Here is a 288358-nt window from a genome sequence, read left to right as displayed (position 1 = left end):
TACCAATGGAAGGTCATGTAAAAAGAAATACAATAATTATAAAATAATGTTAGAAACTGTAGCTTCCTGAATATACTCAGCCTGATGCAGTTGTTTAAAGAGAGGATGGCAACTTTTAATGGATGTTAAAAACAAATTAACAAATAAAGCTGTTGGACTGAATACTTAAAAATGTATACTTTTACACCTTGGAATACTTACTGCCATGTGGTCATACTCAAGGAACAATCATCTTTAATATCCTCAGTGGTTTGTATTCTATGTTTTGGGAAATGCTTCTCTAGTGGGCAGCTGCTACTACCCTACAGAACCCATATCACTTGATAAGGCACAGCTCTTCAAGAGCTTAGCAGTCATTAGCAACTGGGAGTGGATAAAGTTTAGATTCTTGATTTCTTCATGGCCCATCAACCCTTCCTGCTTCATCTTTTTCATTCCAAGGCTCATAAACGGTGAAGCCTTCCTTTGTTATCATATATCTCCATGTTTTAAATACTATACGTTGCTTCTGTGATCTAGAAAACTCTCCTCAAGACAGTCCTTCCTCCTGCAAACATGACTTTGTGGGATGAGACAACTTCCACTCACTCACTAAGACTCAAAGAACCTTTAGAGGATAAGTTGATGACAGATATTACAAGTGTATTACATGTGTAAGGGTATAAAGATATGAGTGGGTATTTTAGCACTGCTTGAAAAAAACAAAAATGGAAGTAATGGCAATATCCATAAATATAAGACTGCCTAGATAACCATGCTTCTTCCTAAAATATAATTTATGAAGTGGCTAAATATAATGGAGTTGTATGTATACTTACATGCGAAGATAGCCACCGTGTCTATATACTTTGCTGAGTGCCTCCCTCGCTCTTCACCTGGATTGATCAATTCATTCACTGACTTTTCACAAAATCACTAAGGAATTGCAGTATTACCCCACATTATAGATAAGGAACTTAGGATATAAGAAGGTGAAGTCATTTGCCCAAGGTCTTTCTGTTAGTAAAGAGGCATGATGAAACCCTAGGAATTTTAATGCCTTTCATAGTTCTTTTACATTTTAGACTGTACCGTAGATCTCAAAGAACACACATCAAATTGTTAACTGCATTTACCTCGGAAGGCAGTAGCAGATTCATAAGGCACGTCTCTGCACCCCCAACAGGGCACATGGTGTTTGTTCTCATCACCTAATTGCCTGATGCCATTAAGCCCTCATTAGAGGGTAGAGACATGAAAGGGGACATTTATATTGATGCTCTGAGTCCAATATCAGGCTCAGAGTGTTAGTCTGTGAGCCCTGATGTCTGGGACAGAGACCTTCTAAAAGGACTCACTCCAGCAGAACTGGATTTTCACGAATATATCCCTAAGGATCTCACCTGGGCTCACTAGCTCCCTGCCATGATTCCTCACCACTTCCTGCCTCCTCAACCTCTCAGCTTGGCAGTTCTTACACATAGCTGTTTTGCTTTTACCTCTTCTAAGATTTGGGGTTCTTCTTCAGGTTTCCTGAATATCAAAGATCAATTTGTCTTCACTTTTGCAGTGGGGAGATTTCTATTTCTAGAGTAATGCTGAGTCTGGACTATTGTCCTCAATTCAGGATGGGTATCACTGAAGGTGACTACAGCCTGTAGTTTAATCTTTGGATCCCATCTGTCTTTTCAAGGTGAAGCACAGAAATATATTCAAGGGAGCTGTTGATGAAATCACTGAGGTGGGGGCTGGCTTAGTTTTAAGTACATTATAGTAACTATTGGCAAATTTATTCTGACAATTTCTCTTTGAAAATGAAAGCTCTGGGCAGTATGACAAGCATTGTGAAGTACCACCTTCGTACTGACAATAACCTAATTATTATTATCATGGTTATTATTCCACAGAGGTTTATTTGCAAACTTTAAATGGCAAGTATTTTTATCCGATTTCCTGACAGATATCAGATGTCTCTTTCTCTGTCTTGGCTAATAATACCTATAAACATCAATTGGAAATAAGTTTGCCATACTGTGAACATTCCCTTGATACAGAGTGCCCAAAGATGACTGGAAGTCAAAGGATTGAACTAATGGCAACAATATCAGCGGGCTGGATATGGGGGCAGATGTTACTACATTCTTCACATTCAGAATCTTTCATATTCTCAAGAAAACATCAAGCTAAAACATAATGACCCCATTTCAGAGGCTGGGACATTAAAGATTTGGGAGGTCATGTGATCTGACCAGGGTCATCGGTACGTGGTAGAACCTGTATTCAGACACAAACCTTCCTGGCCCCAAACCCCAACATATTGTCTGATTCCAATTTCCACGGCCAAACCAAACTTGCTTTGGTAACCTCCCATCTTTGAAAGGAGTTCCTTTGACAAATTTGAATACTAAGGAAATTCCTCTTTAATTTCTGGATTATGGCCACCACGAAAGGGTGGGGACATATGGGTAGGAGTTTGCTTTTCTCTCTCCTGACCACAGCTATGCATTTTGGGAGAACCCCAACTTCGGCCCTGCGCTGCATCAGCCTGCAGCTGTGGGATGTCTTCCAGAAAAGATGTTTATTTTCACTGACCCTTCCTCTCCCACGCTTTAGTTTTATTTTATTTTTTATGGATTTAAGTGTGAACAATCACCATCCACATGAAAACTTCCAGCTGCTTCTGGAGCTCTTAGGAGACCAAAGTCTGAAAGCCATAGTCTGCCCTGCTCTGTTGCTCTTACCCTTCCCTCTCTGAGGAAGAACCCTAAGGACAGGAACAAGTCTGGGAGGGAACAAAGGACAGGAAAAATCCAAGCCAAAGATGCCTCTAGACCCTTGGCGTGTGAGAGGGGCTGGCTGTTGGGATGATGGTCAGACATGGAAAAATCTTTCCCACTCTGCTCCCATTTACTTCCCTACTGGTCCTCTTATGAGTCTCAAAACTTGCTTTTAAGCGATTCTCATTTGGTGCAAAGCATAAAGTCCCAAGATTTCTGTCAGGAACTGCAACTTTCTACCTGATGAGAAGGGAATGGGACCACTGGATACATTCCAAGTGTGTGGTATTGCATTATGCACTTTTATAAAACTTTTCTTTTTAACTAAGATAAAATTCACATAACATGCAATTCACCATTTTAAAGCATTCAATGCTGTGCTTTCCAGAACACTCACACTGTTGTGCACTCTGATTTTAGAATATTTCCATCACACCGGCTCACTGAACCCCATCAACAATACCATGAAGCAGGTTTTTTTGTTTGCACTTTACAGATGACAAAACAGAGTCTCAGAGAGAGTGACAAAGGTTATAAAGGTGTGAAGTGGTTTACCCGTGATTTACATACCAGAGTGCCTTACTTCAAAACTCAGCTGAGTCTGTTCACACTGGGGCTGCTCATAGTAAGGTTACTTTATATACAGAGACATTTAAGGCCATAAAAGCTATGATTTACTTCTCGTTAAACAACAATAACAACAACAACAACAACAACAACAACAACAACAACAAACCAGAATATCAGAAGGAGGAGGTGTCAAGCTTAAAAACTTCTCAGGGAAAAATCAGATACCAGAAGATTGCAATCTATAACTGAGGATGGGGGTTGGAGGGTTATGACTTTGATGTAAACAAAGCAGCGGGTATAAATGAAAAAACAAACAAACAAACAAACAAACAGTAAGAGTTCTCACCAGAAAGTCTACACTTAGGTTGAATCAGTTTCCCACTATCATTATTTCTGCTACGCCTGCAGAATTCTTCAGTATGCTACTCTTATCCAGATATCAGTAGTTGAGCCAACAAACTAAGCAGCTTGCGTAGGGCAAAGCCAGGTGAGTATAGATGGGGGCCACTAGTTAGGAACAATGGCTACTAATGTGACGTCATGCCAAATGTGTGATTACTCAGCATTAGGGGGCATGAACTCAGGCAGTAAGACAGGCAGCAGGTGAGACCCAAAGATGGAAGACTGATCTCTTGCCTCACAGAGGCTTCAGGCAAAATATTAGAAGAGAAGGACCCCTGAGCAGCCCCTGAGGCCACGCCCAAACTTCTATTACTCAGCAACAAGCTTCCCAGATATTTCCCTCTCTCTCTGTAACATTCTGTCTCTCAGAGGGGCTGCCCCTTCTTCACTGCAGAGCATGGTCCACATGGGTTCCCAAAATAATTCTCATCTCCTTTTCTCATTGGATTGGAGGTGAGAACTGGATGTGGTTCTCCAGAAGGAGTTTCATCTCTCTTTGGATCTAGAGTGCTGGCTTCAAAGTCAGAGGCATGGCTTTCTCCTTCTCGCTGCTGGTCGGGAAATTCCCTGGGGTTCTCTGTCTCCCATTTTACATTGCTTTGGGGTCTGAGGTTTGCAGGTGAGCCATTCTATCTGAGCCCTCATCCTCAAGTCTGTTTCCTCAATGATTCCACCTTCAACCACACACATTCATTTTTTTAAATCCCTTATGCTACATCCACAGATTTTCCAATTCAAAACAAAATATTTAGAAACACTCCTTTGAAGAACCAACAAAGACATCAATTCTTCCAAAATTTATCTATAGGTTTAATGCAGTTCCAAACAAAATCCCACAAAGATCTATTTTTTTTTGTAGATAGAGACATGGAAAAACTTACTCTAAAATTTATATGGAAATGCAAATGACTTAACACAGGTAAAACAATTTTCAAAAAGAAGAATAAAGTTATTACCCTAATTTTAAGGGTTATTATATGGCCACAGTAATTAAGACAGTGTGATATGGGCAAAGGAAAAGACAAAGCAATGGAACAGAAGAGAGAACCCAAATATAGACCCTCTATAAATATACCCAAATGATGTTTTGTTTTTATTTTAGAGAGAGGGAGAGCACACGAGTGGGGTAGAGGGACAGACAGAGAGAGAGAAAGAGAAAATCTTAAGTAGGCTCCACGCTCAGTTCAGAGCCTGATACAAGGCTCAATCCCACAAACCTCGGATCATGATCTGAGCCGAAATCAAGAGTCAAGAGTCAGACGTTCAACTGACTGAGCCACCCGGGCACCACTACCCAATGGATTTTTGACAAAGGCACAAAAGAATAGCCTTTTCAAAAAATGGTACTGGAGCAACTGTACATCCATAGGCAAACCAAAAACACACAAGCAAACAAAAACCCTTGACCCAAAACTTACAACTTGTATGCAACTTAACTCGAAACAAATCACACATGAAAAATGTAAAACTATAAACTTTTAGAAAAAAATAAATACAGAATAAAATCATCAGGATCTATAGCTAGATTTAAAAAAAATGTTAACACTTGACACTAAAAGCATAAGCCCTAAAAAGAAATACAATAAATTGGACTGCATCAAGATTTTTAAAATTTGCCCTTCAAAGACCCTGATAAAAGTATCAAGAGATAAGCTACTTGGGGGAAATATTTGCAAATGAAACCACATTTCTTGCAAAGGATTAATTTTTAGAATATAAAGAGAATTCTTGAAACTCAAGAGAAAAAAAAGTAACAAAAACAATTCAGTTAGAAAATGCACAAAAGACATGAAGATATTTCACCATAGAGGATATGCTGATGGTGAATAAGTACATGAAAAGATGTTTGACATTATTAGCTATTAGGGAAATGCAAATTAAAGTCACAATGAGATATCATTACACACCCATCATAATGACAAAAATAAAAAATAGAGAAAGTACCAATGCTGACAACAATGAAGGGCAAATGAATCACTCATATATTGTTAGTAGGAATATAACAGAGTACCACCACTCTGGAAAACAGTTTGGCAGTTACCTATAAAATTAAATATATAACTATTATATAACCCAGCAATTGCACTCTGGTATTTATCCTAGAGAAATGAAAACATGTTCATACAAAACTCTGGACATGAATGTTCATAGAAGCTTTATTCATAATAGGGAAAACCTATAAACAATCTAAATGTTCTTCAACAGGTGAATGGTTAGAGACACCGTGGTACATCTTTCCCCTAAATACGATTCAACAACAAAAAAGTAAGAGCTACTGACACACATCACAACTACAAGGCATCTCAGGGGAATTATGCTGAGTGAAAAAAAGCCAATGTCAAAATGGCGCACACTATATAATTCCATTTATACAACATTCTTGAAATAACAAAATTATAGAGATGGAGAAAAGATTAGTTGCCAGGCTTTAGGATAGGGGTGGGAGATGGATGGATGTAGCTACAAAGAGATAAAGCAAAGAAGCCATATGATGGTGGAAAAATTCTGTATCTTGATTTGATTGTGTTGGTGGTGGTTACACAAACCTACACACATGATAAAATTGTATATAACTATGTACATACACAACGGAGTGCATATATAATTAGGAAAATCCTGTGAATTGTACCAATGACAGATTCCTAGTGTTGATACTGTACATAATTACACAAGATTCCACCGTTGGGGGAAATTGGGAAAAGGATATATGGGAACTTCCCATATATTCTTCTTGTGAGTACATGATTATTTCATAAATAAAAAGTAAACCATAAAAGTTCCCTTGAGCATAGTATCCCTACAAATGATCTCCATTTTTTCCTCCCATAAAAAAAAAGCTTACATTTGTCTCTCATACTTCTCTCTCTCTTTAATTCTATCACTTACCATCTCATTTCCCTCCTCCAATTCATTCTAATTATTTTCCTTGAGATCTCTGGCAATGCATTGGTCTATTCTCTGTCTTCCAGAGGGATTTGAACATGTGGCACATATTCACCAAACTCTGTCCTGAAGACACTAATTTGATTAAAGATATTTGAGTAGGAAAATGGTAACTGAGTCTGTTATTCTAATATATTTCTAAAATGTTGAGTAAAACAACATGCTCTACTGCTAAATTTCTGAGAGCCTTTAATAAGGTGATTTACTTCATGAGTCTCTAAGAATGTCAGAGCTGGAAGCAATTGCCTAAGTATCTTTCCACGTAAGCTTTCTTTCATGGAGCTAATTCATGAGGCTGGTGTTCCATATGAGACCACTTTTAGAAATTTTGCTATGCAGTATATATCCCCAACACCCCTATATCACCCAGTACACTTATACATCATACTTTTTAAGCATTCTTTCCATGACCTCTGTGCTTCTTCATGATTCATGTTATCTGTTTCATTAAAGTCTCTCTAAAGGCTCATTATATTTCTTCCTTGCAACCTCCCATCCTGTTTCCCAAACTAAAATCTTTATTGTTTCATAAGATTCAGTATTCAGGAGGCACATCTTTTTATTCTGCTAGCTCCCTCTCTGTGTCAGTTTTCATGGTTTCATTTATCATCATGGGGGAATCTTCCAAATTTGTCTCGTTAGTGATAAGTTCCTTCTCTAATTTCCACTCATGTATCCAATCAACAATTAGGCATCTCCATTTTGGTGCTATCAAAAAACCTCCAAACCAACTTGTTCAAAGATGAATTGTAACTTCCCAATCCTGGTTCTTATAGATGGAATGTTTGTGTCTCCCCAAAATTCCCATGTTGAAACTCTAACCCCCAATGTGATGGTACTTAGAAGTGGGGCCTTTGGGAAGTATTTAGGTTTAGATGAGGTCATGAGGGTGGGGTCTCCATGATGAGATTAGCATCCTTATAAGAAGAGGAAGACAGACCAGAGCTCTCACTCTCTGCCATGTGAGGGCACAGCAAGAAAGCAGCCATCTTTGAGCCAGAAAAGGAACCTTGTCAAGAACAGAATCAACTGGCACCTTGATCATGGACTCCCCAGACTCCAGAACTGTGAGAAATGAATGTCTGTTGTTTAAGACTGTCATGGAATTTTGTTATAGTGGCCTGAGCTAAGATTCTAGTCTTCTCAGTTTTCTCATTTCAGGAAAAGGCCCTTCTATCAACCTATTCATCTAAGTGAGACATGTCGAGGTGGTTCTAGACCACTACTGCCTTTCTCTCCAAATCATAGTAGTAGAACTAGGATTTGCATAGTAGCAGTACTTCCCATATGAATTAGGTCATACACATCCATCCCTTAAAGAAAATGTGATTTAGATGTTAAATTCATATCAAACAAAAATAACGGACCTATGTCACAAACCTCTATCTGCTTTTCACAGCACCATTTCACCTCCTTTAAACTCAATCTTTCCACCACCTCTAATATCATTTCCTCTTTCTATTTCCTCTGCAGTTACCCATGGATTCTTTCCTAAACACCAGCAACAGTCTCCTTAGCTGGCTTTTCACCTCCAATCTTTCCCATCTCTAATATTTCACACCACCACCACCACCAGATTTTCATGATCTTCAGAAACATTTATTGGCTCCCTTTGGATACTGAATTAAGTTTATAATTTTTAACCTGAAATTTAAAAATTTTAAATGATTTACAATATGTCTCACCTTCTATGTCCATCTGCATAAGTAAAATTGCAGTATTTCTTTTTTCTTTTTTTAAATCAAATCCTCCCTTTTCCAACTACTTAGTTATACGTGTGGTTTGGTTTACACATTTATTTACTGGTGTCACAAGCTCTAGTTTGGAATCCCTAGATCCTACTCTTCATCTTTATCTTGTTTTATCTTTTAACAAATTGTACAAAATAGCCTAAAGAGCTGTTAATAACATAGGTGTAGAGAAAAAAAAGATGGGAAAGAGTGTGGTAGCAAGAAGAGATTCATGGGAATTCAAGTCACTGCCCATATTCATATCTAGGAGATGTAGAAGTGAGTGGAAGGATGGATGCATTGGGACAGGAATACATGGATAGGTAGCAGATCACAGTATATGTTATAGAATAAGCCTTAAATACGTGAAAAAAATTATATAACTTCCTATATCACCCAGCCTAAGATACCAAACAGGGAGAACTGCCTTTGCTAATCTCCTACTGCTGAAGCCATGAAGACCCTAGTGTTACTCAAGCCCTTATTCTCAGACTCCCCCTTGTTCCTGCGATCCTAGGAGTAAGAATTGCCTACTGACTCCACATGAAACAAAAAGATACTTTGAATAACCCATAAAACCAATGACAGGATATATTTTCTTGCCTTATCAGTGGATTTCCTACAGACTTTAGTTTCCTCATCAGTAAACTGAAGACACTGGATAAAGCAATGAGGAAGGCTCACCTTGACCTTGATATGCTGATTGTCTGGGCTTCTGGCTGTGGCCCAGCTGCTAGTGAAGCTTTTTGCTAGCGTGCCTTACACTGGATCGACCTCAGAGAAACATGAATCACTTCCTACATGGGCAGGATGGGACCATGGTTTCTCAACAGATAACGTGCATCTGTCTGAGCTTCCCTTGGATAACCCACCTATCTGTTTCATTTCTATTGCAGGTTTCATTCCGTAAGATGGAGACTGACGTTGCACGAATGTTATGGAGCACTCTTGGGATCATCAGTGGAAGGATAGGAGAGGAAGCAGAATTGGATAGATGGAGAAGTCAAGTGCACAACAGTCTCAACAGAGGATTTCAATGACTTCATGATGGGCTCTGAAACCTGAAAGCTGGAGTGGAGAGACAGACCTTTATAACACTGTGTCAACTGAACACTGGTTACAGGTTGCTCCAGTTGGGCAAGGCAGTTATCTTCAGCCGAGACACTTCCCAAAGAGGACCTACCGCTGAGAACTATCTGCCAGTGGAACATTCAGTAGCTAGGTAATAGGCTCTTTATTCATAAAAGAGGGTCTGAATGACCCACTATAATGATGGATTCTGTTCCCAGGTAAAACTTGGGTTCTGGAGATCAGTGATGCCTGATGAAGATGTAGGCAAGCTCTGCTCTGGCAGCGATGTCTTACAGAGTGTTTGGAAATCTTATTCTTCTCACTGTGAAGAGAATGATCTGGCACTAATTATTATACCTATTTACAAATCCTTCAATTTGCTCATTGTCCTTGCCATAGGTAGAATCATTTACTGGCTGGCCTATAACCTTTTTCCCAATCTTTCATTGTCTGGCTAATTTTATTTTCCAATTCTCAATTCACATTTTGGCGATAAAACATTGCTTTTTTCTGAATTAGGTATCATTGCCCTTTTTAATGGATTGATTAAAATAGATTAAATCATATAAGGATGACTTCATGAATAAACAATGTGATGGGGAAAATGGATGGATTTATGGATGAGTGGATAGATGAACAGGTACGCCCCACCTTTTGACAGTGTACTTTATGTCACATTAGTTTTATGAGAGGCCTACGTTAGTATCTGTTTTTGGTAACTGAAAGAAATTCAAAGAGGATTTTCACTTTCACCAAGAAAGAAAATTGAAAACGGTGTTCAGCATTTGTTTTGCAGTGAACCATTATGGAGGAAGCACACCCCAAGCTGCACTGCCAAGTTCCTTCCCCAGGAACCACACTCAGCATCTCAGCATCAAGCCACCAGAGCTTTGAACTGTGTCTGTGAGCATCTGTGCTTTATCTCAATTTATTTTGTGCATCCGTTATCAAGCTGTGTCTTAAGGTATCAGAAAAGCCTAAGACCAGTTATTTTTTGGGTCTGGTAATGCTAAAATTTTTCCATATAAATTAATGGTAATTACTCCCTTGCTTTATGCCATTTTGGCTTATGGAAGATTTTGCAGGAAATCTCTACTATCAGATAGTGTGGGATACCTGCATTTGATGAAAAACAGTGCTCTCTGGCCAGTTCTCTTGAATTCCTCCCTCTCTTCCTTCTTTTGCAGTATCAAGGAGAAAGAATGAGATTAAAACTGGAACTTTGGTTGAAAAGAGGAGAAGAAAGTAAAATAAGGTACATCAGGGGGTTCCTGGGTGGCTCAGTTTGGTTAAATGGTGGGTTTTGACTCAGGTCACAATCTCGTGGTTCGTGAGTTCGAGCCCCACGTAGGGCTCTGTGCTGACAGCATGGAGCCTGGAGCCTGCTTCGGATTCTGTGTCTCCCTCTTTCTCTGCCCCTCCCCTGCTTGCCCTCTCTCTCCCTCCCTCCCTCTCTCTCTCTCTCTCTCAAAAATAAATAAACATTAAAAATTTTTTTTAAAATGAGGTACACCAGTACCAAAGGGGATCAATCCTGCTGATCTCAAGCATATGATGCTCAGGTACATCTGTTTCTCTGCATATACAGTTCTCTCCACCTCTGATTTCCTAGCCTCTGCTCTGATTTAATGCAAATCCCATCCATCCTTCTTGAAACAAAGTAATTCCCCTATACTACTCTGTCTTCCAAAAATCTACCTTGTTCTCTGAACCAATTTAATACTCTGTGCCTTAAATAATGGAACTGAAGGTAAGGAAAACTCATTGATCACATATTCTGGGTGGGGAATGTGTATGACTTCAACATTAAAGAAAATTGGCCTAAACTCAGTTCTTCCCTTCAGAAATTTGTTTTCCTTTTTTTTTTTTTACATATTTAATAACAGTGCAACATGGTATTCATTACTATAGAAGGTGTAAGATGTGTTGACAGCAGGTATACAGTAAATGCTCACTAAATTTTTAAAATAAATGAAAGAATAAAAAGGTTTGCATTTTTTTAAAAAAATTTTTTCAACGTTTTTTTATTTATTTTTGGGACAGAGAGAGACAGAGCATGAATGGGGGAGGGGCAGAGAGAGAGGGAGACAAAGAATCGGAAACAGGCTCCAGGCTCCGAGCCATCAGCCCAGAGCCTGACGCAGGGCTCGAACTCACGGACCGCGAGATCATGACCTGGCTGAAGTCGGACGCTTAACCGACTGCGCCACCCAGGCGCCCCAAAAGGTTTGCATTCTAACAAACCATTCAGGATAGATGAAGTTATAATGCAGAAAGAACAGGTTGCCTGAAATGAGATCCTGAACTCACACAGAGAAGTCAGAGAGCTAACAGGATAGTGCCCTACTTAGGGCCACACACAGCAGCCCTATTAGGAATCTGTCATCAGGGCATGTTGGGTCAATGAATGAATGATGACAAGATTTGCACCCTATCACATCCATAGTAATAAATCCACAAATCCAAAGGGAGTTTATTTCCTTTTTCTAACTATTTTAAGTTTTGCTCTTGAATTTTCACATCTCCCCTTTTCCCTCAGTTTGTAGTAAATGCATTTATAGTTCAATTTAAGTAACAAAGCATTTTATGTAGTGATCTTTTCACACTTAGAATATTCTATCACTCAGTTGTTTTCCCTAAACACATTTATATTAAGACATTTTGGAAGCCATGTGTAGTCAGACAGATATCAGACACCTACGAAAGGTGAATTTTAGCAGTTTACCAATGAAATAAAACAGGTTGAAATATGAGTTGTCAAAGTGTCATTTTTAGTTCAGGAATGACCAGCTGAGGAAGCCCAGATCTTCTGCTCAGCTCAGTGCTGTAGCAGTAAGCACATCATTTATTGCCAATTTGTTTCATATGCATAGTTTTGAATTTTGGATTTTAAAACAAGTACGTTTCTTACCCTTTCTGTTGCGACACACACAAACTCTCACTGGGCTCAAGTTATAAAAACAACTCATTTTGCCCCAAACACTTGTTTTTTTTTTCATTCATTGTACTTTTGTTCATAGCCTTCTTCAGTGACAAATGCTTTCTGTAACATTTCTCTCCCCATTGCTTAACTCCCAGATTTCCACTGTGAGAATCAGTATTCTTCTCTGTCTAGCATATATCATATTAATACATGCTATTATTAATGTTTGGCACAAAGGATGTATTTGACAAACATCTATTGAATTAAATAAATGCAGAGACCACAAGAGAAAATAAAAGGCCAAGAAAGAAATGCATTTGTAAAATTTCAGTGAATGTACACTTCAGGTTTTTGCATTTCATTGTATATAAGTTTTTACATGAAAAAATAATTTAAATAAATATTAAACTCTAGTTAGTTATGTGCATACTGAAGTAGTTGGGGAGGTATACAGGTGTCTGCCATTTACTTGAAAATGTGTAAAAAAAGAGACTGATGATGGATAGATGGGTAGATACAGGATTTAAAAAACAAGTAAAATGTTCATGGCAGAAATTAGGTGGTAAGTATGTGGGTGCTGACTATAAAATGCTTTCAACTATGCTGTATACTTAAAAAAATTATAATAAGATGTTGGGGGAGGGAAGCAAGGTGAAAAGGAAAGATTAACCAAAGAATGCACAAATGCAAACTAAGTAATCAGTATGATCCCTCCTGATTCTGACAATCAGCATTAACTCATTTTTTTCATTAACTTATTTTTAAGCACTCACTATGGTTCACATAACAACAATGTGCCACAAGATAGGAAGAAAATAATCTTTGCAAAAATATTTTCATGGGAGAAATAAACCAAGAAAGGTCACCCAGGTGGTCTCTGTCTTCATGCACACTTACTAAAAAATTTATGCATCAATCTGAGATGATAACACAACTCATAAGTTGAGAGATTAATGATGGCTTATATGTATTTTTGAGGTATGGGCAGGGACACTTTATGGAAACAACCCACCCAAGATTTGTAGTAGGATCACAGGGAGCTCTGGCCTGAAGCCATTACCTCACTCATATACAATATTTTATTTATCTGGATTTCAAGGAGATAAATTAAGGATACATTTGAGGGGTGAGAATGAAGGTGTAGAAATCACATATATCTTTCCTCAGACTCCAGAGTTTAGAATAGACTAATAAATAAAGGGCTGTGGCTTGGTTAGTTCCAAGGGAAATGGGAAAACACTGCAATATTGGAGACCCAGGTTTAAAGCCAGAGTCAGCTAGTCCCTTGGGAACAGCATCTCCTTCACAAGCTAATTCATCGACCCCATGACTTTAAGTATGCTACCAACTCTTTAATTGCCTCAATTGCCTCCTCTATGAAATGGAACAACACCTGCCTGCTGAACACGGCAGGCTGAACACATCGGTTTGTCTCTGATCCTTAACACTTCACTAAAATCACAGTGAAGCTTAAATAAAGGCAAAAGCATAAAAGAACAAGGAGAACAAAGGAGGAAATAATAAAAGGAAAAAAAAGGAAACAGATTTGGAAGACAGAAAGCAGATGCAAGAGTGAGGACTCACTAGAATGCAGATAGCTGGGGGAGCGAAGGGAGGCAAGCCGCTCTGCATCTGAGAATGTATGAGCGGGCTCCAAAACTGGATGCAGTAGCTATTTCAGAAGACAGCACGAGTTGCAAGACAGACCATAGGAGAGCTTCTTAAATGTCTTTATGAAGTTGCTCAGATTCCCAGGTAACCTCTTCCACTCTATGGGACTAGGTAACCACCACTCCCCAACTTCAGTCGAACAAAGTAGGTTAATACTTAGAGAAAGTGAACTAGAAATGCCAGCCTCAGGCCACAAAGTGCAGATGAATATTTAAATGAAACAACATACCAAAAAGGAGAGAGATTAAGTGAAAGTCTATAGACTGAAAGGTGAGACTCCACCTCAAACCCCCTTTCCTTGTTTGGCTTCTATAATTCTAGTGAGTAATTTTAGGATTGTAGAGGATATGAGGGTTCTTTACTGGGAAGACTGACCAGATCAAAAGAAAGGGAAAATAGATACATTAATAGATGGACAGACAGATGGATGGATGAGTGGATGGATGGAGGGAGGGAAGAGAGCAGGGATGGGTGGGTGGAGTGGGGGAGGCAAAGGGAAATATATAAAGCTTGTTTAGGAATGTGCAGAGAGGGAGAGGGAAATGGAATATTTGACAATGGAAACTGGAAATAAAAGAATTGGGTCTTGTCTTCACACTAGGAAGTCAACAGGTGGTATTAAAGATGAAAAAGAGACAAGTTAAGCAAGAACATATTATTTAGAAATACAAAGGTGAGGGGCATCTGGGTGGCTCAGCCACTTAAATGTCTGACTCTTAATATCAGCTCAGGTCATGATCTCACAGTTCAGTTCGTGAGATGAGCCCCGTGTCGGGCTCTGTGCTGACAGCATGGAGCCTGCTTAGGATTCTCTCTTACCCTCTATCTCTGCCCCTCCTCTGTGCTCTCACCTCTCTCTCTCTCTCAAAAATAAGGAAACATTAAAAAAAAAAGAATGATGTTTACATGTAAAAGAGGTATAGCATAGTAATTAACAAAAGGATACTAAGGTCTTTATTGATGTTTGTTACATTTTTTAAAAAATAGGATAACCCTGGATATACAGCAACATGTAAACAATGATTTTCTCCTTGACATGAAGTTTTCTAAACTTTTAAAATTTTCTATAGTGAACATATCCCATGTTTTTTTCTTTCCAAGATTTTATTTAAATTCAAGTTAGTTAGCATATAGTGTAGTATTGGTTTCAGGAACAGAATTTAGTGTTTCATCATTTACATATAACACCCATTGCTGATTGCAACAAGTGCCCTCCTTAATGCCCATCATCCCTTTAGCGCATCATCCACCTACCTCCCACATATCTCACTTTTATAATCAGAAATACAACCTTGATTTTAAAATGCAAATGAGCTTTAGAAGATAAATCTGGCTGTCGCAGGGAGAAATGATGTGATTAAATGAGAAATGGTAACATCTGGCACATCCAGACAAGATATTGGCTTTTTCCAAAGGTAATGTTAAAAAAAGGTGACTTAACTGGTTTTGTCCAATCTGAGCTCCAGTTGTGGTCTGGGGTCCTGATAACACATATACCCATCCCCACCACGATCTGAAAAAATTCCTTTAGCATATGCATGCAACAACGATAAAATGTTTAGTCAAAGATTAAACTATTAGTCTTAAGCACTGCTATATACCAGTGTTTAACTGGTAGAAGACAATTTAAAAGTATTTATTGATTGGACAGATAAAGACTATTGAGATAAGAACTACATACAGCTTACTATATCATTATCTCAAGTGCAATTATGTGAAACACCCATAAGAGTTGCTGACTGTGTTCCTGATATAAACTTTTAATTCCCTATTCATTAGGGAACTATTCAACCCTGTTAACAACATTGTCATGGGGCAATTATATCAGTTGAAGTTTCTTCTGGCTTTCTTCTTTTTTTAAATAACTTTCAGGTGTACAGCTTTATAATTTGACATCTACATGCACTACAAACTGATCACTACCAACTCTAGTTAGCATCCACCACCTTACAGTTGACCCCCTTCAACCATTTTGTCCACCCTCCAACCCCCTTCCCTTATGGTAGCCATAGTCTGTTTGCTGTATCTATGAGTTTGATTTTATTGTTTGTTTGTTTGTTTTTAGATTCCACATATGAGTGAAATTGTAATATGTGTCCTTCTCCATCTGCCTTATTTCACTTAGCCTAATGCTCTCAAGGTCCATCCATGTTGTCACAAATGACAAGATTTCATTCTCTTTTATGGCTGAGTAATATTCCATTGCATAAATACACCACATCTTCTTTATCCATTCATATATTGATGGCTATCCAGGCTGCTTCCAATCTTGGCTACTATAAATAATCCTGCAATGAACATATAGGTGCATTTATCTTTTCAAATCGGTGCTTTTTTATGCCTAGGATAAATACCCAGAAATAGGAAAGCTAGGTCACATAAGTATTTCTACTTTTAATTTTTGGAGGAATCTCCATGCTATTTTCCATAGTGGCTACACCAATTTACAATCTCACCAGTAGTGTATGAGGGTCTCCTTTTCCCCACATCCTTGCCAATACATGCTATTTCTCATTTTTTTTGATAATAGCTTTTCTAACAGGTGTTAGGTTACATTTCATTGTGGATTTGATTTGTATTTACCTAATAATTAGTGATGCTGAGAATCGTTCCATCTGCCTCTTGGCAGATGTGTTTTCATCTGTCTGAAATGTCTATTCAGATCCTCTGCCCATTTTTTAACCATGTTGTTTGTTTGTCATTGAATTGTATGAGTTCCTTGTATATTTTGAATACTCACACCTTATTGAATATATGGTTTGCAAATATCTTCTTCCATTCACAAGGCTGCTATGATGATGGTTTCATTTTAATGATGGTTTCCTTTGCTGTATAGAAACTATAGTTTGATGTAGTCCTATGTATTTTTGCTTTTGTTTCCATTGCTTTTGGAGTCAGATCCATATAGACATCACTAAGACCAATGTGAAGGAATTTACCATCTAGGTTTTCTTCTATGAATTTTATGGTTTCAGGTCTTATGTTCAAGTCTTTAATTCATTTTGAGTTGATTTTTGTATATAGTATAAAAGGGTAGGCTAGTTTCATTGTTTTGCATGTGGCTGTCCAATTTTCCCAACATTTATTGAGGATATTGTCCTTTCTCTATTGTATGTTATTGACTCTTCTGTTATAGATTATTTTTACATCTATGTGTGAGTTTATTTCTAGGGTCTCAACTTTTCCATTGACCTATGTGTCTTTTTCTGTACCAATACCGTACTGTTTTGATTACTATACCTTTGTAGTATAGTTTGAAATCAGGCAGCATGATACTTCCAGCTTTGTTCTTTCTCAAGATTGCTTTGGCTATTTGGGATCCTTTGTAGCTGAATACAAATTTTAGAATTATTTGTTCTAATTCTGTGAAGTATGCCACTGAAAATTTGGCATCACATTCAATCTGTAGATCACTTTGGGTAGTTTGATATTTTAACAATACTAACTCTTCCAAACCATGAGCAAGGAATATTTTTCCAATATTTACCCATCTTATTCAATTTCTTTCATTAATGCATAAATTTTCAGCATACAGGTCTTTTACCTTCTTGGTTAAGTTTGTCCCTAGGTGTTTCATTCTTTTTCATGCAATTACAAATGGGATTGTTTTCTTAATTTCTCTTTCTGATGTTTCATTACTGGTGTATAGAAATTCCACAGACTTTTATATACTGATTTTGAATCTTGAAACTTTATAGAATTCATTTATTAGCTCTAATAATTATGATTCATTTATTAGCCCTAATAGATGTTGGCGAACCTTCTGGACTTACTTTCTTGGGATGATCAAGTTCTGCTGATCTGATTCTATTTACTCTTATGTTCCTTTTCACATTGATCTGCATTTAGCTGGTCACACTCTTGTTCAGAGCCCTGGTAACATTACGCATAGCATCCCTGGCTTTAGGTGATGGTTCTCATTAATGTTCACCGTGTGTAACTTAATATTGGAAAGGAAACTCACTTCCCTCCAAAATGTATGCCAAATGTTTTCACTGATTAATCCTTTCATCCATTTTGTCAACGAATGAGTACTGAGAACATACTAAGCTCTTGATGTTCTGTGATGAGTAAATCATAGTTCCTGACCTCAGGAAGCTTGAAAGCCATAGTGGCAACAGGTATTTTACTTTACAACCATAAAGGAGTGATACATGCCTCAACATAGAGAAATACAGGTTATTAATAGACATGTACAAGGGAACACCTGATCCAGGGTGAATCAGGGTGGACTTCATGGGGAACGACAACTGTATATTACCTGCTGTTCCCCGTCTCTAAATGGAATGCTTTTCATTCTTCCCAACTTGTGTTACAGTTTAGTTCTCTGTTCTTTCTGGGACAGGCATAGTTTTCTGATGTGAATATGTGTTATAAATGGATCTTCCATTGGTCTAAAAAATGAGCTTCCTAACATATCAGTATCATCAAATAAGCCCCACATTTATAACAATTAAGGGTTTTCTGTTTAACTTTTTCTCATTCAATTACTCTTAAGCAAAATTTTGATCTCCATAAGGGCTTAAAGGCAACACTGTTTCTCACATAGTAGATATTCCATGAATATTGGTTGAATAAATAAGTAAATGAATAGGTTGCAGAAGACAGTCAATGTTCATTCACCTTTCAAATGAAAGGGCTGGATGAGATGGTCGCCAAGTCCTGTATCAGCTTAGGAATGCTTTAGTTACAGGTCATGAGAATCTTTTAAGAAGATTGTTGGCCTCTATGGGCTTTCCTTCAACTTGCCATCAGCCACTTTAAAAAAAATACTTCAAACAATAAAGCAAGGGCTTTAGAATCAAATGCTATGAACCAAAGTTGTGGTAGAATGGGCATAGGCCCGTGAGTCAGACAGACTTGGGTTCTGATCCTGATGCTGCCAATTACTAATTGTGAAGACCAAGGTCAATACAGACCCATTCTCTGGGCTTCAGCTTGTATCACTTCCAAAAGAGAGATAGCAATGTGTGCATGATATATGTTTGTTGAATGAATGAACTCAGTAGAAAACTAAACGAAATAACCTATCTATACCACCTGATCTAAATGGTTAGGTGTTCACTTTCTCCTTCCAGGCATTTTACAATCAAATACAAGTAAACAGGATGATGGTGGGAATGATGAGTCTTCTGGCTTCAGGAAAAAAAAGTTTCCATCATGTCAAATTTTTAAAGGAATGTATCTGTAAGATTTTCCTATTTTCCCACAGAATTTAAATAGAAAAGAACAAGTGAAATGAGACAAGCAATTTATTAATCCATTTCACCATGAGCCCATATTACATTATCTTTAGGGTCCTTTAATAAACAAAAATTAATTTCTAGACCCACAGGTTGTTGGCACATTGATAGACTCCTTAATTACAGAGTCTTTGGTTTAGAAAATAATGATTGATTATTTTAGACTGTATTTCACTTAGTTATGGATGAGACCCTGAGTATTTGCACAGAGAAATTATTTCAAAGCTATTATGATTAATAAGTGTTATAGACAGGATGTCTGAGTTATTGCAAAATCTGAGACAATGAAAATAATTTTCTAGAGTATTTGAAAAGGTTGTTCTGAAGTAGATGACAGGAAATTGGGGAAATGAATTGTGCTTCTGTTTATTTATTCCACAAATATTTACTTGATACTTTCTAAATAGCAAGCCTGGTGTTGGACACCAGAGATACAAAGATGAGGTATGATTCATGCCCCAAGAAGATCACAATGGAATGGAAGAAACCAAATCCCAGACAAATAAGTGCAATGTGGTGATAAAAGTGCCCTGACAGAGTTCGGAGAGGGGTATCAAATGTGTAGTTTTATCTGGTGTGCTAAACAAACACCACTTCACAGACAAGATGACATGAACTGCTGCTGGAGAGAAAAAGAGGGCCTTCCTGGGTGGACAAGGGCAAGGAAGATGTGCCAGACTCATTAAATAACATGAGTAAAGATTGTTATGCTTAGAGACCCCTTCAGGGACTTGGCTATGGAGTGGACAGTACCAACTGGCAATGGCAAGAATGAGGCTAGGGAGGTAAACTGTTCACTGGAGGTTTGCACACAAGCAAGAAAAAAAATCACAGATTTTACAGAGACCATTCTGTGTCAACATGGAGGCCTGAAACTGGCTACAACTGGCTCCATGAGGATCTTTGAGAAGCAATATGGATAAAAGGTGGAAGGACAATGCTGAGGTCCAAAATGGCAGTGGGATACAGTAAAGGTAAGATGGCCCTTAGGTTTCTGACTAAGGGTACTGGGTGTGGGGTGGAGAGTGAGGTCATTTACAGAAGTATGGAACTCAGAGACAGAAATAAATTTGATAAGCTGGATAGAAATCCAAAAAAAAAAAAAATCACAGGAATGTGAACTACAGATGTTTTTTTGTTGATTTGAGTATATTCTTAACTAGATGTGATAAAGTATGTGACATAGAGTAGTCTTTGTTTTCAACATAAGGATCCAGGTTCTCTCTGGTTAATACAATGCCATGCAATGTAAAATGCTTGAGGCTTTAGCCTTGCCAATGGAGTACAAGGAGAAAGCGATTCACAGTAGTATTTGTAGTGTTCTTATTTTGAGATTCATCATATGTTGTAAAAAAGAGAGAAACTACTACCCGATTCACAAAGTAAGGGTATGGCCAAGGGTGAACAAAAATATAGAAACTCCTGGCTACTCTGAAGCTGGGTTCCAAGCCCATAACTCTCTTTAGTTACATAAGAATAAAAATTATAGACGAGTAAAATCTAACTCCAGGGTGACTTGATGTGACTTCCATCTTCTATGAGTAATCCTTAAGATGTAGTTCGGTTTGTATTTTGTCTGTCCATTTTGTGCTCATCTGCATCAAACCCTTTGGTAAGAGGAGCTCAAGAAAGCAGCAGGGATAAGAGAAATAATATTTCACTGGGCCAGCTAAGGGTGCACAAAGACAAATAAACTGAAAAAAAGTTTAACTTTTATGTTTACAGACAGTGTAAAACAGGAATTGTTCCAGGAATTGCAAAAAAAAGCAAAAATTCAGAGAAGGGAATACAATGCTCTGGGTAGACAGCCTTGTTCTTGTCAGTTTCAACCTTTTAGTGCAATATCCCTCAGATCAAATCCTCCTGGAGAGGCAGGCTTCTGTACTGGAAACCCCCAAAAGGGTTGGAATGCTGGCTCGGCCACTTGCTACCTACACCATCTTGGGACAAATCATTAAATCTCTCTGAATTTTACTCAGTAATACATTCATTCATTCATGGGGGCAGGACAACACACTTGTCATGTATTAGGCAGTGATTAAATGAAAGAGTTAATTCACATTTTACGAGTGAGAGAACTAAAGTACCAAGAGAGGTTACAGGGTGTTCACAGTAAAGACTTGACCCTGAGTCTACTGATAGTAACCACAAGTATTTTCCATAGGAAATTGTAAAGGAAGACATTATTCTGCTTCAGAGGAACTTGATTTGGGGTCTTTGGAATCATCTCAGCATTTTCTCTCTGTTCTCAGATCTATTTAGGGTTGTGGGGCTTCAAGAGTAACTTGGGCAAAAATATTTGAGTAATTTATCAACTCTCCACTTTGCTTAGGCTGTGCAGCTCTGGCCTCAGGGAGTCAAGCCAGGAGCCTCTTTCACCAATGAAGCCCATCAATCATTCAATCCATCCTTGTCCCCAGCCCACAGAGAAGAGCTGAAGTTGCTAAAGGGAAGTTTGCTGTCATTTAGGGAACAGCCAGCACATAAATATGGTCATTCAAGATGCATGCCTTTAAAAAAGAAATTGTTTTGCAATAAAGAAAAGTAATGATTATCAGGGCAAGAGCCATGAAATAGCAGATTGGAAATAAAATATGCTTTTATTAAGTCTCCATTTCTATGTGGCAGAAAAGGAAATAAAGAACAGAACACAGAGCTAGGGGCTGAGAAAATACTGCCAAGGGTGGGGCCTAATGACTTGACTATGAAACAAAGACCCAGCTTTGGAGAGAGTTAAATATGTTGGTGAAATCAGAATGAATTTGCAAGTTCTCCACTGACCTTACAGCCAGTGCTTCATTTCCTGATTTTGAAGCTCAAGATGGACCCTTTCCTTTTTCTTTTTTTCTTTTTTCTAATCTCTCTTGATTTCATTTTAAGAAGTACTTAGCCATTGTCAGGCTCAAATAAATCCTCTGATTCATTAGGATTCATTGAGATTTTATAATATGGTGTTTTAAATAATACTGCAATTAACATTCTTTGTGCTCTTTGTTTTTATTCTCTGATAATCTTTCTTTTGTCTTACCTCCATGTGCTGCCTTGAAGCTATCACAGTCAATTTCATATATATGAAATTACATACGCGCGCACACACACACACACACACAATTTTGCTTGTAGGTTGTCTACGCTAGATTCTGACTGCTTTTATTTTGTAGGTCACTGCAATGTCATATTCATATTGAAGTCTTTAGTAAACTGTGCTTTGTGCTAGGAGAAAAGTAGAAAAATGTTAATTTTCCTTCTCTCCTATCATTAATAAAACCCCTCATTTTTTGCATCATGATGAATTTATAAATCAGGCTTTAAGGTTTTATTAAGTTTCAGGTAACAGTAAATTAAAATCTCATTCACAGATGCTTCATTAATTTCATTTGTTACCAATAAATGCATCTACATTTCGTAATACATTTGAATGTGTCCTATAAATATATATTAACAATGAATTCCCAGCAAGAAATATAACACATTGTTGTGTAAAGCATATTATAATGACAAGTATTTTTAAAGTATGTGTTTAATACATAATTCAAATTATCAAAATGTGGGTGTATAAATCACAGCAGAGTTTAGAAATGAACTTTTCAAATTTGTATATGTAAATTTCTAGCAAGAATCTTCCTATTTTTCTTGTGAATGTGTGGGTTTGAATAATTACTTGATAGGCATCCACACATATTAATGGTTTCTAAGCATGTCATAATTAATCTGTCTTCCTAAATGTAGTGCAAAGAGTTCTTTTCTTTAAATTGCCTTAACGGCTGCAGTAAAACTGCTCCAGCTTATGTTTACCCGATAGAATATCCTAGCTCTGATTTTTCTTTTGGTTCAATGAGCAGTTCAAATACTGGATAGGGTGGGTCATTATATTCCCTTTTGTGTGATTCAGACTGAGAGCTCAAGAACTTGGAATTAAGACTGATGAACAAAAGAACCAGAAACATCCAAGCCATCTTCTCTCCCTGGATGCTGTAGCTTCAAATGTTCATCCTGAGGGTGTCAAAAATAAGTACTGTCTGCAGGGAAGGGGGCTGACTTTGGCTCTAAGTAGATGACATTAGCTCAGTCCAGTCACAGAGGATTAAATTTGAACCTTTGAGTGAGTGGAACTGGCTCAACTTGAGAAGAAATGTCTGACCAGCTCAAAGTATCCTAACATGAGGAAGACAGCCTTAGGGGTGATGAGCTTCCCACTACTGGAAGTATTGATGCAGAGGCAAGAAAACCAGTTGACAGGGAAGGCAGTTTCCTCTAGTTGGCCATGAAAGTTTCTTTCAATTTGGTCATTCTAAGATTCTCTCCATAGGCCAAAGGCTTCTGAGGGAGAACAGTATCTCTAATGGATTCTTAACCCAGCAGATCAAATATGTTTTTTTGGTCATCCTGGTTGGTTTTAACCTCTGGAGTCTGGTACCTCAAGATGTTAGAATCTTGAAGCAGAGAGTGCTTCCAGACATTCTCTGGCAAAGAGGTGTCAAGTTAAAGAAACTGGTGTTGAAGAATAGAGAGTAAAAATGACTTAATTAAAATCACACAGTGAATTAAGGTAGGACTTGTGAATGGGTTGAACTGTGTCCCCAGAAATACATATGTTGAAGTCATAACCCTCAGTACCTCAGAATATCACCTTATTTGCAAACAGTGTCACTGTCCTCTTGCGACTGTTATTCAACATAGTATTGGAAGTCATAGCCTCAGAAATCAGAAAATACAAAGAAATAAAAAGCATCCAAGTAAGACAGGAGGAAGTCAAACTTTCGCTCTTTGCAGATGACATGATACTCTATATGGAAAACCCCAAATGTTCCACCAAAAACTGCTAGAACTGATCCATGAATTCAGCGAAGTCACAGGATATAAAATCAACACACAGAAATCAGTTGCATTCCTATACACCAACAATGAAGCAACAGAAAGAGAAATCAAGGAATAGATCCCATTTACTTGCATCAAAAACCAAAAAACACCTAGGAATAAATCTAACCAGAGGTGAAAAATCTATACACTGAAAACTATAGAAAGCTTATGAAAGAAATTGAAGAAGACACAAAAAAATGGAAAAATATTCCATGCTCCTGGATTGGAAGAACAAATATTGTTAAAATGTCAATCCCACCCAAAGCAATCTACATATTCAATGTAATCCCTATCAAAATAACACCAGCATTCTTCACAGAGCTACAACAAATAATCCTAAAATTTGTATGGAACCAGAAAAGACCCCAAATAGCCAAAGCGATCTTGAAAAAGAAAACCAAAGCTGGAGGCATCACAAAGCTGTGATCATCAAGACAGTATGCTACTGGAAAAACAAACAAACAAACAAACAAACAAACAAAAAAACCCCAGACACTCAGATTAATGGAACAGAATAAAGAACCCAGAAATGGATGCACAAACATATGGCCAACTAATCTTTGACAAAGCAGGAAAGAATATCCAACGGAATACAGTCTCTTCAGCAAATGGTGCTAGAAAAACTGGACAGTGGCATGCAGAAAAATGAACCTGGACCATGTTCATACACCATACACAAAAATAAAATCAAAATGGATGAAAGACCTAAATGTAAGTCAGGAAGCCATCAAAATCCTAGAGGAGAAATCAGGCAAATACCTCTTTGACCTCAGCCACAGCAACTTCTTACTTTACATGTCTCCAGAGGCAAGGAAACGAAAGCAAAAATGAACTATTGGGACCTCATCAAGTTAAAAAAACAAAACTTCTGCACGGTGAAGGAAACAATCAGCAAAACCAAAAGGCAACCAATGGAATGGGAGAAGATATTTGCAAATGACATATGAGATAAAGGGTTAGTATCCAAAATCTATAAAGAACTTATCAAACTTAACACCCACAAAACAAATAATCCAGTGAAGAAATAGGCAAAAGATATGAACACTTTTCCAAAGAAGACATCCAGATGGCAAACAGACATATGAAAAAATGCTCAGTATCACACATCATCAGGGAAATAGAAATTAAAACCACAATGAGGTACCACCTCACTCCAATGAGAACAAGTAAAATTAACAACTCAGGCAACAACAGATGTTGGCGAGGATGTGGAGAAAGAGGATCTCTTCTGCACTGCTGGTGGGAATGCAAACTGGTGCAGCCACTCTGGAAAATAGCATGGAGTTTCCTTAAAAAACGAAAAATAGAACTACCCTACGACCCAGAAATTGCACTACTAGGTATTTATCCAAGGGATACAGGTGTGCTGTTTCGAAGGGGCACATGCACCCCCATGTTTATAGCTACACTGATGACAATAGCTGAAGTATGAAAAGAGCCTAAATGTCCATCGATGGATGAATGAATAAAGAAGATGTGGTATATATATACAATGGAGTATTACTCAGCAATCAAAAAGAATGAAATCTTGCCATTTGCAACTATGTGGATGGAACTAGAAGGTATTATGCTAAGCCCAATTAGTCAGTCAGAGGAAGACAAATATCATATGACTTCACTCATATGAGGAACTTAAGATACAAAACAAATGAACATAATGGAAGGGAAGCAAAAATAATACAAAAACAGGGAGAGGGACAAAACATAAGAGACTTACATATAGAGAACAAACAGAAGGTTGCTGTGGGAGGGGGGAATGGGCTAAACGGGTAAGGAACATTAAAGAATCTACTCCTGAAATCGTTGTTGCACTATATGCTAACTAACTTGGATGTAAATTTACAAATAAAGATAAATAAATTAAAGGAAACAGTGTCACTCTAGATATAATTAATAAAGATGAAGTTATTAGGGTGGGCCCTAATCCAATTTGACTGATGTCCTTATTTAAAATAAGGAAATTTTAGACACAGAGATTGAAATTTACACAAGGAGAATGCCATGTGAAGATAGGACACATGTTTCCGCAAGCCAGGGAACTACCAGAAACCAGGATAAAGGCCTGGAACAGATCCTTTCCTAGATCTCCAGATGGAGCATGGCCTTGAAGACACTTTGATTAAGATCTAATGGTTAGACCTCTCCTTTAGAATGTATCTACTCAAATCTGTAGACATGTCAAGAACAGACTTTCTTTTCACCTAAAATGCTGTCCATTTTGGATATCTAGACACAAGACACATCAAGAACAGACTTTCTTCTCATCTAAAATGATATCCATTTTTAATATTTGGACACATCAAGGCCCATCAAGAACAGATTTTCTTCTCACTGAAAATGATACCCTTTTTAAATATTTGGACATTTCTTTGAAAACTGTACCATTTATTAGTACTCTTCCAAGGTACAAAGGATGAAGTAGATCTTTATTTATTTTCTTGCTCCATGTTGTAGATACCACTGGGTTATAGAATGAAGGCTCTCCCTGTTTCAAATAATTCCTCATCTTTGGGGTGAATAAACAATGGTGCCATCTGATACCTGGATCCTTCCGGACTTTTATTTAAGTTTTGCCTGATTTGCAAAACACTTTGACACTTCAATGACCTAATCCCTTCCAATTATCAATTCCAGAAAGTAAGCAAGGGTGCTGATATTTCTATTTTAAATTAAAAATGGCCTTATTCAAATAAATATTATGTGAACTGCTTATGATCACATAGCAAACTAATGACAGAGTAGGGACCAGAGCATTGGCGTTTTGTGCCAAGTGATTTTCATCCAGTAGGTGTCTGCACGTTTTCATCCTCTTCTCTAATATTTCCGATTTGCCTCCTTTGATATGGGATTCTCAAATATCTGTTGTGTCTGTCTTGGAGAGGGTTTAATATCTTGGCTCACTGCCTTCTGGTTTGGCCATGTGACTCACATGGCGAATGAAATATGAGTGGAAATAACATGTACATATGCAAATAGAAGCTTTTAAGTCACCATGTGGCCACAACATACATGGTCCCTCTGGCACAGGAATGGCAATATTCCCAACAAAAATCTCTCTCAGCTGGAGTTTTGGCATAAAAATGGCAGAGTACAGGCCACATCCAACACATGATGGACATGTAGAGTGAATGAGAATAATCCTTGGTTGTGAACTACTGACATCTGAGGGCACTTCCTTAGCATAAGATAATGTGAGCTACCTACCTAATACAGACTTCAAAGAAGTTGACTTCTCTATCTGGCCTCTGGAGAGAAGAAAAGGTTTCACTATTATTCAAAAATCAATATAGTAAAAATATATATCAAATGTATTATGCAGGCTTTTAACTTATGATGTGCTCTAATATATTAATACAGATAGTTTAAATCCCTGTGTGTGATAAGACCTAAAACCTATTGCATATGTTCTACGTTTTTAAGCATTTATGCCTCATTTTCTCTAACGCTCTCCCTTCAACCCTGAGGTATAGTGTGGTATAGATAATAGAAAGGTTGATAATTTCTTCCCCTCCCTACACCGTGCCTTTGCAATGTAACACAGCAAGTCTGCCATACCATGGAAGAGCTAGGATTTTTTTTTTGTTGTTTTATTTGGAATCACGTTTCCTTCTTTTGAAAATGTGAAAATTAAGTCTCAAAGAAAGGAAGATACTTCTTTAACAGTCCTTACTGAAGGTGTGTGAGAGAGGTGACACTAGATCCCAGTATTCTCTATCTCAGTGCTAGCCTGACCAACTCCTCAGCAGAAAGAATTTACCAGAAAATGTTGGACTTTCGTTATTTCCCTCTCATGTGTAACATCATGGGTACAGAATGTTGCATTTCTTCCATTTTGCACAAAAATCTACTTTTGAACCACTTTCAGGATTGCTATCATCAGGGCCTACATGACAGACCCATTTTATGATATGCAGACAAGAAGGGGCCCAGCATCTTAAGTCAAAGGTGGAGTAGAAAAGTTTGGGACAGCATCCGAGTGAATTCTCAGTTGTAAAGGTTTCTGTGAAATAAGTATGTTTACATGGAACTAGTCAGTCAAAAACCAAATATACTAGACCAGAGACAAAGGCGGAAGGTAAAGTCTGGGGGAGTTCCCTGAGGGACCGGAGGGTTATCTTTTTCAAAAGATCCATACATGCAGATGTGGACACAGGTTCTGACCTGGCCCGGCCAGCCAGATGTGGGAGATGCGACGCCAGCAACTGAGGGGTAACGGAAGTGCAGGGGGCTGTGGATTTGTAGTGGCATCAATTAAAAGGTCACTATAGGAGATGTTCTCTTGCGACATGCCTCATGGAAAACTGCAAAATAACCCAAGAAGTGAGTGGAAGATGTACAGACTGTCGGCACCACAGGTTGGAGAGTGGAGACACTGAGGAGCACCTGTCCTCACATCTCACAGAGGGAAACAGAACTTGCAAAAACACGAGACAACTGTAAAAAGTGCCTGGGAGCGACTACATCAATGGTACGACATAAATCACTGTTAATATTTTGGAAGGGGGGCACCAGTGTAAAACTTAAACTATTTCAACAAGAATTAAAAGCAAACAACAGGGAAAACCTGTCATGACCAGGAGAGAAGAAGTCAGAAATTCAGGAAGGCGGGACGAATGTCTTAGGCTGAAGAACAGCATGGATGAGCAGGTGTGTGTGCTGACGTACAGGTGCACGACAATGTGTGTGAGGGCTCAGTGTGCCAGACGATGAGGAAGGACGTGCAAATGTTTAAGCACAGCTAGGCCTATGCCCCGGTGATTATCGCCACTTGCCTCTGCACCCCTTTTTGCTAAAATCACAGTTCTTTCTAGACCCGCCGCTCGGGAGTTCCTGTGTGATCTGATACAATGAAAAAAGAGGCATTTGCTGGATTCGTTTCTGCCTCCTGTGGTTTCACATTCTAATGAAGCTCACCCACATTCCCTAAGTAAAATCCTAATGACTGAAGCCTTTTGACTCTCTCTTTGAACATTTTAAAGCTTTGCTGAACTGTCTGAAAATTCATTATACTTTATTTGACTTCCTTTTATTGTACAGAAATAAGGAGTCCCTGATGGCATTCTGGAATCAACATGTCTCAGGAGTTGCACACAGCAAAGAAGAGGAGAATCTTTGTTAAAAATGATTCTGTTAAGCTTAAAAAGTTAAGCTTTTATACACACATGTATGTTCACACACATGTGCAAGCACACGCACCCACACACTCATGTGTGTGTCACTCATGACATGCTTACACATTTCCAGTGAAGCCAACTTACCACACCTTGAAAATAAAGTCTACCCATCTTTAAAATAAAGCATGCATGAGGCAAATTACACTGGAAAGGAAAAAAAAACACACACAAAAAAGTAAAATAGAAAGCAATTCAAAAGGGCGATAGAATAGAAAGTAGTAGTTAATTATGATTTATAAACTTATTAACTCGCTAAGCATTGTAACGAACGAAAGAACAAATTTAATTTTAAATAACATTAAAGAAGCAAAGTTGCTTAGATGAAAACACAAACCAGGGAAATGTATTTAAAGACTGAGAAATCACATTTTTTAAGGAAATAGCCCAAATGTCACCTTTTAATTCAGCTTTCATCCATTTAACATGAACACAACTAGAACTAATAAAGAATAATAACGACTCAACATTTCCTAGATAATTGTTATTAAGTGTAATAATGTGGTTTTTTTTCTTCCTTTGACACAAGTTGCATATTACTTGCCCCATATTACCATGGCAGTTTATAGTTTTGAATTCTAATGTTCTTTATGTACCCACTCTGTGCAAATCATGGTCTAACAGTCTATATGTTATAATGTACAATTAAGCAGAAGAAAGCATCATATCCTCTACTTTGGAAGCAAAAACCCATCAAAATAATACAGAAAATTTGATATTATAGAAATCACTTAAATAGGATGTGATGACAAAGGTAACTTAGTTACATTTGGTTACATAATATCATATTTAAGTTGTATTATAACTTTGAATTTCCCTGTTTTTGCCCACAAGCAGGTAAAACAAGAGGAAAATTGTAGTAGAAAATAAATCAAAATGTACTTCTTTAGTTTTAGGTTCACTTCCTCTTTTTTTTTTTTTTTTTTTTTCTGAACTCCCCAGGCAGAGCTAATCTGTGACCACATTGAATCTAGCTTTTTTTTTTTTTTTACATAATAAAATTGTACATGTGTATGTTGAGCACTTATTCTATGTTAGGCACTGTGTAAATGGTTTTACAGAGATAATCTAACTTCTCAAAGACAAAAACAAAAGCTGTTCACTAATGGAGGGACTAAGGATTAGAGACTTTAAGAAGTCTTCCTAAACTCATCAAGTTGCATTGGTAGAGCTGGAAATGGATTTCAGGCAGGCTAACTCTGTGTGGTGTTCTTAAGTCTCATGTTGTCAGTGCAGTGGGACTCATTTGGTGGATGGCTGGATGGTTGCTGGGGTGGTTGTTTGGTAGGTGGGTCCACTGGTTTACATGCTGTTGCCAATAGACTGGGAACTTGTGGAAAGCAGAGATTATAATTATTCTGGAAGTACTGATTACTACATACTAGACACTTTTGCATAATCAAGGTATTAGAAGGAATAAAATAGAAAAAACCACCACAGCCTATTGGATCGTACTTTCTGTGGGTGAAGAGAGACCAATACAACAAATACAACAAATACAACAAATTACAAATAGATACTGTGCGTGGTATTGTTAAATGCTACGGAGGGAACACGCAAGCAAACCAAAAACATGAAGTGGAATAGAGAGTGCTAAGGATTAGAAGGCAGGGACTTATTTTATAAATAGTTGTTAAGGAAAACGTCATAATAATGAGGTGGCACTAACTGCAGACAAAAGATCAGTTATTGCAAAGGCCACGAGGCACTATGAACTGTAAATATGAACTATGTAAAAGGAACCCCAATAAGATCAGGTGATAGCAGGTGAGGCCAGATGTTCAAGATGAAGGATAGGTCCATCAGAGAGAACCTGAAGGACATTTTAAAACCTTTGGCTTAGATATACAGTACCTGGTATAGTTCCCTTTCAATAGGTTTTACTCTTTATTTCTTTCAAAAACAAAACAAAACAAAACAAAACAACAACAAAAACAACAAAAAAAATCCTTGACCTTGAACAGGTCACTCCTTGTCTCATTGATGTAGAATAATCACCAGATAAACGACAGGTCTGGTAATGGATTCCTTGACCTCTGCAAATCTGATTTTAAGTAAATCTGATCATAAGTAAATTCATGTTAGTATAAAAATCTATTCTTTAGTGACTGAATAAAATCGTTGATTTTTAATCAAGATCAATAAAGTCCTGTGAGAGAGATGACCTTAGACCAATCCTAGACGAATTACACTTTGCTCAGGACTATGGTTTTTGAGAATCCAATTATTTATGGGATAATTTGAAGTGTTATGTGAGGAATTAAGCTTAACTGATTGGCATAGGCTATTAGTACATTCAGAGCAAAAGTATATGTGAGGGAGAAAAAGAGAAGTAAAAGGAGGGGAGGAGAAGGAGGAGAAGAAAAATGGTAAGAAATGATTTTCTCAAGGACATGAACTGGACTTTAGAATCAGTCAAATCTGGGTTTAAATACCAGTCCCTCCATTGGGACACAAAATGATTGGCTGCCCACTACACACCTTCCATCCTTGAAGAAACCTTGCTCACCCTGATCTTGCCTTTATTACCCTCTAAATGGCCATGTCCCCTGGGAGATTGAGCCCACCCTATCTTCATGATCTGAATCCTTCTTGGTGTAAGGTCATATCATGATGGTCTCATTTATCTTGCCAATTATCTTGCCAATTAGGTGTGTGTAGGCATAAAATCTAGACGAATCTATAGTCAGGATCTTGGAGAGTTTCTGGAAAAGTTTTCCTTGATCTTAAAGAGATGTAAGACAGGTATGTTCCCTCAGGTTAGCCTCCAGAGAGTCCCAGATGCATGTGCCAAGCTGCCTTATTTGGATGAGCTATTTCCAATTCAGAAGCAAACCCTGTCCGATTCTTCTCTGCAGTATTTTAAATCCGAACATTCCTCATTTTTCCGACTACTATCTCCAAGTTCCAGCTACTGATTTCTCATCTGATCTTGTTTGGGCTACCCTGCTCTCAAACTACTCCCCTCACTCAGCCAGAGTGGCCCTTTAAAGATAGGTGATGCCACACCTTAGCTCAGAATCCTCCAATCACTTTTTACTCTTTCAACAGAAGAGCCATAGTCCTGACAACTGTCCATAAGGCTCACAAGAATCCCCCTGCCATCAGTCATTCTCTTCTTCCTCACTTCATTCAGGTCACATTTGCTTCCTTTTTTTCCTGGAAGACTCCAAGTACTCCTAGGGTCTTTGCATCCAGTATTCTTCTCTCTGCCCAAAAAGTTGTCCCCATTTACCCCACTTACCCATCTGGGTAGCTAGCTTCCCCACTTTGCTCAAGCCCATATACAAATACCATCTTTTCCAAGAGACCTCCCATGACCAACATATGTGAAATAATCCCTCATCAGTGGTGCTGTATTCCCTTATCCTATGTAGTTTTCCCCAAAGGAGTTTCATAAACTTACATATGATATGTTTATTTGTTTCTCATATGCCCTCTTCTTCATTATAATGTAAGAAGCATAAGGTATAAGTTAGCTTGACCTTGTTCACTACTGTGCCTAGAACCGTACCTACAATGTTGTCTCATCACACATGTCCACGGGGAGAATAAAAGAATGAGGGCACTAATTATCTGTGGTCATACAGATTATATACACAAATACTGACATCATATACGAGCAGATTTAGAATTTGTATGCCTTCCCGGCTTATCTTTTCCTACGTATGCATGTACCTTTGTTTATTTTTCTATCCATTTGTCTTACAGGGTGGAGATGTTATAATATATTCTATCTTATATTCTAATTGTTTCACTTAACATAAAATCCAAGTCATCTTCACACATCATTTTGAACTTATTGTAAAAGAATCTTTTAACAGTAGGGTAGCCTTTCTTCAAACAGACGAGTCAGGTTTTACTAACCCATCTGCCCATTACTGGACATTTAGGCTCTTTCCATGCTTTCTTCATGCTTCAAATTAGTAATATGATAAGCATTTGTACTGAGTAATTTTTATTGTTTCAAACAATGTCCTTAGGATTGGGTAAACACAGAAAGGGGGTTGGGGTGAGTTCTCTGAGTGAGACTTTAAAGATTGGTTATACAGCCTCCCAGAAGGGTTAAACTTGTTGGTACTCCAACCCTGGGTTTCCTTGGCCAGACTTTAACTTTATGTTATGTGAATATATTGCCTTGGAAAACTCCTCTCTTATATTATTAGTGAATGTATTCTTATTGGTTTCTCCATTCCTAGCCATTTCTAGAAATACGTGTTACAGTCCTATTTCTGATGCTCTAGAAACAGTGATTTTAAAAATATATATATTGTTCTTAAAGAGTTGGATTCACCCATATTTTGATGGTCAGTGAGCCTCACATGCTTTTTCCTATGGAAAAGGCATAATGTGGAGTAACTTTGCTATTTTTAGTACCATTCTGCTTCTAAAAGAATTTAACCATTTATTTATATGAGTCCTTACAAACCCTGCTTTTCTCTCTGCTGAATCAGTTAACATGAATGTTCATATTTGGTTGCACTACTTGAAAAAGTTACTTGCACAATAGCCCTCACTTTGTCCGCACGTGAGTGTGGGGATCCCCATGCTGTTTTGGGAGCGCCACAGACTTCGCGTTAGTTGGGCAGAGATGCCAACACCAGCTCTAATACACACTAACTCTATGACTTTAGGGAGGTTACTGAGTCATCCCGAACTCAGCTTCTTTGCCTGTAACAAAAGTAGAAAGAATAATATGTACCTCATAGGTTGTAGTCAAGACAGAATGATAATTAAATGAGAAGAGAACATAAAGTTTTCAGTAAACTATTGAGATATTAGCTATCCTCTTTCTTCAACCACCTGCAGGGTATTCCTGTTTGCCAACTACTCCAGTTTCTTGTTTTCATTATGGGAGCCCTCTCTAAAAGAAGATGATACAAGCCTACAGTGTTAAACTTGAGTAGCCACGTGAACTGCTTTCACCAGTGAAATGTGGACAAAGTGATGTGTCGATTCGGAGCAAAAGCAGCTTGGTCCATCATGCCTTGCTGTACTCCAGGTCATAACAACCAAAAGAAGACCCCTCTATTAGCACAGGTCCCAGAGTGAAGAGGACAGGGGACAGAGCCATCCCTGAACTTCAATCAACATGCAATATATGAGAGAGCAATACACATCCATTTTTTGGGTCACCTGGGTTGGGATACCTTTACTATCACAGTTTAGTTTATTATCACAGCCTACCTTGACTAGTAACACCACCAAACCAAAAAAAAAAAAAAAAAAAAAAAAAAAAAGCAGAAGAAGCATGTAGTATGTTGAGGTGAAGACAAATATAAACCAAAAGAACAAAAAAGTCATGCTTACTTAGAACCTAAGTAAGGACAAAGCTCTTTGTGAGTTAGTAAAATTATTTATAGATGCTCTTTGTCCTCAAAGAGATCTCAGTCCATTATTCAGCATATGTTGTTATAAATTATCTCTTTTCCATTCACACGAGGGAAGATGTTCTCTGACCCGGAAACATGAAGGAGATGTCAAAAAATGTCCTTTTGCCAGAAGGGTGTGGAGTGTGAAGAGGGATTTTTTTTCTCATTGTATCCACATCTTATTCTACATATAACCCAAAGTGACTAGCTCACTGCAGTGTCTGTTATTGTAGAAAGACAAAAAGCAATTCCACGAGCTATTTTAGTTTTCCTAATGGAAAAACTAGATGCTGCAGATGAAAGAGTTATTAGAAAAATAAGTCTTAGCTTTTCTATAAAAGCATCCAAAATGTGCTGCACGTCTTGGCCAGTCCATCAGCACTGTGAAGGTGTACATTAACAAATAGGATCTTTAATCAAAATATATCTTATATTTAAATATCTTTTCTTATCCCTAGAAAGTAGTCAAAGAAGAAAAAGACAGAAAAGACACTTAATGTTGAATGAACATGCTTCAGCCCAATTTCCAATGCACCCTGCTCCCAATGACAGATAGAAGCCCCGTGTCGAGAAGTCACCCAGGCCATTCACTGCATTCCGTTTCCTCTCCTCCCTTGTCATTTCTTCTTCTTCTTTTGTTCACATTTTTAATGGGGATAAAATACATGTAACATAAACTTTACCGTCTTAACCAGTTTTAAATGTACAGGGCAGCGGTGTTAGGTATATTTACATTGTTGTACAACCAGTCTCCAGAACTTTTTCATCTTGCAAAACCGAAACTCTATACTAATTAAATACCAGTTCCCCATTTCCTCCTCTCCATTCCCTGGCAATTGCCACTCTTAGTTTCTGTCTCTATGAGTTTGGCTACTCTTGATAATAGTGTGTAAGTGAAATCACACAGTATTTGTCTCTTTGAGACTGACTTCGCTTAGTATGATGTCCTCAACTTCTCTCCATGTTACACCATGTGTCAGACTTTCCTTTTTAAGGCTGAATAATATTCCTCTGTGTGTGTGTGTGTGTGTGTGTGTGTGTGTGTGTGTGTGTGTCACACATTTGGCTTATCCATGCATCAGTTGATGGACATTTGGGTTTTGCTTCCACATTTTGGCATGTACCATCTCTTCTTAATTTTCACTTTGTGTAGAACTTCAGCACAAGATAAAGTGAGTTTTCTTTTCCACTCCCAGTTTTATCTGGGCAGAGCTAGAAGAAGAAATCACTGGGGCATGTGTCTTGGGCATAAAGTTTAAAGGGTTCCAAAAACACTCAACAATCAAGGCCCACAGTATTTCAGTGCCTTCTTTAAAAATATCAAAATTTAGGGGTGCCTGGGTGACTCAGTTGGTTAAGAGTCCAACTCTTGATTTTGGCTCAGGTCATGAGCTCATGGTTTGTGAGATCGAGCCCCAAGCAGAACCTGCTTGCGATTCTCACTCCCTCTCTTTCTGCCCCTTCCCCACCTGCTCTTGCTGGCACTCTCTCTCTCTCCCTCAAAATGAATAAACAAACATTACAAAATAAAATAAGATACCAAAATTAATGCAAAAAATTCATGATAGGCAAAGTATCAAAATTTTAAGAAAGAAACAAGAACAGTATATCCACAAACTGTACACAGCCATATTAGAGTCAGAAGCAAAAGAAAAAATTAGTAACACTGACCCTGCTTTTACTTAAAATTTGCCATTATGTTAATCATGGAAATTTGCATTACTATTTTTTAATTATGTTATTAATGTTTTTAATAATTAATCAATGTTTTAATTAATTATGTTATTAATGTTAAACATTATTTACCTTGATTACTGAGCTTATTGGTAGCTCCTTTAGGTAATGTGATATTGGTGACAAGTGTCTCACTTTCTCCACCCTAGTCCCAGCCCTGTCAAACAGATTAGACTTCTGTGCTTATGGTCCCCATTGGCTTTATAAAACCAGATCAGGCCAAGTAATAGCTCCTTTATTATTATCTATCTAAATCCGAGAAATGAGCCAAGTTCCAAAGTGTAAGTTATCATCAATCTGGCCTATGATCCTGTCAAATATATCATTTTTTGAAACACCCCTTCTGGTGAAAATAAATTTTTCATGGCCAAATTAGTTTTGTAAGTGATCAGTCGAACAGAGCTAAACAGATATTACTTGAGAATGTCTAGGAATACATATGCTGGATGTGCCCATGTATACTGATGTGACAATATATTTTATGAATCCCCGAGATAGGTGGCGCCTGCAGTATTTTCATATTTGAGCAAGAAAACACCATTATTCCAGGGCACTGCAATGCAGACATCCAGTGAAATTCCTAGACAATCGTGGGGACGGGATCTCCATAAGGTCTCTTTGAGAAGATGCACACAGCTTAGGTAAAGGGAAATTGATAACAGGCATGCTGACACCACCTAAAAATGGTGTTACAACAGAAAGTTGAAAATAGCTCACTTGCCACTCTGGGAAAATAAAGTTTATGTTGCATGATTTAACATCCTCCTGTTGTTAGATAGCATACAGCTTCATGTAGAATAGAATAGGAGAAATGTGATCATCCACAACCCTTTTAGAGCTGACATACTTTCATTGACAGAAAAATACTATTTTACTAACTTTATTTTAACCTTGATAAGATCATCATTAAGAGTTGAAAGACAGCGGGGCGCCTGGGTGGCTCAGTCGGTTAAGCGTCCGACTTCAGCCAGGTCACGATCTCACGGTCCGTGAGTTCGAGCCCCGCGTCAGGCTCTGGGCTGATGGCTCAGAGCCTGGAGCCTGTTTCCGATTCTGTGTCTCCCTCTCTCTCTGCCCCTCCCCCGTTCATGCTCTGTCTCTCTCTGTCCCAAAAATAAAATAAACGTTGAAGAGTTGAAAGACAGGGTCAAAGCTGGCTTTCCAAGAAGGTGGGAAAATGAACTGAAATTGATTGATTTGAAGGCATGCAAAAAGGCTTCGCTTTCAGCACTGCAATGGTGAAACCCATTTCTCTGGGTGAGGCAGTGCAGAGGAGTTTCCTTTTATTAGATATTGGCAGATCAGCAGTCTTCAAGACATCCATCATAAAGAGTAGACGAAGCTCATTGGTTGCTCCCCATATGCCAGACACCACACTAAGCACTTATGTGGATTATCACTTTTAATGCATATGGCAGTCTCATGAGGCAGAAACTATAATTACCCCCATTTTACTCAAGAGGGAGTTAGGTTCAGTGAGGTTAAGTCACTTACCAAACTCACACACCTAGTAAATGATAGAGCTTGGATCAGAAGCCAGGCTGTGTGGCTCAAGTCTGCTCAAAACCACTGGAGGCTAGAACCTTAAAACCTTTGCCTTCTAAGTATCAGCAGGCATTAAGCTGGCATCCAGCTGGCAGCAAGTTCAGGCGGGAATACAACCATTCTGGCTAGGGCCAATGTAAATAATGCTACCTCTAGGGAATGAAAGAGCAACTGAAGAAAGCAGTGGCAGGACTGTCAGCATCAATATAAAACCTTCAGACTTTTCATGAGCATAGTAGCCCAAGAGAAGACAAGGAAAAGCACTCCATGCCAAGGTGGAGTGACCATGGTCAGGGTATCACTTCCTAGGAAAACAGAAGGTGAAATCTACTTCAACTGCATCATAGCCACAAACTTCCAGAGAGAGAAAGAAACTTAGCGGTGAATGATTCTAAAAACCTGTCTGTGGCAAAGACATTGAGTCTTCTCCCAAAATCTATGTTCTCCTCCATGTTTCTCTATGTCCTTCCAAGAGGATCTTGGGACTAGTTAAGAGCAATGAATCTGGAAAAGATTTAAGAGCTAGTGCATGACCCTTCAGCTTTTCTTGCCTCGTGCAAGGACATAAACATTTCAATGACAGAGCCAAAGATAGAGTATCTGGATTGTTACTGCAAAAAGGACAGCTTCTGAATAATATTCCCTTGCATGTATATACCACATCTTCTTTATCCATCCATCCACTGATGGATATTTAGTTGTTTCCATATCTTGACTATTGTGACTAATGCTGCAACAAACAAGGTAGTGCAGATATCTCTTCAAGATCCTGTTTTCATTTCTTTTGGATATATCCAGAATTGAAGTTGCTGAATCATACAATACTTGTATTTTTAATTTTTTGAGGAAACTCCACACCGTTTTCCAAAGTGGTTATGCCAATTTACATTCCCACCACCAGGGCATTTGGGTTCCCTTTTCTCCAAATTCTCATGGAATCTAAAAAAGCCAAACTCATAAAAACAGAGAGCATAGTGGTGATTACCAGAAGATGGGAGGTGGGTGAAATGGGGGATGTGAGTCAAAGGTTACAAACTTTCAGTTATAAGATAAATAAGTTCTAATGTATAACATGGCGCTTGCAGTTAATAATACCATGTTATATTCTTCAAAGTCACTTTGCAGTCTACTAAATCAAACTTCTAAACATGGAGCTTGAATCCCTGTCCCTTACAAGACGAGGATATTCTAATTGTTAGTAGTTTTGAAAAATACTGTTAGAAACACTGTTGAATACAATCCCACTCAGCCTTCCAACCTGTTTTCTCTCCAAAGCATACCATTATAGATATAAAAAGAAACAAAAGGAAACTCACAGATACTGAAGCTAAGTCTTTGGTGTCCTAACATGATATGGCAAGGAGCATGGGTTTGATGACCAGCTTTGCTGTTTACCACGGTATGGCATTGGGCAAATTATTTAACTTCTAAATCTACTTTTTTTTCACCTAGAAATTAGAGCTAAAAATGTCATAGCTGTCTTCTTGATTGAAGTATTGGCTACAGAAATGTGTACATGTGCCAAAACTTGTGAAATTATACACCTAAGATACATACATCTCCTTGAATGTTAAGTTTTATAACAACAACAACAACAACAACAACAACAACAACACCTATTTGGCAGAAGCATTGTTCAAATTAAATCAGACAGCCATGGAGAACACTTAGCATGACACATGGCATCTCTTGGATATCTGGCTACTTAGAAAATATATTATATGTTATTACGTACCATCATCAGAACATCTTCCAAGGTTATACATACCTAAAGCCATGGAAGACTTGGTAAATTGACAGGAACTCAGATTATTTCAGATTGTGAATTGTGTTCTTAAGGTGTATTTCTTCAAGTTTTAAGTGCATAAATCCTCTTTACCAAAACTGTTTCATAAAACAAATTTTATACATACTATGTGAGTTTCTTACAGAATTTTTTGGATTCCGACCTCAGCTTATTCATGATTTATAATTTTGCAAATGGTGCATGCTCTAACACACAATATATATTTTGTTATGCCTTTGCTATAATTAATCAAGCAAAAAATGAGTATTATATTTCCTAATGACAACTTTGTGCCTGCAAAGAAAAACGTTGCCACAATGTTAATACATCTATATGGTCGCCTGCATCAAAATGCACAAGCCTTAATTCTAATTTCAAGCTTTAATTGCTATAGGCCATAATAATAAAGGATTTTTGTAAAAAATACGCTTCGCGTAGGTTTTCTCTTTAAGAAATGCAGCACAGTATAATGATAGATGACACACAGAAAACAGCACGATAAAGAATATCAAGCATTGCAAATGTGTTTGGAGAGAGAGAGATTAAGTTACTACAAATTTTAATTTAGTGGAACCCAAGAAAATACTCTTAACAATGATAGACTTTAAGGCAAAAGTTTTTGTTGTTAAAGATGTGTAAAATGTAATATAAACTCTTCCATTGAGAGGATCCCAGGAAATATGAGTGTTTATTGAGCTTCTATTCTGTGCCTTGTTTTGTGTTTGAAATTCTAGGGATGCAGACCATGGGGAAAGCAAGATGCCTTTCCAAAGAAATGTATATTTTGTGGAGGGAATGTTGCCTATAGTTGAGGTTTTGATAAATTGTCAGTCTCCTGTCTCTGGAACTCAGAACAATAGCAATGAGAACAACAAGCTGAGATTAAAAACCTTAAAATAAAATAAGTGATAAATACGACCATCATAAAGAGATAAATGACTCCTGGCCAACAGAAAGATTTGGCTGTAGCCAAGTTGCTTGTATTAACATATCTGAAGTAAAGTATGTCTTTTAAAAGCAAGAGGAGCCGGAGATGAGACAGGTTTACAATGTATCCTAGCAAGTGTAGGAGGTGGGAAAGAGAGGTCAGACATGCGTCTCTCCCCTTTGACAGGGCCAGTCCTCTTACGGGGAAAGCAAACAGGCTAGGAGTCTGAGGCCACTCACAAGTCGAATCATCCCTGTGCTTCTCTTTCATTTGTGAGGCTTCCCAAATCTGTAATTCTAACACGTCTTTTCAGGCAATTCCAAACACCCATGCACACACTTCCTAGACTTCTCATTATTACCAACTTCATTCACACATTTAGTTTCTTATTAGCAGTTGATATAAATTGGCATTCCCATAAGAAGATAGTAAATGCATGTTAAGTATCTACTATTTCCATATAGTTTAAATAGAGTTTTGTTTTTATTTAATCCTCTTAACAGCCCAAAAGGTAGGTATCATTATCCCATATTTTATATGGGATATAAAGGTACAGGGAAAGTACTCAGATTCATAACTCAGCCCCCTTTAATAATCCACCCCTCAAAATAATCCAATGTCATAAAAGCATTATCAAACATTATAAAACTTACTGAATGTGTTTGGCAGAAAAATAAAAGGACTTATATTGCATCTATATGGAAAAAAAATTCTCCATTAGACATTCCTCTTCTCTGTAGTCACTTACTAGCTTTGATAACAGTGGTGCCACCTGTATGTGTGATGCAGCAGCCAGGTACAATTTATATCTACCTTGACTCTGACTCCCAATTTTTCATCTCTCAACCATTCAAAATGTTTACACAGCGAAAAAAAAATCTGGAGCTATGGTGTCCTTGAGAAAGTAATTTGGGAACCATTTTTCTCCACCTGAATGTTTTCTTTCTGTTCACCATTCATTCCACATATTATTTATTTGTTTGAAATACATATGGGACTCCTCTTAGGAGAAATTCTGATGAATGAAGTTGCCTTCATTGCCTTACAAGTAGTTGGGGGTTGCGGGCTTCTGTTTTGTCCAAATCTCTTCCACTTAACATTGAGATAACTCAAGTGTTAGGAAAATGCAATAAATGTTCTGATCAATCACCATTTGGGGGACTCGGACAAGGCTGAATTCTTGAACTTGTAAAGCTAAAGGTCAAAGTCAAAGTTAGTTTACCCTGAGAAGTCACCTGAAGATCTACAGTTAGCATTTCCCCATGATACTACAACCTGACCTGCAATGGGCGTCTCCTCCCATTTACATGGGAAAGGAAAGTAGACAAAGCAACAACAACAACAACCAAAACAAGCAAAACAATCCAGTAGTACAAGACAGAACACACAACATAACTCTGAATTTAATTTTGTGTTACACGGATAGCCTCTCTAGGAGCTTGAGAGAAAACCCCAAGAATCATAGAAGTGAATACGGACTTCGTAGCAGTGGTGGTAGCTCTTGAAAGAGAACTGGCTCGGGGCGCCTGGGTGGCTCAGGCAGTTAAGCATCCGACTCTTGGTTTCGGCTCATGTCATGATCTCACGGTTTGTGAGTTCAAACCCTGCATCAGCCTCCACACTAACGGTGCGGAGCCTGCTTGGGATTCTCTCTCTCCCTCTCTGTGCCTCTTCTGCTCTCTCTCTCCATGTCTGTCTCTCTCTCTCAAAATAAATAAATAAACTTTAAAAAAGAAAGAAAGAAAGATAACTAGAAGAAGCATGACACGTGTAAGAAAATAGGCACAAGAACTTTTTATATGCTCTCCATACATTTATTCCAATGAGGCTAGAGTGTTTGTCTGAATCAGCTCATCCACTTGGGTTCTCTAAGTCCCTTGCAGGAAGAAACTGTCCAAATTGCCTAGAACCATTTGTCTTTGGATGCATGTTTAATTTTATTATTTTTGATGTACTGACAATATCTCAAAATCTTCTTATCTTTTATCTTTCAATACTATTCAAGTCTTTCTGCTTATCCTAGCTAAGTCCCTCTTGATTTACCTTTTTGAGAAAATGTATATAAGCCACACAGTCAAACTGATTTGTTCTCATGCAATTGTGGGACAGCTCTTGTTATGAAGGGTGCAGTGGCCACAGAACCCAATGGATTCATCAGAAAAAGAACTGCAATCTATACACAATGGCTGGAGTGCTACTATCTGGCTAATGCTGCACAGATTGCTTCTTCCCCTAGATCCTCAATGCCCTACAACTGCAAAATGAAATTGACAACATCACCTGTTCAGGACTGCTGTGTAGATTAAGTGACACAATATATGCAAAATGCAAAGGGTCTAGCAGAGGGAATATGCACCTGTTCCACAGTAGCCACTCTGCAAAGGGTACCTATTATCCAACTATTAATAGTAATTACAGTACTAGTAGTAATCTCAACATTAATAGAAATAAACTTTGGTCCAAGGCATATGGCACCCTAACTAGACCTCCTACAATTTCTATGAAAATCTGCACTGCAAAGAGATCACGGTCGTGCTGCAATATTCTCCCCTACCCACAGCACAAAGCCCCCGGTGAAATGTGAGAATATCTGTCATATGGACATAGAGTCTGAGTCCCTCTACCTGAAGTGAACCAAAGCTCTCTATTCTGAGGAGCACAACATCTAGTGGCAGAGACCTTTTCTAGCCAGAAACCTTTCTGGAGACTGAGAAGCATTTGCTCTCCCTCCCTGAAGCCTCCATCCGTTAGTCTGTTTTGTACCCCTTGGGGCCAAGCAGAATAAATCTAATCATTCTTCTTCATGACAGCCCTTTAGATATTTGAACAAAATGATCGTGTACCCCCAGAGCATTCTCTTCTCCAAACCACACATCTTCAAATCATTTCTTGATGTGGCTCACATTCCAGGGCCTTCAATGTCCCGATTGTCATTGTGACATTCAGGAGTTAACACTCTAACACTGTCTGTGGTAGACTACAGAGGGCAGGGAAGCACCTGTTATCTGTGCTGGGTGTTTATCAATGTGGTTAAATAAGTTCCCAATCTCTTTGTGTTGACACTTATCAAGTGTATGATGAATGAAAATATCCAGATCTATAACGTGTGACTATCTGCACAGGTAAATTGTATATGTGTTTTTGCACACATTTCTCTCTCTTTCTTTCTCTCTTTCTTCCTTCCTTCCCCACTTCCACTAGAAAAGTTTCAATATCATGATCATGTTATGAGAATTAGAAGAGTCTACATGAAAACTGCTTAGGACAGTGCCTGACCCATGTAAGCACTAAATCAACACTAAATATTATTCTTATTTTTTCCTCACATGTACCATGAAAGGTTCTATATATGATATGCATATATCTGTGGATATTCCCAAGTTATGATGAAAATATGGCCCCTACCCTTAATGAGTAAAAGCCTTGGGAGGATTTTTTTTAATGACTATGCAAGGACTGTATCAGAATTGGGCACATAGTACGTAGAACATGAAGGAAGAATATTAAATTAGTACTGTTGGTAGGAGAGAGGAAGGGGCAAGGAGGATCAGGAAATTTTTCTGGAGGACAGGATACCTGAGCATAAAATTTACAGCTATACTGGAATTAGCTAAAGCATGCATGGGGAAGCTTGTTCCCAGCAGGGGGAAGGAGGTATTCAAAGACAGTGATGCTATGGGCATTTGGAGACAGGCAGAGTTTGACAGGTGTTCGTGCATTTGACTCCAGGACATAGATGCATTATATGATGTTAAATGTCCAGTTTATAGGAAGTGTTCATCCTATCAGACTGAATCCTTGTCAGTTCATATCTGAGAAATACCCACATGTACTGGCATGAGAAAACTACATGTAGACACCCAAACTCCACAATGTCTAAGCTGCATCAACTTAGACATACAGCCTATTACCTAGCATTGTAGTTTCCCATAACAGGTGTAATGAGACTGAGCAATAATATGGGGAAGGCACCTCCCTCCTACTGACTGATTAGGATGTTGCTGCCTTTACCGCTATCGGTGTTTTCCATTTAGGATATGATATTTGAAACAGATATTGGCCAAATAAAACACATAAGTATCCTAGAAGCCACACTGTTAACAAAAGTAAAGTAAAAGATGTTTCTCATGGAAAAGCAATTACTGGGTGTTGGCATGAGAATGAGGGGTAGGACTAGGAGGAAGGGGATAGAGAGAGAACTGACTACTATTTTCAGCTGCTCTCCTGCATTGAAACCATACCTCCATTTAAGTGATGGTTTGGCTAAATCTCTGTATGTCTTTTACCAGAATCTTCCGTAAATACACAAACTTTTACCCAAAAAGATAGCTGTACTTCACTTTATACATCTGCCACATCCTAAACAGTTTTATCTGATGATTGATTATTTTGTAGCACATCTTCCAATGTTTGCTTCCGTGACTCATCTGACTTAAAGAAATTAGACTGTCTGGGTGCATTTTCCCCCTTCCGTTGATGTAAGCAAAGCTATAGGAGGAAAGCACTTTACACTGTAAATACACATGGTAAATTTTGCTTCTTTTGATAAACATTTCTTAGTCAATCAAGACTTGCTTGTACTAAAGACTAAATGATGAGTGTATGTCACAAAGCAGAGAACTATTAATGCAATTTGGGCCAGTTAATGGATTCTCTTTTACTGGTTTTCCTTCATATTCTATACCAAAATCTCTTTTGAGGAGCTGGCATGACATGTGGGATTTTTTTTTTCTTCTTCTCTGTCATCTCTCTTCCCATGCATCCTTCTTCAAACATCTTCATTGGCAGTAAAGGTTAGCACACATTTATTGAACCTACCATATGTTTGTGTGCTTCAGATTCAGTGATGAAGTATCAATAATTATTGGTCTCTAGATATCTCTCACAGAGAGACAGGAGCGAGACAGGCAAACACAGGGGATAATATAACGTGGCAAGATCAAATTATACACAAGATTGTCTGTGGCAGGGAAAGGTCAGGGGATCTTATCTGAAATGTTTGATACCTTAGCACAGTTCTGAAAAATGTCAGATAATAAGGAATAGGAGGCAAAGGATGGGGGGAGCAGAGGGAAAAACACATTCACTGAATATTTACTATTTTCTAGGCACAGTGAATTGTTACTTTTCTCACTTAACAATAATTCTCTGAGGTTACCATTTTACAGATGTGGAAACTGATGCTCACAGAGGTAAAAAGATTGCTCACAGCCAGTAAAGGCCATAAACAGGATTCAGACTTGGGAAGTTCAATTTCCAAGCCCATTTGCCATGCCATGGAATTCTGCATCTTCCCCTGAGAAGAGCAGAGGAGGAAACAGGGGTGAGCAATGGTGTGGACACTTAAGGTAGGAAAGACAGCAGCTGAAAATCCTTGGGTTCCATGAATAGCAGAGACTTGTTGACAAAAGGTTCTGAATGGCAACATGAAGGCATCTGACTGACCTCCACACTGAGCTCTGGGGTAACCTCAATGCCTTTGTTTATCTTCTGACCATTACCACTGCTCCATGTCGTATTTAACCTGTGTTTCAGAACAGGCCTCCAATGGACACAGGGTCAATATAAATGTATCTTTTGGACATAGTTTTGAAAAACTATGCCTAGAGTGACTGTAATCAGTAATCATGGGCTTTTAAAGGGAAACAGGAAGGTAGACATCTTTTGGGCAAGCCTCCTTATTCTACACAAAAAGAAGTGGCTCAGAGATAGGCAAGTATTTGTCCAAAGTCAGAGTTCAGAACACAGGTCTTCTGCTCCCAGCAGAGTGATATATGTTTTTAGCTAATTAAATATCAGCTGACACTGCCTTCCTGACCCAGGAAGTGATTTGTGGACACAGGAAAGGGGAGCAGCCTAGTGCCCAAAATGGGTTCGTGGAACTGCAGTCTGGGGACTCTTACTTCCCACACCCAATCTCATACTCACACACTTGGTCATCCTGCAGATTCTCTTAGGCAATAATAAGCATCTACATCTGTACAATTGGCTGAGTCAGTCATATGAGAATGATCCTTGACATCTTCCTCTCTCTCACCTGCCATAACCAATTCAACACAAAGTCCTGCTTCTGTTTCCAAAACACACCTACGGCATGCATCCCTCTTTGCTGCCATGGCATATCCCAAGCCCGCAGCCCTCTCTCCTGGTTAACTGCAATGGATCACCATTCAGCCATTCTTGCTTTCATTGGCTCACAGCCAAAATAGTCTTTGTCAACAAATACAATCCGAGCACTTCTGCTTAAAAAAAAAAAAAAAAAAAAAAAAAAAAAAAAAAAAAAGTCCACATTGCCCATTGCCCTTGGGGTACAATTTTCTTTTCCTACAAAGCCCCGGATTATTTTTCTCTGTGCACTTCCTCAAAATGCATTAAGCATCAGGCTTATGAATCTTCTTTAGGTCCTCAAATGCCCCAAATCCCACCTTGCCTCAATGCTCTTACACAATCTACTCCTTCCATGGAACGCTCTCTCCCTACACTTACCCTAACTCTTCTGCATACTTTAACTCTCAGCTGAAAAATAATACCTTTAACAAAAATTTCCGTCTCCTCCCCTTACTATCTCTCCCATATAAATTAGTTCCTCAGTGAGAATCCCTTGTAGACTGTGAGCAATTACATCACATTTAATTATTCATTTATTAGCAAACTGTTTGATTCTGACTAAGCTGTTCAATTCTCTGAGCTTTCTCGTTCTTGCCTATAAAATGGGCATACTTTGTAGAATAGTTGTAAGGACCAGAATTAAAGCACTTAATAGGCATTCAATGAATAGCTACAAAAAGTGTTATTCTTAAATTTTACCCATAGCCCAAAACAATACTCTGTACAATAAAAATCAATCACGGCTTAAGACCCAGAAGTAAGGTGACTATCAATCAGAATAGAGAGATTCTTCTGGAATACTGTTTCCAAGAAGACTCTTAAGCCATCTGTGTATATGCCACCTGTGCATTCCATTTTGACCTACCTGTGCTTTATGGAAACACCACTATTAGCTTTTTGCCATGAAACAAGGCCATTGAAAAGGGAAAAGAAACGTATACAACGGGGTAAAACACTGAAATACAGCTTATGATGCGGAAGTTCATCTGTCTTAAGCTGAGGACTCTAAAGAAAGATTTTTTTTAAAGGCTTTCTCCATTGGGTTACAATGATTTCTGCCTTCTCAACACAGATAGTCAATGTTTCAACGTTCATAAAAATTGGAACACAGAGCTATCTTGAATCCTGTTGTCCAAATTGTAGACTATTTGCAAAGCAATCCACTACCAATCTTGAATAGCATTTCCAATGGTTCTCCTGGAGCACAAACACATTTAAATGCGCCTATTCACAAGTTTAAAAAAGAATGTAAATGTATGCACATATGAACATTGAACTAGCCTTCTGTGAGGCAGTTTAATAAGCCAATCTCTTAGTCCATACAGCAAACAAACTAGAATTAGAAATCAGAAGCAGAACTGTCATTATGCATACCTGTAATTCATTTTAAGAAATTCATATGTTACAGAAAAGTTGTCTGCACCCCACCATTTTTTAAATTGGATTATATTTTTAACAACACTAAAGGAAGTAGCTGTTTTAACTAGCATTCGAATGATACCTTTGGTAAAGTGAAGAATCATTTCTGTAATATGAATAATTGGCATCATTAAATTCACTTTGTAAACAAGGGATACTTGTACCATGTTTAGATTCAAGCAGATGATCCATCTGCTCTTGGTTTGGGGATTCATTCATTCAGTTAGCATTTTGCATGCATTTGCTATTCATGTATTCATTCTACAAATATTTACTGAGTGCTTACCATATGCCTGGCACTGTATTAGATGCTGAAGATACAGAAATGAACAAGAGAGGTGATATCCTTCGTCCTCCTGAAGCTTGTACCCTAGTGGGGCAAGGTGACAATAAAAAAAGAGGTAAATAAAAACATACAGTACAATCTCAAGTGGATATACGTGTTAGAAGTAAGAACTGAGCAGTCTAAGGGGATAGAAAGGGATGGGCTGTAGGGGGCTAGAGTGTTGGGTGGGTGCTTCGGTCATTGGAAGAGCCAGGGAAATCCTGGTTAAACAGGCGAAATGAAGGAGCAAGCCAGGAGAAAGACTCAGGGCAGGGTGCTTCAGGCAGAAGGGACAGCAAGTGCCAAGGTCGTGAATTGGGAGTATGTTTGTGGTTGAACAATAGCAAAAAGCAAAGTGTGGCTTGAGTAATCCAGGGAGAGATGGGAAGATCAGCAAGATACTTAGGAGCCAGCCCATGATGCACTTTCTAGACTATGAGGTATGCATGAGGCAACTGTTCTCAGCACAAGTAGGGGCAAGGAATAGAAGACTCCTAGAATCCACAGATTTCTGCCCACCATGGAAAGGGACAGTTCTACAAACAGATTAACACGTGTATATCTTTTCTCTTACATCCTCTTTATTCCTTTCTTACCTTCACTGCTTCTATTGCCCTTCCCTCCCTCTCTCCCTTCTTTCCTTTCACCCTTTCATGAATATTTATTTTGTACCTATTGTGCCTAGGGATCTGATGGATGCTTACTTTCCTGGGTCTAGAGAAAAGTTCTCCCTTTCCCCCACATACTCCCCATTCACATCAGAATTAGAATCTGTTGCATGAGCTTCTCCACTGGGATAACTTGTGAGTCAAACACATAGGTTGGAATCCTAACTCCAAGACATACCTGTTGTATTATATTGGGCAGTGCATATAATTTTCTTTTTATGTCAATTCTCTAATCTGTAAAATAGGGATAATAATACATACTTTGATGGGAGGTTTTGAAAATTTCTAGTTTTATATATACGCTGGTGATTGTTATTATGACATTATTATAATACACACAATAATGTAATAATAATTAATTATTATAATAAATTATTATTATTACATTATTATTTCTTCCTTTATAACTTGAACCTTAAAGTTAAAAGAAGGACATGGTTACAGGGTTTGGTATGAGGCTGAAACTGTCTTCTGGTTCCATCTCTTCTAATGTCCTGGAATATTATATTCCTGATTATAGGATATAACCCACGGAATATGACAACCCAGGACAACCCAGCATGGAGGCAGGATGAAAGTTGTTTGTGCCTATGGGAGATTGTATTAATGTCCCCAACTCTTCACCCTTCTCTGTATTTTTGCCGAGCACTTTTTGCCAAGCACCTTGGAAGTTTCTCTCAATAAAAAAAAGCAAATTATGTTTCTCCACCCCTTGTCTTTCCATCTGACCATGTGGTATGCTTTGGCCAACAAAATGAGGTAGAAGGGACAGTTTCCAGTACTAAGACTAAACCACAAGAGGCCATGCATATTTCTGTGTGACATCTTGTGCAGTTGCTCGCGCCATGAGAATATGCCCAATCTGGTCCCAAGAAGAGGATGGGAAATACAGGAAGCTGAGCTATGACCATAGCCTAGCCCAGTCTGGACCAGGCAACCCCAGCTGGCCCACAGATGAGAAAAAATAACTGTGATTTTAAGCCACTGGCCTCCTTCATTATCTAGTATTATTATGGTGATATCTGACTGAAATGCTGCATTAATTTAATCAAAATATTTATTAATAAACATTATCAATTAATCCAGCATATTTACTGGACATCTATATTTAACACACGAAGTACTGTGTGATACCAGAAGGGTATCAACCTTGCCCTTAGGGAACTTATAGTCTAGGTGAGGGAGGAAAACAAACAAATGCTACTGGTCAGAGTAGAAAAAGGTATTTCAGGGAAGGAGGTTGCCTAGAGTCAGGGTTTAGCAGGAGATGATTGGCTGACCACTCCTAGTGGTGGAAAGGGGAACTGCATCTATGAGACGCTCCTATTCTAAAGAAGAGTAGAACTTAAACTCCAGAATGTGAGCTCTGGAAGAAACCTCTGCAGAACTTACCTTGGGTGAGCTCTCATTTACAGCTAGTCTCTGAGAAAGGGAATGACTCACTCAGGGTGACTCAGTGAATTTGTGGCAAATCTAGGACAAGAACCCAAGGGCACCTGCCCCCAAGTTTGGCACATCTAATTCTAAAATGACCTTAGATGGGTCTTACAGTGTCAGTAAACTTTGAATTTCCCTAATATTCTTGGCCAGAAGTTTTATTACACATACGATTTAAAATAAGATTAATCTCCACAATTATTATAATTCATAATTGTAACATGCTTCTTTCTTGCTCAGGCCATTTAAGGTATGATAGTAATCAGACCTTGTAATTAATAACAGTAATTAATACCTTTCATTTATTGAGCCTCTGCTCTAAGCACAATTTTTATGGCTTTAGGTAAGTGGGCACACTGAATCCCTGCAACGATCTAGGCCCAGATAATAAGCCCCATTTTACAGAATTGGAAACTGAATCTCAAGGAGATAAAGTCTTTGCCCAAAGTCATACAGCTAGGTAAGTGGCAAAACCAGGAATCAGACACAGATCAAAAGTCTGTGGTTTTTCCACTTTTCTCTGCAGACCCAGCTGTGGGAACCTTTATCTGAAATGTTGGTTCACAAACGGCATTCCTGTTCCATCTTTCTCAATGTTTTCCCTCTGCCTAGAGAAGGCATGATAGGAGCCCACCGCAATGTGATAAAACAATCTCCCTGCTTGGATCTTGCCTCATGTTTTACACCTTATACCAAAGGATGCCTCTGGAGCACAGGCTTTGAGGAGACCTAGGGGAGCTTGGAGCTTCTAAGTGGAAACAAGGAACTGACTCAGCAGGGCCTGGCTATCTTCAGAGTCCGAGGAGAGGCCCATCAAAGGGATGAGAGCCCGGTACCTTTGATGAAGGAACCAACAGGAAATTATTAGCCTCATGCTGACAAGGACAAAGACAAGAAAAAGGCCATTTGGGCCTCATCTCTGTCTGGCCTGGAAGAGGCAGGAAGCAGAAGGGGCTGTTTAATCCTGGCTCCAGAGCAACTTGAACCCTGGCTTCCTCCCTTGAAGAACAAGGTGAAGGAAAGGTGAGGTAAGTTAAGATAAACACCCAAACTTTTGGCTGCCTGGAGGAACTGAATCTTTTAATTTAAGCTGTCAGTAGGTTCTTTCTTCTTCTCTCTCTCTCTTTTCCTTTTTTAATCTAAACTGTAATCACACAATACTCCACCCAAATGCTTGATATGGATTTCTAAGACAGATCCTAACATAGTCATAAAAAATCCCCTCTGAAATGTGCACTTTGTACTGTGTCTATGTGTAGGTGTGTTTAAAATGTCACGAACTGGAATACCTAACTCTAGTTCCCAGGAATTAATCACTTAGAAGAGTGAAAGGGGGAAATTAACTTGCTTTAACACTTACAAGACTCTCCAAAGCAGGCGCCAAAATAGAACTTACTGAATAGACGTATGGTTATCTTTCCATAAGAACTAAAACTCTTAAAAAAACACACACACATTTTTCTATAAATTTGCCTTGCAAAATTTTCCCCCCTAAGGCTCAAATGCAAGTCACAGACTCTCACAGATTCCTCACAGGGAATAAAAGTGTAAAAAGAAGTTTTTTTGGGGGGGTGGGGGCTGGCGGGTTTGGCCTTTTTTTAAAGTTACAATTCAATGAATTTTAGTTAAATGTGTAGATTTGTGCAACCATAACCATCATCTGATTTTAGAACATTTTCAACGCCAAGCAAAGTTCCTTCATGCCCATCTGTAGTCAACTCCTATTCCTACCCTTAGCCAGGACAACCACTGATCTGCTTTCTGCCTGTATACATTTGCATGATATAAATAGAATGAAACAATATGAAGTTTTGTATCTGGTTTTTAGCATGTTTTCAAGGTTCATTCATAATGTAACATGCATCAGTATTTCTTTTCTTTTTAATGCTAAATACTATTCCATCTCATGGATATACCACATTTTATCCATCCAGCTATTAGGGATAATGCTGCTGTGAATTTTCAGACACACATCTTTGTGTGGATAGGTTTTCAGGTCTCTTGAGTAGAATCAGAGGCACAGAATTGCTGGGTTGTGCAAAGAGATACTGACTGCTGCTATACGCTAGGTTCTATGTGATTCAGGTATGCTTTGTCAGTGGAAACCTACCAAGCAATTCTTGACTTATTTTTAAAACCAGCTGATACTACCTATCATTAATGGGATGATCTAAAAACAAGTCCCCCAAAACAAACAACAACAAATCAAAAAAAAAAAAAAAAAACAACAGTAAAAGAAACAAACACAACAGCTCTCATTTGATGCATTTTGAACAGAAACCAGAGGGCAAATTCCAACTAATATCAGATCACAAGTGTCCAGGCTCCATCCTTGGACTTGCTTCCAAAATGGAATTCATTAAAATGGGCAGAAAACATGAATAAACACTTCTCTAAAGAAGACATCCAGATGGCCAACAAGCATGAAAAGATGCTCAATGTCACTCCCCATCAGGGAAATACAAATCAAAACCACACCCAGATATCACCTCACGCCAGTCAGAGTGGCTAAAATGAACAAAACAGGAGACTATAGATGCTGGAGAGGATGTGGAGAAACGGGAACCCACTTGCACTGTTGGTGGGAATGCAAACTGGTGTGGCCACTCTGGAAAACAGTGTGGAGGTTCCTCAAAAAATTAAAAATAGACCTACCCTATGACCCAGCAGTAGCACTGCTAGGAATTTACCCAAGGGATACAGGAGTACTGATGCATAGGGGCACTTGGACTCCAATTTTTATAGCAGCACTCTCAACAATAGCCAAATTATGGAAAGAGCCTAAATGTCCATCAACTGATGAATGGATAAAGAAATTGTGGTTTATATATGCAATGGAATACTACATGGCAATGAGAAATAATGAAATATGGCCTTTTGTAGCAACGTGGATGTAACTGGAGAGTGTTATGCTAAGTGAAATAAATCATACAGAGGACAGATTCCATATGTTTTCACTCCTATGTGGATCCTGAGAAACTTAACAGAAGACCATGGGGGAGGGGAAGGAAAAAAAAAATGGTTAGAGAGGCAGGGAGCCAAAACATAAGAGACTCCTAAAAACTGAGAACAAACTGAGGGTTTATGGGGTGTGGGTGGGTGATGGGTATTGAGGAGGGCACCTGTTGGGATGAGCACTGGGTGTTGTATGGAAACCAATTTGACAATAAATTTCATAAAAAAATAAATAACATAAAATAACATAAAAAATAAATAAGATGAAAAAAAAATGGAATTCATTGAACTTTTTCTCATGGATGGAAAGATGCCCTCACCATCACAGATCCTGAACAACTTTGTGTACGTGTAATTAGATTGGCATCGAGTTCACGGTCCCTTTATGCCCACGTGGGAAGGATGAGAAAACCCTGACAATAGTTAGAAGCTGAACAAGCGCGAAATCCAGCTATCTTCTCTCCTGGGTAATGTCAATCACGCGCGGAAGTGGCGCGGTGCGAGCACCCTGTTGCCGTCGCTGCGCCCCACCGTAGTGAGGAGACTTTCGGCGGAGGCCTAGGACGTGCTGAAGTTTTAGGGCTTACAGCACCCGGGAGTGGCAGATGAAAAGATAGGACCAAAGGGGCTGAGAGGAAGCAAGAGTGTGGAGGGGCTCAGGTCAGGGCCCAGCCTGAGGAGGAGGCAGCAGAGGCAGGTACAGCGTGCGACTCACCCGCGCGCTGCGGAGAAGCGCTGAGCCTCGGTGGCCTCGCCAGTCGCTCGCACCTGGCGGGAGTGAGGCGGGGGAGGGCCGTATCCAGTGCCGGGAGAACTGTCGCCTCGCGGCCTTTGGGACGTGGGGGGTAGGGAGCGGAGAAGCGAAGGAACCCGGCAGCGCAAACCTAGCGCCCCCTCCCCCAGCCGAGGAACGGGCAGATTGAAGGCCACGGCCACACAGAGGGCCCGGGGCGCGCGCTGGGAGCCGAGGCGTGGATGGGGGGGATCCCGGAGGCCGAGACGTCGGCGGGCGCGCCGAGGGGGAGGGGCGGCGTGCCCGGAGAGCCCGCCCCGCCCGCCGCCCCCGCGCACGCTGCAGGGCGCCGCGCAAAATCGTGGAGCCTCGCGCGCTCGCCGCCCGGGAGCTGGGTCGAGGAGGGGACCGTGGGGGACCAGGAGCCTGAGGGCCGGTTCCTTCTGCTTTCGCGCACCGTCCGAGGCTTTCTCTTCCTTTACTCGCCCTCGTTTTCCGTTGACTCCTCGGTCCTTACCCATCTCTTCCGCGGGCCCATCACCGCTCCCCTTCTTGCCCATCCTAATCCCCGTCCCTCCTGGAGATTCTTTTCCCCCGTTATCCCTTTGCTGCTTCGCCGTCTCTCTGCGTCTTCTTTTTCCGCCACTCCCCACCTTGGAAACTTGTTCCAGCCAGGGGTGTCCACCAGGTCACAGTTGTTTCCCTCGACCCCGGGGCCCTCGGAGTGTGGGGGTGTCAACCACGTTCGGGGTACCATGAGCGCCCCGCCCAGTCCCTGGCGTGATCCCTAGGCCCCGACCCTGGCTGCCTTCTCTTCCCGCGACTCCGCGACGGCAGGAAGCGGCTGGGGTCCCCCCGCCCCCAAGGAATAAAAGGGAGAACAGAGGGAGGGCCCGCGGGAGGACGCGGGCCCTGCACCTTAGGCCCTCTCCCGCGGAGCCGCACTCCCCGCAGAGCCTTCGTGGGTGTGCGGCGATGGGGCCTGAGGCAACAAGTGACGCTGACTGCGGGGGCCGCTGGTACCTGCCTGTGGCGGGGGCCCAGGCACCCTCTAGGGGGGCGGTGGCGGGCGCGAGGCCGACTCTAGCTCAGCGTTCCCCGCGCCCCCCTCTGCAAGCGAAGCGCGGCGGGGGCGGGGGTACTGGGAGAGAACCGAGAGACGTGGCTCTTCCCAAGTCCGAAGTCTCCCTCCCCAGGTCTCCCTACCCGCGCCCCAAGCAGAGTTTGAGAGATATGGGGGAGGCGCAGGGCAGAAGCCGCCGACGTGGAGCGATTTTAGGAGGGGGTGGTAGAGTGAGGAAAGACAATTCCCGATTGCCTCCCCCGCTTGGGCGATGCTTTCCTCCAACGCACCATCCAGGCCTCCCGGGCAAGGGCCCAGCCTGGCCAGCTGGAGCGGATTTGGGCGAAGGAGGAAAAGGGGGCTCCCAACCCCTCCCCGGCTTCCCTCCGCCGCCCTCCCTGATTGGCTGTGCGTCCCCGGAGCCCAACTTCAGTCGCTCCAGACTCTGTCTGAGCCCCAAGGGAGCCGGAGTGCAGCGACCCGGGGCGGCCACGAATCCAGGGGTCAGCATCTGTGGGGCCCCTGGGGGGAGGGGCGCGGACGGGGTCGGCCCCCGCAGCCTCCGCCAGGCCCAGCTTTCCGCGTCTCGCGGCCTCGGCTCCTCTCCGCCCCCCGCCCTTTCCTCCCCTCCCAGCAGCGGCCTCCCTCCTCCTTCGGCCCCCCCCCACCCCGCCCGCCACCTCCCCCCGGTTTCTCATTCCTGCCACTAGCGCGCTCGGCGGCTCATTCCGCGGCCGCCGCCAGCCGAGGGGAGCGTCGCGAGCAGATGCCGCGGGGGCCGCTCGCAGCCGCCGCCGACTTGTGAATGGGACCCGGACTGGGGCCGGGGTTGACACCGCTGCGCTCGCCTTGCGCCAGGGACCGACGGCCCCGAGCTCGCGCCCACCCTCCAGGGCCCCAGGTGAGGCTCGCCGCCAGTCCCTTCCTCTCGCCTGGATGGGGCTTCTTGGAGTGGGGGAGCGGGGGGGGGTGTCTCTGGATGAGCGTCTGGAGGTGTGCGGAAAGAGGTCTGACTCGGGAAGATTTCACTAATGCAACGCAGGAACGGGGGGAGGGCGGAGGTAAGAGAAGATTTGTTTAAAAATCAAAAAGGGAGAAGGGAACCAGCTGTGGGCGCGGGCGGCGCGGGGGGCAGAGGCGCCAGATGTGCGCTCCAACCTCTCTCCCCCGCTCCGGCCTCCTCTGGGGTCTTCGCCGAGGCCGCGGGAGAGGGGCTTTGCGCCGGGCTGGGGCAGACGCTGCAGAGCCGCGCTCCGGACGCGCCGCCTGCCCGCGGTCGGGTCTCTGGGGAAAGTCGCCCCCGGCGCGGTGCCGGCCCGCCCGCCCGCGCTGCACCTCTTGCCGAAAGCGGCGACGTGACCGCGCTCTGCAGGGTTCCTTTCCCTTCCTCCCTGTCCCCGCCGAGCGCTCCCGGGGCTCAGCCCTCCTTGCGCGACCGCCGGGGAAGCCCCGGACAACGGAACGAACCGGGCTCGCGTCGGCGGTGGCCCCGCACTTTAATTGCCGGGCTCTGGGTCCGCTGACTGCGGCTGAGGAGCGGCCGGTTGCGGTGCGCGCTCCAGCCCTCCAGCCCGAGTCTCTGCTCGCGAGCTCCGGGGGCCGCCCGTTAGCTCCCGCCAGCCCAAGGAGAGGTCGGCGAGCGCCTCAGACTCGGGCTCAGCTCTGCCCGAGGCTCGCGAAGCCTGCCAGGGTCAACGTTAACTTTGCGAACCAAGCCTTGCCCGAAGCCTGCGTCTCCTCCCCGAGCGCGCCAAGCCTCCCTAGCTCCCCGCACGCACGGCCCTCCTCCCTTAGCTTTGCCCCGGAACGCGAGCCGGCAGAATGGGAAGGGCGGTGAGGAGAGGACCCTCCTCCCCACCCCCACCTCAAGCCAGGCAGAGCTGTAAGGAGCGTCCGCCTCGCGCTGTGAAAAGAGTCCCCGGAGAAAGTGGGGTCCGGGAGGCCCCCCGGTCGCACTTCTTCATCCCTTTCTTGCCAAGGCCCTGCTTTCGCTGGGGCGGGAGGGTGGGGGGGGGAGGGGAGGGGGTGCCCCACACGCCTCCCTCTCCAGGGCGAAAGGTTTTCTAGATGCTAGAAAAAGCCCTGTTGCTTTTGCTGATAATGCAGCAGGAATTTCACGGGCCATCGCACTGCTATTAAGAAATTGCATCTTTTAATTATTTAATAATACCATCCCTGCATGACGACGGGTTGTCCCTAAGGGATGGGGGTGGAGGGTTGTTCCTGAAACCCTGCTGTAGGGGCATATAGCTCTGCCTGAAGTCTTCCCTCTTGTTTCCCCCTAAAGAAATCTTGTTCTAGTGGTTCTGAAATCTTTCCTTGTTTTAATCTTCCGATCATTCCTATCAGGTTAATATGAGGCAGGGAGTAAGTTTTCGGTTTAATCACAGGGAAGACACGATAATTAATCTGGCAAGAGGATGGATCAATTTCTTTATCACTTGGGCTTGCAGCAGACATCGATGGTTTTGCGGGGTGTCTGGCTTTCCTGGGGATGGGGATGTAGAAGTGTTCTCAGGAGCGGGGATCAGCCAGCATCGCATCAGCACCTTTGCCAGGCTGGGCTCTGAGCGCTAGATCCAAATACCCCGGGAGAGGAGAAGAGAAGGGGCTGACCTTCATTTCATTAATCCTGGAATTATTTTTCCTGCATATGTGAGATGCAGACACCAGAACACAGAAGTAGTCCCTGCCCAACCCTAGCTGCAGGGAGCCTGGTCTTCTTCCAGCAGAACAAAGGAATAAAAGTTGCAAAACAAAGGGACAGAGTTGTGGCCAATACCAGAGGGACCCTGAAGCTCCTCGTCACTAAAGTTCCTTAATCCTGAGCTCTGATTCCAAGTTTTAGAGTTGGCCAGTTGGAATTCGAACCTCCTTGCAAAACTGAATTCCTGCCTAGTACAAAGAAATGTGAGTAGTTTCCAAGTGTAGACCAGGGAAGGGCATCTGAGAGGCCAGGAAACTTTGCTTGAGTGAGAATTATCTTTACATCTTCCTTTTGAAACATGGCAAATTAATGAATTAAAAATGTGTTGCAGCCAGGCTTTATTGTTAATAACAATTATTCCTATCGTTTTTGTCGTTATTTCAGACTTTGCATAAGCTGCCCATTTTGTTACATTGTTTGAAAAAAAGATATCAGCCCTCCTCTCCTCCCACCTCTGGGATGGGGGTGGGGAGAGAGAATGAAGAGGTCTGAGATAGGATCATCTGTTGAGGCCAAAACAGGTAGATTTACTCAAACTCGGCTTACCGCTTACTAGAAAAAAATTGCCTTTTAAAATAGTTCTAATTGAAGCAGTGGACCATCTTGATAACACTTCAGAACTTCCATTATGTTCAGCATTCCTATCAGAACACCAGACAGTAAAACTACCAGAAACCTAAATTCTATTTTTCAATTAAGATGCAATCTTTTGTTAATTTGAGAATTAAAAAAAAAAAAAAATCATGGCTGTCTCTCTCTCTTTTTTTTTTTTTTTTTATGACCCAGGACTCTTTGCAGGGGTGGTGGTGAATGTGTGTGTTTGTTTGTTTATTTGTGAGAGGAGATGGGGGCAAGGTTGAAGAGCCATGCCATGATTTGGGGGAATACAGATCAATTTCATGCTCCTTTAATGCACTTGTCTTCATAATTCATGGTTTTTCTTCCACTTTGAATAGAATTACATGGCTGCCTTGTAAAGATTCTGGTTTGGGGACCCTCTTATGGGAAACGCCATGACTTTGACCTCAAAGCTTGATTTACAATGCCACAGCTACACTCCCATGAGCTCAGTGTGTCTCGAAACCTCGCCTGTGAATGTCTGTGACTTACGAAGTTGACAGTTCAGATAAACTTTGATCTGTGATATTCAGATCTATTTTCAGAACCATCTAAAGGAGATCTGCAGATTTGATTTTAGTTTTCCTTCATTTTCAATACATCTATGTAGGCAAATGTTCAAGAAGCATAACCATTTTGTTTATTTTCAATATTTTTTTTTCACTTTGATTAGGCATACCTAATCTTTAATAATAAGACACTGGTCTATGGGGGGTGAAACTAGGTAGCAAACATTTTATATTACACTGTAAAGTTTGCAGAATGACTATGAATTCCTGAGTATTTTTCCCAGAAAATCTGAACACCGTGTAAATTCATCAGCCTATGAATAGTGGTTGGGATTTTTTTCCCCCTTAGGAAATTGGTCATTGTTTCAGAAAAAGTTACCTAGTTCCTCAAGAGCCCACATTCTATATCTGCCAAGCATGTGAGTTCTCAACTTTTCTAATCCATTGTTATTGCCCCTAAAATACGTAAAGATCTTTGGTCTATATGGGCTAGGGGACAGACATCAACAGGTATGTTAAAAAAGAAAAAAAAAAAAAAAGCTGGAGAAAGTTAGGCAAATTCTGGCACACCAGTAGTACTAAGAATCCATCAGGATTCCATCAGGATTACTGTGATAGTCATCCACAGCCTCTTCTATGGGCAGAAAGAACTAAAGAAAACACTCGAGGAGGATAATTAGACATCTTTCTGCTATAATTTTACCCTGACATTGAGAGCCTTGTGCATCTCTGGAAATGGGCTCCTTCGCGGAAGATTGCACTTCTGGCCACTAGAGGGCAATGGCGCCCTTCTCCAACTTTCTGCATGGGGCCCATCTGCTTTTGAGGGCACCATGAAAAGCGGTTTTGTTACCACCACCCCTGTCTGGCCCTCTCAGGAGAGACCGAATTCAATCTAGCAGTGGTTCAGGCTACCGCCTGAGCAGTTTGTCAGGATTAACATCTTTCTAGTCGGTGGATCCTTTACCTTCAGCCTCTTCTTCCCATCTTGGAGTTTACTAGAAAGTTGGAAAAATCTTGTAACTTGAGATTATCTGAGCAGAAGGTGCTTGGGGGCTGGGGTGCCTGATACACAAGGTCAGCTCTCAGTAAGACAGGGATCTGGGAGGATTTTCTGGCTTTTTTTCCCCCCTGCTAGAAAGAGCATCATTTGAGACTCCGAGGGGAAGCGAATGAATAAAGAAGAGAAATATTAGTGAGATTACTGTGGTATCATTGCCTATTCTTTCAAGAGGTTTTTTAAAACATCTGCAAGACATTTCTAATTTGCAAAAATGAATAGCAGTATGATCTTTGGTAAACACTTTGGGGCATGGAGTTTTAATGTAACTGTAAATGTTTTACTGTTACCTTTAAACCATTCTTGATATTGCTGTAAAAAAACCTAAACTTAGCAGAGAGTAGAATTTAATTCAAGATTGGTCCTTGACTTTTTTTTCCTCCTCAGTGATAATGGAAATTACTGCTTATGATTAAATTGCATATTTTAGGTTGCCCAAATTTATATTTGTTACTGTTTGATAGCATCATTATGAAAGTTCAGAAGAATAATGTAAAAAAGATACTAACGCTATATTATAATTAAGAGGAAAGCTCTAATAAAAAAATAAGTACTGTCCTAAGTGGATTCTTAATTTTATTTTTTTAACTGAGTACAATTGCCTCCCTGGTGAGTCAGCAGTGCAGTTCTGTGTATCTCTGAGTGTGTTGGAATGTGCAGGCAGTTGATGAAGAAGGAATCAATGCAAATGGATTATGGGAAGGAGTATTAAGTAACTCAGCGGAAAGTAAGACAAAGTGTTTTGTAAACCAATGCTCACTCACCACCGGACAGTTTATTTAACCCGAAAAAAAGAAAGTACTTTTAAATTGTAAGTGCTTGTGAATAATGCATGTTTGTTACAACTGGAGGCAAAATTTCATTGTTATTTGGTTTAATTAGTCATCAGACTGTTGCAGGGTACCAGGATTCTTATTGAGATGAATCATTGCTCTCATAGTCTGTCCGGTTAAAGTTTCTGCTCCGGCACAGAATCTCGTACACCAGGATATTAAGTGAGATAGAAGGATGAAAGAGAAGAGAGGAAAGGAGGAAAAGGAAGAGAAAAAAAAAAAAAGCATGAGAGAGATGAATGGTGCTGTTTCTCCTGATGGGCCAAGTACTGGTGACACCCGTCCCCCCAACCCCCTGCCTTTGTCTCTCTCTACTCCTTTAACCCATGTGAGGTGCTGAATCCGGAAAGCTGGCCTAAACATCTTTACAGGCCATAGTAAACAGTGGCTAGGTTCTTATTCTATTGCTTTCTGGCCCTGAGAACAATCCTCAAAGGATATTGTGAATTCTTCTCGAATTTTTTGGGTTGTTGCAGGTGAAGAAAACCCTACATTCACTTCCTCCGTGAATTCTTGTCTTTGCCAGAAATCCACATGATGTGGTCCTCTGTACTCGCATGATTTCACAATTAAGAATTTGTAGAAATTTCTGGAAGAAAATGGCTCTGGACACGGTGTCTTCCACATTCTGAAGATTACCTAACATAGCATCCAGAGTGTGGAGGCTCCTCCTTGTGTTAGTTTAAGATGCGCAGAGATCTCTTTTCAGCCATCATTAGGCTCTGTCCCTGAGGGCAAACAATGAGAATTTCGAGTAGCATCCACACCACCAGTGGCGTTTATTCTCAGTAAGAACCAGCATGGAAGAAGGCAGGCTTAGGCGTATCAGATATGTACTGTGCGGCCACCCCCTCCATGGATCTCCGGAAAGTGTTACCCATGATCACATCCGCAAGGCTCAGACTACTTCCGTCATCCCCGAGGCTTAGACCGCCTATTGGGTCAGCAGGGGATTAGGGTGAGGAGGGTGGTGCCAGGTGTAAGTGCAGAGTAAGATCCTTGTCTTTGTTTGACATTTTGATATTTTTGCACATCATGGACTTTTCCCGTTCAGTACGATTTTTCAAATATTGCATTACAATAGTATTCATGTCGATTACTGCATTTTTTGGCAAGCCCTTATATTTTGTGCCCAAGGACCATGCCTCCCCTGACTCACCCTAGTTCCAGCCCTGCCCAGCACTTTGATTCTTTGCACCTGCACCTCCAGTGCTCCCAGGGTATGTGACTAAGAATAAGCAACAGAACTTCTAAGACACAGATGCCTCCTCTGTAACAACAGAAATCGTAATAATACTCATGTCCTAGCATTGTTGTAATGATAAAATGAAAACTGAGTGCAGTGTCTGATTCATGATAAGCCCACAGTAAACACTCAGCCCTTTCTGTCCTCTCAGACCTGGGATTGAGTTTTATAGACTAATGGTGGAGGTAGCAATTCTTCCTTATAATTATTAGGCCAAAATCCTGCACTGAACATTTGCTTTAGATTGAGGCCTCTCCCAATTAGGGATGAATTGTTTATTAGTGCCTTTTTTTGAATTATTTCATAAGTTTAAGTGATCCATCCCTCTTCCATTTAAAATATTCAAGAAGCAGTTGAGATTTTAGAGATAATTATGGCTTCTGAAAAGTGCCTGCCTCCTTCCTACCTTTGCATTTTCTCTCTGTTCGTTTTTACATATGGGTTGCTGTGGTAAGTTGCCCCGAAGTAATATCTTACTGGGAAAGTTTGCTAAGCATGCGATGTTGAGATATTCATCACAAGGTTTGCTTTCATTTAAAAGGGGCTCATTACTATTCCAGACTAGCTTAAATGATAATTAGCCCCTTGATAAATCGTCTCCATTTCAAGCGTATTCCTGTTTGTTTTTCAGGTAAATGTAGTTTGGGATTTTAAGGGGGTGGAGCAGTGACCATTTTAACTCATGAAGACACTGCACTGAAGAAGCTCTCGCCCTGCCTGTGGTCCTCTTTGGGTCCAGGCAGAAGCACAGTGATTTGGTACAGCATTGAAAATAACAGGAGCCCTCACCCCACCAGCCATTAATGGTTTTCCGACTATTTTCCGGCTCGGTGGCACAGTTGGGCTGGGCTTTCCAAGGCTCCTGAAGCTTCCAGGTTGTCCTGCTCTGTCCCATCTGTAGCCTTTTTGTGTCGTGTGTTTCTACCCCAGGCCTGAAGTCTCTCCTGAGTATTTCCTGAAAGGAAATACCTCCCCGTGTTTGCCTGGAAAAGGGAAGGAGGAAGAGCCAACTGTTTCATACCCTACCGTGTGCCAGGTGCCGTGCTTCATTTATTCTACGTCCTCATCCTGTGGAGCATCTCCGCTGTACAAAGGGGGAAACTGACTCGCAGGAGGACTCTGGACCCTTGTCTAAGCTCCTGTGGCTGGAGGAAGGAAAGCTGGGTTTCCCAGTCTGTCCTGAATCCACATGCCCAGAGGTTTTCTACTATACGTGATGCATGTTGCAAGCTGGGGCCTCCCTGGCTTTCTAGAGAAGAGCAGCTGGGCCGAGAGCTGAGCCGACTGCTCAGACCTGTGCCCCTACAAGACCCCAAACCTTATTCATTAAAAGAAACTTCTGAGATTTTCTGGTATAACTATCCTCCCAGCATGTTTTCTGTTTCACTGTTAATCCTGTATCTTCATACATGTCCTGATGACAGCCTGCTAACTACCTCTCAGGGAACACATCACACTAGCTGTGAGCCATTAACTCTGTTCATTAAAATCCCACATCAGAAGAGGACTGAAAATACACCTCTTTTGTAACTTTATCCCAGTAGTTAGTTAGTCTTTGCCTCTGCTCCCCGTCACTTTTTCCTCTTCCTTACAGCCCTGCAAATATTTGAAAATCAGTATCAGATAATAGTTAAAATCCAGCGTTTATGGAGGCTTTAGCTAGTTTCAGTCACTGGGCGAAGAACATTGTATATGAGACTTATCCACAGTGACTTTTTGAACTGGTAAGATTATTGCTAACATCGTACAGAAAAAAGAAACAAACAAAAAAGACATTCCTGGTGTTCCACAACCAGTAATTGAAAAACGCAGGCATCCCACGCCAAACTTATGCACTATCAGGATGGTCCACCCTTTTGTGCTTCAGCTAATCTGATGAGATAGTTTCCAGACTCCTCTCCATTCTCATTTCTCCCATTTGCTTCCACTCCATTATGTCATTGTTCCCTTTCACATGTGGCACCTTCTCTCAGATTCTACATCATACAGTCTAACTGCTATGTAGCGATAGGGCCTAGTACTTCATGAGTGAGGAGTGGACATTCCACTTCACCAAGTAGGAATCTGATGTGTGAAGTCATCAACAGAATTGTCAACCTTCAGTTAGAGATGAGGGTCCAGGGACCCAGGGAGGAAACATGACTTGCCTAAGATCACATGGTCATTTAGGGCAGGTGAAGCAAGAATCTGGCAATCTTGGTTCTTAACTCAGTCTCTTACCACTATCTACAAACAAGTTTGTTTGTTTGTTTTTTAGAGTAGATATATTGGTGGTCTGATTTTTATTTAAACATATCATTAGCTCTATTATCTATCTAGATATCTATCTGTCTACACACACAAAGATACAACCTGTTATGTCATTAGGTAGTTAAGTTGTGGTACATAAGTATGGGCCTTTCCATGAATCTTTATTTAGAAGTCATGGTCAGCCAATCCAATGTCTTATGGTAATATTTTGCAAACTGTACTATCTGACCTTGGCCTTCAGGTCTTTCCCACTTTATAGTCATTATCATTAATATCTTTATTCCATGTTTTCATAGTTAACAAAGTAGAGTGGCATCTCACCTTGCCACCCCTTGTAAGCATTCACAGGACTCACTGGCAGGGTTCAGTCTGAAATCACGTTCAAACCCATCTGTTTGTCACCTACTTTAATGAAAGGCTCTGGGCTGGGCACACAGAAATAGTCAATCATAAGGCCTTCCTTAAAAAAGCAGCAATTTCAGTGGTGCAGAACATACTATGTCTGTCTATAAAAACTCAAGATCACGAACAGTAAGTGTTGCAAAGGAAGAATAAACAAATGTGGGCACAGGACGGGCAAGTCACAACCAGTGTAGTAATCCAGGATGGTCCAGGGAAGGAAGGCAGTTGTGGCTACCATGTCCTGATGATGGCTGCTGTATCATTAGTGATACGGAATACATTACCCCGGTGCAAACCATAGAGGCATTGAGAACTTTCATTATTAGAAATCCTTCCTTCGATGGAGCCAAACTGTCTCCCCAGAGGTTATATTCTTTAATACAAGCTGTTGATGCCATGCAGAATGGATGTACTTCTTTCTCCACATTCCAGTTACTCAGTATTTATTGTTTTCCAGGAAGCCTTCTCCCCAGCTTTAACATCTCCGGAGTGAACACCTCATTCATTTTTTGCTCCAGCCCTCCTCGGAGGACTGAAGACGAAAATCTAGACGGCTAAACTCTGGACTATCCACTCCTTTCCACACACTTCTTTTATTGCAGCCCGAGGCTACATTACATTAGCTTTTATTGCCAGTCACATCACCCAGAGGACTTATGCTCCACAGTTTATTTGTTTATTTGTTTTTCCTTACGTGCTGCTGTTAAGTCACATTTCCCCACCTGTCCCTGTGCACAAAAGACCTGACAGGCACCTTCAGTTGTTAGCACAGGCTCTGGAATCAGGCTGTCTGACTGCAACTCAATTTACCATTTCTCAGTTTACCCATCCATGTGCTGTGTTAGTAATATCTCCCTTACAAGGTGGCTCTGATATTAAACAATATTAATATATAAATACGCTTAAAACAGTGTACAGAATGGGGTAGCTGTTACTATTAGCTTGGTTATATTTCATATTGTTAGGTTCAGTCCATGGATCCAGTCTCCCAAAACGTGTTTAAGTTTAAATCTTTAGTCTGTTATCCAGAATATCTGTCATCCTTCATAGCTTCATGCTATGAGTTGGCTTTACTGTCACCAAGCTTTCTTGGTAAAAACAAAAAAACAAAAAACAAACCAAACCAAAGTAAACAAAAAAATAACAGCAATAAAAATACCCAGAATAGGAGCAGGAGCAGAATCTTATTAAACAAGACAGTTCCTTTTCAGTGGTTCTTCAGCCTGGAATACAATATTCTACATGTTAGTCATTCCTTGTAGCACACATTTGTCATCTTGTTTGCTTGTTTGTTTGTTTGGCTGCAAAGTATTGGAACCCCCGTCCTGTGTTTGGAGAATAGCTCACAAGAAGATTCTCTATAGAAAGAACACTACTTGTATTCCAGAGGCCTGAAGGGCCAAAGAGTTGCTTCCTTAGCCCTCTTGGAAGCTAGAACACAGACTCAGCTCCAACCTCCCAGTGTGTTTTAAATTTAGATTCAGTAGCTTACATACATGCAGACACACACACACACACACACACACACACGTAAGACCAATGGCCATGAAGAACTCACTCTGGCTTTTGTGGCAGTGGTTGTACCATTATCTGATGTCTGGGGCCACTGGGATGGCAGAGTAAACTGTAACTACCCATGTCCAGCAAGGATAGCTGTGGTGCCCACACCCACCTGATCCATGACTGTGTCTGGTCTGCGGATCTGACTGCCCCAGGTCCCTGACAGCATGACCTCTGTGTTAGCCCAAGGATAGGATGATTAGATGATGTTGTGCCTGCTTACAGTTGGGTGAGATGGGGCAGCAAAGACACACAGGCAACTGCTGCCTCTGAAGCTGGCCTCATACCATCCCAGGACAACTTTCCTGACCCACCTTTGAAAGAAACCATCATCGCCCTTCCAGAGAGTGAAGCCTTCAGGGCAAGCTCAGAATTTCTGAGCTTCTAACATTCTGTAGCGTGTCTAATGGACCAGGTAGTTGAACATAGAATGGCTTTGATTTCATGGCTGGTGAAGCTCCTTGCCCACACCCGACTCAGTTATCACCAAGCTGCTCAAGACTCCTGGAGCCATGCATGCCAATTTCTATGTAATACTCCCTGACTGCTCACCATGCACACAAATCCAGACCACAAACCACAGATGACTAACCAACCAGGTGAAGCTGGGTGGGCAGCTATGTCAGTAGGTACCAACATCATATTATCTGTTTATTAAAACATGTATATTTAAAGGTTTTGTCTACTTAACAACATATTTAAAGGTTTTATAAAATCATTTATGGTAGCAGCAGAACTGTATTTAAAATCCAAACCCAAGCTGAAAAAACAGGTTGTTTATGCAAACCATTCCAATTCATAACACTTTGCCCTAAAATATCCCAAGAGTTGTGAGGAGGTTGCTCTTGAACTGGCTTGCTCCACTATCTGCTTCATGTATAGACACAGCTGTGGTAGAAGATATCGTTTTCATTTTTATATTATTCTTGAGAACCTAAGAAGCACTATATAAATGAAGTGTCACTATTAGTATTATTATCTTAGAGTAGAAATTGCAATGTAGCAGTTAGAGCTGGGCACGCTTGCCTTCGGAATAATGCCTTGGTGATTCTTGTGTTTTATTCATCACCGCTCCTACTGCAAACATCACAAAGAATCTTCAACTTCAGCAAATCTCGGCAGTGCATTTGGGAGCATTAGTCAGGAGACTAATGCAGCCTGAGAGGATGTGTCTTTGAAGTAAGGGATGGGTCCTAGGGAATTATTTCAGCGGCCCTCTCCCCATCAACCCCATTGCCATCGTGCCCTGCATTACCAGCCAGAGAGGCACCCGGTTTGCGCTTAGAGAGGCGTGCCTGTGTTCCTTTCTTATTGGCTGCTTAATATCCCATTTCTCTGAAGTGGAGAAAGATCACCTGTCAGCAAGTTTGCTGCCAATTGCTTACAATTTTTCCCTAATAGGCTGCCTGGTGATTCCCTCCCTGTAGGCAGACCAGCCTAGTGCCACCCTGACATTGCTGATAAATAGCTGTGTGGCTTTGGGCAAGCCAATTAACCTCAGTTTACTCATCTGTAAAGTGGCCTTTTGGGTCCTTTCCAGCTCCAAAATGATGTGGCCCTCAAATCTCCCACAAATCCTTTGGCTCGGTACTATCCAGCTGTCACATCTCAGCACTCTAGAGAAAGCCATGCAAACAGAAACACCAGGATGTGTAACACAGGCTGGATTTGCCCAGACAGAGTAGCCAGCAGGTGATAGTGGACAGAGTATGCCTGCAGGGTAAGAAGTTTGGGACTCTGTGGAGTACATTGAATGCCAAATTCAGAGCTTTGGGCTTCATTCCCTAGGCCCTAGGGAGTCTTTGAAGGGTTGGGAATAAGGGAGTGATGCGTTCAATGCTTTATTAAATGATTTCTGGAACAGCATTGAGAATTACTGCTAGAAAGAACAGAAACTCTAAACAGGGAAGCCAGCAGGTAGGGGATTACAGCAGAGATGATGAAGCAGGGCCTAGGGTGGCAGCATTATCACAATAGCTGATGTGTACTGAGCATTTACTATATGCACACACTGTGCTCAGCACTTCCCATAAATTATCTCCACCCATCCTCACTACAACCTCAGTGACGCAGAAGCTATAATGATCCCCATTTATAAAACACAGAAACTAAGACTCAGAGTAGTCAAACAACTTTCCCCAGGTTTCAACAGTTAATAAGTGGACAAACAGGGATTTGAACACGGATCCCATGTTCTCCACTGCTCTGTTGTAGGGACACAGAGGTAAGAGGCTTCCAGGGGTAGGTTCATGAGACTTGCTGCTGACCATCGATGAGAAATTGGGATGGATATTTGGCGAAGTGCATCTTGAGTGCCTTGGACTTGGCCTTCCAGGGGTTATGTCACTGCATCTTTCCAACCTCATAAACAGGAGCCACAAGATCACACAGATTGTGGCAAAGGATTTGAACTGAGAACCTGAAAGATCCAGAAAGCTTTTCCTAGGACACTTCTAATGCTTCTAAGATTGATGGGTTCTTGGCTTTCTCCCAACCCAGGATGCTTTGAAGATGACACAGAATATTATGCTTTCTGTAATGTGCTCATATGACTTAAATACTTAAAAAGATGTGTTACAGAGAAAAGAAATTGTGTTTCCAAGTTCCATGGTTTTTTTTGTTTTGTTTTGTTTTGTTTTGTTTTGTTTTTTGAAATTTTGGCTCCTCTCCAGCCCTGGCATAGATAAAGATGCCCCAATAGTGTCACTTTGGAACAATTATTTTGCAGCCAGAGTTTACAGTGGTGTTTATAGAGGGTGTTGAGAGAAAGCATATAAGCCTAGTCATTATCCATCAGTGGACACTCTCTACTTTCTGCTGTGTGGTGCCATGACCTGGTACAATGTATACAAAAGCTGAGAGAAGAGAGTCACATTGTGTCTTCACTGAGGCATATTAATAAGGACCCAGATTTCTGAGAGTTGAAAGAATCATCTATACTGGATTTTAAGAGACATCAAATTTATCACTCTAAACCAGGACTTAAGAACAAATGAAATTGCAAACACCAACATGACTAAGTCTTGCCCAGAGAGACAAAGGCCACATGGTCTCTGTGCTTGGTATTTCTATGTCTGCTCTAATATTCTTGAAACATTTTCATTTCTATACCTCTTTGATTCATCTTTACCCATTCCTTCTTTGTTAACCAACTCACTGTGAGACAAGAGATGGGAACTTGCTTCCCTTGTCTATACTCAAGTTCTCTCTTTTGTAGAAGAGGGTTAGAATGGAAAATTGCTGGGGTGCCTGGGTGGCTCAGTGAGTTAAGCGTCCGACTTGGGTTCAGGTCATGATCTCATGGTTCGTGGGTTCAAGCCCCGCTGGGCTCTGTGCTGACAGCTTGAAGCCTGGAGCCTGCTTCGGATTCTGTGTCTCCCTCTCTCTCTGCCCCTCACCTGATCTCTCTCTCTCTCTCTCTCAAAAGTAAATAAACATTTACAAATTTTTAATAATAAAAAAAAAAGAACGGAAAACTGCCTCCCCACAGGAGGGATCTGGAAGAACAGCTGAGCTCTGCTTTAAAAGTCCGAAAACCGAACAAAACAAAACAAAAACAAAAACAAAAAAGAACATCTCTGGCTACCCTGCTTGACCCAGAGAATACATGTATTATTATTCTCTTCTTAATCCAGCTCCTGGGGTTCAGATATTTATTTGGACAATGAAAACCAAATTGATGACAGGCCCTTGGGAACTCAGGACTTAGTTCTCAGGTTCTGGCAAAGAATCTACAAATCCTATCTCCGGACTCATTTAAATTAATGGTTGTAAAAACAAAAGCATGTAAGAAAAGCTTTGTGGCTAAGAATGTGAATTGATTAAATTCATGGAAATAGCATCACTCTTCAAGGATTGCCTGTCTTCGCTTAATGTTGAAAATATTGATATTATCTCTAGTATTGTTCCCCCTATTTTTACATTTGCATGGGAAACGATTTGATTAACATTTTCTCTGAAGATGGTTTCCTTCGGAGAAAGTTACATTGATCGTATCAGCTCGGCCACAGGCCACCAAGCGTGCCTTCCCAGGCAAGACTGATTTGGATGCAAAACAGCTATTTTGGAAACAGTAACTTTACCTGTATTGTTGAACCTCTTTTCAAGGCTCCGTTGGGTTTGCTATAGTAGAGCATTGAGGTTGCCACTCACATGACATACATTGTGCTAATGCAACTTTAATTTTCATACCAAATTGGACAAGAAATGAGTTTGTCAGAAATAATCAAGTCTATTGCAGAAGAGCCAGGGTGGGTAGTTATTGAGATGTGACTGTTACTATGTGAGGTGACCTTGTGTCGTGAGGATGTGTAGATAGAGGTCGTCGGGCATGCTGGACCCAGGGACACCCCTTAGGAAACTCCTAGGGACCATTGCCAGCTAGGAATATCCCCCAGTCATTAAGTATAACTTGGCTCTGGCTCTGCCTCTGCCTCATTCCCACTGACCTGCTGGGATCCTTACAAAAACGAAACCAAACAAACACACAAAACCAAAAATGCTTTATATAAATAGTTCAATATCTATGAAATTTATGCTTTACCTTAAATAAAAGATATAGTGACTGGATGCTAAGTCCACCTAGGTAGATCTGGAAATCCAACATAGTGTGAGGAAGAACTGGGAAAATATGTGTAAGTGATTCCTTATACTGAGCATGTAGGAACTGATTTTAAGCCTATTGGTTACCTCTGAGGTCAAAATCCCTTTGGCTTCATATTTCATACGTGAATTGTAGAATATATTTCCTCAGAACATTCAACAATTCTTACAGCCTCCAGGACACTAATATATCAGAGTTTCCAAAGTTCATTTAGGTTGCTGGTCATCTGTTCGGGGGTTTCTTTTGAGCTGATGGGACATAGAATGACTTGCATACTATATCCTATCTATGTTCTCTTGCGGATTTAAACAGCAAGAAACATGGATGCTTCCTTGATGGCTTTGGCATGTGCTTTAAATTCACTGTCTCACTCAGGTCTCATGACAGCGTTGAAACCTGATCTGAGTGATTAAAAGCTCAAGGGCTGAAGGGGTTCAGACTTCACTGCCTTCAGATTCTGCTGCCACCAGTTTTTAGTGGTGTGGCCAGGAATACACAAGTTATTCTTTTTTTTTTTTTTCTTCAGTTTCCTCATCTGTACTTTTGGCATGACAAGAACATATACAGAGCCAAGTGAACACTTCATAAATGTCAGCGACAACCCTGTGGTGAGATGTGTATTGTTATTTCTGCTCTGTGGAGAGGAAGTGGGTGCTGTGAACTTGCTCACCTTACTCTGGTTATATAGCAGCTAGTAGTGACAACGTGGACTCTGTGTCCAAGTTCAGTGGCTCCAAACCCATTTGTTCCTTTATGTTCCTTCTACTCAAGTTTACTAAGCTATCATTTTTCTCTTCCACACCAAACCTTCTCTTGGATTTGATGCGGACTAGTTTTCCATTGCTTATGAAGGGTTCATGCTTTCCTTTTAAAGAAATTGACATAAATAGTGGTCTCTTTCCCTGAATGGATATTTGCATAACTGTGAAGTATGTTAAGAACTCAATTTTCTCCACCAAATCCTTTGTTTTTGAGCTTTTCTATGTTTATAATTGAAATTCTAGGAGCATAGCTCTCCAAGCCAGTGTTGTCCTTGAGATATGTAACACAAGCCACAAAGGTGAGCTAAATAATGCAATTTAAAATTTTCTAGTAGTCCAATTTTTAAAAAGGCAAAAAAGTGACAATTTTATTTTTATTTTTTATTTTTTTAAGGTTTATTTATTTTTGAGAGACATGGAGAGAGAGAACGGGCAGGGGAGGGACAGAGAGAGAGAGGGAGACACAGAATCTGAAGCAGGCTCCAGGCTCTAAACTGTCAGCAGAGAGCCTGACACGGGGCTCAGACCCATGCACCATGAGATCATGACCTGAGCTGAAGTCACTTAACTGATTGAGCCACCGAGGCGCCACAAAAAGTGACAATTTTAATGATGCAGCTAATATATCCAAAATATTATGACATGCAATCAATATAAAATTATTAATGTGCTATTTCTCCTTTTTTCATACTAAGTCTTGGAAATCTGGTGTGTATTATACACGTGTAACACATCTCAGTGCGGACTAGGCACGTGTCTAGTGCTCAGAAGCTGCATGCACCTAGTAGATACTGTATAGATGGTGGAAGCCTTAGTATTTCAAAGGACAATTTATGCAACAAATAATTTTTAAACAACTGTTGGCAAGGGAAGTACTCTTAGGCACGTTGTTGTGTTACCTAATTTCAGTCTCAAGATAACCCTGTACTTTCACCCCTATTTCAGACAAGGTAACTTACAGCTCAGATTATATACATGCTTATTATTATACAGCTAGTAAGAATGCAGAACTTGAATTTAGATTTCCCATCTTTTGTCTCCCTTTCCAGGGCTCTCTCTACAATACTGTAAGCACCCAATAGTGATGATGATGATGATGATGATGACGACAACCATGTTGAAATAATAACAATATTAACATAGTAATTCTGTTAATACCTGGCAAAGGTGAATTTAGAACACTTTCTCCTAAATTGTGTCATTTTTGGTTGTGTGTATAAACATTTGATACACAATCATTTAAAATATATATTTACATCCTAAATGAGTCTCTAGCAGGTTGCAGAAGGCAAGGTCCAAAGCTAACCAAGAAGATGTAATGACTCAATGATACCAACCTGCTTCCAATGCCAAATTTATCCAGGAAATCAGATTCACATGAAGGTTAGAGAGTTTCATCGGGATGCATGAAATATGACCACTAGGGAGATGGGGTGTGGTGCTCGGGCCATGTGGGTACATACTTGTGTGACTGTGCATGTGCAAGTCCTGGGCGGGCAGAAACTAGGGCAGGTACATACAGGTGGGATCGTGGCTGCACCTTTTAAAGCCTCACCACCTTTTAAATCACAGCTGCAAGAGCCACCTTCTTTCACTTTTAGCTTTATTGCAGGTTTGCTGAATCTTCAACCCAAAGCTGGGTCTTGTAACAGAGGAATCCATAGAAAGAGAATGATCAAGATAGAGTCATTCTTACTTAGAACCAGGGATAATAATGGCTTTCAAAGATATGATGAGCTAACATTGACACAAGCTTCAGACCTTGCAACCTGACCTTAAGATGTGGGACACCTGTGAGTACAGGTGTCCCTGAGGCAAAATAGATGACAATAAATCTGCTATCCATCCATCCATTTAGCAAATATTCATGAGACACCAATAAATTAATTAGGCTAGAGATAGAAAGGTGGACACGTTAGACAGTTTCTACTCTTGTGGGGTCAGACAGTAAAATTTAAGCGAATGAACAACATATTTTTCAGTAGTGATAAGTGTAATTAGCAAAACATGGCAACGTGATGTGTTAGGAGGTGAATGATAGTTGCTGTCTTTGCCCGTCCCTGCTGAGTGCTACTGGGTATGAATGAGGAGGATGATTATGAGGATATTTACCATTATTGGCAGCCTACTAAGTGATGACTACGAAGGGAATAAGGAAGGAAGAATGAAAAAATTAAAAAAAAAAAAGGAATACAAATGACAAGGAAGGAAGGAAGCGAGAGATGGAGGAGGGGAGAAAAGGAGGCCAAGGTATTAGCATCATGGCTGACACCTCTCAGAGTGATGACAGGAAATCCCAACAATGGTCCGATAGCTGCATCCCCTAAAATTGAAGGGGAGTCCCACACAGGAAAAGAAACCTGACCAGCAGCACAGGTGAGTTCAGGGATCTGCCAAGAGCAGAATCTGGGCCTCTTTTTCATGGCCTCTGCTGGTTCATGCCCATGTCTCCTCATGGGCATTCATTGCCTTTATTCCAGAGAAGGTAATTTAAGCAAGGATATATGAGGAGGGTAGTATGCATCTCTTGGGGTTCTGAGAAGTCAGCGAATATGTAGAACAAGTTTGTATAAGTAGATGACTGGAAGAGATACCATTATTAGAACATAATTCCTTTGGTTAATGGAAAGAAGTTTTGAGATGATGCCTGGAAGAATATGCCCACACCTATCTGAGGGATTGCTTGGAGGGACCAAATGATGGGATTTTCACCTGTGACAAGAAAAAAAAAAAAAAAAGTGGCTAAACATCTGTCTCAGGAAGAGATATTTACGTTAAATCCCTTGATAAGATGTGCTAGCTATAAGTGGAAGGAGGTGGAAATGTTCTCTTAGGGGGCATTAAACATAGCAATTTGTCTACCCATCTTGGGCAGTCCAATAAATACCATTCTGGTGGGAGATACTCGGTTGCCTTCTCACATTAACTTCCCTCAATTCAATCTCTTAATTTTTCTTTAAGATACTTGTCTGTCTCAGACATGTCTCTCCTGACATTTTTATGATTCATCCTTCTTCTCTTTTATCCTTGCTTCCTTCCTTTGATCAGAGCCCCCGACCTTCTTCAGCTCTGACACTTATGGCTCCTTCAATTTTGGGCATCTAGCAGGTTGTAGTGGCTATAGGTTACAAAAATCTGTGAAGTATAGTTGAAGAGAAAAGGAGAAGTTTGGGACTGTATCATTGGAACATCCATGGAAGCTCTAGCTTCTGGCTGGACTGGATCCAGAGCTTAACAATGTTGGGAAATGTGTTCTTCTCTGTCTCCATCACGTGGTGACCTCTTCATCTACTTGTCTCTGCTTTCCTTTGAGTGTTAGTCTCAGACCCTCTTGCCCTGGGAGGGTTCCTATGTAACACAAACAATGACACAGTGACCACTAGAAGTCTCAAAACATATATTTATACTTTAAGTGTGCACAAGCAGGAAATTCCAAAGAACTGAGAATGCCCTGCCTTGAGCCACATGCCCATTTCTGAGGCTATTTTTCAGGTCCTATGAATACTCTTAAGGACGCCGCTTGGGCCATGTGTTCATCCTTGTGGTTGACAGTGGGATTGGGATAGAAAACAAATCCTGTTGAACACGTAGATACTCAGAACTGTTATTGGATGGATGGTTTGATGAATGGATAGCTGAAATGGTATTTGGCTTCCCTAGACCTTTAGCGTGTTATCCGCAGTTCATGTCTGCATTTGTGCTGTTTATGCTTTGGTAGAAGGGATTCATGTCACCTTCCAATATAGAAGTTATAAAGGTACAGCTGTCTATGTGCTGTTTCTCAGTGGCTGTGGATTTCATGCAGCCCAGACCAGCATATCATCTCACAATTCATGGTGCCCATGGATGGATGAATGAAAGAGTAAGTTATTTAAAGTGTAAATGAATTAATGAGAAAACAGATGGTTATCAACCATTTCTGTAAGGTCAGGTTCTCTGCTCAATATATCCTTTAGAATCAAAGTTCTGAAAGTGACCTTCAAGGGCATTTTGTTCACTTACATTTTATATTACATTTTATGTTTTTAAACAGATTTAGGTGCTGATATTTAGAGAAATTTACTGATTATCCCTGAACTCTCATGCCATAATGATAGTACAGTCAAGAATAGGGCATCAGCACTTTTAACTCCCAGTGAAATGCACTTTCTAGTACATAATTTATTTTCTCAGCTAATATACATTAGCTAAGCATCTACCATATTCCTGGCCCGATAGGAGATGCTATTGGGGATATGAAAATGCAAAGACCGAGCTCCAATTGTCCAGCAGCTCACAGATGAATGAGGACAATTTGGTAAATGCCCAATAGCACGACTATTATATATCCAGAGAAGGAGTGTCATTCTGGGCTGCTGGCTTGATGTTTTCTTACTATCTGAGTAGAACTCGAGTATCTCATGTAACTGGTCTGCCAAGGTTGTTTTACAGAAGCATCTGAAGACATGTCAACTTTAATGTGTTGGCCTGCCATTCCCTACGGCCCAGGGAACTTAGGCATAACAGGGAAAAGGATGTCCTAACACCTGGGGACACATCCCATTTCTCAGATTCTCTGAAGACACTACAGTGGCCAGGTTGGGTCTTCCAGCTGTTGTTCTGCTCAGTTGCATGGCTCTTCCTTCTACAATTGATCGCTTTTGACAATTTCTTTTCTCCATTGAGTCAGACAAGCTGAATTTTCAGGTCAGAAGGAAAAAAAAACTGTAAGACTTGCCATTCTTATATAAATCCCCATTTTCCAGACAATCCACCTCTGGGTTTGGGTGGCTCACCTGCTACCTTGTGATGATTTCTGGGTAGGTCATCATTCCAGCAGAGCTTTGTTACCTTGGCAAATCTCATAGAAAACCAGTTTACAGACTCCTATTCTGAATCGCCTCTCATGATTTAAAATCTATGCCTCAGGGGCACCTGGGTGGCTCAGTTGGTTGAGTGTCCGACTCTTGATTTCCACCCAGGTCATGATCTCAGGGTTTATGGGATGAAGCCCTGCATGGAGATCCATGCTGAGCATGGAGCCTGCTTGAGATTCTATCTCTCTCCCTCCCCTGCTTGCACTCACTCTCTCTCTCTCTTTCTCAAAGTAAATAAATGAACATAAAAAAAGAAAAAAAAAGTTTATGCCTCAATTTCTCTGACTGAAAGTCCTTGGTGGTAATAAAAGAAGAGAATGTCAGGGGCTTCCTATGGAGGGAACAGGAGTTCGCAGTATTCTATTCTTTGTTATAAGGCTGATAACATGGGCATGTTCCCTTAGTAAAAATTCATCGAGCTATGCTCTTCCATATGAATGTTATACTTTTTTTTTTTTGGAAAAAATTTAAAAGCCAAAGCAAAAAATAATAGTAATAACTGCATCCGTAAAGCAGTGGTTATGAACCTGGGATGATTTTTCCACCAGGGGACATTTGGCAAGATCTGAGACATCTTGGTTGTCACCACTGGGTAGGGGTATGCTGCTGGTATCTAGTGGGGAGAGGCCAGGGATGATGCTAAATGTTCTACATTGCACGAAACAGCACCCTCTCCCCCCAACAAATACTTATCTGGCCCAGTAATGCTGCTGTTCAGAAGCCTTAGGCTGAAGAACGAAGATCAATCTGAAAGATTCATTTCTGAAGGGCCATAGCAGGCACTGTTCATAGAAACGTGTGTGACAGATTATATCTTTATTTCACAGTTGGGGAAACTGAGGCTCATAGAAGCTAATCCATCTAGAGTCATCCATTTAGGAACTTGGGTCCCCGTGGAGTCCAAACCCTTACCGTTTACACCAATTAATTATTTTGCCTATTATCACTTCTCTAGCACAAAAATCATAATTTGAAAACTTACACATATTTTCCTCCACAAGTGAAACATTATTTTGTGTGAAGCAATCAGATAAAGGCATTAACAACAACAAAAAAAGGTTTTACAGAGATATCATCCTTATGATCTTCTGCAACAATGGCCTCATAATAAACTCCTGTGAATTACTTTTTCCAAGAACTTGTAAAAAATGTGCAAACTGGAAAGCCGAGCATTCTTGTTATTGAACCAGTTGAAATCTGACCTTTGCACATAAGTAAGAAGACTGTCATTCAGGGGAGATAGAAAGCCTTCCTGGCTGCTATCAGGAGATTGTAGGGCCTCTTTCGTTCCCTTGATTATGAAGTTGCCTGAAGTTTCCCATCTGTAAATACTGATGTATACATAGTGTATCAGTCAGGGTACACGGAGGGTAATGGAGTCAGTCGGATACACCCATATTAGGAAATTTATTGAAAGGGATTGGCTCAAGCAACTACAAGGGTTGGCAAAGCCAAGTCTGAAATCCACAGGGCAGGTGAGCATCAAGGCCAGACTGGAGCCCAAGGATGTGAGCCGAAGCCGCAGTCCACAGGTAGACTTCTCTCTTCATCATCAGAGTAGCTTCAGCTCTGCTCTGAAGGGCTTTCAACTGATCGAGCCAGGCCCACCCAGATTATCGAGAATAATCTTCTTTACCAAAAGTAAAGTGGTTAGAGACCTTAATGACAAAATACAAAACACCTTCACAGTAATACCTCCATAAGTGTTGGTGTAACTAGAGACTATTGCCTAGCCCACTTTACACATAAAGCCAACCATCACACACAGTGAGCACAGTTTTTTCTCAGCCAGACATTATTTTAGATGGTGTAGTAGGGTTATCAGAAAATGTAATGAGTGTGAATACTATAAACTACACTATTTCTCTTAACAGCATCAGGGCGTGGTTGGCCCTACTGAACTGCCTATACTTCCTCCAGTCTCCATGTTTGGAGGTATCTTTGTATGCAACCAATTACTTGTGATTCTGTCTTGAGACTCAGTATGATGTTGCACTGAGAAAATATGGCAGGCAGGAAAGAGCTAGCGGTAATGCAGACGTAGAGTCATAGCTGGGCTTTGTCCGCAAGAGCTCTGTGAATGTGTATATTATTTAATAATAATACACACAGATATAATACACTGCCTCGCAGAGTCTAAGATTGCTTGAGAGACACTTATGTAGTGGATGGTAACATACGTACATGCATGCATAAATATATGTATATATGTGTTCCAACATACATGCATGTGCACTCTAGTTACTTTAGCAAGCATCCGTTTATACAACAAAAGATCTACCAGGTAATAGCCACAGTGATAGGTACTAGACACACAGAAATAAAACTATCGTAGTCCTTACCTTCAAAGTCCTAATAGTCTGGAGGAGGAGGGTATCATTAAATTGGTTATTTCAGTATGTTTGGATACATGCTGTAATACACACATCTAGAAACATAAAAAAGGTCTCTTGAATGTTGAATAACTGAAAGCAAAATTAATTAGCTAGAAGACTGTTCTTTGAATATATGCTCCTTGGATGGATATTAGGACCAACTCTTAATAAGGAATTACTGTTTGTTAGGGTTTAACTAAAGTTCTGGGCAGGCTGCCAGGAGAAAGGTGACTGGATTCCCAGTGGTTGGCCATGTGAACAGCTCAAACAGTATGGCCTATTTACTTGTCCATTTATTTATGGCATTTCCTATTCTCAAGAGGTGTTGAAGTGGCCTTCATAAATACCAGCAATGCACTAAGATTTCAACAAAGGGAAGTTTTAAAGAAATCAGGATGAAGGGAAAGTAAGAGTAAGGTTGAAAGATAGAACAAAGGACTTCACTGAAGAGCATACCAAAAGTTATGACATAGAACATTGTTCCCTTGTAACAGGGCAACTGGAGAAACACCAAGAGTTATAAAATTACCACAAAACAATAATACATTAGTGTTCAGGTGAAACAAAGCATTTCTTGACACCCATGCCAGTAGAATTTCTCCCAAAGTGGCTTGTAAAGAGACCAGAGCCTTTAACAATTACCCAAGCATAAACAGAAAACTCCATATACACTATATATGTGTGTGTATGTGTATGTATATGTATATATATATATATATATATATATATATACTATATACATTTGGTGCCTGTGTATTTACATATATACACATACAGGTGCATCTCTAGGGTTGCCCAATTCAAGTAGGGGCCCAAGTATATGAGTCCAGTTCAGTGGTTCTTTGATAGTGACACTTCCATGGATTTTGCAGGGTCAGGTCTTAGCCAAGCCTGTCCCTTGCCCTCCTCTCCATGTTCCTTTGACACACTGCTTCATGGCCTTCTACCAGAAGAAGCCAGGTGATATGGACTAGAAAGAGTAATGTAGACAGGTGAACCAGAGCTGCTGAGTGTTCCAGAACTGTACCACTCTCAGAGTACTGGGCTCAGAGCTACCAAGAGCCTTGAGTTCTGGGCACCTGTTACTTGCCTCTGTAGTAACTTCAGACAAGGCATTTCTCTTTGTGCCCTCAGTGTTCACCTGCCTGGGAGTGGGTTTCTAAGAACCTTTGGGTCTCAGAAAGAGTGGACAGGTACAGCATCTGAGATGGGCTTTGGCCTTTGGCCTCTCAAGAACTCTTGAAAAAAGAGAAACAGTTTACTGGAAGTTGTATGGATCTGTTAAAAATGCATCACATTGCTACATAAATGACATTAACACAGGATTCTTTTTCTTTCTGTCTTTCCCTCTAAGTAAAATTCCCTCAAGGTGTGGAGAAACCACTGTCCACTGAAAAATCAAGGTTCATGGTCTGTGCATGATGAGACAAAGGAGTCTGTGATTTGAACTGTTACAGGAAAACTCAGGAGATGCACCTTTGTACTTGGCCAGTGGACTCCTGGCACCTGTTCTGGGCTTGGTCACATGGCTATGGCCATGTCCTCAGCTCCTTTGTGTGGGAAGAAGATAGTAATTGCGGCCCCATGTTTACTAAGGTTGATGTGCCATTGGCTGTATAAAGACACTATTATACGCAGATAGGGTTTGGATAGTGCCAAAGACAAGGAAGAGAGTACTTTTCAGTTTGGTTCCAAGCATTATTTTCTTTGTAGGCTCAGTGGGAATGAGGGCCTCCTTGTCTACTCTGGGCTGAGAGATGGCCATCATTGGGCAGCTGTGGAAGGAACCCTGGCCTTAGAGTTGAAAATTCTAAATTCTCATCCAGATACTATCATTTTTACATAAACCTTAGACAAATAACTATTCCTATTGGGGCATCTGTTTACATTTTTTTTAATAATAGAGCTAAACTTGGTGACCTCTAAGAACCTTTGCAGTTCTGTGGGGCTCCAGTACCCCATTCATCATGCTGTGGAATAGAGATTTAGGAGTGAACAGGACAGACCCTGACATCTGGGAGACTTCTGTTGGAAGGGGTAAGGAGCATCCATGATGGGACAACCTCAGATTGGGGTAGTTGTAGTGAGGAAATAAACAGAGTCATGTAATAGAAGAAGAGGTGAAATGGGTCTTTCTCGCTAAAGTGAGGTGAAATGGGTCATTCTCCCAGGAATACTTCTCTGAGGAGGTGACATTCTTTGACTCTGCTCTTTATTATAACAAAGTAAACAGTTTAAATGACATCGGAAACAACAGCTCTGTCCTTTGCAAATGTATCTCAGCGGTAGCAGTAGAGGACAGAATGGATTGAGGAAGACGTTTCCTGTTCTGAATGTGTGTGTGTGTGTGTGTGTGTGTGTGCGTGCGCGTGCAATGTGCCAGGGAAGAATAAAAGAAAATAAATAGAGAAGGATCTTTGTAACTTGAGCAAGGGTGCATTTATAGCTCTAGGGCAAGGATGGAGTTTGGTAAATAATTTTCAAGATGCATTAGTCAATTCAATGAATTTTTATTGAGCACCTACTACATGCCTGACCTTAAGCAGAGAGCTGAGATTAGGGTGTCTAGTTATCTAGGATCTTCCTGAAGTGAACCTAGTCTGGAGGGAGAAGAAATGTATAGAAATAAATAGTTCTGTTCTATTGTAGCAGTGTTGTGGGAATGGATCTGGGATAATTCAGGACATTGCTAATGGGACTGGTTTGGTGAAGTATGAAGCAGTTCACAGAAAATGCTAAGGATGAGTATTTAGGTAAAAAAATAAACCACCAACATTATTTTGAAACAATGATATTATTTCTGCTGAGATTTTACAATATTCATCTCACATTTTTTGGAATTAATGCTAAAGAAGTAACTTGAAATGTTTAAAAAAATAAATGCACAAAGAATTCAGCATAAGAAAGAAAGAAAGAAAGAGAAAAAGACAAAAAGACAAGAAAGGGAGAAAAAGAAAGACAAGAAAGAAGGAAAGAAAGAAAAAAAAGAAAGAAGAAGGAAAGAAAGAAAGAAAGAGAAAAAAAAAGAAAGAAAGAAAGAAAGAAAGAAAGAAAGAAAGAAAGAAAAAGAAAGAAAGAAAGAAAGAAAGAGAGAGAGGAAAGAGAAAGAAGGAGAGAAAGGAGGGAGGGATGGGGAAGAATAGTGTAGCTAACAAGAGATGGGTTAACTAAATGTGGTATATTTTTATGATGGGCTATAATTGTCACTGGAAGTATTAACAGAGAATGTGTAGCTAAATGGACATATGCTTAGGATAAAATGTTAAGGGGTGCGAAGTAGGCCACGAAATTATCTATCCAGTGTGATTTCAACTTCCTCTGTGAAGGGAATCATTCTGAAATAGCAGCAATCATGGAGGGATGGTTTAATTAATTATTTTGGTTTAGTTTTACATTTTATTCTTTTTCAATTTTTCATTTCCACACATTAGCACTTGAGAAAGAAGCACATGGAAAATTACTCCAAATCTGGGGGTATTTGGGGAAGAATGAAGAATGATTCTCTTTAGTTCAATCGGTTTCTAATGAATAGTTTTTATTCCTCTGGAGAAGCTAAACCTTCCATTTATTTATTTAATTACTTACTTACTTATTTTTTTTAATGTTTATTTATTTTTGGGAGAGAGAGAGAGAGAGAGAGAGCATGAGTGGGGGGAGGGGCAGAGAGATGGGGAGACAGAGAAACCAAAGCAGGCTCCAGGCTCCAAGCTGTCAGCACAGAACCTGACATGGGGCTCGAACTCCCTTACTGTGAGATCACGACCTGAGCCGAAGTCGGACGCTCAACCTACTGAGCCATCCAGACACCCGTAAACCTTCAATTTAAAATTAAACTTTACATTTTGTTTCTAATTCTAAGCTTTTTTGATATTGCAATTCAGTTTTACTGTCCACAATTTTTTCCCCTCCACATTCAAATGAAGCAAGAATTGAAAGCATATGTGAGTTTAGGAAACCTGGCTTTGTTGTGTCTTTCTGTCGGCACTCAGGAAGAGCCACGGAAAAGCATGGAAGATTTCTTGGAGATATAAAAAGACCTTAGCAGAGTCATTTCATGACTGAGAGCTCTAAAGTTAGCTTGAAAGTGAGGGGTGGTTTGCCCATGGTCATATGACTGGTTTACAGGGATGTTAAGCATCATCATGGGGCAGATGGCGAGAATAAGACTGAAAGGAGTTTGGCCCAAGATTTATTGTTGTTCGGGTGGTGATTGTGGTGGTTTGGATGATAATGGTGATAGCAGTGTGAAAGAGCAGAGGGAAGAATAAGGCTCGTGCTCAGTTCAAAGCTGCAACATAAGAGTGTGGCAGGGACAGGATACATTCTTTGAAAAGCGGAAACACAATGCCAGAAAGGGAATTATAAACCCAATACTAAATCAGGTGGAACTTAAAGACTGGGTTTTAAGCTTTGCTCTTCCGTGAAAACTCAGAACATGTCAGTTTTCAGAATAGAAACGTTTCTCTCCGTATCTGAATTTTAAAATTCATTGTGCATATGTTCTGCGATTTAAAAGTAACAGTCTTTTCCATTTTTCTCATTCTATTGCAAATTGCAATCGCACCATGTCATCAAAAAGTTATTTAGTGACAACTTATGGGAAGCCAAAAAGTTTCCTATAATTTGCATATATTTTCCACATTTGGAATGTTAGTGATTAAGTTTTTTTGTGTTCACTTAAAATAATATATTATTATTGAAAATAAATATAATAATAAATGCAAAATGTTGGCTCTAACGGCATATGCTAACCACTTGCACTGTGCAGCACAGCATATGCTTAGTTCTTCATTAAGAGATTTTAAAATAACTCGTATTTAGCAAGAATACATTATCTTTTATTCAGAATTAATTATATGCTGTTTTGTGTACCATAATGTAAAGTGCTACCCACTTCTAATATGTAATACGCAAAAGAAACTATGGTTACAATTCATTAGAATTGGCTTCTTTCCTTTGCAATTTAGTGGCATAATGAATACATGGAGCTGAAATGCTATTTGTTACTTGAATCAAAAGTTACATGAAGTGCTGAAAACTAACAGTTACAAATCCTTCATTTTTTTTTTTTAAATCACAGCATACCCCAGGAGAATGGAACAAGTCATGAGAGTAACCCATGCATAATTAGTTATTTTGCCATTCTTTGATAGTTTTAAGAACAAGTTTTTAAAAAGGCTATTGGAACAAGAAGGTAGAGGAGCATTTGGAAATCATTTTTGTGTAATTCAAACACAGTGTTACTTAATTGTCTGGTATGTCCAGACAGACAGTACTTTGAAAGCAAACTCTAACTTCTGTAAGGAACTTGCTTCTAGGTGTCTATTAAATCAATGTAACATACCTTCTTAAATATGAAACCTCCTGTCACAAAAAAAAAAATATCTGGAGATATGTTAGTTGTCTAGTTAAGTGTCTGCAACCTTTGTTCGATCATCTTCTATTTCAAACTATGTTTTTAGTGATGAGGAACATGATGCCCAGAGATGTTAAATCCTTAGCCGGAGTAATAAAGCTCATGACTGGGAACCCAGTGTTGGAGTCTAGCTTTCTTAGCTTCGGTGGTAAGGCTGTTATTTGGGCTGCAGGCATCCTACTTTTATTGTCACTTTCAGCCTTCATTTTTACCAAGAATTTCAATCAGGGAAGTCCCTTTGAATAATATGTTACCTTAACTAAGCAGGATGAAAGGACAGACACAGCCAAAGTGCATCAAAAGTGAAAATGAAAATTCTTAAATGCAGTTTCCATTTTTGAACTCTATGATGACATCTTGATTGTTTCATTAAAAGTGACAGAACCTTAAATAACAATACTAACATACCTGCTGACCAGGGTGGAATGAGATGAGCCCTCTAATGCTTTGCTGATGGGAGTATAAATCAATTCTAGAGGGCATTTGGCAACGTTTTTCTTGAACTAAACATATACCGACCCTTGTCTTAGCCTTAGGAAACACTCTGAAACTCAAAGATTGAATCATGAAAAAATGTTCTTCCAGGTGATTGCTTACAGTATGTAAATTGTACCTCAATAAAGCTATTAAAAATGACTCATCATGGGTTTTTTTATTTATTGGAGTTAAACAGAAAAACATGCCAAATCACTACCCCCTTTGAGGAAATCTTTAAATATTAACGGTTTATTCATACAACCTAAATTTGAGAATTCATTCGTCAGATTTAGGAAGAAAGTCTTAATGATATGGAAAAATACTTGTGGTATAGTATTTATCGTCAGGTGCATGATAAAAAAATTGTGTTTAAATCACAACCTTTACTTTAAAATTTTTTAAACGGTTAAAATAATTTAGAAGATAATAAACTGGTGTGGTAATTAACAGTAGTTATCATAGGTGATGAAATTATCCATTCATTATCCTGTCATTTGTTAATGTAGCCAGTCAGCTTTATTTAGTTTATTTTAAACCCCTCCATTTTCAAAATGTTCTTCCATGGGGATTAATTTACTACTAAACATCAGGAAAAAAAACGTGTTAATCGGTGTCAAAGTGAGGGGACCTCACACTCAGATATCTTGGCTGTAAGAAAGAATAGCAATGCACACTTTCTAGTAGACTCAACTACAATCTCAAGATAGCCCTTACCTGGCAGAAGGGCCAAATTAAATAGGATTGGCAAAGGTCACCGACATTTCACTTTCTCAGTCATGGCGACTGTGGATCAGCCCTGAGAACATCACGTGGAACAGATTGCATCGTGAGCAATCCACCTAATGCCATCGATTTACATAACCCTCCCCTCTTCACATTTAGCCAACAGCGGGGTTGTTAATTTCCATCATTTTTATCAACTGTAATCAAAGCGTGAAGAGCCTGGAATTCAGAATTTGCTCACTGCAGCAGCATGTGGTGAGTGACTGGCATGCATACTCCAGCCCTTGGTGCCTGATACCTTCCCCTGGCCAGGCCCTCAGTTCCAGTCCAGGATGTAAACGTGTTTCCCCCAACTTGTTAACTCAATTACACAGTCCTCTGAATTATAGCAAACATTTCTTATACAAAGCCACTTGCATAGTCCCTATGGTAGCTGACACTTCATAATTCCTAAGGGAAGACGTGCAGAATTAGACTAAATTCCCCGGATTCTGAAAGAAAGGGAAAGTGATTAAGACATTGAAATTGCTCAGGCTATGCTGCTGTCGTTGGAGGAAGCAATACTGTGTCAGGTGCAAAATGCAATAGCTCTGATTACCCAGTACCTATCTTCTGGGACATTTCCAATTCACACCTAACTCTGCAGGCTGCTCTGAATCGAAAGATTCCAGGGTTTTCTTTCATCTCAAATGATCTCGTTTTTTCTCATTTAAAATTCACTCTGAAGATCCTAAAGTCGAATATTTGACTTAGATGTTTCCATAGGAAAAAAAAAAAAGTACACTTTCTCTCACGGTCTGTTGTGGAATATCCAAGAGTATCCAGCTTTGTGGGATGCCTGATCTCTAGACAAAACCTGGGCCTTCAGAGCCAGGGGTCATGGGGCCCATTTCCTTTCGTGCTCTGGGACTCGTCTTTGTTTTGCAAGGTTCGGAAGAGGTGGTCTGCACACCATCTGCTTCCATGTTACCTGGGGACCTTGTTTCAAAGGCAGCACCCAGGGGCCTTCACCCGGGCCTGTGCAGCTGCGGGTGGGCTCCAGAAGCTGCATTCATAACAAGCCTCCAGGTGACTGTGAAACCCTCTTAAGTTTCACAAGTATTGCATTAGCGTGTTTTCATTGTCACACAGCTTTCACCCTCACCGTCCCATCCTTTACTTCATAATCGCTTTCTTTGCAGAGGCTCATGAATACTCAGCAAACGTGAATAGACATCCTAATGTCCCAGAGCCAACAGAGATTAAGTCTGGATTTCACTTTCAAGCTGTGCTCCCTGTCCCAGTAGCAGCAGACATTGCCGGGGGCTCTGTCAGAAATGCGTTTGGGGGGACCCACCCTGTGACTTTCTGAATCAGAGCCACTTGGGTGGTTTTTAAGAAGCCATCCAGGTGATTCAGATGGTCTGTAAAGTTTCAGAACCACTTGGTCTGAAGAATCGGTTTTCAGTCTCCAGTCCCAGCTAGCTGCATGTCTCTGTTTATTTGGGTCATTCACCTTCCCAGTTTCTGTAAAGGACGAGACTCTTCTTCCCCTCAGACCATAATTCCTTTTAGAGAATCTCACATACTTAAAGATCCAGAAATCCTGAAGAGATTGTAGAATCAATGTCACAGGCAAATAATGCCTTTAAAACAGGTGATGGTCCTACCAGGGGAGATAATGGTTTGGTCTCTTAAAAGCAGCCTCAAAATAGCATGACAGGACCCACTGGGCTTTAAACTAAATGACAGGCTCCTAAGTTAGAGCTAGTTCTGCTGAATCTTGGTTTTGACATTTACCAGCTGTGTAGCTTTTGGGAAAGCTAAAGATGCTCTGGGAGCCTTACTTTTCATATCTGAAAAAGAGCATAATGATAGTTTCACATGGCGATTTTCAGCATTAAATGAGGCAATGGACGGAAAGTGCTTTGCTGAGGTTCTGGTAATCAGCACCTACCCAAAGAATGTTACAAGGCATGTAACCGTGGATGGGCATTCTAGTTTTGGGGACTTTAGCTCCATCGTTTTAAATTGAGAGTAATTGTAGTGCCTGAAAGCGGTGAGTTTCAGTGATAAAAGAGCACCAAGTGAGTGCGGCAGTAGGATCTGAGGTTTTCCTTTGAAAGTGGCAAGGATGGAGGCTGGGCCTGTCTGTGCCCCAGCCTCTGGGGCTAGTTTTGGTCCATGTTCAGCACTTGATGAACAGATTGTGTAAGCTATTATTCCAGCTATTTCAGAATCCAGTTTTACAGTCTTCAGCTAATATTCCCAATAAACCCAACGAGGAAGTCGTAGTTACTTATCTCATTTCACAGAAGAAGCACCTCAAGCTAAGAGAGCTGGAGCAAACTGAGTCAGGTGGCAGGGGGTGACAAGCCAGGTTATCTGACTGGGGCCCCTGTGCTTAATGATTCTGCAATGCTGTTTTAACCTCGGTGCGACTCTAGGCTGGGACTCTCTAGCAAGAAGCAACAGGGATGGGCAGGATTAGAAATAAATTTTTAAGCACCTGTGGAAAATACAGAAAAAGAAATTATGCACTTGGAAGAATCAGCAATCCTTTTTCGTTGTTGTCCAATTCAGTAGGTATAAGCTAATTAACTCCTAGCCAGTGTGAGGAAAGAGAAGCTTTTTATTTTGTTGCTAATATTATCTTAAACTATGTTCTTGCTAGGGATAATAAAGAAAACACATAAAAACAATTATGCAGCTAAATGTGTTACTGTAAGGTGAACACTTTTGAACCACCATCCTTTGAGGAGGTAGAACCTTGCCAGATACACCAGAAACCCTCCCAGTGTTGTCCCTCTGTACGATCATGGACATTTTCCTGACTTGTACAGTAATCACCTCCTCATTGCCAGTGTGTGCAGCCCCAAACACTATAATTTAGTTTTGCCTGACATGTTTTTTAAATTTTTTAAAATGTTTCCTTATTTTTGAGACAGAGACAGAGACAGAGACAGAGAGTGAGTAGGGGAGGACCAGAGAGAGGGGGGCACCACAGAATCTGAAGCAGGCTCCAGGCTCCCAGCTGTCAGCACAGAGCCCAATGTGGGGCTCAAACTCACGAACACTGGGATCGTGACCTGAACAAAGTCGGCCACTTAACCGACTGAGCCACCCAGGCGCTCCTGATTTTCTCTCTTTCTTTTTTTTTTTTTTTTTTTTTTTTTTTTTTAATGTTCAGATAGACCTTTCAGGTTTATTTTAGTCTATAAGTGTCCCTCACCCCTGTCATTGAAGAAATGGCATCATTTATCCTATAATACAGGGGTTCTTAACTCAGCACTGTTGACATTTTGAGAAGGATAATCCTTTGTTGTGGCAGTTGTTTTGTGCATTGTAGGATGGTTAGCAACATCCCTGGTCTCTACCCACTAGATGCCAGTGATATCCCCTCCCCAGTCATGACAACCAAAAATGTCTTCAGACACTCTCATCTGTCCCCAAGGGGCTACAATCGCCTCTAATTGACAACCATTGTTAATGGTGCTTCCTTCTGTCCTCTCACTTTTCTGACTCTGGATCTTGGATGAGAGTCTTAATCAGATTCAATTTTTGTATTCATTTTATTTATCCATCGCTAAGACCTCATCATAGGGGGTGGTGTACTTCCTTCTGGAAGCACACAGTGTTGGTGATTTCTCTTTTTTGTGATGTTAGCCACCATTGCAGTGTGTTGACAATGCAGATTCTATCAGCCCTTTGCCATTGTTTGGTCAGAATATTTGTATAATGAGAAGCCTGCCTCAGGTATGATTTGGTTTCCAGTATGGTTTGAGTGGGGAACAGTATGATACAAGTTTCTCATTTTTCCAGGGTATCTTTAACCTCACAGCCAGCCTTTTCCATTCTTGCCATCTGGACACACTCTTCTCAGTTTTCTTTTTAATGTTTAGTTAATTAGTTAATTAATTAATTTATATTTATTTATTTAGAGCTCATCTGAGCATGAGTGGGGGAGGGGCAGAGAGAGAGGGAGACAGAGGATCCAAAGCAGGTTCTGAGCTGTGAGCACAGGTCCCAAAGTGGAGCTCAACCTCATGAACCATGAGATTATGACCTGAGCCAAAGTCCAACTCTTAACCTACTGAGCCACCCAGGTGCCCCTCAGCTTTTTTTTTTTTTTTTTTTTTTTTTTTAAGTAATCTCTACACCCAACGTGAGGCTTGAACTTATGACTCTGAGATCAAGAGTTGCATGCTCCTCCCAACTAAGGCAGCCAGGAAATATTTTTTTTTTTTAATTTTATCTTCTCAGCTTTTAAGATTCAACTTATCAGATGAGTCAGGCCCAGTGTGGCTCCCTGGCCTTATCTCATGGAGTTAGCCACTCCTGGACTACTGAGGCTCTGTATGCCACTTACCATGTGGGGTATTATAATTGGTTATAACGGGTTCCCATATCCTTCCTCCTCTCCCACTAGACAGTGAATGAGGAAAGCAAGACTGTCTCTCATCATTCTTTCATTTCACTGCTGAGATCTGAACCAGGCAGCCTGATGTCTTGGAAAGAGCACAGGCTTTGCAGTGAGAAAAGCCTGGACCTAAACTCTAAATCTGAAAAGTAGCTGCCAGGTAATTCAAGCGAGACACTCAAAGTTTTTGTGCTTCAGTGTCTTCACTGTCAAAATACAGAAAGTAAGATCTCACAGAGCTGTTTTTAAGGATCAAGTCATTTGGAAACAGTGCTCCTGGGAGACACGTTCAGTACACATTTACGGCGTTCTTTCCTATTATAAGAGTAGCTTCTATTTAAGGAGCATTTGCTCTATGCCTTCGTCTACCATGTAGGGCCCCTTGTGTGCCTTCTCATTTGATTCACGTGCCATCTCCATATCCGTCTGTACAGATAAAGAACATGAGGCTCATGGAGGTTAAGTGTCCTGTGCAAAATTTCCAAGCTGATGTGGGCTGACTCTGGACTTAATCTCAGACCTTCCTGAATCCAAAATCCATTCTGTTATCCACTAAGCATTCTGCCTTTAACTGAGTGTTAAACTTTGAATGAATGAATGAATGAATGAACAACTAAATTAATGGCTATAAGATGATACTACAAGCTTATTAGCAAATAATTTTTTCCTCCAAGAGGGAGTTTGAGTTTCTCCTGGAACTCAGTTCCATCTGGAGTTTGCATTTCACATTTGCGTTGAGGCAAGAGAGAGTACAGCCATGACTTTGTTCTGGATTATGGAAAGTGGAATACCAGGCAGCCCTTCTGGCCTCTGTGACTTGCCAGTGGTGCGGTCTGCACACTCCTCACCTGGGCTCACACACTGCTTGGCCCTTGTTTTTCTCACCAGCTCGCCCTCCTCTCATGACGAGGGGCCTACTAGTCTACCCTGTCGTGTGGGCAGTCGGGAAACCTTGGGCATGAATCCTTGCCCCTTCCTCTCTACATAGCCACCACCTGTTAAAGGGCGAGATTCCTTGTTAACCTGGTATAGCTCCGGAAGCTGAACTATCTTGAAAAGGATGAGGGTGGACCAGTAGCTCTGTGGTTTACTCCAAGGGGTGGGGAAGGTGAGAGACTCTTAGGCGAGCCCTGGCTGAAATGGGAAGCACTGACACTGGGGACACACAGGGCACAGTGTATGGACCCGAGTGCTCGTCGGCACCTTCTCTCTCTTATGCTCCCCTCCCTCTCTGGTGTGCTGTGGAGTAGACTCTGTATGACACTTCCGTGAATCCATTCTGTGTCTCACTACAGGCCACATCTATGTTTTCAGTGCATTTCAGAACACATCAGTAAAATATATAGCCATTCGAAATCAATAAGGTTTGTTTCAGAATATATTCAGAGTGCACTTTTTGGGTGGTAATCATCTCTTTATGGTTTGGAGAATAAAAAAGTATATTCAGGTTCCCTTTGGGGTGTTTTGAGTTTTGGTACTGACAAATAACGTCCTACTCTGAAAGGTAATCAAAGGAGCCCAGCATTTGGATAGGCTCTGTTGCATTGCAGTCAACAGCAGATAACTCCCTCCCTACCTCGTGTGAGAGTCAGTCTATCATTACCATTACAGGGAATGGCTCATCCTTGGAATACCATTAAATTTTTATACCAATTCTCAGAATATGTGGTTTAATGGGTCGATTTAAATATTTAAGAGAAATATTGAAATATTGAATATAGAAAGATATAGGCAGTATTATCCAATATTAAATATATTCAATATATATAAATTATAAATATGTACATTTTAACATATAAAAGCAAATCACTTGAGAGATGATGCTAGTAAGAAAATACAATACAAAACAATGTGGCAAGGATTTAGTGAGTGATGGTTCTCTTCCGGGCACTGCCATTGCATAAAATGCTGGAGACACAAAGATGAATAAAGTAGGACACCTGTCCTAATGGAGGTCATGGGACATCAGGGAGCCAGGCAAGTGAAGAAACAATCATTAAAGGAAAAAAATCACAGATAAAAGAATGGACAAATTAAACTGCCAACTTTTGTACATCAAAAATAAATCATTAACACAAATATGGCTAAAGAGCAAATCTGGGAGACACTCAGAACAAATACGACCTAAAGAAGTATTTTAATATTTGAATAAAGAGCTCTTGTAAATGGATGAGAAAAACACCATCACCCATGAAGAGTTCAACTGTGTTACTGTTCAAAGAAAGAAATTCAAGCAACAGTGCCTTTATGCCTTTAAAAAAAAATCTGTGGATGCAGGGATTTTTACCATTATGGGACAGGGAGAGTATAATGGACATTCCATTATAATGTTGGTAGGCTGTGTTAATTAAATTATCTTTTCTGGAATTAATCTGCAATATGTACACAGAGGTTTAAAATTTCACTTCTTTCGGCCCAGCAATTTTGCTTCTAAGCATCCGTTCTAAGAGAATAAGTGGGTATGTGGACAGAGATTAATGTACAATTAAGTTTGCCACATTGTTACTTATAATAGGACTTTTTAAAACTACCAAGTAACCCAGTAGTAGGGGGTTGGATGGTTATATAGTTTGTTGTACATCCTGACAGGCCATTTTGCTATCCTTAGAAGCAGAATTCCCAAAGAATGTTGAGTAGTGGCCAACTCAGATGTAATAGAAGAAAGATCTCAACTGTGCAAAAAGGAGAAAAATAGTGGAAGGAAATGCTTATACTCTCATTTATACACTTTATTTTCCCACATTTTGACACTGAGTATGCATTGTACATAATCAGGAAAATATCGGTAAATAAAACCTAAGAATTGTATGGATAATCATAATGAAATGTGAAGTCAGATTTATAAAAGCAAAGAGAGGTTTCCAGGAGATTGATCAATTAATTTCACTTGATGAGTCAGGCAGAGAAAGCTGGAAATAAGAGAGAGGTTTTAAGGACTGAAATAAAATCTGCTCGAGGATAAGGGAAAGAAGGTCATTCCATTTCGTGTTGCGCAAATGACAGAAGCATAAACATACCTGGCACGTGGAAGGAATGAAATTCATCTGGTGTGACTGGACCATGCACTCTGCAGGGCAGAAGGCTCAGTTGAATCAAGAAAGGTGAGAGACTCCAGGCTGGGAAAGGCTTTCCATTTTGAGGCCATGCTAAGGAGTTTAAGCATCAAAACCTAATCACAGAATCTGGGAGACTCACAGCTGAGTGCTGATTGGAAAACACAGACACTTACATACACAAGGGCACACACACACAGGGTGAGATGAATTTCACTACAAGTAGCAAAGTAAAAACATAAATATATACACAAATGTGTATATTCAGAAAACATCTTGGGGGAAAATTAATGTTTTTCTCTGTGATAAAATTCAAATAAAACCATGGTAGGAAAAAAATAACATACTTTAAGTTATACTATTTTTTTTTCCTATGGCTTACTCTTTCTTGTCTTTCAAGATTCCTTATCCTTAAATAAATCTGTTGGAGAGGTTTTTCTGGCCAACTATCCTATAACAGCTGTTCCTTCCCATTTGTTATCTATTAGTAATCACTAATTAGATTATAAGCTTCATGCAGACAGCGAGATTTATTGTATAAGCCATCGTATCCCCAGCACCTGATATACATTTACAGTGCATGCTTATTAATAGTTGCTGCCTGGGGGCACCTGTGTGGCTCAGTCAGTTAAGCATCTGACACTTGATTTCAGCTCAGGTTATGATCTCATGATCAAGCCCCTCGTCCAGCTCATCTCAGAGTATGGAGCCTGTTTGGAATTCTCTCTCTCTCCCTGTGTCTCTGCCCTTTCCCCACGTGTTCTTGCTCTATCAAAATAAATACACTTAAAAATAAATAGTTGCTGCTTGAATAAATTTCACAATGTCCCTGCACACGGAAGGCTCTGTCAAAATTCATGATGTTGATGACCATGTCTAGAGCCTCACATGACTGGAGCACTCCGAGTCTGTAGGAATAAGTGCAGGAACTGGGCTGATGTCACTTTTCACTTACAAGCTGATGTTCCTTTTGAAATCGTTGTTAGGCTTGGGGACAAAGAACAGCCAGTTAATACATTGCTTGAAGTCAGGTAGTCAGCAGCTCTGGGTTCTAGGTTAGCCTCTGCCACAAATTCCCCCAATAGTGTTAGTTCGTTTCATTCCCTAAGTTTTCTCCCCTGTGCTCTGAGGAGCTGAACTCAGGCTGAGTTACTGATCCCAGGATCCCCACCGCAGGAACCTCTATTTCTCACCTGCCTCGACTGTGCAAAGTTCAGCAGAAAGCAGCGCCTGATAAATGCTTGATGATTTATTGATCGAAACATCTATTAGATTAGAATTATTTATATTTTGAGATTGATAACACCATCATAAAAAGTTTCTGGAAAAAAATATATATCAGTTTCTCCCAGCATGATGGGAAAGTTTTTTCAACTGTGTTTTAATAGGGCAATCCGTGGTTTCCTTTGGGGACTCTCTATGCCTTTGTTAGGGTAATGGCATAACACAAAGTAGTGTCTTCACTGAGGCTAATACCGAAGATATTCTATCGCTACTGATACATTAAATGTGCCTGCTGCCACCAGGAGTACTAATGCATCACATGTCTCAAGCATTGGACAGAGGTTTTGAGCTCAATAAATACATGCATGTTTACTCACTAGTAGAGATCTGCGAACTGTTTTTCTACACATGAAGATAGCAGAGTGAGAGCAAGAAACTATGTAGTCTTGCAGACAAACACCATCACAGACTTAGCTCTCTGACACTATCAGCGTCAGGGAGAGTTGTTTGACTTTTATACGTTGTCAGAATATGTATAGGAAAGAAATGTCCAGAAGTATGAATGCCATAATTTGCTTTCAGTCATAATGCATCTCCTGGGGGTGGGGAAGGGATTGCTATAGCAAGTGATTATAGCCTGAGAATCAGAGGATCAACATAATTGCCACCTTCTGCTTCAGAAACATTCAAACTAAACAACTTTGTGTTTCCATATCTGTGAATGAAGCCAACGCGGGTGTTAAGCACACAGAGAACGTACAGATGCATTTCTGGCTAACGTAAATTAAGTGAAGGTGTCTGAGAAGAGTCTGCTTTATCCTTGATAGGCAGAAGTAAGATGCTGCAAAATCTTCAGGATGAACAGAATAGCAAACTCTATGATGTTAAAGCTGTTTTATATATCCCATCAAATATTTGTGAAACTTGATATGGCTGAGTTCTGTAGCTGTGTAATGGCTTAATATTTAATTTAAAGGGATTTCCTCCGTTAAGCATATTGTGTTGATTGTGAAGCCTGTATAGTTCCTTTGAAGGTACTTTATAATTCACTTTTTCCTTGTCTTGACTACACGAAACATGTTAGGAGACGATGTGTGTGGGATGGAACAGTTGCTAATTTTATTTTTCCCTTTTTCTTTTCTCAATTACCATTGTGTTTTTGCCATTAGAGTACCACTTGTATAATTAGACCAGGCAGTTTCCTCATTTCTATTATTAAGTATTCTCTTTACATTAAATTTTCACTTTTGTGCCTGAATAATAAACCTTTTTTTTCCTGAAGCCAAGGAAGGAGGATGCAAACATGCAATGAGTTTCATTTTATCCATGTGTAATCACCACTAAAAGATGCTTATACCCATTTTCTCCTCCGAAAAGAAAAACTGATATTTAGAGAGATTAAGTGATTTTCAAGTTCAGATGTTGGGATGGTAAGAGTCAGAAGTTATACCTGCTGGTGTGTTTACTTCTTAGTGACCTTTGCATGGAGTGTTTGCTTAGGAACCAAAGCCTACGGGATTTTTTTTGCACTCGCACATAATCCAGTGCAGTGAAAAGTGTACAGAATGTGCAGTCAGGCAGGTATGGATTCCATTTATGTCCCTGATAAGTCCCTGGATGCCTGTTGCTGGGTTGCTTAGGCTCTTGAATCTCAGTTGCCCCTTGAAAAAAAAGGGGGTGCAGCAGAACTCTTTCCGAGTGTCTGTGGCATTAGAAATACCACACACTCCCAGGACGGGCTCGATCAGCGAGAGCTGTTCTTGTCTCCATCTTTTTCTCCACCTATCCTCCTTTTTTTCAGGCTGTGAGCCATTGATGGAGGTTATTGATGGCTTCTCCAGGTGAGGAAGCAGCTCAGCGAGCCTCAGAGAGGGAGGGTTTTCTTTTTTGGTCTGTCGGCATCACCCTGTGAATGAGAAAAGAACAAGCGAAGACAGCCATGCCTCTCAAGCTAGGATGCAGGAACTGGAAGAGGGGTTTGTAGGAGATAAATCAAAGAAAATTGTCTAGAATTGGTACAAACGAAATTTGAGCTTAACAAGTGCTGGAGTGGTGAGGCAGGATTTGTGCTCCTTTTGCTGAAACACAATTACTGTACTTCACAGGGGGAGGCAGCTTGTTGGCAGACTCTCAGAGGCACGGGTGCACTAATCTCATTCTTCCTGGGACCCTAGACTCCTAGCCCTTCCCAAAGGCAGAGCGCTAGGCAATCCCAGTCAATGCCATTTCTTTCTTAACCCACCTCCTTCCCCAAAAATAATAGGTACTGTGTGTTGAGCCCCACCTATAAACCAGGTGTGGGGTACACTAGGCACTTGATTACACCAAGGGGAGATTACACATAAGGGTACCTTCATGGGACTTCTTATTAATGTCCAACTTCCTAGGTGCGTTTTTTGGACTTTGGGAAACGTACCTATTACTCACGTATCCTATATACATATGTGTGAGTTATCTCACAACAATAATATAACCTTCCTTAGTGACCTTCTTTAAACCAATCTTAATGATAGCCCCGGAAATATGACCTCATCATCTCCATGTTATAGATGAGACCATTTATGCAGAGAGGTTAAACAACTGCCCGAGGTCACACCGCTAATCCATTCAATGCCATGTCTGTTACACTGGCTTTGCAGCCGCAGCAGCAACTGTCCAGACACAGTATCCTGGGAGCACCAGGCTGTGTCCATTTCATCAAGACAGATAAATCTTCAGGGATGTATTACTTGTTAGAGGTAGATTCTCCTGAAATACTCTTTTGCCATACTGTGAAAGGCAGTGATTCAAAGATCCTTGCCAAGGGATCATCATAAATCCTGTTTAGACAGAGAAATCCCTAAAGGAAGAAGGGTTCTTTGCAGTGGCCCACAGCCTGGAGCAGGAGTGTCCAGAAGAGGAAAATTTGCAACAATGCTTGAATGGGAGCCAAGGGGCTTGTTTACATGCACAGTGACACAGATGCCCCGCAAGTAGGATTTGATGAAGAGTGCCCCCTCGCCCCACATGGAGAGTGGGGGAAGGGTTTTCTGGTAGTGTTGTCTAAGAGGCCACAGTCACGTGTGGATTCCTGTGATCCTCTGCCTGAGTGGCTGTTTCTCTTTCAGAGATAAGCAAGTCTGTCTGCTGTTCTACCCCTACCACAGTGAAAATTAGAGTTCTGGCTGATAGCTGTTTCCTTCAGACCTCTGCCCCTTCCCTCTAGTCACGCTGGCAGAGCAGTCTGGCAATGCACACCCCCACATAGTGGGGAGGTGAGCAGATTACCAGCCACACAAGCTAGGATCCACCATGTGGAAGACACAGGGCTCTGGGCTGGAGGCTGTGGGATGCGGGGGAGGCAAGCAGGGGAGAGAGAGGGAGAGAGAGAGAGAGAGAGAGAGAGAGAGAATGTGTGTGTGTGTGTGTGTGTGTGTACAGGGATGCTCAATTCCTTTCTCAAGGTTACCCCCAGTACATATTTTAATAAAAATATTAACCGTTTCTTCCACCTAAGGATGGAAGATGATTGACTAATTCCCTAATAAGTTTTGCATTACTCTATACAATAATTAGGAAAGGTTTCTAAAGAAAAGATACTATTTGGAACACACATATGCATTCTGAGAAAGGCTTGGACTTGGCAATAGAAGAGAAAAATTACAAACAAGGGTATATCTGCAGGAGCTTCCTATTAATGGTCAACTTCTTGGGTGCTTTTTTTTTTGGACTTTGGGAAAAGTCATTTTTCATGTATCTTACATTTGTATGCATGAATTGTCTCAGAGCAATAACCTTTAAGGTAGATACCATTGGCATCACATTCCAGATAGAGAAACCAAGGTTCAGAGAGATTAAGTCACTTGCCTGAGGTAGCACAGCTAGTAAGTGACGGGACCTTCATCTGACCTGCGTCTTTAAAGTCCAGAGCTTTGTGTTCTTGTTTATCCCTTAGAGTTTTTTGTTTGTTTTCTGTGTGTGTGGTTTTTTTTAGTTGATTTATTTATTCTTTGAGAGAGCAGGAGAGGGGCAGAAGGAGAGGGAGAGAGAATCCCAAGCAGGCTTCACACTGTCAGCACAGAACACGATGCGGGGTCGAACTCACAAACCATGAGATCATGACCTGAGCTGAAGTCAAGAGTTAGACACATAACCCACTGAGCTACCCAGGCACCCTGTCCCTTGGAGTTTTAATGAAGGGGGGTGAAAGATGGCTGATTCAGGTATACTGAACTGGTGGTGTTTTATTACTCACAACTTGTTCCTTTTAGAGCCTGCGTGGTTTTGCAGTGCTAACCAATGCACAGCTCCATCGCCTGTGACATTCCTGCCCCTGCTTTCACAACCAGGCAGAGGAACAAGGGAAATAGAGAGTTAAATGAACTCCCCCAAAGGGCAGTCACTAGGAGTCAATGGGTATTTGCTCTATTGTATTTGTTTGATTTAGAACAAAACAAAACAACAAATGTTCCCTGCCCCTGGGTCCAAGGATTTAGCTTCAGATTTAACAACAGCAGTTCCCATGAATAATGAAAGAGTTTCCAAGTTGTCTGCAAACAACCAGGACATCAAAGAGACACAGGAAAATGAAACTCAGGTGTTTACTTCCCCTTGCCGGTGTCCCAAGCCTCAGCAGCATCTTGGCCATCACCTGGGCACTTACTGGATATGCAGAACCTCAATCCCCTGTCTCAGACTTTCTGGAGCAGAATCCGCATTTTAATAAGATCCCCAGGTGACCTAACAGTGGGAGAGGACTCTCCTAGGAAAGAATGCTAGGAAAGAGGAAGACTTACCTCCAGGGCTGGGATGAAGTGAGTGAGCCCCTCACTCCAGGTCCATAATTTAAGAGTGCCAAAAAAAAAAAGGCAGCGATCAACGTGAGCAATATTTAATGTGATATCTTCAAAATGCTTCTTTAAGTGTTTTTTTAAAGGTACCTGGAGACCTCCTTTCTGGTTCCTTGTGGGAAAGGTACGATAAACTACTGGAGGGGGTGTGGGAGCTTTGGTTTCTGTTTTCTTTAAGTGTTCTAACTTTTCAGCAAGTGAAATTGCATGGAGTTTTTTCCATTTTGATCTGCATACCTCAATTTATATCATTAGCTTTTGCACAACTGTGATTATACACAACGAATGCTGCATCATAACCTGAACGTTTAAGCTCCAAGTTCAGTTCGGCTGCCAAACATAGATCATGCTAATGATGATGCTAATGATCGAGGCAGGTAGCATTTATCGAGGGCTTGCTAGATGCTAAGTGCATTACATGTAGTAACTTACTCACTTTTTACAAGAACCCTATGAGGGAGATAGTGTTTTAATCTCCATTTTAGTGATGAGGAGATGGAGGTCCCCAGAAGCGGGATAACTTGTCTTGAGGGTAGAAGGAGGTAAAATTCCTATGTAGGCAACTTGCTTCCAGACTCTACCCTCGTTACTTCTTCACGAATGTAGAGTAGAACAGTGTGAAAAGAATTTATATGATATTCAAGGTTCTAAGCCAAATGTATGCACGTGTTTTTTTTTTCTTCAGTATTAGGTTGCCAAGGTTTTTATTTTGAAAATCTGCCCCTTTTATACATTTTTTATGTTAAAATGTTTTTTAAAATAATGAATGAGAGTCATACGTGATGGTAATTGCCTTTTAGAAATATCTGTAAAATTTTGGCTGCCATTTTCTTTTTAAGTGGGCCAGGAGGGGAGGGGAGAAGAGGCTCTTAGTTCTAGGGAAGGCAGATAACTCAGGATTCCCCCTGCTGTGCTGGGGGCACTAGTGAGCCCAGGTGGGGGATCTTGGCCCCACCCAGTCCCTCTCTGTGCTTCTGCTCTGCCTCTGGGGCTTGTGTCTGTGCAGGACTCATTAGCAGTGTGTGTGTGTCTCATCACAGTGGCTCATTCACGGGGCTCCCAGCCGCGCCAGGGAGCGGGCTGCCTCTCTGTCCTAGGAGGCCGCCACTCCGGGCTGTCCAGAACAAAGCTGGGCTGCACCCTCTCACGGCCCTGTAGCATCCAGTGTCCTCACAGGAGATGCCCTAAGATCAGAGAAGAAAGGAATCTTTTGGAAATGGCACTGTCACCCTGGATCTTGCCTCTCAAAGAAGATTCTAGGTGGTCAACAGCTGCTCGGTGATCTTCGTGGTGGTGGAGTGGGTAGGCACAGGGTTTAACAAGCCTGGCCTCTCCATCCGCCAGCCTGAGTGCAGGTTCCAGTGACACCGCCCAGCCCGGACGAGGGAAGGGAACAGTGACACAGAGGTCCCGGCAAAGGGCACTGGCTGGCGTGGACACCACTTTAGGACGGCAGTGCTGTTTTATTTATATCTTGCCCCATGCTGTAGCGCTCTGTCCTCCATCACGCGTTCGCTGTGACTACATTTCCTCTCAGGTCCATCTCCATCTGATTCAGGCTTTGTTTTTAAGTCCAGCTTTGTTGCTGCTGCCAGAACCATGCCTCAGTGGCTTGGCATGAACCGTTGATCCTATCTTAGGAGTTTCCAAAAGTTTGTTCTGGTCTCTCTGAGAGAAGTAGCATGGACTGGGCCCCACTGCCAGATTGTAGAGTCTGGGGACACATGCTTGGGGCACTATTTCCATCTTCCGTCTTTGTCTGGTCTCCTTCTCATTAAATCTTCTAGGTCTGTGGAGTTGACTATCAATTGGTGCCTGACCTAGTTACAGAGAGCCACTACATTACCCTGTGCTCATCATAATAAATGGATTATAACAGTTTGTTCCTATGATTCAAAGTGCACTCTGTTATTTTAGACTCATTTCTCCCTCCTGGGACTATGTGTGTGCATGTGAATGCACTTACGTGTGTGTGTGTGTGTGTGTGTGTGTGTGTGTGTGTGTGTTGTGCAGCTGCCCAAATGAAGGCTGACATTTTCCGTTGCTATGTTGAGACTTTGCTTTTGGACCACAGACCTGTGGCTTTGCGTGGAATAGTTAATGGGCTTCCTGGTTTCCCTGAATTGATCCCCTTTCATTGTCTATTTGGAGCACTTTCCCTGGAGCACGGATTCTCACGTTTTCTGCTCTTGGTGTCAGCTCTGTTTGTCTCTCTTCTGCCAAAGGGCACCACGGAGTTACTCAAAGGACCTTTGGAACTGTTTGTTCAGTGAATGAAGAGCTCAGTTGGGGTAGTTTCTGGGACAGCACATGCTTCCAACTGGTTCCTGCTGCAGCATTGCTGGGCCATGACTCAGGCATCTGGCTTTTGCCTCTGCTGATCTCAGAAGCCACATGGGAGGCTGACTTTGTTGGTATGTCCCAGAGTCCGTGACCTTTTCATCATTGTACCTTGCATTTTGAAAGATACTCCCCCCAAACAAACTGTATTTATAAAGTAATAACCAATCTGTGTTCTCACTTTTAATTAATCATATGTACATAATTGCCAATCAGAGCTTCTAATCAGTATGAGTTAATCAGTGTTAACATTTATTTATTTTATGAAGCACCTTCTATGTGACTGACCTATGCCAGGTGCTGGAAACAGAAAAGTGAACAAGATTCAGTCCAGACAAGGGCTTCCAGTATATCCTATTTTTGTTAAGTTATCATTTTAATTTGGGTAAATGTATTGAGCACCTTCTGTGTGTCTGGGGCGGAACTGAATGTCTCACATATATTATCTTCACTAATCTGTGAGTTAGGTCCCACAGCCACTTTTCAAGCAAGGAAACTGATCCTCATAGAGTTGAGTCATTTGCTCCAAGACATACATTTAATTACAAAGCAGAGGCAGGATTTGAACCCAGGATTGTCAAACCCTAAAACCTTCCCATGGAGGTTATAGTTAACAACTCCTTGATTGTTTGTTTCTCTCTCCTTCTGGACAGGTGTTTGGTTTTGTGGGCAGGTGGGGGTCCTATGTTCTTTCCAGGCTCTCTGGCTTCTGGCTTAGTTTCTTTCCCCCCAGTTTTACTTAGATATAATTGACATGTAACATAATGACTTGATGTATGTGTAGTTTTTTAAATGATCACCATCATCAATGAACATCAATAACCTCCCAAACTTATACATTTTTTTTCTTGTGATGAGTATCTCTTTTAAGATTTACTCCCTTAGCACCTTTCAGATATACAGTATATTATTGCTCGAAGTCTCTGTTTATAGCTTAGTTTGAAGTATATAAAAACACTGAGTACAAATGAATTTGTTGCCCCATATAATCATGGAGCTTTGAGCTTTCTTGAGACATTGAGGTTACTCATTTCCTGATTATTTAAAAAATGTTTTTAAATATTTATTTTTGAGAGAGAGAAAGAGAGCATGAGAAAGGGAGGGGCAGAGAGAGAGGGAGACACAGAACCCGAAGCAGGCTTCAGGCTCTGAGCTGTCAGCACAGAGCCTGACACAGGGCTCATGAACCATGAGATCATGACCTGAGCCAAAGCTGGATACTCAATAGAATGAGCCATGTAGGCACCCCGTTCCTGATTGTTTTGATAGGGAAACTGAGGCTCTGAGTGTCTAAGGGGTTTGCCTGTGGTCTCAGTGTAAGATCTGGGCCTGAACTCAGCACCCCCGAGGTGCAGGCTAGTTGTATCATTTACAGCCCATTACCTTGTTACTGGCTAATTTCTTCTGGATAAGGTGGTGAATCTCAAGAGATCATCTGTGTAACTCTATCTAGACTAGAGGTAAGAGTAGCCAAAATTAGATTATGAGGCAAGCTCATTAAGGGTAAGGTTCTAGTGTTGTTCATCACTGTGTCTCCAACCCCAGCACAGCCTCGGGTACACTGCAGGTGGTCAGTGGGTATGCCATGGATGAGTGAACTGGAAAAAATGAAGGGGGCCTCTAGGGATGGTCATCTCATGTTACCTGTTTGGTTGTTCCTGACCTCCCTTCTTGGATTCTCCCATACCAGAGAATATTTTAGGATCAAATTGATGTTATCAATATTTAATCTGGCACTTCAATGATTCAATCACTTAGTATCATGAACTATTTTCCTGTTTCTATTTTGGAATAAATTAGCTGGTTCTTTAGGCATCTTGAAGCAGAGTAGTCTTTTTTGTATTTTCTTTTTTGTTTTGTTTTTTCATTTTGTTTTGTTTTGTTTTGTTTTGTTTTGTTTCTGGTTGTAAAGGAAAGTGATGGAGGCACTCCATTACCAGACTGCGGGTTCACTTTGGTTGTGGCCGGCTCAGGGATTTACCCTGCAAAATAGACACCTGCTGTTACATGAGAATTTATCACATTGAAAATTTGTGTCCAGGACAGATTATATATATGTATGTGTATATATGTATATATATATATATATATATATATATATATGTTTTATTATTATTTAAATAATGAGGAAGAATAAAGGGGAAGTATCACCCACCCATGGTTCATTGACTCTGACTTATTCCTTACTTTCCTCCTCCCTTCCAGTAGTTAACTTAGGAACATTTTTACATTGTTGTAATTGGAGTAAAGATTTTCCTTCATAATGAACTATGTTGAATTGGTCCGACATATTTTTCTACATTGCTTTACAATTCACATAATTGTGACTTTGGGAAGGAACTGCTGTTCCATGCAGGGCATGTAGTGTGTTACTTAAACATATTCCTGTTACAACAAGGCAATTTTGACTTTACATCAATAGAAAGTTATTATTCTTACTGGGGATCTGGGTGAAATAGAGTGGGATTATAAGAGATTGGCAATACCTAGAGGCCCTTGTTCTCAAGTCAGTTATTCCATATGAGTCACTTTGTTACAGCTCCAACGCCCTATTTCTCTGATGAAAAAAGAACACTTGAAACATGCACATAGAGAAACCTAGAATTAGTCAGCACCATAATTTTTTGGTTAGTTTTCTATTTTTTGGAATTTTTGAAGTTTATTTTTTGAGAGAGAGAGAGAGAGAGACAGAGAGAGACAGAGAGAGAGAGAGAGAGAGAGACTAAGCAGGGGAGGAACACACACACACACACACACACACACGCACACACACACACAGAATCCCAAGCAGGTTCCATGGTGTCAGTGTAGAACCTGATACAGGGCTTGAACTCACTAACCGTGCGATCATGACCTGAGTGGAAACCAAGAGTCAGGCACTTAACTGACTGAGCCATCCAGGTGCCCCACTATTCTTTGGAATTTAAATAATTAAGATGACTTATGAAGCAAGCATCTTTCCTAATTTTCGAGAAGCATTTTCCTCATTTCTGAAACGGGGAGGCGATTAACCGGAAGGCAGAACAACAAAGGAGATAAAATTGTGACCACTCAGGAAAGCAAACCTGGTCCTAGCAGCTTCTTTAGAAAAAAAACAACAGGAAAGGCAGAAAACTGTTGAAGTAAATCTGTGTGTTCCCTTGCAGGTCAAACCTGTTAGGATTAGTCCTTTAATGAGGTCACTGTGTTTTAGGGGATGCATCTACAGAAAGGTTCTGGTAATGAGCCGACTTGGAAGAGGAGGTTGAGAGAGTTTTCATTAACTCTGCTTGCATCATAATTTGGCAAGGTCACGGAGAGAATCTTCTTTAGGACACTAAAAATAGACAGTCTCCTAGATCCAACTGTGCTGTCATCTCTCCTTGTCTGCTTTTTAGTCACATCTTATTTGGGTAGCTCTCTTCATTCTCCTCACCCACCTGCCTCCTTTGTAACTCTGCATTTGCTTCAGATCTGCTGCCGGACCCCGAGTGCTGGGATGATAGTGAAGGCAGGTGGTTTCAGTAACTTGTGCTCACCTGACTGCTTTCCCTTGCACTTCTATCCATCTTCCTTCCTTCCTTCCTTCCTTCCTTCCCTCCCTCCTTCCTTCCTTCTGTCCTTCCTTCCTTCCTTCCTTCCTTCCCTCCCTCCCTCCCTTCTTTTTCACCTTAACATGATCCCTAATTCTACACATTTATCTCTGCAAAGAGACTGGCCTGTAGAGATGCTCTATATGCAACATCTGAATAAGTGAGAGGAGGAACGAATGAATGAATGAATGAATGAACTGTCAGATCTCCAAGAAAGCGGTGTTCTACTGAGAGATCAGTGGGGCTGGGAAGACCTCTGCCCCCCTTGAAGGCATAGCCCACTACTGTTTTATATCCTCCTCTTTGCACACACTTATAACCCCCACCCCCTCATATGTAATCTCTTCACTTCACCTATGTGTTCTGTTGCTGTCTGGTTGTCTGTCTGTACTTGTACACATCTGTCCATATCTTAACATGCACATCTGATATTCAGAATGAAGTTCTATAAAAATTCAAAGGAGCCATTTAACTCCTAGATTCATTATTTCTATTTTTTCCCTCTTGATACCATGGATTTCATCCAGATAAAATCCGACCCCAACCCCTAATATATAGAAAGTGGTTAAAACATAGCCATGGATTAAATAGAAAAAAGCAGGAAGAGGCAGTGATCCCACAACCTCCCCATACCACCCACACCTACCACAGCCCCTGTAGTAGCCTTTGGGGGTACCCAGAAATACCCAGTCTTAGGATTTGTGAAGTCCTTCTAATGTCAGTTCTGGTCTCTGTTTCTGGCCGGCAGCAAACGCAGATGATTATGCTACACTAGGTGGTGACATGGACGACAGGGTTTCTGCTTTTTACCAGTTTATAGGGATAGGGAGTGGCAAGCAAATGGTTGCCAGAGTGATTTCCTAGAACAACAAGGTGTCTGAGGACTTGAGACCTGAATGGCTGATGGTGACTATACTCTGTAGATGTTGCCTCATCCTGTCAAACACTGAGCATCGGCTCTGAGCTAGGCAAGCACGTGCCAATCGGGAGGGGTCCTAAGAAAAAGTCATGATCCAGTCTGTTTTATTAACCTGTTTAAGTTTGCTGTGTCCTTCGTCACTAATTGTTTACTGTTTATTTTTCTGCTCGCTTTCTAACTCTACCACTGGAAGAAAGGTCTGCAAGAGTAGCAGCCCTGTCTGCCTGGTACTCTGGTATCTTGGCCAGGATCTGGCACCTCAGGAGACATTGGTTTACAGGATGAATGGTTGGTAAAGATGATGCCATAGTGAGTTGAGTGTGTGTGTGTGTGTGTGTGTGTGTGAAGCTGAAAAGGAAGATGGGTTATCAGGAGGAAGCAACTTAGCCAGGGCCTCAAAGGACAGGAATGTTTATGAAGAAGAAGAAGAATGTACTTTATTTTTTTTTTAATGTTTATACTTTTGAGAGAGAGAGAAAGAGACAGAGCATGAGTGGGTGAGGGGGAGAGAGAGAGGGAGACACAGAATCCGAAGCAGGTTCCAGGCTCCGAGCTGTCGGCACAGGGCCCGACGCGGGGCTCAAACTCACGAACTGTGGGTTCATGACCTATGCCATAGTCGGACACTTAACCGACTAAGCCACCCAGGCGCCCCAAAGAATATGCTTTCTATGCAAAGGCTAAAGTAGGGAAGAGTGGGGCAATGTGGTTAAGTTTAACAAAAACAGTCATTTCTGGGAAGGAGCTGCCCCAGGTGAGGCTGAAGGCCAGCTGGCTCCCTAACGAAGGGTCTGCCCTTGGGGAAAAGCAGGTGATGATGAGGCACTGAAGTCAGAATGTAGTCTGGGGGGCCTGGGTTTGCACCCCCACAAGCTGGGTGACTGGGGTACCTTACCCATCCTCTGTGTCTCAGATTCCTCCACTTGCAAATAGAGGTGATGGATGTAACAGTTTGAGCACAGGACCTAGAACAAAGCAAGGTTTGGTTATTGCTAAAAGCAGAGGACGCCAGACCAAGGAGCCCTTCAGTGCTTTGAAACCAGAAGCAGGCCAAGCAGACGCGTGGTTTAGAGTAAGCAGCGAGTAGCATGTGGGGGATGGGCCAGCCTCACAAGTGCTCCTGGGAGGCAGATCCTGCCTGCAACCTCCCTGCCTCCTTTCCTCACCTGCTGGAGACTCTGAGCACCACCCCCCCGGCCCCCCACCAGCCCCTTGCTGGGGCTGCTATAATCTGGCAAGTATTCTAGTCCTATTATGTTCACACTAAGGATGTTGCTCAATGCCGAAGGCAAGGTCGTCTGGCTGCGAGCGGTGGGATAAATAACCCTGTGGCATCGTCTCTGGGATGGCTGTGATGGAACTGAAGACCAGCTTTAACTTCATGGGCTCGGAACTCCTGTGCCTGGTTGCGTGTCCTTGTCCCTTTGTGTGCCGCAGCCCCGAGAGGGATATGACTTCTCTGCCTGAGCTTTGCATATGAGCCTTCATTCAGACTGCTGTTTCGTGCTATTTCTCCTTTTCTCACTTTTATCATGTAAAGCAGCACTATATGTTTCTGCACCTCATACATCCTTGCAGGCGGCCTTAAACTTCCTGTGGAATAAAACCAGGTATTTGTAAATGCGTGCCATGAATGATAGGGAGACGTACAAGGTGGATTCTGTGCCCTGTGTGTTTTCAACCTAGTTTCTTCTCCATGAAGACCTAGATTCCTGGAGAGCTACCAGACTCTGCTCCTGCCTCACTGCAGACCGTCACCAGGTCTGCACTGACATTCGTCACTTCATTTAAATTTCATTTCTGACCTTGGAAGAGGACCACAGTCGTTCCTCACGGGCCCCTGCTGCACCTGACCCAGCACGTGGTATTGATGAGGATGCTGCAGAGAGACGTGGGTCCATGCAGGAGTCTCCTCTTCACCCGTTTCCTCCTCCGAGCCTCGGTGTCTCCATGTGTGAAGTCATCATCCCTTACCCCCCACGTCAGTCATTCATGCTTATCTTCAAAATATGCTGTTACTTAATATTTTCTTTTGAACTCATTCTGTTTTTCTTAAATATTTTTGAAGCAAATTATATTATGGGGCGCCTGGGTGGCTCAGTCAGTTAAGCGTCCAACTTTGGCTCAGGTCATGATCTCACAGTTCATGGGTTCAAGCCCTGTGTCAGCTCAGAGCCTGGAGCCTGCTTTGGATTCTGTGTTTTCCTCTCTCTCTGACCCTCCCCTACTCATGCTCTGTCTTTCAGTCAAAAATAAGTAAACATGAAAAATTTTTAAAAATTATATCACTACCATTGATCGTAAACCAGTATCTCTTGTGATAAGTAGAAAGTATCCCCCAAATAGATATAATTAAACAATATAATCTATTCTGAGCCTGAGACTACCTTCTCTAAAAAGAGAGATCTGTTCAGGAATTGTTACAAATGGAGACTTTCTCTTTGTTGAGATCTGGACTGAAAGAGAATTGAAAGTACTTTCCTACATCTGACTCATTGTCACTTAATGCCAAAAATAATAATAGTAATTTATGGGACTCCTATTGTGTCAGGCATTGCACTAATCTCTTTGTATAGAGTCTTTGTAGCAGAAAACTGATAAATTTTTGATCATGATGATGCTGACTAATAATATTTAGTGAACAGTAAATTTGTGCCAGAAACAATAGGGTAATGTGTGTGCATTCTTTCATTTGTCAAGGAATGTCCATTTTATAGGTAAAGAAGAAGAGTCCTAACTTATGGAACTGGTGAACAGTAGAACCCCAAATGGGAACGGGCCTGCCAGACCTGAATTCCATCCCCCAGCAGGGACTGTGCTGCCTGCCATCTGTCTGGCTCTCTTCTTCACTCTTCCTCTGTTTGCTGGCTGACATACCACTTGGTTCGGTCCCTGGACAGGGTCCTCTGGCTTTCTCCAAGGTGACCAGACCATCTTGTCAGGGACTATGAAACCTAGCTGTGTCTACTTATCACCACCACTATAGCTAAAGGAGACCTCCCCCCACCCCCGCCACCCAATGTCCTCATGGTCTTCTGTGCATGAAGTGTTCTTATAAAGATTGTCTTTATAATGGCACCAGGTTGGGCCCGTGAAAGACCATTAGAGAGGGAATGGGTCCTAGAGATCCGCCTAGCTCAGTGTTCCCCCAGGTATGGTTCAAGCTCTTCTGGAGGGTGGCTGGGTACTTTCAGCAAGGGAACTGATTATTCCAATTACAGAATTCCAGAGACTCAGGACGGGAAAGAAACGTATTGACCACCCAAGTACCCAATGTCAAAATTTATTTTACAAGTTGCTGGATAAGGAATGTAGTTTAAATATTTCCAGAGATGAGCAACCGACAACTGAATAGTATATTTGTGTGCATGTGTATATGTGTGTGTGTATAACTTTACACACTTAAAGTATCAGACAGCTGCAGATATCAAAACCAAGAAGGCGTAAAGAAAACCTATTTCAAAATTTAGCCTGGTTTTCATAGATGACATCATAGGATAGAGATTTAATTAGTGGACATTGTAATGGAAGATGTCACAGAGCTACTGTTTGAGTTCTAATAGGACGTTTGCCTGTCACTTTGACACATTGATCCAAGCCCAATCTAGGAAGATGACCCAACTGTACACAGCTTCTGATAATGATATTTTTGTCTTTATTCTCAGTTCTTATCAATGAAAGCAGTTAAAACAGACTTTATTTGTAATCATTTGAGTATTTAAAAACAGATGAAGGGGCACCTAGTGGCTCAATCAGTTAAGCATCCAACTCTTGGTATCGGCTCAAGTCATGATCTCATGGTTCCTAGGTCCTAACCTGCTGTCAGCGTGGAGTCTGCTTGGGATTCTCTCTCTCTCTCTTTCTCTCTCTCTCTGCCTCTCCCCTTCTCTCTCTCTCTCTCTCTCTCTCTCTCTCTCTCTCTCTCTCTCAAAAATAAATAAACTTTTAAAAACATAAATAAAAAATGATGAAAACAAAATAAATAGAACTTTGAGGGTATGTGTGTATGTGTGAATCTGGGCGGTCCTGGGAGAATAGCCTGAATAAAGCTTTCTATGGGGATATTAGATTCTTGATATTGGCATGTGAGCTTTCCCTAGATCTTGAAGAATATCAAAATTTGTGCATACAAGTGAAGAATATAATTCCACCAATAAAGTGCAGCAAACTATAACTGAAACATTTCACTGGCCCGCTTCCCCTGCTGACCCTGAATGAATCCTGTGTACTTAATGAGGTGTGATGAGCATGCAGAGTCCCCGCTAGACTCACTCGCTGGGCTGGCTCGTGTCAGCCCCTCTGTGGCCAAATTCACACTTGTGCCTGAAGAAACTTAGAAGTCACCATCCACTGTGTGCCTTCAGAGGTACTTGCACCTCAGTGTCGGGGACTCAGTTCTTTATTTACTAGCTTAATTGTTCCAAAGCTATTTGGAAGCATTTAGTTTGTGGCTTTGTCCAATGGATATACAATCGGCGAGAAAACACACATGCTTTTGCCTTTGTGATGCTTATGAACAATATGAATTTGTATAGTTTGTATCTTCAGAATCAGTATCCAGGAAGAGGTATATGACAAAACGGCACTTTTCCTTAACTTAATTAATTTTACATTGCAAAAGGATAGTCCCACTTAATTTTGAGAAAACTTGTTTGCTTTCTTTCCAAGCATAATGGCCCCAAGAGAGAATGCACTCCTACGATAGCATAAATCAGTCCCATTGGTACAGAGAGTGCAGCTAGCTTTTCTTACTTTGAGAGGTAATAGCAGACTCTGAGTATTAGCAGCAAGCAGCAAAAAACTCTGCTGTGTGTGTGTGCGTGTGTGTGTGAATACTTCTTTGGCTTTATGAACATGGCGTTTTGCAAGTAAGTTGATTTCTTGGTTGTATGAACGTTCCCCAGATTTGATAAACTGTTAAATATAAAGTCTCAGGAACGTATGAATGTTCCTCAGATTTGATAAACTGTTAAATATAAAGTGACGCTGTTCGTCACTTCTTTGGAGGTACCTCATCAGCAGCTTCTCTTTCTCTCTCTCTCTTTTTCTCTTTCTCTCTAGATAGTTCAGTAGTCTGGTAAAGTGGTTGAGTCACTGGTCACTTAAAAAAATCATTGGACTACTTCCCTAAATTAGTGCCCTGATTTATGTCTGCAGAAATGTTGAGTATGGCTGTTGGATGAATCGCTTGGGTTCAGACTCCCTGTGTCCAAGTCCTGGCTTCACTGCTTTGTAGCTCTGTGAATGAGGGCAACTTTATTCCATCTTTCTTAGCCTCAATTTCCTAGTTATTAAATAAAGAAAATGATAGTATCTGACGTAGAAGATTGTTACAACATTACATCATGTATTATGTGAAAGTACTTAGCATGGGACCTAGCACATTACAAACTCTCAATTAATGTTTTCTTTGCCTGTTTGGATTAAGTTGTGTCTACATAACACGTGGCTCCTGGGAGTACAGAAGAGATGATATAGTTCGCATCAGGTGTACATGTCTATAACCATGCCCTTAAATCCTCAAAGATGATTAAATGCTTCACTTGGCATCTGAAGTATTTGGGAAATATGGATCACATTTTTCAAACTCAGTTCTTACACAAACACACAGATTTACCGTCAGTCAGTCAGGAGGTACCTATTGGTTACCCAGTCTTGTTAATAGCCAATTGTTTGCAAAAAGATAGCCTATTTTTAACTATAGATTTTAACTATTTTAGAAAATGAACCAAAACAGTTCAACATTGCTTTTATCAAGGCTGTGTAATTTGGGCCAAGTGAGGACATGTGACAGTCCTTAAACATTTTTACAAATTATACCTGTACTTTGACATCAGGTGTATAAAAAGGATACATTTTTATGTTTAAAAATTTTTTTAAATACAGTTTTATGGTTGTTGTCCGTTTAATACCATTCATCTATTTCTCCAATAAGCGAGGCTCTGTTAAGGGTTAGCCGTGTACTGACCCAGGCCAGACAAACTGACTATAAGATGTAGCTTCTGTCTTCCAGAAGCTCAGAGTTTCCTTGGATGCAACATCGGAAGGGGCAGACAGACATAATAACAGAGCTCTTCCTGGCAGAGAAATCTAGAGGAACAGAGGTGCACAGCAGGCCTTACTTACCTGGGCAGGACAGGAGGACGTGAGGCTGGGGGCAGACTGGGAAGAGGCACATAAGCTGTATCAACCAGGGTGGCCATCTTCCGACCTGATAGGGAAACATTTAGAGTTTTAATATTGTCAGATTTTTCTTTTATGTAAAAATATAAAAAAGATCATTGTCCTCTAGTAAATGCTTCCATCAAGAAAGGAGTTTCTGTTTTGCTGTGTGCTGCTTTACTGTCAAATGCTGAGATGTTTGTTCATTCACAACACCGAGGCAAGTAGGCAAAATAAAACAAACTGCAGAAGGAGGCGTTAGTGTTGTTCTGGGAGTTTGTGACTGTATGTGCCCTGACTGCTTTGTTTACCCCAGTGATTCTTTCCAAAACTTTACCAGTGCACCATATGGACATCCCTGAAACCATCCTGTAAGGGAAGGATGTATGGACATCCCTGAAACCTTCCTGAAGCTGGGTTTGCTTGCCACCTCTCCGTCTCCCTAAAAGGTTAAGATACAAAGTGGCTGGCATTCTAGGGCCAAAATAAAATATACTCTTTTTATTTTCCTTCTATTGTAAGTGTTCCTCTCAGGTTCAATAACAGTATATAAACAGACTCCATGTATATTTGCGACTTTTATGGTGGATGTGCTTAGATTTTCCCCTTATTCTGACATTTCATTCCTTTTTTATTCAATAGAGAAATCATCATGGCATAGTAGGAAGGCAAAGCCTTAGGAGCAAGGGAAATCTAGGTTGGAGTTCTTATTCTACTACTATTAATTAGCTATGTTATGTTGGCTAAGTCAATTTAACACTCTGAGGTTAAATTCCTTCTCTTTTAGGAGGTAGCAACCGAATAAAACAGGCCCCCTGCAGTGCTGTTGGCAAGATCAGTTAAAAGAAAAATGCACGTAGAAGCACCGAGGCAGTGTAGATCAGGGGTATGTAGTAGGTGGCAAATAAAACTGGAGCTGCCAGGATCACAATTGTTGATATGTTAACAGAGAGAAATCAAAACGACATCATTTGGGCAAGACATGGGGATAAAATGTAGAGTAGCAGGAGGCTTGCTCATATGCTAGATGACTGTTTGTTTATTCATTTCCCAACGATATTACAAAGGCTGTGAATATTTATTTAGTTCTGCTCCCAATAGTCCTTCTAATAGGGAATTATTTGGGTACAACGAAAGACATTTGTAAATGCGGCTGATAAGACTGGCATTGGACAAGGAGTGTTTTGTTGGACACAAGAATTCTATTGTCCCCGGCTTCAGTTGTCAAGTGCCCGGAGAACCCAGAATTTATGGTGCAAGCACAATGGTCCTTTCAGGGCCCAGCGAAAGAGCTGTGAGATCCTGCTCCCCGGCTTTTCAGGGCTTCTAATCTTTTTATCGGGCCCGGACAATGCCGGATTCAGCCGCTGCCTGAGCCTCCTGACTGTCCATTGGCCGCCAGGTATTGTGCGGTAATTACCATGGTGACAATGGACTCTCTCCACGGCCGTCCATCGGCGTGTTGGAAAACGGTGAAGGTTGTCACTTTGTATTAGGTGCCTCTAAAGGCATGGCTTACTTAGAAAAACTGCTAAAGGGAAATAAAGAAAATCGTGTTAAGAGTTTGATTTAAAGGGCCACTGTGTCAAATCCATTTGGAGCCCAGGACCTCTTTATGGATGTTTTCTTGTAATTACGGTCAGACATTGGGCGTCATCCCTGTCCAGGCGGTGAGGGGCCGGCCTTGGAGGTTTTGCAGGAAGGCGTGAGCTGTGGGCAGCTGGCAGCCCTTAACATTGGGTGAGAGCAGAAGTCTAAGCTGAGGCGGGGAACTTGGAGGGATCCCGGAACTTCTTTGAGACTCCCTTTCCTCAGCTGCAAAAGAATGGTGTGGGAAGCGCTTGCAGATTAATGTTAAGTATATGTTATATACGATGCATGCAAAATACGTGAATATTACTTCTCTATAGACGCTTCTACATGTACCAGAGAGCTTTATGAATAGCAAATCTACGATAAAAGGCAAAACTACTTTTTACATCGTGCACAATGGAAAAAGCACAATCTATATCTTTTCATAATCACAGGTACTGATTATTGAGTGCCTATCCTGGGTGAGGTAATACAATTATTATCACTATTCTTAATGTAATCCTACAAAATAGTTATTATCCCCATTTTATACTGAGAAAACTGAAGCTTAGAGAGGTCTTGTTTTCTTGAAGTCAGACTAGCTTGGAAAAGGTAAAGCCTGGATTTTTTTTTTTTTCAGAGAGAGAGATACAGAATGAGCACACATGTCAGCAGGGAAGGGGCAGAAAGAGAGGGATACAGAGAATCCCCAGCAGGCTCCACGCCATCAGTGCAGAGCCAGATGCAGGGCTCGATCCTACGAACCATGAGATCATGACCTGAGGCAAAATCAAGAGTCAGCTGCTCAACCGACTGAGCCACCCAGGCACCCCAAAGCATGGATACATTAAATTGAATGTATCCTCACTGCTTCCCCCCATTTTTTAGAAAAATTCAGAATCTATAAACCTTTCTTACAAAATATGTTTCACCATATGGTTTTGGAACTTTGGCAATAATTTCTTTACAGGAAAGAAAAACACTCAGTGATGATTATTAACTGGGTTTATTCATCTTTTCAACAATGTCAGGAACATGTGACACCTATAAAAGGAAGAAACCCCTGCTCACAGGGTGCCCAGAGTCCACTGCCTGTGTGCTGCCTGGACAGAACAAGAAAAAGACACAGCAGAATCTGCAAAACCACTTGATCTTTCCATTAAAGCAGAAAAGCATATGGCCTTTGCTTGACTTCTTGGCCAAAAAAAAAAAAAACAACAAAACAACCAAAACCAAAAAAAACCTGGCAGTTTCAGAAACCTGATATTTCATTTGTTTATTTAATAGTAACATATTTAATCATAGTTTGTCTCAGCTCCCTACCAAGATACCTGAAATCCCTTGTACTGTTACACCAAAAAGTAGTTTTCTGGACTGACATACCAGAGGTACAGACATGATTTACCCCAGAAAGGTCTCATTGTGCGTTCTTAAATCTGGCAGGAAAGGAGTGGGTTGTTGGTGATCCAGTCCAGCTACCCTGTATCCTTGCTCTAAGCACTTGGGCACTTCCTGCTTAGCCTCAGTTTCTTCATCTGTAAAATGGAGCTGTCACTGTCTCCTTGTGCTCCTTTGCTCCCTTCAGTAACAACTCTTTCCCCTTTCACCCGTCACCTCCCCCCCCCCCCCCCGCCATACCTGCATCAGCACTGCATACATAGTGGCCCGGGACCCTGAAGCATGTGTTGATGGAGTTAGTGGGATGCAGACTATTTTAATTCACGTATGCTTTCAGCCCTTACACTCCCCCAACCACAGCACCACATATTGTTGTTTTTGTTGTCCTTGTAGTGTTAACAATGATCCTGGCCCCTGTCTGAGCTGCCTGCGTCCGCATCTTGTGGAGGATCCATACATGTAGATCTGTCATTCAAAGCGTGTGATTTGGAGCAGAGATCCTCAGAGAGAGACAGCAGTATGACCCGTGGGTCAAAAGAAAGCCTATGGACTTGCGTGTACTGAGCCTTCTAAACACTCAGAGCTCAGCAAGAGAAATCTGCCACAATCATATCCCCATCCTTCCCTGGCTTTTCTCCTTGCTTTTTGTATGCTCACTAAGGGTCTTCTCCATCCTGCTTGACACTCTTGGCTTCAGTGTTCTTTTTCCTGATTTCTCCATCTCTCTGCAGTAATCTATGGCATGTTGCGTCTCTGCCCCTAGAGGCTCAGTGCTGCGGGACCTCTGCGCACAGCACTGGACAGAGCTGGAAGCAGGCGGTGACTCTGTTCTGGGAGAGGGCCCGTAACAGCACACAGTCCGTGAGAAAGGAAGGGGAGTCACTTGGACAGTAGGTAGGGATGGATGTCACAGTGCTGGGTTGGATTTCCCTGGCTCAGAAGGGAACGCATGATTGCAAGTCCTGGGGTATCATGAGATGCGGCGGGAGGAGGGAAAATGAAAATTCCAAGCAGGAACAGCAGTGCAGAAAGAGAAGATGGGGGAGCATACACACATGGCCCTCTCACACCGAATTGAGTCTGCTGAAAGCACAAAAACAGCCAGGATTTCTTCTGTCATTGTTTTCTTTTCTAAGAAGCATGGTGCAGTTGTATACCAACATTTGCCACACAACCTACATCTCCTCTTTCTTGAATGTTTGCAGGGATTGGAATTCATAGACATTTCACCCGGCTACTTTTGTTTTCCTTCCAAAGCTCTTAATTGTCTGTGCAGGTTTTTGGTGAAAGGAGTTTTATAGGGAATAGTTTGCAGAGAGGTAAACAGTATGAGGCAAAGGGGGAGTTCAATTAGTTGTTATAGATTTGAGAAGTAAACTCTGAGAAGCACACTGGCAACAGATGCAGCTGCATGATTCGCTGACTGCATACTGGGGCAGGCAAACAGAAGGAGCATAGGCTATCATGTCTGCCCTTGTGGGATTCTGGTCCCACCTTGGGTGTTATTGGCTGCACATCTTGGGCAAAGAGTCTAATCCTTTGAGATACCCAGATGGGCTCATGACAGCCAGAGTGGTGATATGTATTTAAAGAGAATACATTGGTGAGGCTTGTGGCAGATGTCTGTTCCATTTATGGTGTACTAGTTATCCATTGCTGAGTAACATACTGTCCCCAATTTAGCGACTTATAACAATTCACTATTACCTTTTATAGTTGAGTTTAGTGAAGTCATCTGGGTGGTTTTTACTTGGGGTCTCTCATGCTGTGTAGTCAGATGGCTGGAGTCACATGAAAGTTTGACTGAGTTGGAAGTCCAAGATGGCATCTTTGTCCACCATCTGGCACCTCAGCTTGGATGCTTAGAATAGCTAGGTATGGCTGGGCATCTCTCTCTCTATCCATGCAGCTTCTCCACATGGCTAGCTAGTGCTTCCTCCCAGCATGCAGGTCTAGAGTATTCAGACTTTTGACATGACAACTGACTTCTCCCAGATGAAGCTTCCAAGAGCACAGGATAGGCTACAAGATTTCTTATGACTCATCGTCTGAAAGTGTAGAGTGTCACTTTGCTCTGTCTCATGGGTGACTCAAGGACAGCTCAGATTCACATAGAAGGGGCACTGGGGCATGAATATTTGCGGGTAGGGTTCCTTTGGGAGGGGAGCATTTTTGGATACTAGCTCAACATGCAAGGTGATTGCAAAGTAGGGTCCTTCATCAGTTATGGGTTGTGTGCACTGTCCATGCGGCTTTTTCTCTATGGCCGGACACCATGTCCATCTGGGAATAATCCCAGTGCTACTTTGTCCTCGACATCCTGGGAGTAGCACACAGTAGGACAATTTTATTATTCTTGCTACAGTCACTGAATCAAGATGCTATGGACACATTTTAGATTTATAATTCATCTTCAGCCATTCACCAAGAAGGGTTTTTGACTGTTGTCGTTGCTGCTGCTGCTGCTGTTGCTGCTGTTGTTGTTGTTTAGCAGAAGGGATAATGTGTGAGGAGCTGCTGGATGGAACCAAGATGAGACAAGGAAAAGTGGATTCAGAAGCAGAAAGGAAGCATAATAAAGAAAGTCAACTAAGAACCTGTTTCAGTTCTTAACGCAGACCAGGTTAATCCTAGAAGGTAGAAGCCTTAGTGGTGAAGGACGTTCAAGAAATCCTCTCTGTCATTGTGTTAAAGCTATGCCAGCCACCACCTTCCTTGGTTCAGTGCCTCAGTTTTCGAACACGACAGCTGTTCAGACACTCTGTATTCGTCTCTTCATTCACCGAACAGATATACAGTGAGCAGCTGCTCTGGGCTAGGAAATGTGTTAGACACTTTGGGAGATATGAAGATGAATCAGACCAGAATTTGGGCAGAACACAGCCCCCACACAGAAATCCAGAGTATGCTGTAGTGCGGGAGGGGGCGGAGAGGAATGTAATCTTGATAAAGAATTGCAGCTCTGTCTGCTCAGCTCCGCTGGTGTAGGGATGACATCTCCTATCACCGCTGCCACCACCGTCACTCTTTTGCCCTGGAGACTGTCATTCTGTAAGGATCTGGCAGCACCACAATAGTGCTTCTCCCTCGCGGAGGGAAGGTACCTACTTTGGACTCAGACACAATGTGGGTTGTCTCAGAAACTGGCTCCAAGACTTCATATCCCCCTACAGGTTTGCTGGAGCAAATGTATGTGATGTATGTAGTGTGTTGTAAGAAGTTGGATGAATGGCTCCCTTTATCTTTTTGTCCAAGTACCAAATACACACACAGTCACACCGTCTTTTGATACCTTTAAACCCATGGTAGGTTTTTCCCATTTCCTACACAACTGTGATCATTTGTTTACATCTCTCCACACCTGGGCTGTTTTCCTCCAAGAAAAGTCTATCTATGCAACTGTGTATCCCCAGTGTCGAGTAGTATGTCATTTTATCGATTCACGTCACCTTTAGATTAATAATGGTCCTTTCACTTTTTGCAGAAATCACTGTATTTTCGGCTCAGTGGACCCGTGACACTCGTTCCTGTTGTCATTTGTTGAGTGACCAATCAGATGGGTGGAGTGTGTTATAGAAATTGGCAGCAAGTATCCAATGGGTGAAGAAGGTAAGATGGACCCACTTTACTATACTATGGATGTGGAGGTGGAAATGATGCCCAGTGGGCCCCTCCTTGCAACCTGCCTTTGTTTGAACCTTCACCAAATCTAAAGAAGTACCTGAGATGAAAGCTGGCCTACTTTCTTGGGATTTGAGAAATGTGATTATTCACTGTTGTTCTTGGGTTCTCTTTATTGAACATCTGTTATGTATTAGTACAAAGGTGATAGTTTTTTGTTTGTTTTTTTGGTGGGGAAGAGGGGTGACTATAGAAGATTCAGAGGAGGAAGAAAGAACTAAAAGAGATTCTTCAGCAAAAACTCAGCTGGATAGACTAGAAAAATTGCCATGTTGCTTTTTCCCACCTTTTCTTCTTTTGAAGATAATTCTATAAATGTGAACAAGGTGGCTTACATCCCATGGCCAGGAGGCTGAACCTTTTAGACCTTGAAAGACAGAACATAAGATCATAAGCCAAAAGGCTGATTTCAACTGCCAGGCCCAGCTTTTCCATTCACTTTCCATGTGCCCTTAGGTTAATGAGCTCTTTTCCGGGCCACAGGGTGGTTGGACCTAGGGTCTTTAACAGTTTTTAAGTTTTAGGATTCTATGAATCCAATTATCTCCTCTATTTTTTCAGTGGTAACTGAAGCTATTTTTGTAAGATATTCTAATATCCAGGTAGAAATTTAATAATTAATTCTACCAGCATGATTCCCTACATTTTAGGGGTCTAGACCCATCTATCCATATGTCTATGGCTCATCTCCATGTAGATGTCCACCAAGTGCCTTAAATGCAGAGGCCAAATATAAGTCACGCTTTTCTCCTCTAAACCTTCACTTTGTCCTATGTGTCACATTTCAGGGTAGCATCAAAATTAACCCAGATCAGAAACATGGGAAGGGTACCATATGCCTCTCAATCCCTTACCTCCAACAGCAGTTTATTCCTATTGTTTCTTTCTGGTGCTACTCTGATTATCTCTGAAATATATATATATTTTTTTCTCTTTATCCCCACTGCCATCATCCAAACATGATCCTGTTTCTCCAGGTTGTTGCCACCTGACAGGTCATTTTGCATCTGGGGTTACTTCAACTCCAGCATGTTGTATCTTTCATACAAATCCTAAACAATGTCCCTACATCTGGATATTATTTTATTTTCCTGCTTAATCTTTTCAATATCAGAGATATGAATTCCTTAATAAACTTCTTCCATGACAAGGCCACTGTTTTGCTGTCTAGATTCATCTCTTGGCCGTTCTCTCTGTACACCCAGCCCTTATTATACGCGTCTACTGTACGATCTACTATAGGGTACAACTGTATTTACACAAAGTCCCATAATTTCTCTTTCCTTACAAGCTAACTCTCACTCACTTTATATCTTGGCTTGCATCTCGCTATCTCTAAGGAATTCTCTCTGATCCCTGTAGACTGAGTAATAGGTGTCTCCTAGGCAACACTTTAGTAGTCCAAGATTACACCATTTACTATGACTTCAACATTGGGCTGTAATTATCTATTTAATTGTCTATCTTCCCAGCTATACCTGGAGATTCTCAAGGGCAGGACTTACTTGGGGACTGCTGTGTTCCTAGTTGCAACCACTGTATCTGGCCTCAAGTAGGTTCTCAATAAATATTAATCAAACATATGAATAGGAACTTAAGTATGTTTTGAATAGAAGATGAGGAAGGGCAGCTGATGTCACCACAGAGAGAAAAGTCAGAATAATGGCAGCTAACAGGTATTGATTGCTTAGTACACGTCGGGCAGATAAGATCTTTAAAGGCATCACCCCCCATAATCCTTGCAAAAACCTAATGTGGTAGGTACTATAAATATCCAAGATTTTCTAAATGATAAAAACGAGTCTTGGAGAAGATAAGCAGCTTGTGTATGACCATATTGCCATAATTTTTGTCCTTGGAAATTTTTATCCTTGAGATGCGTGACTTTAGCTAGAGCTTATGTATTTTACCACTCCCTTATTTTCTCTTATCCGTGAATGAATCTGCTCTGTAAGGACAAAAAAAAATTTCCTCCACATGAGGCAGGACTCTTTTCTTACAGTCCACGCAAGCTTTTGTTACATAGATGGTCATCCCCTGTGACTAGACCTGTAAATCTTTGGTGATTTTCCGGGTGTTCGTACACTCATATTTTAATGTGAGTCTGTCTGAGGACAAAATTCCAATTTGGGGAGGCCCCCCAAATCTTTCTCCCCTGCTCTGATTGATGTTTATTGTGGGAATAAACCAATGAATGAAAACTCTTCAAGGAGCAGAGTGGCCCTTCCCTGTGAAGGCACCAGTAAGATCTGCTGTGTATGACTGGCTGCCCTCAAATTAGCATATTTTGCACTCATTTGCTCCAAAGCCTGGCTCAGCAGACGAGATGCATCCCTCCTGTAGAAATGTCTGGGAATGATGATCATCTCATTTCTGACAAGCCAAATGGGTCTCTTGGTTTCACTGGCCCTGTGAATTATTCAATAGAACATGCAACTGACATTTCCTATTTTTCTACATAATAGGGACAATTAGAATGAGGTATCAATGAAGCAGAGTCAGAAGTTAAATAGAAAGTACTTGAATTTAATTTCTCTTTTAGGAAATCTGCTACTTGTCTTTGTTTTTGTTTTTGGTTTTTTTTTTTTCCTATTTAGAAATTAAGAACAGCCTAGTTTGAAAAGTTCTGCATAGCCTCTTTCTAAGGAGAGGAAGGTAAACTATTCTAATGTTCATAAAACCCTTGACAAAAAACCACAGCATGGTATAGACAGAATGGCCACTTGATCTTTCAGGCTAAGATTCTTGTTTACAGAAAGGATTTTATTTTATTTTATTTTATTTTATTTTCTTTTCTTTTCTTTTCTTTTCTTTTCTTTTCTTTATTTACTTAGAAGAAAGGAAAGACTTGTTCATGATTATACTATAAGGTTTTGGAAGAACAAAACAAAATTAGCCAACAACTTAGGCTGAGGACTCACATTCTTGGTCCATGATCAGTTCACAACGCCAGCATTTCTTGAAGGTATGTTTTTTGAAGGCAGAGATGAAAGGGCACTTCCCTTTTCCTGGAGGAGCTTCCAATCAAGTTGCTCTGTATAAAGTGCTCAAAATCCAAGTAGGAAGAAAAAAGAGTGAGATGGGGTAGGGAGAAAGACTTGTAACAAATGGTGGTGACAGGGTTCGGGCTTATAGGATCAGCTCTTAGGCTGACCGCCAGGGAGATCCACTTGAGCCTCATTCCTGGCACACATTTTACTTAGGTGTCTCCTCAGAGCAAGGGAGGAATGAGCTAGGTTAGCTACAGGATAGTGCTTCTCAGCCCTGCTACCTGGCTGGGCTTGTATAGTAGGGCACTGGGGCAGATAGGAATGCCTTGAAGTGAAAAGTATTTGCCCTTCTGTTCATGAAAAGCTTACATGCATTGAGATTCTCCTGAATGATAATCAGCAGGGGCCAGTGGTCACAGGTCACCCAATTATCTTTCATTTGCATAAAAATCAATCCCAAAAAGCCGCTTGGGGGGGCAGCTCACCTGTGCTGAAGTATCCACCAGGCCCTGCTTTGTCCCTGACAGTCTGAAATGTTGGCAGCCTGCCTTCTAACCCCCTGTGCCTGCTGGGTCTGTCTGTGAATGCACATTTCCTATTTTGGGATGTAGGCCATTGTGGAGAAAGAGGCCAAGTATCTGTCTATAGCTGGTGTCACCTGAATAAAAAACAGACAGTCCACTTGCTGACTTCTTTGCCGATCTTCAGTCTGTGCGATGTGACTGCCAGCACCACAATCAACCAAGAATTACAGGAAGCTTTTGTGTGCTGGGCAACTTCAACCAAAGTTGTGGTTCTTTGATCTTGCTTTATTTAACTAACGGTGAACAAAATGCAGAGACCACTCCTGATAATAACAGTAAGAGCTGATATTTAATGAGCAGGCCCACGTGCGGCCACTGTGCTACGTGCTTTACATTCATGATCTTGTTGGATATCACCAGAACTTTGAGTGGTATGTGCAGTCATCACAATTCTTTTGTAGATGAGGACCTTGAGGTCCAGAGAGGTTAACATGAACTTGCCAAGGGACATCTGATTAACAGTGGGTAGAGCTAGGGTCTCTTCTCCTGAGCACTGACTCTTCCAGTTCTTTTGCAGCCTTAATGAACTTGGAGGGCAATTGTGTTACAATTCTTTGGGTATGGCCATGTCCTAAATCTCCACTTGGTTATAAAGGAGACTCAGGCTCCTGGCTAATGCATTAGTATGCAGCTGAATGTATGCGCTCTGTGAGAGGTAACACATTGGGAGAAGCAAAGAGAACCCTGAATATGTTAACTTATCAGCCATCTCTTGAGAACTGTTCTTGTTGTAGCCATTGGACTAGGTACTGGAAATAAAACAATGGGATAAGTGCACGTGCATCGGGGGATACAACAATGAAACTAAAGTCATGCCTCAAAGAACTTCCCTTCTTGTGATGGAGCCAAGCTGGCAGACAAATAACCATGGTGCATAGCTCCTTCTAGACAGGTCCAGGGTCGCACAAGGTGCACAGAGGGACTGTGGAAATAGTAGAAAAAAGAGGAAATCGGGAAGCTCCAGTAGAGAGGTGACCTTTAGACGTGAAGCCTGAGTAAGAGTTTACCAGGAAAAGATGAGGAAGAATTTTGCAGTATAGAAATTCTGTAGAGACAGAGAGCAGTACAGCAGTTCTTGAGCCAGTGTTTGTCATGATGAGGTGGGCTATTTTCGTCTTTATTATCCTTAAGTAGAGAAGACTGTTAAATAGATGAAGATGGTTTGAAATTCAAAAGGTGATAACAGGTCTACAGACAATTAAGTCTCCTTCAATGCCTGTCCTTTCCTGGAGGCAGCTGCTACTTTTGGATTCATATGTGACTGTCCAGAGATTTCTGGACAGTTAGAACCACACATATCCACATAGTCACTCATCTGTACCTATGACTACCTTTCTGTACCTATCTGTACACTCTCCTCATCTGTACCTATAGATCGTATCTAGCTATAGACACTGTTATGCACACTGTTCCAGAAAAAGAAAACTTGATGAAGTTTTTCTCCTTGTTTGCTTTACATGCTCTCCTTTGATTTTAAACTTTTTAAAATTAAGAAAAATAACAAACCTGCAGAAAGTTGCAAAAATAACACAATGAATTCTTAGGAACCCTTCATCTAGAATCGCTGATTTTTGAAAATCATTTTGTCACGTTGCATGCAATGATTGTATGGATTTAATCCCTAATGAAGATACAGCTTGGACGTCAGTTACCCAGAGACCTGCGTGAGCTTCCTCTCCCCAGCACTTACTTCCTGAGACAACCCAGGTATACCTGAAATCTAGAACATGTTCCACTTCGTGTCAGTTGCTCTGAGATGCCCTAAGCAGCAAATCCAGGTCCAGGACGGAGACATCAGGAAGGGCCATTCTTTGGGCCACCGGTTATCTACCTTGTGGTCATCTTCGGGAAGGGGTTTTGCCCTGTCTGGTCAAGTGCTCACTCAGCAAGAAGTGAGTGTCTCAGACAGGTGAGCATGCTCTCTGCACTTACTTTCCTGGGCCCATTGGTCCAGGGCAGGAACACACAGTCCAGTTAAAATCTAATCACTTCATTTCCGACAACCGGCCGTGTAGATAGTGTGACTCTCCTTTTCTGCTTGTCAACTCCAGAGAAGCAAACCTCAGAGCCTGGTGTAGAATTCCCTCCTTTTCAAGATCAAAGCTCCTGACTGCTCAAGTTATCTGTGTACTTCCTCCGTGCATTTCATGGCCAGGGACAGTTTGTATTCTATGTGAGAGGGACTTTGAATAATGTGACAGGCAGGAAGTAACCCAAGGAGAGAGTGTGATATGGCTTTGTAGTCAAGTGCTCAGGGTCTAGGAGTATTGTTTTCAGGTATTCATCCATCCATTCATTCATTCATTCACTCATCAAATAATTACTGAAAGCCTCCGTGGCACTCTTTCATGCTTTGTGTCAAGACATGTACGTGCTCTTTGCAGACTGTGTGATGGTGATCTGTGGGGTGGCAGGCATACAGACATCTCTCGGCTGAAGAACAGGTGAAACTGAGAGTGCAGGGGTAGAATCTTTTAAGGAATGACTTCCTAGCCATCTATCCATTCCTTCATGCAGTAAACACATATTTACTGACTGCTTGCTCCATCCTGATTCCACACGTGCACCTGTGAATATGACTATGTTGGTCCTATTTTCGTGGAACTCACATGCCAGTGAGGGCATGTCTCCTGCACTCCCTCTAGTCTACCTGTTCCTTATGTTGGTTCCATTAGGAAGGTTCAGCTGCTCCCACTGTTTCAGGACAAAAATCAGGCCATTACCTGTCAGCCCTCCCTGGCTTCATGTGATTCCTAAGCCACAGAATCACCATTTCCTCCGGAGGCTACTAACCCAAATTACCCTGTGCCCTGTGGGGGACTCAAGCTCAAGGAAGTTTGAAAGAGCAGAGAAGGAAAGGTAACAAGCCATACTGAAATCTGCCACCAATTAATTGTGTCTGCTGAGGATCTAGAAGGCTGCAGCCTGACACCTGCCAGATGCCTCTATTTGGAAGCTTTAGAAAAATTGTGGAGAGGCCAGTGAGTTCATCTTTTCAAGAGGCTCTGAATTTTAGAATCTAAGCACCATTCCAAATGCTGTTAGGTTGCCACAGCAACAGTTCTTATACACTTTTTTTTTTTTAAGAAAATGAATTTTTAAAAAAATTTGGCCACACACTTGCAAGGGCAAGTGAGAAGGTACCTCCCTAAATGAATGTCTGGTAAGTTTCCTGAAGTACTATGTTTCTGTCCATAACAAATACTATTTTGGACCTCTCAACACTTCCAGTTTCACTTAGAATTTCCACTTGAAAATGGACCCGGGAGGATTGTTATTCATTGCCCCTAACCCGTTTACGTCAGGCTTTGGGCAAAGAAAGAAAAAGCCTTTATCGCTTATGTAGTTTCACTCTTGTCAAGGGCTGGAGCAGAACCCGCAATGGCAGCGAGCAGCCTGTGCTCACACGGGAACGGCCGGGGGGGCTGGCACTTGGGCTCCTGGGAGCACGTCCAGCTCGGTGCCCGCTTCCCCAGTGCTTCTTCCCCTCCAAGCTGCTGCAGGGTTTCTCTTAAACAACTACAGGGTGCTCCGCTTGTAAGACTGACAAGATCCAACCTCCACTCCCTCTCAACTTCTGAAGCTCCCATGTCATCCCGCATTTACTCTGCATCCGCATCTTACTGCCAGTAGTCTTGGAACTCACTGTGATGCTTCCCTTCAGATTCCCTTGCACGAGTTTTCCTTCTCTGTCCCCATTTCTCTGGATATGCAGAGAGGAATCTCCTCCAGATGGAGTGCCCTGACCCCGTGAGATAGAGCTTGCCACTTCTTTCCCCCTAGTCCTTTGGTTTCTTGGGAGGTCTCAACATGCCTTCCATGGGCCCTAGGCAGTTGAAGTTCACCTTCAAGAGCTCCTTTTGCCATAAAAATAATATATTTTATGATTGCTTTCGTATAAAGATGAATATAATCTTCTACCCTAGAAGGCCAATTTTTCTTCTGACATTCAAAGAAGCTGTGTGAGGATGTGGAGAAAAAGGAACCCTGTGCACTGTTGGTAGGAATACAAACTGGTGCAGCCACTATGGAAAACAGTATGGAAGATCCTCAAAAAAAACAAACAAAAAAACAAAAAAAACTAACTAAAAATAGAACTACCATATGATCCAGTAATTCCACCTCTGCGTATTTACCCACAGGGGCCAAAAAAAACTAAGTCGAAAAGATATATACACCCCCATATTCGTTGGAGAGTTATTTCCAGTAGCCAAGACATAGAAGCAACCCAAGTGTCCATAGACAGATGAATGGATAAAGACACACACACACACACAGACACAGACTGGAATATTATTCAACAATAAAAGAGAAGGAAATGTTGCCATTTACAGCAACATGGATGGACCTTGAGGGCAGTATGCTAAGAGAAATATGTCAGATAGAGAAAGACAAATACTGTATGATCTCACTTATATGTAGAATCTAAAAAAAAAGTAAATAAATAAAACTGAATTCATAGGTACAGAGAACAGGTTCGTGGTTGCCAGAGGCTAGGGGTGGGGAGTGGGCAAAATAGGTGAGGGTGATCAAAAGGTACAAAGTTCCGATTAGAAAATAAATAAGTCCTGGGGATATAATGTATGGCATGGTATACATGTATTGGATATTTGAAATTGGATATTGGATTGTATATTGGTAATACTGTATTGGATATTTGAAAGTTGCTAAGAAAGTAGATCCTAAAAGTTTTCATCACAAGAAAAAAAAAAAAGAACTATAGCTATGTGTAGTGACAGATGTTAACCAGATCTATTGTGGTGATCATTTTGCAATATATACAAATATCAAATCATCATATTGTACACCTGAAACTATATAATGGTATACGTCTATTATATCTCAATTCAAAAAACCAAAAAGACAAAAAAAAAACATTCCTGTGAGCCCCTAAAGTATTATGGGCCCCCGGCACTGTGCCTGATGGAGATGTCCATGACATTCCTTTGTGACCTTATTGCCATTTATTTGTCTACACGTCTGCAGGATCTTTGAGGATGGAAGTTGGCCGCTTCATGCTGTGTCTTCTGTCACAGCACAGGGGGTATATGTGCACACTTGGTGAATGGGCATTCATAGGAATGAGACATTGTCTGATCCACTGCTGAGGGTTTTGGCTGGCACTCCCAGATAAGGCAGTGCTTACTGCTCCAAGTCCATTTTCAGAAGGGACAACCTCCTCCTTTCCCACTACCTGTACAGCCCTTCCTTCTGTGTCACCTGCTTTGATCCCTGCACTTGGATATTTTCCATCTCAATCTCTGGAAGAATAAACTGAATAAACTGAATCAACCTGAGAGAGGTTAAGCAGTCTAGAAAACAGTTGTCTCCCGTTCAGAGTCACACATAGTATATGGAGCCATGATTGATTGATTTAAAGACAGAGAGAGAGAGAGAGAGAGAGAGCAAGCAGGGGAGGGGCACAGAGAGAGAGAGAGAAAGAAAGAAAGAAAGAAAGAAAGAAAGAAAGAGAGAAAGAGAAGCCCAAACAGGCTCTGCACTATGACTACAGAGCTCAATGTGGGGCTCGAATCCATGGACTGTGAGATCATGACCTGAGCCAGATCAATAGTCAGACACCCAATGGACTGAGCCACCCAGGCAACCCCCATGGTGCCAAGATTCTAAGTCCCTTTTTTCTTCTAAGACTCCTGCCAGTGCTCTATGGCACCACAGATCTACCGCTCCAAATTGCCAACCCTTCATTTTCCATACCAAGATCTGTAAGAAACAGTAGATCTCAGCGTAGGCAGAACTGCTTCCAAACTCCACACTGCCATATGCTCCCCTGTTTTGCCTTCACCAGAGGACTGGTGTCCCCAGCCAGCGGGCGTGCTTTTGGGAGAGAACCTGCAGCTCTCCACCCCTTCAGGACTTGCCTCAGTTGCAGCTCCAGCCAAGGTCATGGCTCCTCCTGGGGGAAGCCAATATCTGATGTCTGGATCAACAGGGCTTTGGCCCTCTCGGCTGTACCTGAGATCATTTGGAAGGGCCATCCTCGCCCAGAGCACTGCACAGGGTTACCTGAGCCTGTTGTCAGCCTCCAGCATATCTCACTTTCTCTTCTCTGTCTGTTCCTGCTTCCTTTCCCTCACACATGCATCATTCTCAAGGGCACCCCGTAATAAACATCTGCATGGGAAACTCCATCTCAGAGTTGTCTTCCCAGAGAACCCAACCTGCCACAAAACTCTATTGTGCAACAAGCCTCCTTGTGTCTGCATGAATACACCAGATTCATTTGTACCTTCATTGTTTTCATTGAATGTGTATTCATTGGATGCTTTGCACTGTGCTAAGTACCAAGATACTGTGAGGAGCAAGACAAGACACAACCTCTGGTCACATGGAGCTTAAATCACTTCTACTCTGAAGACAGATTTTAATCCTGTTTAATCCGTGCTTCTCCCAGAAGCTGGCTGCCCCTGCACTTAGGTGGGGGCCGGGGGGGGGGGGGCAAGAGAGGTTTCCCATTGAGTCCTGCTGATTGCTTTGCAAAATAAATGCTGCTTCCAAGCGTGTATGAACAGCTTTCTCCTGTTCCATGAGAAGACTCCTTTGCTCCCTTCTTTGCCCAGAGTGAGGCCAGAGTGAAGTCTAGGTTAGGAGGGGCAAGAGCTGGAGCAGGAGAACGGGGGGTGCAGTGACTGCCCAGAGTGAGAGGGAAGACAGAGGTGCAGATGACCAGGCCTGCAGGAAGCAAGGTCAGCTGAGAAGATGAGGTGGAGGGGATACAGGTAGAGGTTTAATCAGCAGCCAAGTAGGGGCAGGGATTGGAGAGTGACTGCCGTTGCCCGTAGTCCTTCCTGAAAAATACGTCATGAAATCCGTCTTAATCAGAATAAAACACAGACCCTGTGCTGACAGTGCCATCTAGACATGATCACTCCCCACACCTCTGCCCTTGCCTGGCTCCCTCAGCCATACTGGACATTGCTCTTCCTTGAACAGACCCAGCCCTTTCTAGCCTCAGGGGCTTGGCATTCTGTGCTCCCTCCATCTGGGTCACCTCACATGCCTGGGGGCTTGTCATCATTCAGGGTTCAGCTTAAATGCCACACCTGAGGCCATTCCTGACATCACAGCCTCACCTGCCACTCCCCGCCCCCCTGCGCCCAGGTACCCAGGTATTCCACATTTCATCGTTGTGTCTAATCCTTCGCAACAGCTATCTCAATCTGTGAAGCCCACGTCTGTATTCTTTCATGGCTTCCGTGTTTCATTGTCCGTTTCCTCAGTGGTATTCTAAGTCCCTGAGGCTCAGAGACAAGGTCTGCCTTGCCCACCTTATACCTTCAACATCAAAAGCAATGCTGTTCCCATTAGTAGCGGCTCTGTAAACATTTCTTGAGTGAAAGACTGAGCCAGTACCTACATTTCGAATGTTTCCCCGATGGGTCAACAGGAATATGCCAGAGCATGGGCTCCTCCATGATGCTGAGTGGAGTAGAATTTTCAGACCTCTCTCTCTACCCCTCATTCTCATCCTCTCTCTCTGTCCCTCTCCCTCTCTCAGTTCCTCCTGGGCTATCAGTCAGATTTGAGTGGCATCAGTTCCTGGAGCTCTCCACTCTTGGGATGCCAACAGCTGCATAATGGCTTCTCTGCCTGTGCATCTCCACATTAATACAGGCCTTTCGGGCCTGCTCCGGCTTGCCTGACCCATCTCCCATCAGGAAAGAACGTGCATCTGTAATACTCTGGAAAATTAAGGCTGACATGCAGTTTGGTACCCGAAGTGGTTTCACTGAAGCAAACGCGGAGAATAATAGCCGTGCACTTAAATGCTTGAGCAGGTATCAATCAGAGAAACATTCCAATAATCCATGTTTATAAAGCTGGTTAGTACAAATTTTTGAAATAGCACTTACTCCACTTCATTCTTGACAAATGGTGTTTGTAGCCATTGTGATATTTTATTTCAATTATGTGCCGGAGTTGTAGGGAGAGGCTTTCTGACAATAGCAAGGCATAAGCCATTTTTAGTGTGCTTCTATCACTATTCCCGTTGCTAAACTCGACTGGACAGTTCATTAAGATGAAAAATTAACAGCACATGCTTTGGGGAGAATAATCATGGAACATGACAGCTTGCGGAGGCATCGGCACTCAGAAGCAAGACAAACGTGCTGGTCTTCGGTAGAAGTGGCGATTAGCCAATCCGTCAGAAGCCATGAGTTTACTGAGACCCTACTTGTGTGCTCAGCCCTGAGCTGAGGTGCTGGGGGAAAGAAAATGCAGGAAACATGGCCTTTGACCTCCAACAATATAACCATCTATTTGGAAAGGCTGGGGAGATTTCAGCTGTCAATCTGGGAGCCCCAGAGGGATATACATCAAACGCCTGACACTTTGGTGCTGAATATAAGTCCAGGAGTAATTCAGTGTGGACCTCAGAGATTTCTTAGACCTTGAAGAATAGCAAGATGTTCATTAGCAAACTATGAACTAAATATAGTAGCTGCTAATGGCTAAGAGTTTGCTTTTGGGTGGTGATGAGAATGTTCTAGAACAAGACAGTGGTAGATTGATGCACAACTTTGCAGATACACTAAATAAACAAACAAAACAAACAAACAAACAAAAAGACCACTGACTTGTGCACTTCCAAAGGATAGACTTGATGATATCTGAATTTTGTTTCAAGAAAACTGTTATTTTTCTAAAGTTTCTACAAATTCTACATAGCTAAATTATAATAAATTTGTTACATGCTCAGAGAATTGAGTTTAGTTCAAATAGAAAAAAAGGGATGGGGCAGACTTACATCGACAGAAAGGAGGCATATACCCATTTTACAGATGAGGACATGAAGAATAAGATCAGTTCATGTCTTGCCCATGAAGCCACAGACCTGGCAAGTAATGGGACTGGGACTTCGCCTCCAGCCTTTCTGGCTCCAGAGCTCGGATGCTTCCCACCCCACTTTGCTGGTACCCAGAAAAACAGATCCTGGAATGCAGTAATAACATGAAAGACAGCAAAGATCATGATTCACCTCAGCAAATCATCCTCACCATTTTCTCTCTCTCTCTCTCTCTCTGTCTCTCTCTCTCTCTCATCAGTTCTTACAGCATCCCTGTGAGGGATGAGCAGGTATGAGTGTGCCTACCGGAGGTGGAGGTGGGGTAGGTCTCAGGAGAAAAGGGGGATGGAGAGAATGGAGATCGAGTCGGTTTTCCCAGGCTGCATAAAGAGCTCTGCAGCCTCTTCCAGACATTCGAGGTGTTCCCGCCTCCACTTAGGTCTCTGTCTCTCCCTGGACTTGTGTGTGCATCCTTTTTCTCCAATGCAAGTGGAATGTCTGAGTGAAACCATAGAGATGTGGGATCCACGGACATTTAGAAACAAGGCTTGGAATTAGGTATCCTGTCCGTTTAGTATAGAAGTAAATGCTGTTTCTTTTCTCCTCTGTAGAAGGAGCAGATGCACTTTTCTATTGTAAAGCACGCGTCTAGATTAAAGCCACTTAAGTCATTATCTCCCCTGCAGTTCATAAGAGAGCTTCTGATGTCATTCTCAGCTTTCGAGTGTAAATACTGGGTCAAATTCCCATCCTGTTGGACAGGATGGAAATCTGACTCAACATTTGTAAATACTGCTGCATTTAATTCATTTTCACGGGGATATTTGCTTCCCCAGCAGACAGGGGAATCACAGCATCCTGGGAAACAGCCTGTGTAGGAATCAGGATGCATTAACCTAAGCAGTGAGATCAAAACAAAAGCTCTGTTTGCCGTCTCCCACCAGAGCCCAAATCTCGGATGTCCCTGCTGGTTGGCTGCATTCAGGAAGCGTAAATAAAATTAGATCCTCTTGGGTAAGGAGGAACTGGGGTTTACCAAACGGAAGGCTTAAGCAGCCAACATTCTCTTTTCCCATTTCATTGACTTTTCTTTTTAGCTCTTAAGAGGTGAAAGGAACAATAAAATAATAATAGTAATAATAATAACAATCATACTAATTAAAGGTTAATACTTCCTGAAATATATCCTTGCCTATTTCAGAGTATTTGCCTTTTTAACCCTCATTGAAGGTTGACTCAGAAGTAGGAATGGCCGGATTCTGCTGCTTGCCGGGAAGGAGACTGCTCTGTGTCTCTCTTGGCCCATATGTCAACTGTGGGGTGATTATAATAATCACCCGATAATCAGTGTCTACTGTATAGGGATTTTGTGACAGCTGAAGGTGGTATTACCTCTAATGCACTTGCACCCATGCATGTCGCCTAGAAAGGCTACCTAAACAGGACTCAGGCTGGTGGTGATGGCAATGCAAGAGTCTATACCATTCCAGATATACAGGTGTTTCCAAATGTGGGGCTGTATAGGCAGAGGTTCTCAGCCATCCATGGAATCCAGGCGACAGCCAGGTACTTTTTTCCCAGTGTGTGTGCGCAGTCTTACGGTGGAGAGCTGGCTTCCTGTTGAACTGGCCTGAGTATCTGCTTGTCAAGGTGGCAGTCAGTCTCCCTGGGTTTGGTGGCCCTGCACGCTGGTTACCATGGGCAGGTGCTTGTCTCTGCAAAAGGGCACCAACCTGCAAAAATGCCCCACAGGCTACAGAGGCAGCACAGTATATGGGGCAGGAGTGGTGTCATGGAAACTGGGTTGGAATTTCAGTTCTGCCTCTAACTGTGCCCTGAGCGGAACAGCTACTCTCTCTTGCTAATGTTTTTATTGTTGTTTTCATGGAACTGGGGATAGTGACTATCTTGACTGTCTCATGGCTTGAGGAAGGTCTTGCATTTTTTTAAGTTGTGAAATTGCACTCGTCCGCCTCCAACCCCAGTGCCATGTCGCCCAGCTAGGAGCACGGGCCAAGGACTCACCCTGCGTGCATCATTTCTGCTTCCTGTGAGCTGATTCCGTGTGACTGAAGCCAGGTGATTTGACCCCAAGAAGCTTCAGTTTGCTCATCTGTTAAATGGGTATATTAGTTTGTTATTGGTATTATAACAACCTACCATAAACTCGGTGGCTGAAAACAATACAATTTCATTATTTGAGAGTTTTGGAGATCAGAAATTCAAAATGAGTCCTATGGGCTGAAACCAGGTTGTTGTCAGGGCTAGTTTCCTTCTGGAGGTCCTAGGGGAGAATCTTACTTCTTGTCTGTTTCAGAGTCTCAGGCCTCCTGCATCCCTTGGCTAATGGCTTCTTCCTCCATCTTCAAAGCTCACACGCCATCCTCTGCTTCCCTCACGGCTGCTTCTTTCTCTGTCCCTCCTGCCTCCCTCTTATAAGGATCTTGTGATTATCTGGAGCCCAGGCTCATCTGCCCACCTCAAGGCCCTCAAGGCCCTTAATTTGACCACATCTGCAGACTCCTCTTTGCCAGACAAGTTGACCCGGGCATGTTGAGAATTAATATGTGGGCATCTATGGGGAGGGGATAGTATTCTTGCTCATAGGACTATTGCAAAAGTCAAATGAGATAATGCATCTAAAATACCTAGCCCAGTTCCCTAACTCAACAAATGTTTCTTCTCCTTAGAAGTACTGATACTGACCTATGCTCGAGTACCTCTGGGAGATAACCGGGCATTACCACACCTCTAAGTGCCACAGGTCTGCTCTCTGGCAGGAGCAGGTCCCTCTTTGGCAGTGGCTGGAGGCTTCCTCTTATCTTAGCCTGGAAGCTTGTCTTTGCAGATAATTTTATCTGCATTACACGCCCTCCAGCAGGGCTAGCTCCCCAAGGTGAGCCTCCTTTCTAAGCCTGAGCTTTCTTATTTGAAAAACTGAGGTCAGGGTGAAGGGCTTGACTCTGGGGTTCTTACTTCCATTGAGAATCTATGAACTACAAAAGGAAAGAAAGAAAGAAAGAGAGAGAGAGAGAGGGAGAGGAAGAAAGAAAGAAAGAAAGAGAAAGAAAGAAAGAAAGAAAGAAAGAAAGAAAGAAAGAAAGAAAGAAAGAAAGAAAGAAAAGAGAGAGAGAGAGAGAGGGAGGGAAGAAGGAAGGAAGGAAGGAAGGAAGGAAGGAAGGAAGGAAGGAAGGAAGGGAAAGAAAATCTATGAGCTACAATAATTGATCACAGGTGAATCCAAAAAATGTGCAAGTTGGTGTTAAGGTATATTTACTGGCTTCTCAGAGAAAACTGCCCCTTGCAAAACAGCAGCATGGAAACGATGGCCCTCTCCAGCCATCCAGGAGCCTCTGTACGAGGGTTCGTAACTGTGGGTGCTTCTGGCTCAGGCTGGAGTATGCGATGATGTATCTGGGAGGCTGGGACTGGGCACTTTCCGTAATGAGTGGCAAGTGAAGATTTGAGCTCTAGCTTCCAAGATGAAGGTGGGGGCTGAATTCTTCTCTGTAAAAGCGCCATTGTTCATGGATCAAGGACTGAAGAGGGGAAACGTGGAAAGAGGAAGAAGCCTACTGTGTGTCAGACATGGCTTCCTATCATTTAATTCTACCACTTTGCCTTGTGCACCGAGCATTTTATCTCCATTTTTCAAATGAGAAAACAGAGGCTGAGAAAGACTGAATAATTTGCCTGATTCCTCACAGCTGGTAAGTAGCACGAGAAGAGGGAAATTGAATTAATACTTCAAATCTAAAACGGAGCTTCTTGGCTGAAACAGCAGGGCCCTGCAGCCGCCAGAGTGATAGGGTCTGCTCTCCCTGTGACGGTGCACGTTGCAGGCCATTCGGTCACCCCCGTGAGCACCCCCCCCCACTCACCCTAATGGACAGAAAGCTAAGGCCACAGAATATTGTGTTTCAGCATTTTCTCTTTCACCTGTAATGTTTGCAAAAAGCATCTCTGTCTGCCCAGTCATCTTCTTTTCAGGCCTGTCTTCCCATCTCAAATTCAATCTTTTCCTAGTTATTTCAGGCAGAGAGTTGAGTGATGGATGTTGGCAAACAGAGTGAGACTTTAGTATTCCCATGATCCCTCTTGCTTTCAGAGTTAACCTCCCTCTGGGCGCCGGACCCTGCCTGTGGTGCTGCCTTCTCTGATGCTTCTGGAGCTGTTCTGGGGGTCTGTTTTGAATCATTTTAGAAATGGCAAGAGTGTGTCTGGGAAGAATATCGAAGCTCATCAGATTTATGCAGAGACAAGATGGGTGTGAGAAGATTGCCACCGAACAGGGGTTTGTGGCTCTAATGAGTTGGCTCTGTAGTTCTTTTGTAACTCAGAAGCTTCTCCATAAGGACTTTTGGATGGATGGTTTCAAATGTTTGCACAGAATCAATCTCTTTAATGGCAAGCAACAGTTCCTATGGAGGGGGAACAGAGACCCCATCCCAGCAGGTGTAGTATTAGATGCAGTGCCACCAAGAGTCCTGAGCAGAAGGGAAGCCAAGCCTTGATTCAAGTACATATCACATTTCTAACCTGCTGCAAGCCACAGTGGAAGTCAAGAGGCTCCAGGACTGGAGAAACAAAACAAAACAAAACACCATAGAATTTTTCTTCTCTCTGAGAAAGGCTGTACCCATCAGGCTGTCCACCTTAAAGTCAAATTGCTAAAAGTTAAACCTCTAAGATCTGATGGTCAGGGGGTGTCACTAGTTTGACCTTGAGTGAGTTACCTTTCTGACCTTCAGTTTCTTCATCTCTAACCCCATAGGGCCATGTGCTGATTAACTAAATAAAGCATGCAAAGTGTTCGGCACAGTGCTGAGCATGGAATAAGCACCCAGGAGTTGTGAGCCACCCGCATCACAGGCTGCTATTAATCAGCTGTGTCCTTCTGGAGGCGAAGCTTCCACTGCAGACTGAATTGAGGTTGATTTTGGAGCTGTCCACTCCCAAATGGAAACTATGCTCCCCCTCAGGGAAGATTTTTTCCATTCTTGGGGTAGGATTTTCAGCCTAAGCCCTACTCTCATGATTGCAGCCTGAATGCTCACTAACATCTCAGAACATTAGAGCATATGACTTACTCTTTTATTCCCCATCAATAAAATGAGGGTAATAATAACCCTTACCTTTGTCAGCTGATGTGTAAAATGAGCTAATGTTGGTGAAAGCCCTTTGTAAATTACAAAGTGTGATAAAGTATGAATTATTATTGTGATTGCTCTATTCCGGGCAATTCATAAACAATGCAGAAAATTAAGGATGCATACTACTGACATTCAAAAAGCATTTATGCCTTTTTAAGTATATAGCTATAAACCATCAGCAGATGGGTTTGACAATACAGTCTTCAATCTGATTTAAATATTAGTAACCACCCACTGAGCGCAACTTTCTAGCAGGGACAATGCAGCAGATGCCAGCAGGCAGTGGGGCATAATGGTTAGTGGAGACAGCCCTGGTTCCACCCAGTGCATACCAGCAAGGGATGTACTTGGTGACTTTGCTCTGAGTTACCAAAGGTCTTCTGAACCTCACTTCACTTCCCTCTCTTGTAAAATAGAGGCAGTAATACCCACCTCACTGAGTTGTGGTGAAGGGTAAGTAAGGTGATGATCACAAAGCCCTGGATGTGTCAACTAGCACAGGGGACCTGGAGCCTCCTCATTGCAGCCCCCTTGCCCCTCTGATTGACAGATGTTCTCTCTTTTCCTTAAGTCCCTAATTGAAATGCTAATCAGGGTTCTAGCCCTTGCCAGCGGTTGGGCTCCCAGCAGCCTCACTGAGGTCACTGCCACCTCAGCTCAGCATCCCACCTCCCAGCAGCTAACTGGTCCTGCTCACCTTCAGGCTCCCAAGGTCAGTTCCGGCATGGCCAGGTCTTGGCAGATTCCAATGCCTTCTGTTGATAAATCTGTATTGTGGGTGGTAGGGTGGGGGGAGGGGGGGTGGATGGAGTGGAAGGCAATCTGTTAAAGGCAGTGTAAGCGGCCTAAACTCCTGGTCATGTCTGTCCAATGGTGAGGGCCTACCTGGAGTCCAAGGACCTGATGTTACCAGCCAACTCTATTTGGACAGTCCAGTTACAGTCAGGTCCACATTGTTTCACTGACAACCAAACAAATGTAAAATTGACCTTAACACTATTAAGTTCTGGGGGCCAAGCTGTTCATGCCGGTAATAGTAATAGGTAGTATTTATTGAGCACTTACTATATGCCACACACAGTGTTCAGCACATCACAAGAATTACTTATTTACCTACTTATTTCTAGAGAGCACAAGTGGGGGAGGGGCAGAGAAAGAGGGAGAATCCCAAGCAGGCTCTGTGTGGAGCCCTATGCAGGGCTCAAACTCGTTAACCGCGACATTATGACCTGAGCTCAAATCAAGGGACAGATGCTTAACCAACTGAGCCATTCAGCGCCCCAAGAATTATCTTATTTAATCTTCACAACAAGGCAAGGAGAGATGTGCTATACCAGTACCCCCATTTTTCATATGAGGCCATGAGACGAGGAAGAGTGGAGGTCAGCTTTAAATCCAGTGCTCTTGAAGGTGGCAGTGGGGACACTGCATGGGACAAATGCCCTGGAAGAAGGGTGGCAAAGACGAACTGAGAAATCATCCAGTCCGATGACTGCACTCTGCCCTTCCCCACCTGTGTTAGTGTCCTGGGGCTGCCATAGTAACAAAATATCACAAGCGGCGTGGCTTAAACAACAGAAATTTATCGGATCACAGTTCTGGAGGCCAGAAGTCCAACATCAAGGTGTTGGGCAGAGTTGACTTCTTCTGAGGGCTGTGAGAGAGACTCTCTGTCATAGATTCCTCCTAGCTTCTGGTATCCTCAGGCATTCCTTGGCTTATAAATGGTATCCCCCACCCCGTGTTCAAATTTCCCCCGTTTATAAGAACACCAATGATACTCGATTAGAGTCCACCTGAATGACTTCATTTTAACTTCATCATTTGCAAAAAAAGGTCTTTCTAAATAAGGTCACCTTCACAGCTGCTGGGGTCGGACTTCGACATCTTTTTGGGAGGCATCATTTGACCACAATTCCATCCAAGCTCTGCTTCCGCTGTGCTCAATATCATGCCACCTGCTGGAGATAAGGTGATGAACGGAACTTACATGATTCCCCTTGTCATGGAGCACTGATGATGCTGTCCTGGAGAATTTCTATCACTAGACCCTCTCGGTACTGCTGCTAAACCTCTTATCAGCAATTCCAAATGGCTCATCGAAGGGGACAAGTGAATGTAGCTTCGTCACTCTGAGAAATCCTAAAGACAGCATAATTGGAGACAAAAATTAATATTTGTTTAACTTTATTTGCATGCGCACATCTCCAATTCATCCACTGCTTTGCGCAGTGACATGTGATTTATTGAAGTCTGTAAGTGTTTTGTTGGACATTTCCCCCTAGTTTACTGGTGGGTGTCATCATAGGCCTCCCAGACCAAGTGCTGCAAACACTTGGTAGTTTTATGGTAGTGGGATGTACCACTTCTTAGATGGAAGAATGATTAGCCTTTGTTCTGTTTAATTAAGCCTCACTTAATGGGCAAACGTTTTCTTTAACAAGCTTGCTGTCACCTCTTCAGTTATTTAAGGCAGTTCACTTCACATCAGGGGGGAAAAAAGAGAGAAAGGAAAAAAAAATTCTCATTTGCTCAAACTCGATTGGTCTAAGGAAAAATGTGGCTGTCTGGAAGGTGCCTAATTGCCTCTGTGATGGTGCACTTCTTCTCTATTTAGTCCTAGGCTTCTTATTGAAACGCTAATCAGAGTTAGGTCTCACCTCTTGATGAATGATTCTGTAAAAACTTGATATGCCTCAGCTTAGCTAGGAACATCTTCGTGCAAGTGTAATGCCACTCCGACTGAATGGGGAGATAACTAATGCCCTTAATTTTGTAAAGATGGCTGTGATTTGGTACATACAGTGCAGATCAGGGGAAATCAGAATGAAATTAATTTCCTTCTTTGCAGAGGCACCACCTTGGTTATATCATGAGCCACTTTGCCTTGGCTGTTTTTGCTGGGGATTTAAAGAAGGCTTGGCACATGTACTTGGGCGTATTTCTTATAGCCAGGGTCAAGTTTAGGTTATGTCATTTCATCTGACATCAGAACTTAAGTTTTGTCTGATTTTGTTTCATTTGTCAAGTAGGAATAATTGTCCCTATGTCATAAGACTGTAAACAGTATCATTCTAGATCAAGGGCTCACGTTATAGGAGCGTAGTGAGTATTTTTTCCTTTCTCTCTATTCCCTGCCCCTCCCCACCCCCCCCCCCACCAGCCCTTGAAGATGCGACACAGGGTGTTGTTTTGGATGTCCCCCCCTCCACCCAGCCAGCAGTCAGGCACCTATTCTAAATCTGAGTCGTAGGCTGCTTCTAAGTTCTAAGGTTTGACACTTCCTGATGGAAAATGAATAATGGAAGCATATACCCATTTAGTTTAACTGCAGGACCCCAAAATTCGGGACGTTTCTGCATGGCTATTTCTGCATGACTTTCCAACTTTGCATGCTGCAGGACAGGTATAAATGCAAGCACTGGCCAAAGCACAAATGTTAGTATTATAATTGCTGTTGGTCATTAGTGTATGTGTGGTTTACCATCTGCCTACATTTCCTGCCCCACCCTTTCCTCTTTCTTGAGCAGCATTTGTGCTTTTACAGCCCCAGATTCCTATCATTATCTGAACACAGACTCTCATTTCACGTCTTAGATATTGACTCCTGTTGTTCCCACTGCCTAGATTGTTTTTCCTACCCTTAAACATCTCATCCATTCCTATATATCACTTCAAGACTTCATTCAGGTTTATCAGGTAGATCCTCCCTGAGCAACCACATCATTGTACCGTTGTATCCTGGTTTATGGTGCGTCTCCGCTCAGCTCTCTCACAACCAACGCCCCCATCAAAGCACGTTTCATGACATGTTTACCATTTTCTGGGCTGCCTTGCAGGCTGCCACCACCACCATTACACTCTCGGTGACTTGAGGACCATGGCAGCATCTCTTTGGTGACTGTCTCTGCTTAGCTCGGCTCCAGGTTCTCAGTGCATGCTCTGGGCATGTTTTATGCACGTATCTTTATCAATTTTTTGTGTGTATGTGAACAAACATCGAGGAGTGTTGCATTCTTGAAAGCTGCCTACTAATCAGGCATGGTGTGTGCTCCTAATATAAATGATCCTGACTCTAAGACTTGGGTATTGGTTGTTTTCTGAGAACTGAAGTCAACTCAGAGGATGAAAGAGAATATTATTCCTAATTCCTCAATCAATTATCACTGTAGATAATCCTTTCATCCTTGGGCCTTTTACATTATAGGTTACCTGTCAATATCCAAAGGTCTATTCTGTCTTCTCTAGGGAAATCCAAGATCCTTCCTTGGTTTTCTCTGACCTCGGTTACTCTGATATTAAAGGTCCCAAACTGTCAACATTTCCCCAGATGTGATCTCTTCTGCCCAGTGGTGCTGCTTCCCTGAGGACTAGGCAACAGCATTATGAGTTTGCAAAGAAGATGCTTGGAAATGATTCTGGGATTTAGATAGAAATAACTTGAGGCTTGGAGATTGACTTGCCTAGTCCAGCTTTTTGTTTTTGTTTTTTTTTTTAATAGATGAGTTTCCACTTTGTCAGACAAACATACAGGACTTCCAGTCAAATGTGAAAGTCAGATAAAAAACAAATTAATCGTTTTAATGTGAAATTAAATGTGAAAGTTTATGTGAAAGTTAAATGTGAAAGATAAAAAAACAAATAATCATTTTAAATCTGTCCCTCCAAATTGCATGGGATGTACTTTTTCTCAGAATAAATGTTTTTTTTTTAATTCAAATTTCACTGGGTGTCCTGTATTTTTATTTGCTATATCTGACACCCCTAGTTCCCCCAAAAGTAAATGACACGGCCATTATGATCTAATAGGCTTGACGTCATGGGAGTGGTAGGGTTTGAAACACACAGACTTTCTGAGTCTCAAATGAGTATTCAGTTCTAAGTCTTATGATTAGGAATGGAAATTTTTCTACTTTAGCACAAAGTGCTTTTTGCAAGCTTGTGATGATTATTCCTAGAAATCCATCTCATCTCAGCAAAGCAAGAGTTGGTTTAACACAGGATACAACTCAAGAGAAATGAGCCGTATTAAGACAGCTTTAAGAGAACTTGTAATAATTTTGTCACTTTGGCACACCGGAAGCCTGGCTGCAAATCCCAGGTGAGTTCCCATTAAGGCTACGTCCTCTCTTTAAAAATGCTGAATTTTTTTGTTGTATAGGATATTGAGAAAAATGACAAAGGGATTGTTTTGAGGAGAACCAAGCCACACAATGGAATAAAGGCATACAATTTAAAGTATCCATTTAGCTAGCGTACATCATTTCCACTTATCTTCAATATAAAATTTCAATTCCCCATGCTTATTAAAGAGAAATGATATAAAATTCTTTGGCGAGTTATGAGTGAAAGAATTGCCACTATTCTGCTATAATCTGAATCCCTCCTTTTTCTCATGATTTTCTTTTCTAAGATGGCTACACCGGAAAAAAAAATCACATGTTTATTACACTTTGCAGAAAAAAATGTATCTTTATATGCTCACATTTAGATCTCCGTGCCAGGTTTGTGATTTGTAATTATTAGAAGACTTTGCTTCAACAAAATATGTTCAACAAAATGTCCTTTTGTTTTTTTCCTTATGACCTGGGGAACATTTTTTCTGGCTTCTCATTTGGGTACCATTGGTATTTCAGTCTGAATTTTCCCAAAGTGATACCTCCATCCCCTCCTCATGTCGAAAAACCTATGCTCTGCTTACTTTATGCTAGCATCACTTTTCTTGATTTGAAAAGTCATTAGGTGGGTGATGGGTATTGAGGACGGCACCTGTTGGGATGAGCACAAGGTGTTGTATGGAAACCAGTTTGACAATGAATTTCATATTTAAAAAAACAAAGATAATGCTGCTATAAAAAACTAAAATAATATAAAAACAGGGAGGGGGACAAAACAGAAGAGACTAATAAATATGGAGAACAAACTCCATATTTGGAGTTTGGGATATGGGAGGGGTGGTGGGAGGTGGGATGGGCTAAATGGGTACGGGGCACTAAGGAATCTACTGAAATCATTGTTGCACTATGTGCTAACTAATTTGGATGTAAATTTAAAAAAATAAAAAATAAAACAAGTTAAAATAAAATAAATAAAAAACAAAAAAAGAAAAGTCATTTCCTTTTTTGCGTGTGAAAAATAGTCACCTGGACACATCCATGTGTGCCACTTAAGCTTTTGTTCCTCAGCAGCAAGACCTTGATGTTTACCCAAACACTGAGGGTCAGGTATCTGTTGGAGCCCATGTGCACACTAGTAAAATACTGACATAAGAAAAGGATATAAATTATGTGTCAACCAAAGGCTGGCTCAGTTCACTCTGAACAGGACAAAGCAGGATTCAGCAGCACCTTACAAAGACTCAGCCCTAAAGTCTGTTGGAATATCTCAGCTGCAGAGTGAGGAAGCGAAAGGAGGCGAGGTGTCAGCATGTGTGAGTGTCTTGGGGGGTGGGTAGCTTGAACAACTCTACTGCAGTAGAAACTACTAAGACCCCAGAGTCCTCAATCTGGGCTGGTACATAGAGGGTCCTTGTGGGGGAAGAGTGCAGTCAGTGCCAGAGATACACAGATATAGGCAGGAGGCAGCATCCTTACTGTCTCCTCTGTCCAGGTACAAGCAGTAGGTAAAAATGCCAGAGGCAGGGCAGACCCCAGGGAGAAAAACCTGGCACGGCCTCAGCAATGCAGCTGGGCTTCTCAGCACAACAGTCGTGGGGAGGACGAGACAGGGAGTTTCCTATGAAATGAGGTATAAGCCTGGCTTCAGAGGAGGGCTGAGGAGGAGGCCGTGGAGCCTTCCTCCCATTTCTACCAGGCAGAATTCTACCCATTTTCTATCCAGATCTAGGTCCTTGCTTCATGAAGTGGCCATGCCATTCTGAATATATCTTGACCTCTCCTGATGTTTATATTTATAGTGATTTTAAGGAGCTGATTCGATCTGGAGCTGTTAGTTATTTTCTGAGTGTATACATTTGTCAGATCAGCTAGTTCTGAATCCCCCCACGACCTCTACCTTGTGAGTTCTGGGTGGACTTGGTTAGAATGCTGGACTTGAGACCTGAACATGTGTAGGTGTGAAAAGATGGAGGAGTGGAACTAAGACCTTGGAGGTGCAGAGGACCCATGCCTGGGACACCCAGTGCCATGATTAGATTAAGAACCAGAAACAGGCTATGAACCACGAGACCCAGATATATTTCTGTGACCTCGTGGGCAGACATCCTTGAGATGCAAGAGCGGGTATTTCCATCACAGATGTCTTGCCAGGAAGGCAGTAATTCCTTGATGGCATAGTTAATGACACAGAGCAATAGTTTGTTGTTCCTTATTGATCTGCTCCTTGGTTGATTGAGTCAAATGTGATCTAAAAGGACTTTTCCTTGGGGTTCCTGGTGTCTCAGTCAGTTAAGCGTCATCTGACTCTTGATTTCTGCTCAGGTCATGACGTTATGGTTTGTGAGATCAAGCCCCTCATCAGGCTCTGTGCTGACAGTGTGGAACCTGCTCAGAATTCTCTCTCTCCTTCTTTCTCTGCCCCACCTCTGCTTGTGCGCGCTCTCTCTCTCTCTCTCAAAATAAATGAACTTTAAAAGGGCTTTCTCTTACCAAGTGATTCTAGAGAGCCTTTTCTGCCTTACCAATGGTACCATGGATTGCAAATCTGCCCTTCCAGTAAAATGTTTTTGGAAAGAGGTACTTAGTCGATCAATGTAAGATGCCTGAGAGCAATGGCAAAACTTATTCCTGGTTGCACGTGCTTCTCCTAGGGAGACCTGGGGAAACAACCAGTTGGACTTTGTCACACTGGCGCTCTATGAACTGATTCAAGTTTTATATTATTTTGCTTGTTTATGCAATTTAATAAAGAACTGAAGCTAGTGTCACCTCCTTTCCTGTTGAAAACAGGATCGAAGGCATGGCCGAATCTCCTTTGCAGTGTGGGTATTGAATTAACCAGCGGTGTGAGCAGTGGTTGGATAACAGCCACTCTTCCTGTCAGAGAATAATTCCAGGCCTCACCTTCATGCCCTCAGATGAAATATTGATGTGCGGGACTTGCCTCTACCACCATGTAACTCTTCCTTCCCTGAGCGACATAGTCACTCTTTTTAACAACGATTAGCTCATGAGATCTCACAGAGCCACTTCATGTTGAGCTGGCTCCTTTGTTAGAAGATATTTATTGTCTGGCTGCCCTCCTACGGTTCCCTGCACCGCTTGCCTTTTATTCATCATTAGCACCTCCTTTGGAGGCTGAGGCAGTGAAGGATGTAGAGCAAAATTTTGTTCTAATGTGGAAAACATTATGAAGGAGAGATTTAAAAATCATGGTTCATTCATTCAAGGACTATTTGGAAGAGTGGAGGAGGCTGAAGAACCTCTGGGGGTGGGGCGATTCCTCTAAGGAAACATCGAAGGAGCTGGTGATGGTTGACCCTTGGGTGGAATATCCACTTTCTAAAACTCCTAGTAATGCGTGCGTTTCTTGAGGGCAAAGAACATGTGTCACCAAATTCATAGCATTTAACTAGTGCAGAATCCTAGTCTCCACAAATATTTAATTGGTTGCCATGTGGAATGAAATTTAGCTGAATTCTGACCATGCCCAGGAATTAAAATTAAGACCTCCATAGGAGAATTACAGAGGAGTTCAAAACAAAAGGTAGATAGGCAAGAGCTTTCGAACGGTCCAATTCCATTTTGGGTACTAATCAGTCACATGAACGAAAGTCAGTGCCCTGAAAGCAAAGTGCCCCAAGCCCTTGTTTCCTTATCTGGACAGTGAATGCCTTAACACAAAACTCCGGAGTATGCTGTGGAGAAAGAGGTAATCAAGAATGTATGTAAAGCAGGGCTCCTGGGTGGCTCAGTTGGTTAAGTGTCCAACTTTGGCTCAGGTCATGATCTCACAGTTTGTGAGTTCAGGCACCTCATCAGGCTCTGTGCTGGCAGCTCAGAGCTTGGAGCCTGCTTCGGATTCTGTGTCTCCCTCTCTCTCTGCCCCTCCCTTGCTTGTGCTCTTTCTCTTCCCCCACCCCCCCACCCCGCCCCTACCCCGATCAAGCAGAGGCTGAATGGTGAATGAAGACTTTACTAGGATGGCCTCCTGGAACTTCTCCATCTGGGAAAGCCCATGACATCTCATGTGACAAGTACCTGACAGCTTTGTCCAGAATTCCCATGAGTGATCCATTTCCATCCACTATTGAGGATAATTGAAAGACCCATGGTCTCTTCAGAGGTCCTTCTGGCCTGTATCCCTATTGAGTCTAGGGCTCTCACATATTTTCATAGCTTTTCTTGTTGGAATCAGCCATCCCTTCTCTTGCCACCACACCCCCCATCCCCCAGCCGAGAAGCTACACACAGGGGTCAGCGTCCCCACAAGTCAGCCTTACCGGGTCCTTTTGAGTCCAGTAGCAAACAAAAAGGGTGCCGGGTACATGAAAGGAATCCATATGCAGCATCTGACAGATTTTATATCTCTATCAGAGAAGAGTGCAATCACATCTCCTTCCTGTAACGGTAACAGGTCCTTGGCATTTGTTTATCTACAACCTACAAAGACAAAAAGCCAAAACTTTAAAGAGGACCTAAAGAAATGGAAGTTGCCACTCCTTTCAGCATTTCATCATCCCCCTTCTCACCTAGGCAGTGGACATGATGCTTTTCCAAAGAGACTCTCTACCTATTATCTCATTCCAGCCTCGAATTAACTCAGAGGCCAGGGAGATCAGACATCATTTGTCCTTTTCTTGTCATAAGAGAAACACACTCAGGAAGGTGAAGTGAGTTGTCAGCTGTCCGTGGCTTCACAGTTCCCTGAGCTGGGGCCTCCTCCCTAACCCAGGAGATCATGGGTGCTAAAGCAGGAATTGACTCGCCCGTGCATGGGCTGAGACAGTGAGTCTGCTAGGTGTCAAGATCTCAGAAGTGGTTTCTTTTCTTCCTTTATTATTATTTTTTTTAAGGCAGTCAAACTGCTTTTCAAGGATCATCTTGCCGACTCTGGCTGTACTTCTGTTTTCTGTAGGGCAACAGACTGTCCCCACCCATTCGCAACCCCTTTCCTCTTAATTTCTTGGGGAATTCTGCTGGTCACCTTTGGAGAGCCATTGATCCTACCTAGTCCGTAATTTCACAGATAAGAAAACAGAGGTCTAGACCATTGGACATTGCACCATGAGTTGGTGGCAGACCTTTGACTGCTTTCCTAGTACAGTGTTCTTTGTATAACTTCATTCAACAGACCCTTTATGGTTCGGATGAAGGTGTTTTAAAGCCTAAGGCCAACACTCATTAATAGAACTTTTTTCAATGATAAAGATGACCACTGACCACTGGAAATGGCGCTAGGCCATTGAGGAAGTGAATTTTTAATTTTATTTAATTTAAATTAATGTAAACTTAAAAAAGCCACATGTGTCTAGGTTGCCACCATATTGGATAGGGGAGCTGTAGAACAGTGGTTCTCACCTCAAATATACTCCAGAACCACCTGGGGAGCCTCAAAAATACCGACTCCTGATTTTCATGGATTTTGATTGGTGTTGAGTAAAGCCTGGTCAAGGGGATTTTTAAGACTCTCCAGTGAATTCTAATGAGCAATCAAGTTCTAGGGGCACTGATCTAAACGTTAAGTTCCATAAAGTACAGAGGCCAGGCCAGGTGTACACATCACTGCTCAGGTGCAAGGAATTCGGTGACCCCAAATCTTAAAGAACCCTGTATATCTTGGGGAAGAGGAAGACATAACCGCGGACAAAAACTATCAGAAGTGCCCTTATTGTCTGAAAGGACAGTGTAGTCCAAAGGAGTGGAAATGGTCACTCCTACCTGAGGAAGTTAGAAGAGGCAGTCTCTATGGTAATGATTCTGGTAATGAATTATAAATAAGATACATTTTTTCCCCAGGAATGCATTTGTAGCAATAGATGTTTCTGCCAGGCAAGTCAAAACTCACGTCTGTAATTCACAATAGGATTAACCTGGGATTATGGAAAATCTAATTAAGTGAACCATATTATCTGAGACCCACAAAAGACACTTAACGTTGCCTTTGAAAGTCCTGCCTGTCTGAAAGTGTTAGGCATATGCTTCAGAAAATGCTCTGCACATGTACAAGGCACTTGACTGGTTTGCTGTATCCCATTACTTTTCTTTTATGCTTAACTTTTTAAAAAATCCCATTACTTTTGATAAATGACATTAATACATCTGAAAAGAAAGAATTGGGCTTCTAAGATTGGATTATTTCAAACTACAATGAGATCATTATGAGGCTATTGTTGGTGTCTGCTTTCTAAAAATAAGGGGGGAGAAAACCTTCTGTGGTATATGTAGAGATACCAAAAAAAAAAAAAAAAAAAAAAAAAGCTAGTAAAAAATGTGGCAGAGTTTATTCTACTCTTAGCGTGATAGCATGGTTTGAGAAGGCACGTTAGAAAGAGACCTCCAGAACGCCCACCCGCACTCTGGTAAGAATCAAGCTTCTGATAATTGGAAGCAGCTTAACATTCTGCATTCTGCACTTCTGTTCCGAGGCTGATCACGCTGGACCCATGCATGTGGACCACAGTGGATTGGGGTCACAGGCTGGATGTTGCAGAATTCTGAAGACTCCAGGCAGTGGTGATTTGAGGCACTCTCTCCCCTTGTTTTAGTAATTATTTCCAAAAAAAAAAAAAAAACCCACATCAAGCCCTTGTCAGTTATTAAGACCACCTTGGGATAATTCCTCCTCTTACTGTTTATACTCAAAATAAAAAAAGAAAAAAACAAAAAACAAAACCAGTCTTTGTGGAAAGTGTTTCCCTGCAGATTCCAGCGATAATATGCACAGTGTTTTCCCTCTTCCTGTTCTCCACTGACAGTCCTTGAAGAGATCTCCTGGGTCCTTATTTATGAACGTCTTTACCCTTATAGAATGCAGACTGTTTGCTTCCAAGTAGTAGTTTGCATGGGAGGATGCTTTTAAGCTGGGTTTGGGGGAGGCAAGAAGGGAAGGTAGATGCTGAATAAATTATCTTCCACTCCGTGCTTTCCCTTTTGTTTTTCCTCCACAGTGAGGACTTTAGGTTTTGTTCAGTTTGTTTTTGTTGTTGTTGTTTTGTTTTGTTTTTTTGCACAAGTTGCCTGGTATTTCTGTATCTCCCTTTTCCTATTTTCCGCTGAAGGAAGACTAAGAGTGGAAGGTCTAAGGGAGGTTTCCTCCAGCTCTGAGAGTCTAGCATTGAATAATACAGCAGAATGCCCAGACTGGAAACAAATGGTAACATTGTAATACCCACCCTTGGAAGAACTGGGAAACTTCACTACTCGGAAACTTCCCATGTAAACATCAGTCCCTAGGCTTCATAAGTTTAACACATTTAAAACCGAATGTATGCTCTTTTTCCCCAAACTGGCCCCTCCCCTAGTGAGGACAGGAGCAGCACCTCCACTATAGCCTCAGCCTCTGGCCTTCTCAGTTTGCCCAATTCCTAAGGCCCTCCACATGAGCATGTTTCTAGAAAGGTACCCTTTCCTCTAACCAGGCTGATATTTCCAATCTGGAGCCTTGTTACTTCTCACCTGAACCACTGCAATAAATCCAGGAAGTCTCTGTTGACCACATGTCCTTCTCTCTCCAGATATGCTAGAATCCTCTACTGTGCTGTCCTAGGGGGTGGCCACTAGCCACACAAGGCTGTTGAGCTCTTGAAATGTGGCTACCCCAAATAGAGATGTGCCATAAGTTTAAAATACATACTGGGTTTTAAAGACTTAGGACCAAAAAAACAAACAAATAAACAAACAAAAAAAAAACCCACAAAAAAACCAGGGGTGGTGTGTACAAAATATCTCAATAAATCATCTATTTCTTATGTATTGAAATGATACCATTTGGGGAATACTGGATTAAATAAAATATAGTGTTAAAATTAATGACCCCATTTTTTTTTTTTTTTTTAACTTTTAAAATGTAGCATCTAGGGACACCTGGGCGACTCAGTTGGTTAAGTATCCAACTCTTGATTTCGGCTCAGGTCATGTTCTTCAAGCCCCAGGCTGGACTCTGTCCTGACAGTGTGGCGCCTGCTTGGTATTCTTTCTCTCCCTCTCTTTCTGCCCCTCTCCTGCTCATACTGCCTTTCTCTCAATCTCTCAAAAGAGATAAACATTTAAAAAGTAGCATATAGAACATTTAAAATTATACATGTGATTCATATTATATTCCTATTGGACAACACTGGTCTTCTTTATCTCATTTCTCTCATTTATTTGTATCATTACATTTAACAATTCCTGTTATAAGTATTATTTTGTTTATCTCCCCTTAACGGACAGCCTCTTAGAGCCTTCTGTAGGACTTGCGCCTTCTTGCATGTTGTATGTATATTGTATGTCACATCACTGTATCCATGTCGTAAATTACATATTTAGGAGTTCTTGAAGGAACAAAACTCCTAATTTATCCTCTTTTTTTTTTAATGTTTATTTATTTTTGAGACAGAGAGAGACAGAGCATGAATGGGGGAGGGTCAGAGAGAGAGGGAGACACAGAATCCGAAGCAGGCTCTGGGCTCTGAGCTGTCAGCACAGAGCCCGACGCGGGGCTCGAACTCATGGAGTGTGAAATCATGACCTGAGCCAAAGTCAGACGCTCAACCAACTGAGCTACCCAGGCGCCCCCTAATTTATCCTCTTGATCACCTGCAGTGGGCCAGGCTATGTCAAGTTCATACAAGATTCCCTCCTTTCATTTTAACTCTCCCACTGAGATCCATCGTCGTGTTTTCACATTTTCAAAATGGCGGCGTGGTGACTCATGGAGGCTGGATCATACACCTAGTGAACAAGCAGTAACTCTTGAGCTCTAGCCCTCTAACCCCATCTGACTCTTGAGCCCCTGCTCTTAACAACTGTGTTAGAACTCCCGGTTCTCATGGCCAGTTTCTTCCATATACCTCTGACAGCTTGGATTCCATCAATCTCTGGATCAGAGTTTTTAATGGACTCCCATTGCCCATCAGGAGAAGTTTTGATTCCTAATGCTGGAACTCAGAGCCAGTCACATTAACAGGGGTGTGCACTGCCTAGTCCCAGAGGATGCCACTGCTTCTATCTGATGTAAGTGCAGCCTCCTGCGGATGTGCATGAAGCAGTCCTGCCAGCTAGGACCCAGACTTTCTAAAAGAGGTGAAACCTCCATCCAGGGAAGGTTGCTGTGTCTCAGCACAGCACAGACTCACAGGCCCCAGTAGGCATGGAAGACCTTTATAAGCTATTGCCAGCCTCCTATTTTATGGAAAAGAGAAAGTTAGTCTCAGATGAAGAAGAATTTTTTTTGGTAAGGTTACACAATTTTCCAGTGGCAGAACCTTTCAGAACACAATTGTCTTGACTTTTGTTGTAAAGGTCTCCCTCTGGCCCCACTGTTTCTTGGATATTCAGAAATGAAGAAGGCATTTCTATGTAGGAACAGATTATCTCCACAGCTACAGTACTTCACCCTTTATCAGAAGAACCACCTAACTTTTTATTAAGGACAGCAGCAGTCCTTAATTGCTAAATTTTCAGAGAACGGGGCCATGCTTGTGTCATTTACATGGTGTGGGGACCAGAGACCATGTTTGTTTCTATTTGGTTACTAACTGGCTTTCTCATAACTTTGATTTCACCAAAACTTTGGCCACAGACGAAAGCTAGTCCATCTGCCCCACCCCCCTCGCCCCCAGCAGCCCATCGCCTTCCTGTTTCAGTTCTCTTACTAACTGAAACATGGTTCCTGTTTTCTTTCATTCAAGTTCCCAAGTGAATCTGATTCACCCAGCTTGTCCTTTTGAGCCAGATTACACAGGTTAAAACAATCAGTGGTCAATTTAAGACCACTCACTGGGTGGTTATCACCAAACTAGAAGCATTTCAATCAGCCATGACTCAAGATGGGCATGGAGACTTCAGATGTTAGAGGCTGTAGAGATAGGTGTTTACTTGGAAGAAGCTAGAATGGATAAGCACTAGAAGACGGGAATGATATGGAGTGGACAATAATGATGGAATGATCGTCAGCAGACATGTGCTTCCCAATTGGTGCTTGTGAACACAAGTCCTGTTTGCACTGATCCCATTACACCATTATCCATCTCCTTAGACGACTGTCTCACTGTTGTTCGGGTACTGTCTACAGATCAGAGACACATAAGCAGTCTACGGATCCCTCAGGTCCAACCCAGGCCTGGCACTGCGACACGTTACTGCTGAATGAAGGAACTGACAAATAAGAAAGCTTTACAGATATTTACTGCTCTGAGACAAAAGGGAAATTTACATACAGGCCTTTGATACCACAAATGAAGTTACATTATGTTGAGCATCTGTTTATCATTGCCATTTTTGCCCTAATTTTCCCTCAGGTATTTTAGCTCATGCAAAAAAAAAAAAAAAAAAAAAAAATTAAAATAAGATCTTTCTCTTTCCACACATTCATATACAGTGTTTATTCACAGTCTGAGATGTCCAGCTGACATGACTTCCTGTATGTGTTGATGTATTTTGTTCATCTTAATGATTAACATTTTAAAATATCACAGTGAGAAAAAGACTGTCTTAAGGATTGAGTAGAGCACAAATAATAAGTCCTTCATTGCACACAGTGTATTTAATCATCTTATTAATGGAAGTTTACTTAATTATTTGAAGAGATAAAAGTAAATAATCACAGAATGATTCTACGTTTGAGGTCTGGGAACTTAAGCTGGATTCCGATGATTCTTTGTGGCCATGAAAGCCTGAAAATACAAAGGCTGATTGTACATACTTTAAAAATAAATGAAATTCATATGTAACAGATTATTTTCAATATCAAATACAATTTTGGAGCTAAGATGATCCTTGAAGATGCATCAGGCAGTCTCGTTATACTAAGATAACGAGTTATCTCCAGAGTTTGGGAGTCAGGTAAAGTCAAAGCATGGGTTTTGCTCTCACGTAAACTTGAATTTCAATTGCGGCCTTGCTAGTGATTGAGGGTTTACTCAACCCCTCTGAGCCTGACTTTCCTTATGGGTAAAATTTGGGTGATACTTACGTACAAGTTGTGGTAAGTATACAATTAAATGGTCTGTACCAAGCCCTGAGTATCTTGCCCAGCACTAGGAAAATCAAGCACCTGGTCAAGGATAATCCCTAGTATCATTATCTAATTTTATGGGGCCCGTAAGTGATGCAACCAGGATTTGGACCCAGGCCTGCCCAACACCAGGCAGTAAGCGATCTTTGCACTTTCAAAGCTGACACTCATGTGGTTCTCTATTTCTCTAGAAGCGGAGGATCAGAATTAAACATTGCAGCAGTTTTAAAATTTCCACTCGCCCCAGAGAACGTTAGGTCATGGATAAGGGGCCCTATTTGCTGCATACTTTGACATGTGAATTTGGTATTAAAGCATGGAGCAAATGACCCTTTCGCAGTCTTTGCTGTGTGTTTTGCACCTGAGCAGAAGTGATTATTATCTTAAGCTTATGCTTGCCTCCAAGTGTAGAAATCAGGGAAGAAGAAATATGATTCGATAGTTCTTACAATATTTCCTCTCGCCATTCTCTGTGAGTTCCACAGACATGGCATAATTCCTGTGCTGTGATTTGAAACTAGAGACCAGCTCAGTGCTGAGTGATGAGATCTGAACGGGGAATAAAATATGCTTGAATTAATTTGCATAATAGAACCCGATTGGTTACAAAGCTGTGTTTGTTGAAGTGGAGAGCAGAGCCCCGGAGCTCCCCCGCAAGGGGACACTGCACATGCAGAATGGAGTTTTGAGTTCTGGTGAGGGCCTCGATAATATTCTTAATGTAATGATAACCTGTCTTTAACTGTAAATTAGCTCCCTGGAAATGAAAAGAACAGGTCAGCCTGTCTGATCCTTCCAGCTCTGTGGGGAAGAGAAAGCTGAAAAACCAAAGCTGCTTGCTTTCTGCTAAGCGCTTCCGTCTTTCTTTCTCTACCCGATAACAATTTCCAGCAGGAGTCCAAATATACTTAAACACCCGTATATGTCATTTTCTTTTACGGAGACAAAAGCAGGCACAGCAAGAGGGTTTTATGCTCAAGGCGCAATAGCTTATGACGGGCTATGTGCTCTCAAGATAGAGGGGCGAGACTTCCACTTAGAGCTGGTGGTTTTGCAAATCCATTTTCCTGTCATGTTATTACTCCTGTGACTTTCAACAACATTTATTTTTCCTTCCGAGCAATATGCTCCCACCATAAAGTAAAGTCCTCCTATATGTTTTAGTGGAACCCCAATGCTTAGACATCCTGGCACACTGCTAAAAAGTGCTTTAATGGAAGGATTGTTTGAGAATCGCCTTGGGGGTCTTTATTAAAACCAATTAGAACACTGATATATTTCCCTGATTATTACCAATGTCAAGACCTTCTTAGGAGGGCAGCCTCCGATTAATTTGCATGTGTGATTCCTGCAAACTCTCTACCATTGAATATATCAATCAGATTTCTAGATTTTAGAAGTGTTTCTTTAAAGAAGAAAAATGAATCTCCTTGAACACACTTTTTAAACGTATATACTTAGAAATTCTGAAACAGAGCATTTAAAAATAAAAAGCAACGATTAAGTTTTGTGTAATGTGTTAAGGACCTGGTTGTACTGTGCTGTTGATGGACTGATGTAATTACTTCCTGTTCGTCTTCACTTTGGTCACTGCTATAAAATGCTTTATCTTCCTCTTCTGGCATTGGTTTTAGTATTTTAGTCACCCCCAGTGCCACCAAAACTTAAACTGTTCTCGTTGTAAGACTATTATGTGTGTATCAGGATGCATGTCTATGTATGACCTGCAGTCTTTTCTTCTCCGAAGGACAGTGTGGGGCACAGGATTACAGGGGACAAGGATGCAGACCTTGGAGCCAAATACGTAGGGTTTGTGTCCCAGTCCCTCTACTTACTGGTTCTGTAACCATGGGCAAGTTGCTAAATCTTGCTATGCCTCCGACTGCTTACCTATAAAATGGGACTTGCAATAGTACTATTTTGTAGGGTTATTGTGAAAATTTCATGACTCAACTCATGGAAAGCACTTAGAAGAGTGTTAGCCAGAAAATAATCCGGTACCAATATTAACTTTTATTACTATTTTCATCAGAGTCATATTATTAGTATATACCACGTTCTAATGTTGGTTTACTTCAGGTGCCCGCTAGCTTACAGTATCTGTATCACAGGAGCCACATCAGCTCTTTATGAATTCAGACACAAACAAATGGCAGAAGTTAGTATTGTTCACTGGTTACGAACACAGACGCCAGAGCCAGATGGCATGTGTTCAAATCCCAGCTCTGCTCTTTCCCAGAAGTGTAGCCTCGCACAAATTGCTTCATTTATCCAGGCCCCAGCTTCCTCATCCTTTATAATAAGAATATTCATAGTACCTATTCAGAAGTTTGTTGTAGAAATAAATGGCTGAATTACTATTTGTAAAGTTTTTAGAACAATAGCTAGAAAAAGCTTTCACTGAGTGAATTTTCATTCTGAAAATGAATATGTATTTTTTAAATTATGTCTTAAAATTCATCTTATACATGCCTGAGGCTAATAATTAAAATAACTTTTACATATTACATTTACTTATTGAAGAAGCACTTTGAAATAATGGGTTTAATGAGTTACTTTTACTTATTTTAATTAAAAAAAAATATTTATTTATTTTAGAGAGAGAGGACACACATCCACAAGCGGGGGAGGGGCAGAGAGAGAGGGAGACAGAGGATCCCATGTGGGCTCTGCGCTGACAGTAGAGAGCCCAATGCGGGGCTCAGACCCACGAGGCATGAGATCCTGACCTGAGCTGAAGTCAGACACTCAACTGACTGAGCCACCCAGGCGCCCCTCAATGAGTTACTTTTATGTCTTTTATTATTTTCTTTAATGTTTAGTTATTTTTGAGAGACAGAGAGAGACAGAGCACGAGTGGGGAAGGGGCAGAGAGGGAGGGAGACACAGAATCCAAAGCAGGCTCCAGCCTCTGAGCTATTGCCACAGAGCCCAACGTGGGGCTGCAAGATCATGACCTGAGCCAAAGTCGACTGAGCCACCCAGGTGCCTGTCACAATGAGTTACTTTTATTTATTTATTTATTTATTTATTTATTTATTTATTTATTATTTTTTCCCCCAACGTTTATTTATTTTTGGGACAGAGAGAGACAGAGCATGAACGGGGGAGGGGCAGAGAGAGAGGGAGACACAGAATCGGAAACAGGCTCCAGGCTCCGAGCCATCAACCCAGAGCCTGACGCAGGGCTCGAACTCACGGACCGCGAGATCGTGACCTGGCTGAAGTCGGACGCTTAACCGACTGCGCCACCCAGGCGCCCCAATGAGTTACTTTTAAAAGCAAGTTGTTTTTGCTATTCTTTCCAAGAAAAGAAAATCGATAACTTCATCTTTTCAATAGTGGGTTTGTTGTTTATTGGTCATGTGGAAACTCTTAAATTCATTAGCTAGAATTTTTTTTTTATCAAGGGAAAAAAGTTGTCATCTAGTTTTAACACTTCTGGTGTCAGAAATAATTGTGCTTTACAGCAAAATGGAAGCCAGAAGAAAGAGGTGCAGAAATATGAACTTTAATTAAACCCTTTCTTTCAAATATACTTCACAGTTTATATGCAAGAATAATTTATCACCATGTGAATGAACACTTAATACTTGGCATGGTGTAAAATGGGCAGGGATCTTGTTGCACCATATGGTCTTTTCTGTTGCTTCTTCTTAAGATTCTACGGTGGCAGTATTAAGTTTACTTGAAGTATGTGGCTCAAATCATACATTCAGCTTTTATTAATGGTTTGCTTTCGAAAGTGAAGGCACTGGACCTATAATCATGTATAAAGTATAATCCCAACCATGAAGATGCATCCAGGTTAGTAAGGAGATGGTGTATGAATCAGAAGAAATCCCCAACAATCTCTCACTGGAGCTCCAACCATGAATCTGAAACTGGAAGCCATTTGTAGAAAATGTCACCCAACAGCTTCATTTGAGACAGAATGTACCAATGAGGGAATGATGAGGTCCCATGACAAGCTACTGGCAGATCCTTGACGATATATCTGGCTTCCTGACTTAAGCCCGAGGATCTTTGTATTGCTTCACATTGACTCATTTTGTGATCTAACTGCTCCTGGGTCCCTATCTGTGCTTTTTCCACACAGTCAGTTTGGATTGCAAGAAACAGCATTTGATGTATTATTAATATGCCCAAGTCTGAGGATGAAGCTGTTAAATGATGACACTGCCTTTTCAGTCTTTCTCTCTCTTCCACACAGCCTTTTGCATACCCTGAAATGTCTGTCTACAACAAATATTGGACTCCATATTCCTTGAAAAGAGACTAACAGAAAACATCATACCGTGTACTGGGGGCAGTGACGGACTTCTGAAAACCTAGATATGTTTTCCCATATTACAAAGGAGGCAGAGAAGCTTGGGTTGGTAAAGTCAAAGACCACCATAAGGGACAATGTTCTGCTCCAACAAATTCGAATTCCACCAATTCCTTTGTTTTCTAGACTACTAAGACCAGACGGATACCATGTGGTATCCCCCATGTAACTCTTATTCCTCAATTCGTCTCTTAGAGAAAGCACCTCACCATCCTTTTCTGGGCATCTCAATCTGTAAGGCAAGAACACCTCCTTATACTGAGTAAGACCTGTGGGCTTGGATTGTGGCACTCTAGGAGGAGAGGAAGAGACCCGGTGTGTGCCCTGCTCTGTATGCAGCCCCGTATGTGTGCAGCAATTCTTGTCATCAACATTGTCGAGACGAGACCACTCCAGAGCCTCAGAGTGCCTGAATGAAATGCCCAAGGCCTTCTATATTATAAGATATAGAAGTGGTATTCCAATCCAGGTCTGTCTGATCTTCAAATCTAGGTACATTCCACTATGCCAAGATTCAGGATGCTTCCTTTCTGTTCTTTTCCCCTCCCCTCTCCCCACTACTACCACTACATTCATATTGGATAGCTAAGAATTAAATGATTTTTTTCAACACTGCTCAACAAGCTCACCAGTGTCATTTAGACCCACCAGTGCTGAAATGAAGTGTCATCCTCAGTATCAGTGTGTTACCCTCCGTGTCCAACAATCTTTAGTGATTCACCTCCTTCAGTGGTGGGTGTGGTAATGGGGATTGATTGCCTGGTTCTGGGAGCTAGGGTTTCAGCTGGAGTGTGGGTGGTGTACCAAGGGAAGAGGTTGATTGTCCAGAAGAAAATGCAGGGCACTAGGGACGGGAAAAAGCAAGGGAGTTGCATAGGGAATAATTAACTTTCCAGCACCAGCAAGACTAAGTCTACTGAAGAAGTCCAGGAACCCGAGGCAGGAATTAAGGACCAGAGTAACTATAGGTCAGAAACCCACAAAAGGGATCGAAGGCTCATCTTTCTACTTATGAGTAGCTGAGCCATTTCTGAGTGCCAGGAACAAGACCTTTGGATCAGTCAGTGGGGTATGCTCTTGTATTTTGCATCTCCTGGTTGGAAAAAGCTTGTAAAGTATCCTTTTTAAGACTGCCAGGTTAAGGATCTTCAGCTTCTTGGGTAGACCTTCGATCAAACAAAAGCAAATCTTGTTCATTAAATTGACTCTGTAGCATTCACCGATCCACCAATGAGAACTTGATTGATTATTTAATTGGCAAGTGTTTCAGTGACCATGAGTGGTTTCTCGGCATCTGCCCCAACCTCCTTTCTCTGGCAGGTTCCATTGCTGCCTTTCTCCTTCCTTATACCACACAGTCATGCTGACCAGCGCTGGGACATGCTGTGCTTATGAAGAGCTCTGGGCTTTGGGTCACACTGTTTCTCCTGCATGGCCAACCCATCCACTCCGTTCTGATCATAGTAACTCACTTGAGGGTGGAGCACAGACAGCCTGCACTCCAGGAGTCTCCCACAACTGCCTCTACTCTCTGCCGTCTCCACCCTCAATCCCCATGGATTAGATGTTCCTCTCCTGGACTCCCATAATGCCCCAAGTTTCCCAATAATGAAAACATACCCTAGCGTAACTGTGATCAATAATAATAATAAATAAATATGGAATGCTTGCTTTGTACCAGACATCGTGCTAAGGGATTTAGAGGCACTAGTCATTTAATCCCCGTGTCAACCTTGCAGTGAGTACGATTAGCATCCCCATTTCATAAATGAGCAAGCAGAGCTCGAAGAGCTGGGGTTTACCCCAAACCTGGAGCTGGTTTGTAGGTGGCAAAACTGCCACCGAGACCCTGGCAGCTGGATTCCACAGCACACGTGTTCATCCTCATAAAGACTTGAGGGATTTCCTAGTGTGTTTATCCCACCCGCCATGTGACAAGCTGCAAGAGAGAGCAGGGACTGTTTCTTACTCAGCCTGCCCCCTCACTACCCAGAAGGAAGCGCTCCTGTGGTCCAGCGTTTATGGGATGGGATTGAAATGAATTGGGGATGGAGCCCGCAGCTAATCTGACCTTTCTCTCTGCCCGCAGAAGCCGACTGGGGAAGTGGGCAGCCCTGACCGTGATGTGCTCAGCCAGCAGAGACATTCCATTCCGAGAGAGGTCTGCCTGACACGTCTGGGAGGCCACCATCAGCCAGGCCGCCACAGGGTTGGTGAAAGGGGTGACAGCCGCATTCTCCTGTGCCTACCACATAACCAAAAATGAAGGAGCACTACTGTTTACAAGCCGCCCTGGTGTGCCTGGGCGTGCTGTGCCACAGCCAGGCCTTCACCACCGAGCGACGGAGCCACTTGCGACCCTCGTTCCACGGGCACCACGAGAAGGGCAAGGAGGGGCAGGTGCTGCAGCGCTCCAAGAGAGGCTGGGTCTGGAACCAGTTCTTCGTGATCGAGGAGTACACCGGGCCTGACCCCGTGCTCGTGGGCAGGGTAAGGCTGCTGCTAGGCAGCGTTCGTCTCTCTCGCCACCGTTCCAATAGTAGGGTATGGCCAAAAAAGAAAATTTCTAGGTGGGAAAACACTAATGGCGCTTCAGTAAAAACCATGAAATCAATGTTTAAACAGCCTTTCAGGGGCACCTGGTGGCTCAGTCGGTTAAGCATCTGACTTCAGCTCAGGTCATGATCTCATGGTTCACGAGTTTGAGCCCCACATCGGGCTATGTGCTGACAGCTCAGAGCCTGGAGCCTGCTTTGGATTCTGTGTCTTCCTCTCTCTCTGTCCCTCCCTTGCTCATGCTCTGTCCTCTCTCTCTCAAAACTAAACATTAAAAAAAAATAAACAGCCTTTCAGACTTTTTAATTTTTCAATTCATAGTCATCCATGTTAAGAACACTTACATTTTCCACTGAATGTTATACCATGGAACTCCATTTTTAATAGCTGCACAATAGTCTACTAATTAGCCATCATTTATTGGCCCATTCTCCAAAGGAAGACATGTCCCTGCCTACACCCTATCTCCAACTCTGGTGCCCTTCTCCACTCTTTATGAAAGCTTGCCTTTTTGCATTACACATGTTTATTTATTCATCAGTCTCCCTCACTGGACTGGCCCAATGTCCTGTGTCCTGAGGTCCTGGTACTAAGCCTAGTTTTGGGGAAGCCTTTGTAAATATCTGATGAGACAAATGGATGTGTCTTCAGAATGGATGAGATTTTATCCACTTGAGCTTAGGGATGGCAAAACCCAGTTGGATGAATTGAGTTCTAGCAGTACTCAGACTCTGCATTCTCTGTGTAATCCCTCCAAAATAGTGCAAGAGTAGAAAGTCCACAATACATTAAAAAAATTATTGTCCATTATCACTTATGATAAAGCATGCAACCATCTTTCAGAGAAGAGAGTGACATTAACTACAAGGAGATGAGTGGTCATCTACACAAGAATGAACACCTACTATGCTCAGGGAAAGAGCTAAGCAAACGGTAGACTAGCATAAAATAGTCCCTGATCTCAAAGGGTTCAGAGTCTAGTAGAAAGGCAAACTTATCTAACGAAAAACAAAAACAAACAAACAAACAAACAAAAACCCACCTAAAACTAAAATAATGAAGAAATTCAACAGAAGTGATGATACTTTCACCTGGTAATGTTTGGGAGGGATGAAGGAAGGTTTTATAAAGAACATGATAATAACTTGTAACCCGAGAGATGAATGAGTAGGAGTTATCCAGTGAAGGGGGAAAAGTACAAGAGTAGATCTGGAGGGTGCTAATTTCTGAGTCTTGTATATTCCATTGAGTTATTTCAGTTGTTCTTTAACATGAGAGCAGTAATCCATATTTATGTAATTGACTTATTTGGAAGAGGTTCATAGTAGCATCTGAGTAATGTTCAGGGTTGGGGAAATGCCTTTTCAAAGAGATGTACCAAAGGAGTTTCATTCATGTATACCCCAAAATGGAAAGATTATACCCAAAATAGAAGTAGTCTTGGGAAATGGGAACCCGGGGAAATGATTGGCATGTGAATTCCCTACGTGAGGAGATGGGCTCTGTGCCCAGAGAGGAAGACAAGACTTCAGTCATGGCAGGGGCTGTGCAGCTTGAACACCATGGAGAGCTGTGCGTAAATTTTTCTGAGAATATAGAACCTTTGCCTTAAGGACTTTCTCAGTGGAGAATGGTGTGTTCGTTAGGGTGGAAGATTGTAGGAGAGACAGGACCTGGAATATGTATATATATATATATATATATATATATATATATATATATAACTATAGATAACTATATAGATAACTATAGATAAATATAGATATAGATGATATAGATTAGATATAGATATAGATGATATAGATATTGATATTGATATCTATCTATATAGTTTCCCATGAATAGAGGGAATAGACTAGATGACCTTTGATTTGACAGCATTCAAGGTTGAGTGCTTTATGATGCTCTGAAAAAGTAGAATTTGGCAAGCGATGGACTTTCAGATTTCTTGCAGGAAGCACAGTCTGTGTCGTGCTGTGCCCTGCAGAGGGGGAAGCCAGCAGTCTTTGGCATTAGGAATTGGCTGTGTATGCCTCAGCAACTGGGTCCCCTGATAGGAAGGAATGGTTTCCCAAACTGCTTTTTGTGTAGAACCTAATAAATAGTGTTGTCAGTTGTACAGGTCATCTTTGTGGGAGAGAGAAAAAGAAAGTTATATCTAACTTTCAAATCCGAAAACAAAGTAGAGAAAGATAAGGAGTGCTGTTAAGTTTACACTTTTGCAGTGATTTGGTTGATCATGAACTAGAATCTGTCTAATGCATAAGAAACTTGCCAAGCTCACGTGGAATCCATGAAAGCCCAGAGAAACTTCCCTTCTAGCCACTCCCGTTAAAATAAGCATTTATTTCCTTGTTTTTCATTCACAAGACTGAGCCCCTAACTTTTGCCAGGTCTCAGGCAGAGAAAACGAACAAATGCAAACTGTTTGGGGGGTTGGGGAGAAAGCCAGCCGCATGGCGGCAGGGATCCCGCCCTCACTGTGGAAATTGTATGAAGATCAGAGCAATTCTGTTCATCCTTTAGAAGCCACAAAATAGCTTCATATTTTACTCACAAACTGCCTTATTCATGAGAAATGTATTAACCATCATTTCATGACAACACGTAGCTTGTTATGAATAACAAGTTCTGAAGGCAGGTATATTTTTTCAAATTTTCCTGAGAAACACTGTGAACTAAAATCAAAATGGTCTTCCTGATTTGTACCTACAGGTACCCCCTGAGCTGAAATATTTGGTGTTTCACTGAGGTGCTGCAAATCAATTAGATACTTTCTGGGAAACTGAAACCAATACAAACATCTTTAAAAAGCACTGTGTTCTATCTTGCTTTGTGATTCTGAACAAGCTCCCCAGGCTTTGGTTTCCTAACAATAATCAAATTGGTGTTAACAATAATATTTAAATGACATTACTAATAATATCAGTATGAAAATGTCATTGCTAACCAATCAATATTCTTATCAATGCCATTTGAATAAAGCTTTTTGGTGTATACTGGGTTTTCTCTCATAGTAGGCAGAACCAAGGGCTTTTTAGCCACTTGGCTAGCCTTGAAGCCTACGAGAATGGCAAAAGCAATGCTTCTCTCTTCTCACAAAGGGCATAATGAGGGCAGAGGTACTTAAATTAAGATGAAAGCTTCAGACATTGAGATGACATCAAGGGAAGGTAAGGAATTCATTGCTACACGAAAATCAAACATGGTCTTTGGGTGAGTCCCATGTTATGAAACAAAGAGCAGAGTCCAGCCACAGGATGGGTAGTCAGGAGAACTGGACGATGCCCTGGCCCTGTGAAGTGTGGAGTTAGGCAAGTACCGTCATTTCTCTGGGCTCTGTGAAAGGAGGGGGAAAACCTGAACATATGTAAGGTTCTTTCAATAGTCTAAGAAGCTTCATATTTATCAACCCGTCCTACCCACCTTATGCCTATGATCAGAATGAGAGCTTCTTCCTGACAGGCCATATCCCCAGACCCTCATGTGCCTCACAGAGTGTCTTATGGAAAATTCTGATCAATGAATTGCTTATCGTAACGAAAGCCTAGAAACAACCTCAGTGTCCTTTGGAAGAAGACAGCTAAAATGAGATGATAGCATGCATCCAGTGGATGTAGCAGTCCAAAAGGTCACCTGATTTACTGTTATAGGAAAACAGAGGTGCAGAGTGCCATTTGTGCACTATGGCACTTCACTGCATAAAAACAAATGAGGGCATTTATGTATCTGTACAGATATTCTAGCATATGCATAAACCGTATCTTAGATTCACAGGAAACTGGTAACAACTGTTGTGTCTGAGCAGAGAAACTGAAGGGGTGGGAATCAGAACTGAGAAGACTTACTTATGGCATAAATGTTTGTTTTTTATATTTTTATGTCATCTATGTTTCTTTCAAAGTAACTTAATATATGTGCATATGTGTATATATTTTGCTTGTGTGCATACCCGTGTGAATATATGCGTATATTTTGTATGTGTGTATATTTGTGAGGGAAAGTATGACTCTTAGAATTTAAAAAAACTCAGGACTCAGGTCTGAATGCTGGCTTCACCTCTCCCAGCGGTGTGACTTTGGCCAAGGCAATTGTCTTCTCTAAGATTCCATTTCTTCATTTGTAAAATGGGGGCAGAGCATCTCCCTCTCAGTGGTGTATGTGTGTGTGGGCGTCTGTGTGGGTGTGGGTGGACAGCGTGCTGTGGCAAACAGTGTATGAAGGAGACTCTGTTTCCCCACGGCATCCCTCATGGAATTACAAATCTTGGTTTCTCTTTTCCTAGCTTCATTCCGATATTGACTCTGGTGATGGGAACATTAAATACATTCTCTCAGGTGAAGGAGCCGGAACCATTTTTGTGATTGATGACAAATCAGGGAACATTCATGCCACCAAGACATTGGACCGGGAAGAGAGAGCCCAGTACACGCTCATGGCACAGGCGGTGGACAGGGACACCAACCGGCCGCTGGAGCCACCGTCGGAGTTCATTGTCAAGGTCCAGGACATTAATGACAACCCGCCCGAGTTCCTGCATGAGACCTATCATGCCAACGTGCCTGAGAGGTCCAACGTGGGTGCGTACATGAGGGGAGACCTGCTCCATCTACAGGCCTCGTGTCCCTGTTGGGGGTGGGGTGGGGGGCTGCTGCCCATATTCTCCCAAATCAAGAAGCAGAATTTATACCGCATCTTCAACGGCATACGACCAAAAAAAGTGTTTTTTGGGTAGTTGAAGTTTCAGATATTTAAAATAGTTCTGAGATTTTAATATCTAGTCTTCAAAAACACAAGAAGTGTGGCAGAATGGCAAGAACCTGATGGGCTGCAGGCAATCCTGGTTCTGGCGCTCATTAGCTATGCGACTTGGATCCAGCTCTGTCCATTTTCACCTTAGTGTCCCCTTCTGTAAAATGGAGTCATAGTTTCTAGTCTTGCAGGATTAGAGGCAATGTAGTTCAGTCACTAGTGTGCACTGATGTCTAATGAGGAACAGTAATCGTAATATTTGTTGCATGTAGACATCATACTAATTGACTTACATGACATTATTGCATTTACTTTTTTGTGATAATCCATCTTTGTAGTGAGGTAGGTCCTATTTGACATACTTTGCAGATGGAAAGCCCAAGCCAGGAACAGGATGACTAATTTATCAAAAGTCATCTGAGCTATTAAGTGGCTCCAGAATACACACTTAATCAGGACACTATGCCACCATCTGTTAGGATAATTTAGAAGCGGATATGTCCTTCCATCATGCCTGAAGACACTCTCCATTGTCAAAGGATACTTCTCTCAAGGATTTCTTCAACAAGCCACCTTTTCCTGGCAGCAACTTTTGTCTGGCTTTATAGAATGCATTCATTTGTGGTCTTTTGAGAAATATGCCTCATATTAAGAAGGGGTTGCCTTTCAGACAGTGATCATGGCTGTTCTGGTCAGGGAATGAGTCTGATTATATGAATCAGAGATTTTAGAGTGCAAATGAACTTAAGAATCATCAGGGCCAAACTGCCCATTTTACAGATGAGAAAACCAAGCACCAAGAATGGGAAACAACCTGTTCAAAACAGTTAGATGCAGAAAGTACCCTAGGGCCCTAAGCTCTTTCCACTTTGCATGTAGAACCTGGGATGTGGATTTTTTTAAGCACCACCCCCCCCCCCTTTTTTTCCCTCCTCCAGATAAAGTTGGGCTTTTCTCATACTTTATGAAGGTGGGGCTGAGTCACTTCTTGCCTGTCTCCCCTGGCTGTGACCGGTTCCTTAGTTTCTTGGTAATTGCCTAGGGATTTTAATGAGAAAAATCCAACAGAAACTAAATCATTAAATAGGGGACTGTAGCATGAGCAACTGAGCCAGAAGGCAAAGCCTGCCATCAAAAAGAACACTCCAAAGAATTCACATTGTTCTCACCTCTGGGAGCTCCTTGATGCTTAGGACTAACACCCAGGCTTTCCATCACGGCTTCCGAGAGTCGAACCTGGTGTCACAGTACCGGGCTGCTGTTTATGGCAGTGGCCCTGATGAGCCAGATGGCGGTGGCCCTGACGAGCCAGGTGAACTGTCACATAGTTCTCATTTTGTCATCTGTAAAGTGAGGATAATGTAAACTGTGACGAGGGTTAAGTAAAATACAAAAGAGTCATAACGGACTGAGTTCAGTTCTAGAAACAAATGAAGCACAACAATGTAATACTTTCCCTAGCTCAGTCACAATGATGCAGGCTAGGCCTATTCTCCTTCATAAATGTCCACTGCCTAGAATAGTGCCTGGTCCTATGGGAAGAGCTTGAGAAAAGTTGTTTGCACAAAATAATGAGTTACAGAAACATATTGAGAAAAAAAAGCAAGATTTCCTTTTATACCATGTAAAAATCACTGACAGTTGTAAATTAAAGGGTCATCAGAAGCTGTGTCAACGGGCTCCCTCACCTCCCACCCAGGACCTTGCCCCTCTGCTGGAAATGTCAAGGAAAGACCCTGGGTTTGGTTGGTTGCTCGATGGGGGTTAGGCTAATGACTGTGGCAATAATCTACTTTGCAAAATAGGATTGTAAAATTCCTACCTCTCACACCCAGTTTCTCAAAATACAATTGCTGTCAAAATGAGGAGTAGAGGGGATGGATGCTGGTGGGACACAAGGAACGTGCCCCGAAAGTACCTGGTGCAGGGAAGCTCTAATTGCCATTTCCCTTCCCAGGCATCTCCCCCCATTCTGTAGTTCAGTGCTTTGTGCCCTCAAATCCTGGTGACCACCAAAGAACAGAGGCTTTTCTAGGAGAAACGGAATCCCGTCTTCCTTCATTTCCCTGGTTTCCTTTCCTTCAGACCCACAGATGTCTTAAGGGTGGTTTCTATTAAATAACTACCAGACCCGTTAGAGGTGGGAAGATGCAATTCTCATGTCATCAGGGAACAACATTCTGTACAATATTTATAGCGATAAATTCATTAAAATGCAGTATTAGAAGCTATTTTATTACATGCAAAGCAACAATAAAATGATGTATTTATTGCGCTGCTACAGATGGAAGGCTACATACTCTGTCCTTACACAAAAAGCAATTCATCACTAATTATCTTTTATTTTACTCTTTGGGAAGATTGTTATTTAATTATTTGATATACTGAACATTTCAGTTGCATGGGTCTTAGAATGTTTTTGCATTAATGTTCATATTGTTATTTTAACTACTAAGCAGAGCACGATGTACTATGAATATAGAAAGTTCATTTTTAAGCTATGGGAATTTTTTTTAAGGAAGGAAAGAGGGAAGGAAGAAGAGGAAGAGAGGAAGGAAGATTACTTTACATCTGAACCCCTGAAAACTGAGAGCATGTTAAACAATTATGGGGCTTTTCTCCGTTTTTAAAGTTAAGATGGAACTTTGTAAACTGGAATATAATTCAAAAAGCTGAAGGGGTGTTGCTAATGGATTTATTTCATTTTTAAGGGACATCGGTAATCCAGGTGACAGCTTCAGATGCAGATGATCCCACCTATGGAAACAGCGCGAAGTTAGTATACAGCATCCTAGAAGGACAACCCTACTTTTCAGTAGAAGCACAGACAGGTACTGTGCAGTGTTGTTGGGATCTGTGACACATTGTGAATAAGAAGTCCAGGCCTGCTCAGTAAACCTATTTGAGTCTTAGTTTTCCCAAATACAGGAAAGGCCACCTTACAGGATTGTTGAGAGGATTAGACACTGTGCCTGCATATGCCTGGATATGGTTAGCATCCAATGAACCTTATTTATTATTGTTTCTGCCTCTATGTCACCATGTCACAATAATAAATATAATCTTAAAATACAACTTTTATCTTAAAATCATATCTTACATTTTTTTTGTTGTTAATGTTTGTTTATTTTTGAGAGAAAGAAAGAGTGTGAGTGGGGGCGGGGGGGCAGAGAGAGAGGGAGACACAGAATCAAAAGCAGGCTCCAGGCTCTGAGCTGTCAGCACAGAGCCCTATGCAGGGCCTGAACCCACAAACTGCAAGATCACGACCTGAGCCGAAGTCAGACGGTTAACCAACTGAGACACCCAAGCAGGCCATCAAGATAAATTCTTGAGAAACATGCATTTAAGTTGAACATGTAATTTAAGTTGAATTTTAAGATATGATTTTAAGGGGCATATGGGTGGCTCAGTCAGTTAAGCATCTGACTTTGGCTCAGGTCATGATCTCACAGCTCCTGAGTTCGAGCCCCATGTCAAGCTCTGTGCCAACAGCTCGGAGCCTGGATGGAGCCTGCTTTGGATTGTGTGTCTCCCTCCCTCTCTGCCCCACTCCTGCTCACACTCTCTCTGTCTCTCAAAAAATAAATAAATGTTAAAAAAAATAATGCTCAGGTGTGTTTGGGACATGGCACATTCCCTCCACTGCACTTACAGATTCCCAATTGGTGTCACCCAAAAAGAAGACTTCACAGTTCTTACAGAAAACAAACAGCAAACCCAAAAAGTGAAAACATGTAGCCACCAAAACCACAATGGTCCACTTCATTTACACCAAACTTTATTCTAGGGTCCTTCCATTAGAATAAATACTGAAATACTGTGAAAGTTCCATTCTATAATATCACCCCCCAAACTGCTGCCTTTTCCTGTATATTTGAAAGACATTTGCAAATAATCCACATTTGTTATTATAGCTAAATTGTATGAAATACAAATATATATTAATATGTATACACAGGGTCTGCCAATCAGATAGGTTGCCCATTTACTAGATATCACTTCCACTGACCTACGTAATTATCTATTTGTAGCCACTTTGCTTCAGAACACAGTCTATGGGGCTGTGTGGCTATGATTTCATAGAAGGCATTTGCCTTTCCACATTAACCAAGGATAAATGTGGGATTTCATCTAGATTTTTCAGATGTTAAAAACTGATGGAGGAACTCCAATTATAACCTTATTTTTTCTCAAGGACTCATGGTTAGGAACCACCATTTTGAACATACTAAAGTATTTAACAGATAAGGAAAACAAGACTCCGTGAGTTCAAGGGTGCTGTTGGGAAATACAGACTAAGAGAGGGACAAGGGTGCTTTCTTTATATTTCCAGTATAAATGTTACTATATCTACAGAGAGGAAAAGCTTGCACATGTTCCCAAGAGATTTAAGCGAGCATGGTTTTCATACAAATTATGTGCTAATCTCCAGGGATCATGTAGAATTCAATCATTAATTTACCCCTGTGGTCAGTGACGGGTGATAGTACAACAATGTTTGTGTATGCATTGTGTGTGGTTTTAACTTGTTTGGCTTACTCCTTTAAAATTTAATAATTACATTTTAATGTATTGCTTGGAATATATGCCACCTACATTTAACCTAATATAGATCATAAAAACATTTCCAAGAGTTGAATGCTGGGATAGACTTTCAAAAGATTCCACTGGTAATTCAAAAGTGGGGGTTTAGTCATGGGTATCCATGCAATGGGCCCTCAAATATTTCAGCCTTTAGGATCTTGATATGTTATGCCTGAGAATAATGAGCTTATTACTTGCGTTTACAATGCAACATATAAAGCATATATGATTATGATGCTATACGAATAATTAGGACAATTTGCTGAGAAAGACCACTATATGGTGCTCCAGGTATGGCTACTTGTCATTCTAATTATCATGTCAAAGTGACTCTTCTGCGAGGGCAGGAGCTTTTTTATTCCTCTCTGCTTCCCCTGTGCCTAGAACTTTTTATGTTTTAATGTTGTTACCAATGAATACGTGTGGTGTTTCCCACTCATGGATCCAGGTATCATCAGAACAGCCCTCCCCAACATGGACAGGGAAGCGAAGGAGGAGTACCACGTGGTGATCCAGGCCAAGGACATGGGTGGACACATGGGTGGACTCTCAGGGACAACCAAAGTGACGATCACACTGACTGATGTCAATGACAACCCACCAAAGTTTCCACAGAGTAAGTAGGTGGGCTTGGCTTTCACGTTTTAATGGTGCCATGGCTAGCCCTTCTCCGACCCATTTCTGCTTTGCTCAGCTTTCACGAAGAAATCTAGAAGAATGAAGTCTCTATCATTCATGCAAAAAATGAAAACATAAAGAATACAACAGCAACATAAAAATTGAAGGTGCAGTAAAGGTAGGAGGAGGGAAAGGAGATGTAAAAAGTTCCACAACTCTGGAAACAGAAAATCTATTTTGCTAGGTATTTCACTAGATACTGGTTCTGCGATCTAGTAATTAATTAACCTCTCTCTGTGTCAGTGTTCTAATTTCTAATCTGGATGTAATAGTACTGAATAAGTTACCTGTTGTTTTAAAATAGAGTGCCCCAAACCTCTGTGATTTAAAACAATAATAATAATTTATTTTTTTCATGAATCAGTCATTTGGGCAAAACTTGGAGGAGACTGCTTTTTCTTTGTTTCCATAGCTTCAAGTTAGGATGGCTTGACTGAGGTCAGAAGATCCACTTCCAAGAATGCTCACTCAAATGTCTGATGAGCTTGTGTTGGCTGTTGGTTTCTATCCATGTGGGTCTTGCCAAGGAATGGCTTGGATAGGTTCTGAAAGTGGGAGCCCCAGGGATACCAAGCAGAAACTGTATTGTCTATTGTGACCTAACTTCAAAAATCACATGGCATCATTTCCATAAGACTGTCCAAATTTAAGTAGAGTTCTTGTAGACCCCATCTTTCAATGGAAAGACTGTCAAAGTCATGTTGAAGGAAATGCATGTGGGATGGGAGATACGGCTTGGGCCACTTTTGGAGAATACAGTCTTCTACAGGTCTTATTGGAATGTTGTTATAACTAAATCAGCTAGTATAAAATCTTATAATGCCTGGCATAATTTGTCACAAATGTTAGCCATTATTATTATATGAGGGATTGTGGTCCTTCTACAAAATTCGTAAGGTTACTGAAGGAAATAAAAGAAGATGATTTTGAAAGGTTATTAATCATCATAATTACAACAACTTCCATCATTTAATGAATAGTAATTACTACTGGATATCTTGACAAGAGCCTACATTTTAGATAAAACTAGGTTTCATAGAAGGTGCAGTTAGTGCGCATAGAATGTAGTAAAGCCACCCCCCCAAAATAATAATCCAGTTAAAAATGGGCAGAAGCTGGGGTGCCTGGGTGGTCCATTCAGTTAAGCTTCTGACTGGATTTCAGCTCAGGTCATGATCTCATGGTTTGTGAGATCTAGCCCCGAGTTGGGCTCTGTGCTGATACCACAGAGACTGCTTGGGATTCTCTCTCTCCCTCTCTCTCTGCCCCTTCCTAACTCTCTCTCTCTCTCTCTCTCTCTCTCTCTCTTTCAAAACAAATAAATAAACTTTAAAAAAGTGGGCAGAAGACAGGAAAAGACATTTCTCCAAAGAAGACCTACAGATGAAAATTGCTCAATATCATTTATCATTAAGGAAATGCACATTAAAACTGTAATGAGTTATCACTTGATACTGGCCATAATAGGAAAAGTAAAAAATACAAGAAAGAAAAAATGTTGGTGAGGATGTGGAGGAAAAGGAACCCTCATGCACTGTTTTGATAGGAATGCAAACTGGTGAAGTTAACTGGAAAAGAGTATGGAGGTTCCTCAAAAAGTTAAAAATAGAACTATCCTACAATCCAGTAATCACACTCCTGGGTAGTTACCCCCAAAATACAAAACACTAATTCAAAGGGATAAACACACCCCTATGTTTATAGCAGTATTATTTATAAGAGCCAAATTATGGAAGCAGCCCAAGTGTCCATGGATTGATGAATGGATAAAGGAAATGTGGTATATATATATATATATATATATATATATATATATACACACACATACATACAAGGCAATGTTATTCAGCCATAAAAAAAGAATGAAAATGGGGCACACCTGGGTGGCTCAGTCAGTTAAGCCTTCGATGTCAGCTCAGGTCATGATCTCGTGGCCCCATATCAGGCTCTGTGCTGCCAGCTCAGAGCCTGGAGCCTGCTTCGGATTCTGTGACTTCCTCTCTCTTTGCCTCTACCCTGCTCGTGTTCTGTCTCTCTCTCTCAAAAAATAAATAAACATTAAACATTTTTAAAAAAAAGAATGAAACCTTGCCATTTGCAATGACATGGATGGATCTAGAGAGTATAAAGCTACGCAATATAACATATTGGAGTTCAGATAAGTCAGTCAGAGAAAGACAAAGGGGAAAAAAGAGAGAGACAGACAAACCAAGAAACAGACTCTTAACTATAGAGAACAAACTGATGGTTATCGGGCGGGGTGGGGGGGTAGATGGGAGATGGAGATTAAGGTGATGGAGATTAAGGAGTGCACTTGTGATGAGCACTGGGTGATATATGGAATTGTTGAATCACTATATTGTACATGTGAAACTAACACTGTATGTTAAGTATACTGGAATTAAAATTAAAAAAAAAAATAATAAATAAATAAATAAATAAAAAATAATGTAGCAAAGCCAGAGCTTGAACACACATCTGTTTATATAGATACATAGATATAGACAAAGGTATGTGTGATCATAAAGATGCTGGTGCCACTAATCCATGGGTGTGTGGGGGGATGTCTCACCATGAAAATGTCATCTTCACTAGATTAGGAGAGTAGCTGGTGGAACCTGGGAGTTTATTGTCAGAGGGATGGCAATTTTTGCAAATGAGGGAACAAGGAAGGCACACAAACATGGCCCCAGGAAGGCACACCAGTCATTCAGAGGAATCCAAAGACAGCAATCTATGCAAGGAACACACTGAGATAGGATTACAAGTCAGTAACCAGTTCTCATGGAGTCCCAAAAGAGGTGAAGAAAGACTGCTTTGCCTGATCAGGCACAAAGTTCAGCATCTCTAATAAGCTTAAGGCTCATATAGCATTTTAAGAAACTACATGCTCCATTATCCACACTGCAGAATTGTTCGGTATGCTAGAAGGAAAAGGCCGAACAGGATTATTAGCATGCATCCATTAATGCCTTTGCTCACATGCAGTCATATAGTAAAGTTATATTGCTATACTGCAGATGCTAGTTTCACTGCCATGAACTCCAATGAGATTTGGAGAAAACCAACTCAGAGCAGGTTTCCCTAAGCCTGCCTGTAAATTGGTAATTATTTACAGAGCTTATCTACGGAGACTACACCACCCAGTTGTCCTTGACTGTGCAGGTTCTGGTGTGATACAATTGAATATGGGTCCAACCTGAAAACATTCAAAGCCACATAATACAGATAAACATAGACAGCATACTGGAACTGATGGAATCCATAGAAAGGGGAAGCTAAAACTTACAAGAGTTTAAGTAACTTGCCCCAAACCACTCACCTTTGAAGTGGAAGAGACAAAGTTCCCAGCCCTTGTTTCTCCATATTGTTTCCCGTAGAATATTTTTAAAATGTGGAAATTCAGATAAGATCATTTCAAATCTGGCTTCCCTACTGAAAAGCTTCCAGTGGCTTCCTTCAAGTTCAAATAGAACCATTCCACAATGGCCTTTTTACATAGATGGGCCCCAACCTACCTATGTACTCTCACCTCTTCCAGAAGGCTCCAGCCACACTTGTCTTCTGGCTTCTGTATGTCTTCAACATGTACCTACTCCAGGGTTTTTGCCATTTCGTCTTTGCTTTGTCTGTAATTTTTATCCCCAGAGATTCATGTGATTGATTGTTCAGTCCCTTCTGATGCCTTCTTCTGAGGGATGTCTTCTCTGACCAACCAATTCCAAATCATTCTCAGTTCTCCCTCTTTCTTGTTCTCACACAGCACATGTAACACAAGTGTATACATTCACACACACACACACACGACATATTCATATAGACACTCTCACTCATCCATGCATATGTGTACCACACAACCACATACCCACTCCCAGACACACATTCACACATGAGTGATGGTGTGATCCCCTTCACACTCCATCACACACTCATACACACAGTCACACATACTCCCTGTCTCATTACCCTCTACCACTTATCCTACTTTATTTTCCTTCTTTCTAGCAGTGACATCAGAGTATGTCATTTGCTTTCTTGTTCCTCTTCAGTGTGCCTCATTAAGGGAAGAAACTTGACGAGCCCATTTACTACTGAGTCTCCAGGGCCTAGATCAGCACCTGGCATATATTAGGTTCCAAGTACATATAAAATAAATATATATGGACAGATGATACTGTGAGAAACCTTTCCAGATAAGGTAGTGCTTGATCAAATGGTGAAGGAGGCAAAGTAAGAGGAGAGTCACATATAGAGTTAGTAGGCTCATGACCTTGATAAGGATTAAATTTTCATTTGATTTTTTAAAAAAAATATGGAGCCGTGGGAGGTTCTCAAACAGAGAAGGAGGTTTTTCTGGGTACCTGGCAGTGCCTTGGAATTAATTCGTGGACCATCCTGAAGACACGAAAAGAAGACTTTGCTCTTCGAATGTATAAAGATATATACATGGTCCTCCATCACTTCCTGATGGGCAATGTAACTGAGCATTGTTTTCCTTTCTTACTTGTGGCAGGTGACCCCACCACATGACCCTGGACCCCGATACTGTTTTATCATCCTTTGTAGAACACATTTCTTTGACAAGCAGGCCATATGGGATCTTCTTTCTCAGCCATTCACTTCTTTCATGTTTTCAATCAATAGAAAGTTCAATTTCAAACCCTTTGAGAAATTTATTGGGATTCAATGAAATCTAAAGTCTTACAGCTGCCAAATAAAAGGGAAAATAAAAATAGATGTCTTCTTCTTCTAGGCGTATACCAGATGTCTGTGTCAGAAGCAGCTGTCCCCGGGGAGGAAGTAGGAAGAGTAAAGGCAAAAGACCCAGACATTGGAGAAAATGGTTTAGTCACCTACAATATTGTTGATGGAGACGGTATGGAATTGTTTGAAATCACCACGGACTATGAGACACAGGAGGGTGTGGTCAAACTGAAAAAGGTGAGTTCGGGTGAGGAATCAGGGGTGTTAGTGGTGTGGCCAGCTCTGCCACGGCAACACTGCAGGGGATGGAGAGCAGAAGGTTAGGAAAGGAGAATATGGGCAAGGGGGGCTGATCTGACTTTGCAGTTGAGCTCCCAGCTCTGGGGAGGTAACAGAACTGTATCCCTTTCAGTTACTGCAGAGAGAGCTAGCAAAGGGGCTGGGGGGGATGTTGGCCGACTGCCTGTTAGTTTTTGTGTGATTTGGCACACTTTCCACATGGAAGGTAGATAGCTGGATAAATCTAGGTTTTAGAGAAACAGCCCTGAGCATGGAAGGGGTTCCTCCTTTGGCTCTTCCAAGCTAACTGTTAATACAGGCTGTTCAGAACATTTCCTATGTGAAAGTACCCAAGGGCCACCACATTGCTGGGCCTTTTGGGAAACTTGAGCCAATCCTCTCCTTGATTTTCTCTCAAAATTGAGCCTAAGAAACAACCACAATGGACCTTCCCCCCATAGTCAGGTGAACTGTCTCTAAAATGTGTCCCAGAATTAACTCATAGCAAAGAGTTTATTGTTTGTCCTTGTTTTGTTCTGAAAATCTAAAATGTACTCAATACTAAATATAGGCTAGATGAAGCCTGAGCCTCTTACAAACAGTTATTTTTCAGAAAAATCATACAAAGTAGATAGTATTATCCCAATAGGCAATAGTACCTCAATTTAATTATGAAGAGGTTGGGACTCAGATTAAATAATTTGACCCCGTCATAATCACACAGGTAGCAATTCACAGACGTGAAATTCAAACCTGGGTATTCTGGAACAGCTTCCTGTTCAAGATGTTTTGGGGACAGTTGGGCCAGAAAGATATTCTGAAGGTATCCAGAAAGGATTCACTTTCAAGTAAAGAAACAGTTACAGTATTTTCTGAAACGCCCCCCCCCCCCAATTTACCACTTGAGAAATCAACACCTCTCCATCATCAAAGTGTATGGAGCATTAAATCTGAATTGGATGATGGGATTACCTTGGTTTTAATCAAGCATTCATTTTCAACTTCGTTTTGTAGCATGAATATTAAGCTCCTTGGTGTGATGGAAAAGATTGGACTGTAACACTGATAAAAAATTAATTTGAAGAATCAATAAAGAGGCCAGTAGCTGGAGAGCAGGCAGGGGTGGGGTGGGGGAAATTCCTGGGAGGAATCTTTTAGTTAGGGAAGCAGGGAGATATGTGCTGTAGGAAGCAGACTTTTCATAATACTTGGAAACACTGTTGGATTTGGGAGATATATTAGGGGACACAAAACAAAGAGAGGGTAGGGGGTGACTCTTTCACAAGAGAGTACGGAAGTTGGGATGAACTTTGGATAGTAGGAAAAGCCAACATTAGTACAATGAATTAGTGGCCATCGCAGCCTAATCATTAGCCATGAAGGGCTGGGGTAAGCACTCCCTCTGGTTTTCCTCTAGAAAAATAGCTGAGTGGGATGCCTGGGTGGCTCAGTTGGTTAAGTGTCCAACTTCAGCTCAGGTCATGATCTTGTGGTTTGCGACTTTGAGCCCCACATTGGGCTCTGTGCTGACAGCACAGAGCCTGGAGCCTGCTTCGGATTCTGTGCCTCCCTTTCTCTCTGCCCCTCCCCACTCACACTGTCTCTCTCTCTCTCTCTCTCTCTCTCTCAAAAATAAACATTAAAACATTTAAAGAAATAGCTGAGTGACTTGTGTGTTAGCATAGAGCTGTCAACTTACCTTGTTAATTAATATTACTATCTTTTCTGCTTGACACGGACATATGAGCTTTGGCATCAGCAATCCCTGCCTCCCACCCTCTGCTGTTCAAGTAATTGGGTAGTTGGTTATGCTAAGGTTGTCACCTGTTTTCAATGTATTCAGGGTATAAACACATACTGTGTCTGTAAGATCCTGAAACATTTAAATCACCCCATGGAACTCACACATCGCAAATGAGCTCTCTGCATATGATTAATTTGCACATTTCCCCCCAATTCAATGTGTTTATTCCAGGCAAAGAAACAATCTTCTACAAATCCCTGAAATTTAGGCTTAGAACACGGTAAGATGTTATTTCATTTGTAAAAGAATGTTTGCTTGAACTCATAGTTCAGAGTTCTAAATGTCCACCAGGAAAGAAGAGAATCTGGGAGGTGGTGAATTTAATAGAATAAATGATGGATCCTATGGAAGTCATTGTATATGTTTTAATAATATAAGAGAGTATGGAGAGATCATGGGCATATTTGTCTCTTAAAATATTCTTAAATGTAGCATTTTCATGCATTTCTTAATTCATTCACCCATTTTTCTGCCAAGAGTTACTGCGTTCTTACCATTTGCCAGCAGGCCCCTTGTGAGAGGCTGGGCATCTAAAGTTGAAGAGACAGAGTCTTGGCTATAAGGAGGTCACCGTTTAACAGGACATTTAACTGAAAAGACAATGAAAATAGAGCGGGTTTTGTTTTCTCAGCCTGGGCACTATCAACATTTCAGGACAGATGCTTCTTTGTTGTCTGGGGCTGTTCTGTGCACTGTAGGGTGTCGAGTAGCACCCCTGGCCTCTCCTTGCTAGATGTAAGCACACGCACTACCCTACCCCACCTGTTGTGATGATTTAAAAATAGCTCTAGACATTGCCTCATATCCCCAGGATGAGGTCGAGCAAAATCACTCCCCAGTTGAGAACGAACTGTAATAAAGTGTGATAAAATCTATGAATATGGGTCATGAATGACTTCTTACAGGAGTAAAAGTTTACTTCTAGAGAAGTAGGAATTTACCTGATAGATAAGGAGAGGAAGGGCTGAGGGCTTGGATTATGAGAACAGGGCACATTTAAGAAACTTGGATAAGTCAGTCTTGAGAGTTTTGAGATGGATGCTGTGGGACCAGTTGCAACAGTGTTGTTAGAATCCGAGCGAGAAGTTACAAAGAACTGAAGAAGGCAGAAGAGGTGAAGGTGAAGGTTTCAAGAGATATTTAGGAGGTAGACTCCTTCACGTATTGGATAGCTTGGGAAGCAATAAATACTTCTTGAGTATTGACTGTGTCAGACACAGTAAGCGGCAGAGGTGTAATGGTGCATAAGAGAGAATCTGCCCTCAGGATATTCAGACAGTCTCTGTGTGGCTAACGGAAGAACCAGTGCAAAATAAAAATGAAACATGTCAGTGGCTTGGTGGACTGGGAGGAAAATCCAATCTGTTCATCGCAATGCCATTGATCAAGTGGGCACCCATTTATTGCAGAACCTGGCACGGTTTCTGAGCTATTCCCTCTTAACCAAATAAACTCCTCATAAAGCAGTGTGAGAGCAGCATTAGAAGGCATTTTAAATATCCCCTATTTTAATAAAACTATTTTTATGTCTGATTATTTTTTATATTTTTTGTCCACATGTATATACATATGGATATATAACATTTGACACAGTTGCAATCGTAGAGTGATCTGATTTGCTAATTTAATGTCACATCATAAACATTTTACATGCTGTTATATAATATACATAATCGTTTTTAATGACTACATAACATCTCATCCTATTGATGGACCATTATTTCCTTAATAAAATCTCACAGTTGGATTTGGTGTTTTGTGTGTATGTTTCCCTGATTAGATATAACCCTTTATTATTTCTGACAAACACCAGGCATTTTTGAATGTTGTTTGTTTGGGTTTTCTGTTGAATTAATCCCTCAGGGAGAATTCTCAGAGGTCAGATTAGTAAACTGAGGGGTATTAAGATTTTTATGGTTTATGTGGTGTGTTGCCTCATTTAGCTTTATTTCAACTACTCATCGCATGGGTATAAATGTTCACAGGGGAAACTACCTTAAATCTTTTTTGGAAGGAGTCAAGGTATAAATTGTAGGTAAATGCTTAAAGGTTATTCATCCATCGGACCTGCTCCCCATTCTGACAAAACAACTGGTGTAGATGATCACTTGTCCCTGGGAGTGGGGAATCAAAAGTCAACAAGACTCAGCAGAGTCCTTTGGAGTGCTCCCCACTTAGCAGGGGTGAGAGATGAGGGACTTCAGAAAGGCAGCTGAGAAAAGTTGAGGATTTCCCAAGGCAATGAGGATTGCCAGAAGACTCGGTCAAATCTCACCCAACTAGGAAAGGGCATTCCAGACAAATGTTGGCAAGGATTTGGGGGAGTTTTGCTTGGAATCTGAAAAGATCGGTCAGACTGCAGTGTGACTCTATTAGCCTCAGCGTCATCAGTGCTTTCCACTGGGAACATGGCTCAGGGCTCTGGGTCCCTACCCATATGCCTAAATCAAGTTCAAAAAAGGTCTGCTCTAAGAGCATCAAGAGGCTACCCGACATTAGAAAATTTCTCCTTACCTGGCCTCAGAACTATCATATTCTAGTTTGTTGTTGTTGTTGTTGTTTTGTTAAAAATTGCAGAGATGTTTGAGAAATTGCAGCAATCTCATATCTGGAGCCCATAAAGAACATCCCTTTCTGCTGCTCAGTAACCCAAAGAAGGGTTACAGGGGAGCTGCTGAGTCCCAGAATGGTGCATCAGCTGTATGTGATTCTACTTTAGGAAAAAGAGTGTTCCCTGAGCCAGGTGGGCAGATGATGGGAAAACTTTGAATGTGTTTCTCCTTCCCGAAGGTGAAATCATCCTTAGTTTTGAACTTTGTAGAATTAGGTCAGGACTAAACCCTGTGACTATGTGCCCATTCACAATAAGTGTTTGCCAGGCAGTTGACAACAGCATGGCAGGCAGATGCTAACCTTAAAAGACCCAACCTTTCCCAAACATTTGGTCGTTCAGCATCATCTGGAGTGCTAATTAGAAAGTTCTATTTCTGAGGCATCAGAACTTGTTGCTGGACCACTATTTTACTTTTCACCTTTTGCTGACTGATTCACTGTGTCTCATCTCATTCAGACCCTGGGAGTGTTTACCGTCAATTTCTCCAGAACTGCAGTCATTCGAATACTACTTCTTAATTTTTTTTTGAATCTGTGTAAAATCTATACTGTTGATAATTTTTGCCCTTGAGGGGGCTCCTTTTAAACATATATGCATTTTTTTAACAAGGAAGTGTTATTCTCATTGGCCTATATGACTTGCCACAAATGGAAGATAACCTAGAAATGAACACAAGCAAAACAAAATGATGCTGTTGCATTCTAGCTCAACAGGTGAATCAGTGCCTCTCAAAAGGAGATTAGGAAGCATATCATGTATGTTAAAAAGTAGCATATACTGAGGATTACTGATGTATCCCTGATGTTTTTAGTAATGGAAGAATTAGAAAAGGAATAATAGTATCAATAAGTAACTTAATAAGTAAGTTAATGTCATTCAACAAATCCATCCACCGAAATTACCCATAAACCACTTGAAGTCATTTTAAGGGCCAGTGTTGGTAAGGATCACAGATTTTGGGAAAGGGACAGAAAATTAAAAATTAAGCTATCAATATGATTAACCCAGCTCTGTGTGTGTGTGTGTGTGTGTGTGTGTGTGTGTGTGTGTGTGTGTTTAGAGGACAACAGCCATCTAACAAGACATACTTTTGCTGAAATTCAGTGGGTATTTTTATTATGAAGATTCTTAGAACTTTACAGAATGGGCTACAATATTTGCTTTTGTAGTGTTTTAATTTCTATCCTTAGATGATTTTGGTGAATGATTTGGACAGCCTTATTGTTGTTATGTAGAATGAAGTTCATTTTCGATGATGTGGTCCTTCTGTGTCTATTGTGCTCCTGGAATTACCCATTAAGCACATTCCAGATTTCAGCAGTTGATTTGTCTGATTTTCTGACCAAATGGCTCAGGTAATTGGATATTGAATAGACACTGATTTTTCTCCCTTTGAGGAACTATTCACTCTGCCCTGTAAAAACAATCTGGTCTTTTTCCTCCATGATTCTTTCAAGGAACCGGTTGCCAATCATGTCTTCTTTCTTGCCAGCCTGTAGATTTTGAAACCAAAAGAGCATACAGCTTGAAGGTAGAGGCAGCCAATGTGCACATCGACCCAAAGTTCATCAGCAACGGGCCTTTCAAGGACACTGTGACGGTCAAGATTGCGGTGGAAGATGCTGATGAGCCCCCCATGTTCTTGGCCCCAAGTTATATCCACGAAGTCCAAGAAAATGCAGCGGCTGGCACTGTGGTTGGGAGAGTGCACGCCAAAGACCCCGATGCTGCCAACAGCCCGATAAGGTACAGACATTTATTTAAGAGCCCGGGATGAGGAATTTTAGAGGAAAGATGTTTCAGGAAAGTCCTGAGGGAAGCACATCCTTCAGTTTCAAAAAGGATCCAAGATGATCAGGTTCAATGCAGTGTAAACAAGACTACGATTTGGAAGATGTGAATTCTACTTCCCCTCTGCTACTTTTTTGATGAGTTTGTTCAAACTACATAATTTCTGTCTGCAGCAGACTTCCCAGTGTACATGGTGGTGCAATGCGTAGCAAGGCTTTTCTTGGGGAACCCTAGCGAAGTATGGATAAGGACTGTTAACTAATTATAGTCATTACAATTTATGGAACACCTTTCCATGCTCCAGTTACTCCATTAGGTATGTTAGGCAGATACTCTAACGTATCCTCTCAATTTTATTCTATAGGAATTTTCACTTAAATTGAGGGGACATGGTCAAGGCAAAGTGACTTGCCCAGAGCGACACAGCCAGTGAACAGGAGTCCAGGAGAGCAAGCTCTATCTAATGGCTACAGGGCACTTGGAAGAGATAACAGAAGGCCACACAAATTTGGGGTGCTTTTCTTATTATGATCTCTTTGTGACTTAGAAAAACTAGCTAGAAAAATGATTCAGAAGCCTGCCTTCCCCTTTCCTCAACCTGTGTTAGTGACCAGTGAGGCTGATGAAGATGATGAAGGACATGAGGGGGTGAGGAAAATTGTCAGAGAAGATGGCTTGTCACAGATCCAGGCTATGTACGGGGCAAAGGGCACAGCTGCCTGAAACCTGCCTAGGTGTTGGATCCTAGCAGGTGTTTATTCATCCATGGCCCCTCTGCTACTTCCTGTATTACCTGGACTTTTTCCCTGCTTCAGCCTGGTCTCCCTGCCTCCAGTTTCTCACCCACCCTTCTTTTGTTCTCTAGCCAGATTGAGCATTTTAAAAAAATATTTTATTTTCAGTTTTGAGAGAAAGAGAGGGCATGCGCATGAGTGAGGGAAGGGCACAGAGAAGGGGACAGAGGATCCGAAGTGGGCTCCCTGTGGTCAGCAGCGAGCCCATTGTGGGACTTGAACTCATGAACTGCGAGATCTTGGCCTCAGCCAAAGTCAGATGCTTACCCGAGTGAGCCACCAGGCGCCCGCAGATTGAGCATTTGTAACAGCACATCTAAATATCACATCATACTCCACACTTGAGTTATCAGTGATCAAATTGTTTCCCCCTTGCTGCTCCCATGAGAATAATCCCAACTCTCTTATTTAGTGGCAGGCTCTTCTTTGCACCCCTCCACCCCGGTGGCTGCCGTGTCCTATTCATCTCTTTCATTTTCCATCTATTCCCTCTTGGCATAAGACTCTCCATTGCAGCTGGACTGGGCCACTTCCCATTCCTGAGGCAGAACTTGCTCTTTACATGTTCCTGCTTCCCACCTTTACATGTTCTCCCTCCAGGTGGGAGCTCTGCCCCTCCTTCTTTCAAACTTACTACACGGTACTCATTTTTCCCACTTCCACTTCAGTGTCACCTGTTCTAGAAATTCTTCTGGGACATCCGACTCATGGATCAGATGCAGTTTCCACCTCACAGTGCTCACTGTGCAAAATCACAGCGACACCTTATGCTGTGTGCTGTCCTTGGCACACTCAAAGGGGGACTGTCTGCCTGGTTCTGGGGTTGGTAAACTGTAGCCCTTAGAAAAGATCCAGCTGCCATCTGCATTTTGCAGAGCCTCTATACTGTTTTCCATAATGGCTCTGTCTTGAAGAGATATTTTCACTCCCATGTTCACTGCTGCATTATTCACAATAACCCAGACATGGAAACAACCACAGTATTTGTCAATGCATGAATGAATAAAGAAAATTAGACTTAAAAAGAAAAGGGAATCCCATCATTTGTGATAATTTGGAGGACTTTGGAGGACATTATGCTAAAAGACATAAGTCAGACATAGAAAGTCAAACATCGCATGATATTACTTGTAAGTGGAATCTAAAAAAGTCAGACTTTGAGAAACAGAGTGTAGAATGGTGGTTTCTAAAGACTGGGGATGGGAAAATGGGGAAATATTGGTCATACGGTACAACTCACAGTTATAAAATAAATAAGCTCCAGACATCTAATGTACAGCCTGGTGATTATAGTTAATAACGTATACTTGAAGTTTTCTAAGAGTCCAATTTAAGTGTTCTCATCACACATGACACAAAATGGTAACCATGAGAGGTGATGAATATGTTAATTACCTTGACGATGGTAATCATTACACAAGGTACACTTATATCAAAATGCCACATTGCCTACATTACATATTATTTGTCAATCAAATCTCAGTAGAGGGAAAATAGGAAACAAATATGAACATGAAAACAATTACCACGGACAATGGAGTTTTTCTATTGACACCAAAGAAAATGCTGAAAGGGCAGGAGGAAATCCCAAATGAAAATGTTAGTTGCCTTTAAATCCTTGAATATCCCTTTTAGGAGAAAGGCAGAGAATTATCCTTTAATGAACATCTTCTCAGCCCCAGACAATGTGTTGCACTAAGTTATTTAAACTAATCCTCAGACATCCTTTGAAGCCCTGACTACTTTAGGATGCAACAGATGGAAGTACTGAGGCTCAAAGGGATGATGTGAGTTCTTCGGTCCCATAGCCAGTGGGTACTGGAGGCTGGATTTTAGTTCAGATCTGCCTTCGGTTCATTTTGAGCTTCTTACTCTAGCCAAACAGCCACCAATGGGAAGATTTCCCAGGAAGGTTTGAGTGCGGTCTTTTCTCTATGCAGAAAGATCCATTATGTCATGACTGAGGGTCAGTGTAACAACACTTTGAAACTACTCAAAAATGTTTGCGGTGTGGGTTTTAAATGAGTTAGGCTTGGCTAGGCACATTAGCAACGTTTTGGAAGAGTGATGACGTAAAAACGCTTGGAACAATTGCTCATTTCCTCTGTGCCTCATGTCTCCAGGATCCACATCTGCGATTGGTTATTTGGGTCATGTTTTCAATGGTGGCTGTTCTGTGCAAGTAGGCAATTTCCGTGTCTATAATTATCCAAAGATGCTCAGTACGGCCCTTGAACCAACCCCCCACCTTACCCGCTCAGTCCCTGCTCCTCAAACAATTTATAGAACATTCAAAGCTTTTTATGCACTGTGCACACTATTTTCCTGATTGTTTATCTTCACCTGTATGGGAACTTGTGTCCTTGGACTTGTGGGTAGGACACTATAGTGTCCAACAGACTTTTAGCTGCATGGAAATTTTGCAGATCTGGCTTTGCAGACTCTGTAGCATTAGACAACTTTTCTTCACTGCTGCCTTTTTGAGACAGTCTCTCTTCTCACCTTCCTTGGCAGTAGTCTGTTCCTGCCTCCGACAGCACCACCCTGGGGTCTTCACTGATGTTTGATCCCTGTCCAGGTAGTGGGAGCTCCCTGAGATGCATGCTTTTGACCTGGATCTTTCTCTCTCTGTCCTCTCATCAAGAGCATTCCTACCCAGGCATGGCTGAATTGAGTTAAGGCTCCAGATTCTCTACCTTAGGGCTGATCTTTCTCCCTGATTCTGCTCTGCACCTATTCTGCTCTCTGCTGTGACTTTTCACACACTTGCCTTTTCCTTCCCTGGCTCGCTCATTTATTTAAACTTATTTTTGAGCTCATACTTATTGTGACATACTTAAAGTCTGACACCGCCTTGATTCTGTGAAACTTGAGGGAGAGCTGACTTGTTACTCTCCTAACATGGCAGCATATCTCTGGTGGAATTCTAATCTTTCTCCTTTCTGCTAAGGTGACTTTTTGTGTTTCTCAATGTCTCCCTCTCTCCAACATGACATTCAAGCTAGAAACTCTCTGGGACTCTCCCAGCCTTCCAAGTATCAGCTGAGTCCTAATGGTGCTATCTTCATCACACAATCTTGTGTTCCCTCTCACTCCTGTACCGGTGCCTGTGTCCCCAACACCTCATTCAGATGCTAAGTCTCTCTGCACTTCCTCCATTCTCTCTTGCTCAGACCATCTTGCCCACCCTACCTTATTAATCACCCTGACAGCCTGATTCCATGTATTGTTCCTCTGATCAAAAGCCCTCTATGATTCTTCACTGGCTATAGGATTAAAGTCATATTCTGTAGACTGACATTGAAGAACTTCCATGATCTGTCCACAGTGTGTGACAGCAACAACAAAAGAAGAGCCGGGGCACCTGGGTAGCTCAGTCGGTTAAACTTCCAACTTGGTTTGAGCTCAGGTCAAGATCTCGCAGTTTGTGAGTTTGATCCCCTCATTGGGCTCTGCACTGACAGCACAGAGCCCACTTGGGACTCTCTCTCTCCTTCTCTCTCTGCCCCTCCCTCACTAGTTCCTCTCTCTCTCTCAAAGAAACTTAAAAAAAAAAAAGAAAAGCAACTATTATTCGTTGTACTGCTTACAGTATGCAAGGCACTAGGTTATATATCTTAACATCTATAATTTCATGGAATTCTTAAAGACAAGCTAAAACTTAGGTACTGTTAATAATCCAGTTTAAAAGATAAGTAAGCTAAGATTCATAGAACCTAAGGACTTTTCCAATATCACCAAGCTTAGATGTACTGGAGCATGAACTTGAATCTAGGACTTTATAAAACCAAAATTCATGCCCTTCGCTTCTAGAGAATAATGCTTTGAATTGTTAATTATCTTTCTCCCAGTGACTGTGTCTTGTCATGTCCACTAGATAGTAAACTCACTGGTGGCAGGGGAAAAAATCTATTATTTTTGCCTCCTTTTCACAGAAGGCTACCTGCTGAAGGCTCTGTTACTGAGGCTTTCCTGACATTTGCGAGGCATGTGTACCTGGTTTCTCTTCAGCTTCCTCCCTGGGGAAGGGGACTCATCATTCCATTCCCATACAGAGCTTCACAGTCTAATGACATCACGGACGAACTCGTGTCTTTTATACTGTGAAGTGCTGCTCCATGAGTGGAAGCCTCTTTCTTGGAAGCAACATGATCTAGAATTGGAAGATTTGAGTTCTCATGTTGGCTCCCCCAGAAACGAGATAATAGGCCATTTGGAAATCCCATCATTTGTAAATGGAAGAGATTAAACTCTGACATCCATGGTTATGACCTTCGATGAATACCTTCAGACACATATATTCTGTAAACTTTAGGAAACTGCAGCTAAGCCCTCCAACAGCAGGAAGCCACCCAATTATGAACCCAGTATGCTACCCGACTTAATATAACCACCTTTGCTCCTCATTTTGGAGACAGTGTGGTGGAGTGAAAAGGAAAGGGGCTTTGGTGTTGAACAGACATATTAAAGCCAGCACTTTGGTATTTACAACTCTGGGTATCCTGGACAAGCTATTTTACCTCACTACACCTCAATAAAGGTCATTCTTCTTGCTCCGTCTCCCTCCTCACTGGCCCATAAACATGGTCCAGTAATATTCTGGAAATTATTTTCTCTTTTCTTAGAAAAACAAACAAGCTTTCTAAGTGGACAGGAGTAGTTAAAAACCTTCCGGCTAGGCTATTAGGCACAGCCCATCATAAAAGTATGAGGAGAACACTCTACAGATGAATGACCAAGACTGCTTTGCATATTTCATCATGGAATTCAGACCCAGGCTACCTAAGAACCCCTAAAACCAAATAAATAAACTAAATAAATTCACTCAAACTAGAGTTAGCATTTTTCTTTAAATAAGGAGAAAACTGATTTTTTAGTACCATAAATGCTCCTTTATGATAAATTTAGGTAAACTTGAAACTATTTAATATTTTGTATGCAAAAATCTGGCAACAGTTTGATGCATTTATGACTTTCTGAGTAGTTTGGGCAATCCCACTTCCCAAATGCAGTTTCATAAATATTCAGAGGGTGGGGGATTATAGTAAATACGAAGAAATATGCAACATGTCATTACATTTCTCAATCAAATATGCTAAACAGCTCTTTCATTCATTGTACTGAATAAAGAAGCCCAATGCAGCAGAATGATTTCTATAAAAGATTCATGTATGAAGTTTAAAAAGTAAATTTGATTAAAAAGGAAACCTAGTTGAAGCAATCCATTGAAAAAGTTATTTTAAATATAGCATGGAGAAAATATTCAAATATTAAGCTGCTCAGAATGTCTCTGTCTAATTGCCTTATTTGCATTCCACTTAGGTATTCCATCGATCGTCATACTGACCTCGACAGGTTTTTCACTATTAATCCAGAGGATGGTTTTATTAAAACCACAAAACCTTTGGACAGAGAGGAAACTGCCTGGCTCAACATATCCGTTTTTGCAGCAGAAATCCGTAAGTATTCTCCTAAGGGTTTTGATTCTACTTTACCAAATTTTATTCCATCAGACTCTATATATATTCTGGAAAATGACAGACAGCTGAGATAGAATACATTTTTTAGTCTTAAGCATATTTTTCAGTGTTTAAAATTTATTCTTGGTCATGTATTGAAGAGGACATATAAACACGTAGAGATATTTTCATTTTCTCTGGCAGAACTGGGTATAGATTTGGCAAGTGAGATCTTGACACTATAGCCATCACTGGGGGACTCCCCACTTTAGGCTGCCACTCAGTATTGTTTAAATCCTTAGAGCCTAGATTTGTGGATGCTTGTGTACCTATAGACCAGTGGTTCTCAAACTTGATCACACATTGGAATATCCTGGAGGGCTTGTATTTACTGTCTGAATTCTCTTCTTTCAGACAACCGGCATCAGGAAGCCAAAGTGCCGGTGGCCATTAGGGTCCTTGATGTCAACGATAATGCCCCCAAGTTTGCCGCCCCTTATGAAGGCTTCATCTGTGAGAGTGATCAGACCAAGCCACTTTCTAACCAGGTAATGATGCCTTCCCTTTCTCTGGCTTTGTACAAGCAATTTGGAAACAGAGTTTGATCTTGAGAGCTTCACCTGGAGATACCTGCCGCTGCCCAAGAAGTCTTCAGAGCCCTAGTTTAAGCTCTGTAGCTGTGCTCTTGTTAAACCCAGTCTTCTCAGCCAGCTAGGAATTTTTGAATAAATGATGTGCCAATGTCAGCATGATTTATTTATGGGCCACCTTTCTCTTTCAGCCAATTGTTACAATTAGTGCAGATGACAAGGATGACACAGCCAATGGACCAAGATTTATCTTCAGTCTACCCCCTGAAATCATTCACAATCCAAATTTCACAGTCAGAGACAACAGAGGTTCGTACCAAAGTTCCTATGCATTCAGAGAAGTAGAAATGGAGAATGAATGGCTTTTATATTGCAGAACACAAGTGTTTTCCCTAATCTTAATAATGGCTGTCTGTTGAAGAACAAACAAGAAGTAATAATGCCACCTTTATTTTGAGACATGTGGGCTCATTTGGTGCATATGAATAAGTGAGTGTAATTTTATTTTACTTTTTTATTGGCTTTGATATTCAAGAAGCAGTGGGGAAACCAAGTGGGGAAGCTTACAGGGTCAATATGCAAACAACCTCATTTATCTTTTTTAAGAGGTTGATAAACCCTTGGGGGGAGCATGGCTTTATGAATATTGATATCAAATAAAGCATTATAAGAGATTAGTTCAACTTTGTAAGGCAATGTAATCTTTCAGCTGGCCTTCCCTCCCAAGCATGGTTTTAATGCAGTATGGTTGGGTTCATAGCTTGTTACCTAAAGATGGTTGCAGAATTATTGCCTGAAGGGCATGAACAGAGCATTGTTTGGCCACTGTAGACATGGTGAAATTCAATATCATGCCTGCTTCTCATTTCATCAAAGAGGTTCTAGACTTACAAATTGTTTGAAGTAGCTGTTGTTCCATATAGGCCCAAACTGATACAGTCCCTTGATAAAGTTGGTACCAAGCCAGGATCAGAAAATAAGTTTCTTGACTTCTGGGCAGGCTATGTTGGTCTACAGCTGTCCCTAGAAACCCGTGACAATGCAGTTTGTAGAAGCAGGAAGACAAATGCCATCGTTCGACATAGAACTAGAAGGTAGTCCTCCTGAGCACACATGGTTTCATTAGCCACACAGTACCAGGTTATAGATTGACTGCTTTCCCAGTGACTGAGATCAGGCATATAGGAGCTTACATTAACCTAATAAGTATTTTTGCTTTCCCCATCTCTGTTATCACTCATCAGAATCATAAATACAAAACTATGTTTGGTAGCTGTGTTCCAAACAACATGCCAAGACCCTTCCCACACTCCATCCGTTTCTTTCCCTCAACACACCATAGGTAAATGTCATTATTATCATTCCCACTTGAAGATGAAGAAAATGAGGCACATAACCATCAAGTAACTTGTTCAAAGTCAATGAGCCACATAGGAGTTAGACCTAGGTTTTAAACCCAGGTTTTCAGAGGCAAGACGTTACAACCCTAAGCACTGTCCCTACTGGGTTGATTATTAGAGGAAAGAAGTTCCCCATCCTGCTTGGAGTTGAGGGGATATGATCTAGCATACTGCATTTTTATTTCTGGAACTGATTTGAGCATTTAATTATGGCCTTGTAAAATCAAGCACATATCAAAAGGGACTGTGGGATAAAATGTCCTAGGTGCTGACAGATTTTCTCTCCTGATGCTTTGCTTTCTGCAGTGGACATGCTCTTGAGAGCCTGGGTGTGAAGAAAGTAATACGACAGACCTGTGTTTTAAAGGAACCCTATGAAACAACCTGTCACTAAATGATTCCTATAATTTCAAAATAGAAATGGTACTTGGAATGCTTTAATTTTATATTTCATCTAAGAGTTTTCTTTTACTTGTTAGCTTTGGTTTATGGGCACATGTGAGTGCCTTAAGCCCCTTTGAGAGTTAAGTCTGCAGGCCACTGAGATAGAGGAGTAGTTCTTGACTGGGAGCTCACGTACCTCCAGGGGTACATGTATATAATCTAAGAATTTCCTTTTGTAAATATGCATTCCTCCAAAGAAGGAAGACCTCACATGTAGTGGGCATTCAAGAAATGCTTACTCAGCTGAACTGAACAAGGTAGCACACGTAGTGTTCCCATAACACTTTCTAAGATATGGGTACACTTCGTTTGAGTTTATGGGAATCCCTGCTTCCACTCTTGGATTTCTCCTAATTCCCAAACTATTTTGTGATAGGTTGATTGCCACATTGCCACGACCCTAGGCTTTTGTCAGTGTTGTGGTGAAGGAGATACTTATAAAACATTTCAGCATACATTTAGATTTATGAAAAGTGAGGTGATCGACTCAGTTGTTTGGAAAACTCCACTGTTCTAACATGTGTCTTATGCCATCCCCCTCTTATGATCTGTTTACTCAAATATTTGTGGGCATACTTTTATCTGTGTTTTCTTATAATCCCCAACTAACATTTGAAGCCTAACTCCTGGATGGATGCCCAGCAACATCCCTGTATGGTTGGACACCTCCTGACCCAGCAGGTGTTTCTAGGCTTTTCTCACTGTGCCAACGTCACCTCCATCACCTGCCTTGTGTTCTTTCTCTTTTATGTGTGTGGTAATATTTAGTTGCTGTGAACCCTCTGAAAACATAATACTAAGATGGAGTGTTCTCTAGGGAGTTGTAAGTATTTTACTTTGTCACAGTACTTCAGGAATGCCATCGGTATTTTCAAAAAGATGAGCCAGCCCAGTACACAGTCTGTTTCCTCTGCCCTTTCCTGTAAAAAACTAATACTATGCAGAGCTACCACTTTTGAGCGAATTGCTACTTTTTAAGAAAAATGACTTTATTAACTATGGCAAACACTTAATGAAAACTCCTATGTTTAGAGCTATTACAAAACCTTAAAGCAAATACAGTCCTATAATTATCATTTAATAGAGTCTCTTTGCTAGCTCCTAAAAGTAATTACATATTGAAGTAATCCAAAAGGAGTAATCACATTCCACATCCTATTAATAGCCTACTGAGTTACCAAATTTCTCGGCTGAAACTGTTTTCCATAGAAAACATGAGATAATGGTTTAGATCACGCTGAGTAAAAGCATCAGGTTTCTTTCTCCTTGAGTGTTTGCTTCCATTATGCCATGTAAATAATCAGGATTATGTTTGCCTAAACTGGCATAAGCATTACACATCTTTAGAAATAGGAGAAGAGAAGCCATCTTAATACACCCAAGCCTTTTATTTCATTTTCCCTTACTCCAGTCTGTAGCCAAGCTTCACAGGTGACTCAGCAGGTAGCCGGAGAGTACAACACTGGATGACTCTTCAACATTTAAGTCCATCTTGGGTTGTTAATTTAAAAAACGGTGCTGTTTGCCAGATGGAGGCTGATCTGCCTGCAGTTTTGAGATGCATTTGCTTTGAAAATATCAGACTTATGGCTTCTCTTAAAACACAAGAAATGTGTAATGAATGAGAATAGTGCAAAGAAAAAAATACTGAGAATAACCCTTCCGATCTATCTAGCTCTTCGTTAATTTATATAACTTTGTCATGGCCATTATTTTTTTTTTTCAACGTTTATTTATTTTTGGGACAGAGAGAGACAGAGCATGAACGGGGGAGGGGCAGAGAGAGAGGGAGACACAGAATCGGAAACAGGCTCCAGGCTCTGAGCCATCAGCCCAGAGCCCGACGCGGGGCTCGAACTCACGAACCGCGAGATCGTGACCTGGCTGAAGTCGGACGCTTAACCGACTGCGCCACCCAGGCGCCCCTGTCATGGCCATTATTAAACTTAATTCCTCAAACAGCCCCACAAGGTTACTCAAGAGTATTTTTATCCCCATTTTCTAGATAAGGAAGGAGAATAAGACATGAGGAGCTTCAAATATTTTCCCAAGGCACATTAGTGCAACAGCAAACAAGTTTGGGTATTTGAAGGGCTCCATCAAGTGTACACACTATACTATGAGTAGAAAGCTTATGTCTTTTCTAGTTAATTCTTTAAAAAAAAATCTTTGTTTACCCTATAGTCAAATAATCACAGTCTTTTTTTTTTTTTTTTTTTTAAATTTTTTTCAATGTTTTATTTATTTTTGGGACAGAGAGAGACAGAGCATGAACGGGGGAGGGGCAGAGAGAGAGGGAGACACAGAATCGGAAACAGGCTCCAGGCTCTGAGCCATCAGCCCAGAGCCCGACGCGGGGCTCGAACTCACGGACCGTGAGATCGTGACCTGGCTGAAGTCGGACGCTTAACCGACTGCGCCACCCAGGCGCCCCAAATCACAGTCTTCAGAAGAAGAAAAATCTGGAATTCAATTGATCAATCTAAAGTTCCAGGGGAAATTGTGAACAGGGGAAAAACTGTACTTCATGTTCAATTTAAATTATAGCCATAATAATTTCTAGTAAAATGTATTTGCAAGAATTTTATAATTTCCTTCTACTATATAATTAACACATGTTCTTTGCAAGAAAGTTAGAAAATACAAACAAGCAGGAATATTACTATAAATAATAAAATAACTTGATACTATATTATATAGAAATAATCACTGCTATTTTTGGTATCTGTCCAGACTTTTTCTTGGGATTATATATATTATATATATATACATAATTTATATAAATATAAATTATATATAAATATGTTATATGTATATAACATATATATAATATATATAAATATACTATATATATATATATGGTATAATACATATGTGGTACACACACACACACACACACACACACACACACACACACACAATCAGCATCAATACGCTTATGTCAACATTTTCTTCTAAATGTCTCCCTAACTTCCACTATAAAGATGTCTGATCTCAGTTAACCATTGTGTAAGTACATTGTTTTCACACACCTTTGCCAAATATCTAATTACTATTTTAGGATAAATTTCTAGAGTGGAATTATTGGGTCAAAAGCTTTTGGTATTTAATTGACAAACTACCCATCAGACATATGTATACTAACAGAAATACTTATAATACCATTAGCAAAATAGGTATTCCACACATGTAAGCCAACTCTAGATTTTATTACTTTTTCAAATCATTGGCAATTTGATAAGTGAAATACAATCACATTTTAAAATTTCAATGCCTTTGATTACTAGTAAACCTAGGATTTTTTAAATAAGCATTGATCATTTATTTCCTTTTTCTTTTGTAAATGTGCTTTTCCCATTTAAAAAAAAATTAATGTTCATTTATTTTTGAGAGAGAGAGAGAGAGAGAGAGCATGAGCAGGGCAGGGGCAGAGAGAGAGACACACACACAGAATCCAAAGCAGGCTCCAGGCTCTGAACTGTCAGCACAGAGCCTGACGCAGGGCTCAAACTCACTGGCTGTGAGATCATGACTTGAGCCAAAGTCAGACGTTTAACCAACTGAGTCACCCAGGCACCCCATGTACATTTTTGTGAATTATATATTCACCTATTTACAGTTGATTTGTAAAGTGTCTTCATCTTTTAATGTTAATGACCTTGGACCTAGCATACCTACTACATAGATTTTCCCAGTGTTTCAATGTCCTTTCGATTCTGATTGTGCTATGTGTGTAATTAGACGTTGCACTTCTTTTTAAAAAAAAATTTTTTTTTCAACGTTTATTTATTTTTGGGACAGAGAGAGACAGAGCATGAACGGGGGAGGGGCAGAGAGAGAGGGAGACACAGAATCGGAAACAGGCTCCAGGCTCTGAGCCATCAGCCCAGAGCCCGACGCGGGGCTCGAACTCCCGGACCGCGAGATCGTGACCTGGCTGAAGTCGGACGCTTAACCCACTGCGCCACCCAGGCGCCCCTAGACGTTGCACTTCTTATACCAGGTTTTCTCTGCTTAATATTATCTTTAGCAATGCTCTCATTATCCAAAATTGATGTCAGTATTCACCTATATTTTCCTTCTTGTACATCTTGCTTCCCATTTCCACCATTTATCCATTTGAAATACATATATAACCTCAATTGGTTGGACATTTCCTAAATATCATTTAAGAAATGGTCAGTCTTTTCCGCCTGCTTTGACATACCATCTTTATTATCATCTATGTTACATAATCCAGTTGACCCTCGAACAACATGGGTTTGAAAGACACGGGTCCACTTACACATGGATTTTCTTTCTAGATAAATACAGTATGGTACTGTAAATGTATTTTTTCTTCTTCATGATTTTCTCAGTAACATTGTCTTTTCTCCACCTTTATTGTAGGAATACAATATATAATATAATATACAAAATATGTGTTACTCGACTGTTTATATTACCAGTAAGGCTTCTGGTCAATAGTAGGCTATAAGTAGTTAGGTTATGGGGAAGTTGAAAGTTATAAGTGGATTTTCGATTGCGTGGGGGGTCAGTGCCCCTATCTCCATGTTGTTCAAGGGTCAGCTTGTATTAGATTTTTTTGGACCTTAAATTCTTACCATTCTATTTACTCTAGTGCTGGTATTATAATTTTCTTTACTATTGCATACACATCTATGTGAAAATCTGACATATGTTTCTCCAAATTATTTTCATTTTATTACTCTTAGTACTCTTAACTTTTGGTTTCTTTGTTCCTCCAGATAATCTTTATAATTATTTTTCAGGTGCCTGAGGAGTATTTTTGTGAATTTTATTGAGTTTACCTTAAATTTGTGGATTCACTTAAGAACTAAAAGTTTTAAAATATTCTTTCCATCCAGAAGCATGATTTGACTTTCCAATGAATCAGTTCTCTTTGTATTGCTATCAGGAATGTTTTGTAGCCGTCTTCTGTGTATTTCTTATTCAGCTTATGGCTAGATACTTTATATTTTGGATGTTGTTGTGAAGTGGATTTTTAAGTTGTTTTCTAAGTGAATATTTTTAGTATAAACTATGGCCATTTTAATGAACTTTTTATTATTTGGACATTGTTCTAAGGTGATAAAACTTCTCAGCTGATTTGCCTGGATTTTCTAAAGAGACAACTACATAAAAATTAAATAATGCAATTTGTTTTGTCTTCTTTTAAGATTTGGTGGGGTTTTTTTTTGTTCTATTTGCATAGATTTACACTTTTAAAATGTGTTAAATAACAGCAATGATAACAGGCATTCTTGCTTTACTTGTTACTTAAGACTTTTTACAGTTTCACCAATAAGCGTAATATTGGTAGTAATATTAAAATTAATATTTGTGTTGTTGGGTATGTGTGTGTTTTAGGAAATTTCCTTTCCATTATTATTTTATTTAGAAAAAGTGGATATTCAATTTTTATCATAATTTTTGGATTCTAACCAGAGAAGAGTATGATTTTGTCCTTTGACCTAATGATTTGTTAAAGGAATTAAATTGAAATATCCTAATATTGAACCTCATATTTTTAATTTCCAAACCTTCTGTTCCAAACAGTGATCATGTGATAAAATATAGAGGAAAGAGCAAGGGTTAGCAATTAAATGCTTGGCTTTACTCTTTATTGCTGGAATGGGAACAGTCTTAACATGAATCCCTGAATATTTGCCATACGATTAATCCTATTACTGTTTTATTTTTACAAACTGTCAATTATTACATCACCCCTAATTCCTAGGAATTAGTGTTTTGAGAGGGGACAGCAGTGAAATACCAAAAGGTGGGCACAGTTGGAACACATCTCAGGCTCCAAGAACCCCAGGGTTGCATGCTATCCAGTAGGCCAGCTCAACTAAAGTTGGAGGCCTATGAGATCATCGGGTTATTTAGCTATTGAAACATCTCTTAGTCATTTGAGCAACCGAGGACAGTTTTAGGACCTTGCAATAAGTTCCTATTTTAACACCAACAAAAATACTCAGGATTTTCAAGTCAACAAATGAAAAAAGCAGCCCTTTTGACATTATGAAGCACCTTCCCTATTTCATTTGACCTTCTTCAGCCTTTTAATGTTTCTTCCATATTTCAAGTCAGTGTGACTTCCAACAAAAATGAGGTAATTTAAGGGGCGCCTGGGTGGCTCAGTTCGTTGAGTGTCTGACCATTGATTTCAGCTCAGGTCATGATCTCAGGGTCATGAGATGGAGCCCTACGTCGGGCTCTGCACTGAGCATGGAGCCTGCATGAGATTCTCTCTCTCTCTCTCTCTCTCTCTCTCTCTCTCCCTCCCTCTGTCTCTCCCTCTCTCTCCTTCTCTCTCTCTCTCTCCCTCCCTCTCTCTCTCTCTCTCTCCCTCTGCCCCTCTCTTCCAGTCCAACTCTCTCTTTAAAATAAAATAGAAAAAAATTGTAATTAAAGAAAAACAAATGAGGTAATTTCATAGTTCCCCAATTACAATCTCCTTCCATCTTCCACAATCACAAGAAAATGAGCTTCTCTGCCTGGAATGTACACACCTCCTACCTATTCCTCCTCTTTCAGGTGTCCCAATAAATAAAGTCACTGAGGCGAAGCTTTGTCAGATATCCCCAGGCTATCTTGGGTGCTTCCTCCTCTGTCCTCCAGGAACACTGCAGTAGTTTTTCATATTTTCCTTATCTTGCATTCTAAACATTCATTTCCCCATCTTCTCCCACTTAGAACATGAGCTCTGTGGGGACAGCATCCCAGCACTTAAGAACAGTGGGTTGACCAAATGCAAGGATTAAAATGAAAGAGTGGCTTGGGAAACATGTGACGTGCTCACAAATTTCAGGGATCTGTTATTATTAGGGGAAAATAATTATGTTATAACATAAGCATCAGGCTAAAAAAGACACTCACCTTTTAATGCCGAATGCTCTGAGGAGTCAGTACCACATAGCGTACCTCTTCTTTCCACAAAGTTATATTGGACATCCAGAGTTTGGATACAGGAAGAGATGACGTTGAAATGTGCTTATTTTGCAGGAATATTATCTAAGATGGGCCAAGTTGCAGATCAAATGAGCTCTGATACCTGATGCATTCAGAGTGAAGTCTGATCTGCTAAAAAATGCAAAAAAGACCAAAAAACAAAAGAAAACAGAAAGGGTACATGAGAAGCAGTTTTGGCTGAATAAATCGGGATAGCCAAGACAGATTCACCCCGATTAGACCAACTGGCAAACGTCTTTTTTTTTCCCTCCCCCACTAGCACTTTTTTTTTTTGTCTAAGCTTAGAAAAATTCTTTTTTTTATGAGTAGCATCAGACAGCATCCAAATAGGCTCTGTTTTTTTACTTTCATCATTTAAAGATAGCCAAATAGATTTCTATGGAACTTTTTCCCCTCATAATTGCTTCAATATGGAAGATGCTCTATTGGCAGATCAAAATGGCAGATGTCTTTTAATGCTCTGCCATTTTCTCTGTGTAAATAATTATGTTCCTTTTCCGCCTGAATTTCATTGCAGCAGTTTGTCCATTACAACGCAGCTTATCTGGGAATTCGCTCCTTCCCCAGCCCAACACAAAAAGATAGGTCATTTTGGTGGAACAGACACATTATTCTTTCAGGGTTTCCTCTGGTCACTGACTTAAATAACTCCTGGGATTTCTCAACTCACTAAAGGACCCAAAATGTTTATATCCCACTGAATTCTGTAGTAGTTTTCCTTGTCTTAAATCAAGAAATACTTAGGCAATATGTTTCTTTTTCCCTCCCAAGAAGAGAATTCTCCTCATACAAAAACGGAGGGAGAGTTAATTTCAAAGGAAGTGGTCAATTATAACAATGAAAAATCTATTAATACCAGCCAACAGTGCACACTTAGATGTCTGATACACACACGCATTTAGATATCTCTACAATGTTATTTATTGTATTTCATATTTTGCCAGTCCCTCGGTATCAAAGGTGTTAATTAAAAAATCATGATGATATCCTCCTAGAGTGTAGCTCTTTAATTCATTTGGAAGACATTACAGCCATCAGAGTCTTGGGTCAAACAATCTTCTTCATTAACATGCATACACAAGCTATTAAGGTCATCTTTGAGTATAAGTAAAGTCAAAAATATAAGTGCTCCAAACTTTAAAAGTATTATTTAAAATTTCTGTTATTTCATTCCCTCAGATTGAAGATGGCAAATATATGGCATCAAAAATTTCAGTTAAGGTTTGAAAAATCACAAATCTAAATGAGTATAAAAAACCTAAATAAGTGGGGGTTCCTGAATGCCTTAGTTGGTAGAGCAGGTGACTCTTGACCTTGGGGTTGTAAGTTCAAGCCCCACACTGGGATTAGAGTTTATTTAATAAAAACAAATTGTAATCTAAATAATTAAACTTTCCAGTGATGTCTTTTGTAGAATATATTCCTCTAAAAGTATTAAAGCTTAAAACTCCATTAAGACTTCTGAGACACATACTGTATCATATATAGATATATACACACATATACTTCACATACATACCTATATATTTTTTTCAATTATCCTGATAGAACTATGGCCACATTTCTAGGGAAAGTGGAGAGGGCCCAGAGGATTATTCTGCTAGCGACGGCATAACTGTCTTAAAGTGTGTCAGAACTTTTTAAGTGGTAGATGGATCTACTTTGTCTCAGGTTTGAGCAAAGGTAGAGATGGTAGTTTGGGTCAGAAGTGAACAAAGTAAGAGCAAGGTTTGGCTTCAATCCTCTAGATGCTTAATAGTCTCCAGAGAGGCCTTCATCTGATCAAAGTGAACAATGACAGAAGGACAGAAGAAACAGAGTGGCCAAGAAAGGGCATCTTAAGAGCTTTAGGGAAGCTGCTGAGGTGACTGATTCTCTCACCTTAGCTCAAGCCTTTCTCCTGACATCATGGTGAGACCATGGTGTACTAATTCTGTGCTGCAGATGCTTTTCTTTTTCAAGTTTTTAAACATACAGAGTCTATGCCTTATGCTGCCCATTTGCTCTGCTCTCAGTGTTTTTTTTTTTGTTTTTTTTTGTTTGTTTGGTTTTTTTTTTTTTTGGCTAATACAAGATTACACCGAGTGTGATCTATCGATCGAGGGCTGGTTACCCATCATAGTTTCCCCTTTTAATGTCAGTTGTATGTATCCCTCCAATGGGCTACATCATCATCATAACCCTTATGTTTGCATCCCAAACTGGTACCATGGAGACAATCATTATCAGGTCCCTTTACATTTTGTTAGTGTAATGACAAAGTGTGCAGGTAAAAACAGCATGTAATTAGGAGTCCAGGTTGTAGACATAAAAATTTGAAATCTGAATTTATTTTCCATTAATGGAAACACTACATTTTGTGCATGACATATGCTAGTAATTAATGACCCTATTTGCAAGGTTTTGCCTAAGTAGGGGGAAAATGAAACTGGTTATGTGTCTGTGGCCAGGAATGAGAACCCTGGGTGTCAGGATGAAAAAGTGAAGTGCTTGAAAAACATTTTCTTACTGTGGGAAATATGTTGCCCAGGATTGAGGAGCGTGAACTATTTTCTTACCTCTGGATGATGAGCTCTTCTGTGTAGACCCTTGCGTTCCAAGCTGCAATGACATTTCCAGGAATTCACTTGCCTCTCTCTGCCAATAAGTTTCTCTTCCTCATTAGTTTATTGCTCAAAGAGGATCGCTTCCAGGAAAGAATTAATATTTACTGAGCATCTCCAACAGTCTGTCGCTGTGCTAAGTACCTTTATGAATGGAATCGTTTTAACATTTAAAATTATTAGTTTCCTGGGTGAGAATATAGAAACTCAGGACATTTACTTACTACAGTTGAAGTCAGGCAATTAATATGTAAACGATTCAAGATTCAAAACCAGGCCTGTTTGACCCCAACTACTGAGAGACTTGCTCTTTGGAAGCTTTATAAAGGAAAAGGATCTGAGAAATCTCTTGATGGAAATTTAAACATTGGTAACATTTGCCTTTTTCTGCCTCATCTTATTAGCCATGGAGCCAATTCGACACTTCCCTGAAAAAAAAAAAAAGGCTCATGGAGCCTCTTTTATCCATGAGGCACCCATAAACCTTAGGAATGTGTATATCCAAAGTGAGGGGACCCTCTCAAAAATACATAAGCAGTGACTGCCAATGAAAATGATTTGGATGAAAGAGAATCCATAGTCAAACAGAATGCAAAGTTGATTTTCAGTATAACAAGTTTGTGTTATTATGGCTAGTTTGTTTCTTTTTCAGTGTGTTTTTCTAGATCTGTTTTCATGAAATTCCTGCCCATAGTGGTGGCACTTTTTTTAGCCGAAGATCAGTGATCAGAGTGGACCACAAGAAAGACCATCAGGGGACACAGCACTGACTCCTCTAAAATGGCCATCCCAAAAGAAAGCTCACTCTCCCATTGGTACAGAGTCCAGTTGGATCTACAGGAGAAATATTTTATTCATTCAAACAACGCTGAGCACCTAAGTGCCAAGCCAGGCTGTTTACACAGTTTTCTGGTCTATCACAGCTACCCTGATCCAGTCATGAGTGCTGGAAGATATCAATAGTGGGTGTTAAATATTCTGGTGGAAGGATTCCCTGAGCCATAGAATAACCATAGCTTTTATTATGTTATTTGACTCCAGTAACAACCCTGTGAGGCTTGCTTGATATCAACCAGGGTCCTCATTTTAAAGATGAACAAGTAAGGCTCTAGACAGGAAAACTGATTCATTTTAAAGCATGTAATTAGTGTATGCCCATGAAGAGACTTTCAGTCCATTTCTTTCCCACCTCTTCAACTAATCTTAAATCCATATGTGTAACATGTTTGGCTAGAAGAACTTTTTAAAAAGTTCTTGAGATTCTTGAGTCATCTGTGTGGCTCAGTCAGTTAACTGTCTGACTCTTGATTTTGGCTCAGGTCATGATCTCACCGTTTGTGAGTTGGCCCCACATCGGGCTCCTCATGGACAATGCAGAGCCTGCTTGGGATTCTCCCTCACGCTGTCTCTCTCTGCCCCTACCCACTCCCTCCCCCCTCAATATAAATAAATAAACATTAAAAGTTCTCAAGATTCTACTGGTCCATCACTTGGAGATGGTGAATGGTCTGGTCAGCTGGGTTCCTTGATGAGCTTTTATGTCACAGTTTCAGTGTGTCTTGGGGGACTCACTTGTTCAGAATATGAAACATCTTTCAATCACATGCCTGTGTCCTGCTCAGCTCCATGTTTTCCATTAGTGTTTGATTTTCAGTCACTATCATGGGTAAGCCAGCATGCTGTGACCTGGAGGCACACTCTTGGGTGGATGGCACATTAAAGAACAGATTTTAAATCCTGCCTTCCACAGGTTTCCAAAAGCAAAATACCCAGTTTACATTCCCTCCAAAACAACACCCTGGGTGACAGGATGCGACCCAACAGATAATCTAAGTGAATGATCTTTTGGGAATGTTGCTTGTATCAGAGAAGTGTATTTGGCCAAACAATCTAATTAATTTGCTTTCCATCTTAGATTTTTAATTTTTATTTCTATTCATAGTGGCATTAGTGACATTTCAGATTATTAAAATGGGGTAGATGTTGTCACTTTTAATTTGTGAAAATCTTATTTGAGCTCAAAAAATGTATGAGAAGGGAAAGAAAAAACGTATTTTGAAAAAATTTATTTATATGTGAATTTTTTTGTATTTCTTAAGCATAGAAACGGTATAGGCTAGAACAGGAAAGAACAGTCAGGAAGCAGAATTTTCAGTTAACAGCCTTTTGGGCTACTTTGTTTTTATTTTTTCATGATTTTCCATACTATGTGGAATTTTTTTCCAGTGATAAGAACAATATATGCCAGTCATACTAAATTCAGAAAATATAGAAATGAGGGCTAGCTGTTCTGCCTTGCTTTGTTTGAAATGCTGGCAACAAAGGACAGAGAATCTGTCGCGATACAGCTCGCTAAAAACCAATGCATACACACACCTTACCTTCTGTAACACTCAGAATATCTGCTCATCCCTCAACTGAATCTGCCTTTTATATTTAATAAATTTTATCTCACAGAGAATATATTATATTTCCTTTCACCTAAAATATACCCATTTAAATTTGAGATTCTAAGGTATTTCTTCCTACAACAAGAGCTAATTCATGGTACTGTCAATCCATTCTAAACCCACTAGCTTTTGGGCCATCATGTTGCCCATACATTCATATTGCTATAAGTTACTGATTCTAAACTGACATACAGAGGCAAGCCATGTTGAGGATGTGTGTGTGTGTGTGTGTGTGTGTGTGTGTGTACATAATTTGATAGAACATATTTAAAATTTCACCTTTTTTATAATTACCAGTGTTGTCCCCCCAGAGCGCACAGCCTGGAGGGGCACCTGAGTGGCTCAGTCAGTTAAGCAACCGGCTCTTGGTTTGGGGCACCTGGGTGGCTCAGTCAGTTGAGCCTGCAACTTGGGCTCAGGTCATGATCTTACACTTTACAGGTTTGAGCCCTGCGTCGGGCTCTGTGCAGACAGCTCAGAGCCTACAGCCTGCTTTGGATTCTGTGTCTCCTTCTCTCTCTGTCCCTCCCCAACTCATGCTCTCTATCAAAAATAAACAAACATTAAAAAAATTTTAACATACAGTCTGGAAAAAATGTTGGCTGGTATAGATATGCAGAAAACATGATGAGGAAGTAGTTGGGGGCATTGGTTACAAAATATTGAAAAATATATGGAAGCCAACATCGGGAATTTTGGTTAAACCTTTCTCAGAACACAGTTATGCCATTTATTCAAAAAACATTTCTTGAATGTCTCTTGCGTGTCCATCCCTGGAAAGACAGATGAATGAGATGAAGTCCACTATTCTTAGAAGTTCACAATCTAGGCGAGGTCAAAGTGGTTATGTCAAGAAATAAAGACAGAATAGTGGGGTGTCAATTTCTATAAGAATATATAGTGCTGGGTGCCTGGGCGCATAAGCCAATTAAGCGTTTGACTCTTGATTTTGGCTAGGATCATGAGATGGAGCTCTGTCTCAGGCTCCACGCTGAGTGGAGTCCACTTAGGATTCTCCCCCCTTCTCTCTGCCGCTCTCTCATTTGTGTACATGCTCTCTCTCCTCTCTCCCTCTCTCAAAAAAAAATTAATAAATAATAATACATAGTGTTTTGGATCACAAAGGAGATGTTGGGAGGGGTCTAGAAAGGCTGCCCAAAGTGGTGGCTTTTGGGTTCAGTTCTGAGGCTTGAGGGTTTTCCTCCCATGCTCATAGGAACAGCTTTCTGGGGCAGCAGAACAATGGGTAAAAAGGCAGTGGGGGAGGTGTGGTGTGCTTGGGAAACAGAAGCCATGTCTGCATGTCAGGCTGAACTGGGGCATGTGGAATGGATAGGGTATGACCCTGGAAGGCAAATAATGTCTTAAAAATAGAGAAAAATCTAGTGTTTTTCGGTAGGGCTGTGTTGTGTGGACAGCAGAGATAATTTGGAATTATTTTAAGCAGGAGGCATGACATGTTTAACTAGCTGGTGGATGGTGCTTGAATTTCAAAGAGACTATAAACCTGCTACTGGGTTTTTATAAAAAGTTCCTCTTTAAACATATATTCCTTTAGGACTTATGAGTGGGCTCACACTATGGGCAAGGTTTGCGTGTGAACTGGAAATGTCTTAAAACAACACAAAAACAAAAGCAGACAAACAGAAACTGGCCAAAGGCTTGCCATGAAGTAGGAAAGTACAAACATGAAAAATATTTTTCTGTTTGCTTCTTCTCACACTCACTTATATATTTAATTATCTCCTATACTCCCATAGAGTATGTGGTCTGAACCCACACTTTCTTGTGGTATCTGACGAAAGGGGCAGTACCTTATCAGAAAACAGTGTGCTTAACTTGCCCGTGGGGACATTTGTATCTACCCCATATTAAAAAAAAGAACCAATGTCTGAGTTTGGTTCCAAAATATGGAGACATTATTCTGCAAGGCCAGATGCCTGTAGCTTCTACAGATACCTAGATTAAGGATTCTGGCTGTTGACCTTGATGATGAGAAGTTCAGCCTCATGTCTGCCAAGCTGAATGCACAAATATTCATGCCGTGATTCCAAAGGTCTCCTTTCCTCCAACAGATAACACTGCAGGGGTGTATGCCCGGCGTGGAGGCTTCAGTCGGCAGAAGCAGGATCTGTACCTCCTGCCCATCGTGATCAGCGATGGCGGAGTCCCTCCCATGAGTAGCACCAACACCCTCACCATCAAGGTCTGTGGGTGTGATGTGCATGGTGTACTGCTGTCCTGCAATGCTGAGGCCTACATCCTGAATGCCGGCCTGAGCACAGGGGCGCTCATCGCCATCCTCGCCTGCATCGTCATTCTGCTGGGTAAGCGGACTCCGCTGTGGCCTGCAGGAAGGGTTTTGCAACCAGATGCCCATCCTGGAAACATACACTTCTGGAGTGCAGGCTGGTTAGCAGAACTATGCCAAGGACTGTGGCTACAATTTGAGACAAGAAGGAGGTGGTGTCTGCTCCGGTCCATTTTATGATTTGGGTGGCAACTTGACAAGCATTTTGAGCAGGGTCGGGGAAGGGTTCTGATGAGCAAATTGTCAGGCACTGCAGGACAGCACAGCAGCAACCAGCCGGGGGTGCTGTAGGGGGACATCTGAGAAGGTCTTGCACAAGAGGAATTCAGGCAGAAGTGTGGGATATGAGCAGCAGTTTGCCTTAGAAGATGAAAGAGAAGGGGCGCCTGGGTGGCTCAGTTAAGTGTTTGACATTGGCTCAGGTCATGATCTCATGGTCCATGAGTTCGAGCCCTGCATCAGGCTCTGTGCTGACAGCTCGGAGCCTGGAGCCTGCTTCAGATTCTGTGTCTCCCTCTCTCTCTCTGCCCCTCCCCTGCTCATGCTCTGGCTCTCTCTTTCTCTCAATAATAAATAAACGTGAAAAAAAAACATTTAAAAAAATAGGAGGAAAGAGAAGAGTTAGGGACAGAAGGAGTAATCATGAGGCCACAGACAATGTCTGAAGGACTTAAGGAAATGGATGAGGTTGGCCTGGCCAAGCTGGATCTTGACTCCTCCTCTGATTATCTGAGAGCAAGCCTCAGTTTTGGGGGACCCCTGGGAGGCTTTTCCTGCACTTGCAGGCTGAGTTAGCTGCCCCACTTCTGCATTTTCATGTCCTCTCTGGTTTACTCTGAAAGAACAGCAGTGTGCCCATGCTAAGAACATTTACCGTGGCTGGCCTTCAGCAAGATGAGATCACATGGGAGAAAAATCAGGACTCAAACCCAAGGATGTCTGACACCAAATTTATGCTCGTTCCATGGTGTTTCATTCTCCACTGAATGAGTAGGCGGCCCAGCTGCACAGCGAACAGCCCCTGAGTTCAGGTCAACAAAGAGTTCTTGAGAATTATCTGGGTACCAGGTCCTGTGTTCAGCCCTGGGAGATAAAGAGAAGAATCAGACATCATCTTTGTCCTTGACTATTCACAGTCTATCAGGGAAGATACGAGTGAACAGATAAATCAGAGGCATGGGGTGAGTGCCATGATAGGGACATGAATAAAAGGTGATGGGGGCACACAGCAAGAATTGCCTCACATTGACTAAGGTCAGGGACATCTTCCTAGAGGAAGTGACATACTTGTTGGATGCTGAAGAATTTTCCAGATGGTGAGAGAGACTGGGATGGATAGATTTTCCAAGCAGAGGGAACAGAATGCCAAAGAGCTCGAGGAAATTCAGAGTCTGGGGAGGGGGAGCCAGATATGTAAACCAAATTATAAGTTATGATGATAGAAGAACGGGGCCAGGTGGGTGGTGGAGTGCATGCCAGTAGCCGTGTCTGGTGTCAGAATGAGATGCCGAGATAGGTTTCCATGATGAGAGAGAAGAGTCAGCCAAACAGGAAGTGGAAAGGACTGGTCTGGACGTAGGTGTTGTCAAGAACAAGGCACAGGGGAGGGACACTGCTTGGTGAGCGCTGGGAGCCGGTCACAGTCCACACAAGGTCAAACCCTCAGTCTTGCATCTCCCAGTGATGATGCACCGACTAGGGCTCCCAGACCACCTGTCAGATTCAGCCACAAACATTTTCTTTAGTCTAGCCATGGCAGAGTGTTTTCATGGAATATCATAGAAACCTCTTGTAGCGATGCTAGGTTGCCTGAGCGTAGTCGAATCACCTTTCCCAGGGACGAGATGGAGCTGTTCCTCCGGGCTTCAGCTGATGCTGTTTCCCTATATGCAAATAAAGAGGAGATTTGTCTTCTGGGGGTCATTAGAAACTTCCCCTCTTCCATACGGTGGTCTGAAGAGAACCCTGCCACATTTATGATAAGATTTCTTATTAAGGTAGAGTAGGACTCCTGTTCATTCTTCCCAGCCCCCAGCCCTCTGGGCAGGAACTAGCATCACCTCTTATAGAAAGGTAGGACTGAGGTCTCTGAACGTCCTCGTTCATAAACTTTGGAGAGACAGCTGTCTTCCGTTGGAAAACGAAACCGACATAAGCCATTTTTAACAGGCTGCAGACCAATATATTTAGAATCTTCCCAATTCTGAGGAACATGACTTCCAAATAGCATTGGATTCATTTGTAAAAAGCTCAAAATAGTTCCAACTTGCCAGTTTGTTTGGGTATCATCTTTTCCTGGCGGCATTTTGCAGAGGAAGAGACAGGTGGAGGGCAGTTTTACACATCTTTGGGGATTCCAGGTAAAGCTCTCATTTCACACAGTGATAGACTGGTTCCTATTCTGAAGCTTGTACACACCATGTCTTACAGTAAGCAGAGTTCTCCTGGTGGTGGGTGGGGAGAACCCAGAAATACTGGGCTTGACCTATGCTTACTTTCTTGTGCTTTCCCCATAGTCATTGTAGTGTTGTTTGTGACCCTGAGACGGCAAAAGAAAGAACCACTCATAGTCTTTGAGGAAGAAGATGTCCGTGAGAACATCATTACCTATGATGATGAAGGGGGCGGGGAAGAAGACACAGAAGCCTTTGATATTGCCACCCTCCAGAATCCTGATGGGATCAATGGATTTATCCCTCGCAAAGACATAAAACCCGAGTATCAGTACATGCCTAGGCCTGGACTCCGGCCAGCACCCAACAGTGTGGACGTCGATGACTTCATCAACACGAGAATACAGGAGGCAGATAATGACCCAACTGCCCCTCCTTATGATTCCATCCAAATCTATGGTTACGAAGGCAGGGGCTCAGTGGCTGGGTCCCTGAGCTCCTTAGAGTCTGCCACCACAGATTCAGACTTGGACTATGACTACCTACAGAACTGGGGACCTCGTTTTAAGAAACTAGCAGACTTGTACGGTTCCAAAGACACTTTTGACGACGACTCTTAACAATAATGGTACAAATTTGGCCTTAAGAACTGTGTCTGGCATTCTGAAGAATCTAGAAGATATGTAAACAGGTATTTTTTTAAATCAAGGAAAGGCTCATTTAAAACAAGCAAAGTTTTACAGAGAGGATACATTTAATAAAACTGCAAGGACATCAAAGTGGTAAATACTGTGAAGTACCTTTTCTCGCAAAAAGGCAAATATTGAAGTTGTTTATCAACTTCGCTGGAGAAAAAAACCACTTGGCGTACAAAATATTTAAGTGAAGGAGAAGTCTCATGGTGAACTTACAATGAAGGGAAATCGTTTATGTGTTATGAACATCTAAGTCTTTTCTTCTTCTTCTTCTTCTTCTTCTTCTCCTTCTTCTTCTTCTTCTTCCTTTTTTTTTTATTTGTCAAAGAAGCTTCCAGAAAATTAGAAAGGACAACAGTTCTGAGCTGTAATTCCGCCTTAAACTATGGACACTCTATATGTAGTGCATTTTTAAACTTGAAATATATAATATTCAGCCAGCTTAAACCCATACAATGTATGTACAATACAATGTACAATTATGTCTCTTGAGCATCAATCTTGTTACTGCTGATTCTTGTAAATCTTTTTCCTTCTACTTTCATCTTAAACTAATACGTGCCAGATATAACTGTCTTGTTTCAGTGAGAGGCGCCCTATTTCTATGTCATTTTTAATGTATCTATTTGTACAATTTTAAAGTTCTTATTTTAGTATACATACAAATATCAGTATTCTGACATGTAAGAAATGTTACGGCATCACACTTATATTTTATGAACATTGTACTGTTGCTTTAATATGAGCTTCAATATAAGAAGCAACTTTGAAATAAAAAACAGATTCTTTTTTAATTCTGGGTTTCATTCTTAACATTGAAACGTTTAAGTATTTCTAATGACCCATTTATATTTCTAATTTAAGATAATTGTGATCTTTTAATAACCCTATTTATGAGATGTTGTAGTCTGCTGCTTTTATTGTTTATTTAAAATCAAGTATGTTTTGCAAATGTTGCTTTTTTTTTTCAGACAAGATTCTGTAACATCGTTTAAAGCTTTCTTGTACATTCTCAGTGTTAGCTTCCTGGCTTCTCTTTGCACACATCTTCTGAAAAAGAAGGATGCGAAAGATCTAGGTCAGTCTCTGATTTTGCAATACTTGTTACATAATAGGCATTTATCTTGTATATCAGTAATTCAATGGTTATGAGAGATGAATCCATGAGGAAATGAAATGATCAGACCTCTAAAGTTCCAAGATGTAGATTTTATGCCCGATACTGAGCATTTGGGGGTTGGGCGAGGGAAGGGTCAAAAATAGAAATATGCTACATGTAGTTATCAGACATCCGATGTTATTCTATTTTTCCCTACTTTGATCTTGCCAGGCTCTCATAATGACTCTGACAGTTGAAACTGCTTATATTTCCCTCCTATGAATTTCAGTCCTCTTAAAATAATGTGGCATTTTAAATTTTGATGAAAGAAAGACCAATTCATTTCCAAACCTTAAAATATGCTTTGGCAACAAGCTCAGAATGAGGGCAGGGACCCTGGTGGATTCTGAGGGTCAGTGCCAGTATGCCTGCTGTCTCTGGAAGTCCCATCTGGCTGCCTGGGGATTGGGACTTCCGTGGAGGACATTACACCTGTTCAGCTGGGCCAAAGGTCAAAATGTAGCAATACTCGGGGAAAGACCACACAAAGTCATGCTACAAGTGTTCTCCCTCTTTCCCCTTAGAAACAGGGCACATGCTTTCTCTTGGGTTGCAGACAATTTTTAGATTATCTTTCTTTTTTTTTTTTACTTTATTGTGAAACTTTGTTTCAAGCATTTCTTGATATCCTGCTACATACTATTTTTATGTCTCAGTCAACATGCATAAAAAGAGAAATGTTTATATGAAGTGCTCACTTTCATTTTACTTTGCATTTAAATCAAATTGAACACTTCAGTGGAATAAATTCTGTGGACAATGTCACTTTGGAATCTTTCATTTCAATGAAGGATTGCACATTCTCAATACTTTCATAAATTGCAGGTTCTGTTCATTTTTTATATAGTTTTTGTAATCCAAAGAATATTTTGCTAGATTTGCACAGATCTCCAATTGAATTTGAAATAAAGAAATAATGCAAAAGGATGAATAGCACTTAAACAAGAATACAGCTGTAAGTAACCCCATCACCATGGATGATCCTTTTTGTCTAGGAATGTATTTAGATTAGATTTGACAACTACATTTTTAGATTTTTATGTTTAAGTTAAAAAAAAAAAGGCTGTCTAATTTTCAATAGTTAAAATACTTGTTTTTCTGTTTTTCTTTTTTTCTTTTTATCTTCTCTTTTTTACTTTAAGCCTCTGTTGTTTGTAGAACCCTCTTAGAAGCTTGGAAATAAAATGTCTTTCCTGACTAGTGGAGTCCTCTTTCATTTGGAACATATTGCCTTAAAAGCAATCTTAGTTTAAGTGGTTCTTCCTTATTTCGATATAAAGTAATCAGTGCTTTATGACATCGATTCAGCTAAAGAAGGAACACTGTTCTGTTCTCCTTGTACTTGAATAGTGGGCATTGTTTACAATCATCATTCATTCATTCATTCATTCATTCATCAAAATCTTATTTGGTAGACCCTGCTGGTGACATCAGGATGCACAATGAATCTTGCTATCATCCTTGACATCTTTTGGTCCTCCCAGCCCTGTTCCAACATATCTATCCCGTTGTCTTGTAACCACCTGTTGATTTCTGTGCCTACCCACCTCCCCAGACAGTGCAACAGGATACTTTCTCTCCTTCAGGTTTGAGGGGACAACATATATAAAAGACACACAGGAGATGGTGAGATGTCGACCGTGAATGGAGGAGGGTAGGCCAATTGCAGCAGTTCTGGACAGATCTTGTGTTTAGCTAAATTGTATCTTAAGAAGTCAGTGTTCCCAGGGATGGTGGGGAGGATAAGAGAGAAGATGATCTGCAACGCTTGGAGAAACTTGCTGAAAATACACATGCACGGTGCCTAGAGAGTATTGCTTTGTACATCAGGTGGGACCAAGTCATTATTTTTAGTCGTTCCAATTCCATTACTTTGTTGTGTATCCTTCACTTATTTTTGAGAGTCTCTTCAGGACAGTGATGGTGGGTGGAAGGTCAGAAGTGAGTTGGGATCTCTGAGCACAAGTGTATCTGGCAGGCAGTGTGGAGGACAGATTAAGATCATCTAAATAACCAACAGGGTATTTATGAAAGTCAAAATAAGATAAAATGAGGGCCTCAAATAAGTCACTAGATAGGGAATGGGAAAGAGGCAAGGCTACTCTACTTCTGTGCTGCCATCAGCCGGGTCTAGACCATCCTCACCTGTGACCTGGAACACCGAGACAAACCCACAGCCATTCTCTCTGACTTCCAACCTCTTTTCCACAAAGAAGCCAGAAAGATATTAACACACAACTCAGATCACATGACCCCATAACCAAACTCTTCATTGGCTTCCCAAAGTCCTCAAATACATTCCAATTCCATTATTTCGTTGCTTTACATGACCAGAACCCCTGCAAACCTATCAACTTCCTCTTACCCCATTTTCCTTCCAGGCACTACATTCCAACCATGCTGGCCATCCATCAGTTTCTTGCACAGACCAAACGGGACCCTTTTCCATCCAAAGTGGACCACACTTTGCCAGTTTCCTTTGTATCCATTGTAATTCTTTGAATTTACTTTAAATACTGGCCTTTATTGTGTGTGTGGGTCTGACTGACACAGCAGAGTGTAAGCTCCAAGGTGGAAAGGATCGTGTTTTCTTATTGTATGCCTAGCTCTTTTCATTGTGCCTGAAACCTAATAGGTACACAAGCAATATTTCTTGAATGAATGATAGCATATCAATAAAGCAGATAATATCCAGATTTGGTGGCTGAGTAAAGAATGCCGGTCTGATTTTATGCTTCCTCATCTGAGAAATTGAGTGAACTGTGATCTTGGTATCTGTGGTCATGAATCCAAAAGGAGAAGTGGGTTTATGGGGAAAAGCATTGAATTAAGTTTGGATTGGACTTGTAAACTGGAGACGTCTGTGTCAGATGGAACTGTCAAGTAGGTCATCAGCAGTAGGGATTTGCTGGCTACAGATGAGGGAGCTGGGCATGTAGAGTAGAAGTCATTGAGGGCAGTTTAAGTTGACTGAGTGACTGTATTTCTAACCGGGTTTCACTGTTCTCTGCCAACTTAAAGGACTATTTTGATGGTGAAGTAAATAAGTCCCTCTGGTGACTATAAGTAATTCTGACTTTAGTTTTATTAATAAGGATAATTAGTAAGCATAAACCTTATCCATGTATGTCAAATGCTTTGAAAAATTAGAAGAGCATATTAATTAATTCACTAATTCTTTTCTTCGATTAGTGAGGCTTTTTCGAGCTCACACTTTGTGGGAAAGCATGTATTAGATGTGAAAAATTGATGTTATTCCTGTGAGAAGGCAAAGTATGGGATACCCTGCCCAGGTTACACTGTCAGAGATGGTGAATGAGAGGTTACACGACTCTCCCAAGCATCGGCAGGAAGTGGTTGTCAAAGCTGGATGGGAATGGGTCCCATTTCTTCCACCTTGGTCCAGGGGCTTATCCTTTAGGTGAAAGAGCCAACAACGATATTCTTCATCATCAGTGATTCAGCTGAGACACTGGCAGTTAAGAGGGGATGGACACTCCCCACCTCCTTGGGTTCAGCTTATTACTTTTAACAGCCATTCACCACAGAGTGGGACGACAGGGTCCAGTCATACCTCTGATTGCCTAGCCTGCCTTCCACATCCACACCAATAGATGGGACAAAACCGTGCATTGTTTCTCCTGGAGTTTGCATGTCTCTACAATGTAGATGTTGAAAATCAACTATAAAAAAAACAACTAATTAGGCACTTTATCGCTGTTTGTATTATGATTCACACAGAAGTTTGGTAGTTTATTCTCTTGATGTGATTAAAATTGTGTTAAAAAAAAAAAAAAAAAGTCCATGTCAGGAGATTGTTAGGTCCCAGTGGCCTCAGAGCGAGAAGTGAATTTTTATTTTGCAGACTAACTCAACTAATCATTTTTAATGATTTTCTCAAAAGGGCCTTTTTCATTCCACGCGTCTTTATACATTTTACACATGATGTTATAGTTCTCTGTCACTTTAATCTACTAACTGCCACTACTTGGCTATCTCTCACAGGCTTATCAGAGCAACATGCCCCTCATACTACTCAGAGCCCAAATCATCAGCTCAAGAGTGAAAGCAACAAACTGCTTCTTAGGTGTGGCATTCGATACATGCCTCTGTGTAAAAAACATGGCTCCAACACTCACTAGCTGTGTGACTCTGGACAGGTGTCTTGAGCTCTCTGAACTTCATTTTCCACAAACATGCAATGCAACTAAGAATTTCCACAGTTTCAGTGGTGGTAAAGAATCAATAAGCTCCTATTTCTAGAGCCACTGCCAGTTCCCAGAAGAGGGGAAACACTCCATAGAAGGGAGCAATGATATGGTTAGTGTCCATATTCTTTTCCTTGTCCCAGGTTTCAGGACAAGGTTAGGGAACAATTTACCACCGCATGCTTCCCTTTTCTCCCTCTGTCTCCTGAGCCAACAATAGAACATAGCTTAGCATGTGGTAGTTTAGTTCAGGCAGAGAACAAGAAAAAGTTTCCTACCATCAGAAAGAAGTTTTTTGTTTTAATTAGACTAATTATCTGATCGGTGCATTCACTTCTGTTTGATTACAATATATAGCATAAAACTGGCAAAGCAACATGTAAAATAGCTTTTAAATATCTTATTAAAAGACAATAAGTAAATTTACATGATTATGAATTGTATTTAATTGGATAGAAACTGTGTATCATATGGTATTTGAAACTTGGATGAGCTTGTCAAGAACTGCAAAAACTGACATTTCTAATATAAGGAATTTCATATTTGATGTATTTTTGCTCATTTGCTGAAACAACGGTGCTCCTTTTTTCGCAGACATAATTCTCTGAAAATGTTTAGATTTGCAGACATATAATTTCATTAGAATATTTTTCTTTCATAACAACTCTGCTGACTTTAATTTAACCACAATTTTTACCTCACTTAGCACTCAGAAAAATTGGAAATTATTTGATGCTGTAGTAAATTTCACCTTAAATTTTTTTTCAAACATCTAACTGGGATGTGAAAGAAATAGTAGTGCTTAGAAGTACAATTTTCAAATAACATTCTGTTATGAGTAGGTAAAGAGGTGGTCAGTTTGATGATGCTGACCTAGCAAATTAGATAAGCCCTCGTGTGGGGCACCCACCTTTCCTTTGTTACATTTTCGATTTCCAGCACAGAGAAGGCACTGAGTAAATTCTCAGGGTAGGACTGTAGGGATGGATGGGTAAAGGGAAATAAATTCTTATATTCTAGGTTTTTCAGAATTCTAAACTCCTAGAAATGGACAAGAGAATTCATCTGGGTACCTTCTTTGCTCCCACACCCATGTTTTGATAGCATCATTATAATGCTTTGAATTTAGATTATTTTAAATGTTTATTCACTTATTTTTGAGGGACAGAGTGAGAGAGAGAGAGAGAGCATTAGCATGGACGGGGCAGAGAGAGAGAGGGAGAATAGAATCCGAAGCAGTCTCCAGGGTCTGATCTGTCTGCACAGACAGAGCCCCACACGGTGCTTAAATCCACAAATGGCAAGATCAGTACTGGAGCTGAAGTCAGACACTTGACTGACTGAGCCACCCAGGCACCGCTTCAATTGAGATTTTCCGTGACTAGATATTCCTCCCAGGACAGTCAACCAACGCACACTCAGATCAAATTGGACCCGATGCACTGAACAGATGGAAGGGCCTTCAGATGATGTGTCTGTCTTGCTAGTCCTGAAAAACTTTGCTTAATTTCTGCGGGTCTTGTTTTCCTTATATGACAGGGATATGTAATCTCTGTCTGGCATGGATCCAAGAATTCCAGGAATGGATGACCTCGAACAGGAAATTACCTACATATATAAATAAATTGTTGCACAGATGAATGATTTTATTGTTGCTATGCTTGGTGTTATTTGGGCTTTTTTTCTACGGTAAATTGAATCTTTCCAGCATCTACAAGTGATTCAGTAGTTAACCTCAGATCCAGAAGCAAATTTAAGGGGCTCTTTGGATTCTCCTGGGAAGACTTAACCCAGTGGCCCCAGGGTAGGCTTTAAAATGGGGACTGAATCTTGTTGTGCAGGGACTGCGGCCCTAGGGCTTCTCCCGGTCCAGCAGTCCCCTCCCCAGCAGGGAAATAGCGACTCCTAAACACAGGCTATGAGGAATCTTGATCCCAGTGGCTCACTGTTTTCCAAGTTTGGAATGTGCATTTCTGCATTTCTGGTGGTTAGAAGGAACGGTTTTTAAGAGGACATTGAATAACAATACATTTTAATGGTAGAAAGGTGTTCCCTTTCAAATTACTAAGTAGATAATCTGCACACAATTCTCCCTCTGTATGGAATCCATTACTCCTTAGGGTGGCTCATTCCATGACCACCCAATCTAAAGCAGCCTCTTTATTCCCTGTCTGCCATATTGCCCTTCTGTCATTCTCTGCAGAGTGACAAAGATTGTCTACTCTGACCAAACTTTAATCAGGCTCTTCTGAGTCCTCTGTCCCACTAGGCCTGAACTTGGCCCTTCTTCCCTCTTTGTAGAATCTCATTTCATCAAGAATCCTGAAGAAGTCAGTGTAGTGAAAATTCCCTACCCTTACTATCTGGCTACTCTCAACCTTAATCACCCTAGCCTACCTTCAGCAAGAATCCTGTTGTTTCAGCCTAGCAAGAACCCCTCTACCTTGATATTTCCTCTTAGTAATTTTCCATCCACGGACCCCCATCTGCTTCTTGGATGTAAATCCCCAGCTGTCCTTGTTTAAGTTGAACTTGAGTCCATGTCGTCTCCCCTGGTAGAAAACCCCACTGCGGTAGCTCTTCATGAATAAAGTGTGCCTTGCCATCTTTAACAAGTGTCATGAATAATTTTTTCTTTAACAAGAGCACATAGCACTTTCTGATATTTTTATCTTTTCAATGCATTGTTTACTTAAAGTAAATCTGTTTACTCTCTAGACTGTAAGCCCCATGGGGAGCAACGACTGTCTTTTTCACTGTGTACCCCAGAGCCTAGAACAGAGCATGCTACGTTGTAGAAATTAAATAAACAATTTCTGGCTTCTTGGGGGTGTTGGCTAAATTTTTATTGCTTGCTCTAATGGAATAAGGGCTAGTTTGAAGTTGTAGGTTTAACTGATGTAGATTTCCTTTCTGAAAAGGGAAATAAAACCAGTAGATTAAAGTCTTCAGCAGCAAATCTAATAGTTAGAATTTAACAAAATGGTTTTCTTTCCATGTATGTATGTGCAGTTACCTTCTGTACTATGGGGGGGGGGTTTCCACTCAAGGCAATAACACAACGTTTCCTTTTAAAATTGTGATATTGGGATTTATAATGAGAAATGTTATGTTTAATTTTCTTCCCCTTTCTGGCAGCACTCCTAAACCCTTTGAATTTCTTAAGTGATGAGAGCAACTAAGGTGCCTTGTTCAGTTAATGAGATGACTTTCGGACCCCACTTAAGGATGAAGGATAGTTGCCAAGGGAACCAACTGCTTGATTAAAGGGTGGGAACTTTACGGCTCCCTGCCCAGACCTCCAGGGAGGGAAGAGGGGCTGGAAATGAAATCAGTCACCAATAGCCAATGACATAATCAGTCGTGCCTGTATAATGAAGTCTCCATAAAAACCAAAAGGACAGTGTTCAGAAAGCTTCCAGATTGGTGAACACATGGAGATTTGGGTGGAGTGGCCACTCAGAGAGGGCATGGAACTCTCGAGCCTTTTCCCCATACCTTGCCTTGTGTATCTCTTCCATCTGGCTGTTCCTGAGTTAGATCCTTTTATGATAAATCAGGATTGTAGTAAATAAAATGTTGTTCTGCTTTCTGTGAGCCCCTCTAGCATATTAATTGAAGACAAAGAGGAGGGTTGCCAGAGCTTCTGATCTATAGTCAATCAGAAGCACATGTGACAACCTGGATTTGTGACTGGCATCTCAAGTTGGCATGGTGGGGTAGGGACAGTCTTGCTGGACTGAGCCCTTAACCTGGGGAATCTAACACTATTTCCAAGTCAGAATAGTGTCAGAATTGAGTAGGACACCCAGCTGGTGTCTGCAGATTGTTGGTGGGGTAATCTCTCTGTCCCCCACATTAGAATTGGGTGCAGAAACATTTCAAAATACATCCATTTAGATAAAAGACGAACCACTTAACATAAATACAGATTACATAAATAGTACATCTGTTACTCAGGTATATTGACTAGGCAGAGGATGGGTGGTGAAGGGTGATACTGAATTCAGTGGTACCCTGGGGGTTTGGACAGCACTGATGGTGTGCAGCCAGCTCATTTAATGGCTGAGAGAACTGAGGTTCTACAAGATAAGTTAACTTGTTTCAAGAATCAGAGGATAGAGAAGAGAACCTGGAAAGAAAATATGCTCCTCCTGCTGGTGACCTAACTCTGAGTTCCAGGAAAACTCAGTTCCAAAGAGTTACCAACTACCATGTAATTTCTTATTCAGGGTGGTTTTCTGAGTGTCCAGGTACAGGAACAATCTTCCTGCACACACACCATTGCTCTTCTTACATTTCACCTCCTCAGAAAGTTCTTCACTGATCACCTTACATAAAAAAGGACACCGAGTCCTTGTTACTGAGTCCCCTTCTAGCTACTCACCTCATTTGTTTTCTTTCTCTGCATTTACCACTATGTGATATGATAATGAATGCCTACGGTATGCATTTAGTGTTTGTGTCCCCTGCCCCACCATAGTGATAGTCCCATGAGGACACTGGCTCTGTGCTCTTCACCTCTATACCCCCAGAATCCAGAATATTGCCTGGCATATACGGGGGCCCAATAAATAACTGAGGAACAAACCAATAAATAATGATAAGCATTATCAACACTAGGCTTTTTAACTCGAAGTTTGAGTGAGATCAGCTTCCTCTTTCAGTCCTATTTGTTAATAGCAACCATGTCAACCAAATGAGGATCAGAAAGGTTATAAATGTGTTGCTCTAATATAGGGATTTCAGATACTCCTAGGTAGTAGTTGATCAGCTATCATTAAACCCTTATGGAGGTTTCCCTCTAGCTTTTCCAGCATCTGAAAAGCTCCTGCACCAAAAGCTGGGCATCTTTGTGCTAAGAAAAAGACTCTAAATGAAGGAAATACAGCCGTATGTGAGTTGCACAAAGAGATCTTCTGGCTGTTTTTGCTCAGGGCGCCAATGTTCAAATGAAAGAAAGTGTCAAAATCCCATTCAAGGGACCCTCAAGGATGTGGAGAGCTTTGCCATGACGTGAGTTTCTAGTTAAGGAGATAGGTTTTTGTTTTAATTATGATGGATTATTAACCCCAGACTAGTTGGGAGAAAGGGAACTAAAATAGTTGCTAGTTATTCTGCTAAACATTTAACGTCTGCTCTCACCTGTAATGGTGTGCAATGTGCACATGATTCTCATGCTCAGAGATCAAATGGACAATAGATTGGCAGCCTACGATGTTCTACAAATGGACCCATTTAATATTCAGAGTGATTCCCTTTCAGTTGTTCAACATTATGGATAAAACTCCAAATAAAGAATATACTTAGATACTACTGACTATTGGTTGTTTTTTTTTTTTTAATTTCCAGCAAGATAACTGAAGTCCTGAAGATCCAAATGTCTCCTAGCTATTCTTTTGTTTATTTGTTTGTTTATTAGAAACAAGTAGAAGCAGGCACTTACTTGGAGTATTATCAATAACCCTCGTGACCGCATGTCCTGGTTCCCCCCAAGCCAGTCCTACTATTTGTAGTTGTAAAGTAATTAAAAAAAAATTTTAATGTTTATTTATTTTTAAGAGAGAGAGATAGAGTGCGAACAGGGGAGGGGCAGAGAGAGAGAGGGAGACACAGAATGTGAAGCAGGCTCCAGGCTCTGAAGTGTCAGCACAGAGCCTGACATGGGGCTCGAACTCACAAACTGTGAGATCATGACCTGAGCTGAAGTTGGACGCTTAACCTAATGAGCCACCCAGGCACGCCTGCAGTAATTTTTAATAGTGCTCCCTTTCCTTCTTCAAAACGACCCTTTATGGGTAATAATCTTTATGGTGACCCTACCAATAATTTTGTCCCAGTGTGTAGACAGTGTGATAGGTTTTCAATGGCTCAGAGAGACTTTTCCCACAAATGCAGAAAGGTGATTAGCGACTCTGGGAAGGAAAGAAAAGGAACATAAACCGTGATCTTATTTATCGTACAGAAACACTCTAACATATCAGCTTCTCCTCTTCACAGGTTTAAATTTTAAGGCTGATTTAAAAAAAAATAAACTTAACTCTCTTTCCTAGGATATAAAAATACTGAAAATAATAAAAAAAAAGAATATTGGCTTCATACTGTTTATACATTTTATGTTCCTTGTTTCACTTATTATAGGAGGAATATTCAATATCAGCAAAAGAGTTTAAAAAAACACTTAAATAGCTGCACAGTATTACATTGTATAGATGAATGACCACTTACTTGTTCATTAAATTATAATATTTATTAAATGACTTATAACTGGACACTTATCAGCGCCCAGGGAAAACAACAATAACAAAATAGACCAAGTCCTTGCCTTCAAATGGATTAAGTTCTACTTGGGATGATCAAGTGGTAACTAAGTCCTGACACAGGCATATAGCTTCATAGGAAACTCAGTAGGACAAATGATTGCTTTCTCCAACTAATAAATGTTCACTGGCTTTACCATTGTTGCCGTTCTTGATGATGTCTTGTCCTTATCCCAGACCAATTGATTCAGAGAAGGATGGTATTTACACATCTGTATTTTTTAAGCAGTGCCTTACCAAACTCTTTTGGAGCCAGAAGTAAATGGGAAAAAATATTAATATCTCTACTACCTTTATTTTAAAAGTTGATATTTTCTTCATCATGTATTTTTTTGCATTTATTTTGATTTTCTGAAAAAAATTGCATTAACTTCTATTTATCTTGATAATTGCATTTTTGTTGCTCCCTTAAATCTTGTACCTCAGGCCAGTGCCTCAGAGGCAACTCCTCCCCACTGAGATTCTAATGCACTCATGGTAAGGACTGACCAACCTGTTCCACTGACTGGTCTAGGCTAGCACATCTCAAATTTCAATGTTCATGTGAATCAATTGGGGATTTTGCTGTAAACTGACTCAGTGGGGCAGGAGTGGGCCTGAGATTATATGTTTGTAACAAGCTTCTATGTGATGCTTTTGCTTCTGGTCTTTAGACAGCATCTGAGTAACAGGGTTCTAAGCTATTCTGAAAGATGTAAGATAAAACATTCATCACATGTACACAGAACCAAAGTGAATGCTACCCCACTGAAGGCAATCCCCTTCCACATAAAGTAAAGGTAAAGTGGACAAAGGAATCATCTGAGATGAATCATTCATTCCATAATCCACAGGACTCCCCCCATTAAGTAAATTGAGATGTGCAAAGCAGCAATTAATTGTCCAACACTTCTGTGGCCATTACTATTGATCAGGGTATGATATCATTCCTGCCAGAAGGTGACCCAAATGCAGTTGCTTGGAAATACCATTGGCTGCCTGCCTTACTTTATATCCCATTAATATATTTCCTTCAGGTCCCCAGACAAGCCTGCCACTCTGGGATGAAAAAGTTCCTCTTGGGTCAGCTATCAGCAGGCAGAAAATCCCAACTGGAATAAGATCCAACCAAACTCAGTTGCTTGGTGGGATTTATTCAGCCCAAGGCGCGTCGAGCCGCAACCACCAACTTGGATTGGGAAAGTGTGTAGATTAGTATCTCAGATCACAAGCTTAGTCCTGCAAACTGTATTCTTCTTCTTTTTCCTTTTAAATCTATTTAATCTCCATGTGGCATGCCCATTCTACTGAATGGGAGGAACTGATCCCCAGTCACATTTGCCCCTAAATTTCCTATTCAGGGTTGCACTGGAATCCAGAAATTAACTGTCATCTCTATCTCCATGGAGTCTCAACAAACATCTTGCCTATGCAAGCCGCACTGGTCTGAAGAATTAGAGTCCTGACTCTCTAGAGCACAGAAAATATCTAATGTCTAGGGTCTCACTTCCTTAGTCACCGTATACCCCATCTCCTCTGACTTATGTCCGACTCCTTGGAGTCATAGCAAAGAGGTAACTTGTGGTCAGCTCAGTCAGATGCACATCACACCTTCTTGTCTTCGTTGAGAGTGGAGTTAAGACATTGAATGTCTCCCCACTGGCTGTTATTATTTCTTCATTGGGTTTAATCTTTTATACAAGAGTTTGAAACACTGTTCGACTTCCGGCTATGTTCTGCTTCTCTAGGGCAAATATCCTTGAGGCCAGAAGCACAAAACATTCTGGCAGCCTTTTTTATTTTATTTTTTTCTGGCAGCCTCTTTAAAATAGAATAGAGTGGAACAGAAAATATAAGGAGAATCAAGTCTGGTTAATATTTAGCAAAAGTATTCTATCATTCTGGTGGTGTGAGGGGGCAGAAAATAAACATGATAAGTCAGTATATGTATGTGTGTGTATATACATATGAATATATATATATATATATATATATAGAGAGAGAGAGAGAGAGAGAGAGAGAGAGACAGAGAGAGAGAGAGACAGAGAGACAGAGAGTTAAAATTACATAGCGTTATTATGGTGATAAATGGTAAAGAGAAAAACATAAACTAGGGAAAGTGGAAAGAAATTTTCAGGTGGAAAAGAAGGTCCTCAAATTTTATACAGTCTGGCTGCCAAAGGCCTCAGTGAGGTGCTATTTGAGTGAAATCCTGAAAAGTCTGAGCAGCTAATCACACAGACATGTGGTGTAAGAGTATTTCAAGCAGTGGGAACAGCAAGAGCAAAGACAACTGACCCAGAAAGGCAAAAAATAGAGAAGGGAGAATATTTATATGAAATCCAGCAAGTAAAGGGATCACATGTTTAACATCCAAACAGCTCCCATAAATCAGTAAGATGCTGACAGATACATGAGTAAAGATTAGGAACAAACCGCAAAAGAGTAATTTTAAGCCACAAAACATAGAAAAATCATGTATATATTCCCACCAATTAGTAATCAAATAAATACAGACTAAACTAAGGTAGCATTTACACTGCTCTATTTCAATGAAAACAAAAAATGTTAACATTATAATAGTGATGCTGGCAAGAATTCAGAGAAATAAATGCCTTAATGTTTTGACAACAGAAGTGTAAATTGGTATATTTCCTTGGAAAATTAATTTGGCAAATGTCTCCCTGAGCCAAATTGTCACGAGCAGACATTCTACCTCAGAAAATCTATCCAAGAGTGTCACCCAAATATTGGAAAAATACATGCATGGGTATATTCACAAGAATGATTAGTGTTATCAGAGCAAATTAAATGTTCAGCAGCATGATATGTGATTGGTAACTGTGGCATGTTCTCTCAATGTAGTAATATGTAACTATCAAAACTGATGATTCAAAGTGATGTAGTAACATGGTGACATGACAGATGGTTACGAACATGTTAAATGGGGGTGAGTGGAGTCAGTATATAGCGTTATATGTGTATCTTGACTGTAGTTTAAGAAATAGTTAAGAAACTATTTTCATGTGTGTGCATGTTCCTGTGTTTATATGTGTTTTATTCTTCCTCCGTGTGAAAGAAATTATGGCTTCTCTACAAGTCAGAGTTGTTTAGAAAAACTATGTAGATAGACAGATACATACATACGTACACACATAAACACAGAGAGAGAGGAGAGAGAGATGTATTGGCTTGCATGACTGGAGGCTTGGCAAGTCTAAACTCTGCAGGGCAGGCTGGCAGGCTAGAAATCCAGGGAAAAGTCTCAGTTTGAATCCAAAGGCAGTCTGCTTGTAGAATTCCCTCTTCTTCTAGAAACATCTGTCTTTTTCTATTAAGCCCCTCAACTAATTGGCTATTAAGCTCCTCAACTGATTGGACTAGGCCCACCACATAATGGAGGGTAATATGCTTTGCTCAAATCTACTGATTTAAATGTGAATATCATCTAAAAATATCTTCACAGAAATGTCTAGAATAATGTTTGATTAAATATCTGGGCACGGTGACCTAGCCCAGTTGACACATAAAATTAACCATCACAGTCTGCAATAGCTTCAGGTACACATAATTCTTTAAGTCCATAATGCTAGAAAACAAAAACAAACACCTCTTCCTTGATGGTTCCAGCAAAATCCAAGAGAAGGCTAGGCTGGCTTAGAGAAGTTACCCATCACTGAACCAATCCCAGTGGGGAGAGGTCTGGGTACTGTGATTGGAGAAGCCCAGATCACTGTGGGCAGAAGAGGCAGCTCTCTATATGCAATGTATTTTTTGGAGAAAAATGATACAAGAAGTAGGAAGACAAGGTAGTCATGTTGAGGAGACAGGACTTCTGACTCCAGTTTACTGCAGATATCCTAGCCAACCTGCACAGAGTTTTCATTATGGCATTAATATCTTCTCTTTATAATCACTTATTTTCCAAGTACAAACTTTTACTTGTTCAAAAGAATAAAGGGGGTGATAATAAATTTCTGTTTGCCCTTGGTCATACTACCACTGCAGAATTGTTTCTAGGCATGAAGACCCCAGTTATCAAAAAGAAAACAAAACGAAACACTAATAAATTGACATCTATCTAAGTGGTAAAAGATTTTAAAACCATTTCAAAAGGGTAAGGGCAAAAGGTCAGAGTCTTGTTAGATTAGAAAACAGACATGTCTTGATGTGTTTGGGACTGACAGTAATCCCAAAGATTATTGGGTGGGGTGGGGCTTCCTCTAGGTAGGTTAATGGATGGGAGTAAAGTAATAAAATTATTCTCTGTGAAGTACATCTGACTGAAGACTATGGAATTTATGTCTTTGGAAAACAACAAGCCCCTCATTACTGGGAGTATTTAAAGGGATGATGCAGAATACTGGCGAGGAGTCTTGCTTACACATATTGTCAGAATTAGGACAGAACCTAAGGGTCCTGTATTTTTTTTTTCCAGTTCTAAATACTCTTACCAAACCCAGGAATGTTAGGGTTGGGTGGGGATATTATAGGGGTAGTACAGGGGTATTATAAGGCCTAAATGCCTGCATTCCTCAATGTAAAGATGAGTATTTCTACACAGCCCCATTTTAAGAAAATCCAGCTTTTTTCTTCCTCTGCAAAAAAAGAGCCCTGTGGAACCTTAATATCAAAATATTTAATGCTTTGCTTTTTTGTTTTTCTTGCAGAAGGTATTTGAATATCCAAACTTGCATTTTCAGAAGGTATTGTTCATTTTGACAAATTGCCAAAAAAAGAGACATTTGAAAGCCAGTTTCAAATTGTTTTTCCATAAGGCCTGGACCCATAGCTGTTAGATGACTTCATCTCCCCTTGATTTATGGGCAGAAGTGAGGTGGTGGTGTTGTCCAACTAAATGATGGTTTCTCATGGACTTAACTCTCACATATTCTTTAATAATGTGTACCTTTAAGTCTTGACATTTGTTAAATGCTAAAATCATATTACTCGTTTACAACGAGAACTTCTGAGGCAAATAAGAAATTCAAGACACCAGAAACAAAAATCTATCTGCAGAAGCATATAAAAAAATGTTAAGCAACAATTTGGTAAGAAAGGACCTACCAGCTTAAAAGTTTCTGCTTTTATAGGTCAAAATAGCCAAATATTGGAAATTACAATATAAAAATAATTAGGAGGAAGAGATGGGGGAGGAAGAGGAGAAAAAGACAATGAAGAAGAAAAAAATGGGAAGAAAAACAATAAAGTTAAATGCTAATTAAATAATGAATTAAATGATAAATATTTTCAAATATGCAAATTAAAAATATAAGCAACAATAATGACCAGGATCTCAATTGTAACAAAAACATCCATATGCAGAAAAAAAGACCCTTAGCCTGTCCTTCACACCTTGTACAGAGATTAACTCAAAATGGTTAACAGACTTCAATGTTAAAATGCAAAAGGACAAAGTATCAAGAAGAAACTAGAGGAAAAAATACTTGAGACCTTGGGTTAGACAAAGATCGTTTAGCCCGATCCATAAAGTAAAAACTGGATAAGTTTTACTTCATCAAAAATAAGAACTTCTGCTCTCAAGGAAAGGACAAGTCACAGACGGTAAAAACATGCTCACATTCACATATTTTGTTAAAGGACTTGTGTTTAGAAAACTTAAATCTCTCTCTTTTTTTTAAATCTTTTTTTTTTGATGTTTATTTTTGAGAGAAAGAGAGAGAGAGAGTGCGTGCGCAAACAGGGGAGGGGCAGAGAGAGAGGGAGACAGAATCTGAAGCAAGCTGGAGGCTCTGAGCTGTCAGCACAGAGCCGGATGCGGGACTTGAACCCACAGACTGCGAAACCATGACTGAGCCAAAGTCAGACACTTAACTGACTGAGCCACCCAGCCATCCCTTAAACACCTCTTAAAATTCAATTACTGTAAAACAATCAGATTTTTACAATGAATAAAAGATCTGAACAGATACTTCACTAAAGAAGGTGTGTAGGTGAAAAAGAAACACACTCAAGATGCTTAATAGAATTAGTCATTAGAGAAACACAAATGGAAACCACAATGAAAACCACTACTGAACATCTATAAGAACAGGTGACATAAACAAACACACAAAAACAGCAAAATACCAAGTGTTGGTGAGAACATGGACCAACTGGAATTCTCCTACATTGCTGGTTATGTGCAAAACAGTACAACTGATTTGGAAAAACTTCAAGCGCTTTCTCATTGTTAGACATCCCCACCCAGAGGCATTTAAACAAGTGGAACAAAATGTATGTTCACAGGAAACCCTGTGTGCAAATCTCTACAGTGGCTTTATTCATAATCACTAAAAACTGGGAAGAGCTTAAAATGTCCATAAACTGGGGAATCAATAAATAAACTGTGGTACATCCAATGGAATGAGAACGAACTACTGATACACTTAACAACGTGGATGAATTTCCAAAGCATTTGCGCTCAGTGAAAGAAGCCAGCCTCAAAAGGCTACATTCTGAACATTTCCATTTATATAACATTTTTGCAAAGGCAAAACTATGGGGACAGTCAGCAGACCAGTGTTTGCCCGCGGTTGGAGGCTGGGGGAGAACATGACTACAAAGCGGGAGGGGGGATTTTCTTCTATGTCTTAATTATGGTGGTGGTCACATGACTGTCTGTAGTTATCAAGCCTCCCAGAACTGTGCGCTTAAAAGTGTGAATTTTACTGTATATCTTACACCTCAAAGATAAATGGGGGGGGGGAAGAGTATCAGGTTACAAAACTTGTTGGCCTTAGTAAACAAGAGCATTTCTACCCTGTGCCACCCTCCTGGTCCAGATCCGGTACCCCGGAAGTTGGAGACCCAGCCACTTGACGTACCTATGTGTACTTAACATAGGGCAGGCCTCCTGTCAATGTCAGGCAGCTTCTCAAGCTGCCAGCATGGATTCCTCAACTCCCATTAATCCCATTAAGAACAAGCCAATGACTTTAATTTGGATTCCTGATTGAACTATAAAGTGCACTCCATCTGCTTCTTAGACTAAGCCACAGACAGGCCAACACTTCCCAGAGACGATTTCGCTTAAATGCTCAAACTGGGGACATGGGCGACTGAAGAGGCGGGTACCAAACCTTTCGTGAGCCAGGGAGGTCCCCTTCAGGCCAAGCGTGAGATGGAACGTTTTCCTGATAAATCCATCTGTCACTCAGGCCTGTCTGGCATTTGTGTGTGTGTTGGGGAGGGGGGGGGGGCGTTGCAGAAAGGTAAGTGCATACGTTAATATGACTGATAAAAGTCTATTTCCGTTGTCCCTTTGGGCAGTTCCTCTCCAGACTAACAGGCTTGTCTCAAGCAGTCTTTGTTGAAGGACAGTTCCTGATGTGGACAGAAAAGGGGTGTTTTCAGGGCGCCTATGTGGTTCATTCGGTTAAGTGTCTGACTCTGGCTCAGGTCATATTCTCAGTTTGTGGGTTTGAGCCCTGCTTGGGCTGTGCTGACAGCTCAAAGCCTGGAGCCTGCTTTGGATTCTGTGACTCCTTCTCTCTTTGCCCTTCCCCTACTTTTTCTCTCCTTCTCCCTCTCAAAAATAAACAGTAAATAAATTTTTAAGAAAAGAAAGGGGTGTTTTCCAACTGATAGCTGTGCTCTCACATCTCAGTTGCTATTTTTCTTAAAAACAACAATACAACAAAGAAACAAACAAAAACATTGTTTTAGTAGGGCTGGGGACTTTGCTTTGTGACCAAAGCAAAACTTTTAGAACCTTACAAATACTGAACAATTCTAGGGGGAAAGGATGCAATCAACTCTCAAGTCCAGAAGGCTGTGTGATGAAACAAATTATCAGGCTGCTTATCCTGGCTACACTGATTCTGTCTTCTTTGCTTCTTTGTTTCTTTACTTCATCCACCCTCAAGGCAGAGCCTGCATGGTCGAGCTGGTTGTTAGGGCTTTTGAGGTCCAAAGTAAGGAGGAGAGTGGGAGACAGAATACAAATGAGGCTCTGGGGATGGGACCAGGGGAAACATTGTTCAGGGAGAGGAAGAGAGCTGATGGAGTAGTTACACTGTGTAAAGAAAATGGACAGAAGAGAAAGTAGTACTTTAAGCTTCAAATCTGTGATTGACATTCAAGATACAGCAGGAAAAAAAAAAATCTGAGTTGGTTTGCAATTAGTTTGGGTTACTCAACTTTTGTTGCTTTCAATTCTTTTTCTTGTTCTGCTCTCAATTTTAACAGTTCTCTGAGCTTTGGTCACAACTATAATGGACTTTTTGCCTTAGACCTGGTGCCTTAGACTCATTTCTCACTCTTAACATAATTCGTCATTGCAATATTGATTGTACCTTAGAAATGTTTCTTGCTTCTTCTCCATACAATTGCCATCATTGTTTTATGTGAAGAAACGTTTGAAACAGGCTCCTCAACCATCTCTCTGTCTCTAGTCTGTCCTCATTAATCCTTTCCCCATAAGAATGCACACACACACAAAAAAAATCTTTCTAGAGTGCAAATGTGATTATGATTGCCCATTGCTTAAAAGTCTACATAGCTTATGGAATGAGATAGAAAGCAACCTCTGGCAAGGTATTTGAGATTTGCTGTGATTTCAACCCAACTTCTTCTATCCTCATCTCCTACCAGGCGGCAAGAAACGCTGATCTACCAGAAGTCCTCAAATCAGACCAGGCTCCATTTATTGCAACTCACTGTCTTTGGGCATGCAGATCCCTTTGCTTGGAATGTTTTCTCTGTCCACCGAATCCTCCAAGTTTTGCTCCTCTTTCCTTCACACTTCAAAGCATCATCTCTTTTCTGGAATCTCCCCTTCGTACTTGTTTGGCATTCTAAGTTTCTGACCACCCTCTCTTCCACAACATAAATATAGGAGGACATTGACCTAAGTTAATATTAGAAAAATATCTCCTAAAATGAGCATTATCATATGGAATACATAAGCTTCTCTTTGTCTCAAATCCCTCATTCAGAATAACATCTTAGTGATAAGACAAGGCCATTTAAAAGATCTGCTTGAGTTTTTTTTTTTATCAACTCTTTCCAAAAACAATAGGTCCTTATCCCCACCCCAGTGAATTATATAGCCACCTTTCAATGACACCAGTGCAAATTATAACCTACGTTTTTAGACAAGTGTATTAAAATATAATTTACATATCATAAGATACACATTTAAAGTGTACAACTCAATTATTTTTAATATATTGACAGGGTTATGTGATGAGAAGAATAATCTAAATTTAGGACATTTTCAGCCCCCTTGAAAGCAACATTGTATTCATTAGAAGTCACAATCCATTGCCCACAGCCCTACCCCAGCTCTTGCTAGGAAACAACTTCCTGCCTCCATGGATTGTCCTATCCTGAACATTTCTTATAAGTTAACTCATACAATATATGGTCTTATGTGACTATCTCTTACATGCCTCATATTTTTTTCCATTAGAAAATGTATTGTAGCAAAAATTGTGTCTTGTATGTCTTGTAATTTTTGGTTGAAAATTAGACAGTTTAAATAATATACTGTATCACTTATACTTCCCCAGGGAGTTTTTGTGGTTGTTCACTTGCTCAGTCATGAATTTGTTTTGTGACTTGGCTGAATACTTCCATAAAGTCTTTTTCCCCAGTAGTGTGTTGCTTCCAATATCCTGCTCAGATGATCCCCTACCCCTGCCTTTTTTTTTAGTCTTTAGACTAGTTGCTAGTGCTTGCCCCTGGGTCAGCATGAACGATATATTGATCAAACGTTGTGGATAAGTCTCCTGGGCCAGTTATATTTTTACTCTTTACCACTGTATGTGCGTATGGCTTGGGGGCAGCTATCAGAGTTTATGGTGTTTATGGCATTTTGCCCCATATTCAACCAGGGACTGATAGATGGGAGATTCCCTCTCTGATCTCTCCTGAGAAGGTACATTCCTGGGCATTCACAGTCTTCCAGAATAACAAGGATGAGAATGATTTCATTTGTAAGCCTGGTCACTTTGGAGTTGCCACTGCATCAAAGTAGCCAGCATTTGGTCAGAGGTTATGTTTAAGCCTCATGTGCCAGAGAGGCTTCTGCTTTGTGTTAAGGCGTCAGTGCATGGGTTGAAAAATTCTTTAATTTTTCATTATAATAATTCTGCTTGCTCCTGATCAGGTTTAGCCTAGTACATGTGCATGGTCTTCCAGAATTGACGATGAGCTTCCGTTCTGTAGGTTTCCTTGGTTCTCTCTATTAAACTTCTGACAGCTCTGCCATTTTGCTTCTATCATGGAGCTACCAGCCATCTTCAAATTGTTTTCCACCAACATCTCTTTTGTTTTCCACAACACTTATTGTCTTAGTCCTTTTGGGTTGCTATAACAAAATACAACAGACTAGATAGCCTATAAACAATAAATATTTATTTCTCACAGTTCTGGAGGCTAGAAGTCTGATTCTGGGTGCCAGCATGGTTGGGTAAGGACCCTCTTCCTAGTTCACAGCCAGTACTCTCTCACTGTGTCTTCACAAGGTGGAAGGGGCTAGATATCTCTCTGGATCTCTGTAATGAGGCACTAATCACATTCCAGAGGGCTCCACCCTTATGACTTAAGTAACACCTCCCCCTTCCCCCTGCCTCACCACACACACACACAAAGTTCCCATGAACTAATGACATCACATTTAGGGGCTAGGATTTCAGCATATGAATTTGGGGGAGATACAAACATTCAGGCCATAGCACCCATAGGCAAGGAAGCAGAGTGTGGGGCTCTTGTCCTTATTATCTGCCATCCCTTAGGGCACTGCACAGGAAGTAGGGATGGGAACCACTTTTCCCAGAGTGATACCAATGCTACAATTGTGAGCACTGCAGGGAAATGAAATCCCATGGTATTCTTAACTTGCCTCTCCCATCATGGAACTCCCTCTCTAGGACTGCACTGGGGTAGAGGTGATGGGGAGTAGTTGATGGAGGGTGGAGTGGACAGGAAGCATTCTTGACCCATCCCACCTGAAATAAAGCTTCCCCCAAGGTGTAAGGGATAGGTAGAGGAAAGGGCTTTCTGCCTCTCAGCCACTATTAACTGGAGCAGAGCACAGAGCCTTTGTAACATGGGGTTGGGGATTAAAACGACAAGCAGCCTCCCCCTCCCAGGTGGCCTGGTAATGCTACACTGTGAACTGGGGAAAAGACTATCATCCTGGGGCATCTGTCCAGAGTAGAGCACCCAGGATAGAGTTTCTATAAAATGGGGCTAGGAGGAAAGGAAGCAGGTCCTGGCTCAAATACCACAGACTTGCTTTTTGTGTTGAAATTTAGTACATTTTCTTGAATACATATTTCTTCATTTGAGTATATCCTTAGAACAATTTTTAGACAGTTTAAATGATTGTTTTTCTTTTTAAAAAAAAATAATTTCCACCAATTAATTTGTTCTTTTGCTAGAGAGTGAATCCACTGAAATACTCCACCATTTTAGAAGTCCTGAAATTAGGTTCTTTCCGTAACAAGTGTGTAATACACCTAACTGGGGAGTAAGTGAATGCTTTTGTCCATTTTGTACATGCATGATCTCCACTTGCTTACCTTATCACTTTGATTTCATCTATATAAACTTCTATGTCTTAAGCTTGGATTCCAAATTCAACCCTCTCCCAACACACTCACTTTTCATTTATCTTTGTTCTTTCCGTGAAAATATAGTTGAGAGTGTTTATTGAGTTCTTTCAAATCCTTGGCTTTACTTCTCTGTAGCAGATTTTTGTTAAAGTAGACTCCACACCCAGCACAGAGCCCAATGTGAGGCTTAAACTCATGACCCTGAAATCAAGACTTGAGCTGAGATCAAGAATGGGATGTTCAATCAACTGAGCTACCCAGGTTCCCCTCTCTGTAGCAGATTTTTATGTGCTTAGCATATATGTAAGGGGTTTGATAAATGTTAGTTTCCTTCCTTCTTCCCTCCCTTGCTTCCTTCCTTCTCTCCTTCTTCTGCATCTCTTATCGTCTATACTTTAGATTTAGGTGCTAACCAAACTTGTCTTATCTCTCTTGCTAGACTATTTGATCTCTGAGGGTAAGGGCACCCATTTTTCTTTCTCTGGATTTCCCATGGATGTGTCACTATACTTTTCAAGTGTCAGGCACTCAATACATGTCTACTTATTGATAAATTATACAAAGTGAAGGTGTCCATGCTGGAGTTCTTCCAGAGAGGGAGAAGAGAGAAAGTGGCAAGAAAGGGGCCAGAATGAGATTATGTATGTTTTATCAGAAGATCCAACTGTGGAGGCAGCTACTGGGCAATCTCACTTAGTTAACTGAACTAAATTCCATGCTTAAGGATCAGAGGTACATGAGAAGTGGAGGTGGGAAGACTAATAACAATAAGTATATAGTCATAAAATGTGGGAATATTGCATTGGCATTGTTAAACACAGATTGTAGGAGTTTATGGAAATCTTGCTGCAAAACTTTCTGTGGTAGCAGAAATGCTTACAGTATAATGTGCAAAGACATTTCATTTTTTTAAGTTTATTTATTTATTTTGAGAGAGAGGGATCGAGCAGGGGAGGGGCACAGAGAACGAGGGAAAGAGAGAATCCCAAGAAGGCTCTGCACTGTCAGCATGGACTCTGACATGGGGCTTGATCTCAGGAACATGTAAGATCCTAACCTGAGCTGTAACCAAGAGTCCATGAGTTAGACACTTAACCGATGGAGCCACCCAGGCAGCCCTGCAAAGACCTTTCAAAAAGAGCTGGTGTTTGCACTTGTGGGAAACCAATCCACGGGGTGTTCCAAGAAAGAGGGGCAAATTAGGAGTAACAGCTGGATCAGAACAAAGTTTGCATTGAAAAACTTGGGATTATCTCTTTAGTACAATTCTACAATCAGAATCACCAGACATGTTACAGAAATAGGTATGTTTATTATATATTAAAATAGCCAGACTCTCTGTGGGTGGCCTGGATGGAAATGACCCTGACCAGGAAGGGAGGGAGTTAGCTTTGGCGTCTGATGTTGCATGTGTGTGTGGGCTGAAAAGACTCAAGCATATGTAAAATTTATGGGGACCTGCTCTGATAACAAAGGAGAGTAAATGGAGACATCTGGGCTGTGTGCGTCTATGCACAAAACATAGCCCTGACAAAGAGGAAGATAAACTTTTTGATGAAAAGGTACTTTTACAAATTTACTGCAAATATTATACATTAAAAAAATAATGCTTGTCCACTCAAAGCACTTCGAATTTCAGGAAAGTGAAACAAACGAATGAAAACAATCCACACAGAATCTGGCCGTCAACATTTCTGCACCTTTTCCTTTCCCCCACCCTACTTCTTTCTGCTTTTAGACTATTTCATATGCAAGCTTTACATGGTCATGATCATATTCTGTGCACACTTCTCCACCTTGCATCTTTCCGTTAACAATACATCATATGTATTTTTTATGTTACCTATTTTCCATAAGCAGCATTTTAATGGCTGCGTAACAGTCCATCATATGAATGTGTTATCATTTAATAATTTCTTTCATTATCTATTTAGTTTTTTTATTATTGTATCAACAGGATGGGAAACTATGGTATGATAAACATATTTCTGCAAATATATTTATGCATATTTATTTTCCCCTATGTCTTAGGTTATTTCATTTGGATGGATTTCTAGAAGTGGAATTGCTGGCTCATAATAACCCTGTATGAACATTTTTAAGACTCTTGATCCATTAATGCCAAATTGGTTTGCAAGACTTCCGCATCAATTTACATTTCCATGCAGTGTATGGGAGTTCTTAGAAAGATAAATATTAAGACACAGAGAGAGTATGCCAGAGTCTCTAGGTAAGAATTAATGCAATGAGCTGCTGGGTATCACCCAAGAGATGAAAAGGAATAAAATCACATCAATGATGTACAAATGGAGAATATTCCTGGAATGCACTTCAGTAATAAAGGATGCTTGTTCTCAGATAACCACCTTTATTCAAGGGCCAACTTCTAGGATACCTCCATGACACATCCCCACATTACTTCAGTCAAAATGGTTACTCTTTTCCTCATGGATATTCCTTCAGGATTTTTTTTCTGACCCCTTTAATTGACATTAGCTTTACCCACAGCACCTACTCAAGTCCAGGCTCATCACAGGTATGCATACAGTGTTTGCTGAATTTAATTTGTATGTTCAAAGGCCATAGGACTATGAACAGAAAGGAAGCAGGAAGAAAGATGAGCTGGCAATAAGTATGTGGGGACAGGATGAAGTTAGTGATTTGGTTTATTATGCAAAGTTAGCTTTTTCTTTGTTCATGATGAGGAGACTACTGGCATCAAGATTTTCTGAAGCCATTAGGGAGGAAAGACTAAGGGAACTAGTGTGGGCTCAGGTCATCTCATGTATGGAGACATAAGACTGAGTAACTTGTACCTTGAGAAAGGTGCTGATGTCTGTGCATTGTGTTAGGGTCTCATGGCAGTCGTAGCCAGGCCACACTCCTGTAGGTGGGGATGGGGGTGGGACAGTGTTTCTCAAAGGGAATGGTTACTCCAGTTGTCTATTGCTCTGGAAAGAAGTCATACATCTTGAGTAGGAAAGAATCAGAATGAGAAAATTTCATTTCTTTAGAGGCAATTAGTGTGGCCTGTGTCCTGAGCAGGAAAAACGTAGGTTGTACTTGGTTCCCCTAGAAAAAAACCTTTAGCACAACCTTCACATACATTGCTAGCCAGGTCTGGGAAGCCCTATGCAGATCTCAAGGAAGGGGCTTATTCCAGGATCAGAAGAAAGGAAGCTTGTAGAGTACAAACAGGGGACATGCATACAGTCACCATCAACACACAGCATTACCCAGGCAAATGGTGACTTCGTCAGGGCCACTTCTAGAGAGAGCTGAGGTCAGCTAAATAAGCAGGTGCAGAAAAGGTCATAGGACCTGCTCTTGAGCAGACCTGAAACACCACCTTGGGGACCTATCAAAAATAATTCATGACTGCATGGGCATAACCAGTCTCCAAACATAAAGGGTGGAAGGAGCTGTGACCACTTTAACTCATGTCACATAGCAATACAATAGGGACAGGAAGAGCTACTGTGCTCAGGCTCCTCTCCTCCCCCTCCGTCAGGACTTCCACCTGTATAGGTTTTAGTAATTTCTCACAATTACCTTATGTATCTACTGGATATTCATATATTTTTCATGTAAATAGATGACTTACATACAATTTATATTAAACATAGGTATTAAATTCTGGGTCAGGAAAGTCAGAATCTGGCCACCTATAATGAAAACTTCAAAGAGATGAAAACCAAGAAAGCTTACAGTTGGAGCAATTAACCTCTCTTTAACAAACAAAAAAAAATTAGAATATAAAACCTATGAACTGAATTAATACCAAGATATATGGAGGTTCTGGAGATCTGTAGACATTTGCAAAATAAAATGAAGGGATTTTATTAAAAGTTTTGTAAATACCCTTTGGGTCAGGGTAATATGATAGGTGACTGGGCCATTTTATATAATGTTGATTTGATATTCACTGCAAATGTCTACAATTCAAGCAAGTGATCTTGGAATGGAAAGACAAAGGCCAACTTGGAAAACGAAGACTTTTCAAGATGTCAAAAAAGCTTTTCAATATATCTCTTAGGTGTGGGGGAGGAGGTATGGATGAGATCCACTCAGAGGAAGGAATAATAAAGCTTCAAAAATATGGGGCTCAATAAAAAATTGATGATTATTGTATAGCTTATGCTGTTGAGAGAAAAGAAAGCTTACGTATGTGATATATGATACATTTTTAAAATAAAACCATTATCAGGATGCAGTTAATTGCCATATAAGTATACAAAAAGTATACAGTTAATTTGAGAAGTTGCTATCATTATTAATGTAATTTAGGTAAGCTGTTCCCAGATGGACATCCCTTCTTTCGGGAGCATATTCTTCATCTTTGCATGTGCAAATGCCATAAATATCTGTTATGTTCAGAACCAAGACCTTTCTTCCCTGATCATCACTGCCTTATATTTCTTTTTTTTTTAAGTTTTTTAAATCTTTATTTATTTTTGAGAGAGAGACAGCATGTGAGTAGGGAAGGAGCAGAGAGAGAGACACGCACACACACACACACACACAGAATACGAAGCAGTCTCCAGGCTCTGAACTGTCAGCACAGAGCCTGATGCGTGGCTCGAACTCACGAACTGTGAGATCATGACCTGGCTCATGACTGAGCCACCCAGGCCTCCCAACAGTGCCTTATATTTCTCAGCCACTTGCTAATTTCTTTTAGACGGATTCTGGGTCACCTCTGGAAATCCCAACTTTTATGTTTTGTGGGTATTTGGTAAACATAAACCAAATGCATGCCAGAGAAAACTTTGTTGTTTCAAAATGTTCTTCATGAATTTTAGTTTCAGTCATGTATCAGTTGTGAAAGTAAAGTCTCATGTACAAATTTATTCTAAAGTAGAATTATCTTGGTCCCCTTCATCTTCAATATTTGATAGCTTTGTGAATCAAACAGAAAATAAATAGCCCCACTGGTGAGCTTTGATTGACCTAGCCCATCTATTTTGGGCAACGTTCTGTGCTCAGCATGGGGATGGTGGAATCAATAGAACTCTAAAGCCTCAAACCCATCTTGGAGATGTTTGAATGCCTGAATGGAAATGTTGACCTTTTCTTGTTGGAAACTCACTCCCCCACTTAATGGAGTTGTTGCTGCAAAGAAAAGTGCACGGTCAGCTGGAGTCAGAAAATAATTTCATACGGTTTGGATGCTGATCATTCTTGACATCAAATTCCATACCCGGAACCTGTTACTCCAGACCCTCATTAGGGGGCATAACCTTGAATGGCCTGGACTCTAGCTCTTCTCTGAAGCAGAGCCGAGAGAAATGAGATGTCAGGAAGACTTGCTAAGGGACAGGTCACCCATCCATTTTCCAAGGGACTGAAAGATAGATCAAACAAGACATTGAAAAGCTATCACCTAAAAGGTTGGAAAGGAGATCAAAGAACAATGATTTAAAATTCTGGCTCTTTCCACTTCTGGAAAAGGAAAGATGAGATGTTCTTGAACACACAGATCTTAGAAATGATGTTGAGGACACAGCTTACTGTGGGATCAGGAGGAGGTCTGAGGATTTTTCAGTGAAAACCCTGACAGCTGGGAGAAAACTGATTTCTCTGAGAGCTCCAGTATGAAGCATGCGGTCCTTTGAAAAATCTCCTAACTGAACACACCAGATCTGGTACCAGTTTCTCTGTCTCATGAAATGCTAATTTTGTCACTCAGTGAGAATGATTGGCCCCTCCAATCCCTTTGAGCTGTATCTGAGTTCTGACTTCAGAATACTCAAACAAAGCCTAAGGTCAGAAATGGGAAGGAATCTGGAAATCATTTATTTTATTTTTTATTTTTTTAAGTTTATTTATTTTTAGAGACAGAGAGCCCAAGTGGGGGAGGAACAGAGAGAGAGGGAGACAGAGAAAATCCCAAGCAGGAGCCGCACTGTCAGCAGAGAGCCAGACGTGGGGCTTGAACTCATGAACCATGAGATCATGACCTGAGCCAAAATCAAGAGTCAGACACTTAGCCAACTGAGCCACCCAGGTGCCCCTGGATCTAGTTTAATATAAAGAGTGTCATTTTGTTTGATTCTTTTTAAATGGTCAGATCAGAGTTGACACAGAATGGATCGAACCATATTTAGAGGAAGAGCTCCTTGTCCTCAGAAGTATTCAGACATGTGTGTTCAGAAAGACTTCTTTGCAGTGTTATTGAGATATGGCAGTAAGCAAGAATGGGTGAAACAGTGGCTTGGATGTCTGTTATGGACACTTCAGTCTCTCAGCTCTGAAACTTGACATCACCAGCCATAAAATGGGGATTTAGAAAGACCCCTCCTCACAGAGTTCATGAGAATTGAAAGTGGTCCTGTATGTGCAGTGCCTAACACATGGTCATGCCTATGGCAATATCTTAATTAAAGATAGGTCTCTTCTGAGAAACAATCCAGATCTCACCAGAACTTCCCTGTTCCTGGAGTTGTGACTAAAATTTTAAACATATAACGTGCTTCAAGGTATCCATCTGAAATGTCTCAGGAGACTCTTAAAAACTGAGAACAAACTGAGGGTTGATGGGGGGTGGGAGGGAGGGGAGGGTGGGTGATGGGTATTGAGGAGGGCACCTTTTGGGATGAGCACTGGGTGTTGTATGGAAACCAATTTGACAATAAATTTCATATATTGAAAAAAAAGTGAAATGTCTCAGGAAAGAAAAGTTCTAATAGGGACCCAGGCTCACAGTGGTGATATGCTGACATTTAAAAAGCAGTAATATTGGAACTGAGCATAGAAGTTGGCTGGCACCCCAACGTGAGACTGGCCTGCATCATCATCCCACCCTTTTCCTGTTCTCAAGGCAAGATTATGTACCCAAGCTCAGCATCTCACTGCCAATTTTGTTTGCCCATGAAATCTAAGTCCTTGCCAGTCATTGATTTGCTATTGCTGTTTGTTCAATGTTACAGTCAGAAAGTAGAAATAAAAATCATATAACACATATAGACCTCTGGTAGGCAAGAATCTGAGTCCTCAGGGAGCAATATCAAAATTAAGTCCTGAATACAGATACAAAGTAATCACCTTTTCCTTTGATTCCTAAGGGGTACTGTAAGTATTACTAAATTTCACTATAAAGAGCCAAAACCATTTGCTTAACATATCTTTACAAGCTAATGCATGTATTTCCTATAATCATAAATAAAACGCCAAAAGGAGATGGCCTGCAACAATGTGAAATTATTATAAAATATATTTGGACATATACATGTCAAATAACGGTTTAAAGAATTAGGAGCTGTTAGCTCTTTCGGATGTAAAGATATATTATACAGTAGCAAAAATTAACACAGCGTGGTGCTTGTACAAAATCATACAAATGCATCAATGAGACAGAAGGGAAAACGTGTATGAGAACTTACCCATATGACTTCAGCTTATCATTGTGTAATTGGAGGGAAGGGACCATTTTATAAATGATGTTTGTAAAACTAGCAAATCTTTGAGCAGGTATAAATTTCAATAAATCCTTTGCATTGACATGTGACTATAAATTCCTGATGGATAAAAGGATTCTATATAAAATAATCTAAGCATAGAAAAGTAAAGTAAAATAAACACTTTATGAGGTCTTTCTAGGAGAAAATACTTGTAAATTTTGAAGTGACAAGTCTTAAAGGAAAAATCCAACAGCTTATCTCCCATAAAATGAAAATTTTCTCTTCAGTAATATAAAACAAAAAACTGAAAAGTCGGATTCAGAAAACTGCTTAAAATCATTGGTGAAAGTGATGATATCTAAAATACTTGTAAAATTTATATATATATAGATATATATATATATATAGATATATATATAGATATCTACATATCTATCTATCTATATCTATCTATCTATAGATATCTATAGATATATCTAGATGTCTAGATATATCTAGATATATATCTATATAGATATGCATATCTATATCTATATATGTATATCTATAGATATCTATAGATATATCTAGATGTCTAGATATATCTAGATATATATCTATATAGATATGTAGATATCTATAGATATAGATATAGATATAGATATAGATATAGACAGATAGATATTAATAAAATGATCCTGGTTATAATAGGTTAGTAAAGAAAAACTCTCAAGAGAGGAAGAACAAATTATAAGAAGATGGAATTATAAACAAAGATGGAATGTTTTCATCTGCTGTGCAACCAAAAACTCCCAGAAAAATAGAGTAATTTGGTTTGTTGAATTTATGGTCAACTGGTGAATTGTTACACACAAAACATCAAGAGTTGTAAAAATATTCGAGCGTTTTGAAGTACTTAACTAAAGAATTAATATTAAGATAGTTTTGTGATGGCAAACCATATATCTGTTAAGGAGTTAATGTCTAAAATATATAAAGAACTCCTACAACTCAATAATAAAAAATGAAGCAATCCAATTTAAAATATATCATCAAGACTATTCCAGACAGAGAGGGTAAGACATCATCCTCACAGAAGGAAGGCTGGGCTACCAGTTATGAAACTTCTATTCTTAGAACTATGTGATGGTGGGCTTAATATATGTCATCGTTTCACCTTGGCACCTGGTGGCAAGAGGTGTGTATCACGGTCACCATTTACAGATCATGAAACTGACTGGGGTTACAGTCGTCTCTTCTTACCTTGAATCTGATTTCCTCTGGCTTTTGACTGTTCTGTGTCTCTAAACTTCAGCAGATTAGGGGCCCCATCAGGAGTTCATTAGTGGCTTCCTCTTCTTCCTTTATTCAAAAGTAAGATCAAGAGACACTTAGTTGTTTGGTTTAAACTATCTGCTGCTGTTGCAATTTATTTTTTTTTTAAGTGCCTATTTTCTTTGAGCAAAACCACTTCTAAAATCACTCTCTGCTTTCCAATATCCCATTTTGCATATACAAGAGAATATGTTTTGTTTTGTTTTGTTTTTTGGTGGGTAAATATCTTGCATACCTCTCTGCTATAAAAATTACCCCATTGTATTGAAATCTGTCCATCCACTTGCCTGTCTCTTCTAGTAAACTGCAAGTCTTTCAGACAGACACTAAATTGTGTCAATAATTATAATTCGACCATCTTACACAGTACCTAATCTATAAATAAATAATTATTAAATGATGAATGAATGGATGAATAAATGAAGAGATATTGCTTATAGTTCCAGTCCTCTGACAATAAAAGTACAGGTGAACATTTTCTCCCTCTGACTAATATGGAATCTCAAACAGACAAAAGGTCTGAGATGTAGTTAGAAGGGACCTTTAAGAAATCCTATGATATGGACCTTTCTTTTTATAGATGTCTAATAACAATGGTAAGAAGCATCCTAAGTCACATGGTGCACTAGAGAGACAGAATACTAGGATGGGTGTCATGGAGACCACCCAGAGGCCCACTAAGGTCCTCAAGGCTGCATGTGACAAAGCCCTTGGCTAAAGCAGCATGGCCAGAAGGGTTCTGATGTGGGGTGGGGAGGCAGGGCATTCCAGAGGTGAAATCAAGGGGACAACATTCTTGTGCTCCCACTTCGGGGAGTTGATTTTGCCTCAGGTTTGTCAGCACTGCCCCCAGCTTGAAGTGTACTCTTTAGTGAGAGACCAGAAGGGCCTTCATTGGCGAGGACACATTCCATGGAGGATATTGTTTCCAGCTCTTGAAAACTTGAAGCTGCAATTTATCAAAAAGTTCTGTAATTTGAGGTCCTTCTGCATTGAGCAGATTACCCTTCTCCGAAGTAAGCAGATCCAAAGTTGGGTGACACAAAACAGGCCTTCCTCTGATAAATGAAATCATGCATTCCAAAACAAATCCCCAGGCACCTTCTGCCTCAATTATCTGTAGATTCTTCCTCCTGTCTCTGGTATCCCCTTTAACACCATCTATCTTGTCTCTTGTTTGTCTTTGAGTAGACAGAATGATCTTCTGCTCTCTTCCTGACCTTATCAGGCCATCACGCTGCCCCAGAGGAAACTCTGAACCTTGTGTTTCACACAGGACTTCCCCGATGTTTTTGACCTTGGCCCCACTCCTCTAAAGCAGGGCTTTCTGACAGCCTTGGCCAGGCTTTTATCTCTCCCGTCCATGTGAGGGTGTCAGAATGTCCCAGGGAATCATTAATCAAGGGCCCCATCCTGACATCAGCTCGTTAGAAGCTCTCCGGGTGCCTTGAGTGCATGTGGAGGTCTAGGCAGACCGCACTGTGCTGCTTTTATCCACAGACCCGTCCCAGAGCAGCGAGCTGATTGATGGCAAAATGGAGAATTAAACATTTATGTGTGGAAGACCAGGAAGGCACAGGAAGAAAGAGATTTAAGTGCATGCCCCTGCTGGAAGAACATCATCCATATCAACTCTTGGTTTGCCTGAACAACGTCCTTTCCTCTCATTACTATATGCCTGTAAGGAAAATCACCTCCATGTAACATCCCTCTGGGGTTGACAAATCCTATTAGGTATTTGAGTTATTTCTACATCCAAACAATTGAAAAAAACCCGTAATCTTTTTCTCTTCCTTTAATATTTGTTCTAGGACAATCTTCTCCAGTGTAGTTCCTGACCCCTTCTCTTGCCTAGACTCCTCCAGGAATCTCTTCTCCCAGAAACAGTTGAGAATCAGCCACCTCGCTTCATATGATAGTCTGGGGTGCCTACTTTGAATTTGTGTCATAATCAAGAGGGGTCACACTCATTCTAGGTGAGGGAGAGGCAAAAATTCATCTCAATAGAAGCAAGAACTTTCTAATAATGTTGTTAAACAGATCAAGTGTACACGATATTTTTCCAACTAAAGGATATGTCGATTTTACAAATTTGATAGAGAGGTGAGCTATTTTGTAGGAACTGACCTTATGAAGCTGATGTAAAAAGAAGAAGTTGAAAGGGATCACATTTTTAGGAAGAGTAGTTTTTGGAGGTTGGTAATTCTCCACAGTGAATATGGTCAGCTGGTGATGTAGTTCGGCTTAGGCTACAAAGGTTGAAAGGGATTTATTGTTGATATAATTTAATTCTTATGTATTTAAAATGACAGAAGGGTTAGAAGACACTACAGAGCTTAGCCCTCTTTGCATAAAGCCCCACTGCATAGGCTTAGTTTCACTGTGTGTCAAATACTGGGATACAGTGAGGGATTCTGGGTGAAAAAGAGAAGTAAGCGTACTGCTTGTGTGCTATCCATTAGACTTGGGTCTTACACATGATTCCTTCTATCCTCAAACCAAATCAAGAAGTAGGTGCAATTCTTATGAATCTTTTTCTATTTTCAGGAAGCATCACATTTTAGAGCAAAGAATCTTTTTTTTTCAAAGATTTATTTTTTTTTCGAGAGAGAGAGGACCAGAGGGGAAGGGGTAGAGGGAGAGGGGGACAGAAGATCCAAAGCAGGCTGTGCACTGACAGCAGTGAGTTCAATGTGGGGTTCAAACTCATGAGCCATAAGATCATGACCTGAGCTGAAGTCAGATGCTCATCTGACTCAGCCACCCAGGTGCCCTGAGCAAAGGATCTTCTTAAACATTGCTAGCTAGGAAGAAAACATACGCCTTCCTTTTACCTGTTCTAAAAATATTTACATTGGGCATCCTTGTCTTGATGTACTGAAGTTTGGTTCATTCCAGCCAAAACCTCAGTGATTCCATCAGTCTGTGATCTCGTCTCATTTTATCCTTTGCCTTTTAAGATAACTTTGCCATTCTTATCAGATGTGTGCATATGCACGTGTACACACACACACACACACACACACTATAGAACTAATCACATTGCATCATAACTGTTGATTTATGGGTCTTTTCACTTATTGAGAACACAAACAAAGTCTTAAGCATCCTCGGACTCCTCGATCTTAGCACAGTTCTTGCAAAAGGGTACCTTCAAATTGCTGAATGAATGGATTTATAAATGAATTTTAACTTTTCTATTCGGATATTCTCGGCAACAATTAGCTTCAGTGTCAGGCATAGACCATACTGGGTGAAGAATGACAGGATTGCAAAGTTCATCATTCCATACCAGGGTAAGATGATCCTTTTGATTTTTGGTTTTAGGATCTTCTTTCAAGGAAGAAATTTCAGATTAATGGAATGCTCTTCTGCCAACTGGTGTACATCGTAAAAAAAATCAGAATAATTTATAAAAGTTTTACCTCAGCTCTAACTGGTCATTTTAAACACAATCAAATGTGAAGGCATTTCTTGACGATAATTAGTGTGGATGACGTGGAGAAACTGGATTTCTGTAACTCAGGCTCTCTTTAGGATAATGTAGTATCACCCTTCTCGGAAACTACATCAAGAGAGTTATCATGGGGGTCCCCTTGAGACACACCTACTCACGCACATGCATTATGGAGGATCTACTCTATCCTGTTCTCTGATGGGCTGCTGGTTGGTCATTTCAGTCTTAGTGAAAACAACTCTTTGGTGTATGATCTCATTTACAAATGGCTATTATTCTGGGCTTTCCTCTACCCTAACCCATCAAACCGCATTCCGTAGAGATTTCTCATTGGGTTTTAATGTATTATCAAAGCAGAAGTTATCATGTGGCAAAGGAATTTTCCTCCGCATGTTGCTATCTGTCATAGCATATAGTCCTTCCCTTACTATACATCAAGCTGCTCAGCGTGACTGTGTTGTAGAAGTGTTCGCCTCCCTTACAGAGTTCTAAAACAAATGATACATTTGAAGATATTTTTCCTGTTTATTGAACAACTCTATGAAGTTAGAGGTGGCTAACAGGAGTGACCAGGAGTTTGGTTTCTCTTCTCTTGTTGGAATTTCTAATCAAAGACACCACACTGGACATTTCTGTTTCATAATCACAAATGTGGTCCCATTCGTGTAGGGATAATTCAGAAAGATAGTGAGCTTTGCAATCCTGATCAATCCTGGTGTTTGATCTTGACTCTAATTTCAAATCTAACAGTGACAGTATATAATATGTTCAGTAAATAATAAGAGATATTATCACTGTGGTCAGGTCAGTTTGAGGCTTGGGGGTATGGCCATGAGTCTCAGCCATTTCATGCTCCACCTGACTTACATACTAACCCCTCTTAGATTACCTCTACTTGGATCCCATTGTCTGCTCTTACACCGGAACTGAACTCTTTAAAGTCATATTGCAATGCAAAATGTTATATGGCTTTATGTTAAATGGCAATTGCCTACCTCTCTAGTCTCAACTATAACTTTCCCTTCTCCTAGTCTTTACACCACAGAAGACAGGCATCTATACACAGAATGATCTTAGACAATTTGCCTAACTTCTCTGAGCCTCCTTACCTGTAGGATGATCATGATACCTGCTTAAGGGCTGTTGGAAGACCATTTGAATGCATGCACACAAAGTGCTCATGAACATTTCAAGCCTATCTATGGTGAGGAGAGCCTGACTGGACAACAAGGAGAGTCCACGTAGGAGTAAATTATAATAGAGATAATGAGATCCCAGACTGCATCAGAAGCAGCCAAGGAAATACCTTATGCGTACTGGCAGTTTATTGTGTCAAGTACACGTCTAAACATTTTACCTAAACTGACACCTATAGACCTTGGGAGAACCCTGAGCTTCAGGTATCCCTATTCTGAAAGTGAGGAGATAATGTATCAGAGAAGTAAGAACAAACACAAAAATCTTTTTTAGAAGAGCCAGGATTTGATCCTGGTTTATGGGAAGCAAAAGTGCCAGTCTATTTTTGAAATAGGAAAGAAAGAAAAATAGTACTTTTTGTATTGAGTTTGCACACGTTCATAGCTTACAAACTGCTCTCAAACATTTTGTTTAATGTGCTTCCAAATCATAGAGTAAAATCATAAAGCACTGTATTTAAAAACAGGGATATTATGATTGAAAGAGATAAAGAGCTGAAAACCAGGGGACATGGTTCATTCATGCAGTGAATTACCATGTAACCACTGAAAAAAGAATGACAAAGCCTATTTTGACATTGGAAACTGTGCTCTGCCTGTTGATGAATTATGTGAGCAGTTTAGAGAGCATCATGTGTGGTGTGATGCCATGTTTTGAAGGACCACGTATTGTCTCCATAATCAGAAAACATAACTACACTACTTAAATTTGAAAATCAAAATAAACTCCTTTCTCCACACTGGCCCAAACCAAAGAAAACCCCTCATATATTAGTTTCTAATGACTGTCTCTGCTAGTAACCTACAAAGTCATGAGGGTGAGGGGCCATGTCTCTCTCACTTTACCCAGCACCCAGCACAGGTCTGGTGTAGACTGTATCCTCAAAAGAGAGAGAGAGAAAAAGAGCTCATGTTTGTGTTAATAATGGATGTGAGCATATATAATGCAATGTGTAAGAGAAGCCTTGTCATTTACACTCATCTGTCCTCAGTGTTTTTAGTTGTAAAGTGCCAGGTAAAGAGTTTTTCATTCACTAGTCTGCAGTCTGTGGGAAACTTCTGCTCACTTCATAATCTTTTCCTTTTGAAGTTCCTTTTTAAAAAGAATAAACTACAAGGGCATCTGGGTGGCTCAGTCAGTTAAGCCTCTGACTCTTGGTTTCAGTTCAGGTCATGATCTTACAGTTTTGTGGGTTCAAGCCCTGCAGTGGGCTCTGTGCTGGCAGTGCAGAGCCTGCTTGGGATTCTCTGTCTCCCTCGCTCTCTGCACCTCCCCCACTCACAATGTCTGTCTCTCTCAAAAATAAAAGAAACAAACTTAAAAAAAAAGAATAAACTACAGAAATTACCACAGTATTGAGATCCCATCTACCCCCTAAGGCAGAGAATAAGCCTTACACACAGGCCAGCTTTGGCTGTCCCAGCCCTCTGGAGCAAGGAGTGTTGCATTCTCCCTTTGCTTCCCATGGTGATGAGACGGTTCCTGTGGCCCCTCCCCATGCCCTGCCCCCCCAGTCATCAGCTCTCAGTGCTCACTGCTGTCCTGCACAACTCCATCTTTTCCGAGCTGTCTGCTAAGCCCGTCTTCCCTACCCACTCATTGTGACCCATCTCCCTTTCACTTCCAAAGAGGATTTGACGGGACTTTATTTTCACTAGTCCTTGTGTGCAGTTTTGTTCTCTGATTCACAAAGCAAAAAAGTGCCTTCAAATAGATGAGCAAAAACAGGGGCACTAAAGGCAGAGGGACTGAGTGGAATTTGAATCTTAGTGCAGAAGTGTAGCAAGAGATCACAACAGAAAATAGCAAAATGAAGAAGAAAATTGTTAGATCACACACACACACACACCATCAAATGATGGGAAGAATGAGAAAGGTTTGGAAATACTGTGTGGGTTAAGCCAAGAGAAATTATTTAATAAAAAAATGTGCAGCTTGCATCACAGGGGGTCTTTTATCAGATGCGGACAGGAACAGACTTGATAACTTAAGGGATTCAGAATAAACAAAAAGAGTTCAAAGCAGGCAAAGTCTTTTTTTTGCAAATGCTTTGTGACAGACACACCCTTGTCCCCAAATCTACTTTGGATAGGTCAAGCTTCCTAATGCAGAGACTTCCTTATTGGTGTATTGGTGTTCAGCTTTCATATTCTACTTCATCCTTCTCCAGAATTCAAAGGGGGGAAAAAGACAGTGTGGGGCAGGTAAATTCTGGACTAGAATTCTTCTAGGATAGGTTTTACTTTCTTTTATCCTTTCAATTCACTGTCTTTAAGACCCACATCAATTCTGTTCTTAAGTTCCCAGTTTTACAGGAACAGTGCTCATACAGGCATTCTGGGTTCGCCTCGACTTCCTTTGTGCTTGACTTTGCTAAGTTTGCAGATGCCAGTTTGGGGACATTCAGAGGGAATGCAAACGGCCACCAGAATTTTTATTGATCAAAAGGAACATGTTTAAACAATCCTCAATAGATTTACAAATTAGCGAACTCCCCACACTAGAATTTCATTCTGTGAGCATTTCCTTCCCTTTAATTGCCGGCTTGCTCCTTCATTACACTGGCATTCTCCATCGAAGTTTAAATGCTGCAGCTGTTTTACCCTGGTGTTTGTCTCTTTTAGAGTAAACCATTAACTCGCCATTTCAGTCTTCTATAAAAATGCTTATGATTGACAAAACTTTATGAAATAGTGGTAAATTGGAAGAAAATTAGTACCACGAACAAGGAAGAGCTTAGCTGTATTCGGAGAGAATTTGTCATTGTGGGCTAACAGTGTAATTGGCTGGTTAAATACATTATAAACAGGTTCAGCTTTAAGTCCTCCCACCCTTCTCTTTTTTTTCCTTCCTTCCTTCCCCCTCCCTCTGTCCTTTCTCTCTTCCTTCCTCCCTCCTTTGCTTCCTTCCTCTCTCTCTCCATCTCTCTCCTTCCTTCCTTTCTCTTTCTCTTCTTTCTCTCTTCCTTTCCTTCCTCCCTCCCTCCCTTCCTTCCTTCCTTCCTTCCTTCCTTCCTTCCTTCCTTCCTTCCTTTCCTTCCTCCTTTTCTTACTTCTTTCTTGTTACCCTATCTTAAAATTGTACAATTCATGTCCTTTGTCATTGCAAGGGTTTCCTTTGGGAAACCCTTTTGGAAGCGTTTTTCAATTTTTTTCCCCAAATTTGGGACATTTTTGTATGGTTCTTTTTAAAATGCATGTTGTGATTGTAGAAGTACTATATGATAATGAGCTTTTTAAACACGAAAGGGCAATAAATAAACAAACTCTTTGGTTTTTGGTTTCCTCACCAGCAATCAGTGGCTCTCTTTAGTAGACACCACATTAAAATAGCCCAGCAGATCAGGAATGTAGGTAAACTGGATTTCTGGAGTTTTTCCCCCCAGTACTTGTGTATTCTTAGTTGAGATATAAATTACACAGAGAAATTACATTTTATGTCGAATGTAGTGACTTCTGGTGCATGTATATACCACTGTAATTGCTATCCAGATTAAGAGAAATCCGATTTTTAAAAAGTAGACTTTGAAGCATTATTTATATAGGTTTTCAGACTTCCTCACCACAAATGCTATAGAAAAACATGCTCCTTTAATTCTTTGTAAGTAACCTGTGATTCCAAACCTAAAATAAGCCTTGTCCAGAAGACCCTGGTTTTGGAATAGCAGCTGGGCAGACGGATGGAAGAAATGCGATGGGGTGTAATAACTCGGATGCAAAATCAGCCATTTCCCTGGACCGAGATCCAAGTCTGATCAGAGGTGCCGATTTTAGTCTTTCTACAACTGTTCCTTGAGCCCTGGTTCACAGCTCTGGGCTCTGAAACAGACCGCTGCCATCAGACAGAGCTGTGCACACAAATCATTTGTGTACTTATGTATTCATGTATTTATGTATTTATTTATTTTCACTGCGACTGCAGCAGCCTGGCTGCTAAATGCTGGTATAATGGCTAATTAAAATAGCTTTTAGACATATTTTTCAATTAAGATGCAGTTCACTAAACCGATCAATTATAGGTTATTATAAAATTTTAAAGGTGACTTAAAATGCAACAGCACAAAATTAAGAAATCATAATTTACTCAAAAGGGCCACCTTGATTTTGAAGTGTCAGCCATCGAACTATATATCATCTCCCAAAAGTGTGATAATTGTGTCCACTGCCTCCCCAGGTCTGACGAATGCATTAGAACAAATTAAAACGGCTCTTTGGAAATATGCCTCTAAAGTTGCCCCCACATTATTAAATCAGGGACAAAGAATCATATTCTTTGTGCCAACTTGCCATAATTTATACTGCCCTTGAGATAAACATGAATGGGGACTAGCTAACATCAGGTTTTAGAAAAGAAGCCTGTGTCATTAGGAAGGCTTTTCCTTTTAGCTTGGCTGACATACCACTGTAGGCGCCCAGATGTGGAAATGTGCATTGTTCTGGTGCATTCTTCTCCCGACAGAAGCTCATAGTGGGAAAATTTTCATTAGGCAAGAGCTGTGGGTGTCATTAAAAAAGAACAAGATTAGTATTGACTGTGGGAAGCAAAGGTCAGAGAGGGGACTGCCTTTCCCATTACTGCTTTTTTTCATATGTATCTAATCATTTCAGGTCCTGATGAGTCCTTTGTGTGTGGAAATTCCAGCTTTAAATGTTGTAATACATCAAGCCAAGGTTCATCTCAAAAAATGTGCTTCGAAGGCTGTTCCAATTCTGCTGCCGTAAATTTATTATTTAAAGAAAATGCTGTGACATACAATATTTTAGTATCTTAGAAATTCAGGAGGGCTATCAGGGAGGCAGAGACAGGAAGGCATGATGAACAGTAACCATCAGTTGTTATTGGAGCTGGACATCCCAGTGTGGCCAGAGAGATCAAGAATGAGGGAGGACCCAGAAATAAAAGAGATGAGAAGAACTTTTTTCTGCATCGCCCTGCTCCCAGGGCGATGTCCACGGCAGAGGTCCCAGGAGGCAGAAGCCACACCACAAGGTCTAATAAAGAGACCATTTCTCCTCTTAGACTTCAGCAATGCTAGCGTTTGCCTCTGACTGCACCACCTCTATCCACACGGTCTCCCCAGACATACATGGCAGGGCCTAGGCCATCTGCCATGCCCGCTTCCCATCTTATCAGCCTGACAGAGTTTGGTTATCATCTCCGGTCACTTCCCAATCGGCAAAGAATTCAAAGCCAGGGCAGTCTGCTTGCACTAAGGCCCAGAGTGCAAGGGCATCGTGCCCCGAGGAGAAGTCTGTTGCCCTCAGGTACACAGGGGTTGATGGCAGACCTCCTGGGCTCCCATCTTCCCAGTCATGCACCAGGGGGACAGGAAAATCCCTTTCTGTACTTCAGTAGCCTCATTTGTAAAAACATAGACCCCCGCCTCATGACATCTGGGCAAATCAACAATGCAAGGCCTGCAACACGCCTGACACAGCACCTTCCTTAAAGCAGAGACTTGGTGCGTTAGTTCCTTCTTGTCTTCCTCCAGTGCATCTCCTGGCTACTCTCACCTGCTACCTTTTATCATTCCGCAACCCCAGACAATGTGTTGGTGCCATGAAAACACCACTGGGTGCAGACATTGGTTTCTTCTGCCTCCATCTTAAGGGTTCTGACATATAAGGGACACAGCTCTGTTCCCTTGTCTAGGATTCTGTATCTTATGCTTCCACTTTCTGTTGGCCTCCCTCACAGAGAGGATTCTTCTTGTGTCCCCTGAAGCCACCTATAATGGAATGCCTGGAATGGGACTGGACAATCCAAAAACTGTTCCTTCACTGTAATCATTTGCCCATTTATTAATCTAATTTTAATTTATTTCACAAGTATTTACTGAAAGAAAGCTTCCTTTGAATCCTCAGCTCAGGGTCAGGCACAATATCCTGCCTCTTCCAGATGGACAGATCGTTTTCTCCCATTATCTCCTATTCTTTTTAGCTGGAACAATATCGTTCTCTCCCAGACTGAGTCCCTTCTATGCACAGCATGCTTATGGTGGTGCCGAGCCTGATGCTGACGAACTGTTGCAAGACAGATGTTTCTCCCAAGGATACAGAATACCTTTCCCCCAAATAAATGTGGCTTCTGATGAAATTCGCCAACTCGGCCTCTGAAGAGACATGTGCCCTTGGCAAGTCACTTGGCCTCTCTGAGCAGCTATATTCCAATTAGTGCTAAATTAATATCACTTCCTCTCAGGCTTTTGGGAAATAGTCACAAAGGAAACATCCAGCACATGTAAGCTCAGCATGGAAATATGATCAATTTCAGGGTCTTCCTCTTAGTTGCAGATCCAATTTTTTCCCCATGTTTTAAAATTGTGGTAAAGCACACACATAAAATTTAACCATCTTGACCATTTTTTAAATGTACATTCAGCGGCATCAAGTATACTCATGTTGTTATGCAGCCATCACTGCCATCCGTCTTCACAACTGCTTTCTTCTTCCCAAACTGGAAATCTAAAAACAATAGTTCCTCATGCTTCCCCTTCTACCTTCTGTCTCTATGAACTTGGTTACACTAGGTTCCACACACAAGAGGAACCACACTGTGTTTGTCTTCTGTTGACTGCCTTACTTCATTTAGCATAATGTTCTCAAGGTTCATCCATGTTATAACACATGTCAGAATTCTCTTCCTTTTTAAGGCTGAATAATATTCCGTTGTGTATATGCATGTAGATACCACATTTCACTTATTCATTCTTCTATGGACAGTTGGGTTACTTTACGATTAATGCTGCTATAAATATGGGTGGACCAATATATCTCCCAGACCCGGCTTTGAATTCTTTTTTTTTTTTAATTTTTTTTAACGTTTTATTTATTTTTGAGACAGACAGAGACAGAGCATGAACGGGGGAGGGGCAGAGAGAAAGGGAGACACAGAATTGGAAGCAGACTCCAGGCTCTGAGCCATCAGCCCAGAGCCTGAGGTGGGGCTCAAACTCACGGACTGCAAGATCGTGACCTGAGCCAAAGTCGGCCGCCCAACCGACTGAGCCACCCAGGCGCCCCTTGAATTCTTTTGAGTAAAAATCCAGAAGTGGAATTGCTACATCATATGTTAATCTGATGTTCGGTTTGTTGAGAAACCCCATACTGGTTTCCACAGTGGCTGCACCATTTTACATTCCCACAAGTGGTGCACAAGGCAGTTATTCCATATCTTTGAGAACACTTATTGTTTTATGTTTTGTTTGTTTTCTGCTAGTAACCATCCTACTGGGTGTGAGGTGATATCTCACTGCAATCTTGGCTTGCATTTCTCCAACGATTTGTGATGTTGAACATCTTGTGCTCTTACTGGCCATTTACATATCTTCTTTGGAGAACCCATTTATTTTTAAACTTTGCTATGTGTAATCCACAGTTTGGTGAAGTATTCAATATCACAAACATAAGATACGACTGAGTTTGGCCCTAGTGCTGCCACTCACCAGCTATGTGACCTCAAGCAAAGTGAGCAGCCTCTATGGGACTCATTTTACCTTCATATAAAATAGGGACGAAAATAGTACTTCCCATATAGCAATGCTGTGAGCTGATGACCATAAAACACTCGTCTGAGTCTGCTCACAATAAGAACAAGAAAGGAGCAGGACTTTTGCTATATCATCAATTTTATCTCTACTATTATTATGGACAAGTAAGTTTCTTGATTACTTTCATTAGTAAATGGAATGAAAATGGATCTTTTCCACCAAAGAAAAGAGTGCTGCATGGCTGTCTATGTGAAGAACTGTGTTCTCAAGAAGACCAAAATGATTTGCAATGCATTTTTCATGCTTATATGACTCTTCTTCCCACCTCCCCCATCCACCATTCTTTCCTAAAAAGTCTCCCTATCCCCAGGAAAGCACACATTAGAACCACCAAGTGGTGTGTGCAAGCTGTGTGATGGATTCTTCTGGTCTGCTCTTTGGGTAGTGACTAGTTTCGAAGAAGTCAGTGTCTGTAAGGAACATACACTTCCGGGTGGTCCTATAGACACATCATGTAGGGGTTTTTCCTATGTCTGCTCAGATATACTGACACCTACGAACCAGTGGGAATTGCCTAGGAACTACTTACCATGGGATTACTGTGCTAGAGAGTAGGGATTATACAGGTGTCATCCCTTTGAATACTGAAAATCAACCTATGAATCAAATAATGTCCCCATTTTAGAGATGAGGACACTGAGCCTTATAAAGGTGACCTAACTTGATCATTTCAGCTCACACAGCTTTTACAGGAGGATCTGGGATTTGAGTGTGTCCCTGTTCAGGTCTAATCTTTTCTCCCCTCTTCTTCCCCTAGGGAAATTCAGAAAACATTGGGGGAAGTGCACAGAAACTGTCTGTTGTTTGCCTGTGTATTTGATAGTAAGTGGAAAGTAAAGGGCACTTGGATTTTTAAGGAACCAAGAATTCAAGATTAATTCTGCTGTTTCCATGAGACGGAGGATGGGTTATATTCCCTGTGCTACTATTAAACTTAATAGACTGGATCATAAATGAATTAGATAGATGAATAACAAAAAAAGAGTGCTTTCTTCAATATATATTATCTTCATCTTTATAGTAAAAGTATTCTCCTGTCTGAAAGTGTAAGTAAAATGCTCTGACATTTGAAAGTGATGTACAGAAGCTTCAAGACTCCTCCAGGGTTTACATACCTTTCTACCACATCTATTCCCAGTTCATAGATTAGGAAACTGAGGCTGACAGAATGAGTTTCCTGAAGTCAACCAGAGGGATTCAGTCAATCCAGGCAGGGTTAAGATGATTTTCTGTAGTGCAACATGCAACAATTGCTCTTCTAAGGTGTTTTCACTCTATACTTATTAGTGGTAAGATTACAGGTCCCAGAATCAATTAAATGCCAATTCTGATCCAAATTTCTATAGGACCTTGCTCTGTCATCCCTGGGAGTTTCAGATTTTACATCTGGAAAACAAAAATGACATTGTTTGCCTCGTGAGGCTCTTGTGACTACTAGATGTGATAGCATTTGTGAAAGTGTGCTTTGCCAAGTTTGAAACACCTTAGAGCTTTTAACAAATGCTGCTTTCACTTCTTTCCCCTTGGACAGTACTTTTTGACAAATAAAGTAAACCTTACCCCATTTCTCAGATTAGGACGCCCAGGCCACAGCTGCTGACAGCTTGCATGGCTTTATGTTCAATAAAGAGGCACATGGAAGATTTATTACCCAGATGTGACAAATGGGCCCTTTCCCTTTTCATTAGCTGGTGGCAGGCTATATATTGAAATTACAACCTGTCATCTGTTCTGATGACCTTTGAGCTATTGATCCTTGTAATTTCCGTAAATGAATATTTCACCTATAGGACATGTACCCGCCAATTTCAGCGATCGATACCATCCTTTTTGGTGGTCATTACAGGAACTTGTTATATTATCCCTCAAACAGGTGCCCGAGTCAGAGGGAAGCAATTCATCCTGTCTAGTACAAACAGATCACAGTATTTTACTTGAGAATTACAACAACCTCAGAAATCACTTTCTCTAATGAGGAATTCTTAGTGGGAAGGATTCTATTCTCAAGGGGAATTTAAGTCAGGCATTTATATAGGCAATAACAATTCTGTTATTTTTAAAAATACCTACAAAGTGTCAGACTTGGTACTAAGCCTATACTTAGTATTGCCTAGGATGTACACACACATACACACACACACTATATATATGATATATCATCTATATATATCATCTATATCATCTGTATATGTGTATACATATATACCTGTGCATATATGTGTGTATACGTATATGATAGAACCACTGACTTGCAGAGATTGCAGGCACATAAATAACTACTAAATGATCAAATGCTTATATGTCAAAAGAGGGCTAATAGGCTATGAAAATCTAGAAGAGAAAAAGCAAACACAATTTCTACATTGGGTATATTAGAGATGACTTCATATTTGTGAAGGTTGGCAAGAATTTGGACAAATGCACATGAGGAAATGGGGCATCTTAAAGAGAAAAAAAAGTATAAGCATAAAATGTGACCACAGACTAGACTATATACAGTAGAAACTAAGAGCAGGGACTTATCTCACTTACTCTTGTTTTCCTGACACCTTGTATCAGAATCTAGTAAGTGATCATTAAAGCTTTGCTGAATGAGAGTAGCTGTGCATAGACTAGACAATGTTGGGGACAATTAACTTTCCATAATAATAACTGTTATAGATCTGATCCTGGGGAAGTTTAGAACAGGAAGGGGATATGCAGATACAAATACAGATGTAGGTATGGATACAGATATGGATATTAATCACATACACATTTCTCCTCCTGTGCTAAAATGTATGCTTGTCAGAGTTGATGAATACTGTGCTAATGGTTGACCTTAGGAATATTTGGTATTTTAACAACAAACATTACTTTATTTCACTTAAAATGTGGAGCAAATTATTTTTATATTGTAGAGAGGAAACTGCCAAGACGATCTACCTGCTTCTGGAGGAAGAAGCTCATTTCTGAGCTGTAAATCTGACTCCTGGAGCCCACTGGTTTGGAAGAGGCTTAATTTATTTCTGGCTGTCCTTTGAATTTGCAAAGGCCTCAGCACTGAAAGATGCTGAAATTCTCCAAGTCTGATCCCCTTGGAATTCATCAGTAAGTACACAGCAAGCCACTGCAACAACATCCCATCTGCTGTGCCCAGTATGTACGAGGCCTGGAGGCAGGGTGATGGGCAGCAGTGCCCCTGGGTGCACAGCACCTGACCTACCTACTGTTCCCGTTCAACTGTGCACCGGTGGCAGCCATGTCTTTGGAGCTGGTCATGTCATTGTTGAAGAAAGACCAAGGATTTGAAAGAAGGCATGATAAAGTGGGTTGAAAGGACAAAGAAGCACAAAGTCTTTTGGTAGCAAGTAGAAGAAATCTGATTCAAACTAACCTGACAGGGAGAAAGTATTTACTTTCTCACTTAATGAGAGAGTCTGAGGTTGGAGCTAAATATCTCTAGTGACTATAAGAATATTACCATCTCCCCCTCTTTCCCTCCACGTGTCTTCTCCTTCTTGCTCTCCCTGTCTCGTTGTCTTAGCTTTGATGTTTTCAGCACATTGCCCTCAGTCTTTCCTCCCATAATGAGGCTTCCTTCAGAGAATGGACAAGAGAAATACAGGCAAGCCCAGCTCCAGGCTTACTCTGGCTTAATTTTCTGAGCCTGAAGGAAGTGGAGAGCTTACTTAGTCAATATACAATCCCAAAACAGAAACAAAAACTGAACCAAATCCAAACAAAAACAAAGCAAAACAAATACACAATCCAGGCTCGTGACAGACTCATCATTGTGTTGTCACTGTGGCCAGAGGGATGCGGTGCCCTGAATGACCAGATCTGGGTCACATGTGCACATTCAGGGGCGCAGGATGCTGTGATTGGCAGCCACTAAAAAGTGGAGAAGAGGCTGGTTCCAAAAGATACGTCTGGAATGGGAGGCTGTTAACAAAACATGAGATGAAAAGGATCTTGACAGTTTAGAAATGGGGGAAAGGCTCTTTTAGGCAGTCCCCCACACTGATCAGTGAAGTGAACAACTTTTTCAGAGTCCTCATTAATTCGGTGAAGCAGGATAGAAACAGAGAAAAGAAACTAAAGCTTTGAGCATATCCATAGTACTCTGGCATGTGTTATAATAGTCGGATTCTGTAACAAAGTAAAACTAGGACTCTTCAAGATGCTGCAGCCCATCCTCAATATCAACTTTTTGGTTTGTCTGTTTGTTTTTTAAGACACACCTGATGGGTACAGCTTTGGCTATAGGCATAGTCTTGTGTTCATTACATAGGTGATGATGATGATGATGGTGATGATGGTGATGATGATATTCTCAGGTCAAAAATATGCCATAAGTCTGATGGGCATAATCATAAGGCCTATGCATTCTTAAACCATATGGCGACCCATGACTAGCAGGAAGGAAGTCACCTGGTAGGATCAGGGTCCAGGGAACTAACATGGCTCTTAGGAGTGACAATAAAAATATAATACTGAATATCAACTCTATGTCAAACTGTGTGCAATCCTTCAGAACTTCCACCAGGTAGAGGCTATTTATTATCATTTCTTCATCCAGAAGAGCAGACAGAAACATGAATAAGATTTCCTTGTACAAGGTCAAAAAGTACCCAAGTTTAGCCCTATTGCCGCTACAGGGCCACAAACAAACAGAAGCCAGCAGCAGTTAACACACAATGTCACGATGCTTCTTTCCAATGCTGTTAGTATTATCAGGACAGGAAGACAGAATGCTTTAGGAACACAAAGGAGTGACCTAACAATGCTACTGGTCTTGAAGGCTATATGACATTAGCTGGAAGGGGTGAAGGAAAAGGGAAGCAGCACACTGGGAAAGACATTGCAAAGGCCTAAGGTTCTTAAAGATCCAGTATTTCCATTGTGAGCACCTGACCCAAAGGCACTTGAGAAATACACATTAAAAAAGTAAATGAATGATAAATGAATGAATATTTATTCATTCAGCATTTTTAATTTATAAACCTTCATTATTAATTCACATGATATATTATGTCTGCTTGAGTCTTTGAGGAGTTGAACAAATCAATATGTTCCTTGTCTCATTTCTGTAAAGCTTTCCACAAGAACGAAGTTGAGAGGGAATCAGGGGTGGGGGTCTTTTCCCTGCGCTCTCCCTACTCATCCACACCCCTAGATAGCTCTTCCTAAGGGGTTTGTAAATCTCTGCTTATGCACCCAAATCCTGGTGTCTGACAAAGAAAAACTCCCTGTGAATTACAATTTGGTTTTTTTTTTTAATATAGGGCAGTCAGAATGAAGCTTTCTGGTGGCCGCTTAATTTGGAGGGCATTATTTTTAGCCTTGCAAAGGACCAGTGGCACGAAAACAATTAGGATCTTTTGTCAAGTTAATTAAATTTTACTAAGTGTAGTAATCTCAGTGGGCTTCGTACACCAGAGGTAAAACTAATTAAAACGCAAATTCTTCCTAGTCTAATAAGGAGTTCTAACTTGGGTAGCTGAAGAATGTTGTGCATACTGAGAGATATTCAAAACTAATTTATAATGAGATGAGGGCAAACCCTTAAATGGCTCAGTTCTGTTGAAGGCTCACTTGAGAACACCAATAAGTATGTTAAATTGGAGGAGGCCACTTAAAGAAAGGAAGGCAGATTGGCAAACCTTGCTGGGCTCAGGAGAAAAATGGATCCAGCTCCGACAAGTTAGGAGGGGAAGCCAGTGGAAATGAGGTATCCAGGTTTTATCTGAAAAGTGCTATTTTCTCCCCAGGTTCCTCCTCTTCATTAAATTCTCTCAGGGCAGGCTGAGCTAATGGCAATGGCTTTTCCTGTAGTATTCTTTTCTTGGAAAGCTACATGGAGCAAGAATGTTTACTTCACGAGGATTCAAATCAGTAGTTAAGCCACACCAAGTCTCCTATTGCACTGACAGTCCCATTTTTAAGATGAGGCCATTGACTAAAAAATTCACTGTACTCTAGAAATTAGCAGAGTACTAAACTGGCAATCCAAAATGGCTCAGTCTTAGTCCTTTCTTTAGACCCCGCTGACACCAATTTCTACCTCCTGTCAAATGTGTGTGAATATTTGCAGTTGAGAAATTTGAAATGATTGTTGAATCACAATGGGCAACCTTCATATAAACTTGGGCACAGTTCAATTGACATGCTATTACTCTCCCATTGATTGAAAGTGGCATATACCTTGCGGACACTTTCCTCGTTCCTCTGTCTCATTTCACACCCTGTGGTCTGACTCTGGACCTGGTGTCCCACCGACTTTGGCACATGCAGGTCAGCCCCTTCTAATCACCAAATCTAATGGCCTTTCTTTGTTGCTACTACCTTCAACCAGATTGGATCATTTGTCACACTGACCATCCCTCCCCTCCTGACCCACGCTGCTTTATTTACTTCTGTGATGCTGTTAAAATGCAGCAGAACCTGCTGGGAAAGAGCATCAGTAAAGTCTCATTTTGAGAAGGGGGATTCTTGTAAGGAAACCAACTTGACAATAAATTTCATATTAAAAAAAAAAAGAAAGGGGATTCTTGCCTAGTTTTGTTCAGTAGGTGCACCATGAATCTGCCTGAAATGACAGGTGGGTGCCATCATATGTGATATCTATCATAAACTGGAATTTTTCTTCATCCTATATTAATATTTGCATTATGTAAGTCAGGTATGCTCATTGTAGAGCACTTAGGAAGAGCAAAAAATAAATAAACAAACAAATACATACATACATAAATAAATAGATGGAAAAGAAAAAGTGCATATAACCAAACCACAACTTTATTATTTCCTTCTTTCTATTTTCCCTTTGTGGTTTGAATGCAATACATGTATCCATGATCATCTTTGTCATGTAGCACTTGAGCCTCAGCATTTTTCAGTGTCGTTAAAAGTATTATAAGAAATGCAATAAAGCTGGAAGAACATGGGCTTTTTAATTTGCACACCTGGTATTGAGTCCCAGTTTTAACCAGTTATGCAATGTTAGGTGAGACTTTACATTTTTTTTCAGTCTAGGTTCCGTGTCTGTAAAACAAGTTTGATAATGACTATATCATAAACTCGATAAAAAGATGACACTGGCTAATGTTTAAAACTTGTTTAGCTGTTTTTTGTTGGTGGTGGTGGTATTATTATCTTGAATTAACAAATATAGTGTTTAATGGTTCATAATATTTCATCAAGTGGACAGTCCATAATTTAAATTAATCCCTATTGTTAAACATTTCATTTTTCATTACTTTTCAAATATCAATAATCCTTGAGTGAATATCTTCATATCTTTATTAATAACATTTTTCTACACACAAATGTACAAGTTCCTCCCTAGACAGTTTATGTCAGTCTCTACACTTGCCAGCTGTGAATGAGGGAGTTCCTCTACTCTTGCTCTTGGAACTGCCTTGGTGCCTTCATAGGGAAGTGGGAGGCTCAGCCTAGCACCATAGCCAGTGGTAAAGCACCAGTGACCTTACCAGAAGCCTTTTATTCAAGGTTTCTGTACAAGACTCAGAAACCTTTGCCCCACGGGGTCACTCACCAGCCTATACCCCTTAAGGAAACTCTGCTTCTTTTAAGACTCTATATGTAATGCTGATAAACTGCCCCATGCTCTTCCTTCTCCTCCTTCGAAGTGCTGAATCCATAAGAGAGATACTCATCTGTGTAAACCCATGCTTTGACCTACATGCAGATGAAAAGAGATATTTGAGTTTATTTGTGGTGTATTTAAGAAGACCTGGGTTCTGATCCTGGAAGGCAAAGAAGGCTCAGCCTGAAATGGGGCAGCCAAAAAGAGAAAACACTTCAAAGTGTTGAAAATAGAGGTCAAATACTCAATAGTGTGTACAAATCAGCTATTTGATTCCCTGAACATGACTAAGCTGCAATGCCCCGAACAATATCCTAGTGTCTGGAAGTACAAAACAATCACAAAACTATATTTCCTTTGAAAGAGACCATCTTGGTGCCCAGGTGGCTTAGTCAGTTAAGTGTCTGACTCTTGATTTCCGCTCAGGTCATGATCTCAGGGTTCATGAGGTCAAGCCCCATGTCAGGCTCTGTGCTGCAGAGAGGATCTGCATGGAGCCTGCTTAGGATTCTCTCTCTCCCTCCCTCTCTGTATGTCTTTCTCTCTCTCTCTCTCTCTCTCTCTCTCTCTCTCTCTCTCTGTCTCTCTCTCTCTCAAAATAAATAAATAAGCATTTAAAAAGAGAGAGAGAGAAAAAAAGACACCATCTGATTGAGTGGAGATCCCCAGAAATAGGCTCATCAATAATGACACTCTATGGTGACAGGTGATATAATGGGGAGACATTGGAACACAAAGGAAAGCGGGAAGAAACCCAATGAAATAGGGATGCTTCTCACTCACACTGGGTTTTTAAGATAGAGTGTAAATCCACCAAGTAGACTGGGAAACCCAGCATTGGAAACAGTCTGGATGACAGGTCATACTGGGGGATGGCTCTCTTACAGGTTGTGAAGCTACACTGGACACGGTTTAGAGGAGAAGGGAGGGCAGATGAAGCTGAAGAAATGGGGAAATGATATTAAAGGGCAGGTCACAAATGCATTCTTAAGAATCTGGATTCCATCATCTACGTGTTGGAGGATCATGGCAGGTGTTGATATAATTCACTTTGTCAATCAATGGTTTAAATTTACTGGCATGTTCCTGCAAACCATGGTGATTTCTGGGAACCTGAGAGACTCAGTTCACTCATCTTAAACTAAGGAGAGGGATGCTACTTGTCCTAACTCACAGTTTGGTAGGAGAATCATGTGACTTACCATAAAATTACTGAAAGCCAGACTAAGTATAAGGTAACATTTCATTCTGAAAGTGCTCCACAAGGGGGCAAATCCTGTGGGGACTGCCATCATAGGCTTTTAGTAATTGCAGGGCAATAAGCTAATTACTGTGTTTTATCTTCTTCCTTCATAGAACTCGAAGCTGAATGAGTAAACTTGGAAAAAATTAAATTAGGGCCATGGAGAAACCAAACAACCTGCCCCGGGAAGGAAACCATTAAAGAGACATATTTAGGGTGCTCAAACTTTGCATGCTAACAATGTCTTCTTTCTTTGCCTAAACCGAAAGCTCTTTTGTTTGCACTCATGGTAGGCTTCTGGGTAACTGTGAAAGCCAATGTGGAAAACCCTCTTTGGAGACAGGGTTCTAATACTATATACATCACGACAATACAAACACCCTAATTCTGCCTGTGACTTTGGCATGTCGCTTGACCTTTCTTAGACTCAGTGTCCCCCTCTGTCTTTGATGATTTGGATTCAGTTCTAGGGTCCAGTATTTAATCCATTAGCCATGTATAGCCTTTCTAATGGGGGCACCGATGAGTACAGTTATTTTAAATTTATCAATCCACTGTTTCTTTTTATAACAAATATTTTACAACATTCCCTTTATGTTCTATGAATGTAATTCATTGATAATATAAATTATCCACTCAATTTTTAAAAAATCTGTGCAATACCCTAATTGTAATACAGAAGACAAATTATAGAAATATATTATAATAAAGTATTAACTATTCCCCATAAGTTAAAATGCATTACATGACATTATCAGGAGGTATAAGGAAGTAGTAAGACACCCATATTCATACACAAAATCACCATGAATGGAACAGCTAAAAATGCAGACTGAAACAGATGTATTATACTGGCAGCATAAATAGGGGTATTTCTGTAACTGATAGGACTTTCCAAAAAAGTAAAGAGCTTTGGTAAGATTTTTTTTTTTTAATTTGAGGTGTAATTGACTTGGTATAACTTTAAAAAGCTATCTTCCCCAATTTACACAGAAGTTGTATTCCTGAAAAATCAGTGCATTTTTAATCAGTAAGACAAATTCCATATGCTCATATGTAAAAGAGACTTGAATCTAGGTACATATGATTATAAAAGTTTTTAATCTACCTAAATACGTGGTGGGATTTCAAAAGTCTTCTGGAATGCAAGGTCATTTTTGATTGTACGGGACTATTCTCGCATGGCTTTCCTGACCTCCGTCCATTAAAATACCAGTATTTCTTCATCCCCATCATCACTGATGACGGTATGCACTTGGCTGAGAGTCTTGGGTCCAATGCCTTGCTCAAATCATTACTTAGGCCATTACTTCTGAGGTTGAGTATTCTAAACTCCATAGTCCGCTTTCTGAAGGACCACCGACTCACAGGAAATCGGTATGTATGTGGTGCCTACTATTTTGGCATGAACTTGCCCCTTGCCCAGAATTTATATATTATAGTTCTAACCTCCAGAACCTCAGAATGTGATTGCATTTGGAGAAAGGGTCTTTAGAGAGGTAATAAAGTTAGAATGAGATCATTAGGGTGGGCCCTAATCCAACAGAAGTGGTGTGTTTCTAATGAGACGAGACTGGATCACAGACACATACAGAGGAAAGACTGTGTGAAGAAACAGGGAGAAGACAGCCATCTACAAAGCAAGGAGAGAGGCCTCAGAAGAAACCAACTCTGCTGGCACCTTGATCTCAGACATCTAGTCTCCAGAGTCATGGGAACATGAATTTCTATTGTTGAAGCCTATGGTACTGTGTTACAACAGCTCTTGCAAACTAGTGCACCTACATTCCCACCTCTACTATGTTTACAACTACAATCAGGATTACTACTGCTATTACTACTCTCACAACCACTAACCATCGTAACTAGCAATATTTATTGAACTCTGTGTTATTTTTATGCTACTAATCACTCTCCATAACAAGCAGATAAGCAAACTAAGCCTCTGCATGGGCCACTCAGCTACGAAGGGGTAAAATGGGCTTTAGCCCCAAATGAAACCTGACTGCAAAGTCCACGTCCTTACGTCTCTACTGCCTTTTCCCTCGTTTTCAGGTGAATCATGCTAGAGGCACATCAAATGTTTGGATCACAAGCCAGAAGCCTCCTGGGTCACTATTAGGGATTATACCTACATGTATTCTGATTGTAAGGAACTTGTTAACAGAACTTGACCAAGTCTGTAGGCATTGACAATGGCAGGCATTTATAAGTCGGTTGTGACATGTTAGAGGCAGTATTGTATAATGGTTAAGAATACTGATTTTTGGGTCAGGTTGCCTGGGATCAAATCCCAGGGCTGTCATTTATAAAACAAGCATCTTAACCTCTCTGAGACTCAGTTTCCTTGTCTAGAAAATCAGAGTTCCTACACCATAGGGTTGTTGTGTAGCTAAAGCGAGTTAAGTCACATAAAGAGCCTAGGACAGTGTTATAAAAAGAAGGGCCAATACAGTTACCTATCTTTCTATATGCTGTCTTATTAGTCCTTATGGCAATTGAAAGCATTTTACCTTCTTGACATTCAAGTCAAAGTTCAGAGAGGTTTTGTAATATTCTCAAGGTCAAAAAGACAGTAGATGGAAGATCTGTGTGACTCCCAAGTCCTGTGCTTTCCAAAGCACATTCTATACTATTTCTCAAATATTTCTAAAGTTCTTCTGCATATTAAAGAGAAATAACACTGTCCCTCCCCACCCCACCTCCCAGAAACCCACCATACAGACAATGTCTATTCTTTCTGTTAAATAACATACCTATCTTTTTCATGGCCAGGTGAGATTTAATATCAAGCCCAGAGATTGTGTGGTGTGTGGCTATTTTTTATTTTTCTAGAGAAAATAGCAAAATGCTCATGGGTTAGTTTATTCATTCAAACCAGAAATAGATCCCCATAGCACACCATTTGATACACTCCACAAAAATGTGTAGATGTAAAGGGGAAATGTAATCTATCACCTGGATTTTTCTTTTTTCTCTATGGTGCCAAATACCTGAAGATATTGAAACACCTATATGCTCAACAAGGAGAAAACACCTGAAAAAAGCACCGTATTTTTTTTTTTTTACTTTCCATTCAGATGCTGCAGCAGAAGGTGAACACATCCAAGTCTTTAAAGAAATTAAAGCTTTTTACCTTAATCTAAAGGTCATGTTGCAGATGGAATTTGGCTGTGTTCACACCAGAGCACAGGGGATCACTGTATTTTGGTTGCATGAAGGAACTGTCTCCACCCCCACCGCCCCTAAAGAGCTTAAGAATGTATTCACCACCAGATTAAAGCCGGCATCAATTTGAATCTTTGCTCTACTGCACTCTAAGTTCTGTGAATATTAATGGAAATTTCTTTGTTGGATGGTTGGCTGCTTAAATTCATCTGCCATTCTTCGGTTGGAGTCATTCAGGCAATTAATGTTGAGCATGTGCCCACTCAACTAGGGGCCAGGTGGAGGTCACAGGCATGCAGGCATTGTACGTGTCTAAAGGTCAGACTTCTGAAATCCAGCACAGGAAAGATGGTAAAGCACCAAGAAGATCCATGATTTTGGGTATATTTTAGGTGCAAAGTGATGCAGGGCAGCAATTTTTCATTCTTATTTGATAACCTTCAAGTGTCAATTCTAGTAACCACCTGCTGCGGGGGGTCACTTATGTCCCTGTGCTTCCAGTGTATTCCAGGTAGCTCTCATGGGTTTTGCCATTGCCTCCACAATGGGATGTGACATATTGCCAGGAACACCCCTGGAACAGGGTATAGTTATAAAGATCAGGGTGAGAAAACCAACTATCCCATGCAAACACTGTGCAGCCACAGGCCAATTTCTTAAACTCTCTGTGCTTCTGCCCCCTTGTTAGGAGATGGGAATAGTACTGCTATCTACATTTCAGGGGTAGGGTTGAGGTGTAAATGACTTCCTAGGGGTAAAGCTCTTGGACGAAAGGCCTGCAACAGCATAAATACTGAGTTACCACTTAACTATTTTCAGAGGGAGTTGGGCCAACTAAAGCACATCCCGGAACATTAGGGATGAAAAACTGTTTTCAACACAATGTCAAGACCAGAAGACTTAAAAACCTTTACCTGGTAAGTCCACTCATCCAAATTACGTTGCCTGATGCCAAGGTACCTTTTGAGAAAAAGATGATCACAGGGTCAAGCTGGGTTTGAAACCAAGTTTAGTAGTCGACTACTTGATTGTATTGGGGAGAGTTTCTAAACTTCTCTGAACATATTTTCTCATGTAATATGAGGATAATATACCTGTTCATGGTATAAGATTTCAGTAAGAATTAATGAAGTAAAACATATGCACTTAATAGATGATAATTTAAAGAAAAGACTCATATCCAATCACTTTTCTCAGTACTCCTGAGATGCAGAATATGTTTGTTTTTTTTTTTTGTTTGTTTGTTTGTTTTTCTCCATATTTAACTAATTCCCAGGAAGTTCTTGTCCTTTCTTTATCCAGCTATAGTTTCACCCACAAGGTCTGCTTTCTGTAATGCCTTTCCCTTTGCTTTGTGCCCAGCACAGCCTACTCACTTCTTAATCCTGTGGTTTGCTTTTGAAAGGAGAATGGACAAGGACAAGCAAAAACTTTGAACACCCTGCTTTTTGGTCAGATCCAGGAGGATTATAGTCCCAGGGATGGAACAGAAGCAGGTGACCAGGGTTTCCTGGGTGGCTTAGTTGGTTAAGAGTTTGAATTCAGCTCAGGTCATGATCTCACAGTTTATGAGTTCAAGCCCCATGTCAGGCTCAGTGCAGACAGCTCAGAGCCTGGAGCTTGCTTTGGATTCTGTGTCTCCCTCTCACTCTGCCCCTCTCCTGCTCTCTCTCTCTCTCAAAAATAAATAAATATTAAAAGAAGTAGGAAAGGAGGAAATACCAGGAAAACAGGCTGGTAGCTGAGAGGGGAGCCATCTCAGGCATGAAAAAGTTTGTCCCTGGCTAAATAACTTAAGGTCCAGTCTGTTTCCTCAACTGCCAATCATCGTAAGGTGCAAATGTCCTCTTGTGGCATGTGCACTGTCACATCAGCTGTGGCTAATGTCAATTGGTACAACTTTCCTGGAGCAGCATTCGGTGCATAATTCCACTGATAAAATATTAATACATAAACAAACAAACCTGATAAATGAGGACAAGATTTTCACCAAAATGGTTTGTGTTACAGACCTGTATTCAAAACCCAACAAAATAAAGCTCATTAGTTATGTTCTATCTGTGAAATGACCTTCTTTTAAACCATTAAAAATGACACTGTAATGACATGTAATGACATGTAATGACATGGAGTAATAGTCACGATGCACTTTCACCTAAGAGACAAAGAGAAGTCTTTATACAAAATTCAATCCAAATTATGTGAGGATGTGTATAATTGAGGAAGAAAACTACCTCAGAAATTAACAGTGACTCTCTGTTGTGGAATGTTGGTTTTTGTTTGTTTGTTTGTTTGGTGTTGTTTTTCTATTTAATTTGTTCCCTAAAATTAACTCAAATGAGCAGAAAAAGTACTTCAAATGTTATTTTGGAATTCTTCTGCTGTAGTTCAGGCAGCTCCCTGTAGAGTGTGGGTGGACTGGGGTTCCAGGACTGTTGCTGTGGAATTAGGGTCCCAGCATCCCTGCCCTCTCATCAGTGGCCATGGGACCCCTGAGTGGCCATGGACACCCACCCCACCCTAGCATGGAAGGGGGCCAGGTGTAACATCTGGATGTGATTCTGGCTGCAGTAAGCACACCTGCTCCCATATTTGTGAAATTTCCTGGGTAAAGGCCACCACTTACTAGGTATCTATGCCGTGTAGTGCAGTGGGTGCTTTAAACGACTCAATGCATAAGATACTGAAGCTCAGAGATAAGGCCAGCATGACAGTAAGGCAAGAACAATATCTATGATGCAGAATTTCAAGAGATCCTTAGGGTCGTGCTTGCCTCCTTAAATTTTGCACCCCAGGTAACACCCTTACACCACCCTCATCTTGGCCATGCTCAAACAGGCAAGGTAACTTGCTCAAAGTCATTGAGATGGTAACAGGTGAAGTTTGAGATCAATTCCAAGTCCAAATGATTCTGAACTCATGTTTTTTCCATTATATCCATCTGTAGATTTTAAAAAGCCCAGTATAAGTACAAAGGGCACATGTGTGTGTATACGTGTGTGTGTGTGTCTAGTTACATGTACACTATGAAGCATAATGCTTCATATTTTAAAAGCATAAATAAATCATATATGTGATCAAATGGTAAGCACAGTGATCAAATATGAGATATTCCCCCATTTCAGAGGTGGGCGTGGTCAGGACCATCCCACTCTCCAACTAGAGTCTGACACACATGAAAAGCAGCCACATGCTCAAAGAAATATGACACACAAATGGATCCTCCAGCAGTTCATGGATTCTGCCACTCGGTCACTGGTACTCAAGACTATGTAATTAGACACCACATTTCCCCAGCTGAGCTGAATTCTGGGTTCACAGAATAGTCTGTGGCCACTGGACAGCCAGTTAGCAGTTCACTGATGGGGCCAAACCACAGTGTGGCAAGAACAAAGATAAAAAGGGCTTCTAGTCAATTTCATTATGTGGTGGAAATATAATTGGTTTAGCAGAATCACCCAGTGCCAGAGAAAGGAATGTTGACTCCTCCCTGCTAGGGATGGCATTCCAACACCTGGCAAAATAGAACCCACCTTTTTGATTCCACTTCATAATCCCTGATGCAATTTTACAGTAATGGGTTCATTTTGATGCACTCAAGAAATAAGTGGGTTCTGTTTTACACAGATACCCAAGTAGAAAAATACCCAAAGTATCTGCAGGAATAGAGAGAATAATTTAAAAAAAGAAATCTCAGAGTATTTTTTAAGTCATTCATGCATTTAGGGATCATTTATTAAGCATTTACATGCCAGGCGCTACATATAGAATGACTTCATTTACTCTTTCCCATACACAGTGAGGTCATTATTACTTATTGTCCTCCTTTTACTGATGAGGAAACGGAGACTGATGGAGGTTATATGTGTCACCCACCATTATTGCCAGTAAGTATTGAAACCATGATTCAAAACTGCATCTGGTGTGCTTTTCTCTTCCTGTCTTCCAAATACTTGTAAAAGTGAATTGCATTTAATTGAATTATGGTGCTGTGCATACGACTGATTAATACGTGCTGGCTGAATGAATGGTTAGTGACTATATTTATACCTTGTATCCATAAATTTAATATATGTTGTGCTGAGGGAGATACCTCAATGGGAAGATGACAGTTAACAAGGTCATTTTCTGATATGGAAAATACATAAATGTGTACGTGCCTCCTGCATTTAATTTCCTCACTGCTTCTGAAATGGATATTTGCCAGTCGACTGAGAGCTGTTGCTCTTTGTTATCTGAAGGTACCATATCATCTTGGTTGCATACAGCGCAGAATGAAGAGGGAAGATTAATCCCCCTGGAAATTTGCTCACATCTCCCTAGAATGGAAAGTGCTAAGGCAGCCAGAGAAATTGCCCCTCCTGATTCTCACTTGCTCTGTGAATTCTGATAACTCACTTCCTGACCTTTGGTTTCCTTGCCTAGAAGGCAAAGGACTAGAAGGCTAGGACTGAAGCTTTTCCAACATTGTCTCCATTCCCGAAATTACAATAAGTACTGTGGCTTGATTCCAGCCTTTTTGTACTGTGACACTTGGGTCCCTATTAAGAAAAAAAAAGAGTTTTTATTTCTTTGATCTGGCATTGCTTAATTTTATGGTGCGGATTTTAGCTGAATATATGGTGGAGATATCATTAGCTACCTTCAGAGTATCCTAACTCATTAAAGTTTTCTTCAGATTGCTAGTCTACCATGTAGTTAGTTTCATCACCCTTTCCCTGCCCGAACTGCTATAACCCTGTAGTCACTGCCCACTGATCTAGGGGGATAGAATAAATCCTAATGGTTTAAAAGACCATTTATGGTCTGAATCCAATCATTTCTCCATCCTCAGCTAATATTACTCATATCACAGGGCCTTTATACTTCTTTGCAAAGGCCTCTTTGCCCTGGAACATGCTGATCAACACACACACACACACACACACACACACACACACACACAGAGAGAGAGAGAGAGAGAGAGAGAGAGAGAGAGAGTCTGATTAGTGTCTGAGCATACTTCAGACCACTACTGAATCATTCTTATTTGTTCTCAATTTTTCTTATTGGTTCATGAGATATGTTTTCTCTGAACGTTTAGTCTGCTTCTTACCTGACCATCTTTCTATACTATGGCTGTTTGTATACATATATGGTTAGGGTTGTGCTGCTTAATATTCATCACCCCTTGGAGACTGTGACAGTGTTTTTATAATACAGCCATCCCAGGGCCCAGCACTGTCCTGGGCACCTATGTGCTCGCTTCATAAATGAATAAACAATATGCAGAACTATTCCAGCATCATGTCAAGTGATCAAACTGCTGGGGTTCTTTGTGGGCAGCTGTGGGACAAAGTTGTAGCACCAGAGGTGATATGAGAAGAAGAAAGAGATAAAGCTCTTTCAGGAGAGTTGGAACTATGTGGTCAGAGTCTCTGGGCCCACCTTTCTTATTCTGGAGAGGGGCAGTTTGTACCCTTCCTAGGGTTTTGGTAGGCACCAATGAAACTGTGGACTCTTAAAAATATGAAAGCACTATAGGAATCTCAGACATTGTTACTATTTATTTTTTAGTTTCCTGAAGATAACTGTGATCCCAATTCGCTTACAAGGGCAATGCACACAGAGCACCCAGTTAGAGTAGAGACAGACATAATCTTATTAATATTTTAAGTGTTTACCAGGTTACAGAGCAGCACCAAACCACTACAATCACATGACTAAGTACCCTGTTCTCCTAAGTTCCATAAATGTTTTCACTTCCTTTGGAGTTTCATTTTTAAGTTTCTAGAGTGCTATGTAGTTCTGTCCCAGCAAAAAAAAAAAAAATTCCGCATATAAATGGATGGTTGGTTGCCATATAAACTCAAAAATTGGGTCCATAGTAATGTGAAGTTTCTTTGCATTTTGAAAGAATACTGAGATTTAATTATATTTCAGATAAAAAAAAGAATATACCAGCATTGCTTTGTTAACTGATAACACTATTACTGACATCAAAAGAATAAATTCCTGCATATATGCAAGAATTTATCACTTTACAATTTCCCCCATGTCTAATTTAAAGGGAGAAGAAATTTGGCCCTGTTGTTTTAGAAGAATTAGATACACTTCCATACATATACATGCTCCTATGTAATAAACTTACTGAGAAAGAAGTACATATCAAATACTAGGGAAATAAGAATTATATTCATACAATGGATTATAGTTTCCTACTTAAGAAGAGAGAGAGGGCTGATCATTATATCTTATAGGAAATTGTTTAGGGAATTTCATTTCTTTCCATCAGATCCTAGACGTACAAGTTACTAAAGGTTTGTGTTGTGTTTTTCCCAAGTAGCTTTTGCTTGTTCCTTCACTGTGAAGGATTATGCCTCAGAAAGTAGACACTGAATTTCAAAACTGGAGGTCTAACTCCTGAGTCTTCCCCTTTCAAGGTCCACAAGCAGGGGCACGTTCCTTAGTGCCATCCAAATTTAGTGGCCTAGCTTGAAAAATCGTGACATAACTAGACTCACACCTCATGGTGGTTTTGAGATGGTAATGAATGACTAAATATTTGCAACACATGGCACAGTAGTTGGGACATAGTAGGTACTCAGTAGATGTTGATTTCTTTCAACTAAACATGTATCACTCACTAAAAGTATTGCAGACAACTAGAGGAAAATTTAAACATTTCTTATTCTCTTGGCTCCACTTAAAACTATATATATATATATATATATATATATATATATATATATATAGGCCATATATATATATATATATATATATATATATATAGGCCATATATACATGTGTATATATATATATATATAGGCCATATATATATATATATATATATATATATATATATATATGTATATATGGCCTTTCACTAAACAATTTTATTGCTGGTAAGAAATGATTTAATTAAAAGTTAAAGTCAAAAAGCTTCCCCGGGGATTCAATGTGCTCCTGCCCTCCTCAGCATCTAATGTTGCCTTTTAGACAAGAGTATTGATAAAAAGAATTTTTTCTTACTGTTAGAACAACCCGGTCAGGGCAATTCTTCAAGAGGTGAGCTGCAGCCTTTTATTCATGATTCGATATTTTGGTTTCAAAGTTCTTACTTTGAAAGGTGCAGGTTGGATGACAGAGAGACAGAGAGAGAGAGAGAGAGAGAGAGAGAGAGAGAGAGAGAGAGGGAAAGAGAGAGAGGGAGAGAGAGAGAGGGAGAGAGAGAGAGAGATTGAGAAAGAGAAAGAGAAAGAAAGAAAGAAAGAAAGAAAGAAAGAAAGAAAGAAAGAAAGAAAGAAAGAAAGAAAAAGAAAGAAAGAAAGAAAGAAAGAAAGAAAGAAAGAAAGAAAGAAAGAAAGAAAGAAAGAAAGAAAGAAAGAAAAAGAAAGAAAGAAAGGCCATTTAGGGATTTAGAGACACTTTCATTTCCTTGGAATATGTTACCTGAATGCACATGAAAAAGGCCACTGAATCTAGAATTGCTGTTCTGATCACCAAAATCTTACAAGAACAGTAGTCAGTTAAGGTTCCTTCTCTTACAGAAATCGTTTGGTGCATGACTGGCACAGGTCTCTGTAACTCTCCCTTTCCAGATCCCCATGGCAGATCTCTTCCTCCCACCTTCGTGGATGGACATGCTCTGCCTTTGGATAAATTCTTCCTATGAACCAGGTTACACCCAGTCATGGTGTCCAGGGAGCCAGAAGTGTGAATCACCATGAGCCTTCAGAGAGGCATTCCGGCCTCCCTCTCTGAGGGAGAGGTTTCTGGTTTGGGGAGAAACTGGTGGTAGTTCTTATCAATAAATAAAGTAGTCCTATAAATAAGTGTTTATTTATCTGGCTTCAGTTCCTAGGGTTTTTTTTGTTTGTTTGTTTGGTTGGTTTTTTTGCTAAGTGATGAGTAAATGGAGGTTCATTGTACTACTACTCTCTTTACTCTCGTACATATTTGAAATTTTCCATAATAAAGTTTTTGACCCCCTTTATGATCTTTAGTTACTCCCCCACCCCCGACCCAAGTCTGAGTTTCTCCTTTGATATGTGGTCATATTTTACACTCTTTACAGTACCTTGTATCTCTTATATTTGTGGGTGATTCTTTAATTCCTTTCCATATTTATAAAGCGAAGCAAGTTACAGACTTTTTACTTTTTCTTTCTCATTGGGATCCATTAGATGCTTAGTCAAACTTACACTAAAAAATCACCCTCATTCTGTTCTGTTCCACAGATATTTATGAACTTATCCTTCCTTTGAGAGTATAAGCACACTTTTCTTTTTGGTTGGGGTAAAGGGGAGTGAGACTTTCAAAACCAATTTCTAGACATCTTTCATGCCCCGCATTACTTCTTCTGAGCTCAATGAAAAAAACTGAGGTGCAATGCTTCTTTTCCTGGCTTTCCAATGCACTGCATGGCCTTGGTGAGAAGCAGCAGCTCCGGGGTGCCACATGGGGGTCCTGAAGTGTGTCTGTTGACTCATTAACACACGCAAATACTGTCTTCCTTTTTTAATCTAACATCTACTGCCTACATAACATTATTATTAATTCCTGCATCCTATAAATAGACCTTCAGCTTCTGAATGAGATTTTCTCAGCAAAGAATTTTCTCAGGTCTTTATCTTTTTACAGTGTCAGGACAAAGGGTGTTGAGGTGGTTACATCTGGAGAGAGAATGGCAGGAAATAATCAGTTTCATGAGCACTTCTTGATGGGTTGGTGCAGGTGTTCTCCTTAAAAAATTGCAGAAACATTTAGAGTTTAAGATTTCCTTTATAAAAGCTGTTTGTTTCATTTTCAACAGGATAGAAATAGTACTCTTTGGGTGAAAGGTAAGTTTCAACTTATATGGCAATTCTACTAAAGCCCAGTGTTGAGAAGGATCCTGAGGCTAAACTTCGGGGTGTGGTGGAACCGAACAGGGTGGTGTACATAGAGCGGTGTGATATGAATCTCCACATAGGTAGCTTCACAAATGGCCAGCCTGTCCTAGCAAATATAGTTTCACTAAATCAAATGAAACATTAAAAATACATCTTAAAAAGGGTTTTAGAGAGTATTTGGTCCAATTTCTTAATTTCTCAAATCAGAAACCCAAGGCCTGAAATTCTTGAGTCACTATGTCAAACTAGAAGTTTGAAGTAGAAATACAATTGACACCCACCTTTCGTCCTTTCTAGCCCCTCTCCCCCCCATGTCTCCTAAGGTTAGTAAACTCATTTTCAGTTGGAACCTAAGCCTGACTTCACAGGGTAAATCGTTCCTTGACAGAGTAAAAATTTTTGATGCAAGATTTTTTATATGAAATCAGTTGATTTTATCTGTAATAATAATGCTAATAGTACCAACCTCAAAAAATTGTTACAAAGATTAAATAGGTAAATTCATATAAAGTAATAACACTTCTGCCACAGAGAGTTTTGCCTATATCATCACCACCGCTCAAAAAGTACTAGCTTTTTTTTTTTAACACAAGTGTAATAGATAACTTCCACACTCCCATTTCTGAATCAGAAGCTCTGTTTAGGCCAATAACCAAACATAAGTGCAATAGTGTTTGCCTTCTGGATAAATCCCCCCCCCCCCCCCCCCCCCCCAAGTCTGTCTTTTCCTTCCATACCCTCGTCTGGGCTTTTGCAAAATATCGCCCTACTGAGCTTCCTACATTCATTCTTCCTGCCTTCCAGCTATCTCATCTAATCTGTCTTGTCCACTGGATAATCAACAGTGATGTGTCTAAGACACACACTGAATCACATCAATGCTTAGCATCCTTTACTGTTTGCCCATTGCTAACATTAGGAAATGATGTGGAAAGCTCGTGACATTAGTCATAATCCATAATTCCTGCCTCAGGTATCCCTATATATATCAGTGAGGCCAGGTACAGAGACCTCTGGAGGGTTCTTCCAACACATCAAACACTTGAAATGCAGGGACTGGAAGACCAGGTCTCATTTGAGATATTCCATATACCTGTATCTCAGGAAGTTTAATCACAAATAAAGTGGGGGAGAATAATATATACCACCATTATATGACACTGGGAATTATAATATAAATGAATAACATAAATGAAACAGAAGAGCACATCACACATTTATCAATTTAGTGGGAAAAAATAAAAGAATAGGTAGTCCTAAATAATTCTTGATAAGGTGTGAAAGATCTCTCTTGTCTTCCTTGTTTCTTTGACCACTTAGAATTCCTAGTACTTGTTGTTTCTTAGAATGTCAGCTACGTTGCTGTTAAGAGAATAGGGACAGGAAAAAGAGATGCTGACTACTTCTCTGTGCAGGTTAGGACAAAAGTACGATGACACGTTAGATATTTTTAGATGAGGAACTTAATGGATTACCTAACAAACACACTGTGTCAGAATCTGTTGTTCTCACCACGTGATTAAGTTTAGAATGGAACACTAATTAATTTGTATGGATATTTGTTAGTGTGCCTCAGAAGCATAGTTTCTGTATGTTGTAAGAATGTAAGCTTTATAAAAACCAACACACACACACACACACACACACACACACACAAAACAATCACATCAGACATCTTTATTATCTGATTTATATTCAACTTCACAAAAAATCTTTCCTTCCCAGCAATCAGGAATTCTCAGCACTTTTGTCTCTGCATTGCCCATATCACCTGACATCTTTATTTGCTCACTGGGGCATTCTGAAAATGTGTGGTGAATTGATTTGTTCACTGATTACTCCAAATGCAACACTAGGAACAACGAGAGAAAAATGGTGGTGGACACCACTGGGTGAATCCTACAGTCTCTCTATATGCAAAAGATGTGTGATTAAAGGAGGAATTCAGAAGTGCAAATTCCTGACCTATTTTGTGCTCCCTAGAAAAATGTCCTTTGCACCACATTAATGGCATATCCTTCCAATATCTTAATCTTCCGCATATGCTCATAACAAGGCATCACTTGTCATTTTCCTCCAGAAAGTAGAAGTAGATTTTAATGGAAGAAACAATTATAGGAAGTAAACTAATACAGTCATTATTAAACATTTATTAAGGTCCCACTGTGTGGGAGCCACTGATGTGTTTTAAACATAACATTCTCACCATAACACTTGCACTATAACCTAACTTACTTTGCATTTAATTTTTTAATGTACATAGGAAATTGTAATAGTTAAGTTTCTGCAATTCCCATGGTGGTCAGGCAGAGGAAAATGAAAAGACCAAAGTGATATTCCATTAGTTTTAAGAAGTAATGCCCCATAGGCATCATATTGATAATCAAATCACAACGTGAACTGCACTCCAGGCTCCCCCTAACTTTGTGGTGACAAGATCGAATATGGGGTCCTCAAAGCCCAATATACCTGGGGTTTATAGTAGGAGGTCCATATTAATTGGTTAGTATAGGAGAAGTGGACAGTTGTTACCTCAAAGCCATTGAATTTGTTAGGTACAGATTCTTACTGGTCATGTTGAGCACAGTATAGTAATGACAACTATATATGGTAGGTACTCTCAGGGGCTATCTGTTGTCTTTTCTAGGGAGAGCCAGGCCTGCCACCCAACTTGGATCTCAAGGTTCTATCTCACATGCTGCTTCTTGCATGTACACTGCCTTGCCCCATTTGCTGTCAACACAGATGAGTCCACATGGTGAACCTCTGACTCAAGCAGGTACCTCTATGAAACAGGGAACCTATCTGGGGACACAAGGGTTTCATTTTCTTCTGTATCATGAATGTGAGGACAGGGGTTTGTTTCTGGCAACAACCATTTCTCCAGTTGTAGGAAGAAATCACATCTGAAGCATGAGATAGGCTGATAGTTAATCAGAAGTAGAGAATAATGGAAAAAGAGATTTGGGAGGAGAGGGAGGTAGGACAAGGAGAGCAGGGAGAGAAAGGGAAAGAACATGAGAGGATGATGAAGGTGATGAAGATGCTGATGAGCAAGAAGTCACATTTTCACCTCTTCAGACTGACTTCATATATACCTACAACCTTCCTGATTATGGAAACCAATAAATCACATTTATTATTTAAGCTTGACTTTTGTTTCCGTTGCTTATCTCAAAAACTGCAGCCTTCAATTATTTTAAATTGAAAAAAAAGCATTATTATTTAATATTATTTATTAATTAAAAAGTAATACCAAACCAAGTGCCACAAATTAGGTAACTAAATTTAACATATTCATTGATTTCATTACCTCATATATTAGTACTATTGCCATCATCACCGTGTTACCCATGAGGGAACAATGGTTTAGAATGGTTGGAATTACGTGCCCTGAGGCACTCAGATATTAAGGAATAGGTGATCAGAACTTGAAATCCTATGGGAAAGCAAGAACCAAGTGCTTGACTCTGCTTCTGGAACTCTCTGACATAGAACATTAATGTCCCAGTCCGTAGGGTATGGCTCTTCAAAACTGTCTGAGAGGATAAAGCTCAGAACTTAACATTTTATGAGAGAGTCAAACAAACAAGGCTGAGATGAAATCGTTTAAGTAGATAATTTTATATGCATTTATGTGCATTCCATTAATAGTAATATTTGATGCTATATTATAAATTTCCTTCTACTGTCCTATGCTCATTGGAGACTTTTAAGACCTTCTTTCCCATTGGCCTCATTGAAATATACCTAAATGTGTCTTGTTTTGTCACAGGTAATATACCCAGTAAAAGGCATTTGGGGATATGGATCTCCAATGAAACACTTAATTCATTTCTGGTTCCATGTGCCAGCTGAGGGAGTTCCGATACCCACATCACTTTCCCTTTTTATCCCTCGGAGGCTTTCAAAATTAAAATATGTTCAACTTCCTATTTTTCTACACTTCTCTATTCCCAAACTCCAGTTTTCTTATGCTAGAATTGTACTCAAATAGAACTCATGTTTGGGGAGGGATTGCACTGCGTTTTTTTTTTTTTTCATGTAGATAAATTTGGCTATTTCTACATACCAAATGGCCTATAAAAGAAAGTTTTGATGGCTGCCCAATATCCTAGTGGAAAGTGAAGGAAAGCTACGTAGAAATTCATGGCTGGTTGAGATAAGGAGATCCTGAAGGTTCAGTCTGAGTTAAGTGAACTGGTTATCTGGTTGACTAGACAGAGAAGGAAAGAAATGGGGTCTATTTAGTGTATGTTCATCTTATAGCAGAGGGCAGCTGTGTAAGAAGTGAAGTCAACCATACATACAGATGCACACACACACACTTTTAAAACCTTCCTTTAAATGTGGCATATGCTATGTCCAATCACATCCATTGCGAGTAACCCACAGACTACATGTAGCATGTGTGACTGATAAAATTGTGGTTGAAATCCAGTGATATTTGAAGATTCTTTGTGATGCCAGCCAAAACCAGCTCATTAATACAAACAGCAAAAGCACTTTTCATGCTCTTATGAGTTTCTCATGCATTTTGTCATTTGAGTCTCATATCAATGTTCTAAGAAAGATTGATTATTACTCCCATTTTATGGAAAGAGTAGTTCAGGCTTAGCTGGCACTCTGAAAAGAAAAGAAAAACAAACCAAAACCAAAACCAAAAACAAAAATCTCATCCAGGAAGAGAAAAAATAGTCTTAGTGAAGTTCTCCTGATTCCTTTTTTAGCACCCTGACCTTAATCATATCCTGCCACATAAATGAGCTATGTTCAGGCAGTTCCTAGACTCTTTGGAAGCTACATTAAGCCAACAGGATACTAAGTGCACTTAGTGGGAGGAGGACATGAATTATTAAGCATTATCCTAGTGACCTGGAAAGGTCATGCAAAGACACTTCCTTACACCATGCTGAGGTTTATTCACCCAAAAGACCTGTCTCAAGGACATGTTAGGCCAGTCTTGTCATGGTGCATCTTATGTTGTCGAAGAGGGTAAGCCCCAGCTGCAGATGGGACCAACCAGCCAGGTCAACAAATCCCTGTTTCTAGAGAAAGTGCAGTCAGAGAAATAATAGGGTGGGTCCTGAACTGACTTGGGTTGGGATAAACCCAAATTTGGGCAGAGGGACACTTGAGAATAGGGCCCTGGGATTAGTGAAGAACTGAGCTTAGGCAGGGTAGGGAGATCCATTATCAAGGAAATTAGAGGTATTTATTCCAAATCTAGAGGAAGGGGACCAAAAAGTGTTATCTCCAAACCCATGGGCCTTATGATGACTCTTTAAGCTTTAATCTTTGGGTTAAGAAAATTGGAGAGTGTATTTGCATTTTAGATGTTTCAGTTAAGCTATAATTCTGCTCTTTGCTGTTTTATAAAATTCATTTTTTTTTTTTGCAGTCTGGTAATGTTACCTCAGAACAACCACTTCTCTTTCTCTCTTTCAAATGAGATACTATGAATACTTGCCAGAAATATCAAGTTAATGCCCAAGCCAGCTCTATGTTCTGATTTATCTTTCACGTTGACTCCGAGTAACAGAGCCATACATTAAGGAACAAAGCTCGCTGCTGGGGTATTTATAACCTTGTCTTTTAAAACATTTGGCAGACTTTCAGACCCTCCATATGTTCACAGTATTAAACTTTACCATAAAAGGAACTTAAGAGTTACATTTGAAGAAAGCTGGTATTGTATGGTCTGAAAGTCTGGCGGTTTAAAAAAAAATAATCAAGTCCAAGTTGAAATAACAGATGTTCTGTGATCCTGCTGAAAGTTTAAATGCCACACAACAAAGTCCTGCTCTCCCTAACACTGCAGATGTCATATTTCAGGAGCATTTTCAGTGACGCAGAGCAGACACATTGAGTTTCTGAGCCTGGTTTAATAAGGATGCATTCCTTAGTGCTGAGGACTAGAAAGGAAGGCTGTAAAAAGGGGACCACAGCCGGCCAGCCCCCATGCTGCACCAAGACCCCCTCGTAGCATCATCAAAGCCTACAGAAGCCAGGCAGCCTCCTATGGTGACAAAATCCCTCCAGTGGGGGAAGCAAATCTGTAGAGATATGGGGAGTAAATACTGGAATCTATTTTTCTATTCATATATCTGAATAGAACATACATTTACTTACCTAAAAAATGAGAAAAAAATAACATTTTTTTTCTAATACCTGGCATTGATTGAAGCTGGTACCATTAGTTTCTCCATCTTTCGGAGGGTCCCAGATCCTGAATTATGTGTGATGTATCCCATTAAAGGGATCCCATAACTTGACCAAGTTGGCAATTACCCTACTGCCACTGTGTTGTGACGTCCTGCTGTTCAAGGTGGCTCAGTTAAGTAGATTTATGGAGTATATAATGTGGGCTTGACTAAATTAAGCCATTCAAAAGGAAGTAGATTTTTCAAATTCCTGAAAAGAAAATATGGACTGAAGATAATACTAACAAAGTAAGCAGAAGTGAACTCCAGGACAAGAGGAGAAAGTATTATTCTGAGGCAGAGCTTTCATCAGCCACATTTCAAAATACCGTAATGGGGATACGGTCAGGTCTATGAAGAATTAGATAACCCAAAAAGACTAAATGCTACTGTTTGGATTCTGTAGTATTTGGGTTCTAAAACAGAAAAAGAAGACATTAGTGGAAAAACCGGTGAAATCCAAATGAAGTCTCTATTTTACTTAATAGTATTGTATCAATGTTAATTGATGAAGTTTGATAAATGGCGATATACATAATGAACATAAGGAGAAACTTGGTGCAGGAACAGTCTGTACTATCTTCAAAACTTTCCGATAAATTTCAATCATTCCAAAATTATTTAAAAAATTTTTAATATTTATTTATTTAGTTATTTATTTTGAGAGAGAGACACACACAGAGTGTGAGCAGGAGAAGGACAGAGAGAGAGGAAAACAGAATCAGAAGCAGGCTCCAGGCTCTGAGCTGTCAGCACAGAGCCCGATGTGGGGCTCGAGCTCACCAAGGGTAAGATCATGACCTGAGCCGAAGTCCGACACTTAACCAACTGAGCCACCCAGGGGCCCCAAAAATTATTATTTAAATAATTCTTATTAAAATAACTTAAGGTAAGCTGAGGACGCACCAAGAGTTATAAAATAAACTAAAAATCCTGGAAATGAGAAAATGCTAATTAACTCTAATAACATCTAAAATGCTAACCAAAGAAAGTTATTTATTATGTTTTGGACATTTTTTTCCTAATTTTTTCTCCTCTTGAAGATCTTAATTACATACTTACATATATCTTTCACAAATAGTTTAGACCTACTTTTATTTTTTCTAGTTTTATTAAGGAGTCCTTAACAAAATTGTAACACATTTAAAGTGTACATTGTGAAGATCTGACACATGTGTACATTGTGAAAAGATGCCCCTGTTGAGTTAATTAATAAATCCATTACTTCATGTATTTCTTTTCTTTTCTTTTCTTCTCTTTTCTTTTCTTTTCTTTTCTTTCTTCTTTCTTTCTTTTTTTCTTTCTTCTTTCTTTCTTTCTTTTTTTTTTTTTTTGGTGAGAACATTTAAGTTCTCCTCTTTTAACAAATTTTAGTTACACAATACAGTGTTGTCAACTGTAGTCATCATGTAATACATTAGATCCTGAGAACTTATTCATCCTGTAACTGAAAGTTTGTACCTTTTACCAACTTCTTCCTATATTCCTATATTCCTCACCCCTAAGCCCCTGGCAACCACTTTTCTAGTCTGTTTCCATGAGTTGTGTATTTTAAGAAAATGATTTTAAAGGCAGATCATCATTCTCTACATCTGTGGTAAACCTCATTCTAAGAATGATTTTTCATTCATGAGGAAATGGAAATAACAGTTTTGCAAGAAGCTTATGCTGCAGAGAGGACATTTTGAGAATGCTTCCACTGTTACATGATTTTCTTGCCAAAGATGATTTACCTAACCTATAAATCTATCAAATATTCCCAGTTAAAACATATATTGTCAATAAGTAAAAATTAAATAGGGATTCTCATTTAAAGAAAAAAAAAGGAGTTTGTGATAACTGATTTGTGGCCTGGGCTGTTTCTCAAATAGGATTTCCTGTGTAAGACAGCATTATGGTCAGGTGATGGTGGGGAGAAAAGGCCAATTGAATCAGCAAGAAATGTAATTGAGAGTATTACCAGCTCCTCCTTTATTAACCATGCAACTCTTCCTCCACACCTTGTTTTAAAACTACCGCAACACTATTTTTAGAAAGTTTCCAAAATTTAGAAAAACATGCCATGACTACATGTTCATACTAGTAAATCTCTTTCTAAGATTAATTGCAGAGGAAAATCAGGGTTTTTGTTGTTGCCAATAGGGATGCTTGTCATAACACTGTTTATAATACAAGAAAAAAAAGGAAGTAACTTAAATTCCCCCAAATAAATGATGTTACATCTATTATCAACTTGGGTATTATTCAATCATTATAATTACATTCCAAATATTATATAAGCATGTGGAAACATACCCAGAATCTTTTTTTTCCTGAAATACTAATGTGTATATGCAAGATGATCTAAATAGAAGAAGGCAAAAAAGAGAGAGTGAGAGAGAGAGAACGCGAAATTATTCTAAGCCTTATTTTCCTCATTTGGAAAGTGGAGATAATAATGCTGCTTGTCTCATGTAGTAATCATGAGAACCGCATAAGGAAATGTCTGCAAAGTGCTTAGGAGGCCATTTTGACCCTGCATCTTGCCCATAACAGGTGTATGTTGAGTGAGGGTGATGATGATTTTCTTTTGCAAACCTCAGTGGAGCCTGGCTGGCAGATGGGCTCTGGGTATGTGAGTTCAGGGTAAGAACCATAGATGGCCAGTGCTTTCAGGAAACACTCCTGCTTAAGGTAGATGCAGGATCTCAAAGATGTAAGTGATTCCTCCCACAAACTACTCCAAAAACTTTGCTTGCCTCTAGTGTGCCTGCCACTTAAATGCTTGCCACAGAAACACCTGCCACTGTAGTAGTGTCTGCAGCTTGAAGGTATAGGTCAAGTTCACCCACAACCCCACTACTTCCTGGTGCTTTGATTCGTATTTGCAAAAAAAAAAAAAAAAAAAGACTTAAAAAGGTAAACTTATTTCTCTCTGTCAGTCTTCCATGTAGCATTCTGCATTCTTTCTCTTACCCCTCTCTTCCCTTCTCCTTTCTTCCTTCTTCTCAACCTACTCACAACTGCCTTGGGTGTGCCCTATCATCTCTTTCTGAGTCTATGATAGTCGCACTCAGGGTTATATCCCTATCCCTGTTTGATTTCTGCCCACTCACTAACAAATCTCCCCTCTTACTATTGGAAATATATTTTAGAATTCAGATCTGAGCAATTCCATTCTTATTTTAAAAACATTTTCTAAAAAAAAACATTTTCTAGCTTCCTATTTTTCACAGGGTAAGATTGATTGGTACAGCATAAACATTTCTTCATCATTGAACCTCAATATGCTCATCAGATGCATTTCAAACCAATCTTGCCAGCCAAGTGTCTTCCTTGAACACACTATTTATTATGCCTTGCCTAAAAAGCAAGCTGATCCTGTCTCTGGAAAGCTCTCACTCTGTTTGCCTGTCTGTGAATTCTTGTTTCATCTTCCTTTATCAGAGATGTGGTCTCCTCCAGGAAGCTTTCCTTCTCTTCACCCAGAAAGATTATTTCTCCTTCCTTTTTGCCACTAGCAAACTTTCTCTCATGGTATCATGGGGCATTGTGATCCATTGCTCCATGCCTGTCTCTACCACTGGGCTCTGAGCTTCTGGAAAGGCTCTCTGTTATTTATCTCCACAGCTGATGGTTGATGATTTGATTGACAAATACTTTTCGAATGCCTGTTGTATGTATAAAAGTTTCACTGTTAGTATGTATGTATAAAAAGTACCTCTAGGAGGTCTCAAATAAAATGCAAATGTTACTTAAATAGCATTCATTATATTAGTGTAGAGTATCTATCAAGTTTAAATTTAATTGGTTAATTTACCTATGGAATACAGAAGTGTTACTGGCTTCAGGCACAGATAGATGTGGGTACTTAAAAAGTCATCAAACTTTTGTGCCTGCTCTAAAAGACTTCATTCTCAGGTAAGTCCTGTCCACTTGGTTGCTCATATAGAGCAATGGCCCCTGGAGACTTACATCTGGCCAGATAACAAGGCCAGAGAAAGTCCTTATTTTCTGAGAAATAATGAATGCAGAAATTATAGGTATGAGTCTTAGTTGGTCAAACTTAGGTCATGTGTCAACCCCTAAATAAATCAATGTCTTACTGTGATTTACTAGACAGAGGTCAGAGACAAAACTTATGGACAGAGAAAAGAGGGGCGGTTTTCTAAATGAAAGTTTTTATTAAAATGGGGGGGGGAGGAGAGAGAATGTGATATATATGATATGTTGGACAGACAAAAAATAGTCACTCCCCATAGATATATACATATATCTTTTTTGTTAACCTCTCTATGGGGAGTGACTATTTTGTGTATATACATACACACACACATAAATCCATATGTGTATTTAACACTATTAATCCATGAGGTCCCTCTTTCTCCATCAGTCTTCAAAGCCCGTCTCAGATATAACTTCTGTTATGAAGTTTTCCACAGAACCCCTAGGAAGAGTGAATCTCTTGCTCCCCAGCTCTTGATCCTGCCTCCATTATTGCACATAAACTCATGTTGTACTGCAATTGTCTGTTCAGTATGCGCTTCCCCAGTGGAGTGTGCATCCCTCAGGGTGGGGCCTTCAATACCTTACTGAGCTGTAGTATCCTTTGTAGAAGTGTTTGCTAATCATAGGCATGGATATGCAAGAGGATACAAACTGAGAGAAAGAATAGGAGCTGGTCAAGAGATAATAGGCCCAGGAAAGTTCTGTCCACCTCATGAGAGTGAGACCATAAACATGGGATACATTCTCGCAGCCACCTACTGTCTTCTTCTGCCTGTCATTGGTATAGTAAATAATGTATTGGCTAGAATTCAGATAAATCTCATGCACATTATTATCTGGCCACTTACTGGCTAGGTAAGTTATCTATATTTTCTGAGTCTCCAGTTTATCATCTGTAAAACAGGGATTGCACTATCCATAAGTAAAGCAATTAAAAAATAAAATTAGAAAGTGTCTTTGAAAGTGAATGGTGGTAGGCCCTCAGTCTGCATTAGTTTCACTCCTAGTCTTCTTATGATTTGCTTCTTTGTGGTAACAGTACTCTTTCATTTGTTCAACCCATATATGAAAAACTTTTCTACATATGTCTTCCCAGTAGGACTAATGCACACATTTCTTCCACTCTGCTAGAGGCAGAAATTGGTGTGTTCTGACTACAGAAGGTTGGAATCGGGCACCAGTTCACACAGGGATCTGACACAGGAAGGATTCAGAAATGATGCACAAAGGGAATCAAGTGCTGCCCAGTATATTGGTAGATTACAGCAATGAGAGAACCCACATCTAGAAACTAACAGAAAAAAAAGATGGTGGCTACTGTCATTAAAAATTCAAAGTGATACAAATTATATGATTTCCTTCTCTTTCTCCTCTCTCTCAACACTTCTTATCTCCCTTTCTGCATTCCTCCCCATTTTTATCCATTCTTATTAGTTTATTCTCATTCAGACTGTCCATGTAGACAGGAAAATGGACCTGGTAGCTCCTTGCTTTCAATGTTCTTTTAGCTTTTCATCACAGGAAGAAAGCTCTTTCTCTTTCCCTCTCTCTTTGCTCATTTCCCATTCATTTCCCTCACCCCTATGTCTACTCCTCACCTCCTTATCCTTTCCTTCCTCTGCTCTTAGTTTTCTGTATTCAATCTTATGGAAGATAACCTTATAAATCACCCCTACTTAGGCCAGTACTTATGCCCCTGGACCAATCTCTTTGCATAAGGAGAGGGATGAAGCACCATGATGGACCAGGACTGCATGGAGGGTCCAGATGCACAGCCAAGTTCATCAAAGGCTCCGTGGTGGATTGCTCTATCAGAATCCCAACCCATGAAGAAGGAAGGATACTGGAGAGGCACTTGAGAAAGCTCAGTGTCCTTGGTAAAGTAAGTATACCCATGGAGGTTTACATCATGGTACCTGAAGAAGTCAGAACTTGCACAATTTAAAATTCTTTCATATGCATTTCTACTGCATTCAAACAGCACTCCTGGGCCAGGTTCCCATATAAGAGAAGGGTGGGTTGTGTCCAGGGTAGTGCTCAAAGGAAGCTTGAGATTTATTTTTTTTATTTTATAATCTTAATGCTTAGTTTTAACTTTATACTTAGTACACTTTATTTTTGGGAACAGTTTTGGGTTTATAGAAAAATTCAGAATAAAGTACACAGAGTCCTCATATACAACCTCACACCCTCCCACCCCTGCATGGCTGCCCCATTGACATCTTCCATCAATGTGGTCCATTTGCTATAACTGAGGAACCAATACAGATACAATATTATAACTAAAGTCCACAGTGTATATTATGATTTATTCTTTTTGTTGTACATTGTATGGTTTTTGAAAAATATCTAATGACATGTATCTACCTCACAGTATCATAGAGAATAGTTTCACTTCCCTGAAAATCCCCTGTGCTCCATGTATTCATCCTTCTCTCTTTCCCTTGCAGCCCCTGACAACCACTGATATTTTTCCCTTTTCCCTAGTTTTGCCTTTTCCAAAATGTCATATAGTTGAAACCGTGCAGTTTGTAGCCTTTTCGGGTTGGCTTCTTTCACTTAGCAAATAAGCACTTAAGAACCCTCCAGGTCTTTCTGTGGGTTGAGAGCTCATTTATTCTTTTTTTTTTTTTTTAGTTTATTTATTTTTCAGAGAAACAGTGCAAGCTGGGAAGGTATGGAGAGAGAAGGGCCAGAGGATTGGAAGTGGGCTCCACGCTGACAGCAGAGAGTGTGATGCAGGGCTTGAATTCACAAACCGTGAGATCATGACGTGAGCTGAAGTCAGATGCTCAACCAACTACATTACCCAGGTGGCCCAAGAGAGCTCATCTCTTCTTATTGTTGGTGACATTCCCCTGTATGGCTCACCACAGTTTGTTTGCTCCATTCACCTGTTGAAGGACATCTTGGTTGCTTCTACCTTTTGGCAATTGTGAATGAAATTGCTATAAATATGCATGCACAGGTTTTTGTATAGATTAGAGTTTTCAACTCATTTAAGTAAATATCGTGGAACATGATTGTTGCATTGTGTGTCAAGGTTATGTTTGGCTTTATTAGAAACTGCCAAAATGTCTTCGAAAGTGGCTACACCATTTTGCATTGGTACCAGCAATAAATGAGAGTAGCATTTGCTCCACATTCTTCCAGATTTGGTGTTTTCAGTGTTCTGGATTTTCCATTTTAATAGGCGAGTAGCAGTGTAGACTTTTTTTTCAAAGTTACCTTTTGGTATCACTCTGTATGACTTCAAATAACTACCTTATCATTTTCTTCAATAAGTCGCAGTTATTACCTGTGGCCTGGCTAAATGGCCTCTTCATCCTCATCCAAAGCCATAAATCTTGCATCAAATTATGCAGAACTCTGGGCTTCATTCCATTCTTACTACCCCTAATATCTTGCGTGGAGGTCCTTGGAATCTACATAGTTCACGTTATTCTAAAGAACATGAAAATCTGAGGACCTGTATTGTGATCCTTGTTTCAAACACATTAGCTCATCTCATGCCTACAGGCTTTCCTAGGAGAGCTCCATATCTTCATCTGAACCAGTGCCAGTCTCATTGGACACAGAGACATTCTGAAGCAGTATCTTCAAGACTCTGAGTCTCTAGTTCCTCATTTGAAACATAGCCCTAATGCTACCCACCCCAAAGAGCACCTGAGGGGTTGAATGAAATAGCTGGTATGAATTTCTTGGGATAGAGACCAGCAGAAGCAGCTTCTCAACCAACTGCTTCCTCCCTTCCTAGTTGGTTGGTGACCAGATAAACCTGTGAAGCTGACCACACCACTGCGGAATTCTTGTAAATGCATAGCGTGGGCCCATCCGAGTCCATACTCCTTCCCTCCCACTTCTGGGATTAACCAAGCAAAATGCCAAGGGGGAAAAGAGGAGAACTAGTCAGAGTAGGACCTATGGGAAACATGATTTATTTTTCTACATCTCTATTTGCTTTACAAAAAGAGATTCAGGGGGCTCAAGAGAAAAAACAAGTGGAAAGCTTTTGTTTCTATCACATGGGCAACTTTTATATGCCTGTATTATGATGTTGGTGTGTCACATATGTGAGACAAACTTACAGAGATACTAACTTAAACCTTGAGTCCACATGATGCTCTCAGCTGGAAGGGATCGGGAGGATGATCCATCCCCGCCTTACCACTTTGGCGATGAGGAAACTGAAGTCCACAGAGAAGAAGCACAGCCTCTAGTTCAGAACTGGGGGCTAAAACTCCTTGACTTGAAGACTTTGTTAAAAAAATATGGGCACCTGGGTGGCTCATTCGGTTGAGTGGCCGACTTCGGCTCAGGTCATGATCTCACAGCTCGTGAGCTGGAGCCTCACGTCAGGCTCTATGCTTACAGCTCAGAGCCTGGAGCCTGCTTTAGATTCTGTGTCTCCCTCTCTCTCTGCCCCTAACCCACTCGCATTCTGTCTCTGTCTCTCTCAAAAATAAATAAACATTAAAAGAATTAAAAAAAATAATAGAGTAAAACAAGCCTGCCTTGGCTTCCTTTACAGGCTTAGCTCCAGCCTCTGCTTCCACCTGACTACGCTCTTTCTTAGTGTCCCTGTTGTCTTGTGCCACCTCTACCTCAACCACCTGAAGGGTCACCTGGTGACCTTTCAGGTTTCCATCTCTGCTTCCTGGCTTTTATCTATCTCACTTAGGTTCTCCAAGGACTAATGATGGTCCAATGCTATCTCTCCAGTACTGTAGCCCTAACATATCTGTGTACCTCTTTCTATCAAGACTCTTGACTCCTTGAGTCCCAATCAAGATATTCTCTCTCTCTCTCCACCATGTTGCTTTAGAACAAAGCCCTCAGTCCTCCATCTGGGAGAATGACTTCTTATCCCTATTTTGTTTTGAAAGTATTAACTTAAAATTATATATTATATTTATGTACAACAACATTTATTCTTTTTGGTTTACTGCTCAATGTGTTTTGACAAATACATAGATCTCACCATTTGTAACCACCATAGTAACACCATTGCAATCAGCACAGAACACTGAGGACTAACTTCTAAACAAATTCTGTTTGTTCAGTGACACTTAATTCATTTGTTGTTTTTCATTCCCAGTAGTTATCTTCCAATTGCACCTTCTGATATGGATGACAGATTCAGTGTAATTAAAATGACTTGTTAAAATTTTCTAATGGTAACAGGGTTAAATTTTAATTGTCATGGGCAGCCCAATTGCCCACAATTTTTGAGAGAGAGAGAGAGAGAGAGAGAGAGAGAGAGAGAATATGAGTGAGAGAATATAAGTGGGGTAGGGGAAGAGTGAGAGAGGGACATAGAATCTGAATCTGAAGCAGGCTCCAGGCTCCAAGCTGTCAACACAGAGCCCGATGTGGGGCTTGAACTCACGAACCATGAGATCATGACCTGAGCGGAAGTCGGATGCTTACCTGACTGAGTCATCCAGGCGCCCCTAGGACATTTTTGATAGTGGAAACAAACAAACAAAAATTAAAATAAAATAGTGGAAACATTTAATGGACTCCTGATACTCTATTCAATGTAGTCTACACTTGGATCTGAGGGTTATACATTGGTCTGGTCTAGAACTGGGTCAGAATGCTTTCCTTAAATTTCTTGAAGTTATTCCAAGGGATACCCCTGGGGAGACACGGAAATGGTTGCAAAGTTTATAGCATGAGTCTTGGAGATATGAGGTATTATTCCTGGCACAATATTAGAGAGTCTCTTATATCAAGTCATTTTGACGGCTAAGTCGGTATTGATCTCTACATTCTCAAATATCAAAACCAAGTTGTCAGCGATAAAAAGAAAGTGGCCAGAGACCTCCCAGGAATTTCCTGCTAGAATAAAAAAAAAAAGAAAGAAAAGGAAAGAAAAATTCTTGCTCTTTGCTGTCCAAATGCTCAGCATGTTAAACCTCACTTTGAATCAGTCTCTCAGACAGATAATGAGGTGGTAACACAATACAGGACTGTAATAGAAATAGATGGAGTGAAAAAGAATTTTTCAGGATATGAGCTGAGATATGTATACAAAACCAGGCAGCAATCATTAATAAAACTCATTCTTTGGCCTCACTCTCAATCTGTCTTTCCTGTCTGGTTGGAAACTGGGATATTTTAGAAGGGAATAACACATCAAACAACACATCTGCGTGGTTAATGAAGGTGTCAGACTGGAGTTGGGTTTTAAAATGGAAATCCTTTGGCAAACTGCAATACCGAGATAAGATACTTTTTATGGACTGTAAGAATTTAAATACTTTGAGTTGCTTTCATAGAACGTCCTTAAGTTTTAATAATATCCAGACATTCTTATTTTGCAGT

The 288358-nt window shown here is 40.8% G+C and overlaps 1 protein-coding gene across 3 annotated transcripts; it reads left to right on the top strand.

The window, feature by feature from the left end:
* Positions 1-55816: 55816 nt before the first annotated feature.
* On the top strand, positions 55817-207613 carry LOC122494332 (cadherin-11). Of its 3 annotated transcripts, XM_043599395.1 has the most exons (14): positions 55837-56314; positions 71728-71809; positions 118762-118886; positions 159027-159427; positions 163779-164073; positions 166957-167076; positions 169281-169448; positions 174264-174451; positions 180404-180657; positions 186819-186955; positions 187370-187503; positions 187737-187854; positions 203496-203747; positions 206248-207613. In XM_043599395.1, exons 4-14 carry the CDS (start codon positions 159200-159202, stop codon positions 206742-206744), a joined length of 2391 nt encoding a protein of 796 aa, XP_043455330.1. In that variant the 5' UTR covers positions 55837-56314; positions 71728-71809; positions 118762-118886; positions 159027-159199; the 3' UTR covers positions 206745-207613. The 3 variants fall into 3 exon arrangements, with proteins under 3 accessions (XP_043455329.1, XP_043455330.1, XP_043455331.1); XM_043599394.1 differs by lacking the exon at positions 71728-71809 and having other exon boundaries at positions 55817-56314; XM_043599396.1 differs by lacking the exons at positions 71728-71809; positions 118762-118886 and having other exon boundaries at positions 55928-56314.
* The last annotated feature ends 80745 nt before the right edge of the window (positions 207614-288358 follow it).

The sequence above is a fragment of the Prionailurus bengalensis genome, chromosome E2 (genome assembly GCF_016509475.1).
Source record: "Prionailurus bengalensis isolate Pbe53 chromosome E2, Fcat_Pben_1.1_paternal_pri, whole genome shotgun sequence".
NCBI lineage: Eukaryota > Metazoa > Chordata > Mammalia > Carnivora > Felidae > Prionailurus > Prionailurus bengalensis.
This window is presented reverse-complemented; position numbering and strand designations above follow the sequence as displayed.

What these genes read in the sequence shown, in the direction of transcription:
- LOC122494332 (XM_043599394.1), top strand. Translation starts at nt 159,200, where the DNA reads ATGAAGGAGCACTACTGTTTACAAGCCGCCCTGGTGTGCCTGGGCGTG. An exon ending in ACCCCGTGCTCGTGGGCAGG is followed by an intron (nt 159,428 to 163,778) that starts GTAAGGCTGCTG and finishes CTCTTTTCCTAG; the next exon opens with CTTCATTCCGATATTGACTC. An exon ending in CCAAGCCACTTTCTAACCAG is followed by an intron (nt 187,504 to 187,736) that starts GTAATGATGCCT and finishes TTTCTCTTTCAG; the next exon opens with CCAATTGTTACAATTAGTGC.